The sequence below is a fragment of the Tamandua tetradactyla genome, chromosome 2 (genome assembly GCF_023851605.1).
Source record: "Tamandua tetradactyla isolate mTamTet1 chromosome 2, mTamTet1.pri, whole genome shotgun sequence".
NCBI classification, from domain to species: Eukaryota; Metazoa; Chordata; class Mammalia; order Pilosa; family Myrmecophagidae; genus Tamandua; species Tamandua tetradactyla.
The window spans coordinates 110,336,120-110,624,477 of record NC_135328.1 but is presented as its reverse complement, the minus strand read 5'-3'; the positions used below and the strand labels follow the sequence as shown (position 1 = coordinate 110,624,477).

The following is a 288,358-nucleotide window of genomic DNA, read 5'->3' as shown; positions in this document are numbered from 1 at the left end:
CCTTTTTATTTGTTTGTCCCTCCCTGGAAGAGGTTTCAGCAGGCAGATTTTTGTCTTTGTATATTTAGAGGTGCGAAGAGAATTCCTTTATTTCCTGGAAGACTGGCACTGAATTCAAAGGTATGTTTAACATAGAATTCAGTTGCTTTTTTGCAAAAAGGCCCTTGAGGGTCCCTGCTTCACTGTGCTATTTGAATTTGATGCCTGGCAACCCTCTACCTCTTCAGTCTATGGATTTCATTATAAGTGGTTTGCTTGGGCCTCATCTGTAGAGGCTGTGACTCCAACGCCCTTGGAGCATCTTATTTCAGTGTTTTATTTTTTTAATGGTGATTAAAAAAAGTGAAATATGACATTTATACAAAAAAGCAATAAATTTCAATGTGCATTGTAACAAGTAGTTACAGAACAGATTTCAGAGTTTGGTATGGGTTACAGTTTCACAATTTTAGGTTTTTCTTTCTAGCTGCTCCAAGACATTGGAGACTGAAAGAAATATCAATATAGTGACTCAGCAATCACACTCATTTGTTAAATCCTGTCTTCTCTGTTATAACTCCTCCATCTCCTTTGATCCTTCTCCCAATCTTTCGGGGTATTTGGACTCTGCCCATTCTATCCTTTTCATCTCTATTTTCAACAATTTGACAAGCCAAATTCTTCACCATCTGCCTCCTTGTCTCCAGCATTTACTTCTCTCTCATTGTTTAGTCTTGAAGGAGGTCCCACAAAAGAATGACTAAGGCTTCTGTTGAAATACCTCCCATTTGTTCCATCTAGAACCCTCTGGAAAGAAAAGTGACCCCAATAGGGCTCCCTGGGCTGCCAATACCACAACACAATTCTTTAATCTCTACCTGCAATGCTGTTTTTTTTTTTGTATGCTATACGGCAGGGTCACCTTTCATTCTTTTTTTATGTGAGTATTCCATTATGGCAGCACTATTTGTTGAATTTTGTTTGTTTGTTTGTTGTTGTTGGTTTCTTTGTTTGTTTGGGAAGTGCATGGGCTGGGAATCGAAACCAGGTCATGAGAATTTTAACACTGAACTACCTTTATATCCCCTGGTTTTTTTTGTTTTGTTTTTTTTAACAGTGCTTAAGCAGTCTAGGAGGAAATAATACAGAGTGTATTCAATCATACTCTCACTTGATACCCCAAATTATTGCTTTTGTTTAGAAATTAGGTCTTAGATTTCTGAGTCAGCCCAAGTACACCCAACTCCATCACAATTACAAAGATTTTTGGAGTAGAAGTGTAACTTCTACTCCAAAATCTGACCCCAATTATGACCTTTCCATTCCATTAACTCATCAAAATCCCACTTTTGATAGTGTCCAAGTTCTTTCCCCTAAGGGTCCAGGACCTAAATAAAATAAGTGAATGTGACCTTTTCTAAGTGACAGAAATATGATTATTCAAGCACATGGAAGATTTTAGGACAATGTTGTCTATTTCCATAAATAGGCAAATCTAAGCCTCAGTATTAGACCAGCTAAGGGTCTCTGATCTACATAATTTTACCTAGAGCCCCAAATTCATTCCTGGTAGTAATTGTTTATAGGAGCAAAAGTAAATATTCTAGGATGCTGGGATGCTAACAATTTTGTGAATGAGTCATGTATTGTAAAATGCATTATTATTCCTATTCCTAAGAGTGATGCTGAAAATACGCTACACAAGTGAATATGATTTGAATATTTTTAAGCCAAGTTTATTATTGGGGGATGGATCAGCATAAGTATAATGATAATATGGCACAGGTGTGGATTATTTATCCAATAGCATATTTATGATCACAAGAAAGACATTTTTAGATATCACAGTCAAATAAAGTTTATATGAAAAAAAGAATTCATGATAAAAGCAATTCCATATAGATACATTTTATAAATTAATAATTAACCCTTGCAATTTAAAAATTTTAGCAAATTATTCAGTATATTTTTATAATGAACAAAAATCTAACTTGCCACCATTATTCTTTTATCTTTAATGATAATATTAGATATACAAAAACCCAATGTATTGTATTTTCAAAAATTCATAATAATTATTCAAAAAATCTTTGGAATTTTCTTTATTCTGCAAAACCTGCATTTCTGTTATAAAAACATTATATATTAAGCTGAGCATTTTACTATAGCTCCTCACTCATGAAAAGCTTTTTAGAAGGAAATGGAACCTACAAATATAGAAACATTATAAGTAGGAATTTAAAAATCTTCATTGCAATTTTATTTCAATCTAAAAATCTCCATTGTCAGCTATGAGAAACATAATGCAACTGAAATCCTATAAAACCTATGATAAATATTTTTGCCTACAAATTCAATTGACTGAGTAATATTCTCTTAAAAGGGTGTTTTCTTTCTTATTTTTCCCTGGTCATAAGAAATAAAAATATTCATAATGCATTTTAAAATGTTCTTGATTTTCCACAAGTTAACAGTCAGGTGGCATGTAGAACAATTGCAGAGCTTGCTTTTTTAGAAGTCATAAATTCATGTAGTTTTATTCTTTTTAATAAAGAAGACTCGTTAATATAAATCAAATGCAGTTTAAGTTTTATGTATTTGAAACAAAAATTTATTTAAATAAATTCACAAAGCAGAAAATGATCCCTTGGCAGGCCATGTTCTGTGGTTTATAAATTATGATCACCTTTTACAACAGGGCCAAGGCAAATATATATTAGTGTCATTTGTCATCACTCAGCAAACAGGTAGCTATTGAGCCATGTTTCCAACAGAACATCTCTGTTGTATCCATATAAACCCTTGACTTTTAATAAAAACTCAAGGACTTTTCCAAATTGAGCTTGGAAATCTTTGTTGAAAGCACACTTTTGGCCCTCCACCTAACTTCAAGCTATTCTGGTACACAGACCCATATAAGCTCTAATATGGCTTTTCCTGCATCAGCCATTTGTGTTGTATTGTTTTTAAATCTTGTTTAACTGAAGTTCAAATGCCAATTACTATTCTGATGTCTCCCAATTCCAGCATGAAGCTTAAAGGCTGATATACTGCACATTGCTTTCACATTTTAAGCTGAACTTAAAGTCACTCATTTGATAAAATATTAAGCTTGGAAGTGAATAGTCAAGATTATGCAAGGCACAGGAGAAGCTTTTTAAGATATCTTTTCCTCATACATGAAAACACATATGATGTGCACGCATCCCAAATTATCATCTTCCATACATCAGATAATGAATCGTCTATTTAATTACCTTTTCTTAATTCTATCGGATGCTGGCACTTTCTTGTAGGGAGAGAGTAAAAACTTAAATGGACCATTTCTTTTCTGCAGAGTTTCCTGCAGAAACTCTGACCATGGGACAGCCCATAACTCTAAGACAATGTCCCCAGTGTTTCACGGAACTGCTATTAATAAGCATTAAGCAGTTAAATGATTTGAAAAACACTGGATTGCAAAGGTTAAACAAATGTTTCACTGCAGGACTTCTCAGAGCCTTTAGTAGGTTTGTGGTTCTACAGATGTGCTTTTAGGATGTGACATTCCTGATTTTATTTTACTTGACAGTCTGAGCAGAATCTACTTTGAAAAAGACTGAATTGAATTGATTTCATAGGTTTGTTAGAAGAATGAGATGAGAGAATGCATGTAAATGCTTGGCACTGTGCCTGGCACCGAGTGAGTGCTCAATGAATAATTGAAACTTTAGATGACGTTCTGAAAAGCCAGTAGGTAAGATTCAACAAGACATCCTACTCACCTTCATAAAGAAAATGATATCATTTGAAGTCCTTGGCCAAGACTGCTTCTCTCATGAACACTGTCATATGCACAATGTCAAAGTTTTATATTAGACCTCCTATTTTCTCATTCATCTACCTATGTTGATAACTTTCCCTTTTTAAATGTGGTCTTTGGATATTTAGAGATGCATCGGGATTTCCTTTATTTCCTGGAAGCCGAGCACCAGATTCAGCAGTGTGTTTAATGTAGAGCTCAGTTGAATTGATAAATATTGTACTCACCCATTTCCTCCCCTAAATAACACTTCAGATATTGAAATGACTGTGAAATTTCTTGTGAATCTTTTTCAGATATTTTTATGAGAATGCAAATGGAATACAACTTTAAATATCGTTCTGTGTCTTGATTTTATTGACATCACTTTATCTTAGACATACATATCTGCCTTATTCCTTTTCCAGTTGTGTAATATTCCATTGCATAAATGTGGAATTATCTATTTAATCAGCCCCCTTTAGGTGAATTATGCAAGTCAGATGAATGTCTGAATAAACATCTAAATGTAAGACAATGAATTGGAAGTGGCTTAAAGACCAAAATGGAGAGAGCACACCTAGCCTAAAAGCGTTTTGAGTTCAACCAACATTAAATGAAAACCTTCTTTGAGCAAATAAGATAATTCTCAGGTTCAGGTTTGGAGAAATATTTTCCAATATTCAAATTCAAGCTTTTAAACTAAGACATAGAGATTCTGAGTTTGCAGCAAAGACCAGGAAACAAAGAGATCTATTACTTTCTCAGGTGACTGCATGGCATAGGGGAAATGAGAACCAGGGAGAAGCAAAAATAGAAAGAAAAAAGAAAGATGCTCCCGATGGAGAGAGTGCAAGCTTTAGAGTCAAATGATATTGTTTTGAATCTCAGTTGGGTAACCTTGGAAAATTCATTTAACCCAGCTGAGCATCAGTTTCTTTATCTATAAGACTGGAATAACTATCTCCACCTCACAGTATTGTCAAGGCTTAATAATTAAATTGTATTAAGCACTTACTAAGGATCAAGGAATTTGGTAAGCACATTTGGTATATGGTCTAATTTAATCCTCAAAACAAACATCGCATTCTACAGAAAAGTTAAACTGAGGCTTGGAGAGGTTGAGTAACACTGTTAAGTGGAGATGGGGGAAGTGGTGGTGTTTCACCAGAGTGACATGGAGAGGTGTTTGGGCATCTTCTCTGATTGCACTTTTTCTGGCTGAGTTCCTCCTAGAAGTCACAAATTCCATTAAGTTACCTAATATCCCTTTATAGAATATTTTTCTTTTCTGCTGAAATAGCCAGAATGGATTCTGTCATTTGCAATGAAGTCTCCTGACTAATATTAAACCTCTTATAAAAGATACCATGATGTAATATTTTTCTGTTTATATAGTTGTCTCTGCCACTAGACTCAAGGGCAGTGTAATTCTACTGCAGGTGATTTTGCCACCAGGGGACATTTGACAATGCCTGGAGATACATTTGATGGCCTCAGCTGGAAGAAGGGTGCCCTGGCATCGAGTGGGTAGGAACCAGGGTGCTGCTAAATATTTTGGTGGGGAAGAGTACATAGGACCCTTTCCCCTCAAAAAGGATGATCAAGACCAAAACGTCAATAATGCTGAGGTTGAGAAACCCTGGCCTGGGATACTTGAGGGAAGAAACTATGGCTTGTTCATCACTGAATCTCTAGAATAATGCCTAGCACAAGAGGACATTTGATAAATCTTTGGGGACAGAATGGAAAATAATGGTACTCCATCGAAGATCATCATTTAGGGAGTTGTTTGAAAGACTACGCACTTCTTCTCCATCTGATTTTTGTATCATTCACAAGATTCTTCTCATATCCTGTTCTATTAAATGTTAGTGCTCTTGAGGATTCTTTCCTTGGTCATTTCCTTTTCTTCTCTTGTTTTCTCTTTTCCTCTTCACCTTGGTAATCTTCTCAAGTTCACAGTCTTCCTAAATAATCTCTTCCATTTTCCTAACTTCCTACTAAATATGTGTCAAAGGATTACAAAGTTTTATTTCTGACTCAGTTATCCCTCCAGGGCTCCAGAATTGCTTATTAACATGTGGATGTCCACAGACACCAGGCTCTGGATTCATATCCCATACAGCACACATGAGCACGGGCACACAAATCCCATCTCCTTTTCCATCCCCTGCTTCTGCAAGTGAAAGACCAATTACACTGTGGCCCACACCAGATACATGGAACCCTCTCTGTCTCTCAACCTCATCTTTAATCTTCGCCAATTCAATTCAATTCTTCTTCTTAAATATTCTAAATAAATGCTGAATTAATACCCTATTCATCAACCTTACGCTTATAAATGCACATTTCTTACTGGGATCCCTTCAACTATCTCGTAATTGTCCTTCCTGTCTCCATTTGTACCTCTTCCAGTGCCTTCACTCCATCTCCTCTTTTATCTTTCTAAAGACATTCTTGTCCAGTCACTTTCTCACTTAAAATCTCCAAGACTTGTCTATTTGGATAAAATCCACACCTCCTAGTTCTAAAATCCAAGGGAACTTATGATTTTGACCCTTCTTATCTTTCAGTCCACCTTTATAACCTTTTCCTTTTTCACTCTGAAATTCTTTCACTTCCTCTTTGTATATGCTATTCCCACTAAAATGCCCTTCCCCTCATACATGATGGTCAGTTTTATGTGTCAAGTTGGATAGGCTATCATATCTATTAATTCAATCAAACACTAATTTAAGGGGTGGCTGTGAAGGTATTTTGTTATTGTGATTAATGTGTATCAGCAGTTGACTGTAAGCAAGAAGATTATACTCTATCATCTGGGTAGACCTCACCCAATAAGATTAAAGATCTGAAAAGCAGAATTAAGGTTTCCTTGAAGAAAATGAAATTCCACCTATGGATGGGCTGAAGGTTCAGCTCCAGCCCAAGAGTTTCCAGGCTGCCATGCCCTTCCTGCTGGTCTTCAGACTTGCACAGCCAGCCCCCACAGTTGCATAAACCAATTCCTTGCAATATCTATGCTGCAGGTACTGTTTCTACTTGTGTCTGTCCACCTGGCATTCTGCACAAAGGAAGGGGCATTACAATGAACACTTAGTACTGTCTTACTTTCCCACTCTTTCTCTTCTTGTAAATTACTCCTTCCAGAGGGAGAAGAAGCAGCCCGTTCAAAAGAGCAGCTGGTATTCAGTAGCTCATGTTTTCCTAGAGGGTAGAGTTACCCTGTCTTGTAATTAGGAACAAGACCTGCATCTTCTTTTTCAAATGTCACACCCAGGTATGCAAACCTCAGCAGGACCTGCCTTCTACAACCAACCTTCTAGTCCTTGCCTATGGAACTGCTTGGGTCAGAGGACTAAACATTAATTTGACCAGAATTTCCATGCCTCAGAAACAGAGACCAGGCCACCGGCTTCCTTTTTACTTCTCATACGCTCTAGTTCCATTTGTTATGGGGTATAGGAAGGAGAACCATGCTCTTCTCTCTCTTTAAATTCCTCTGCCTCTTCCAGCATGGATGGTTAAGGCAGGTCTGGGATGCAGAGGCTAAGATATCTAGACTTAGTCATCATAGGCTCCAGTAATTGAGCTCTGTGGCTGGTGCCTGCTGGTGGGCACCACAGGTGAAATGATTACTGAAAGGGACTTACTGGCTATTCAGAACCTCCTTGAACAGGGATCTGGTCTACAAAAGAGATAGAAAATTCCCATTTAGCATCAGTAGAGGTCTTCTTCAAGGCCCCCACTTCTCTAGGAGTCCCTTAGAAGAACCTTGGAAACAGCAGGGATTGTAATAAAGCTAAGAAAGCCTTATTTCAAAAGGTCCTGGTGAAATGTGTGGAGGTATTGAATGGGTGAGATTTTGGACTCTGGAGCATGTGAGACATAAAGAATACTTGCGTGGTGTTTCCCTTTTGCCCACAGCCCTGGTCTGGATATACTAGGAAGTGGGTGGTTAAATGGGATTTTGTGCTGCCTTTCGAGCAGCAAAATTTATTCAAAGGCTGAGCAATTAAGAAAAACTGAGTAACATATAAAAGCTTTGGGTGAAGTGCGAAGGTAGTTCAGTGGTAGAATTCTCGCCTGCCATGGGGGAGACTGGGGTTCAATTCCTGGCCTAAGCACTTCCCAAACAGACAAACAAAGAAGCCAACAACAACAAAAAATAAACAAAAAATTCAACAAATGGTGCTGCATTAAAGGGATACTCAATAGAAAAATAATGAAATGTGACCTTGCCATAGAGCATACAAAAAAAAAAAAGCTTTGGGGGTTGTTATTGCTCAGGAACCATTGAAAGCACAGGTTGGGGGTATTTCCACAGCCAGAGTAAGCTAAAAAAAAAAAACCCTTAGGTGCTCCAAGATTTGGGGGAGATGCATGTGGTAAACAGAGGTCTTTGCTTGTCCTCAAGATTCTGAGGAAAAAGTTCCAACAGCAGTGGTTTAGGCGAGGATGCTTTAGCCTTATGTAAGACTCAGGCTGGAGCATATGGCAGTACGCAGCACCTCATGATGGAACATTTTCCCAGCAGGGTTTAAGTGAACATGTTGTATACTCCAGACAGCTGGCATGAGCTAACTGGCATCCTGGCAAATCTAAAGACAAGATGATTTTTTAAATTTCCTACTTCCCTTCTCTATGCTACTTCCTCCACAGAGTCACGCTGACTCTCTGCTTTGATCCATGGCTCTCTAAAGGGAGAGCTTCTATTTGTGAAATGCCTTTGCTGTAGGGTTCACATGTAAATGTCATTTGTGGGGGTTGGACACTCTAAGCAGTCATCTGATGCGTCAGGTTGAATTTTGACTCTTGGGAACACGGGGCCCATTAGAGTTCTGGGGTTAGATGAATCCACCCTTAATGAGGATGAGAGCATTCAACGAGGAGGCGACGCTGCCAGCCACAGCTGAGGGAGACTCCGAATCTGAAAAGAATGGAAAACGGAAGAAGGAAGGTATTTTAGAATTAAGTTTCATTGGGAAAGGGACAGGCGGTTTCCATTTTGATTTCATTTTGGGAATTCCTTCTAGGACTTTTAATAGTAAGAGAAAGCATCCAGTGGTCATATTTGGGGAATCAATATTGTATTATTTGGATGTGTTACAGAATCTCTGATGCACCAATTTGGCTGATGTCCTCGGTTATAATTGAGGATAAGAATTCAGCCCAGAATTCAACTTGACTTTAGAAATAGCTTAATGTCCTTTTATGACCCTTTCACATCCTTCTGGAGTAAAAGCTGAACTACACAACTCACTTGTGTAGGAACTGATACGCAGTCTTGTTGGGTGTGTTTGGAGGAGGGGGGCCTAGAAGGGAAGTGGGAGGTTCTCTTCCCTTAGAGAGAGGGATTGGAAAGCTGAGGAGAGTGAGGGAGCATCTTGGCTCCAATCCCCAGGTTTTTGCCTCTGTTGGGGAGAAGGGATCTGTCGCCCCAGGTAGGGAAATGCCCAGCAAGGAAGATTCTGCACCTTTATCCACTGGCCCTTCAGGCAGGGAAGGGAGGTTGGTTGTCTAATAAGTGAGATTTTAGATACATGCTTAGCCTTGATGCATTCGTGGATGCAGTTCCTGGGCTCAACTCCCTCTTCCAGTATGTGGCCCCAGGCGGTGAGGCTACAAGATGTGGGGTGGGGGTTGCCTAAGAGTCCAGACTTGCGTTGAGGAAGGTTTATCACTGACATAGTTTAAAATTGTCAACATGTGATAATAATCTCTCAGTCCATGTTACTACTGTTTTTACAGTTTCTACAGGCAATGCACCCCCTTACTGGCTGCACCAGGAGAGACCACTCCCACTGCCCTCTCTGTGGTGCACCAATGGGATACAGGGCTCTGGACACTCACAGCAAACCATATCTCAAATCCACTCACTTCTCTCAATCGCCATCTTTATATTCATCATGTCATCATGTCATCATGTCTTCTCCCTTCTGGGCTTCTGAGAAGTCCTGCAGGACTGTCCTTCCTGCTTCACATTTGCCCATTCCATTCTCCTCACGGCAATGGGAGTAAGCGTTTAAGATGGAACCCACCCTCCGTAAACTCCCTTCACACTCAGAACCAGATCCAGCCTCCTTACTCCAGCCCACGAGGCCCTCGTCACCCTGTCCCCTGCCAACCCCTCATGCTCTGTGTCCTCCATGCCCCTGTTCTCTCTGTCTGGAGGGCTGTTCTCCAGATCTTGGCATTGTTAGCTCTTTCTCATCCTTCAGTATTCAGCTGAATTGCCACCTCCCAAAAGAGACCCTATAACCGTCTATCTAAATAGCCCTCCAGTCATTTGCCATCACTTCACCTGTTTTGTTTGCACCTCAACACTTGTCATCTCCTGCTATACATTATAAATCTATTTGCTTGTTATCCACAGAGGCCGTTTCTATCACGTCCAGTGCTGGCCAACCCTGTATTCCCAGTGATTCGTAGCAGCTGCCTATTAAACATTAATGAAACAAATGAAATAAAATTGCCTTCTAAATTAAACTATGAAATCAATCCAGATGAGCTAAGTCAGGTAGCTTTCCACACTGAAAAATAAACTGTAATTGGTGGCTAGAGTTCTTTCTCTAATCAAGCAATCAGAATGTAGCTCAAAGACAAGTTGCAGGACATTAGGAAGTTAAAACATTGGCAAAGAGTTCACTCAAGTGCCTTCTAGAACAACTGAAAATTGTTTACATCACTATCAGCAATGCAGGCACATGCTGGCTCTCCCACTGCCTCACCAATGCCATGTGGGACTGAGCTTATCAATTGTATGGGTAAGACGGTATTTTTAAAAATTTTTCATTTGTTTAATTATGAGTGATAGTGTATTTTCATTTGCTGACTGGCCAATTATATGCCATCTCCTGTCATTTACCATTTTTTTCCTTGCTTTCCATATTTTCTTGTTTGTCTTCTACATATTGATTTGTAAGATCACTTTAAACTTAAAATAAAGTCTTATTTAGCCCACATATAGACTTGTCCTAGTGCACAAGGATATTCACTGTACTCTTCTTGTAATAGGCCCAAGCTAAAAGTCATTTAATGTTCACTAATAGGAACAGATTACGTAAATTATGCCATATCTGTACAATGGAATATTATACAGCTGAATAAAAAAAGACTGCAATAAATCCTTATATCCAAAATACATTAAATAAAATTAAATTGCAGAATATTTATAACTTGATTCCATTTGTGTTTTTTAAAAGGGTATTTGCTATACTTAAAAGATATCTGGAAAAGAAACTAAGTAAGCAGTGGTTATTAGTAATAGCTATGGAAGGAGAAGTGAATGAGAGAGATTCAAAGGTCCTTACTAAAGATTCAAAGGTTTTGTTGTTGTTGTTGCTTCTATGCTTATTTTTCTTCTGTTTTGTTTTGTCTCAATACAAGCCTGCCCTTGGAAAAGGCGAATTTCTCTCTCATCACTCTAACTCTCTGTAAATATGCAAAGGAGCCAACCACAATCTAAGTGTTGTTTTTCCGTGACTTATTTCTTTCAAAATACCTAATTCTTCCTTACACTCTTCTAGAATGATCTTCACTCATCAAGAGGTATTCTTGTGCATCAGTCACCTCTCTTGCCATGCATTAAGCTTAGCTGGGAAGTGGAGAGCACTTTTTCTACTGTGGCTTGTCACTCTGCAGGCCACAAAAGGCTCACTACAAGAATTCTAACTGCATTAAAGCATTTCTACACAAAGCTATGGTTCGCAGTGTGAAAGCTGAGTGCACACAGCCCCAAGACCTTGGAGTTCTTGCCGGAGTTGAAGAGGTTTCCATTGGAGTTAACTGTCCTACAAGCATTTAACATCTGAAACAACTGCTGTTTGGTGGCCTCCATCTCTGCATTCCAGGTGCACCTCCGCAGAAAAGTAGGCATTTTTGCCTCTTAGCACACTCCTCACACTCAGGAGCTGTGCTCAAGCCATGAACCATGCTGATTCCCAAGAGCACCTCTGCGCAGGTAGACAAACCAAATGCCTTCTCCTGTGGAACAGGCTGGAAGGAATCAATGGGGCACCAACATGGAATGAAGTGGTCTCTCTTGCTAGAAATTCCACAATGAATGTTCATGAGGTAAAGTCCCTGGTACTGGTCTCCCAGTCTTGCAAACCTGAAGGGATGAATAGATACAGACCCAATTTTCTGGTATGTTGAGAATAGGACCCCTTTTCTTCACCATTTCCAAGGTATAAAAAATAACAAGAATAGAAGAATGGAACATGTATGGCCACCTAGTAACTTTTGAGTTGGTCATAATTTGAGATAATGGCATTGTATCCAGCATGACTTTTTAAACCATTTCCAACACCATTTTCCAATAGAGACACTTCTGAAATCTACCATGATTGGAGAGCCCAGCCACATACCCAAACAAAGAAGATTGCTGTTCCCTGGTTTCCGCACCTCTCCCAGATTTCCAGGTGCCAGGAAAAGAGTGGCCCATCCCTGGCCCCACACCACCATTGGCAGAAGTAAAGAGAGGGCCTCAGAGAGCTCCTGGGAAGACCCCTACAGCTCACTGACCTACAACACTTACATCTTGTCATCAACATCTACTTTGAGAACATCTAGGCAAGTCTCGCTTTTCCCTGTTCTCTGATATATGTCCATCCCACAAGAAGCCGGGACTCTTGATTGTGTCTCTTCTTCTTGGAATCTTCTTCTCAACTGGTTCTCCTTTTCTCATCCCCTCTACCACCCATCCCCAATACCTAACAAACTTCCACACTGCCTTCTAGAATTCATGGTCAGTTATCTGCTCCTCCTCAGGTATTCTCAGAATATTCTTTTCACTTCTTGTTCTAAAGGAACTGTGACTCTTCTCTCAGGAAACTAACTGCTTTCATCCAGCCCTTTGAAGTGGCTATTTTGGCAGGCCTGGAGGTGGAGGCAGGCGTTCTTGCTTCATATTGCCACTTAACCATCCTCTCTCCCACTACGAGAAAAAAATATCCTCCTCTTTGAATCTTATGTCACTAGTCTTTACTAGTCACTGCCCCAACATGCAGCTGTCACCTAAGGATCCCTTGGTGACTCCCCTAATTCCTTGAAGATTTCAGCTCCTGGCTCACTATCACTTCTCCCTTCTAATATTCAGTAACTTCAGCATCCACATACATGATATAATCTTTCAATATTTTAGACTTTCTTTTTCTTGATGACCTCTTCTTCAACTCTCTCAACCTCTACTCTGACTTAGCTTCTCACTCCAAAGGCCATACCCTAGATGTAACCCCTCCATAATTTCAATGTCAAGCATTCTATCTTTCCAACTCACTCCCTCTAATGCTCCAACTCTAAGGAAACTTTGGCCCTATTAGGACCTATTGGCCATAAATTCTACAAATTTTCAAGCTCCTCCGGTTTTCTCCTTACCTAGATTAGATTCTATGGTTATCATTATGTTGCTCCCTTGCATATATTTTTATAATCTTATTTCATTATTCTCACCTGGAAAAACCCCAGACCAGGCTGAGACAACTCAGCTTATTCCTTTACACTCCCAGAGGTAGTCATGATGGGAGAAAGGCATACGAGTTTGCTGACTGATCACATTTTAAATTCATGACCACTGACCTCAAAGAGGACTTTAGTTCTGCCCATCAATCATACATTTCTGTAATCCAATCACTCGTGAGTTACCCGACACTGTTGGTTCTCAAACATGAGACTGCCACAGACTCACCGGAGGACATGAGAAAACTCAGATTGCTGCCCACTCCCACCCCCAGAGTTTCTAAATCAATAGCTTTGAGGTGGGGCCTTAGAATCTGCATTTCTAATAAATTCCCAGGTGCTGCTGATCATTCTGGTCTGGATCACACTTTAAAAATTACTGCCTTAGATGATTATTTCTTGACTTCTTTCTCTTCAAACCTCCCATACACTTTCCTCATTCTTACCCCTAATGGATAGCTTTGTCTAAACACATGCACACGCACATCATCATCATCAGGAGAGTGTTTCCAAAGCTGCCACTACCAAACTTACCTTCCTGCCTGGACCAGTGTCCACTTGCTCTTGTTTCCCTCCTGTTGCTAAGGGGGAGCCATTTGGGCTCCTCTCTAAAGTCAGCCCTCCACGTGTATAGTAGACCCCTTCTCCCCTCTCTAACGCCAACACACAATTCCTGCAATTCTTTCCCTCCCAACCCTCATCCCTACAGCATGAAATTCTCTCCCTCCCATGGGTCATGCCCTTTGGTACCATCCAGACTGCCACTTCTCCCATCTTGAAAAGAGCTTCCTCATGACCCTACAGTTCCTTCTGTCTCTTCCTTACAGCAATTTCATGAAAAATTGGTTACCTCTGATTTTCAAACTTGCCAGGCACAATCTATCTCATGGCCTGAGACTTGCTATTACTTTACCTGGAAGAGTGTTCCCTCAGACAAGGCTGACTTAATGCTCCCCTTTAATTTCTTCTTCTCAATGATATGTTCCCTGCCCAATCAATATTGTGACATCCACCTCCCACTGACCACCAGCCCTCACCCATCTTCTCCCTTTATTGCTTGTGGCCAGAAATTCAATCTCATTGAGATCCAGGTAACAATTTCCATCAGGTAAAACTAACAACTTTTCAGCCAGGTGCACTGAAAACTCTCTTTGACCATGTCTAAAGGGTTTAAGGCTTATGGCCTTCCTACACAAAATATGTTTCCCATACCCCTTCAGCCTCTTTGTTTCCACACTTTGTGATGAGTCTTAAGAGCAATTAACCACTTCACGCCTTTTCCTGAATGTTTTCCAAATGCTGTTGGAATTTTGGGGACCAGCAGGTTTCTCCCAAAGCCGCTTCAAATTTCCACCGTGCTCTGGCTAATTTAAAACCAGGATGTGAGACCTATAAATTGCTACTTCACCTTCCTGGGTCTCTACTTGCCCACCTCTATATTTAATTCTGCCTGGATAAGCCAGGTGAGAAGAAAACAATAAGAGATGATGACCATGGTCTGTCTGAGAGGAATCACCATGTCCCTGGGGTCGTGGGATGCCCGCGTCATCAGAGAAAGCCAGTGCTGGCTGCCAGCAAGCTCCCTGGCACATCACATCACCAGCGACACAGTCAACCAGAGGGGAATGAATCTCGCTGAATCCAGCAGAAAACCTGCGCGTGTAACACCTGGGAAAGAAAACAATCAGTCAAAGTGACGGGACTGATGGATGAACCTTAAAACTGAAGGACGTGCAATTTCTCCTCTGCACAGCGCTCAGATAAAGGGAAGGTCACACGCAAAAAAAAAAACAGGTAATCAAAATTTAGATATTTATGTACTTTCCCTGTAATTAGAACCTGACCACTTGGGCTTATGGGGTTGGTTCGTCACCAATAAGAAAAATGAAACCTCTATTTAAAAGATTAAAAAGTAGGTGGGTTTTACAAAACTCTGGTTTCTCTATTTGAGGACCTAAACCATAATAAAGTAATATAAATAAGTGAATAAATAAATAAATAAATGAGGACTCTCGGAGGCTCTACATGCAGCAGTGCCCCAGGCGGAAAGATCAGGTTAGGTTAAATCATTACATGGTCCATCATTCATATGACATGTCACTGAAGCAACGTGGATAGAAAAAGAAATGTGTTTCTTCTTCATGGTAGCTGAAGTGACAGAAATCAGTGTTCAGAACTGAAATGATGAACCCTTCAGATTAAAAGAACGCACACCTAGAGCATTTTGCGCTTCCTGTTCTCTTGTGTTAAAACAAATAAAATTAGAACACAAAATGTTACAAAGTAAAGGAAAAAAACACCAAGGGAATTTCTTCAGGAAGACAGAATCTCACTTCTGGCAATGCTTAGGAATATTTTACAATAAAAGTTCACACTTCTCAGAGGAGTTTTTATTTTTTGAATCCCTTTCTATTGTGGAGCATGCAATTTCCCCGGCAGAGATGGGAATGGCCTAATTCTCCCAAGGTAGCAAATCCTCAACTGAGGCTCTGGTGCAGTCACTCATGGGGACATTTCCTGTTCCATTATTACACCAGAGGAGCTTTGGGCTCATCAGAGCCTCTTGGGAAAGGATGAAAAATTAAAAAGCATCCATCCCCTAGAGCAAGGCTCTGAGCGGCTTTGATCTGCATTTACAGCCTTAATATATCCCAAGAGATTTCACAATCCACATGGGAAACCAAGCCCTCCCTCTAATGGAATGTTTACTGGGTTTTTCGTGCAGAAAAGGAGGACAATTTTTGATGAGCATATTCTTCTATTTACTGCGTTCATTGGAAAAATCAATGAGAGGTTTCAAGGTAATTTTTTTTTATTGTTGCTCGGCATAAAACATATAATTTTCATCATAAGCAAGTCGACCAAAGTAGAATGTAGCTCATGTCTGGTGCCGCCCGGGTGTTTGGTGAAGAAAGAGGATTAAAGAAAGAGGATCAAACACCTCCTCCTACATCTAAAAAAGCTGATGCACCCTTACCTTGTTAACCAACACATGGGATGCGCTTTCCCCACTCTGTAGTTTAGGAAAGGCTTTTGTTAGACCAAAGTAAAATAGCACCAGTAAAGAAAGAAAGATTCCACGGTGTGTGAGCAGTGGAAAATACACTCTGGAAATTGAGCTGCTGGCTCGCGGAGTCCTAAGAGGGGAGCGGCAGCAGAGAAGTTAGTTCCCAGGCATCCCACAGACAGGAATCCAGCTCAGCGGGAACATGGAAGGAGGGTGTAAAACTCCACCCATGTCATGGCACTCTCTTTTATTTACTGATTTTGTCTTCCATCCTCATTGCACATCCGGAAGGAATAAGGGCCCCATCATTGTATTCCAGGCAGATATACTGATTCCTTCTTTTGTTTGGTGAGAAGAGTGCTGGATAGAGCCTTGAGAATTCCACTCCCTGCAGCTGCCACCTCTTCTCCCAAGGGAGAAGAAAGCTATGATCACTTCTATGCTAATAATAGAAAATTTAGTGCAACTGCTTTCTGATCTTTCAATCACTTCAATATTTGGATTAAAAACAAAAAACAAAAAACAAAAATCTCTTTGGTCCTGGGGGTGGTGGGTGGGAAAAGAAAATTTTAAAAATTACTGTTGCTCAGATCTAAAAGCAACTACCTAACATTTTTTACGTGGTGAGTAATCACGCTTTTTCATTTTTCTGTAATTAGAAGAAAAAAAGTGTTCTGCCCTTTCACTTTTGTCTGGTCATTTGTGAAGACAATGAGACACCAAAATTCCACCCAAGAAAACTTCCTGCATTTCCTGCCCCTCTCACCAGACTTTTATTCAACATATTTCTTCCTTCCTCATGGTCTTTCACCTGGAGGATGCTGTTATAAAAGAAGTTTGATTTATATAAACATTAAAATAAAGCCTAAGGGAGTTGCTGGAAAAAAAAGATCTAAATTTTAAGTACGTCTATGGTTCAAGTTGAGTGCAGCCCACTGACGTACAAATCTTTGTCCTCTGATATTAAAAACCAATATTGCTAGGAGTGAAAATATAATCCTGGCACCATTTAGAATTTAGATAATACTTTTCATCTTAAGACCCCAACATACCTGCAAGTAGATGACCTAATTTCATCTTCATTCACATCTTAGCCATTAGAAGAGGGATGCTAATGTTATCTTTATTTCAGGACAGGACAAAGAGGCGTTAGAAACATTGATCCACCTACATGCACAGAATGGAATCAGGGCACCAAAGTTAGAACAAGGCACGCCAAACTCATAGAGCCAAGGCTGTTCAATCATTCATTGAGAGCAAGAGTTTGTAATGACCCCTCAGATGGCACTGAAACTTTAGCCCTTGAAAACACCCTCAGTCTTCCAGAAGACCACATCTGCCTGATGAAACTGGGGTTTTCTGACCCAACAGGCCGACCCTCTGCACCACTGAATTGGAGTTGTACATGATCTAAGGGGTCGACCTCAGTGCTCCTTCAGGATAGCAGAGGATGGCTGGCTGGCTTGAGAACCTCCATCCTCACTGGCAGGAGTGGGGGAGAGAGGGAGGTTGGCAGAATCTTTAAGCGAAGCTGTAAAGGTGGAACAAAAGTACCCCGAATACACACATGTCCCTTCCTTTGCTCTTCCAATGTCACCGTAAACAAAATTAAGCCCAAGAAAAGCACTAATGAACCGCAATGATTTTTTTTTTTTCTCCTCAGCAAAGGGAGCAGCCAGACAGGTTTGCCGTGGCTCAGTGCAGTTTTTCACCCAAGGTTTAAGGAACAAGGCAGGTATGCCGTCACTTACTTTCAGCCTGCAAGTCCTTTTGATAAAAGAAGCTCTTTGCAAGATGCATTTCTCTCCTGTCCTTATAAATCAAATAAATAAAATTAAAATTTCTCCTAAGCCCTATGCTTCTGTTCCTATCCTTCAGCTAACCTAAAATAAAAAAAAAGATTAGCCTTTTCTGTTCTTTTTCCTACCCTTCTACCGGGGGGAGGTTGGGGAGGTGGAGCTAGAGAAAGAGAAAGAGAGAAATCAAACAACTGTCTAAACAAATCAATCCAACATTCCAAAGGCTTTTGACCTGCGGCAATGTCAATCCCATCTTCTTTTCCACCCTTCTCTCTTTGAATCAACATAACCTATGATTCTGATCACTCCAATATGTCAGTGCCTGCTGAGGGCACATTTTATTGTTCATAAAGCCCCAGACGATAATGAAAAATAAGCAAGAAAACGATAAATTCATCAAAGTTGCGAGAATATTCGAGGAAAAAAGGAATTTCCCGCGGTAACTGTCCTTGACCTGGCTCTTTAATCGAGTGAAATTTCATCGCTTTATCTAATATCATGCTTCATGCTTCAGGCTCCCAGCAATTCTATTTTCGTGTGCTCTAATGGGCAGCTGACACATCCACTCAGCACCGACTGCAGAATATGTGCTGACATACTGTGTGGCGAGCAGCCTTTCAGGGGCAGTGTTTGGGCCCTAACAAAGAAAAACATCCACCTGCAAAAGGCCCTTCCTTAAATCTCTGGGCTTGGCTTTCCGGACCTCATGTGGGCTTCCCATGTGCAGAGGTTCCGGGGCCCTTGTGGGAAGGCGGCTGCTGAATTTGGGTGGCTGCGTGGGATCTGCTTTAGGTGAGAGGTTGCGAAAGCCCTGATTAAGGCTGTCTGAAACCTGAATCTGAATGATGTAATGAAGAGTGCCATCCTAACTGCCTTGCAGGCGGCGCTTCTTAGAACCCCTGATTCAATTTGATATTCTGAGGTTAACGTACTGTATTGGGACTGAAAATAGGAATGCACACGAAAAGCTTTTATACTTACTCAGTTCAGTAAGCATGGCAAACTCATCAACAGCTATTTGTACACTGTAGCTCTGGTGGAACTTAACTTTGATGTTCTGATTTATGCTTGCTATTTCCCCCCCAGTATTACTTTGGAGTCAAAATGCACTTTTAAAAAAAGGAGAACCATTTTTTTTTTACATAATAGCTGAGACCATTATCATAAATGAGCAACACAGACATATAAGCACAAATACAGAAAGGCCACAATCTTTGGCTCTAAATTTCCAGCCTTGACAGATTTCAAATTTTTCTAAAAATATAGGAGAAAGTGACGAGATATGACAACTATATGCAATAAGTGACCTTGGACTGAATTCAGTCCCAGAGGAGGGAAAATGCTATCAAGGACATTATTAGGACAACTGACAAACTATGGACTGCAGAAAGGTATTGCAAAAATGCTAAATTTTCTGAATGTAATAACTCCTTGGGGTTGTGTAAGAGTATCATTTTCTTAGCAAATTCACATTGAATTAAAGGTATTAAAGGGTACAGGGGCATGATGCATGCAAATTACTCTCAAAGGGTTCAGAAAAATTTAATTAGAGAAAGAGAAAACGATAAAGAGTATGTGGCAAAATGTTAAAAATTGGTGAATCATCACAGCAATGCAAAATAATTCTTGTCTACAGGCATGGAAATAAATTCTGTCAGGCAGAGGTTTGATTGACTTCCTTCCCCCATGGCAGGACAATCTAGTTTTGCATCCATTTGCAAATTCATTTCAGTATTCCTGGTCTGTGAATGAACCTTTGAATCGGGTATAATACCTGCCTAGTTCTCTCATGAGTAATGAATTCAAATCTGTAATATGTGTTCATTTAAAATAAATTGGTGAATCTGAATAAAGCATATACCGGGGTCCTCTGAATCCATCTTGTGACATTTCTGTGTGTTTGAATTACTTCAAAATTAAAATTTCTAAAATTACTAGAGATGGCAAGGAAGAAGGGACAGGGACTGGTATATGAATGAATGCCTGCTGTTTGCACATACTAAAAGAAATGTGCTTTACAGAAGACCATGCACTCAAAGCAAAATCAGGGCAACTCTAAGGTCAAACCAGCCATCGTCGGGCTAATAATATCAAGGCTGTTATAATAATGAAGCTGGGTGATTTGTGGCCACATTAGGGGATGTCTATGTAGATCTCCCTGTGTGCTGTGCCTTGCTTCACCTCACACTCTTTATATTAAAGCAACTGGAGTACAACAGCTTTACATTTTTCAAAAAAAAATCCAATGTAATTTCAAATGCAGTAGGGCTTCCTATCCAGTGGGAGAGGAGACATCACACTGGGGCTGGCCTTGTGATCCTCGGGGTCCATCTGTGCAGGAGGGAGCTTGTGTCATAAAATACTGGTAGATGCAATCAGCAAAGGGAAGCATTGGTCCATTAAGGCTCAAAGGCAGGGCATCTTATCACTGCTGATAAAAAAAAACACAGCTCTGTGTTTTAAATGCACACCACAGATATTTTCCATTTTTAACTGGAATGCTTTTAGTATGACCAAGAAAATATTCCTTCCCCAGTGATTTCCAGCTTTGCATCCTCTGTGAAGCAATAGTATTCAGCTGTAGCATAGTAATAGCCGTTTTAATAATAGCTATTTTATATCGAGCCCTTGCAATGTGCCATACACCCTGTACATAATATTACGGTACTCCCTTTAACTTTCACAATTCTTTGAGCTAGATATTATTAGCCCTATTTTACAGATGTGTAAACTGAGGTTGAAGGAGGCCAGGTGACTTGTCCAATATATCCAGAACTAATCTGTGGCAGAGTTAGATATTAGATCAAGACTGATTCCAAATCCAGAACTCTTAACTTCTACATTTACAGGGCTTCAGAATATAGACTTGATGAAAAACAAGCTGAGAAATTGCTTTATTAAAGCTCCTGGAAGGAAACAATACAAATTAGGTATTTACAATATGGTATATCGGTGTCTTGGCCAAGAGTGATCAACTATCTTGCATAGCATCATGCAAATGAAATAACTAGTTTAAATAAATCATTTAGACTATTTAGAGCAAAGAATGCAAAGCAGGGTCATTTTCTTGGATTATTTAAAGTCACAAAGGAAAGGAAAGAGGAACTACACATTAATTTTCCATTTTGAAGATTTTAAGGCTCTAGTTGGCAAGACCCCATACTTTCTAAGACTATAAAATAAAACTGACTGCCAAATTGTGAGAAATTAAAAATGCAGACTTGAAGTAAATGTTGTTGTTTTAGCAACATTTCCTCTACCAAAAGAAATAATTATTCTGAGGGAATTTTTTTGCTAATTTAAAGGGGTTTTGTCAGGCAAATCATAGCTAGAAGTGTTTTGGGTCTGATATTTTAAATAAATTGATTGTATGCTAAACATTCATCCCTTCTCCTTTTTGTGAACTTCAATTTCATTTAATTACTAGAAAATATTAAAATTCATTTAATAAGCCTTTGAAAAGGTCAGGAAGTATATTAGTACAATAAAATGGTGACTTTGCATACAATTACATTTGTCATCTTCATTCAGGTAACATTTATTGAACCCAGCTAACATTTATTGAATGTGGGTTGATACTGGCCCTCAAAAAGCTTTATTAAAAGGATGAAATACACATGAGCAGAGAGCTATAACAGACAGCAAAATCAAAGTATCCAATGGAGAATATAATGAATCACATTCTCTTTGAAGACTATTTTCCATTCTGCAAAATTCTGGTGTGCTTCCATTACGTGGCACAATTTTTTTTCAAGGTCTGCATGACGTAGAATGGTCAGAGAACCCAAATTTCCCAAGAACAGCAATAGGCCCAGGGTGGACACATGACCCAATCAGGACCCTCTTTGGGGTGTCTTTGAGGGTTGAATAAAGGCTGTGAAAGAGGATTTCTCCTTCTGAGATCAAACACCATGTAAATCTGGGGTTTCTAAGAACCTCTTTCCTATCACGCATGAGTGAGAGTCTACTTAAGACTGAAATCAACATGGAGGACATTAGGGCCAAGAAATGTAATGAAGGGCAGATTCCTGAGGACCTTAGCTGGACACTGCATACAGTCAGATCAGCTACTAGATATTTCCTTACATGTGCGAATAACTACATCTTTTATATACTCTAATTTGTTTAGTATTTCTTTCATAGAAAATTAGTCTCTCTAATACCAAGATATATCTGAATGGAATTTGATTGAACCATAAAACTTTTTCTTTCTCTAATATTATGTTAACTTGCTTCATGTGCCCTGGAAGAGAGAAGAAAGAAAAATCATCTCAAGGCTCCAGGGAGGGAGTGAAAGTTTGAGCTGAACTAGAATTTCCATAACTAAAAAAGCAAAATAAGGACATTCCTGGATGAGGAATTCACATGAACAAAGACAAAGAAATGTGAAAGCATCTGGTGTATTTGAAGAACTTGCTGGCACCAAAATATAATGTGTTTAGAAGGATGAAGAGAAGTTGAAGCTAGGAAGGTATTGGGGAGTTAGATGATAAAAGATTTTGAATGTTTGCCAAATGATTCAAACTTTATTATATAAGCAAATGAAAGTCATTGAAGACTTTTGGGAGGAAAAAAAAATCATGATTTATCCTACTTCTTGAGAAAATAATCCTAGCAACAGCCTAAAGAAATCATTAAGTTAGGAAAGATTAGCATGGAAGACAACCAGGACCTACTGGGAGGGCCCAGTGAGAGGGGTGAAGGACATACATAGGGTCAGGACATGGGAGGATGGATAAAAGGGGACATGATCAAGAGACGTTTTAGAAATAAAATTAACAGGGCAAGGTGACTAATCTTAAACTCTCTGAATAGTAATATCTTCTCATGCGGGCTTTTCAAAATGAAACTGTGATCTGATAAAGTTTTCATGAAACAGCCTTCTGTGGTTCAAAACACTGTCTTTCAGGCAAAGTGGAGCTAACCTTTGAGAAAAACTTAGAAATGATCCAAAACAGGCAGATGTACTATGCTCCCTCTAGTATCAGGAAGTGAAAGAATTTTATTTCTAAGTTTTGACTTTATAACACATTTTAAACTGCAGACAAATGATCTGGCATCATGATAGAGTCACAAAATGAATTGCAAGTTGAATGTTAAATGATGCTTGCTTCCTTTGGGTTTTCTTGTGGTGGAGCTTAATCTCAGGGCGGCAACCAAGTATAAATGCAGAGTGTCTGCATTTCCTTCCTAACTCTTCTTTTCTTTTCTTTTTTTCTATTTTCCTTTCTCAGCCTTTCCTCTTCTCTTATTCTCCCATTAGTATGAAATTTTTGGCCAGGTTCTGAAGGAACCTTTTGCTATCACAAAATGACAAAAGAAATACGAGAAAAGTGCTCTATGATTTCAGGAGTAGGGTGAATTTTTTACTTTCTAAGGCAACAAATACCTGTTGAATACTTACAATGTAGCAGAACACAGTGCCCTGAATAGGTTTCCATCCAAGGTAGACATTTTTTTCAAAGATTCAGTGCTCAGAATCTTCCCTTGAAGAGATGAGACTCTTCTAATTCAGCAACTAGAAAATTTTGTCCTTCAGCAAGATTACACTTCTAATCATAATATGGAATTGTAGGACAATTTCCTCTCCTGGGTTGATGATTTTATCATTTGAGTTTAAATAGGGGTGTTAAGACATTCCAGAAATGTCCATAATAATTTTCCCTCAGGGCATAAAAAATGTTGATTTCAACTTGTTATCTCTGGAGGAGAGGGCTGCTTACAGCATGTTTAATTTTCAGGAGGATATTAGTCATGAATTGGCTATATTTAGTTAGTGAAACTATGTCAAACAATAGTATTCCATCCTGAGTACTAAATAATGTGTGTTCTGATGAGAGAGGGTGGGAAGCAGGTGGTGAGTGCAGAAGGACTGTCTTTGAAGACGTAGGGAAGACAAGAGGAGAAAAAGAAAGAAAACAAACACTTCTAAGTTTGGGAGTCTGGAAATCCAAAATTCAGCATGGCTGAGCTCCTTCTGGATACTCTAGGGGAAATGTCTTCATTGCCTCTTCCAGATTTTTGTGGCTGCCTCATCCCAATTTCTGGGTCCATGGTCTCATTGCCTCTACCTTTTTGGTCTGTCTAAAATCCCACTCTGCCTCTCCCTCTTAAGGACACTTATCACAAGATTTTTGGGGCCCAACTGGATAATCCAAGATGATCTCCTCATCTCGAAATCACAAATTTAATTATATCTTCAAAGACCCTTTCTATAAAAATGGTAACGTTCACAGGTTCTAGGAAAAAGATGGCCCTGAACCCTGCTGCTATTAAGAAGCAAGAGGCCAAGAAGGTGGTAAATCCCCTGTTTGAGAAAAGGCCCAAGAATTTTGGCATTAGACGGGACATCCAGCCCAAAAGGGACCTCACCTGCTTTGTCAAATGGCCCCACTACATCCAGTTGCAGCAGTAAAGGGCCATCCTCCTCAAGGCTAAAAGTGTCCTTCACCATTCACCAGTTCACTTAGGCCTTGGACCACCAAAGAGCTACTCAACTGCTTAAATGGGCCCACAAGTACAAATCAGAGACAAAGCAAGAGAAGAAGCAGAGGCTGTTGGCCTGGGCTGAGAAAAAAGCTGCTGGCAAAGGGGATGTCCCCACTAAGAGATCACCTGTGCTTTGAGCAGAGGTGAACACTGTCACTATGTTGGTGGAAAACAAGAAGGCCCAGCTGGTAGTGATTGCACATGACATGGAACCCATCAAGTTAGTTATCTTCCTGTCTGCCTTGTATCATAAAATGGGTGTCCTTACTGCATCATCAAGGTAAAGGCCAGTCTGGGGCCCCTTGTCCACAGAAAGACCTGCACCACTGTTGCCTTCACAACTCAGAAGACGAAGGAGCACTAGCTGAGCTGGTGGAAGCCATTAGGACCAATTAAAATGACAGATATGACGAGATCCACCATCACTGGGGAGGCAATGTCTGGGGTCCAAATCTGCGGCTTGCAGTGCCAAGCTGGAGAAGGCAAAAGCTAAAGAACTTGCTATAAACGGGGTTAAATTTTGACTTTTCTACACATAAAAATAAAAACTTTCCTTAAGAAAAAAACAAGTGTACCTGTTTCTGATGGTTAATTTCATGTATCAAGTAGTCTGTCTACATTATGGTGTCTACTGGTTTGGTCAGACAAGCATTGGCCTGATTTTACCATGAGGGTGTTTCCTAGATGGATGTAAATCATTAGTCAATTGATTTCATCAATGCCTGATTAGATCTGAATCAACAAAGGAGATTTCCTTCAGCTATGAGAGGAATCTCCTCATCCAACCAGTTGGAGTCCTTAGAGGGAGAGCTGAAGATCTAAACAGTCAGCCAGTATCTCCTGGGGAATTCATCAGCACCTTCACTGGGGTTCCCAAGTTGCAGCTTCTCTTGGGAAACTCACTTCACCTTTGATGAGTTTCCAACTTACAGCCTGCACTATAGAATTTGGATTTGCCAATTCCCAAAATCATATGAGCTAATTCTTATAATATATCTCTTAATATTTACACATACCCACACTCACACATACCCTGCACACAAAGGTATAAGACTTACAAAGAATAGTTAGCAAAATGGCAGAATGAAGTCTTGCTTTATCAGTAGTTACTATAAATGTGAATGGATTAAACATTCCAGTCAAAAATCAGAGATTGGCAGAATCGATTTAAAAATAAAGCATGACCCAACAACATGCTTTTTGGAGGAGACTTGCCCTAAATTCAAAGACAGAAGTAGTTTGAAAATGAAAAGATAGGATAAAATATACCATGCAAATAGTAACCAAAAGAGGGTTGGTATAGCCACTAAGATCACATAAAATAGATTTTTAAGTTAAAAACTGTTATGAGGGACAAAGAAAGTCATTATATACTGATAAAGTGGTCAATTCAACAGAAGATACAACAATTATAAATATATTGCATATAATGACAGGGCCCCATGAAGTGAATATTGACAAATTTTAAGGGAGAAATAGAAGGTTCTACATCAATAGTAAAAGCTTAAATTTAGCACTTTCGTTAATGGATAAAATATCTAGAAAGAAGATCATAAGGAAGTAGAAAGACTTGAATGATACCATAAATCAACTAGACCTAACAGACATATCTAGAACACTTCTGCAGAACAGACATTCTTCTCTAGTGTACACTAATCATTCTCTAGGCTAGACCATATGTTAAATTACAAAACAAGTCTCAATAAGTTGAAAATACTGTCATCATACAAGGAATCCTCTCTGACCAGAATGGAATAAAGTTAGAAATCAATAACAGAGGAAGAACAAGAAAATTCACAAGTATATGGAAATTACATAATGTACTTGAAGAAATCATAAGGGAAATTAGTAAATATCTTGAGGTAAATGAAAATGAAAAAACATAATAAAACTTATAGGGTGCAGGAAGGGCAATTATGAGAGATAAATTTATAGTTCTAACGGCTTAGATTAAAGATATTGATTCAGAGTCCTAACTTTATATCTGGACGATCTAGAAAAAGAAGAACAAATAATGCCAAAGCATGCAGAAATAAGGAAATAACAAAGATTGAAGTGGAGATAAATGGAATAGAGAACAAAAAACAATAGAGAGAATCAATGAAATCAAAATTTAGTTCATTGAAAAGATTTTTTAAAATCAACAACCTTTATCAAGGCTGACAAAGAAAAAGAGAGGAACCAAATCATTAAAATCAGAATGAAAGGGGGGATATTATTATTGACCCCCACAGAAATCAAACGGATTATAATTGGATACTATAAATAACTGTATACCAACAAATTATATAACCTACATGAAATGGACAAATTCCTAGAAACATACAAATTACCTACACTGACTCAAAAAGGAATAGAAGATCTCAATAAACCAATAACAACTAAAGAGACAGAAACAGTAATCAAAAACCTCCCAACAAAGAAAAGCCTTAGGTCACATGGTTTCACTGGTAAATTTTACCAAACATTCCAAGAAAAATGAACACCAATACTACTCAATCACTTCCCAAAAAAATGAAAAGGAGGGAATACCCCCTAACTTTTCCTATGAAGCCAACATTACCCTAATACCAAAATCAGAGAAAATATCATAAGAAAAGAAAATTATAGATCACTATCCTTTACGAATATAGATGTAGAAATCCTCAACAAAAATTAACAAATTGAATTCAAGAGCATATTAAAAAAATTATACATCATATTCTAGTGGGATTGATCCCAGGTGTGCAAGTTTAGTTCAACATAAGAAAATCAATTAATGTAGTAATCACATTAACAGAACAAAGGTGAAAAGGAACTTCATGATCCCCACAGACGCAGAAAAGGCATTTGACAAAAACCAGCATCCTTTCTTGATAAAAACACTTAGAAAAATAGGAATAGAAGGAAACTTCCTCAAAGTCATATTTGAAAAACCCAATGCTAGCATCATACTAAATGACAGACTGAAAGCTTTCCCTCTAAAATCTGGAACAAGACAAGATGCCCGCTGTCACCACTGTTATTCAATATTACACTGGAAATTTTAGTCAGAGCAATCAGACAAGAACAAGAAATAAAAGGCAAACAAGTTGAAAAAGAAGAGGTAAAACTTTCTTTATTTGCTGTGACATAATCCTATATATACAAAGTCCTGGAAAATCTAATACAAAGCTCCTAGAGTTAATAAATTCAAAGTGGCAGAGTAAATAGCAATACCCAAAAATCAGTAGTGTTTCTATACTTGAGTAATAAACAATCCAAGGGGGAGGTCAGGAAAAAAAAACATTTACAATGGCAATTAAAAGAATCAAATAGCTAGGAATAAATTTACCCAATGATATAAATAACTTTTATATGGAAAAACACAAAATATTATTGAAAGAAACAAAGGATAACCTAAATAAACGGAAGAACATTCCATGTTCATGGACTGGAAGACTAAATATTGTTAAGATTTTAATAAAATCTTAGTAGTATAGAAACACTACTGATTTTTGGGTATTGGTATTTACTCTGGAAAAGAGGATTGAAGTTAGAAGACTCCCACTTCCCAACTTAAAACTTATTAAAAACTACAGTAACCACAACAGCATGGTCCTGGTACAAGAATAGATGTGAACCAATGGAATTGAATTGAGGCATCAGAAATAAACTCCCACCTCTATGGGCAATTTGACAAAGATGCCAATTCCACTCACTTGGGAAAGAATTGTCTCTTTGACAAATGTGCTGAGAAAACTGGATGTCCATAAATAAAAGAATGAAGGTGGAGGCCTATCATACAACATACACAAAAATTAACTTAAAATGATGAAAGACCTAAATATAGAATCAAAACTATAAAACTCCTAGAATAAAACATAGGGAAATGGTGCATGGGTAGTTCAGTGGTTAGAATGCCCATCTTTCATGCAGGAGACCTGGGTTCGACTCCCAGACCATATATCCCCCCCCCACCCCCAAAAAAAAACATAGGGAAGTATTTCCAGAACTTTATGTTAGGTAATGGTTTCCTAGACTTTATACCTAACGCACAAGTAACAAAAGAAAAAAAAACAGAAAGATAGAACCTAATCAAAAGTAAAACATTTTGTAAATCAAAGGACTTCATTATGGGGTGGGCCAGAGTTCTCACCTGCCATGCTGGAGACCCGGGGTTCAATTCCTAGTGCCTGCCCATACAGAAAAAAAAAAGGACTTCATTATAACAGAACAACCTGCTAGTATCAAAAAAATATTTAGCAGCCACATATCCAATATGGGTTTAATATCCAAACTATATAAGGAAACCTTACAGCTCAACAAGAAAAAGACAACCCAATTTAAAACTGGGCAAAAGATTTGAATGAACATTTTTCCAAAGAAACTATACAAATGGCTAAAAGCACATGAAAAGATGCTCAATATCATTAGCCATTAGGAAAAAGCAAATCAAAACTGTAATGAGATAATATTTCTCACCTACTACAGTGGCTACTATGAAAAAAATGGAAAATAACAAGTGTTGGAGAAGCTATTAAAAAATTGGAATGCTCATTCATGATTGGTGGGAATGTAAAACGGTACAGCTTCTGTGGAAAACACTGTAGCAGATTCGCAGAAAGCTAAATATAGAATTACCACTCTATACCAAACATAGATATTTCCCATTTCTAGAATTGAAAGTAGGATCTCAAACAGATATTTGCATACTGATTTTCACAGAGGCATTATTCACAGTTGCCAAGAGATGGAAGTAACCCAATGGATAAACAAAACATGGTATATATATGCAATGGAATATTATTCAACCACGAAAAGGAATGAAGTTCTGATGCATGTGGCAACATGGATCAGCCTTGAAGACATCATGCTTCATAAGCCAGACACAGAAGGAGTAATTTGTATGATCTCACTGATATGAAATAATTAGAATAAGCAAATCCATAGAATCAGAAACTAGAATGCAGGTAATGGAAAGTTAATGCTTCACTAGTACAGAGTTTCTTTCTGGGGAGACGGAAAGTTTTGTAATGGATGGTGGTGATGGTAGCACCACATGGTGAATATCATTAATTCCACGGAATTATATTTTTGAATGTGGTTTAAAGGGGAAATTTTAGGTTGTATATATGTTATTAGAATAAGATATTTTTAAATAACCATTGTACTATACAGCACAAACAGTGAACCCTAATGTAAACTATGGACTCTGGTTAATAGTATAATTAGAATAATCTTGTTTCATCAATTGTAACAAATTTACCACATTAATGCAAAGTGCTAATAATAGGCAAAACTGAGTGTGTGAAGGATGGGAACCATGTATTTTCTGCATGTGAAAATTTTTCATTTTTCTGTGAACCTACAACTCCTCTAAATAAACAATATCCATATAACAAATCCCAATAAAATATAACTTTTAAATCCCTATATCACACAGGTAAATGTATTGCTTTAAAATTAAAAGATGTATTTTTTCTCAAACAAGGATACTGTGTTTTCAGAACTCAAAGAAGCACATGCACTATAATTTCCTTTTAAACATGATAACTAACTAACAATTTAACAAAGGGAAGAAAAAAGATAAATCTATAGCATATAATAAGCTTTAACATTCATTGGCCAAACAAACATTGAATGAATGTACTTGGTATCACATGTGCATTTATCACATCTATTTAACCTTGAAGACTCACTGTTTTATTTCCTTTTGCTCTGGAATTTTTAAATGGCTTTCATTTGTAGTCTAAATGAGTAATTCAATGATAGCAGTGACGTCTGAAATATTTGTGGTTTTGTGCAACATTTCCCCTGAGAATTATAAATAAGTCAGAAATATTGAATAATGTAAAGAGGACTTTCCACAAGGACCATGGAGGAAAAACAGTGAAAAATTCATTTGCTTTGGCAGTGTAGCTTCATTTGTAGTGGAACTCATATTACCCAGACTCTTTTTTGGCCAATTAATTCATTAATAACAAATTTCATTATGTATCAATGAATGTCCCCCTAGGTCTCTATTTCTAAAGTAATAAGAACCTTGGTTCAGCAATAGTGAAAATCAGAGATTTTTCTTTTTTTACATTTAGACTTACATAAGCCTATAATGCGTTCACAGAATAAGAAACGATTTCCAAATAGCTTTTTATGTATGTATTTTTTCTTGTCCCCTTGCTTAACCAGCATTTGGGCATGGGAGTTGGTGGGTGGTATGTAATGTTTTAGTTAAAAGGATTTTTCAGTAAACTGAACCTAAATCACTCATGCTGTATGTAGGCATGTGTTTAAGATATGTACACAGTATTATTCAATCTCTCAAACTGTATATTTTTAGATAGGAAGCATTTTTTACTAACTCCAAATCCTTTAGGCATTAAACAGACCACCGACCACAATGTCAAAACACTTTCAAAGAGACTTTGTAAAAATACCAAGCTGAAGTTGTCTCCTTTACTTCTGGCTAAACAAAATAAACAAAGAAAAAGGAAATTCCCCCAAGCTAACACATAGGCAGAAAGAAAAAGGCTTCAGAAATCCAAGAGGAATAACAGATATTTAAAAAATAATATTGGATTCTAAATTAAAGTCTTAACTAAAGGTGGTTCTAAAAAATCAATGTGCACTGCTTAAGGGCAAGAGGGAGAATTCCAGCACAGTTCTGAGTACACAGTAGACACTCAATAAATCATTGCAGATTGATAGAAAAGCAGTGACAAAAGTCTTGTGTGTTTTTTTTTTAGAACAGAGATTGAATCAAAGTTTTCTCTTAGTCTCAAAGTCCACTTTTATTTTGTATAATCTGAATGTTCCAGATAACGTAATATTAAAAGGCCAAGGAAGTGAAAAGGAGGTACTTAACACAGGACAAAGAAAGAGACAGGAATACCAGCTTCTCATTTTCCTTACCCCACCACAGCACAAGAAAAAAAAAAGCACTAATTTCTCCTTTTATCTTATTATAGAAATTGACCTAAATCCACTCTACAAAGGTCCATGAGGTGGTCAGTAGACCTCATTTAATAGATTCTCACTTATTTTATTGGTGGATGTTTTAAAAGGCTGATGGTATTTTCCCTATTTTCTTCATGAATAGATAATACATCTGGAAATGACCTAAGACCTCTCTAATCAGTTAGGCCTTATGGTTTAGAAAGAGATTTTTCCCAGTTTTGAGTAATTATTTAGTCACTTAAATCCATGACCTCACCAGATCCACCTCAATATCCAAAAGCAAAAAAAATGGGGAGCCAGTAGAATCATCTGGGGGACTCACCCACTGTCCCCTTATCTCCAACTGAATGACACATTACAGTGTCCAGATAAATATTATTGCTTCATGCATGTGCTCTGGCTATATGCACAGAAGGTCTAACCCCAGGGAGCCTGAATTACAAAGAAGCTCAATAATTGGTCTTCCAGAACAACGCAGAAGTTTACAGGTTGCACTTTGGTAAAAATTAAGGAATTCTTGTCCTTGTGCACTATTGAAGTAGGTAGAGGTTGCATGCACATTCATTGGATCCTATGCTCAGCCAGCAATATTTCCCTATCTTAAAAGGTTACCATTAAAAGGGAATTATCCTACTTAGAACAGAGGGTGGTGTGTATTTAACTTGAAAACAAGATTTGACAAGGTGACCATCTGTTTTCCCTTTGCCACTTAATTACAAAAGGAATGGTGCCTGAAGCCAACCAAAATACCCAGGGAGGGATTGGGATTATGATGTAGCCATTTTCTCTGCAAAATGCAAACCTAACACTCATACATATGGGCACACTGAAGTCCCCCCATAGCCACTCAGCTTGAAGTTAGTCAACTTGAAAGCCTTGACAGGACTCACCTTGAACACACAAAAGGAGGCTTGACATTAGTAAAGCATTCCCTTGGAAGTCGCAAACTCTGCATGAAAACCGGTTCCATCTCCACACAATGTTGGAATTTCCACCAGCAAAGTTTGTTTGGTGTTTGTTGATTTGTTTGTTGTTGAATAAAATATACTCGAATCTAAAGGTGGGAAAACAGTTCCTTATAATGGAAAGCACAAAGGACTGGCAGTCAGAAAATATACACCTATTGTGAGGTATGCAACTAGGTGAAGGAAACTTGAGGACAGTGTGTTGAGTGAGATAAGACAGATATTACAGCACCTCACTAGTATGGAATAACTATAATGTGCAAACTCTGAGAATTGAGTTCGAGAGCACAGGTTATCAGGGAAAGGCTTACTGTAAAGATCCTAGATTGTAAGCTTTTACAGCAGTTACATCTATTCCTGAGCTGTAATGATTACTTCTAAATTCTGAGATGCTGGGTTTTTTTGTGTGTGTGTGCATAACCTGGTCATTCCTTGTATCTTTGGGTATCTGTGTGACACCTGAGACTCAGAGCTAGGGTTCTGAAGCTATGAAAGTCAGCATTACCCTGTTCAAAAAGGGTAATAGCAACTGTTCAAAAAGCTGAAAAAGAGATCAGACTTCAATTAGAGATACGAATGAAGCTGATCTGGTTGGGACTAAAGTAAATCAGACTAAAAGGTATAGGATTATATTGATTGTGTTTTGAACTTCAACTTCTGTGTCAGACCAAAGGAAGAGATGTTTATTTGGTGCAAAATTTATATTTTCTGTAATACCAATTTATCTTGTATGGTCAGTTTACTGGAATACCATAATTACATGGAATCTTGTGATGCCTTGTTGGTTTGTACAGGTTAGTGTGATGCCCCTATACATTCCAGAGTAATATGAGCAGAAGATAAAAAAGGATTTGCAAAGTCCCCTTGAAGGACTGAGGGAAAACGTGGAAATATTAAACTTCCCCAGCTAGGATTCTCACAAGTACTGGGGACTGCCAATTTAATAGGCCTAGCCCTCGATCTTGGGGCTTGCCCTTATGAAACTTATTTCTGCACTGTGGGATTGAGACAGCCTTCTAAACCAAAAGTGGGAAGAGAAATGAAACAAAATAAACGTTCAGTGGCTAAGAGATTTCAAATAGAGCTGAGAGGTTATCCTGAAGGTTATTCTTATGCATTATATGTATATCCATTTTTAGTTTTTAGTTTTTGAACAGCCAGAAGAAAATACTTGAAACAGTTGGACTGTAATCCAGTAGCCTTGATACTTGATGATGATTGTGTAACTATATAGTTTTTATAATGTGACCATGTGATTTTAAAAATCTCATGACTGACTCCCTTTCTCCAGTTATGGACAGATAAGAAAAACAGACAATAAATAAATAATAGAGGAGAAGAAGGGATATGGATTTCTGGATGTTCTTTTTAATTTTTATTCTTATAATTTTTTAGAGGAATGAAAATATTCAAAAATTTATTGTGGTGATGAATGCACAATTATGTGATGCTACTGTGAACCACTGATTAGTACACTTTGGATGATTATACGGTATGTGAATATGTCTCAATAAAATCACATTTTGAAAAAAGGAAGATATACAACTGTCCCAGATAAATCACTCATTAGCTGTTTGGTCCTGGGCAAGTCAGATAACCTCTCTCAATCTCAATTTCCTCGTTTGTAAAATGGGAATAAATTCTGCTTACCTTACAGAATGTCTGGGGACATTTAATAAAATAATTTGAAGCTGGTAGATAGCATGTAAAGTATGTTATGAATGTAAGCTGTTACTAACACCTACCAACAACAAAAATAAGGTCTCAGTGGACCTAGGGAAAATTCCACAGGGCACATCTCAGCATCACGAGTACTGTAAATATTCCTGGAAATGGTAGGGATGTTTTTATGAGCTGACTCCCCTTGTTCAAGCAGAGAGCCACTGACAAGCTTCCAAAATGCCATCAGAACAGTCAAACTGTCTCAAAGAAGTAATTACTGCAGAATATTTGCAAGTGTGTAGATATGAATTTTTCCACGCACAAAGTCCTTGACTCTTTGGAATTTTCCTGAGAGTCTAGTTATCTTCAATCTAGGGCTGTACTCTAACCACAGCCACATGGGCCTATTTAAATTCAAATTAATTAAACAAATGAAATATTAAAACTTAGTTGCTCAGTCACACTAACCTCATTTCAAGTGCTCAATAGCCCCAAATGGCTAGTGGCTACCATATTGGACAGTGTAGATGGAAGCCATTTCAATCATCATAAAAGTTCTATTGGAGAGTGCTATCATTGCATTAAAAAGTAACGATGAGGCAGTGCAAGGGTAGTTCAGTGGTAGAATTCTTCAGGACCATGCACTTACCCCCACCCCCAAAAAAAGCAATGATGAAAACTGGGGAAGTAAAGATAGCACAGTGCGCTCAAGTTCGAGATTCTACTCGATTCTGCCTTTTACTAAACTAAGTCATAAAGTTTCTTTATCTGCAAAACTCAGTTTTCTTCATCTGCAAAATGGGGATAACGATACTACTACTTTGTAGTGGAATTATGAAGACTAAGTGAAACAATAGAAGTACAGTATCTAGAATTTTATAAATACTCAATAAATGTTAGTTATTACTATATTTCATCAAGTCTAAGATGCAGAACTTTTCACATTTAACATGTCTCAAATTCATATGTATTTTTTAATCAATGCCAAAAGAAACTTGGCAGAAGAGTAAGTTGTGACATAAATGTCAGTCTGCACATGTGCAAAGTTTGCATGTGTAGAAGGTTATCGAGTCATCTGTCTCACCTAAGCTGAGATATAAGCTTCGTTAGTACAGCATGCACTTGAACTTTATTTTAAATTCAGATCCTAGTTTTCATCTAGATTGTCTTCAAAAATATATTGTAATTCAACAGAGAAACAAAAAACTACTGTATTTCCAGAATATTGTCATATTCACAGCACAATTAAAGGCAGTAGAAAATTGTCAAATCTCTTGGAATAAGCATGAGAATTTGTTGTCGTCTATTCTTAGGTCCCAAATGACTATCACTCTAGTACCATCATCCATCTATCAGAAATCCTGTGTTGACTTTTAGGGACTGTTTACTGTCCACCAATATGTAATTCAATTAAGAGGAAAAGTATAGTGATGATTTTAGCCATCTGGAGTTTCTCAGGAAGCCTGAAATTCTGTGAGATGCCTAGAAATTAGTCTTTGTTCCTTAGTGTACTAAAAGGGAACAGATTAAAAACCAAAAGTTATAAGAAGTAGTGGTGAGGTCACCATGATGTTACAGTGTCCAAAATAGACCCAGGAGAAAATTGGAATTTCAATGCAAAAAAAAGCTTAGGCTCAAATCACTTATACATGGGAAAATATATGACCATGTGGGGGGAAATGTGCATAATTCTATAGGTGCTTCTTTTTTCCAAAAAGTGGTTATTAAGTGGATGATTTATCTAGCAATTTGTGGTCTGGAATCATGGAACAGTGGGATTATCAACAAGACTAGACATACAAAACTCCCAAACTTAGCCCCAGAGGATGGAATTCTTTTAGCTGTCCATTTTATCTATTTCATCAAATCTGATAAATCAGTTGAAAAACACAATTATTTAATGAGCCATAAAGGAAAACAAACCCCACAATTAAGCTGATAAAAATCTCTCTTATTGTCTTAGTTTGCTAAATCTACTGAAATGCATTATACTAGAAATGGACTGGCTTTTAACAATAGGGATTTATTAGCTTACAAATTTACAGTCTGAGGCCTTGAAAATGTCCAAATCAAGACATCAACAGGAAAATACCTTTTTCCTGAAGAAAGGCTGCTGGGGTCTCAGGACTCCTCTGTCATATGGGAAGGCACATGGGGTATCTGCTGTACTTGCCCTTCTCTCCCCAGTTTCTTTGCTTCCAGCTTCTGGCTTCAGTGGTCTCCTCTCTGTTTCTGTGGCTTCTCTCTTGTTTTCTGCGTGTCCTCTCTAAGTTTCTCTGACCTTTTCTCTCTATTTCATACTCTTATAAAGGATTTCAGTAAGAGGATTAAGACCCACTTGGGGGCATGCCTAACTGAAACAACCTAATCAAAAGGTCCCACCCATAACAAGTCTACACCCACAGGAATGGATTAGCTTTAAGGACGTGATCTTTTCTGGGGTACATAACTTCAGACCATCACACTTATTTATACTTTTTAATTTTATACTTTTTACAATGATTGTTTAAACTTGTTTTCTACTGAGATTGTTCATTTATCATTCCTGCATATCCACAAAAAAGATATATAGGAAGAATGTGCCCTTGCTTAAGGTACCACAACAATTTCTTCACAAATGGAATCACTAGGAATCACTTTTAGACTCAATCACTGAATTCCATATTTTTCCATACAATATTATCCTGACCAAAGGAATTGGAGATGCAGCTTTTCTTGAAACAGTACTTCACTATTGACTGTGGAATTTTCTCCCAAGGGTCAACATTCAATTGGCAAGTGTTGATAATAGTGCATTCTCGATCCTTTTCACCAAACACCATGGCTCACAATCCTTCCTTAAATGGTTCTCACTTGGCTTGCTATCTGAAACATCAAGGAGGGATAGTTGTTCAACCTTGAATGAATCTAATTTATACCCTTAAGTTCTGTTTAATGTGTTTTTCTGCACACAGGGTGAACCTTTTCTTTGAATGTTCAATTGTAGTATAATATTTTTTAAAAAAGTAAATAGCAATTAAACTCAACACATGTAATAACAACAATGCACATAACTCAATTGAAGTTACAATAATTTGTATAGTCAAGGCCAAGTTTGCGTAGGTGGAATTATCAACAAAACAATAGCAATAATGTCACAACTGTCACCTGAGCAGTTATACAATGCCTTTGATAAGATGCATCTTGATTTCAATATGTGAAAGATGTTATCTCAAAAAAATCAATGATCAAGGAGAAAAAATATGGAACTATTCAGCTTTACCACTGGGGAAACCTGTGAAACTGTGTCAAACATTACAGACTCCCAAGTCAACAGGCCATGCCCTTGATCTTGAGACATGCTCTTGTGAAGCTTATTTATATAGTGGAGAAGCTATGCTTTCCTATAAATATACCCAACAGTTACTTCCAGAGGACCTCTTTTGTTGCTTAGATGTGGCCCAGCTCTGCAAGTAAAATCATTACCCTCCCCCCTACATGGGACATGACATCCAGGGGTGAAAGTCTCCCTGGCAACATGGGATATGAATCCCAAGGATGAGACTGGCCCTGATACCATGGGATCGACAATGCTTTCCTGACAAAAGGGAGGAAAATAATTGTAACAAAATAAGTCTTCAGTGGCTGAGAGAGTTCAAACAGAGTCAAGAGGTTATTCTGGGGGCTACTCTTATACAAGCTTCAGCTAGATATTGCTGTTTACCATGGTTGTGCCAACTCCCCAACCAAAACAATTCTTGCCAACCCTTCAGAACACCTAGGGCTCTAGCTAAGATTCTGCAAAAGTTCCATGCACTATGATTATTTTCCAGACAACTACAACTTCTAGATGGGCTCTCGGGCCAGATAAAGTCCTGAAATGCAGAGGGGTCAGCTTCTTAAGAACATCAACTAGTTCCACCCCCCTAAGCTATATTATTGACAGCCCTTTCCAACATGAAAAAGTTAGAATGGGCATAGCCCAGATATCCCTAAAGATTGGGGAAAAGATCACAGAAGTAGGAGGAGTTATAACAGAGAAGATAGGATTTAACAAATGCGTAAGACTGCTGAATCATTATGTTAATATTTCTTTTAGTCTCTAGTGTCTTGGGACAGCTAGAAGGAAAAATCTAAAATTTTGAAATTGTAACCCATACCAAACTCTGAAATATGTTCTATAACTATTCATTACAATGTACTTTTAAATTTATTGCTTTTTTATATATGTTATTTTTCACAATTTTAAAGAGTTAAAAAAAAAATCAATGATCATCAATTTATGAGGAAACACAAAGGCTATGATAAACTATACCACAGGATCCAAACAACAAAACCTAGACTGCAGAGAAATCTACAGGTCAAATATCCCACTTTCTTTAACAGTTGAATTTCAAGAGGCAAAAGAGGGAGAAAGAAAATGGTGGAACCAATAGTTTCAAAGAAACTTTAAAAACATTTCAAAATGTTATCAACTAATCTCAATTCATTATGACATGCGTGGGATAACTGGAAATTTGAACACTGACTGGATCTTTGAAGATATTGGAGAATTATTATTAACTTTAGGTACAAAATTATATTATGGTTATATAGTTTTTAAAAGCATCCTTATCTTTTAGGTGGATATGTTGAAATATGTACAGATGAAATTATATGAAATCTGGGATTTGCTTCAAAATAATGTGGGAGGTTAGATGTGGACGGGGGTGTAGACTTCTAAAATGGTCCCCAATCATCCCCGCCTCCTGGTATTCATGCCTTGTATAATCCTCTTGAGTGTGGGCTGGACTAGTGACTTGTTTCTAAAGATTATGGGATGTCACTTCCATGATTAGGTAACAAGACTGTGACTTCCAGTTTTACTCATGTTTTCTTGCTCTCTCTCTGGTCGGCACTTTGATGAGGCAGCTGCCGAGTTGTGAGATGCTTTAAGGAAATGCCCACATGAAAAAGGAACAGGGAGAGGTCTCTAACCAAAACTTATGAGGAACTGAATCCTGCCAACAATCAACAGAATGAGCTAGGATGTGGATCCTTCCCAAGAAAGCCACGAGATGATGGTCTTGTGAGAGACTCAAAGCCCAAAGATCCAAATAAGCCCTCTCCAGATTCTTAACCATACATACTCAGAGATAATGTGTTTGTGTTGTTTTAAACTGCTAGGTTTGGTGGTAATTTTGTTTCATCACAATAAGAAACTGAATTGGTTAAAAGAGTGCCTCCTCAAAATGCATGCCCACGGAAAACCTGGGAATGTAGGACTTGATTTGGAAAATGGTTTTTGCATATGTAATTAGGTAAGAATATCCTGAACTTAAGGTGGGCCCTAAATCCAACAACGGGTGTCCTTATAAGAAGAGAACAGGACACAGAGACACAGAGAAGAAGGTGATGCAATGATAGACGCAGAGATTAGACTATGCTACCTCAAACCAAGGAGCACCAGGGTCCACCAAAAACTAGAACAGTTAATGTAGGATTCTTCTCTACAGCTTTCAGAGAGAGTGTAGCCCTGCTGGCACCTTGATTGCAGACTTCTGGTCACCTGAACTGTAAGAGAATCAATTGCTGTTTTTTTAAACCACTAAGTTTGTGATAATTTTTTATGAGGATCCTAGGAAAATAATACCCAACTGATACAGTATATGACAAGACTGGCCATGGTTTGATGACTTTCGAGGCTTGGTAATAAGCGTATGGGGTTCATTTACTATTCTTTCTACTTTAATATACATATACATCTATACACACACAACCTTACACACACAACCTTATACATACACACACAAAAATGTTTGAAATTCTCCAAAAGGAATCAGTGATTCTCTGTCCTTCTTGTCCTCCACCAATTAATGGCAGTATAGCTATTTTACATATGGCTAAGGTGTGTCTGTATCTTCTGTTTTAATGTGTTTCTTACTCTGATTTGTCTACTGATTTCCAGGTAACAATAAATATTCACTGAGTATCTACTAAGTACTAATGAAGAAATGGTCTAATGCACAAATTTTAGAAAAGAACATTAAGACTCTTCTTAGGGCTGATATAAGTGAGGACTTCCTGGAAGATGGCGGCTTAGTAAGACGCGCGGATCTTAGTTTCTTCTCCAGGACACCTACTAGGGGAGTAGAAACGATACAGAAAGCGCCCAAAGCCACAACAGAGATAAAAAAGACAGCGTACCCCATCCTGGAACGGCTGGCTGGCTGAGAGAAGCAGCTCGGGTGAGATCGCCGAGGCGCGCGGGCCTTACCGGGCGGGGTGGCAAGCGGCCGGAGTTACTCCCTTCCCCCTTCCCGGGCCGGCTGGGAGAATTGGAGAGGTGGTCCCCTGAAACCAAGGCGACTGGCGCCCACACCACGCGCAGCCCCCGGACCAACTGAGAGAATTGGATCGGAAACCCCCAGGCCGCGGAGAACAGTGACGGGTGGGGGAGGCCCCTTCCAAACCCGTGACTCCCGGGGAACTTGCACTCTCTCGGGCGGGCCGCTGCCGCTGGCGCCCTCCCGCCACGCTTGTTGCCCAGGGCCGACTAGGAAATTCGGACGGGCTCTTTCCCTGGCTGCGGCGACCAGCAACCCTCCCTGCGTTCGGACCCCGGGCCGGCTCAAGCCGTTTCGGCTAGCGAACCCCCAGGACGGCGAGAGTTTTCCAAAGTTTAAGGTCCCACAGCACCTTTTACTGGTGGGACCCGCAGACAAACGTGTGCCACGAGCGCCACCTACTGGGCAGGATAAGAAAAACAGAACCCAGAGATTTCACAGAAAAATATTACAACCTTGCTGGGTCCAACACCAAGAGAAATCTGAATAAATGCCCAGACGCCAGCAGCAGAAGATAACTGTCCACGCTCAAAAGATTGAGAATATGGCTCAGTCAAAGGAACAAACCAATAGCTCAAATGAGACACAAGAGCTGAGACAACTAATCCTGAATATACGAACAGAAATGGAAAACCTCTTCAAAAATGAAATCGATAAATTGAGGGAGGACATGAAGAGGACATGGGCTGAACATAAAGAAGAAATAGAAAAACTGAAAAAACAAATCGCAGAACTTATGGAAGTGAAGGATAAAGTAGCAAACATAGAAAAAATAATGGATAGCTACAATGATAGATTTAAAGAGACAGAAGATAGAATTAGTGATTTGGAGGATGGAACATCTGAATTCCAAAAAGAAACAGAAACTATCGGGAAAAGAATGGAAAAATTTGAACAGGGTATCAGGGAACTCAAGGACAATATGAACCGCACAAATATACGTGTTGTGGGTGTCCCAGAAGGAGAAGAGAAGGGAAAAGGAGGAGAAAAACTAATGGAAGAAATTTTCACTGAAAATTTCCCAACTCTTATGAAAGACCTAAAATTACAGATCCAAGAAGTGCAGCGCACCCCAAAGAGATTAGACCCAAATAGGCGTTCTCCAAGACACTTACTAGTTAGAATGTCAGAGGTCAAAGAGAAAGAGAAGATCTTGAAAGCAGCAAGAGAAAAACAATCCATTACATACAAGGGAAACCCAATAAGACTTTGTGTAGATTTCTCAGCAGAAACCATGGAAGCTAGAAGACAGTGGGATGATATATTTAAATTACTAAAAGAGAAAAACTGCCAACCAAGACTCCTATATCCAGCAAAATTATCCTTCAAAAATGAGGGAGAAATTAAAACATTCTCAGACAAAAAGTCACTGAAAGAATTTGTGACCAAGAGACCAGCTCTGCAAGAAATACTAAAGGGAGCACTAGAGTCAGATACAAAAAGACAGAAGAGAGAGATATGGAAAAGAGTGTAGAAAGAAGGAAAATCAGATATGATATATATAATACAAAAGGCAAAATGTTAGAGGAAAATATTATCCAAACAGTAATAACACTAAATGTCAATGGACTGAATTCCCCAATCAAAAGACATAGATTGGCAGAATGGATTAAAAAACAGGATCCTTCTATATGCTGTCTACAGGAAACACATCTTAGACCCAAAGATAAACATAGGTTGAAAGTGAAAGGTTGGGAAAAGATATTTCATGCAAATAACAACCAGAAAAGAGCAGGAGTGGCTATACTAATATCCAACAAATTAGACTTCAAATGTAAAACAGTTAAAAGAGACAAAGAAGGACACTATATACTAATAAAAGGAACAATTAAACAAGAAGACATAACAATCATAAATATTTACGCACCGAATCAGAATGCCCCAAAATACGTGAGGAATATACTGCAAACACTGAAAAGGGAAATAGACTCATATACCATAATAGTTGGAGACTTCAACTCACCACTCACATCAAGGGACAGAACATCTAGACAGAGGATCAACAAAGAAATAGAGAATCTGAATATTACTATAAATGAACTAGACTTAATAGACATTTATAGGACATTACATCCCACAACAGCAGGATACACCTTTTTCTCAAGTGCTCATGGATCATTCTCAAAGATAGACCATATGCTGGGTCACAAAGCAAGTCTTAACAAATTTAAAAAGATTGAAATCTTACACAACACTTTCTCGGACCATAAAGGAATGATGTTGGAAATCAATAATAGGCAGAGTGCCAGAAAATTCACAAATACGTGGAGGCTCAACAACACACTCCTAAACAACGACTGGGTCAAAGAAGAAATTGCAAGAGAAATTAGAAAATACCTCGAGGCGAATGAAAATGAAAACACAACATATCAAAACGTATGGGACACAGCAAAGGCAGTGCTAAGAGGGAAATTTATTGCTCTAAATGCCTATATCAGAAAAGAAGAAAAGGCAAAAATTCAGAAATTAACTATCCATTTGGAAGAACTGGAGAAAGAACAGCAAGCTAACCCCAAAGCAAGCAAAAGGAAAGAAATAACAAAGATTAGAGCACAAATAAATGAAATTGAAAACATGAAAACAATAGAGAAAATCAATAAGGCCAGAAGTTGGTTCTATGAGAAAATCAATAAGATTGATGGGCCCTTAGCAAGATTGACAAAAAGAAGAAGAGAGAGGATGCAAATAAATAAGATCAGAAATGGAAGAGGAGACATAACTACTGACCTCACAGAAATAAAGGAGGTAATAACAGGATACTACGAACAACTTTACGCTAATAAATACAACAATTTAGAGGAAATGGACGGGTTCCTGGAAAGACATGAACAACCAACTTTGACTCAAGAAGACATAGATGACCTCAACAAACCAATCACAAGTAAAGAAATTGAATTAGTCATTCAAAAGCTTCCTAAAAAGAAAAGTCCAGGACCAGATGGCTTCACATGTGAATTCTATCAAACATTCCAGAAAGAATTAGTACCAATTCTCTTCAAACTCTTCAAAAAAATCGAAGTGGAGGGAAAACTACCTAATTCATTCTATGAAGCCAACATCACTCTCATACCAAAACCAGGCAAAGATATTACAAAAAAAGAAAACTACAGACCTATCTCTCTAATGAATACAGATGCAAAAATCCTCAATAAAATTCTAGCAAATCGTATCCAACAACACATTAAAAGAATTATACATCATGACCAAGTAGGATTCATCCCAGGTATGCAAGGATGGTTCAACATAAGAAAATCAATTAATGTAATACACCATATCAACAAATCAAAGCAGAAAAATCACATGATCATCTCAATTGATGCAGAGAAGGCATTCGACAAGATTCAACATCCTTTCCTGTTGAAAACACTTCAAAAGATAGGAATACAAGGGAACTTCCTTAAAATGATAGAGGGAATATATGAAAAACCCACAGCTAATATCATCCTCAATGGGGAAAAATTGAAAACTTTCCCCCTAAGATCAGGAACAAGACAAGGATGTCCACTATCACCACTATTATTCAACATTGTGTTGGAGGTTCTAGCCAGAGCAATTAGACAAGAAAAAGAAATACAAGGCATCAAAATTGGAAAGGAAGAAGTAAAACTATCACTGTTTGCAGACGATATGATACTATACGTCGAAAACCCGGAAAAATCCACAACAAAACTACTAGAGCTAATAAATGAGTACAGCAAAGTAGCAGGTTACAAGATCAACATTCAAAAATCTGTAGCATTTCTATACACTAGTAAGGAACAAGCTGAGGGGGAAATCAAGAAACGAATCCCATTCACAATTGCAACTAAAAGAATAAAATACCTAGGAATAAATTTAACTAAAGAGACAAAAAACCTATATAAAGAAAACTACAAAAAACTGCTAAAAGAAATCACAGAAGACCTAAATAGATGGAAGGGCATACCGTGTTCATGGATTGGAAGACTAAATATAGTTAAGATGTCAATCCTACCTAAATTGATTTACAGATTCAATGCAATACCAATCAAAATCCCAACAACTTATTTTTCAGAAATAGAAAAACCAATAAGCAAATTTATCTGGAAGGGCAGGGTGCCCCGAATTGCTAAAAACATCTTGAGGAAAAAAAACGAAGCTGGAGGTCTCGCGCTGCCTGACTTTAAGGCATATTATGAAGCCACAGTGGTCAAAACAGCATGGTATTGGCATAAAGATAGATATATCGACCAATGGAATCGAATAGAGTGCTCAGATATAGACCCTCTCATCTATGGACATTTGATCTTTGATAAGGCAGTCAAGCCAACTCACCTGGGACAGAGCAGTCTCTTCAATAAATGGTGCCTAGAGAACTGGATATCCATATGCAAAAGAATGAAAGAAGACCCATCTCTCACACCCTATACAAAAGTTAACTCAAAATGGATCAAAGATCTAAACATTAGGTCTAAGACCATAAAACAGTTAGAGGAAAATGTAGGGAGATATCTTATGGATCTTACAACTGGAGGCGGTTTTATGGACCTTAAACCTAAAGCAAGAGCACTGAAGAAGGAAATAAATAAATGGGAACTCCTCAAAATTAAACACTTTTGTGCATCAAAGAACTTCATCAAGAAAGTAGAAAGACAGCCTTCACAATGGGAGACAATATTTGGAAATGATATATCAGATAAAGGTCTAGTATCCAGAATTTATAAAGAGATTGTTCATCTCAACAACAAAAAGACAGCCAACCCAATTACAAAATGGGAAAAAGACTTGAACAGACACCTCTCAGAAGAGGAAATACGGATGGCCAAGAGGCACATGAAGAGATGCTCAATGTCCCTGGCCATTAGAGAAATGCAAATCAAAACCACAATGAGATATCATCTCACACCCACCAGAATGGCCATTATCAACAAAACAGAAAATGACAAGTGCTGGAGAGGATGCGGAGAAAGAGGCACACTTATCCACTGTTGGTGGGAATGTCAAAGGGTGCAACCACTGTGGAAGGCAGTTTGGCGGTTCCTCAAAAAGCTGAATATAGAATTGCCATACGACCCAGCAATACCATTGCTAGGTATCTACTCAAAGGACTTAAGGGCAAAGACACAAACGGACATTTGCACACCAATGTTTATAGCAGCATTATTTACAATTGCAAAGAGATGGAAACAGCCAAAATCTCCATCAACAGAAGAGTGGCTAAACAAACTGTGGTATATACATACGATGGAATATTATGCAGCTTTAAGACAAGATAAACTTATGAACCATGTAATAACATGGATGGACCTAGAGAATATTATGCTGAGTGAATCCAGCCAAAAACTAAAGGACAAATACTGTATGGTCCCACTGATGTGAACGGACATTCGAGAATAAACTTGAAATATGTCATTGGTAACAGAGTTCAGCAGGAGTTAGAAACAGGGTAAGACAATGGGTAATTGAAGCTGAAGGGATACAGACTGTGCAACAGGACTAGATACAAAAACTCAAAAATGGACAGCACAATAATACCTAATTGTAAAGTAATCATGTTAAAACACTGAATGAAGCTGCATCTGAGCTATAGGTTTTTGTTTTGTTTTGTGTTGTTTTGTTTTGATTTTACTATTATTACTTTTATTTTTTTCTCTATATTAACATTCTATATCTTTTTCGGTTATGTTGCTAGTTCTTCTAAACCAATGCAAATGTACTAAGAAATGATGATCATGCAGCTATGTGATGATGTTAAGAATTAATGATTGCATGTGTAGAATGGTATGATCTCTAAATGTTGGGTTAATTTCTTTTTTTCCGTTAATTAAAAAAAAAAAAAAAAGAGAAGGGATAATTGGAGATGAAGGGATACAGACTGTACAACGGGACTGGATATAAAAACTCAGAAATGGACAGCACAATACTACCCAATTGTAATGCAATTATGTTAAAACACTGAATGAAGCTGCATGTGAGGTATAGGTTTTTTGTTTTTGTTTTTTTTGTTTTTTTTTTCTTTCTATTATTGTTTTAATTCTTATTCTGTTGTCTTTTTATTTCTTTTTCTAAATCGATGCAAATGTACTAAGAAATGATGAATATGCAACTATGTGATGTTATTAAGAATTACTGATTGTACATGTAGATCGAAATGATTTCTAATTGTTTTGTTAATTCTTTTTTTAATTAATAAAAAAAAAAAACCATATAATTAAAAAAAAAAAAAAAAAAAAAAAAAAGACTCTTCTTAGGTTATCTTTTTTTTTTTCTTTTTTGCATGGGCAGGCACTTAGAATCGAACCTGGGTCAACAGCATGGCAGGTGAGAACTCTGCCTGCTGTTCTTAGATTAGTTTTATATTCAATTTGGGGAATGGCAGCAAGATAAAAGGAGGGGGAAAGGGGACTAAGAAAACACAGATTAGGGCAAATTTGTTAGTTCATTTTCTATGCTCTGGATTAATTGGTATCTCTGTTTTTGTTTTGTTCAATCTTTCTGAGCATTTTACTAGTTTTTAAACACCTACACAAGCAAAGCAAGAGAAAAAGTGTTACGCAACATTCCAATATTTCTCCTCGTCGACACATAATGGAAAGCATTAGAGAAGGATGGAAACAAATAGCAAAAATTAAATATGGAATTATTTCGCTCAAATTAAACGTGGAATGGGGATTTGGTTTCCTTCTAAATATACAATTTGCTGACATACCATAGGTCTAAATTTATAAGGTCACAGCTCAATAAAATTTAACAAGTGTTTTAGAAGAGATGTAAAATGTTTTTTATTATACCCACACATAATTTTCTTATCTTCTTTTGACAGGGATAATTTTAAATTAGCTACTTGCCACTTTGTTCTCATAAAACAATTATAGGATGTGATTTGCCGAGGTCTAAATTATGTGACAGTACTAGAAAGAAATCTGCTCAGCATCAATTACAAACCAGGAAGAAACCGCCCAAAACAGCTCAGCCCACCAGACCTTGTGTCCTTCTATTTGCAATCCAGTCCACATAGAAACTGGATGTAAGGAGTTCAACACACAGATTCTAGGTGGGACTACCTGAATTTAGACACAAACTCTACCACTTACTAACGGTTCAAGCTTGGGTGAGCATTTTCAGTTTGTTCATCTGGTAAGATAATAATGTACTTACCTTCTACATTTGTTGCGATCATTATGTATAATAATACATATGAATGACTTAGCACAGGGCCAGACCATAATTGTCACTCAATGAATGAAACCTTTTATGATTATCACCAAAACAAGCACAAGAAAATCGTATGCCTTTGGCTATCTAAACCCATACTTGTTGGGTCTATGAATGTGAATTATGGCTTGGAGTGCAAAAACTTCCTCTTCATTTTCAGTTGATATTTTGATATTAAAACTGGGGAAGAAAGGTTAGGAAGGTGTGTTTTATGCATGCAATTTGCTTATTCATGATACTGCAATGCAGCTTACTTCTAGGTTCCTAGGATCCCCTAATTTAGTGTTTCTCCATCATGGGCGATTTTGTCCCCCACTGGACCCCAGGGGACATTGACAATGTCTGAAGACATTTTTGATCACCATGATCAGGGAGATGCTATTGACATCTAGTGGATAGAGATCAGGGCTACTGCTAAACATCCTAAAATGAACAGGACAGCCCCCTACAATAAAGAATTATTTGGCCCCAAATATCATTTACGCCAAGGGTGACAACCCTGACCTAGCTAAAGTTAAGAACAGAATTCTCTTCTTGGCTGGTCTTTAAATGTTTGGGGGGCAAGCATTTAACCATAGCTAAGACTTCTTTAATGTTCTCTTTACTTTCAACCAATGGAAATACTCATGATTCTTTAATCATATTGATCAAGACTTAAAAGAGTCTCTTTCTGATGCTGTTAACAGAAAAAATAGGGAAAGAAGAGGCGTGCTTTTTGGTTGAGTAAACCAAAATCACATGTTGTCCTTCATTATTGTGATTCGGGAAAATACCTATTATATTGCACACAGTATAAATATGAAACATATAAATAAATACGATGAACCATTTTATACTTCCCTATAGTTAGAATGTGTAGCCCAACTGACCAGACCCACTGCACGTTAAGGGTGGGTAGGATAAACTTGGAATAGAGTACCGCTAAGATTGCTTCAGCAACTCTGATCTTCCAACCAACCCTCCTCTCCATGCCTATCAAAACACTTCTCATGGTCTTTGTAGATCTCCACCTCTACAAACCAACAGAAGACCCTCACTACCATCAGCTACTATGGCACTTGACACTACCTATTATTTGAAGAGCTTGAAACCTGGAAGCCCTATTTTTCCAAACTGAAAATATTTGAATGGGCTGTCAAAAAGCCTCTCAGAAATGCATCCCATCCAACAGCAACAAACCCTGTGCAAACAAATCAAGTGGTGCAGAAATCCTTTGCACTAGATGATAGGGGAGGCCTCCATGCTGACACTGTAGGCAAGCCAAGTTTTCATGTACTGGGATGGCTGACCTCCAAGTTCTGACAAATTCATTATATTCCAGCATGTCGACTGCAGATTGCATTGAAGTGATGACAGCTACAAGACAGCCAACGAGGAATATGGCCATTCTGGCAACAGGTGGCCTTTCACTTGTACTGGGAAAGTTAATCTAGTTTATCATCAAAGTATATTATGTTCAAGGAGTGTCATGTTTTGAGAGCTCTAGTGACAGATCAAATAGAGAAAGCATTCTTCCGTGGAACGTGACATTTTGAGGAGACCAACCATTTCAAACCACTTCATTGTTTATGCTTGATTCAAGTCTGTTAAGTTACTCAGTTGTCTCAAGGATTACATTATGGGTTCCAAATTATGGTTTGTATCCTCAGTTAAAGGCTGGTGGAGGTGCCCACAATCTCACCTTAAACAATCAACTGCTTCTACTGCAAGGAATATTTAATGGCCTTAATTTGTCAGCTGAAAAATATACCGAAGCAAAGGTCAGCAGCAAAAATAGCTGCAAGCTTATACATACCCATGCAAACTAGTTCATCACATTTCTAAACAAATTTTCAAATTCTGGACATTCAAAACTAGCTCTGCCTAACCCTATACAGAATACAGTTTAAAAAAATGATCAGTGAAATTAAATAATATCCAAGCCTCATAATGGAAGAATATTGGCCCTGGACAGCACTCAGTTCTCTTTGGGCTTAACCTTGGATTTTGGCAGTAAATCCTGCCACCATCCCCACCACCACCAGGCTCTTTCCCATTCCCACGAAGGCCCCAGATAAATGGTGCTAGATGGCAAAATTCATTGCAACATCCCATTGCATGGTTGCCTTCCAAGTTGGGTGATTATGTTTTGCTGTACTTTGGACCTAATTTGAAAAACTCTTAATATTTCTAAAACACAGGGAGATAAGCAAAATGCTCACTTGACACATGACAAATAATGATCATTTGCTTGAAAATAACTATCATTTGCCTGTTGGGTCAGTCTTTTTCTGTATGTGTGTTGGGGGCATTTTTCCAAAGAGTGTCAGGGTAAGAAGAGGGTAACATTATTTAAATTTTCTTCATTTCTATGTGAAATCTCTTCTGCCCAGGGATGGTTCAAGATGTTTAATCTATGAAAGCAAATTGGGATAGGCCCTGTTCTGATCAAGATGGTGGAGTGGGAAGTTTCAGAATTGCAACCCCCCCAAAAGAAGCTTTGAACAACCAGCAAGAATTCGCAAAACCAAATCCCTTAAAGCTCCAGAAAGCATTTAAAGGATTATAGTAAACATTTAAAAGACAGAAAAGTCCAAATCAAGAAAAAGTCCACTTAAAAGATTTTCTGGCACCCTCACTGGCCACACCCCATCCCCTAGCAGCTCAGTGTGGAGCCAGCTGTGCTCCCAGTACAGATCCCTAGACCGAATTCCAGAGGGAGAAGAGTAACTCTCATGTACCTTCTGGGGGCATGTGTGTCTAGGCCAATCTGTCTAGTGTAGCCTGAGGGACTCCTGGTACCAGAACTATGTGCAGAGGACAGCTCAAGCTCTCCTGAAGAGAAAAATGTTGTGGGAGAGCAAACAAATGTCTGCCTGGGGCAAGGGAAGGCTGGCTGTAGAACATAGGGTGCAATGCCTGAGACCATGAGGAAGCTGTTTTCTAGGGAAGAGGGGACTTTCATCTTCGTGTAAATGGGGAAACTATAGGGTCAAACACACAAGACAAAGACAAGATGCATATACAGAAAGGACCAGAGAGGCCCCTAGGCTTTGGCCTGGAGTTATTCCCTAATCTCATTGAATGGGTAAGCCTAAAGGAGTGCACTTAAACAAATCAATTTCAAAGGTTAGGAATATGGTTATCTTTTTTTCCTTCTTTTTCTTCTTTTTTTTTTGGTTAGCTTCTGACATATCTCTGTCATAACACTAGCTGGATACTGATTTAAGGAACAGAGGCCTCGGAGTCTAAATTTCAGTGACTACACATTAAAATATCAAAATGTCCAGGTTTCAACAAAAGATTACAACATATACGAAGAAACAGAAAGTGAAGGTCCAAGCAAAGGAGAAAGTTAAATCATCAGAAACTATCAATGAGGAGGATCAGAGCTGGAATATTTCAGACAAAAACTTTTCAGAAAATGGTCCTAAATGTACTCAAAGAGCTGAAGGCAAACATGAATAAAGGACTAAAGGAAAGTAGGAAACAACAGATGAATGTAAAGAGAATATTAATAGAGAGATGGAAATTATAAAAAGGACACAAATAGCTGAAGACACCAGTAACCAAAACTGAAAATTCCCTAGACAGGTTCAACAGCAGACTGGATCTGACAGACAAAAGCTGAAACTAAGACAATTGAAATCATCCAGTCTGAACAACAGAAGGAAGAATGAATGAAGAAATGTGAACAGAACCTGAAGAACCCAAGTGTACCAATATATACATTGAAGGAACCCCAGAAGGAGAGAAAAGAGCAGATAAATTATTCAAAGAAAGAATGACAGAAAACTTCCTAAATTTAATGAAAGACATAAATGTGTGCATCCAAAATGTTCAATGAACTCCAGACAGGATAAGCCCAAATAAACCCAACTGCACCAAGTTAAAATCAAACTGTCACATGCCAGAGATAAAGAGTGAATTGTAAAAGCTCAAAAGGGAAGAAATGTGTCACATACAAGGAGCTTCAATAAAGCAAGAGGACAGTGGGAAAACATATTTAAAGTGCTGAAAGCAAAGAAATGCCAACCAAGAATTCTGTATCTGTCAAAACTGTCTTTCAAAAATGAGGGAAATATTAAGACATTCACAGATAAACAAAGCGGATGGTGTTCGTCACCACTTCATCAACTCCATAAGAAATGCAAGGGAGTTCGGCAGGTGGGAAGGAAAGGACACAAGATAAATGACTGAAGCATATGAAGAGCTATAGATCTCCAGTAAAGATAATGATGTATAAATATAAATACTAGTGTTATTGTATTTTTTATTTGTAACTCCATTTTTCACTTCCCATGGGATCTGTGCTGGTTTGAAGCTAGTTGTACCCCAGAAAAGCCATGTCCTTTAGTCCTCATTCATTATTGTTGGGTGGGATCTTTTTTATGTTTCCTTGGAGATGTGAGCCACCCAATTGTGGGTGGTAAGTTTTAATTAAATGGTTTCCATGGAAATGTGACCCCACCCATTCAAGGTGGTGCTGCTTACTAGAGCCCTTTAGAGGAAACCATTTTGGAAAAAGCTTCAGAACCGCAAGAGCCATGAGAGCCACCAGAGCCAACAGAGCCAACAGAATGGACAAAGCCCCAGGGAAGCCATTGAAGAGAAAGCTAGCAGATCTTGCCATGTGTCTTTCCGGCTGAGAGAGCAACCCTGAATATCATCGGCCTTCTTGAACCAAGGTATCTTTCCCTGGATGCCTTAAATTGGACAATTCTATAGCCTTGCTTTAATATTGGATATTTTCATGGTCTTAGAGCTATAAACTAGCAACTTAATAAATTCACCTTCTTAAAGCCATTCTGTTTCAGGTATGTTGCATTCTGGCAGCTTTCAAACTAGAACAGGATCAAAGACGAATGCATAAAAAGTAATGGTTTTTTACTCAAAATACATGAATAAGTAATTTGCAATAAGAACTAGTTAAAGGTATGGGGATGGAGGGATATAGGAACATAGAATATATATGATATCAAAGTTAAATTAGTATCAAAACAAACGAGATCATTACAGATTTAGGATCTTAAAATTTAAGCCCCATGGTAACCACATGAAAATATCAGAATATGCAAGCTCACAGAGAAAGAAAGTAGCACTCAGGTTACCTGGGATGAGAGTGGCAGGGGCAATAGGGTATCAATGAAATAGGAGTATAGGGTTTTTCTTTGAGGTGAAGGGAAAGTTCTAGTACTGGAGGGTGGTGAGGTACTGCCATACTATAAATGTGATTAATCCAGCTGAATGGTATGCCTGGAAGGAGCTGGGGTGGGAAGATTTATGTTGTATATATGTTCCCATAATTTAAAAAAAAAAAGAGAGAACTTAAAGAGATCATGATAATTAAATGCAATACACAATACTGACAGGATCTAAGAATAAGAATGGAGGAGGAATGGTACAAAGAAACATTGTTGGAGCACAAGAAAAAAATGGAATATAGAATGTAAGATTCATGTCAATGTCAGATTTCTTAAACCTCATGACTTTACCTAAGGTGATTACATAAGTGATTACCCTTGCTTGTAGGAAATACACATGGATGTGTTATGTGTTCAGGAAATATGATGTGTGTAACCTGATCTTAAATGTTCAAAAGAGAGAGGGGGAAATAAAGAGAGAGAGGGAGAAAATGGTATGGCAAAGGTGGCAAAATATTAAAATTGGTAGATCTGGGAATTTGGGAAGATGGGGTGTATTGCAGTTCTCTGTATGCTGATTGGATTATTTTTGTAACAGTCCTGTAAGTTAGAAATTATTTCAAAATAAAAAGGTAATAAAATAATAAAAAGGCAAATTGGTTTTCCTTATCCACAGCTACTCTTTTGCATTTGAGAAGATGGTAAAAATCCCACAAACATATAGAAAATGTTCATAATACTTCTCCTTTCTTGAGTCCTGTGAAAAGTCTAAGAATAGGCATCAGCTGATTCATCTCAGGAGTTGATAATTTGAAGCATTAATCTGTGATCCAAGTGTTTCCTTGAGTATTGGTCAAGTTGGGCCCTCTTCAGGCAAACAATCTCAGGACAAGGGTAACACAATTTCATTCTGTCTAATAACTATTCAATAAATGACTGGTGCAATAAATGCCTAAAATTTATATTGAGCATTTAATTTAATTTAATAATCACTTCAATATTACTTAGTATTAGTAATATTAGTGTGCTAGACATTATTCTCAGTACTTTCCATGTATATTAAGATATTCAATCCTCATAGCAATTCAGTGGGGGCAGATGAGAAAACCAAGGCACAAGAGTTTAAGTGACTTCCAAGATCGCAGAACTAGTAAGTGGCAGGCCACGTTTGAACCTAGTTAGCCTTACTCCAGAGCGCCTGATTTTAATCACCATATTATGCTATTTCGCCTCTAGCATAATAGCAATATTAATAATATCTCATATTTAATAAGCCAGTCTAACCGCTGTACACAAGAATATATAATCCTTGCCAGAACCCAGGGAAGAAAGTACAATTATCATTCTTATTTTAACCCTGAGGAAACTGAGGCTCAGGGAGTTGCTATCAGTTGTCAAAAAAACTCACATCCCACAAGTTGTAGAGCTTGGACTACAGAATGTGGGGATTAAGAGGTAAAAGAGAAAATAATTCTGTGCTTTAAGTTTCTAATAGTTTAGAAAAGGAGATGTCTAATCATAAGCTTGGAAATATTGGGGGCATTTTGAGAAGTGTGATCTATACTGTCCCTAGAAATGGAAAGCTGAAATTCTTTGTCATCCTTCCTTACACATTATATGCCTTTTGCCTTAAGTACTTGGTGGTTTAATTGTTCAACATTAAGTTGATCAGACCTGAATCTTTAAAAATATCCAAAGATACTTCACTTATAAGAGGAAAAAGAGTTGAATCCTTTCATAAAGGTTTAAAGACATTGTTTTTAAGAATCTTAGAGTTTAAAACCTTTTTTTTTTTAGGGAAAAGAATTAGAAAGGTGAGACGTTGACTTTAAAAAATGTAATAGATATTAAGAAATCGATCCTACTAGTAAATCTCATTTGTTTTTTCAGGAAGAATACAAGACTTCCAGGAAAAGAAATTACACAAATGAAAAAAAATGAGAATAAAATATTAATGTTAAAGGCCACACATATGATGGAATACTATGCAATCATTTAAAATTGCATTTGCAAAGATTTTTATGAGTCTGGGGTAATATTCATTTATTTTAAGGGAAAACATAGGCTAAAGTTCTATAAATAGAGTATAATCAAGTTTTTTTATTTGATCCATTTAGTCATTTATATGCATATAAATTTTAGGAAAGAAATGCAACAAAACGCTGAAAAAAGAAAAGATACCTCAGAGTGGCAGGATTACAAGGGACATTTTTCTTCTTTAAACTCTTCTCATTGTTTCAAATTTTCTACTATTCAGTATACGATACATTTATTGTTAGAAAAAAATTAATTTAAAAACCAAGAAATAACTAGTCTACTCTGCTTGGGTCCTGATCTCATGCTTTCACAGCATTCCTGGAGACAGATTCCCAAACTGGTCTGCACCACCTTGGGGGCTGATTACTAAGGAAACATAGTGTAAAGGATCAATAAGAATCCTTGTCCACCAGAGTCAGAAGATACTAATTAGGTAAATTGATGGGAGGCCGTGTGTGGGGGGGGAGTTAAACAGCAAAGTCTCCAATATGGAAGATCAGGAGCAGAAGAGGAAAGCTGGGACAGAGGAGAAGTGAGCTCAGAAAGAGGAACAAGTGTTGTGGAAAGCTGCAGAAGCTTCCCTTTCCTGAATTGTTGAGGCAAGGGAGGCATGCAAGGCTGGACCAGTTCCTGCTGTGAGCCAGATTCGCAGTGAAGAAAAACAAGCCATTTATATTCAGACCAGCATAGCTCGTAGACCTTCCTATTTCCTGCCATATCATTAAATTCAGTGGAACTTTAGGAATCCCAAGAATCAGAGGCTTAGGCCTGACCAGAACAGGTTTGGCAGATCCAAAGACCATTACTACTTATAAGAAGGTAAAATGATGTGGATTTCAGGACAATTAAAAAAAGAAAATCCTGAGATTTAGAGATTCCAAGGAATGAGTCACTCTTAAGTAATTCACCTATATGTTACAGGGAACGCTGAGAAGTTCCTGGAAAGGACCAGAATTACCCTAGTTCAATGGAATGCTTGGTTAAGAATGAGGCAAAATGTAGGTTATCCTATAAGTATAAACAAAGACCCTGGAGCTCTCCAGACATAGCTGCAGCTTCTAAGAAATGCTATTAGTTAATATTTCATTTCTTTAAAGTCCCTTACTTCTAGCCTATCCTTTTTTTAAACCTATCCTTTGTAATTGATTTCTTCCTTGATTATGTTGTAATTAAAGTATGCGGTCTGTAGACTATCAGTTCTTTGAAATTTTATGATCCAGGTCATGAACAGTTTTTATAAATGTTTCATGCAGTTTTAAAGAGACAACAGGGAGGGCCATGGTGGTTTAGCAGGCAGAATTCTTGCCTGCCATGCTGGAGACCCAGGTTGATTTCCTGGTGCTTGACCATGCAAAAAAAAAAAAAAAAAGAAATCACAGCATGCATATGTCTTTTAAATAAAGCTTAATTGTACTATTCAACTCTGTTAAACCCCAAATTTTGTCTAATTGATCAATCCATTTCCAGGTGATGTGCATTACTATCCATACACAGGCATAACTTTTAAATTGTCATCTGTTCCTTGAAACTGTATTATTTTGCTTAATTAGGTATTTGTGTCCAATTTATAATTTTTTCACCTAAACTGCTCCTTCCATAGTCTTCCCCATCTCAATAATTTACAACTCTGTTTTCCCAGTTTCTCAAAATAGAAAACATGGAGTCATTCTTGACTCCTCTTTTTCTCTCACCACAAATTCTGTAGTCTCTATTTTGAAACCTATCCTATAGATACAAGAAGGGACCCCTTCTCATCACCTCTAGTACTCCAAGCCACAATCATCTTTCATCTGGAAGATTGTCGTATCACCCTTGCTATTCCATGATTACAGCAATCAATCTCTTACCTCAAGGTCTTTGCACTTGCTTTTCCTTCTGTTTTCAAGCTTTTCCCTACATAGCCACATTGCTTATTCCTTCACTTGCTTTGGGTCACAGTGCAAAATAACTTCATTAGAAAAGCTTCCCCTGCCTGCTCTATCAAAAGTAATACCCCCAAATTGTTTCTCTTTTTCCACTTACATTATTTATGTTTCATAGCACATATCACTTTTGGAAATGTTTTCTTCATTTGGTGGCTGTATATACAAAAAATTAGTAGATAAGCTCCAGGAGAACAGGGATTTTGATCTATTGCATTCACATGGTGCTTCCAGTACCTAGCAGTGTAGCAAACCAGAATGGCTTTCAGTATTGAATAAATGAATGAGTGAAATTTGGGGGACACTATTGTGAGTGCAGGCAGTACATATAATTATAGAAGTCCTGGTGAAGTAAAATGTTTATCAATATATAGCAATCCTTTTTATCCCTAAAAATGTTTTTGGCCTTGAAGCTTTTTTTTTTCAGAATTAAATATAGCAATACTGGCTTGCTTTTGGTTAATATTTCTGCAATATATATTTCCCCATTCTTTTGCATTCTACCATCCAAGATCCTTATGTTTTAACAGTCACTTGTAAACAGCACCTGCCTAATTTATTTTGTTTAAGCTATCAGAAAACATGCTTGACTTTTAACTATAAAATTTAGGCCATTTACATTTATTTATTGTCACATTTATATTTGTTTCTTATTTTGTTATATTTACTTTTCCTGAATGACTTCTGCTGGTGAGTTCAAGTTTGCTGGCTATCTAAATGTCATCCCCCGTTAGGTAACATATCTTTTCTTTCTGCCTGCTTTTAAGATCTTTCCTATGATGTCAGTGTTTTGAATGTTTCACAATATTTCATGAAGTAGTATATTGGTGTGGCTTATACTTTCACTCATTTTATAGTTACTTATTTTTAAATCTCCATTTCCTAACTCTATTCCCTCAAATTCTTGAGGGTCTAATTTAGCTGTTTGAAATTTGCTAGTTCTTACTTTTAGTGCATTATTTCCTTGTGTCTTTTGTAATTTTTTATTGTAAGCTTATGCTCAGTTGGGTTTTATAAGTGAGTTTTCTAAGGAGATGGGTTGATGGTATGCCCCCCTAGAAATATTTTGTGCTTGCGTCTGTCAGGTTACCAAGAGATATTAACAGAAACAGTCCAAATTTGATCATAAGTATTTGGCTTGCAGTTTATCAAATCATATAAGTATTATAAAAAATACATGTGAGGATAGACTCATAATTATGAAATATCAGTGGAAACTTATTTCCCCAACCAGAACCCAAGGCAAAAAAAGACAAATAAGCTTTCTTTTTCTTTCTCTGGGCTTGCAGGTGACTTTGTGGTTTGGTAAGTGACTTTGTGGTTTGGTTTTAAAGTTTTTATATTTGTTTGTTTGCCCCATCCCATTCTGCCATCATGTAGAACAAGTTCTTTAGGTTCCTTTCTGTGGGGATTTGGGGTGGGGTTTCTCTTCAAATTCTCCTTGCTCAGACCAAAGATTCAGCTCCTAATCTCTGCCTGGTGACCATTAAAGTACATGCCCATGATTTTTAGAAACAGCATCTCACTCCCCACCCGCCTTATCTCCAATGAGACAAAAGTTAACTCTCACATTCAATTCAGTTTCTCAGTTTCCTCCTCAACTTTGGTCCAGAGGATTCCTTTAACACTCTTGAGTGTTCAGTAACTCATTTAGAAATGTGTTTGTTGCATTTCATAGAAGTTATAGCTGTTTAGTAGCCCAAGTTTTTTTTGTTTTTCTTTTTTTTTTTAGGTCATCTAATCTGCCATAATACCAGAATTTGAAATACCAGTCATTTATCTTTAAAGTATAATATTTCCTTTCCCTTCAACAACATCAGCTACTATAAACTCAAGCACTCTTTCACATGTAATTTACTTTCCATCTTATTAGAAATGTCCTTGTTCTTTAACATTAGAGTTGCTTTGTCTTGTAAAGCTGTTGCCTTTCAGAAGTTTTCCCTGACCCATTACCAAAACAGCTGGAGTAATGACCTCAAATGCAATCTCTGGAAACATTTTTCTCCAAGTATTACTACTTCATTAAATACTTTTCATCACGAACAATTGTTTAACATTTTTGTACTTCTGTAGCATTACTTGTCATGACCAATTGGTCCAATTCTCCAATTAAATTGAGAGACAAATAAATTATCTAACTCTTTATATGTTGATGCTTTGCCTCTTTCATCTAGATTAATCTTTGTGTATAGTCAACTTACCTTATATTTCTTTGTATCCCATTCAACACAGATGATCATTAAATATTTGATAAGATGTCAGATAAAAAACTATGTATGATTTGCTTCACAGGGAAATCTCATTCCCTAGACTTATTCAAAAGATTTGTAAGAAATTAAAGCAATTAAAAAAAAAAAGAAATTTGCAGGAATTAGAGAATGTTTTAGAAGTGTTAATGGATATCAAAATTTTTGAAATAATAATCAGGTCTTTTATTTTCTAGACCTGATGTTTCAAATAGAATCATAATGTCAAAAATTTTTGAAAAGATAATAATAATTCTGTATTTTATAGACTTGATGATTCAAATAGAATAATAGTGTATTTTTATTTTTATGTGAATTGGTTCATTCTTTGAAAATTATCATAGGCATAATATTTTGTAAAAAATCTTTTACTACAACTCCTATTTGTTTATAAGCAGTACAAAAATGTATTCAAGAAAGTAATCATGTAATTCAGTCTATTTCTTTAAATTAAGGCACTTTATTAAACCTTATTAACTAACTACATGAATAATTTCAAGTAAAAGAATGCAATTTTAATTGACTGAACAATAAATTAACTTTAACTAACATGTTCTATCCAAATACTAACACAAATAAGGTAAAAGGAATAAGTACTTATTAATCTTTGTATAATAATGAAGCAAATGTTAATTGAATTTTTTTAATAGCACAATACCAAAAAGGACGTTATGTAAGTTTTTAAAAATCAGTTAAAAGATTCAAAAGGACTATGTGTTGGTAGAAAATCTTTTCATAGAAAGTGTTTCTTCTGGATGCTATATTAATATTAAATTCATAAAATCTATTTACCAAGATGTTCATACAGTGTTATTTATAACAACTTAATAGAATATGACCTCAATATTAGGTAGGGTTTGAAATATTTAGCAAATTATTCAACAGAGTTTGAATGATATATAATCAGAAAAAGATATGTTAATTATATTCTAACATGTAAAACACTTATGCTCAGTGTCTATTGGTAGGATAATCTTTCTGAATATTCATGGAACCTCTTTTTGAACTTACCAGGCTACAGTAATATTCTAGATCCTCCTGTGGTTTGGTAAAATAAGAAATGGCTTGGCAGGACACTCTTCATAGTCTATCAATGTAGGAAAGGTTTGTTCTGTAAATTCCAGAGCAGGAAGAAAGCAAGTGGTCTTTTAGCATAATAATTTCAAGGTCAGCATTATTAGTTCACACAGAATAAGCTAAAGATATTGGAAAATAAGTAAGAAGACTTCTCAGATAGCCAGCAAGGAAGTTTTTAAAATGAATAAATCTTAACTATAGTTCAGAGTCAAAATCCTTTCTCCTCTTTCCTCACTCCCACCTAAGACCTCTGCAGAGTTAGCAGAAACCAATAGAGGTGTAGAGGCTTTTACTTCCAGTACCCAAATAGAGGGTATTAAATTGGCACCCAAAACAAATAGTACACAATGGGTTGGCTTAACAATAAGAATTCATTGGCTCATGGTTTCAGAGGTTAGAAAGTATGCTTTCTCCTGGGATCAGTATCTTCTGCCTGGCCAGTATGGGGGTTCCTTAGCTTTTCTGCAACATGGCAATGCACATGCTAGTGTCTTCTCCTTTCTCTTCTGGGTTCCATTGAGTTTCAACTTCTTGCTTCTCCCTTGACTTTCTCTGTCTGAGTTTCACTCTGCTTGTAAAGGACTCCAGTAATCCAAATTAAAGCCCAATCTGATTCAGTTGGACCATGTCTCGACTGAAGTAACACTTTGAGGAATTTTATTTACAAAAGGTCCACACCCACCAGAATGCATACAAAGACCAAGAATATGTCCAAACTGCAGTACACAATTCAATCCACTATGGTCTGCCTTACAACTGCCTCTACCTAGCAAACCAATACATCAAAAACAATATCACATTCTTGGAGGAATTTCAGAGATTGGTGCCACCATCAAGGACTTGAAAGACGCTGGGGTGGTGATTCCCACCACATCCTCATTCAGCTCTCCTATTTGGCCTGTGCAGAAAACACTGCACACTGGATTATTGCAAACCTAACCAGGTGGTAATTGGTTGCTTGAGCAAATCAAAACATTCCCTGGTACCTGATCAGCTATTGATCTGGCAAATACTTGTTTCTAAATACTTGTTAGTAAAGACTATCAAAGACAGTTTTCTTCCAGCTGGCAAGGCCAGCAATATACATTTATTTTCCTACTTCAGAAGTGTATCAATTCTCCAGTCCAATGTCATACTCTAGTATAGCACACAGAGATCTTAATCACCTTTACCCTTCCACAAAACATCACGCTAGCTCATTATATTGATGACATTACATAGATTTGACATAGCAATAAAATGCAACTACTCTGGACTTATCATTAAAGCATTTGTGTGTCAGAGGGTGGAAACAAATCAAGCAAACATTTAGGGACCTTCCACCTCAGCAGAATTTCTAGTCATCCAGTGGTGTGGGGCATGTCAAGATATCCCTTTTACAGTGAAGAATAAACTATTCCATCTGGCTCTTCCAACAACCTAAAAAGAGTCCCAGTGCCTAGTTGGCCTCTGATTTTGAAGGCAATATATTCCTCATATAGGTGTGCTACTAGGATCCATTTACCAAGTAACCCTAAAAGCTACTAGTGTTGAATGGGGACAAGAACAGCAGGACGACCTGCAATAGGTCCAGGCTGCTGTGTTAGCTGCTCTTCCCCTTAGACCACATGATTCAGCAGATCTAATGGCACTGGAAGTGTCATTGGCAAATAGAGGTGCTTTTTGGTATATTCAGCAGGCCCTTCTAGGAGAATCATAGCACAGATGCTTAGGATTTTGGAGCAAAGCTCTGCCATCTTCTGCAGATAACTACTCTCCTCTTGAAAAAACAGCTTTTGGCCTGCTACAAGATCCTAGTAGAGACTGAATGATTATCCATGGGACACCAAGTTACCAAGAGACTTGAGTTGCCCATCATGAGTTGGATGTTGTCTGACCCACCAATCCATAAAATTAGATGTGAAGAGTAGCACTCCACTATTAAATAGCAGTGATATATACAAGATCAAGCTTGAGCCACCCCTGAAGGCACAAGTAATTTACATAAGGAAGTGGCCCAAAGGCTCACAGACCCCACTCCTGCCACATTACCTCCTCTTTCCCAGCCCACAGCTATGGCATGTTGGGGAGTTTCCTATGATTGGTTGACTGAGGAAGAGAAAACTCAAGCAGACGGTTCTGCCTAATATATAGGTACCAGCCAAAAGTGGACACCTGCAGTATTACAGCCCTTTTCTGGGACATCCCTGAAGGACAGTGGTGAAGGAAAATCCTTCTAGTGGGCAGAACTTGGAGCAATGAACTGATTGTTCATTTTACTTGGAAGGAGAAGTGGTCAGAGGTATATTTGTTTACTGATTCATAGGCTATGGCCAGTGGTTTCGTTGATGGTCAGGGATCTGGAAGGAAAATGATTGGAAAATAGGTAACAGAGGTCTATGGGAGAGGTATGTAAATAGACCTTTCTGAACGGACAAAAAATATGAAGATATGTGCATCCCATGCAAATGCCCACTAGAGGATATCCTTAGTAGAAAAAAAAATTAATAATCAAGTTCTGTGGATATCAGTTAGCATCTTTCCCCAACCACTCCTGTCATTGCCCAATGAGCTCATGAACAAAATGGCCTTGGTTATAGGGATGGAGATTATGTATGGACTCCGTAGCATGGGCTTCCCTTCACCAAGGCTGACCTGGCTACACCCACTCCTGAGTGCCAATCTGCCAGCAGCAGAGACCACTACTCAGTCCCCATATTGGCACTATTCTCCAAAGTGATCAACATGCTACCTGGTGGCAAGATGATTACATTGGAACACTCCATTATTGAAGGGACAGTGTTTTGTTTTTACTGGAATAGATACATACTCCAGATATGGATTTGCTTTCCCTGCACACAATGTATCTGCCAAAACTACCATTACAGAATGCCTTATCCACCATCATGATGTGCCACGCAGCGTTGTGTCTGATCCAGGAATCCACTTCACAGAAAAGACGTTGTGGCATTCAGTGGTCTTACCATACTCCCCATCATCTCGTGAAGCAGCTGGTTTGATAGAATAGTGAAATGGCCTCTTGAAGACTCAATTATGGTGCAAACTAGGTGCAAACTAGGTGCAAATACCTCGCAGGGTTGTGGCAAGGCTCTCCAGGAGGTAGTTTATGCTCTAAATCAGCAAGCACTCTATGGTGTTGTTTCTCCCACAGCCAGGATCCACGGGTTCAGGACAGGAGTAGAAATGGAGGTGGCACTCACTATTTCCCCTAGTGAAACATTTTTGTTTCCTATCTTGGTGACTTTAAGCTCCATGGCAACTGGAATATGTTGGCCACATCTTTTGAGATGTTCATCTTTGAAGAGCTATGGATCCCTGAGTGCTAAGTATGTATCCATAGCTGATGGACAAACCCAGAGCAAATAAGTAGATAAACATTTTTAAGTTTCTTCTCTCCCCACCATCCCTGAGGGTAACCAGGAACAAACCTTGACAAACAAAATGGAGTGAGGTACATGTATTAAAAATTCCAACAAAACAAAGTTCACACAATGTTCAGTGACATCATGTTCAAATTAAATAGCAAAGTATGTTTATTTGTAAGCATGTTTGTGTGGCCCTACATAATATAAAGAATTATATTTTTCAAAACATCAGTGCACAATTCACTATCTCTTCTCTTTTATGTGACATCAGGCTGGTCAATATTACTGAGGAAGTGCTGGGAAGCCCAGTATAAAAATGACGTAATTTTTATCTTTGAGGGCCTACATAGCTAAATGGTTAATCGGGCTATTTCCCTTAATTCCTCCTGAGTCTAGAGGATGGGAATAGAGGCATAGCAGCAGAATTCAATGTGATTTTTCTAGTAGGTGAACAGCCACCTTCTCCCCTTATTTTCCTACCTAAGTCAGATAAGGAGCATCAGATAGACGAGGCAAATCACAGAGAATGCTTTTTTTCTTTTTAAATAGGACACCATGTTTGCTATAATGAGCCAAAAGATTTCCCAAAATGGGAAAAATAATATGGCTATTTCTACAAGTCATTTCAAAATTCTTTACCTACAAAAAAGTCTGGAAGGAAATGTACCCCGCTAACACTGGTTTTCTCTGGGTTTTAAGCTTCTTAGTGATCCTTTTTATCTTCTTTCCACTGTCATACTTGTTCCAAGTTTCCTGGGATGAGCAAATATTGCTCAAAAATTTTAATATTTTAATATTTTAAGATAGCTTTATGTGACCTACCTATCTTTATATCTTCAACATCTACATTTTAAAAATAAAATTTAAAAGATACATGTTGAGAGACCAGCTTATAGGGTGATTTCAATAGGCCTTTTAAGTTTGGGGATTTAAACATATTGTCCTTTCTTATTGAGGAAATTTTTCCTCCATTTCATACATTTATTGTAAGAAAAAGAAAAGAACTCTTCTTAGATTGAACATCATTACGGTTTAAGGCTGGGCAGCTCTGAGTGGAATATATTGGATACTTTCAGTCAAGTTGTACTACTCGAGTCCCACATTAGAAAGAGCTGAGGGACCTTTGCAGCTCAACCGCTCCTTTTTAGATACTACAGATCCACTACCCCAAAGGCCTGAAAGAACTGACATACCCTGGGAACTATCCAGAGCTGTGATTTCAGCACAATGGTCTTCATTTTGCAACATTCAGGAGAAGAAAAGGGCAGGTTTTCCATTTCCATTACAGTGTTTTGTATGATTTTCTATCAATTGTCAAACAGATATAAAATAGTAGTGCAGTATCCCAGAGTACATTTTTAAGAGTGGTAAAGAGACCATTATTAATTAAATAGCCATGGAAGAACGGGGAAAATGCCTTGACTGACTTTCAGAAGAATTCATTAAAAAGACAAAGTAAATTAGGCATTTCAAATTGAATATCATGAAATTTATACCTAAATATGGCATACACATTAAAAAACATACCTAAGCATTCGAGAGCACATTGAGAACTGCTGCTACATCTTTTTTAAATTTACATTTTCACGTGTTGTGATCTCCCATCGTTTTAAGCCTGTACCTCTATTGGTAAATTTTTAGCATGCATTCCCAAAAATATATGTATTTACTTACATATTTTTATACATGTAGCAAATATAGAAAATGTAAAGGGTGAGATGAAATGAAATAAAAATTACCTTTAAATTATTTGCTAATTCTGCTGACTTCATACCAACAATAGTGCCTCAGGACCAAATATTTCTCTTCAAATGAAATTCAACATTTACTGCTATAGGTGTAAATTCATAAGTCTGAAGGCCTTCTTGATAATTTCTAAGCCTATGTCCAATAATTTAGATGATTATAGTATTATTGTTTTTTAACCTGCTAAATGACTAAACATAAACTCATATAAGGGGTGAATAAAATGTCAACTCTGCCAGTTTCTTGATGCTTGCCTATGCTTACATTAGTGTTATCATAATATTTTTTCTGTGGTGTTTCTGCAGGAATTATTTTAGTCCACTTTCTCTCTGAAGGTATAGATGCAAACAAGATAATATAAAAGCATTTAAAAAGGTCCTCAAAGGACACAATGCTGAGTGAAATAAGTCAGGCACAAAGGGACCGATACGTGATTTCACTAATAGAACAAACAACTAGAATATTATAGACCTATAATCATAAAACATAGAATATAGGTTACCAAGTGATAGATTGAAGCTATAAAATGGAGGGACAGTTGCCTATTATGTATATAATTTTCAACAAAGTTGAACTTAAACATTTGGAAAGCGATAGATGTAAAGGTAGCTTATTATTGTGATTATAAATAACAGTGCTGGGGCAGGCCACGGTGGCTCAGCAGGCAGAGTTCTCGCCTGCCATGCCGTAGACCTGGGTTCAATTTCTAGTGACTGCCCATGCAAAAAAAATTAAAACAAGAACAAATAAATAATAGTGCTGAATTGTAGGTGAATTTAGTTGCAAGGGGGCAGTTTAGAGTCATGTATATCACCAAAAGGAAAGCTTGATGCTTAAATATGGGATGGGATAACCCAGTGAACCTTGAGACGGATGATGTTTAAGATCAACACTACAAACATAAGCAAGTAATTCATGTACAAATGTACAACATGTACAAAGACTTACTAATGGATTGGTATATGGGGAAAAAGTACCTAATGCAAGTTACGGACTACATCTTAATATCCTTTCATCAACAGTAACTGTGTACCACACCAATATTAAGCGTCAGTAATAGGGAGGGATAAGGGGTGATTTTGGGTTTTATTTTTTTATGTCTACCTTTTATTTTTCTTTTTAGAGCAATGAAAATGGTTTAAAATTGAGTGTGATGATGATTGCACAGCTAGGTGATGTCATTGTGAGACATCGATTGTACACTTTGGATGGATTATAGGATATGTGAATATATCTCAATAAAATCTACAGGAAGAAAAGGCCTTCGTGGGTTGTAAAAGGTCACAGGAGGCTGAAAGCAAACAAATGGTCCACCTTCTACTGACATCCTTTCTTGTGGAACTATCCCAAGTACGCATGTCCGTGCCAAACAATAAATTAAATATGAGGAAAAGTAATTGATTTCTCATTTTAGATAATATATGAATAGAATTAAAAGATCAACAGATATATAGAAGTTCTGCTATTTTTTGCCCACAGCTCAATAGCTCCCTCCATGAGGCCAAGCTTTGGAGTTTAGGCATATTATGTGCTTGCTTTTAATAAACTAATAGTTTTTTGTTTGTTTTTGGTTGTTGTTGTTTGCTTGTTTTGCAAATGAAGGTAAGGAGGAAGTGATACAACCAGTGTGCTTACATTTTCTCAGCTTAAATTTATAGTAGGTAAGCAATAATGTACAACTTTCTGTGACTAGTAACCTGAGAAAAAAAGGTGAGGGGTCCATGTGAAGCCTAAAACCACAGAGCACGTACCTTCAAATATTTGTTACTCCAGTTTCCCTGCTTTGCTTCTTTGAAAATTGGCAACTCCTAGAGCCAATGCATTTAGATATTTAATTCATGTTGAATCAGCACAATTATCTTATAAAATTATGCATTATAAGTGGTTCAGTAAGCACATTAGCTGTTTCTCGTACTGCCCCAGAGGAAGTGTGTCAACCAGAGGTGCTGATATATTTAGGTTCAAAGGTTCCAAGTATGAGTAGACACTTACCCGCACTTTTAGTAGCCATGTTTGCAATCTTCTCCCTTATTCATTAGTGATCTGAACTTCCCTTCTTTGTTTCTCTTGGTAATGATAGAATTTAAACACTCATATCGCAGCCATTTTAGAGTCATTCAGGTAATGCCCATCTCCCCTGGTTACTGAACTTTTTCTTAAACTTTTATCTGCTTCTTCCTTGATATATTTGTGAAAGTCCCATTATCATTATCTCTTTCTGCTAACAAATGCCATTTGCTTTTTTGGCTATTATCTTTCCTTGTCAGTCATAAATAATGGGGCAGAATCTTGCTTCATTTTTTCCCATCTATTCAATTACTGTCCTAGTAATATTACTGCTCCCCCCCATATATAGATCTTAAAATAAGTCAAAGGAAGCAGTTCATTAAAAAATTATTTGAATGCTTTTCACAGCACACAGGCTTTCACTTTGGTGTCAGTTTAAATTCTTCATCTCATTCTTATTCTCCCAATTGGATATTTTTTTTAGCATGGGATAAAAGAAAACGCTTTAAAATAATGTTTCTTAAATTCTGACATCCAATGTTATGATCTGTGAAACCAATTTGTATGATAGTCAGCTTTCAGTTAGCCCTGGTAACTGGGGAAATATTAGCCTGCTATAATTAATTGAAAGCTCTAGAAAGGATCCAGTATTCACATAAGGCATGGCTCTTTACCCTCCACCGACCTGTATAAATATTTGAATATATATATATACATTCAAGAAGTATTATCCTAAACTTTTCTATTTTCCAGTAGGTATGCTAAGAAACATAAAATTAATTGATGGGCAAAGGTCAGAAACAGTCAAAAAAGAAGGAGGGATGATTGTCACCAATTCTTAAAAGTGATTATTTCTGGGAGGAAGTATGTGTGATTGAGGAGTGAGAAAGAAGATAAAAGAGGACATTCATTGTCCACTGTATCCCTCCCTGTATCAGTTTAATGCTTTACAGCAAGTATTGCATAAGCATTATACAATTGTTTTAATATTATAAAGAAAAAGAAGGGAGCAGATGAAAAAATAATTGCCTGCTTAAATTAATCATCTACATAAACAACAAGAGAAATAAACTAATCGATCACCTGTATAAATGATTGACTATTTCCAAGAATAAATATATTCTAGCATTATGGTCAAAGCACTATCTATTTTTATAAGTTAAACGTGGCTATGATACATTTAAATACATACTGGATTTATAATATATTAAGTATTTTTAAAATAATACATGCATATGTGTGTTTCTAACGCAAATATATCTTATATACAATTACACACTATGGTTTAATGTTTCTATGGTTGAAGTCCAGAGAATTAGGAATTAGATCCCCAATCGCTGGTTCTACTCCAGGTCTTCAGCTCTGTCCTGCTCCACCTTGGAAATAAAAGGGAAATTTATCCAGAAAACATAGACCAGAGGCCCTGAACTTGATGACCCCAGCATAGCTGATCATTGGAATCATGCAAAGAAGCTGAAAAGAGGGAGATGAAAGTGAAAATGTGCAGACTAAAGAGAGAGCGCCCATCCCTCCTCATGGTTGCTTCACAGAATGTCAGCAGAAAACCTTCTAACCTGCCCCACCCCAGCAGAAATTGGAAGATTCCTGGCTGGAAAAAAAGGACCTTCAGTTGAGGAAATTCAGATGACCTAATGAAAGGTCAGGGGCCTTCCACAGAAGCCATTTCGATGGCTGGGGTTGGCAAAGCCCCGTCACACCCCAGAGCTCCCCATCACCATTTCAGTGTCTTGTTCTTCAACGTGATCAGTTTGGCCCGTGACCACCAGGATCACCGATAAGAAATGTGAACATCCAAGACCAAAACAAATAGGAAAAAAAAAAAATCACAGAAACAAAGACAATAGAGTGAAGAACATATAAGATTGTAATAATGTTTCTAGGAAGTTAGAGAAGATTTTATATCCATGGAACAATAAAAGAATGTAATTTTTTAAAAAAGAATACGCAGAATATAAAAAATCTTACAAATTAAAAATATGACAGCAAGAAAATATGAATGATATCCAAAAAATTAACTTACCATGCTCATTTTCTCAGAAGTCAACTGAATGATAAATTCTTCCAAAATAAGAAGTACTCATAAGCTAAATCATTTTTGTCCTAAACTACATCTTTCTACCTATTTATGTCCCTTTTTGTCTACCCACATCTGTCTTTCTCTGTTTCCTATCTATCTACCCATCTATAATCTAACTACCTGTGTTTTATATACCGTCTTGCAGGAATGATATCATGCTTTTCATACTATTTTGTCACCCATATCTTTCATGAAATAATATATCGATATCCTCTCGTGGCAATAAATACAGACTTACAAGTTTTCATCATTATTTTTAAACTCAGTCCAATAAGACTTACAAGCACAGTTATATTTTATCAATCCAAGTTTCATCTACATAAATTGAAAAAGTTGTAGTATATGCATTGAGGAAATGTCTTTAATTGGGCCTCCTGATAGCAGACACTGCAATAGCTCTTCCCTGTGAATTCTATGGCTATATGCACTATGGCTACATAGTGCAAGCTTATAGAAAAAGAAAATCACTAGTAACAGGTAAATAAAAAATTCCCTTCGCCCTGTGTGTCATTCATTCATTCATTCAGCAAATACTCATGGAAGACCTGCTGTTTGCCAAGTACGGTGCACCCTAAAGTGGTAGGCCCACAAGGAGCCATGGACAGCTTGAAGTGGAAATGGGGGTAGAAAAGAAAAGCAATAATAATAACCAAAGGTATTTGTGTCAAGCTTTTGTGATTTGGACATTTTGCTAAGTGTCAACCCTAAGTGAAACTTGACACTAAGTATGTTTTTACAAAACATCCAAATAGACTTGGCAATATCTATACTTGGTCTTTGCTGAGAAAGGAGGGTCTCTTCCTTGGGCCAACTCTGGTGGCAGATGAGTTGCTGGTGGTGTTGATGAGACTCTGCCTATAGTTCGTCTATAAATTTCTTATGCGCAGTTGGTATAATCACCAATATTGCAGAAGGAGATTTGTTTCTGATTCCCCAAATATGACTATTCTCTTCTTTGGGAAAAGTTTACAAATTAATTTGGGCAGGAGAAGACAAGCAGTAGGGAGTGTGGAAGGTAAGAGACACTTTCCTACTGAGAGCTGAGCTTCTGGAAAATGCTCTTAAGTCATTCGAGGCCAAAGTTCCCAGCTGAAATGCTTTGTTAAACATATTTTTTCAGCAAGATAAAATAACAAGAACGAAGCCCAAGTCAGAAGTACTATGGAATAAAGAGGGAGGCAGCTCCTGCTTCACTCACAAAAAAAATTAAGTTCTGCCAATTCTGCAAATTAATCTCTAAAATCATTTTGATTGAGTGGCAAATAACATCTTATGACTTAAAGTAGAAATTTATGTATATGCTCCTAGGATTAAATTGTTCAAGGCAAAGCATTGGAGAATACAAACTGTGCATCTCCTCCCATGTTTCTTGCTAATAATGTTGCTAAGCTGGAAGGCAATGTTCCTTAATGTTCTTAGGTAACAAAAGGGAAATTACACAGAGATGTATCAGGAAAAGCTGATGGAGAAGGTGTTGGGCTATCTTGATGGATATGAAAAAAAAAAAAATTGAAGAATGGCACCCAAGCCACAGTGAGAAAAAGGATACTCAGATGATTAGAATAGCATTTAAAGCAAGAATGGCTGAAAAGGTTTGGAGGTGGCAATACTTGATGATAATCATTTGAAGTGAGATCACTCAAGGAATAAAAATATCTGTTCAATAGAGTCTGATCATGAAGTTAGAAGCAGATGTGCCAGGGTTAGTTCCATTCCTTCAGTCCCCCATTTAATCTATCAACAGACACCATGCTATGCATTTCACTTAATCCTCCCAAACCTAAAATGGGTTTGATGCGCCGATTTTAAAGATGAGTAAAATAATATTGGAGAAGTTGAGAAACTGCAACTGGTTTATCGAATGGGACACAGTCGGGAAAGTGATCTTAAACACTATTAGCTTTTTCCTACCTTCCCCATTGTCAATATCAGAATCAGATGCCATAACTTTCTGTCATGTTTTGGCATTAAAAGAGTTTCATTTTCAGATACTAACAATTCCAACCCAGTCCAAATCAAAACTTCTGTCTCTCAACCAATTAAGAACGTCCCTCCTCTTCTACCTCTGATCCCAACTTAAAATTTTGCACATCTTGAGTTAGGAGGGAAAAGTAGCATCGTCTCTTCTTTTCACTCTCCTTAATCCAACTCCTCACCTGCTCACTGATGGCCTTTGCTCCTCCCCTGTCAAGGGAAGTAGGTGGAATAAATAGTAAAGGAGTGAAAGCCTCTTTTCTTAACTGCTGCTTTTCATAGTGCTCTTTCATGTGTCTAATGTCCTTTGCATGGAAATCACTCAAATTCCAGCTTTCCCGTGAGGTACCTGGTAAATTTTTGCAGTCCTTCTCAGACACATTCCTGTTCACCATTTCTCCAGGGTAGGGAAGGCAGATCCTGGCCTCTTTTACTCAACCTCAGTTCCACCTCAGGTCCTGCCCATCCATGCAACCTCTCTCCACTGGGACTCCTGCATCCCAGCAAACAGTCCTCCTGGGCAGGGCTCTTCCAACCGAATTCATTCCTGGCTATCCAGCTCAGTGTCCACTTGGCCTCTAGCATATGTCATGAATACTTGCCTGGCAAACAGTTAAAGTCTCTCCTTGACTGAGCCTGCATTCCCCAAAAGTAGGTCCTGAGACAAGGACTTGCATAACCATAACTTACTGGAGTTATGATCCCAGACAGAAAAACAGAAGGAAGCAAAGCCAATCCAAGCATGCTTCCTTGAGTTGACTCCTATGAAGAACTAGGATCAATGAAGCTGAGAGCTACTGTGGGCCATTATGGAATACATTTCAGAGTTGTGGGGGGAGGGAGGGGGTATTCACTGAGAAAAGTAGAAATCATTTTCTATTGACTTTCATCGCCCATCAGTCAAAGGAGACCCCATTGGCATTACTTCCCATAATTCCAGGTTGAACACAAATATGTCAAGAAGGGAGAGGCACACAGTGAGGACCTGAGATCAGGCCCATCTCATTGATGCACCTCTCAGAAACAACACCAGTGACTGGCCAAGAGGATTTTGAAGAGATGCATGAAAGCATCCAGCACCGTATCTCTGAAGTTTTCTCTCATTTCTTGACTGTTACATGTTTATTACTTTAAAAGGGTAAAATCATGACTTTCATGCAAATATAAAACAAACATGCATGAAAAACTATCTTTAACTTATTCATTAAGCAAGAGAGTCAGTAAGATGTTAGAACAGGTTTGAAAGAAAATCCAAAATGCAGACACATATTTGGGACTTTAGGAAATGCAGAAGTGAAGTAAATTTGCTTAATAGATACAGCCCCAGCTTTTTTGGAGTGGGGAAGGGGAGAGGACTCTATTGCCTCTCCACCAAACAAAATTTACTTACATCTCTTAGGACGAGAATGATTTGCATTGCTATCCCAAACTTAAAATGGGTTTGATGCGCCCATTTTAAAGATGAGTAAAATAATATTGGAGAAGTTGAGAAACTGCAACTGGCTTATTGAATGTGCCAGGGTTAGTTCCATTCTTTCGGTCCCCCATTTAATCTATCAATCACCCACAATTTGCAGAGTTATAAAATAACTCAAAGAAAATGAAAGGAACAGACCCCAAAGAATAACATAACCCACACTGGGGCCTTGGACAGTCTTAGTGTCCCATTGAAACAAATCCAATTAACTCTTTTGCCCATTTCAAATTATTTCACAATTTTTCTTGACACAGTCATCATGGGGTACTCTAGTCTCTATTTTCCCACATGCCCATCAGACATTCTTCCCAGATTTTACTTGTGATCCAACTCAAAGAACTAACAGGGGAAGCCCAGAATTTCTGTCAGAGGTCAATGAACTATGACCTGCAGCCAAGTCTGACCCTACTGTTTATGTAGATGAAGTTTTATTGGAATATAATCACATGTACTTACTCTCTGTGATTCCTCTCATGCCAAGAGATTGTGAGGCTGGCAATGCCTCAAACATTACTATTTGGCTCTTTACAGAAAGAGTTTGCTGACCCTTGTTCTAGGTCATCAAGCAAAAGCAGGACTGTGAAATGTCATCTTTCCCTTCCATCAGTTCGCCCCTGTCTCTAATAATATTTTTTCAGGATTTGGGATCAGGAAGGAAGCACAGGAGATACTTCCTAGGATTTTCTAGTACCGTTTGTACCTTTTGAAGAATTCTCTTATTCCCCCTCTCTATCACCTAACTTTCTATTAAACACACTGGAGTTGGGTGATGTGGACAGTTAAAAGACTAGTTTGACCATTTGCTAATAAAGTCTGCATAGAAATGTCTAGCATTTCTCTATACGAAGTATAGGCACTTACAGCCCATGGTCTTCAGTTTGTGAGAAGTTCCAAGATCACAGGGAAGGATTTATTCTGCATTCTGTCCCATAACTGTTCACACACAAAACTGCTCATAAGGCATTCAGGTTAAGATTCAAATCTGGGTCTGACCTGGCTCAAAGCTTGTCCCCCTCAGGAAAAGCATGAGTCACAAGTTTAGAGCCCTTAGGGACTCACCTCAGGCTAATGTCATCTACTTGCAGAGCCATTTTGCTGCTATTTTAAAAGACACTGCATCTGGCAAGAGCACTGGGGTGAGAAAAAAATGTCTGGGGGAGAAGGCTTGCTACCTCCTTGCTGCCTCCTCCACTATTCAGATGGGGGAGGAAATAGCAGCTGGCTTCCACACCAGCCTGACACAAGAAACAGACATCTATCTTGGGATGGTATTTCTTACTTTCATGGCAGCCAGGAGTGTTTCTGATCCAAAAGGGAAAATATGCCTCAGCTAAGAAATGTGGAATAAGATTAAGGCGCATTGAGACTAAAATTTTCACAATCTAAAGCTCCGGATAGGATGTTTCTAACTAAGTTTGGAGGAAAAGCATTCAGAAGTCAATTGGTGTACGGGGAGGGAGAGCAGCCCCTTCAAGGCACAGGGCCTTTCCCTTCATTTGTTGCATCCTTTCCTTCCCACACCCGGAGAAAGCAGCATTATGCTTCCCTTTTTCTTTGGTTATAATGGGAGAATAAGAGAAAGCCCTTTGGAGGTAATTGTCTCCCCCCTGAGGCATAGACAGGGTCTCAATCTGAGCATCAAATCGGTTTCTTGGTTTGACATGTGAAGACTTTAAATTGTTTCCCTCTTTCTCTGTGAAGGTAATTCCTCTGGCTATTTTCACTTTGGAAGGGCAGGTGGCACAACCGAAGTAATGCTGGGGCTGTCTCGGCCCACTCTTTCTATGCATGCCGTATATACTACGGTGTTTATAAATCTATGTATACCATGTATACTATAAATAGTCTACGCATACCATATATACTATGGTGTTTATAGGATAGTGAGAAAAGAAAAAAGCTTTGGAAAGTCTCTGTTAACATTAACCAAATAACTCCAGTCCAAGAAAGAAATCAATCAAGAGTGTCCAAAGGATTTGGATTCAGATGCTTGCTCTGACCCTTAGCTCTGGCACCTGGCACTAACTGCTTCATATCTTTGAAATTTAGTACCTCATCTGTGGATGAGGGATAATAATTACTTCCTAAGTTTGTTGTGAGTTTTAAATGAGAAAGGTTTAAATGAGCCTGACCCATGGTAGGTATTTCTATAAATGTTAGCTTCCTCCCGTTCTACTCTGCAGCACTTAGCGGTTAACACACTTCAGAGGAAGTTCATGAATTTTGATATCGCCACTACCCAGAGATGTACGCCACTGTTTTATTACTCTCTCCAGTCTGTTTTCTAGCCTGTCCTCATCACAGATGCATTTGTGTTTCTCTTCAGTTTAGCTAGCAACTTCTTGAGGAAACTCAAACAAAATCGACCGCTACATTGGGTCTTTTAAACAGACCACTAGCTATTTCGGTGGAGGACAGTTTCACAATAATGCCCTTTGATGTTTTCAATTTAAAAGGAAAAAGAGCTTAAACAATAGGATAATAAAACCTGAAAAAAAATAATTTAAAAAAACAAAGTCCTATAGCAAACAGTCTATGAAAAGATGTTGGCTGTTTATTTTGGTTTAAAATAAAACCTTGTCAAAGTCACCTATTTAAAAATAATAATAATAACTACTGCTTTGATTAGGTGTGGCTTCATGCTGTTGTGTTTTTTTTTTTTTTTTAACTCTTGCATGGATTGGAAATAAAAGTAGATGACAATTTAAAATGTGCTTTTCTGCATCTTTCCAAACCAAATAATTTTACAAATTGCATTAAGGTTAGAATTTGCTGGAAGCCAAGAATGTCCTTGTATAGAACCCAAAATAAGGTTCAGTCTCTGCCCAATATAAATATCACCAAAGACATCTGCTTTAAACTGCATGAATGGTTTTATGGTATTTTTCCTAGTTATTCCTCTGGAAAGTCTCTATTAACATTAACCAAATAACTTCAGTCCAAAAGAAGTCAATCAAGATAATCCAAACTTCAGGAAACTGGCTCACAGTGATTGAGTTCAGTCAGCAATGTCTGAGAGCCAAGTAGACCAAATGAAGTAAGATGACACTTCCTGGTTCTTTCCTTTTGGCATCTGCCTCAAACAAGTTCTCTGCCATTCATAGCTGTCATCATAGAGGATTTCCCAATTGCAACCTACCCAGAGCAATATGTGTCAAAAGGGAAAATTATTTTCTCATCAATAGTGCCACCTTAATACCAAAAATAAACAGACACTCTTTCCAAGTTGAGAAGAAGGAAAAGACTGCTGGCTCAAGCTGCTAACCAGTTACTCTCTTTTTCCTAAATACACATCATCTTCAGAATACATATTTTATGTTAATGTAAATTTATACAATAATATTTGAATTTCTGTGGTGATCACTGCCAGTTGAAAATAAAATCCACAAGCATAAAACCACTAAATAATTTAAGCTATAACTGTATCTCCAGCTCTTGGGAAAAATGCCTGGCACACAGAAGACACTCCATAAATGTTTGTGGCATTAATAATTGTCCATAATAAATAGTAATTAAGCCAAAAGAGAGGATAGGATCACCCTTGGAGAGTGTGGGAAGGCAGAAATGGGGTGGGGGTGGGGAATATGGAAGAAAAAGGGAGAGAAAGAGGGCTTCAGAAGCAACCATTGAAAGAAAAACCAAGTAGGGGATGGACAGAGAGCGGGAAAAAAAAAAGCTTTTTAAAAAACTGATTAGGAGCCAGAGAGATAGAGAAAACTTTTAAAAAAATGAGAAGTTATGGAAAAGTAAAAATCTGACTATTTTAGGATAAAGTTCAACATTCCCTTATACTGCCTATTATGAGTTGAATTATGGCCCTCCAAAAGATATTGAGTTCCTAATCCCTGTCCCTCAGAAAGTGAAATTATTTAAAAATAGCATTGCTACAGATGGAATTAAGCAAGTTAAAATAAGACCTTAGTGGAGTAGGGTGGGCTCTAATCCAATATAACTGGTGTTCTTATAAGAAGAGGAAATTTGGGCACAGACACAGATGTGGGGAAAATGCCATGCGGCCCCCGGGACAGAGAGGGCCATGGATGGACACCACTGGGAACTTGGAAGAGGCAAAGAAGAAGTCTTCTCTGCAGATTTCAGCAGGAGAATGGCCCTGCTCTCACCTTGATTTCAGACTTGTAGTCTCCAGAACTGTGAGAGAATACATTTCTATTGTTTCAAGCCATTCATTTTGTGGTATTTTAATACTTACACCAGAAGTAGAAAACCTATACATTCTCCTTCTCTCACCAGTCTTTCTGTCTTCTTAATGGGCAACTGGATCCATTTCCAACTTCAACTTTCATTCTGACCCTCTGTATAAACAAATTTCACATAGCCATATTTTGACTCCAATAGTAAAGTAACAAATAGTAAAGTAGAACTAATTTCAATACATCTTCTCTCATATTAATAGATAAGTAATAGGATAGAGACATGATTAGGTAGATGATTGATAGATATATAGATAAGAAAGATAGAAGATAGATAAATAGATGATGATACAGAAAGATAGGTGATAGACAAATGATGGATGAAATGAGAGATAAGGTAGATAAATTGTCTAGGTCATCCTTGACAGTATCAATTTCATTTTTACATAAAGCACCCCACCTACAGCAAGAATGTTTTAGCAAACAGTGCAGAAGCTGCCTTGCCTTTTATGACCAGCCTTGGAAATCAGGCAGTGACCTTTTGCATACTCTATTGGGTGATACAGTCACAAGTTCATCTAGATTCAAGGGGAGAAAAATTAGACTCAACCTCCTAAAAGGGGAGCAGAAGGTCAGATTCTAGAAGACCATGTGGGAGAGGTTTTGTTGTGGTTATCTTTGGAAAATGTCATCTGCCACAGTGACTTTCTGAAGGTCCAGGTGGGGTTGAAGGTCTGGAGCCAGCATTTGGTACAGGACTTAACACCATGGCCCTTCCCTGACATTGCTCCTTACTTTCAGACCAAGAGGTCTTCAGTTACCCCAGGTCTTGTTGCTCAGCTAGAGCTGCTATATTCAATAATGAATTCAGTTCTGTATACAGTCTCCTGAATGAGAAAGAAGGGACTTCCTTTTTCATGTTCAGGGCTTGTGGAGGAGAAATACTGCTATGGACCAAAACTCCTCCTCAACACAAAAGGTTGAACTCCTCCCCTTTCCTAACCTAGGTCTCTTTCCTTTCATGCCTCATTCTATGCCTCTTATTATTGTCCTTATCAAACTGCAATGTCAAGGTCTCAGGACATTTCTGTCTCTGCAGCTGAACTCCCCAACCAGCACCTGAAATGGTACCATAAGAGATGGTACCTTATTCATCTTTGTATGCACAGCCTAGCCTTAAACTAACCACATTGGCCTTGGAAAATCATATTGTGCTGGCATTCAGGACATAGACACAGAAGACCTGGGTTCTTATCCTATTTCTTCAATATACCAACAGTGTGACTCTGGCTGAGTCACTTAACCCCCCTGAGCCTCAATTTTCTCATCATTAAAATGGGGGTTTAAAAACCTGATCTGTCTATATCACACAGGGATATTCTGAGAACCAACTGAGATGATAAGCTATGAAATTACTAAGCATTATTTTCTAATGTTAGTTTCTAAATGGCTATAGATCTCTACCCTTTATTGTCAAAGCTTATAAAATTTCAGTACTTTAACTAAATATTGTCTCTCCTCCATCAACCATACTAGACTTGGTACACTTTGAGTTTAAATGTTTAGGGTCATAAATACAAGCAGCACAAGAATATAACTCTTAAATGTGCATTTCCATGAACCACACAAGGGTTTAGAACAGAGATATAAAATGGTTTCTCTACAGAGCACTTCATTTTAAAGCAAGAAAATCCCTAAATTCATTAAGAAATGATTCCTAAGAAGCACAGAGATACAAAAAGGGCACATGTGGATCACTACAAACTTAGTAAAGAAATATGCAGATTGTTCTCAAGATTTTGCTTGGCATTTTGCATTTAGAAATAGTTTTCTTAAAAGCACTTGTCAAGGAAAGATATCATCAGCCTTCAATTTCTCAGAGAAATAAAAAACAATTCAACCTCAAGTCAATGAATATTTGCTACTTCAAAAGCAATAAAAATTAAATCAAATCATATTAATAGCTGCCCCCTCTTCTTTCAATACTCAAATGTTATTTTCAAGAAACAAATACTTACAAATCAGAAGAAAGTATGAGGTTCCTGCATTTAACAAAAGCGGGAACCAAATTCTGAATTTTCTTTTACACTAATACAGAATTAGCTTGATTTCTCTCTCAGCATATGATGAGCTGAACATAATAACTGTATTTATTATTTAAAGTGTATAGAAATTTTGGTTCAAAAATTAATAAAATAAAATTAAGAAAAACAGAGACTAACTAATATTTATGTGCAATTAGTTTTCCCAGAGGAAGGTTTTCCAACCAATCTCAATTCTGTCAAGTGGATTTATCCCACTCTTACTAATAGGTGTCTGAAGTCTGTAAAGAAACTGAGGAACTGGATTCCTAACTCTAAAATCCATGTGGACCAGAAGTTCCCAATTCTCCCTGGGAACTAAAGAATTTACAATTTGGCCAAGAGAGTCAGTAAACATGACCTGAGCTGCACCCCCTTTCCCAACTTTTCCCTGCCTTTCCTTGTGTCTGTCTTCCCAATTCTCTAGTCCACGTTAGGGTTTATGCGTCCATCTGCTAACTCACTTTGTCACTCTTCCTCTCTTTCTCAGATATGATCTTGGCACCATAGTACCCTGATATTATCAGAGTTAATGCGTATGGTTTTGACTCTTTGGGACTATGAAGGACCAAAAAGTGAAGTAATTTTTCAAAGCAGAAATTTGTATCCTATGCATTGCAAAGCTGCTATGAGGGAGCTAGCAAGTGTGTAGGCCCACTTCTCAGTTTCTCCCCATTGCTCAAGTATCCTTGAGTCAGTAACTAAAGTCTTCAAAATAAAGTCAATGACTGCTGCTAACCATGCAAATGAAGAGAATGGGAGGAGCACTATGCATGTGATACTTCTTCCATGTGGTAGACTGATTGCTTTACTTCACCTTGACCTTTGCCATACAACTTTGCATGGCCTCCCAATGTGAGCAGAGGGATCTGCCTCCTCCCTCTGCTCTGAGTTCAGCTATGTGACTTGTTTTGGTCAATAAAATGTAGTTCAGATTTTGCAAATAAAAATACAGGAAGCCAGGCCACGATGGCTCAGTAGGCAAGAATGCTTGCCTGCCATGCCAGGGGACCTGGGTTCCATTCCCGGTGCCTGCCCATGTAAAAAGTAAAAAAAAAAAAAAAAAAAAAAAAAATACAGGAAGCCCAGGTGAAAATGAAATGTGTCATTTATAAGCTTAGACCTCAAGATTCCTTGCATATCTCTGCTTACTTTTGTGCATCTGTCTGTCACAAGAATATGTCTGGACTGGCCCATTAGAGAACAAGGGATTTATGGACCAGAGATAGATCTTCTGTCACTCCAGCTAAGGTCAACCGAGATCAGCTGGGACTCACCCACTCTCCATTCACCTGAATGGACCCAGCCAGATCAGCAGAGCCTCTGGTTAAGCCCCAGTGGACCCCTGATGTATAAGTAGTAGTTATAGAATACTATCTGCAACTGAGTCTATAGCTGCTTGTAATGTGCCATTACTGTGTCAATCAATAGATGTGACCACCCAGAGGGAAATATTATGCTATATTTGGATTTGTAAACTTGCTGATTAGAAAAGGAATCTAGCAATTTCCCTCTAAAAGCCAATGAAAGACCTCTTCCCTTCCCATCTCATCTTGGACATTAAAACACAGGGAGAAAAAAATCTCATTTTCTACTCCTCTCCTCATAACCAATAAACTGAGATCCTTCCTACCTGTCCACCCCACTCCCCACTGCTACTTCTGAAAATTGGGTGGAAATAATGGCATCATTTAGGCTCTCCATAGAAAGAACTCATGACCATAGACTTATTCCTCTGAGGCTTCTGAAGTTGTCAGGATTACCTAATTTTCCTGGGCAGCAGTAGATTAAAGGTGCATAACTAGCTCATTAGCTAATGAGAGTGACTTTGGGTAATGGCTGCAGCATGCTGGAAGTGGATTCATCCTGTCTTGGCTTTAACTGGGATTAAATTAAAGACATCAGATATTAAAGTGAGACTAAGAAAAGACCCTCATCTCTATATTCAAATGAGAAAAGAAAATGCCCTCAAAACTTTGTCCCATGAATCTCATACCTTTTAGCTAAGCCAAAAATAAAAAAAGCAAATGAAAAAGGAAAAGATTTATCTTCTTTTTATGTGCATATGTGTGTGAGAATGAGGTATCGCTGCACTATGAATCCCTTCTGTGGGAAGATGATAGGGGGTACCACTTTCTATGCCCAAGGCTGGTGAAGAGAGTTTCAAGGACCCACCAGAAATTTTTGAAATGTTTTTCCTACAGTCCACAGACAATAGACACAGAAGACCAATTCCTGACTCATGCCCAAATCAAACTGAAATATTGTCTGAGGTCTACCTTCTCCTGGGGAAATCTAACCAAGGATCAAAAAGCTGGATGGGGGGGGATGGAGCCAGGAGAGTGCTCTGTGCTAGGATCAGCCTGCATCCTCAAGGCTTGGGGGCAAGAATTCTGGAACTGATGTGAGCAATGCGAGAAAGAGACCCAGCCCATCTTGTCATGGGTTCTTCTCAGCAGGGCAACACAGAAGGGTGAGAAGATCACAGCAGAAGAAAGTTGAAGAGCTCCACTGGAGACTTGGAGCTGTAGAACTGCAGATGGCCATCTGAAATGGAGATAAATCCACTCCGGTAAAGGGGGCTCCATTAGGTAGAGTCTAGCATGGAATCTCAAAGAGCACCCATAGAGAAAGACTCTGTTTTAATAATCTGAAGCCTAACTAGGGACACCAGCTTTAGCTCCAGGGACACCAAAGCTGTCTAGTCCTGTGAAAACTAGAGTATTTCCCTATCCCTCTTTTTCCCACCTTTGGTCCTGGCAAGAAATGAGTAGGGGAGAAAAACAGAGCAGAGAGGAAGAGATGAGCAGGGAGAGACAGCTGAGGAGGGATGAAGACCAGAAGGACTATGCTTGAAACAGCTCAGAACTGAAGAAAGAGGAAAGTTTAAACACTGTCAAATTCGAAGTTTTGATTAATATCTTTACCATGACATTCTAATTGCGAATTGAGATTGTGTTTGCAAACTTAAGTGACCTTGGAGTACCTGTTATATAAGAATGGAGGCAAAAGTGGTAAGATCTGCCAGAGTTTACATCCAAGGGTAAAGGAAAATTAGTCACACTGAATTAAACTTAAAGGTATGTTGAGTGAGAGAATATAATGCTGTGTTTTGTTTATATCACCAGTGATGGCTTGTTAAGCTCACCAGTTACATGTAGTTGAAGCTGTGTTTTCTACTCTTGATGATTTAAACACATACTTCTCCCATGTCTTACCAGCTCTTAGGAATAGGTGAAATTATTTTGCTTTCAGTCACTGGTTTGTGCTTGTGATCAGAAAAAGAGTGTGGAAAATGAAAATTCTTAGAGATCAAAAAGCATTGGGATCTAAAATAGATGACGTAGACTAGAAGGTCTAGGGGACATTTCACAGTTCTTTCCAGGTCTCTACTGACCAATGTGGCCTAAATGAGAAGATGCATTGACTCCAGCCATTGACTTCCAAAGACTTTTCTTCTCCTATGTCTTCCCCAAACCAAGCTGCCCCAGCTGAGTCAACAGGAACTGATAAGAACCCAGCCCTTCAAATTTATTCCTCATACCTTTTTAAAGAATCAATACAAAAATTCTGTTAAATAGCCAAAAGGTAGGCTTACTTGAGAAAATGAAGATGGGAATTAGTATCAAGGGACAACAGATAATAATACTTCCATTAGAAGGTATTCCAGGTATAGAACATTCTGTAAAGTTTAAAATAATTTAATATGGTAACAAAAAACAAAGATTAAAAAATTTTAGAGTAGGAAGAGAATTATCTTACTACTCACTTTTTATTTTGCTATTGTTGGGTCCTGCCTTTTAGACATACAAAAGTGATCATAGGTTATTATTTTAAAACAACAAAGGCAAGCTTTACCTTGGGATGGAACAGGTAAGACTAATTCTCAACCTGCTGATATAAAATGTAGCTTTTGCTTTCATTATCCCATCTTCTCTTTGGGCCATGAGAGTGGAAGGCTGGTGGACAAACAGCCAAGATCACCACCCTCCAGGTTAAATCTAACTGGGAAGAGAGTAGAGGAAAATGGAGATGAGCAATATTGCTTGGAACCCCAGAGCTTCCCTCCTCTCCCCTGACAAACCATATTTTGCTATTAAGAAAAGGACAACCTGCTGGGGCATTGTAGAGCATTCAGGTAAAAAGAGGGGTAGACAAGAAAGGCAAAGAGAACATGCAGGAGAAAAAATGCACAGGACCAATAGCTTAAGGGAGGAAATAGATTTGGGCTGGCTTGATGTAGAAATCAAACCACGTGTTTCTTCTCCAGAGAGGACTCATCTATTGCTACCTCAACCAGCCATGCAAATCTTCAAGATCTCAAAAGTATTTGATGCTCTTGCTATAACCTGGACTGTGAAAGCTTTTTAAACTACACTTCAGTTCAACAAGAAGCTATTAAACATTCACTTTCTAGAAGGCCCTGTGCCAGGTGATGTGGCGATGGCAAAAACGAAGAAAATATGAACTCTACCCTCAGGGAGCTTTCACTCAAGACTAGAACATAAACACAAATAATAAAGATAAATGCAAGATGGTCATAGTGCATGCTAAAATAAAGATGCAGAGGCTTATGAGAGCACAAAGGAGAGAAAGATTAAATCTAGCTTAAGACAGGAGGAAATGAAAGTTGGAGAAGCTTTAAAGACATGGTAGCCTCTGAGGTGCACAGTGAACAGTATAAGGGATTTCAGAAGGTGGACAGAGAGGGAAGAGTATTCAAGTAGGACAGAAGAGCTTGTTGGACTGTCCAAGGATAATGGAAATGTCTACATTTCCAACCTACATTGGACTAATCCATGCTAAGGGGCCAAATGGATAGAACTCCTGAAAGTCATGGCATTGAGAGGAAATTGGACACACAATATATTGCCACTGATATCATGGGTAAGAATGTACTCCTAAGGTGCTCTTTCTCTACCCTTAAAAATGCCAGTTGTTGTCGAGAACAGGGCATTTTCTTGGCTAATAATCAACTACTGCTTGTAGTCTAGCCTGGTTTCCTTGGACCCCTCCACCTAACTGCTCCAATATGTGCCAGCTATTGTGGAAAAGGGCATGTGGCACCTTGGGATTAGCAGCATAAATTTTGAATCACTTGACTTAATTTCACCTGCTCTCCGTGTCCTTTGTTACACACTTTGCTACAATTTTTCTCTTTCCATCCACATGTTGTCTGCCAGAATACTGAAAACAATCCCAGTTTACCATTCCACTATGGTTATTCCTGGAAAAATACTGTCCCTGTTCAACCCATGCCTGGCACTGGGCATCCTATCCCGGCCACCCACGCAGTCAAAGCTCCCACCAAATTCTCCTGGGTCCAAAGGTCAGGAATGGACCCCAAATGCACCATAAGAGCTGTGACCACCCTCATCAAACCATTCCTGATTGCAAAGGGAGTAAATGGAAGTTTAATTCCATTTTTTTTTAAATCTCCCTTTTTTTTGCTTTAAGGAAACCATGGCAGGAGATATAATGAGCAATTCAGAATTTGCTGCACAAATGTATTCAAATGGAATGAGCTATCAAAACTCCTTTAAAAAAGCATCTGGAAAGAGATGTCTGTTGATGGCTTTGCTTTGGAAGGAAATGTGGGATGTTTTATAGAATGACAGGCACCAAGTCAGAGGCTATCTAGTAAAAGACCTGAAAACTACAGGTGTCTTCAATAAACATGATGTTTTGCTGCCCTTGGTGTCTGAGGGTCGAATCTCAGTGTTCACTCTCCATTGCACTCAGTGTTCCCTCCCAGAAGTTCTCTCTCCCATTCTTCCTAGATTGTCTGTCATTGTCTGAAACAAACATGCTAAATGGCTTAGTTCAAGAATGTATTTGTTTAATGATCAAATGGTTCAGGCTACACTATTCAGGAAAAACTCTCTGGGAATTACCACCTTCGAGTCAATAGCCATAAAATTGAAGTGCTTTCTCGTAATAGAAGGGCACTAACAAAGCTTCCCCTCCCTGTGCCTCAGTTTCTTCCTTTGTGCACAATGGCACCCACCTCATGGAGGTGCTGTGAGGAATAAATGATTTAATACCTATGGAGTGATTCGGACAATACTTGGCATGTAATAAGCACTCAGTAAATGCACCCCCAAGAAGAATGAAATAAAGTTCAGCCATCAATCTCTCTGTGGCAGCCTTATTATCAGAATTAACACCAAATGCATTGCAGAATGGCTTGCCTGAGCAACACAGGGAGATTGAGATCGAGCAGAGTCCAATTTTCACCTCTTCACTGCTAATGGAAACCACAGACCTAGAGAAATGAGAAGCATTTCTAAAGAAAGAATTCCTCCTCACATCCAAACCCACTCCTCTGAGCCATTCCAGTCTCAACCCCAAGTGTGGTTACATGGCTTTTCAAATGACTACATGCCATTTTATGTAAAGACCAATTCTCCGATGCCCCTTCCTTGGCTTAACAGGCACCTTAGGGAAATTTAAGCTCTGCTATATCAGATCCTAATCAATAAAGAGGCATCAGAAGTTTGGAGAAGCCACATGTCCATCCACTTAGAAACCTTTCATCATCATTCTTGAGCAGAATCAGATAAGTGGCATTTAGCCTTACCCTTTCTACTTTAAGGGAACACGCATCAGCAAGCCTACTCTGTATAAGAACACCCAACAAGGCCAAATTTCTTCTGTGGAGTGGTTGTTATATTTTTTGCTTCCTCTTCCCTGATTTCCCAGACACTTGTGTGAGGAATTTAGAGGAAAGCATCAGGTCCTAGAGAGGACTGCTGTATGAGAAAAAGGAAAAGAGCCAGTCTTGCTGAGGACCAGCCAGCTTCTGTGCTAAGCTCCTTTCTAACTCAACTTCACAATGACACATTAATAGAAAATCTCTAGATCCTTATACCAACTTCCACTTCTAGTTTCTTAAGTGAGCCTGGCTTTTAGCTAATAAACACAGCACTTGTGAGAAATCTTTAAACATACATGGAGACTAAGTCTGAGGTCCAGGGGAAGAGGTTTCTGTTGGCCACAGGAGAAGCATGAATATTTGGAATATCCATTTTACAGGCAGAGAAGCTGAGTCTCAGTGAGGCTAAATAACATCAGAAGATCACACAGAAACTAAGTTAGCCAGTGAAACTGATAGCTGCCTAGCTTCAGATTCACTGCTCTCCATTGCACTCCATCTGTCTCAGTTTCCCTTCTGCTATGACAAGTACCATACAATGAGTTGGCTTAATCACAAGAATTTATTGGCTCACAGTTTCAGAGGCTAGAAGGCTTGCTTCCTCCCGCGGTTGGTAGGGTTCTGGCTGGCGGGCCATCCCTGGAGTTCCTTGACTCGCCTTTCTGCATTCCATCACATGGCCTCTCCTTTCTCTTCCCTGTCCCACTGACTCCCCTGGCTTCTGGTTCCTCCCCATAGCTTTCTCCTTCTAATGCCTCAACAGGATTAAAAACCATCCTGATGCAGTTGGCCACATCTTAACTAAAGGTAACATCTTCAAAACGTCCTATTTACAGTGAATTCACACTCTCAGGGATGGGATTTAGCTTCCTGTATGAGGTACATAAATCAATCTACCATACCACCCCCTAGCCTTCCACCTCACTGAGCCTTCATTATTCATGCAGGAGCAAAACAAAAGGCAGAACAGAAAGTAGTTACCAGAGCCTGCATTCCGGGATCTGTCAGGGAGAAGAATGCAAGCCAGAAGTACCCGGCCTTGGGAGGTGACACTCTGTTGTTCATTTCCGAGGCAGAGAGAGGAATTGCTGTTTGCATTTTTCTGGTTTCTGCTTTGACAACATGAAGGTAGATGGAAGGAGGAGACAGGCCAGCCATGAGGGGGCAAGAAGAAAAAGTGAGGCAATGCTTCAGGAATAATCTGGGATGGGGAAGGATCCTCTGTCCGCCTCCTCTAAAATGGAGTGCATTATAATTCAGCAACCAATATGGGGAGCCCAAAAACCAGGCAAGCAATAACTCTGAATGGAGGTGCCCATCGGGAGTCTTGGAGAAGTCCCAAAGGCACTCAGTCAACAGAACTCTGGCCAGATCACAGCTGGGAGTAGAAACCCCTATACCAAGCAAATATAGATGAGGACCCCTGGAAAGGAAGCCTACTGTTTCCCAGAGGCACAGAGTGAGGAGAATGGGCCATAAGGGCAGAGAGCCATATATTGTCTGTATCTATGTGTAGTTTCCCTCTGCTAATTAATTCCTTTTCAACAAACTTGCATTGAGAGCACTGGTAAAAGAATTGAAAATGAGGACTCTAACTGGTACTTATACACTAATGTTCATAGAAGCATTCTGCATAAGAGCTAAAAGGTGGCAACAATCCAATGTCCAGGAACGGAAGACTGGATAAAGACAATGTGCTATATCCATAGAATGAACTAGTATTCAGTCATAAGAATGAATGAAGTTCTGACACATGCCACACCATAGGTGAACTTTGAAAACATTATGTTGAGTGAAATAAGACAGACACAAAACTCAAGCAGCATATGATTCCACTTCCATGAAATATCTAGAGTAAGCAAATTTACTGAGACAGAAAGTAGATTAGAATTATGAGGGTGGTGGAGGGCAGAATGGGGATTTATTGCTTACTGGGTACAGAGTTTCTGTTTGGGGTGATGAAAAAGTTTTGGTGATGGGTAGTGGTGATGGCAGGACATTGTGACTGTAATTGATACCCCTGGACTGTAGGCTTAAAAATGGTTAAAACGGCCCAGACCATGCACCGCTCCCCCTCCCCCCAAAAAAGAAAAAAAAAAAGGTTAAAATGGGAAATTGTGCATTGTATGAATGTTACCACAAAACCTTTTTAAGAAAAGAACCCTGAAAGTAGGTTTGCGTGTCTGGACGAGAGAACATTCCCTAAGAATGGAGGAGATGACCCAAATCAGTGAAGATAATAAACCTGAACTAGTTCTGATTTTAGTTCTGAAGAGTCCAATTCTCAGGCGAACTACCCCAGAAAGGGAAATAACCAGGCTAGAGGTGCAGTGAAGAGATCCAGGAGAGATGGTACTCAACACTCGTCCCGAATCGTGGTGCTCCAGCCTCGAGGATGCATTTGGACGCCATGGCCTTTGTTGCCTACGAAGTAGCAGCTTGAGCTGGAGCCACACAGCTGATTCACTATTTAATTGGCCGCTCACAAAATGTGACCTTCTACAGAGACTCGTGGGTAAAGAAATAAGCCACATTCAAATCCAGAAATTTTTATTTCTGATTCAAAGGCAAGAGAATAGATCATTACAGCAGTCCTTTTTAACAACTCAAAGGAAAAGACAGCCCAGATTAAAGGCTGGCTTCACATTGTAGCCTTTCTATCCCTCTACGTGATTAGAGGTTAACGCTTTCAGGCATAGATCTAGCCTACTACAAAAGCTGGAGGTCTTGCCTTAAGGGATCATCATTATTTTACTCCCAATCTTCTGTGGTATTATAGCTACAGCTTAAAAAGGGGAAATGCTTTGAGTTGAGGCTTTTTTTAAATGACATTAAAAATGTGCAAGGTATAAACTAAGAAAGTACACAAGGCATGAACTCTATACTGGAAAGAAGGAGATGCATCAGAAGCATGAAAAAGTGTCAACAGGGAAGTGGGGAAACTTGGAAGGCATGAGCTTCTGCAAACTGGAACATCATTTTAATTCCTTTACTCGTTCTGCAGACTATTCCTTCGGGTTATTCATACTGACTGCTAATATCAAAGCAGTAAAATTGAAAAAAAAATTACATTGATAAAAATCTCATCCTGTTTATTCAGACCCAGGATGGGATTTTGAGCTGGTGTATCTCACCTTATGTAACAGATGGATTATGTGAAAATTTGAGGTGAATAGAATTTGGGCACAGCATTTTAAATGTATAAGGAAATGTCAGTATTTAAAGGTATTTGAGTATTCAGTGAATCATTAGGGGTTCAGCAAATTATTTTTGTGTGTGTGTTTTACTTTTTTTTTTATTAATTAACGGAAAAAAAGAAATTAACCCAACATTTAGAAATCATACTGTTTTACTTTTTTTAAATTAATTTAAAAAAATTAACAAACAACTAAAACATTAACATGTGATCATTTCGTTCTACATATATGATCAGCAATTCACAATATCATCACTTAGTTGTATATTCATTATTTCTGAGAACATTTGTATCAATTCAGAAAAAGAAATAAAAGGAAAACAGAAAAAAGAAAGATTATATATAATCTTTCTTTTGTATATATTTCTTTTATATATATTATACCCCTTACCCCTCACTTTCATTGATCACTAGCATTTCAAACTAAATTTATTTTAACATTCAGCAAATTATTTTTTGAAGGGATATTTTTGTAGAGGCTTTATCACAGTAAATACATCCGAATTTTCATATACCAAGATTTCCTATAGCAGGGCAGGACTGTGGTTTATCATCCTTTTTACTTCTGATTGGCTTGATTTTAGTACAGTCTTGTATAATTTGTACTTGTAAGTATAAAATAAAACATTACTCGGGACCTGACCCTTTAAGAGAAAAAAGAATAAATTGGAGGCCACTGAGGTACAATTTGGTAGATTAATTCACCCTTGATTTAAATTTTAGCTGAATAGAATGAAGTCACAGCTGGTTGAAGAGAAAAATGGCTTTTTGTCCATCAGTGTAGCTGTCCAGTAAGGAGGGAGAGGACCACTAGCTCATGGTGAGTAATAACTCAAGGCTGAATACCAGCAGAAGTGTTAAAGTTTCCCCTGCTCCCCCCTTTTCACACAGACATACATATGTACCAGCCCTCTTGTATTATTTAAGATATAAGTTTAGCTCTGGATGACAATGGTTCAAAATAACAGGGGTTTTGAAAAAAGGAATTTAGCCACTAGAGACTGGTCTGCTGACTCATTTATCTAGAACTCAGGATGCTTCTAGGTTTTCTCTCCTCCATCCTTGAGAAGTGACTAAAATCCTTGGGATCCACAATGGGGTACCAGCCACCAACCAATATTCTAAGCAGTGCTATGGAAGGAAGATGAGAAGGGACTTCAAATGGTTTTCTACTATCTGTTTTCCCTTTCCAAAGTAAAAGTTCATGACCACCAGGAAACAATTACATTCCCAGACTCCCCTGCAGCTAGAACTTCTGAGTAATGGAATCTGAGGGAAGGCAATATGTGCAACCTCCTGGTTGGCATTAAAGATGGTAGCCATGTACCATTTCTTCCTCCCTCTCCTCCATCCTGGACAACAAGGTCAAAGACCACTGGACACACAATGGAGTCATCACCCCAGCCCCACACCACCTACATTAAGACTTCACATGAGAGAAAAATAAACAGCTACCTTTTCAGCCTCTGTAATTTCTATCTTTATTAAAAGCACCCATCTTAAGGAAACATCATGAGGGTGGAGGAAAGTCCAATGTTTTAATTCACTGGAGTCCAGTGGTTATTCCCAAAATCTCCCCCATTAGCCTTTTCATTTGTGCATTTAAAAACCATTTCTCAGGCAGACAATGGTGGCTCAGTGGCAGAGTTCTTGCCTGCCATGCTGGAGATCCAGGTTCGCTTCCTGGTGTCTGCCCATGTAAAAACACACACACACACACACACACACACACACACGTATATTTCTCTAACAGAATATTGTTCAGCCATTAAAAAAGAATGAAGTCCTGATACATACAACATCATGGATGAATCTTGAAGATATTATGTTGAGTGAAATAAGGCAGACACAAAAGGACAAATATTGTATGATTTCACTGACTTAAAACAATTAGAATTAGCAAAGCTCATTCAGTTAGAATCTAGAGTATAGGTTACCAGAGAATAGGATGGGGACAGGGAATGGGAAGTTAAGGCTTAAAATATACAGGGCTCCTATTTGGAATGATGGAAATGTTTTGGAATTGGATGGTAGTGATCTTAGCACAACATTGTGAGCACAATTAACAGCACTGAAATACGTATCTGCATGTGATTAAAAGAGGAAATGCTTAATTGTATATATTATGGTAACTGAATAAAAAGTTTAAACATAATCCATGGAGCCACAGAACACAAGCATGTATAGTTAAACCATGGACTTTAATCAATAGTACAACTATTAATGCTATAACCATAAAAATACGGTATCATTAATTGTAACACATGGTCCACAAAATGCAAGGTTTTGGTGGTGGGATGGTGCCTGGGCATCCTGTATTTTATTCACGATTGTTCTGTAAAACTACAGCTTCTCTAATAAAAAAAAAATTAAGTTGAATTAAAAAAAAAAAAAAACAGCATTTATCTAGCATCTGTCAAAGTTGCCAGACAGTGTTCCCAGTCCTTACAGCAAAGCCACATGCCAGCCCAATCGCTTCCCTCAAGGAAGCTTGTTTGATAGATGTGGACCTTGAAGCACTGAGGGATTGAAGAAGCTGTCCAGATTACCTGCTTAACAAGGGGGTGGCGTCAGGAGTAAGGTTTATATTTCTGATTCATGAGTCACTTACTATTCCAGGCCACTTTAAGGACAATCTACATAAAAAATGACACACAACTCTAAGTGACAAATGCCAGTCCCTTCAAATGCTTCAGCTGATGGGTAACTAATCTCCTCTTGAGTGACCACCCAGTCATAATAGTTTTCCCAATATCACTACGTGTCCTGGATCAAGCACAGGCTTATTGCTCTCAATTTTATAAAGAATGAAAACCCGGTACCAACATGTAGCTTCCATCACTATGACGACAAGCTGCATTTCACCTCCTTTTCTCACCACCACCAAGAAACCAAATTCACTGGACAAGTCCCTTCCTGGCCATCACTTCCATCTGGTCTTCTCTTTTGAACACCAATCTGCTTTTCCTCTGGGCATTTCTCTCTCAATAACATTGGAAATTTGTCTCTCAATAACATTGGAAATTTGTCTCTTTTTTTCATCCAATTGGGTTTATTACACGTCATCTACCCTAAAGTATGTGAAGTAGCCTGTTCAGACTTTTATACAGTTGTCATACCATCTCCTAAATCATTTCACACCTTCTGCTAAAAATACCCAGATCTCATTATATCATTTGCAGAGATGATCCAATGTTGGAAATTCCAAACACCCAGAAAGTCTAAGTGGATGATGGGGATTGAATCATGTCCTTCAGAAAAGGCATATTTAGGTGCCAACCTGTGGTCCTGTGAGTGTGAACCCATACGTAAATAGGACCTTTGAAGTTGTTATGAATTAAGGAGTGCCCAAACTGAATGAGGTGGGCTTTAACCCAATATGGCTGAGGTTCTCATAAGAAAAGAAGACTGGACACAGAAAGAAAAGCCATAGGGAGCAGCCAGAAGGTAGAAGAAAAGAAGAGGACATCATCAAATGATGGGAAAAGTGGGGAATCCCAAGGATTGCCAGCAGCCAGCCCCAGAATACCACAGTCTTTGGGGGGAAAGTATCACCTTGCTGATACCTCAGTTTTGGACTTCTCCTGGCCTCAAAACTGTGAGCCAATAAATTCCCACCATTTAGGCCAACCACCAATATGGCATTTGTTTTAGCAGCTGAGAAACTCATACAGCGGGGTAGAAAAACCTTTAAACAGGCATTTATACGCGCTCAAATTATAAGAGCAATTCTGAATGATCACCTAACACGTGAACAAAGTCAGGCTTGCCTACCCATTTTGAGGATCTTGTGAAAAGATGACAAATCTTTCTTACACCAGGAGGATTTGTCCCAGAACATCATCTGAATTTTATCCCCGCAGTGTTCTTGTCAGCAGCAGCTTTGAGGAAAGGGGCTGAGATTCCTCGTATATTTTATGGTGAAGTAACATGAGTCAAAGAAATGAACAACCCATAAATCTCAATGACTTAAAATTTAGGCTTTTCTCTTGCTCGTGCCATTATACAATTGGGTTTTCAGTGGCCAGCTCCAAAGCCGTGATTTGGGACCAAGGCTCCTACAATCTGGGAGTCCCAAATTTGGCCAAAAGACAAGTGAAGTGAGAAACTATGGAAGATTGTGCTGCTGGCTTATGGAAGCCCCAGAAGAGGCTCACATTGTGTCCGGCACATTGCATTGTCCAGAACCCAGACCAATGCTTTTAGCAAAATTGTGAGGAAGGCTGGGAAATAGAGTCTTCCAGAATGACCAGGATGAGGAAATGGGACTGGAGAGCAAAGAGCCAGTCTCTGCCCCACTCCTGATAACTGGAGAGCTGAGGTTGGCCTAATGCCCAGGTCAGATGGTTAGCAACCTATTCTCCTAGCCCCCAAATTTCCTGGATGCAGTTTTGTCTGATGCAGCTGAGGAGCTATCCTGCTCTGACACAGGGGGAGGGGGAGAGCCTCAACATGAATTTACCACCTATAGTTGCTTGTTTTCCATCAAGTTTGGATTTTTGTCAGAATTCCTGCCAGCCATCCTTTACCCATCCTAACCACTTTGTCTCATTTATGGGAAGTAGAACACCATATATCTTTGCCTTTTACCACCACAGATAACAGAAAAAACACAAACATATATCCTGACAACAGACTTTTACTCCAAGTACATGACTGGTTTAGAATAAGACATTTTTTAAAGAGCCAGAAATGACTGTTTCCTAAGACCTCCTAGAAAGAACCTTTTCAGTTTGGCACTTTGTATTGTTATCAGAGTTGTGATGGCAAAAACTCATAAATGTGTGTTCTTCTGGAGCTTGGGATAGAAGAAGAAGCAATGAACTCAAAATTTGGCTATTGTCATATGATAGTCATTACGATCATTGGGTGTGTTCACAAATATTCGGATCCTCCTTCCCACATGTAGTAAGATTGCCTTCCCTAACACCTTTGAAGTTAGCATGACAGTGAGGCTTGCTGCAGCCAATCTCACTTCTAGGGAGAATCTCGATGAGCCAGTGCACAGTCCACCATGCTCCTTCCCCCCACCCCTTTGCCCCCACCCTTGGATAGGGGTGGATCCTGGTGATAACTTTTCCCATAAGCAACAGTCCTAGAAGCTCTTTCCATTGGAACGCTGCAAGCCTGGGTTCCTGAATTACCCCAAAAACCAGAGCCCCTGCTGACTTGCACTGAACATGTAGCCTGAGGGAAAAATAAACATAGCTTCATTAAGCCACTGAGAGTTTGGAACCATTTGTTACTATAGAATAGCTTAATGCATTCTCACAGTCCCATGCGATTTACTCTTAGGGCAAAATTGGTTATAATTTACTTTTATTTTTTTATGAAAAACTTCATGTTTACTTACTATATATAAAATATCTAATGTTTAGAATGCTGACAAGACCATACCCATGTACCCACTACTCACCTTCAGAAATATCAATTCCTTCACAGCTCACTGTGTGGTTTTCCTCACTGATTGCTCATCCCTTCCCTTCAAAAGGTAAACTCTACCTTATTATGTATTAATAATTCACTTTCTTTTCTTAGTTATTTTATTTCACATGTATATTGCTTAGGTTTTTATACTGTTTAACTTTATGTACATGGCATCTTACTGCAGGCATGCCTCTGCCACTGTTTTTTTCTTTTTATTATGCATTATGTTTCTAAGATTCATCCATGCTGATGTTGCTGCTGCATAGTATTACATCTCATAAACATACCAAAATAATTTTATTCTTCTCTTACTAATGGTCATTGTTTTCTCTTTGGGATCCTTGTTATTCAAAACTACTCATAGAAGAGTATTCTTGTAGATTTCTTAGTGCAAGAATCTCTTTAGGGAGTATGCCCAGGAGAAGAAATGCTTAGTTGTAGAAAATCCACATGTTCTACTTACTGCTTACTGCCATAGTTAAGTTCATGTGTCAACTTGACCAGGGTTGGTTGTCCAGTTGTTTGGTCACCAACACTGGTCTGATTGTTACTGTGAGGGTATTTTGTGGACTTTAATCATCAATAAGTTGATTGCATCTATGGCTGATTACATCCACAATCAACTGAGGAAACTGCCTTCAACAATGAGAGACGTCTCATCCAACCAGTTGAATGCCTTAGCAGGAGAAGTGATGATTTCAGCAGTCAGAAGAGAGAATTTCCTTCTCCAATTCCACCTCAGCCAGCCAGCTTCTCCTGGGTAACTCATCGAAAACCTTCATTGGAGTTCCCAGCTTGCAGCCTGCCCTATGGAATTTGGACTTGTGCATCCCCACAGTCATATGAACCAAATCCTATAATAAATCTCATAATATTTACACTATCTATATACACATACATACATATATACATATATATATGTGTCTGTGTGATTATGTGTGTATATATTTATCTCCTGTCAGTTCTGTTTCCTGGAAGAACTGTGACTAACATACTACCTAAGACCAAATCTTTTTCTAAAGATTTTTCTAAAGGTTTTGCCAAATTACATTTCCACTAGCAACTTTGCCAGCACTTGGTATGGTTGGATTTTTTCTCTTTCTGTCATTCTGGTGGCTGTAAAATGGCATCTCATTGTGGCTTTAATTTGCATTTTCTTTAAGGCACACTTTTATCACGTTAATTCAAGAAACCAAGATGAGAAAATATTCAAAATGATTTGCCATAAGGTATCCTTAAAAACTAGACAGACTTCACAAACTAGGCCCCTTCTTATAGAAGAAGCCATGTAATTGGTAAAAGGTATAATTAGTCATTTTTAGACATTAAAATATACCAAAGAGCTTATGCTACTGTTTGTGCTGTAGGTTAAACAGCTATTTCTTAAATGGCTTCTTTTAGGGGGGGTAAATGGTATTAATCTAAAGCCATGGGAAAAGCAAATACATTTCAGGACAATTACAAACACTCCTTTTATCTTACCAGATAAAGAGATATAGTATAAATCCTAATGCACCCACTTGCTGTACACAATTTATAGCAGATGAAGAGTTTGAAACACTTTCTTGTAAACAATCATAGATTTTTTTTCAAAGGTTGCTAAAAGGCTCTTTGACACGCTTTGTAAATGGGGAAGCATCTCAGAGAAAGAACTGGTCCTGGATAATATCAGAACTCAATTCCCACTAGCAAAGCAGTGCCGTTGAGCACTGTTTTCATCTCTGAAGCCTTTGCTTTTATGTAATGTTTATTTCATTGACACCTTCTCTTACTGAATCCTTAATATAAACAAAGGATGTAATAAGCCCTAATGTATTTTAACAAGATTTCAAAAGTTGTGGCTTTGGAATGAGGATAACCAAATGGGATGCAGATTAAAACAAAAATGCTGTAACACCTCAATCTCAAGTGACTAACACAACTCCATAACTTAAACCTAGGAGAGAAACATTCTCTCTGTGTTTATTCATCAATTAGAACTTGATGGGCTCCAAATGTCACCTGACCAGCCAAATTCTGCAACACAGCCTTTTAGCAGAAAATTATAAACTCAGCCCTATTTGGAAGAGAGACACAAAGATAAATTTGCTGCGTTCCATAATATCTATGTACTCATGGTGAGTGTGTGTTTCACAAACTACTACAGTAATGTAGGAAAAGCAAATCTCTGTCATTCACCATCTTAGCGCAATAACATAAAAGGTGACCCGTCCAAGGACTGAGACTGCCTGATCTATTTCAGCCAAAAATCATCATTCAAAAGTGTGTGTGGTTGCTGTCAGACCATCCCGGAGAGAAGGGGCGGTTGCTGGTGAACCCTCAGCTCAGTGCTTTTGTCCTCCACGAGTCTCAGTGGTGTCCCTTGGCAGAACGCCATGGGTTCAGGGTGGGGGGTAGGAGGGGGGTACACAGTGGTCACGTTGGAGTCCAGAAGGTCAGTACAGGAGGGATTTGGTTTAGATCAGGGCTGCCAAAGCGTGTTGTCAGTCTCTTGTGGTCAATCTCCAACAAGAAACGAGAGAGTTGAGAGTCAGCGTCCAAGACTTTTACAGCAACTGGATGTTGTTACAACATCCCAGGGAGTGAACAGTGCATTTGTCTCACTGAACAAGATGTTTAGGAAAGAATCTGTCAATGGCAAATAACGAACAAACAAACAAACTGACTCTTCACCCAAAGACAGTTTGAGAAGCGCTGTCATAGCCGTGTTGTTAAAATGCAGATTCTTGGCCATCAGCCGCAGGAGATGGAGGGTGAGGCCTGTGAATCTGCATTTCTAACAATTCTCAGGTGATGCTGATGCAGATGGGGACCACGCTTGGAATAACACTGGTCTAGATCTAACAAAGGCAGGAGGCTCCCCACCGCCCATGTCACTGATGATTAACAACCTTGGACATTTTAATTTTGTGGTCCCAGACCTTAACACCTCTTGGGTATTTATATTTGGCACCTCTGTGCTACGCAGGAAATGTGGGAATTACCATTTGTTATTCTTAGAGCGTTGTGTTCTTCAAGACATTCCCATGTTGTCACCTTCCATTCTCCTAGAACTGGCACTGTGGTGACATTTTCCTGAATTTATAGAGCTTCCTTTATTACCGTTTGAAAGATCTGCCAACGCGTGAGCAGCCTACAGTATGCTCTGCAGGCATTGCCTTCTGGGAATAGATGTAGATTGTAACTGGCACCAATACCAAAACTACTCATAAAAGGGGAAAGACGTGATCTCTGGCCCTGAGAACCAATAATGCCCACCATCCCAGCTGCTCAGGCAACATTTCAGCACTTGCCTGCCCTCCTCACAGCAGTTTTGAGACCCACAGCCAATGCATGCACCGACTCCAAAATGAACAAAGTCCTTAGGAAATTGACTGAAGGCCGTAGTCAACTTCTCTCTTTTTGTGGCTGTCTAGGAAGAACAGTCTAGCTGTTCAGGGGCCTGTCAAGATTCCATCAGCATCACTGCCAAACAAGGCTGGAGCCTTCTTCCAGGGTAATTCTGTTGCTGCATCAATTATCGCAGGGTGTGGCAGGCTTTTAGAGAGATTAAACTACCCTTTCTACTGAAAGAAAATGAATTCTCAGATGGGACCCCTCTAATGATCCATTTGCTTAGCTACAGTGTGCTCTTGTTGGCCAATTATCTAGTTTGATCTACATTGTTTGAATAAAATGCCTTAGAATTCTGGGAAGGGGTGCTCAATACGAGAGGAAGAGAGCTGCTTGTACATGAAAAATGGGGCCATTTGAGAAGATAAAAATGTTCTCAAGAGTGAATGGAATCCAATCTCTAAATTGAAGTCAATGAGAGAGTATGAAACACTTGTATGTCCCAATTGCAGGGGTTTCTTTAGTTTAGCTGCTATTATCTGTGTATAAGCCTCTGTGCCTCAGTTTCATCACCTGTAAAACAGGGATAGTAATAGTATGAACCTCACAGGATTGTTGCGAGATATGAATTAATAAATGTCACATATTGAAAATAGTCCCTGGCACATAGTATGCACTATATAAATGTCAATTAGTCTCTTAGGATCTCATAGTTGCAAAGAGTTAGTGATCTACTGTGCCCCCTCCCACTCCATACCTTCTCCTGGTAACTTGCATCCCCAGCTTGTGGACAAGCATTTCCCATGCTGGGGTACACTGGAAAGAGTGTACCCCAACTCTGTGCAACAGAAATATAAAGCATGTTACATATGTAAGGTAAATTCTTTTAAATTAAGAAAAAAAGAGGTGAAATTAATTTCAATAATATTTTCATTTAACTCAATATATCTAAAATAAATATTTTAACATTTCATCGATACAATAATTATTGAGGTATTTTACATTCTTTTTTTTTTCAGAATAGGCCTTTAACATGTGTGACTATTTTAATTTGGATGATAAATTTTCATTGAAAGTACTTGTATTAATATCCTAAGATTCCTGAAACAAAGTACCACAGACTCAGTGCCTTAAAACAGTAATTCATTCTACAGTTCTGAAGTCTATAAGTCTGAACCCTGGTAGGGCCAGGTACCTTCAAGGACCCCATGGAAGAATCTTCCTTGCCTGTCCCTGCTTTTTGTGCAGGTCTGCATTCCTGGGCTTATGGCACATGGCTCCAATGGCTACCTCTGTCTTCATATCACCTTCTCTTCTGTGCGCACCTCTGTTCCATATATCTCCTATAACGACACCTGTCATTGGGTCCTGGGCTTGACTGGATAATCTAGGATGCCCTCATCTCAAGATCCTTAATCTAATTTCATCTTCAAAGACCCTTTGTCCAAATAAGGCCACATTCATAAATTCCAGAGATTAGGATACAAGCTTATCTTTTTGGGATCTACCAACCAACCCATTACTCTTGATTGGCATGTAGATTTAATAAAACTTAGAGTTGAAAAGGTGGACTCACCCACGTTGTTACAAATATACTTAAAAGTTTCCAATAACCAAATTGGGTATCAGGTTTTTCAAATTAAATTGTAAATTAATTAAATGTCAATAATATTAGAAATTCAGTTCTTGAACCTCACTAGCCACATCTTAAGACCCACTTGTGGCTAACAGCCACCATATTGGACTGCACAGGTGTAGACTCTGAAAACAGACAGGACTGTCAAGTAATGATACGGCCTCTGGCAAGTTACTTGACTTTTCTTGGCTTCGGTTCACTAATGTAGAGCAGAAAGATGTTAATATCTATTGCAAATTATCCTCTTCGGTATTAGAGGTGATATCTCTAAAACATATAGTTCAGTGACTCACAGATAGCAGTAGGTCCTCAATAAACATTATTGAGGCTCCTATTTCTCAATATTTTATTAAGAAAAATTAAAAATACCAACAAAACCAATAATGTGTAGAGTGAAATCCCCACATACCCACTACCTAGATTCCACCCTTGTTAACATTTGGTGCTATTTGCCTTACCACATATCTATTCATACATGCATTCTTCAGCCCTTTTATTTTTTTCATGTATTTCAAAATAAGTTGCAGACGTCAGCACACTTCACCCCTTGTGCTGGTTTGAAAGGAAGTATGCCCCCTAGAAAAGCCATGTTTTGATCAAAATCCCATTTCATAAATGTGGAGTAGTCCCTATTCAATACAGTGTTCGAAACTGTAATCACATCATCTCCCTGGATGATGTGATTTAGTCAACAGTGGCTGTTAAACTGGATTAGGTGATGACATGTCTTCACCCATTTGGTTTGGTCTTGACTGGTTTATTGGAGTCCTATAAAAGAGAAAACATTTTGGAGAATGAGAGATTTGGAGAGAGCAGAGAATGCTGCAGCACCACGAAGCAGAGAGTCCACGAGCCAGTGACCTTTGGAGATGAAGTAGGAAGCCTCCTGGGGAGCTTCATGAAGCCAGAAACCAGGAGAGGAAGCTAGCAGATGACACCATATTTGACATATGCCCTTCCAGCTGAGAGAGAAACCCTGAACTTCATCGGCCTTCTTGAACCAAGGCATCTTTCCCTGGATGGATGTAGAGTTGTTTTAATTGGGACATTTTCTCGGCCTTAGAACTGTAAACTAGCAACTCATTAAATTTTCCCTTTTAAAAGCCATTCTGTTCCTGGTATATTGCATTCCGGCAGCTAGCAAATAGAACACCCCTTAAACACCAGAATTCATATTCCTAACTCAAGTTCAATATTTGTATTGTGTTTTTCTTCCCTCTTTCCTTCATTTATTTATAGGTAAGATGAACATACGTGGTGCACAAATACTAAATGAACCATTGGTTGAGTGTTGATGAGGCATACAACCCTGTAACCTGAATCTGCATTAAGATGTAGAATGAGTCGTTACCTCATGCCCCTTCTGGGTCAATCCCAGTCTTCACTACCCTATCCCTCCCTCTATACAACCATTTCTGGGATTTCCCCCCACAGATGAGATTTGTCTGTTCTAGAATTTCCTGTAAATGGAGTCATTCTCCATGTAGTCTCAGGCTTCTTCCACTCAGCATCATATATTTGTGATTCATCTATGATGTTACTGAGCAGCAACCATGGCTATTTTTATTCTTATGATCACCCCCTGCCCCATCCTGCAAGCAGTCTATTTTAGTCTTTGGTAACTCAAAAAGTTCTTCATTCTCTCAATACAACATGAATCTCCCTAAAGCTTCCAGCTTCTGATGTTAGCTCAAACTCATAGAATTCATGAAAATAAAGTACTTTTTATATGATGACATCCTTTAAAATTTAAGGATAGTTAAGTTTTCCTCAGCCATCTTCTGGAGAAGGCAAAACCTCCCTAATTCTTTTCATCCTTCTTCATACAATATTTTAGTTTTTCTTTTCAACTTCTTGGTCATTCTCCATGTTCACTCTCTTGGCACAACCTGTAATCTGTATTTCTTTGTGTTCTTATCTATTGAATATCCCGCCTATGGAGCTGTAAGCTCTACAGGGCAATACCATGTCTATTTTATGCAACAGTGTCCATCTAGCACCTAGCACAATGCCTTTGAGTTAGAAGACCCACAATAAATATTTATTGAATGATTATCATTGAATAAAAGAAGGAAGGAACTCATTTGAACATGTTTGACTTTGTCTACATCTTAAGTGTGTGTGGAGCAGCAGGTAGAAATATGGGGGATGGCTGCCGTGGCTAGAAAAAATTATTAATTCCCAAGAGCTACAACTTAGGGCACAGAGGGAAGATGGTGGCTTAGCAAGGTGTGGGATTTAGTTTGTCCTCCAGAACAGCTACTAAATAGCCAGGAATGGTACAGAACAACTGCTGGGGCCACATCAGTGACTGGAGACACAGTGTACCCCAGTCTGGACCAGCTGGACCGGCTGTGAGCACCCCCCAGAACCGTGAGTTCCCCAAGCTGTGGTGGCCAGCACCCCTTCCCCACAGGCTGCTTCCAAGAGGGGAAAGGAAAGAGACTTTACCAGCAGCAGGGGCTGAGCTCAACTAAGCTTCAAGTGTGGAATCAATTCACAAATTCTGACTACTAAAAGTAGACCCCCAGTTCAGGTGAACTTGGTCAAAGCAGAGATTGCTGAGTTTTGCCCCTGCGCCAAGGGGGCAAGGCTGACAGAAAAAGAAAAAAGAATAAAAGAAACAGAGGTTTTTTGGATCGGATAGCACATAATACTTGAAAGGGTCTGGGCCCTGAAGGAAAGGAGGGAGCACATAGGATCTGAAGGTACACAAAGCAACATACCAACTTATGCTCTTGATTGGCAAACCTGAGGAACAGGGGTCATGCTCCGAGAAGGATTTTTCTCTTTCTTTTTTGTGGCTGTGTTTCTACAAAGGCTTGACTGCCTTTGGATACAGCAGCAGGGCTTCTCAGGCCTCAACTGCCCCAGGCATAAGCAGAAACAAGCTTGTTGGAGAGATTGTCTGGAGCCTGTGCCTTCCCCAGGAGAGGGGTGGGGCCCAGCTCAGGTGGATTCCCTCCCTCAAGGAATTCAGACACCATGGTTTGGAAAATTGAAGTGATTAAAGCCAGCCTACAACCTCTCCTCTGTCTCCACCACGACCCCAGCAGGGAGAGTTTGCTGAAGTTAAAGGTACTGCAGTACCTTATGCTGGTGGGACTTGCAGGCAGACAAGTACCATACTGGGCAGGATAAGAAAAACAGAGTCCAGAGACTTCACAGGAAGGTCTTTCAACCTGCTGGGTCTCACCCTAAGGGAAAACTGACGCAGGTGACTCTTTTCCTTCTGAGGGGAGACCAGTTTGGTCCGGGAAAATCCGGCTGGGGTCTATATTATCTAAGTAGACCTTCCTAGGGGTGGGGGGAAAAAGGCACCATACAAGGAGGGCAAGAAACAAGAACTGAAAAATTCTGCTCTGTTAAACAAAACCTAAGCTAGTGGTCCAGAATAAACTAAACTGAATGTCAAAGAACAGATAGACAACAAAGTCATCCAGCAAGAAAATCCTAGGTAAAAGAAGTGAAAACAATCTCCAGAATAAACTAATTAAGGTAATTAAATGCCTAGACACCAGCAAAAAATAACGAATCACACTAGGAAAATTGAAGATATGTCCCAGTCAATAATTCAATTCAAATGAGATACAGGAATTGAAACAATTAATTCATAATGTTTGAACAGACATGGAAAAATCTCATCAAAAATCAGATCAATGAATTGAGGAAGGATATAAAGAAGGCAAGGAATGAACAAAAAAGAAGAAATCAAAAGTCTGAAAAAACAAATCACAGAATTTATGGGAATGAAAGGCACAGTAGAAGAGATGAAAAAAACAATGGAAACCTACAATGTCAGATTTCAAGAGGCAGAAGATAGGATTAGTGAACTGCCAAATGCACTGACTTTGTTCCTTGCCAGAAATATAGCCCTGTGTATAACCCTAGATAAGTGAGAGCCTAGAACAAAATCTGAAATTTTCCTTAAAACAAAAAGACAGTTGTGATTAGCTGGATCCCTGCTTTCTAGCTTCCAACCCACTTAGTTCTCCGGGATTAAGCAGATCCTGCACTCATTGCCCTCATGCCCTAAGACTAAATGAGATAATTCTTGTTTAAATATTGACTTGATTTTTCTCTCCCCTCTTCTAAGAAGATAGCCAGAACTTTGGGTTCACTTCTTTGCTTTAGAGGAGTTTGTGACCCATAAAAGCAGCAGTAGCCTTAAGACAGTCTGAATTTCAGCCCCCTCACTCTTCTAAATCTTAGTATTTCCAAAGGAATTATGCTGGGGATGAAGGGGAGCACGGGGAGAAATTTAAGGACTCCTAACAGGAGCAGGGATATCTCCCCAAGACTGGGAAGGCACCTGGCTTGGCAGATCCTTCAAATGCTCTGACCCACACACAACTCCCTCAGCATCCAGGAGGGTAGGAGAACGACAGAAGGGAATGGCAGTGGGGATCCTGGAGAGGCTGGCCTCCAACTGCCAGGCTCCCATGACAACGATGAGTGAGGCTGAGGAAGCAGCAGATTTACCCTCCTTCCATCAATCATCTAGCTCTGGACACAGGATTGCAGTGGCCATCTGTTCTGGTTTAAAAGGATTATGCACCCTAGAAAAGCCATGTTTTAATATTAATCCATATTGTGGAGACAATCATTTCTTTTAATCCCTATTCAGTACAGCCAGAGATCCTCGGAAATGAAGAAGGAATACATCCCCGGGGTAGCTTCATGAAACAAGCCTGAAGGGAAAGCTAGCAGACGTCGCCATATTCACCATGTGCCTTTCCAGTTGAGAGAGAAACCCTGAACTTCACTGGCCTTTCTTGAGTGAAGGTCACCTCCTGTTGGTTCCTTAGATTGAACATTTCTATAGCCTTTTTTTGTTTGTTTGTTTTGTTTTGGTTTTTGCATGGGCAGGCACTAGGAATCAAACATGGGTCTCTGGCATGGCAGGTGAGAACTCTGCCTGCTGAGCCACCATGGCCCACCCTATAGCCTTGTTTTAATGTGGACATTTTCACAGTCTGAGAACTGTAAACTAGCAACTTAATGAATTCCCCCTTTTAAAAGCCATTCTTTTTCCGATATATCGCATTCCAGCAGCTAGCAAATTAGAACACCACCTAATGTCCTGAAGGAAGGAGAGCCTCCTCCTGATTTCTGGATGAGTTTTCTGGTTCTAGACAAAGTGAATGGGAAAGAGAAACTCATCCTCATGGCTTCCTCAATAATTACTGCGATTTTAATTTTTTTTAAAACTTTTTTTATTAATTAAAAAAATTAACAAACAAAACATTTAGATATCTTTCCATTCTACATATACAACCAGTAATTCTTAATATCATCACATAGTTGCATATTCATCATTTCTTAGTACATTTGCATCAATTTAGAAAAAGAAATAAAAAAGACAACAGAAAAAAAAAACGATAATAGAGAAAAAAAAGACTATACATACCATACCCCTTACCCCTCGCTTTCATTTACCACTATTTCAAACTGAATTTATTTTAACATTTGTTCCCCCTATTATTTATTTTTATTCCATATGTTCTACTCTTCTGTTGATATAGTAGCTAAAAGGAGCATCAGACATAAGGTTTTCACATTCACAGAGTCTCATTGTGAAAGCTATATCATTGTTCAATCATCATCAAGAAACATGGCTACTGGAACACACCACTACATTTTCAGGCAATTCCCTCCAGCCTTTCCACTACATCCTGAACAACAAGGTGATATCTACTTAATGGGTAAGAATAACCTCCAGGATAACCCTCAACTCTGTTTGGAATCTCTCAGCCATTGACACTTTGTCTCATTTCACTCTTCCCCCTTTTGGTAGAGAAGTTTCTCTCAATCCCTTGATGTTAATTCTCAGCTCATTCTAGGGTTTTTCTCAGTCCCTTGATGCTGAGTCTCAGCTCATTCCAGGATCTCTGTCCCACATTGCCAGGAAGGTCCACACCCCTGGGAGTCATGTCCCATGCAGAGAGGGGTAGGGTGGTGAGACTGCTCATCGTGTTGGCTGGAGAGAGGGGCCACATCTGAGCAACAAAAGAGGCTCTCTTGGGGGTGACTCTTAGGCCTAAATTTTAAGTAGACTTGACCTATCCTTTGTGGGGTTAAGTTTCATGTGAACAAACCCCAAGACTGGGGGCTCAGCCTATAGCTTTGGTTGTCCACACTGCTTGTGAGAATATCAAGAATTCAACTTGGGGAAGTTGAATTTCTCCCCACTCTCACCATTCCCCGAAGAGGGCTTGCAAATACTTTTCCAGTCACTGATCATTCTGGGATTCATCGGGGGATCACTGTGGACAAACCAACAAAATCTCATGTGCTACCTGAGATTCCAAGTACTTATGACATTCAATCCAACTATCTACATGAGTTATATTAGGAAATGCTCTAGTCAAAATCTAAATTTTGTAACCAATAAACATTTTTTGCTTTAGTCTCACACAAAATTGCAGGGTGCTGAAAATAGATTATTTTAATTTCTTATCCTCTTATCTGAGGATTCAGAGGTGGATTAGATATTTATTAAGTACTTGAGATCATGGGGTAAGATTAATAAAGACAAAGAGGAGAGAAGAAAGAAAAAAGGAGAAATAAAACCATGTCAAAGAGAGGAAAAGAGAAAGGGGAGAATAAGAGTAAAGAAGGTAAAATGTGGAGAGCGCATACATGGAAGCCCAAATATCTTAGCTCTAAATAATTATAAGATATAAAACAAGCTAACAAACTGTTAATTAATACATATTCTGTCCCTACCTTGACAAGCATACATTCATAATGATAGAATGAAAAACTTGGGGTGAAATTATGGTTTTTATATGGCTGGCAGTCAACAAACTCTCAAAGACTAATGGATTTAATTATTATTGTACATGTCTGGGTATTTTCTTGATGCACCAGTGATGCTTGATGAGTAATAAAATAACTCTAATAATTCACAAATATATTCCATTAAATTTGTTTTCTTCTCCTTTGTTTCCATAAAACACTAATTATGTTATAATCACAAACTTTCATATATTTTGTGTTCTATTGACATAATGCCAAAATACTTTTCTTAGAATATTATAATTCTAAGACAGTTTTTTAATTATTCATTTCAATTTGGAGAACATCACTCTGCTGAAGAAGCAGCAACTTGGAGTTGTTGATAAAATGCCTTTATATATAATATTCAAACATTTTATTTGTGTTGCATATAATAGACTATTGTTAGCACAGAAAATGTTACAAAATATTTTAATTTTAATGTGTAAATTGTCATAGTAAGATTTTCACCATCTCTTAAAGGAATAGCTAGAGCCAGGCAGTAACATAAAGAGAACGAATACATTGTGTTTGTTGCACCTGTATACAGATGTAGGAGCAATTTGGATGATTTAATTTTAGAAAACCCTCAGACTCCATGTGCTACACTAAATACCGCACTCATTTCTAAATACCTCTGAAACCACAAAGAGAAATAAAGTGGATACCCACCACTATGAGGAAATGATGCTTGCTCAGGTGGAACTCTATTGTGCTCTTGCTATCTGAGAAAAACGATTTGTGATGTAAGAAGCAGGAGTCAGTCTAAACCTTCGTGGCTTGGGATGGAGTTGCCTTTTGCTTAAGGATGTGGGGCTGACGGATGCTAAGTCATGAGGGTGTATGTTGAAGTTTGCAGGGGGGAAAGGTGAACAGGGTGGGGTAGGGGTAGGGGTTCTTCACTTGCTCTTACCCAGCGGCCCAGAGGTGATGCTCTTGTGTTCTTACTTGATTCACAGGCATTTCTTTGTGGTTTGAAGGGATTGCTCAAGTTTGAGACCCAGGGCAGGGCCTCTTCTGGTCTGGCCCAAACTTAGTATTGTGAAGGAGCAGCGGGGATGGAAAGAGCGAGGAAGACAAGAGAAAGTAAAAGGAAATGGATGAGAAAGAGATAAAGGTGCCCCTCACATCTCCAGGAAATTAAAGCCTCTGATCTTAAAGGGCAGAAATACCCTTATGTTCTAGAGCACCCAGGGAAAAGTCTTGAGTTTCCCTGCATTCAAAAAGTCACTACAAAAAACATATAAGGAAATATATGTAAATAAATAAATAAATGTGTGTATGTCTATCTGTGCACATGTGTGTCACTCTCCTGTGTTTCCTATAGCAAATGGGATTGTTTTTAATCTTCCCAGCTCCTTCTGCTTCACTCCACCTAGAATCTCTCTCCTGATAGAGCTTGGGTGGAAGCGGTGTAAGATGGTGGAGACGAAAAACAGCATCCTTGGCATTACTGGTTCTCAGATTTAGGATTTCAGGGCACAGTCAAAACTTATTTGGTAATTTTGGAAACTGGTATGGAATTGACCATTTGCTGAGTGGGGAGGGCAAAATAGGACATTAAAAGCAAAAATCTGCCCTCAGTAATTGCCATCAATGAATGAAAAAGACATTTCTAACATATCACACACAAAATAAGGAGGACCATAAACTTAGACTAAAAACTATTCCCTTACATTGAGTTTTGGTGGGCTTTATTGCTTTTATATATGAATATTTATGTATGACCATATATTTATATATGAATATTTGCTTTTTGTTTGCTTGTTTGCTGGCTCATCCGTTAGTTTGTTGCCAAGGACTAGTGAAAGCTTCATGAGGAACATGGTCTTGTCCTTTGACCAATTTTGGGGATCCAGTGCCTATGTGTGTCCAACCAAGCATCCAAAACATGCCAAAAGAGCTGTGATACTACAGGACACATTTCTTTGTGAGCTGGTCGGTGAGGAAGTTGTTACCAAAATTGATAGATGTCTATAAATCATTTACTATTACTCATTGCACAGGTTTAAAACTTGCCTGTGATGGTGGGGTCCAACAAAGATGTTTTGGGTTTATTTAGACATTAATTATTAAAAAAAACAAAAACAAAAGCAACAAACAGTTTGTGAATTTCTGTCTAAATTGTACCAGGGACTAGAGAAGGAGAGAGAAAGAGAAAAAACAGCAACACAGATGTCTGTGTGTAAAATATGGCCAAATGAACAATACAAACTCTTGCACTGTAAGGGCCCAAATGACAGCCACATGACAACAATCCCCAGAGGAGTGAATGAGGACTTTTGTTCACCCTGAAAGTTGAAGGTCTGGAAGAGAATTGACAAATGGCGTATAACTCCCCCGTAAAGCAGATCTGGTGATGTGCTACAATGCGTGACCTCTCAGCAGATTGCCACATGGTGACTGGCCACACTGTTCCACTATTCTGCTCTAGAAGTGTAAAGACACAAGTGACACCCCAGCCACAGGAAAAAAAAGGCCCACACGTTGCCCTGGAATAATCAGGTGCTGATGCAACCCACAGGACGTGCTTTCCCCCATGGGAAGAAGAGGTGGAACAGATGGGCATTTCGTCTCAAGTCTCAAGTTGGATAGACTGAAATGGTCACACCTATTACTAGTTACAGATTTTGGGCCATTCGCATCACTTCCCCAAACCCCCACTTCCAACTGTTTCAGTAGGGTGGATGCCACCTGCATCATTGCATGACTGTGGGAATTAAGTGAAATATTGTAAACGCAGTAACTTACTAAACAGATACTTTCACCCCTTTCAATGACTTTATTTTCCTATCTGAATATGAGCATCTATAATTTCCCCCCAGATTTCCGTAAGGCCCATCACCTCATAAAACTATAACCACCATCAAAATAGGATGAGGAGGAAGAGACAGCTTCTCATCTTGGAGAAGGACACACCCCCAAATAGCTGTGTACAGCTCTGAAGCTCTGTGGCACTCCAAAACTTCCTCGGCCTCCCTGATAGAACTCCTTTGCAAAACACCCATCAACCCCCCAAGAGCTGGCCCAGGCATGAGGGTTACTGCCACCAGGAAACCTTCTAAAGCCTTGGGGAGCACACTCAGAGAACGGCTATTGGCCAGGCCCCTTTCTTATTTCTGTTACTAGGCGCCAGCTCATGACAGCTGAGCTGTCCTATGGGATACACACTAGCTGTTATTGCACACATGCAAAAAAAATCTAATGGAAGCCCCTTCTCGATGGCATGAACCAGATTCCTTCTATTTATAAGCAGCAGCCCAACAGGCAGGCTTCATTCTTCACAAGCTGAAGCAGAATGTGTTCATGCTTTCCAGTCACCCAGATTGCCACTTCAAAGACAGAGTGACAGACAAATATGGTACAACCCGTTTATAACATTTTCCCATGTTTAATTTCCAAATTTGAGAGTCTTCAGCGCAGTTGCCAAAAGTGATTTTTTTTTCTTGGTCTCTCTCTTAGGAAATGGTAACTGATTTTTCTTTTTTTCACCCCACTGTTTCTTTTCAGAGGCCAAAAGTTTTTCACTCCTGGTCTGCAATCCCCTGCCTGGGCTATCACCCAAATGGCTTTCACACTTAAAGTGAGAAGGAATTAAGTGCTTCTGCAATTGAAAAATGGTTCTGCTTGCCTCCGAGCCACGAAACTCTCCTAACTGAACTAGTGCTTGTAGACTTCAAAGCCAAGTGTACCAACGAGCCTACGAAGGTGCCAAGAGAAAAACTAGAGAATGGAGAAAATCCCACTGCTTATCTGGAGTAGATCTAGGTGTATTCACCTAATTTTTACCTCCAGATATTTTGAGGAAAGGAATTGTAGCAGCTCTCTGGTTTCTGTATGAGTCTAATACAACTTTAAAGGTTGCCACCTCTATTTCATTTCCACACAAAGACAGGCTAAACTGGTGGCTGACCAGATTTTCATAATAAATTGATTAGAAGACTTCACTGCAGGTCTAATAGCTGTGTTATGGGATGAATTGTGTTCTCCCAGAAGGTATGTTCAGATCTAACCACTAGTCTCATGAATATGACCCTATTTGGAAGTAGGATCTTTGAAGATGCTATTACTTAAGAAGAGGCTACACTAGAGTACAGTGGGCCCTAATCCAATATTACCAGCATCCTTATAAGGAGAGGACATTTGGATAGGGACAGACAGGGAGGGAAGACAGCCACGTGATGAAGGCAAAGCTTGCCGTAAGCCATGCGTTGACAGCAAACCATTGCCAGAGCCCTACAGGCTTCAGAGGAGACTCTGCCCTATTGATGTCTACTTCTAAGAAGGCTCTAGAATTGTGAGGCAATGAATTTCTGTCATTTTAAGCCCCCTCCCCAGTTTGTGGTACTTTGTTACAGTGGCCCTGGCAAATTAAGACAGCCAGGAACCTCAGTATCAAGCTTAACATTTTAACAGCTGGAGAACAAGATTTGATTTCCATCAGTGACCCTTCTCTTTGGAGGGGTGAACAAATCTCTTTACATCTCAGAAGTGAATATTTTCCTGTAAACTGTGTATGTCTTTCACAAAACAGACTTGCCAAAGGAAAGAAATATCCAAGTCAATTTGCCTTAAACATCTCTATGTATTTCAGACTTAACATTTACTTATTGTTTTGCCTCTATATAGAACACAAACACCAAAAATTATAGGGATTGTTTAAGGTCACCCCTACAGCTGTGGATCAAAACCTAGCAAATCTTTCACCAGTTAGCCCATTTATAAGAAATTGCAGATTGCAAGGTTTTTATTATCATGATTTCTTTTTTAAAACTAACTATAAATGTTCAAGTCATCATTTACTTTGGGTTTTTCACCCTCCTTAGTCTAAACAAGGCTAATTACATTTTCCAGAAGCAATTTTAAAAATTTGACAAGAATCAGGGAGGCCACTGATACCCAGTAAAAAGTAGAGGTAAGACTATATTTGAAACTGAGAGAGGGACAGCCCTGAAAATCATAGAGCAGTCAGTTTAGTTTTCATACCTGGAAAATACTAGAACAAATCATTGAGAAATCCATTTGCAAACATCCATACGTTCACAGAATACTAGGTAGTAATCAACATTGCTTTGTGAAGAGCGGCCTTGTCAGAATCATCTAATTTCATTCTAAAACAGAGTGACAGGCCTGGTAGATGATAGGAGTGAAATAGATGTAATAGAGCCTGAATTTTACCAGGCTCTTGATTTTGTCTTCCATGATACGTTCATCAACAGATGACTTCAGACCAGAAGAAATCTGTCGTAAGGGTTTATGAAGAAGCATAGCTACCAGTGTTTCAGTATTAAATTGGGGAGGGTGGGTAGGAGCATATTTGGAGTGATGTCTGGCACAGGAATGAGCTTCCGTTCCTTTTTTATTTTGTTTTTAACTTTTTAAATTGTATAATATAATATGTATACAAAGCAAAGAAAGAAAAAAGCCATAGCTTTCAAAGCACTCTTCAGCAAGTAGTTACAGGACAGATTCCAGGGTTTGTCATAGGCTACCACACAAGCTGCTCAGATTTCTCCCTGTCGCTGCTCTAGAATATAGGAGGCTAGAAGGAGTAAATATTTTTTTTATCATCACAACCAACTTCTTTGTGAAAAATAACATATATACAAAAAGCAATAAATTTCAAAGCATAGCACAACAATTAGCTGTAGAACAAATTTCAGAGTTTGGTACGGGTTACACAATTCTAGGTTTTTATTTCTAGCTGCTCTAAAAGACTGGAGACTAAAAGAAATACCAATGTAATGATTCAGCAATCATTCATTTGTTAAACTCTACCTCTCTGTATAACTCCACCATCATCTTTGATCTTTCTCCCACTCTTTAGGGGTATTTCGGTTATGGTTATTCTAAATTTTTCTTGTTGGAAGGGTGGTCAATAATATAGGTTGGGGAGATGGAACTAGCTGATGTTCTGGAGAAAGTTGACCCCCCCAGGTTTCAAGACTTACTTGGTCCAGGGACCCAAATGGAGGTTGTAGGTCCCATTCCTTTTAACATCCTCATCACACAGTCCAATCACATGGTACTTATTCCACCAACACTTGTCCAGTGAAAAGAGTGACTGGTAGGATAGTGGTTGCCTTGGTGAATTATCATGACTCTAAAACTAAGGGGTCGTCAAATCTGCTTATTGGAGAAAATCATTTGTCCCTCTTCTACGGAGATCTATACTCCCCAAGGACACTATATTAGGCCAAAGATTTATTTAGTTTGAGATAGATTAAGTGACAAATTACTATGATAGGTCACATATGCATGCAGAAATAATGGGAAAAATTTATTTTGTAGAAAATCAAACTACATAAGCTTAAGCTTTTTATAATGCAAAAAAAAAAATAGTATAGGAAATGCTGGGTGAGAGACAAACATGCCATATCCTTAAAATACCTTGAGGTGAAAATTTTGAAAGAGGCAGGATGTTATAAAGAGCAAGTCCATTGGAGACAGGGATTGAAAACTGTTGGCCACTTACTGATTGAGTGCCTTTAGGTACATTATTTAACCTTTCTCAAACTTCTGTGTCCTTGTATATAAAATGGGCCTCCTGTATCTTATAAGATAGAGCTGAAGTCACAAATAAATGAGATTTCATACATATATGTATATAGCTAGGATGTATATAGGTTCCTCCCCCAGAGACAGCATATTAGTAGGCATGTAATAAATACTAGTACCACACATCCATCATATAGCTACATCTACCTCAAGAGAGTAACTTACGAGATTCAGTGACCCACCTACCTAGGTCTTATCTCCTGTCATCTATCTGAAGTCACTCTTCTCAGATTTCGGACCCAATGGCTCTCTGACATTTATCCATTGTTTCTCATGCCCCAGCCTCAGTTTACATATACTAGACACCATACTCTAGCATTTAGCTTACCATGTGAAAAACAATATTTCCCTGTGAATATCTATGGGGTTGCCTGCCAGCCCAACATCCCCCTCCCCAAGGCTACATGACAATGACAGAAGCTGTTGCTTTTTCACATCCTTGCCATTGTGGCCATGGTTGATTGGCCTGAGGTGGACACCCAGACCAACACGGCACAATCACCACAACTGACTTTTCCATGGGGGAGCATCTGATCCAGGCTGGGCTTCAGAGTCTTTCCATTGAGTGGTTTGTTTTTTGTTTTTTGTTTTTTTAAAACTAGAACTCAGAGAATTTGAGATTAGTCAGTCTCTCCTCTTTTGATAAAGTCCATTGGACCAAGGGAAATGTTTCCTGCCATGGGTAAAAGCCAGTTTGTCCTAAAAATAAAAGGATGCTCAGAGACCAGAGAAGAGAGATGGGATAAGACCCGGCAACATTTAAACTTTTGTTTCAGTTGTTGATGAGACCCAAGCATATCACTGTCTTTCTCTAGCTCAGTTCTTCAAATTGTTGGTTTCCCCACTGACAAGAAACCCTGTTTTCACTTAAGCCTTTTTTATGCAAGGTATCTGTCATTTGTAAGCACATTTCCAAAAACAGGAAAACATTGCAATTAAAATTCTTTTTAAAAAAAATCTTATTGTACCGTCAGTTATTTACCTAGAATAAATGAATAGAAATTGTGCTTTTGAGTTAAAGCTAATGTATGATATTAAGATGATTGAAACATATTTCTTAAAAGCCAGGAAAGTTTTATCAATTTCATCTCTCTTCTGTAGTATATGAGATTGCCTATTACCTACCCCTCCCCAACACAGGATTAATTTTTTTTTTTTATGTTTTGCAAATTTGAGATATGAAAACTAGTATCTTACTTTAATTTTTATTTATTTAATTATAAATTCTAATGACTGGAGGTATTATTTTCTCATCTTTGCTGAACAGTCCATTTGTGTCATTTGCCCCAGTTCCCTATCAGGACATTTATTTACTTATTTGTAAAATATATTTTCATATTAAAATAGTAAAACTTTGCCTGTCATATGTGCGTCAAGTATTTCATACAATTTTGTTATTTGCATAATTGCTTGTGCTTTCCTCCATAAAAGCAAATTAACGGTTAAACAAAGAACTACAATCCTCATTCTTTTTTGAGAAATGTTACTCTAATTGCTCTTTCAGGGAATTCTCCAAAACAATAATCCCCACTACTTTTTAAATATCATTGAATTATCTGAATACAATCAGCACTTTAAGATTTTCTTTAACCACTTAAACCCCTAGAGCTCATTTAACATTCCACCCTTGTAGAGAAATATAATTGAGTTGCCATTTAAGAGTTGATGATTTTTGCATGGAGGAAAAGCTCAAGTAGACCATTAGGAACTTCTGTCCCCTTTCTAATCTTGACATCATTTCATCTTGACAACCTTTCTCCCCTTTTTTTGGCAGGGCAATTTCCTTGGTGCTATCTTTTCTCTACTGTAACTGAAGAAAGTCTTCTTTGTACAGTTTACTCCTTAGATGTTCAAAAATGTATTTAATCAAATTGGGTAGATTGAAATGCTAGTGGTCAGTGAGAGGGAGGGGTAAGGGATATGGGATGCATGGGTTTTTCTTTTTTCTTGTTATTTCTTTATTTGGAGTGATGCAAATATTCTAAAACTGATCATAGTGATGAATACACAACTATGTGATGATATTGTGAGTCATTGATTATATACTGCGAATTGATTGTATATATGTGAAGATATCTCAATAAAAATATTTTTAAAAACCTATTTAACCAATAAAAATTTCAAGAAGCTAGTCATGGGACTCTTATAGTCACAGAGAAAAAGAAATAAATATGACTACAAATGACCATAAGGGACTCTGAAAATCATTATTGGATTAATAAAAGTTTGGAGAGAGATTAGAAATAAAACATGATGCAAAGAGGGCAGAATAATGGATTCTTTTTTAATATGGGGGAGGAAATATTGACAAAATCTGAGTTACAGATAGTCTGGGTATTAATCTTCTATTGCTGTATAATGAATAACCTCACATCTTAGTGACTTAAAAGAGTAAAAAAAAATATCTCATAGTTTCTATGGGTCAGGAATCTGGAATACCTTCGCCACATGATTATGGTTTAGGATATCTCTTGAATCTACAAGCAAGACCCAAGCCAGGGATGCAAGTCATCTGAGGCTTGACTGGGGCTGGAGCTCACACATGTGGTGGTTGGCCAAGGACTTAAGTTCCTCATCATGTGGGTTTCTCTGTACTGTACTCACAACATGGCAGCTGGCTTGCCCTGGAGTGGGTGATCCAAAAGAGTGAGACACTCACAAAATGGAAGCTTCAGGGTCTTTTATAACCTCCTATACAAAGTGACATACCTGAGCATAATCCTGGACTCCCCCATCTCTCTCCCTTTCACTGTCTGGATTACAGATTTGTTGGCCCAGTTCCTCCTTCTTTCGCGAAACCTGGTAACAGAACATACTGGACCTCAAACTTTGGATCCTGAGTGAATGCATCTGAGAGATTGGAAATAATTAGAATCAACTAATTTTAGGGCATCATTCTAGATAAACTGGCCTGTTGGGCTTTTGAAGACTCTGAAAGACAGACAGGTCTCTGACTCCTGTACTGAGGCTGGACGTTCAGCTTGCTCTTTGATTCTGTTACTTGTCCCAATAGTCTTCTGAGAATCCATTTTGGTTAAGTTGATTAGAGACACTTTCTAGTGCTTTCTAACAGAACAGAAAGAGAAACAAAAACTTAATTAACTCAACACTAAGTGAATCCCCAAGCCCTGTCAGTTCTCCCTCTTCCATTATCTCTAGGGCCCATTCACATCCTCACTGTCACTATCTTTGCTCAGACCGCCATTATCTCTCACTCTTACAGCTCCCCAAGTAGGTTCTGTCTGCAGTTTCTTCTCTGTCTGTTCTCTACATGCAGCACAAGTGATCCTCCTAAAATTAATACATCATAAGGCTACTCCTGTGCTTAAAACCCTTCAGTCATTCCTCATTGCCCTAAAAGTCCCAAATCCTCACATGCTCACAAATGTCTTTGTCATCTAACTGCCTTTGGTTAGTAAGCTCCACCCCATCACACTATAACCATTAGCCATCCAAAGGGCTTCCAAGTTCTTTGAGGGCTCCATTCCCTCTATCACCTCTGGGCATTTGCACTTGTTCCCTCTGCATGGAGTTTTATCCCACTTATACGAACTCTTTATCTGATCAACCTCCATATATTCTTCAGGTTTCACCTTAGGTATCACTTCTTCCAGGAACCTACCCTGACCTGACAAATCTGGGCTATGTTCCTTCTACATGGTCCCAATGTTCTGAACTTCCCCTACATCATATTATTTGAATAATGTTGTAGTCACTTAATTGCTTATATGAAATTCTCAATTCGAACCTCTGTGAGATCAGGCATCATCTCTATTCTATGCATTTCTGTATTCCCAGTGTTGGACTCAGTTCCTTGAAACATACAGGGTACATAATAAACATTGCTGAGTGAGTAGATATTTTGCTCTTCTTGGATTTGTTCTCTATCATCTAATGAACTCTGATATCTAATCATCTTCCCAAGTTCCCATAAGGACAAATACATGTGAAATATGTTTTCTACAACTCAACATTAGCAAGTTCTATGTGGCAATGTTAGAATTTAAGAACCCTCTTTATAAAGCTAAAAAATAAAAATATCTCTTTTTTAGGAGGGTGTATGAAAGAGGGTGGTGACCACTGAGTAAAAGAGGCCAACTTTTCCACTGATCTCCCTTTAGGATTGATAGCCACACACATCTTATGTGTGTATATATATTTGGACATTAAGATAGGGTCTTTGTTATTAAATATTAGAATGAAATCTGAGTTTACCTTCCTTTTTCAAAGGTTTACTCCCAATATGTATTGTAAAAAGTTGTGTGACATTTTCTTTCTTAACACCGTTGATAAATGTTACATATATATATATCTGCATAATTATAGACATATTTTGCACACACATGCTAGCAAAGTCATAGTTCAAAGGACAAGCAAATATTCATGGAAAACGTAATCACATGTAAAAGTTCGAGGGGAATGGGATGAACCAGGAAAGAGTTAACATTTGTTACCTGCCTGCCATGCCAGCCACTGGGTCTACCCAATTGTTATCTCCAGAGAGTGAGACTTGAGCAAGGCATCAGCACACAATTTAGGACATTAAGAGACATCTTTCTGGTATCTTGAGATTTCAGAAAAAAATTTTCAGTGACCACAGATGGACTGGATTATAGATTAGCAACATCCCTCAAAGATGATCCCACTCAAAACACTTGTAACTCCCCAGTTCTCCTCTAGGGAACCAATTAAGCACTCATCTAACTAGCTATGCATCCCTGCACTGCTTCTGGCAGCCCTTGTTTTTCATAGTAAAGCAATTCACATAGTAACTTAACTGGTCCGGGTTCCGTGATGAGATCTTAATTAAAACTCTACAAAGTAATCTCTCTGAATTCCCTAAGAGTTCCTTTCTTGGCAGGAGGAGAGAATTGGCCTTTTTAATACAGGTGTACAATATTAAGCACTCAGAGTATGTAATCAAACTGCCCCTAAACTTGAGCAATAGATCAAAATGCCTTTATGGACCAGAATACTGCGTCCTCACAGCCCATCAATCTATCTTGTGAGCAGAGTCTCTTGTTATTTCAGTGCAATTTAACATGACTGCAAACAATTGTTTTAACCACCATGGATGAGCCTTTATGAATTCACGAATCAAAACCCACAACAGTAATCAAAGGAAATCTTCCCGTGTGGCCCATCTTTCAAACAAGACTATTGTACACGTTACAAAGTACTTTATCAAAGAAAAAGAAAAACAAAGCCAGAACAAGACACACCATTTCATCGAAAGATTATTATGAAGTTAAAAAAAAGCTAACAACACGTTGAAGTCTAAGAGAAACAAACAAACATGGATTAGGGCATTTCCAATCAGAGAATCTGAAAGATACTCTTGATACCACACATATTTTGCTGAAATTTTGCCGCCGTTAGAGTAGGAAAGGATCCTGTCTGAGGATCAGATGTTAACATCATTTAGAAAATAGCATCAAACCATGGAGCAAGTTTTTCAGAACTGAGGACACTGTTTATAGCAATGTCTATTCACCCCCCTACCTTTTTTTTTTTTTTTTTAGGATAAGTATGAAATTTTGCTTGGGTATAATGAAAAAATATATGGTAACCGATTAGAAAAGACCCAGATCGTGTAAAGAAGTAGTAGAGGGAGCCATAGGAATAATCTCAGCAGCTTTGTTCCAGCCTCAGAGGAGAACACACGTTGATAAGGTGGAACGTTAAAGGACATGGGCTCTGGCTTCACAGCAAGCTTCTGGCCTCTACCCTTCATCAAGTCCCTTCAACTCTTTACTTATGGGTAAAATGGGGATAACAAGAATACAGGTCCATAAATCCCTTCTTCACAATTCCCAAATCCACAATGCTCGGAAAGCCACAAATTGATTTGTGACTCACTTGGGGGCAAAACTGACCCCAAGTGAGATATAGATGTTCATAGTTATTTACCCTGCTTATATGCATATTCATATGCTTTGCCCCAGAAATATCAAGGTGTTTTATTATGTAGCACTGCTGGGATGGGATGTTAAATATAGTGTGTGCACATTGCCATTTTTTTTTAATTGACTTTAGTTTTTCGTTAAGTTTTGGGTTTACAGAAAAAGCGATTAGAAAGTACAAAGAGTTCTACATATTCCCTTCCCTTCTTCACTCTATCTGCCCAGGACCTTCCCCCACCCCCCACTCCAGTTTCCTCTATTATTAAGATCTTGCATTGGATTAGTGTGATACATGTTACAATTGATGAATCAATATTGATACATTATTAACTGAAGTCCATTATTCACATTAGAGTCCAATCTTTTTATTGTAAAGTTCTATGGGTTTTGACAAATGCATGCTGCCATGTACCCATACAGAACAGTTTCACTAAAATGCCCTGTGCTCCACTTATTTGTCATCCCTCTCACCCTGAACCCTTGGTAGCCACTGATATTTTTACTGTCTAGATTTGTGTTTTCCAAAATGTCACATAGTTAGAATCATACAGTATGTAGACGTTTCACACTGGTTTCTTTCACTTAGCAATACGCATTTAAGTTTCCTCCATTTCTTTTTGTAGCTTAATAGCTCTTTTTTATTGTTGAGTAGTATTCCATTCAATACATGTATCACAGTTTGTTCATCCAAAGTGAAGATTTTCTTTGATTATTGTTGTGGGATTTTGACATCTTGGTTGCTTCCAATTTCGGGCAATTGTGAATGAAGCTGCTATAAAACCATCCATATGCAGGTTTTTGGGTGGACATTTGTTTTCAACTCACTCAGAATTATACCAAGAAGCTTGATTGTTGGTTTGCATGTAAAACTGTGTTTAGTCTTGGCGGAATAACCACCAAATTTGATATATCATTTTGCATTCCCACCAGCAATGAAGGAGAGTTCCTCTTGCTCTACATCCTTGTCAGCATTTAGTGTGGTCAGTATTGGGATGTTAGCCATTCGATTGGCCTGGGGAGGTATCTTGTTTCAATTTCAATATGCAATTCTCAAATAACATATGATGTTGAGAACATCTTTTCACATGTGGGCCCAAGGAATTCAAATAAGTTTTTAGGACCCCTACCATCACTTTGCAGGATTGTTGTAAGTATAAAAATGGCATTAGGTAAGTAAAGTATTTAGCGTTGTACTTGGCATACATTTCATTTCCTCTGCTTATTAGTAATGAAATACTTAAAGCATAGCTGTTACATAAAGCACAGCAAAACAATCGTTATTTTGACCATTTGCCATCAGTAAAGCTTATAGTATCTTTTGAAAGGAATTTAAGACAGAGGCCAATACATTTGGACATTTTTCTGTCAAATTTTTTTTTAAGCTTTGGTTCTTACAGGAGCAAATTTCAGTTATCTGGAAAATTAAATTGCTTAATTTTTTATTCCTGAAAATGCCTGATGACTGATGTAAATTATGATGCAACAAAATCATCCATTTCAAACATGGGAAAATTTAGAAATTTTTTAAAAGATAAATCTTTATAAGCTTGAGTAGCACAAACATGCTTTATCTTATTCCCTGCTGCTGGTCTGTGGTCAGGTTGTAAGTTTACATGGCTTTTTAAAACCTAATAGCATGTACTATGAAAAAGGCACCACAATGTGGTTCTCCTGTAACTCACACAAAATCAAATCTCTAGCTCCCCAAAAAAGGACTAAAAATCAAAACAAACTAGAAAATGCTGTAAGGTGGGAATACTGTCCTCCTGAAGCCTGAAATTGAACTTGAACCTTGTTTGGTATCTTCTAGTTCAAGAGGATGCCTCCAAAGCAGCCATCTGCTGATCATTTCAGGCTACGCCTCTAAAGGTGAAAGAAGCAAGGTGACTTTCTCAAAAATGTGGAAGTCTGCCCTTTAGGAACTGGAGCTAAATCCTTTCCCTTTAAATTCTCATTAGGGGCACTTCATGCTTTGTTTGGAAGACGTTCTCTGGCCTTTGTTCTCAGAGTAACCTTAACAACACTCTGGGCCCAGTTAGGAATGGGTGCTGCTCTTGTTCACACTAACACTTGGATGCCTAAAGAAGTACACATAGGTGGGTTGACTAACCATGAGTGAAAACCGTAATTTTGAATTCCCTCACTCAGCTGTAAAACCTGAGATTATATTTCATTAACACTGATTGTGATTGTCTAGTTGTTGGAAAAATGAAGGGGCTACAGATACATTATGGGGATTTAAGAACAGAGTTTATTTAACAGATGATTTCTTCGACTAAACCAGATACAAAAGACTTTCTTTTCTTTATCTGGGAAAGACTGACAGGCTGCTGGGGGTGGTGCTTTGTTCTCAGCAGTATCGGGCTTCTAAATGTTTAGTGCAGGATGTTAACAAAGCTTAACCTAGTAGGCGTTTAAGTTAATAGGTATTTGTTTAAGCTAAACTCTTCTGGAGCAAGGAGGAATCTGCCTCAAGTTCTTCAAATAACAGAAAGCTATCTGGGCGCTTTGAATCTGTTGTGAACTCAAGAAAAGCCAAGTTCTTTATTCCTCATTCAGTATTGCTGAGAGGGATCTTTTTTATTGTTTCCATGGAGATATGACCCACCCAATCGTGGGTGGTAACTTTTGATTAGATGGTTTCCATGGAGATGTGTCTCCACCCATTCAAGGTGGGGTTGCTTACTAAAGCCCTTTAGGAGGGAACCAATTTGGAGAAACCTATAGAGTCAAGAGAGCCCACGCAATGAGACCTTAGGAGATGAAGAAGGAAAACACCCTGGGTGAAGCTTCTTGAAACAAGAAGCCGGGAGAGAAAGTTAGCAGACATCGCCATGTTTGCCATGTGATTTCCCAGTTGAGAGAGAAACCCTGAACTTCATTGGCCTTTCTTGAGTGAAGGTAACCTCTTGTTGGTACCATAATTTGGACATTTTCACAGCCTTAGAACTGTCAACTTGCAACTTAAACTCCCCTTTTTAAAAGCTGTTCTGTTTCTGGTATACTGCATTCTGACAGCTTGCAAACTAGAACACCATCCTATGGAAAATTAGACAACTCTGCTTGATGGGAGTCTCCCCACACCCCTTGTGGTGTTTCCTGGTGTTGGCCCTTGTCCCAGTGGCTGCTGGCCTCCTGTAAGGAAGAGGGCACAGGTTTGGCTGAATTTTCTTTCCTGGAGCTCTTAGGATCACAAACCCTACAGCTATCTACCTTTGACTTCAGGTGGTTACTGTTCATTCATTCTCTTGCTATTTCCCAGCTTTCTGGGAGAAAAAAGTTCTAGCTCATACTTAATGCCACATGACACAAGATATGGCCAAGGTACCAAGCATGGTAGTTTCTTTAGAAGAGGCTGTGGAAACATCTTAGATTTGGAAATGATCAACTGTTATTTCTATCTAGGGAGAAATGCTGGGCCATTAAACACCATTTGGGCATTTGTTTGGACTCTATTTAAAACTGAGATAGAAAATTTACTGCTTAAATTCCCAAAACCCAAATGAATCACAGTACCTCCTTAGTATGGTGTGCTATCATTTTAGGTAAAGCATAACATTCATACAAGTTTAAGTCTAACAACGTAAAACATTTTGGTTCTGAATGTCCTCTGTCCTCAAAGCGAAGTTAATGACCTAGGCTCCCTGCCTGAAGGCAGAAAGATGCTGAGGCTTACATGGAAGGGCAAACCATTCACTTACAAGTGGATAGTACATGTATGTACTGCTTTTAATCCACACTAGACTAACACATCAAGGAAATGAAGGCAATATGTTTTTAAGTGGTTCTATGATGCAGAAACCTCGCCAGTTTATCTGTGTGCAACTGAGGAGCAAACAGCAATGAGGTCAATTTGTCTTCTCAATTCTCCATGTTTTTGTTCTAATCTGCCCAACTGTGTGGACTGGACAAAAGGATTCTGGCTTGACTCCAAGTCAGAAGCAGGTGACTTGGGTTTGAAATCTACTTGGGCATCTTCTTAGAGTTTTGAGTTGATCTTATCTCATCCTTCTTTCTCTTGTTTCAATTCACATTTGAGCAGCCCTCCACAGATCAAATGGGATGCTTATGTGAAAACACTTGTGGTCCTCTGGACTAAAGGCAGCCCAGTGGGAATTCTTCTCTGCAGGCCAAATACCTAAGGTCCTAGTTGAGAATTCCCTTTCCCCGGGGAGAGTTCAATGTTTTCAAGCCAATTCCTATCTGGGTCTCACAAGATTCTGTTACCCTTAGGCCACCATCCCAAACAAAACTACAATAACAATGAAAACAGCAGCTTATAATGGAAGAGTTCTTCCTACCATTATGATAGCATTGCTACTTAAGTGCTCTAATATATGAGAGGTTTTCTAATGTGGCTAAGGGTGGTCAAGAACTAAGCCATTTCCACTGTCAGTTCTGAATGGAAGTTTGACCCAAAAAGAAAAGAAACGCAATACCACATAAGAACAGAATTGTTACAAGCCACTGCTTCCACTGTTGATGCCTCAGTGAGAAAATAAGAACAGCAGGACCCAAAGCTCACTGCTGGAAAGCCTCTCTGCAGATACCCAGGGGCTGCGTAGCTACAGAAACAAGAACATCCAAGAATATTGATGAAATAGTTTTGGAACTAACGTCTTTATATTTTTATAATTTCTTACTTAATGTTGGGCAAGAAATCTTAAAAAATTTCCTACTACTACCCAAAATAGGAATTGACAAATAGCATAAGTTGGCCATTTTGTTTCCCATGTTATACAGAACTAATGCAAATACAAGGCCAGAGAAAGACATGCAAGAAATAGCCTGAGTTGACACCTGAGGGTGTGTCTGATGGGTACTGATGAAGGCGGCACGCAGATTCATGGATGTGCACCAGGCCTCTGTCAATTTCACCTATTCTTGGCTGTAGTGTCACCAAACTTCATAGCTGTGAGGTGGCTTGAAACTGAGTTTCTGGATGCTCATGGCTGCATGATTCCAACTAGCCACAGAAGTTTATAGGGCTGCAGCTAAAGTTCCACCTTTCCAGAACAAGGCTGCATCTTTCCCAATTGTCCATGAAGCCACTTTGCAAAGTAGTGGCTCAAAAGTGAGATGCATATCCATAAGACTGGGAGTCTGCTATTCTCCCTTTGATCTGCCAGGCTTTGAAAGATCCTGAGGGCTTCTTCAATCTGGGTTTCTTTCTTATCGCAGTAGTTCTAATTAAGTCAGTCTTCCAATTCTACATACATTGTTCTGTCATTGAAATTATGTATTCCCTGGTTCAGGGTGATGTCTGTCTTTGCTGTTCTTCAGACTGTGCAAGACCATTCTTGGGGCAAGAACTAGTGTAAAACTAATAACTAAGTTGAAGTAAGTAATTACTCGTAAAGTTCCATTAGAACATCGAGATTTCTGCACTGATGACCAGCCTTTGATTTATATCAAAGATAATAAATCTGATAAAACTTTGGTGATGAGGGGAAATTGGTGCCCACTTACTCCTAAAAGTTAGGTCTATTAATGTATGCATTCAAATTTTTACCCAGTTCATCAGCCAGTGTCTGGATTTCTTTAAAGAGAAAATTGAAGGGCAATAAACACTTGACCACAGGGAACTAAACAGGAATTCTAACACCGGGAGGCTATTTGCCTCCTTTTAGATATGGACATTAACAGTATGCACGTGTTACTCCTTTGTGCAAAGGGATTTTGCTTTGGCTCTAAAGCTCTATCACTTTTTAAGCTATTTTAAACAATAAAAATTGCAACTGGAATACCTTGAAAACTGAAAGAACTTACATTTCTATGCCAACCATACTCCCATTCCTCCAAATTTAGCAAACATTCTAAGTATTTATCAAGTCAGGTAACAAGCTGGGCTTCACAGAGGAAAAAGTTGAATACAATAATTGTCCTAGGGAAGAGGGTATGGAAAAGGGATTAGAAAAGACAGATTCCTGGGAGCGCCATGTAAAGAGGGGACACTAAACTCTCAGGCAAGACACCGTAATTCTGCTGTGCAGACCCAGGGATGCCAATCTGTGATGGAACACCACCTTCTCTTCAAAACCACCCAGAAGCTGAAGCTCCATTTAGGACAAAGTCTGGTCCACTGTTAGCCCCTAAGTCCAGTTCTGCTCTGTGCCTCTTTCCCCCTCAGCTTTCTAAATCTTTCCAACAGTACAGATCTTGGGCTGTGAAAAAACTTGGGCTTGGCCATAGAGGCCAGCACAGTGCTCTGCACATAGCTGGTACTCGACCCTACCTTCTTCCCCAGCCCAACAAAAGCCCTGCCATCTTACCCTGAGATGCAGCTTTAACAATGATTACTTACTCTGTATTTACTATCATTTAAAATTTTTCCATTGGCTTTAACTGACTTACAGACCATCATCTGATAGAATAAGGCTTACAGTAAATACCTACTTTTGAGGTGGTACTTCTAAACCCACTGATCAACACTGCTGAACTCTTAACTTCCTCTGGACCCAAAGAACCAATAATCTTTTACAAGCCATCATTGAGCACTCACTCTGGATGGGCTTCCAACCCTCCTCCCCCACTGCAATGGATCCTTAAAATGCCAGATTTCTGACTCCTAGTAAATTAAATTTAAGATACTCCTTTTGCTGAATTTTCACACACCCAACCAGTGGAAGCCAGAGGGGCCTGGTGCTTCCAAAGACTTCAGTGTATTATGCTAGAAATGTTTTCCAAATCTAAAAGGCTAGAGATAGTATTCATGGGTTAACTCTAATACGGCACTGGGCCAACAGACCTTTCTGCAATGGATTGAAATGTTTTATAAATGTATGGGTTCCAATATAGTAGCCATTAGCAACATGCGGCTACTGAACACTTGAAATGTAGTTAGTATGAATGATGAACGGAATTTTAAATTTTATTTAATTTTTTAAAAGTTCATTTAAATAGCCACATGTGGCTAGTGGTAACTAATTTGGACAGTGCAGCTCTAAGGTTCTGAGTGTGATATAACAACTTTGGAAGTCGGTGTTTTTCATAAACCAAAGAGGTGCTTGAAAAATATATATGGTACTGACCTATGTCACTGATAACTCCTACCTCCTATCTCTTCTAGCTACTCTCAAGGGAAAATAAAACAACAAAAAAGCAACAATAAAAACCCACACTACTTTAACACCAATCTCCTGAGAATAAAGCTAATAATTTTTAATAAACAGCAATTTCATAGGCAAATATAAAAAAACAAACCAAAGCCACAAAAACAAAGAATTGGAAAAATAGCATATTAGAAGTTATTTAGGTTTAATGCTTAAAAGTCTGAACGCACAAACAATCTACCGTTATAGAAGTACTGGTGGTCAATACAATGCATTAGAACTATGTACAATGCACAGTTTAGTATCAAAATCTTTCTACACTGTAGAGTTTTACGAAACTGTTAATGACATCAAACACTAAGCACTTAAGACACCATCTTTTTTTCTGCTACCACATTAGGAACGTCAATGGACAGTCCATTTCAACTTGCAGCATTCATCCATTTCTAGTATGAAATGAAGTAATTTTCTACTTATACAATAAAGTTTATCTACACGGTTCTTTTGATTTTGATCCATAGCAGCAAAGGCACTGTACATCAGCAGATCCACAGACTTAAAAGATTTTTAAAGCATTCAAACAAAAAATAATAATTAAAAAAAGGAGTCACATATCATAGTTTAACAGCAACAACAACAACATAAAAGATAACACAATGTTTCTGGCACAATGGCACAGCCTGTGTCCATTTCAGGGACATCCAACTAAGACATGGAAAGAACCGGAGGTAAAGAAAGCAAGTCCTTATTCCAGGTGAGAGTCCATTCTTTCTATTTTCAGAAGGAGGTCCTTGCAAATCCTCCTCTGCTGTCCATGTTTTGTGAAAGACTTGGCTTGCACAGCAGTGGGAATTCTTTCCCATATCTATGCAATTCCCAAAGAACATGCCAAAAAATAGCCCATAATTTCTTGTAACGACAAAACCACCCAAAGATACATATCGCCCTTTGCAAAGAAATGTGGCAAAAATATCCAGAAGGGATTACTAAGAAGTTGTCTCTTTGAGGCTGATTATTTTGTTCATCTATCTATAATACAATTAAAAAAGGAATTTAAGACATATATACAAAGACATTTATCAACAAGGAAAAAAAAGGGAAAAAAATGTCCAATTATTTTTACAGATTATAATCTAAAGCTAAAGATAAATGGGTTAAACTTGTCCAAATAGTTTTAAATGAATATGACTTGGGCTGTCATGTTCTAACTGTTCAGCCAAATTTCCAAACTTCTTTAAAATAAGTAAAAAACAAAATAAAAAAAGATGAAAACCTAACAATACAGCAACATATTGCTTCCATGTGTACTTACACATTTCACATCTCTATACAGTCATTAGTCTACATTTTAGTGACATTTTTAATCAATTATTTTAAACCTCTTCCCCTCCTTTACCAAAAAAGGGGGGAGGGGTATCAAATACAATGCGCCTTCATTATCAATGCAGGAGCAGACAACTTTATTTAGTCAGTCATTGTTAGAAAGCCTTCTTTAAACAAAATAAATATATTACAGCTATAATACATAATTAAAGATTCCTTTCACTGTTAAGTATGCTTATTCTTCTGTGTTCTTCCAAGTAGATATCTGAAGATTTGGTATCACAGGTTCTTAATAAGTATTCACAATTAAACAGCAAGTAGGAAGTGGGGTTAAAGAAGGGGATTAAACTCCACAACCGCAATGAGTATTTGAAATCCTTGGTTTTTAGATAAAGGGGAAAAAAAGTATGAGAGAGAAAAGTGCTACAAGGAGGAGTCCAGTTTGCATGAAGATTTGTCCTTAATAAATAACTTCATAAACCGTGGCCTTCTTATCCCCAGAGCCGGTGACAATATATTTGTCATCCACAGAAATGTCACAGCTAAGCACCGATGAGGATTCTTTGGACTAGGAAAAAAACACAAACAAAAACTTTAATATGGAAAGAAAAACCTAAATATCAAGAAGCAGGACTAGAGGACTTTGAACAAAAATGTTGTATTGGCCAAATATGAGCTCCAACAGTGCTTCCTCAGACAGCAGAGCCGCGCCCACTCTAGGGAGCCCTTGCCGGGTTAGCTGGGCTCAGCATGCAGGAGCAAGCTCACCCTGGAGGTCATCAGGCAAGTCCGGTGACGTGAACTACCCCTGTGGATCAGCAATGTCCTATTCCAAATCCTGTTCTCCAAAGGGTTGGGAGTAGCATTTTATTAGTATGAAAAACACTCAATTGGAGTCAGATGGCTTAGATTTGTGTTGAGCTGTGAAACACCAGACACATTACTTTGTATGTTAGGGCCTCAGTTCCCCTTATAAAGGTAAACAGGTAAAGACATTTTACCTGTCTGCCATCTCAGAGGGTTGCCACAGAGTTTGAGTGAAGTAATATATTGGAAAGGGCACTGAAAACAGTACTTTTGAGATAGGGAAGGTAAAAATATTTTGAGTAAAAAAGCTTAGTGTTTTTCATGTAAAATGGAGCCAGGGAGAATGGGTTCAAAAGTTAGAAAGAAAATGTCTCATTCTTAAAGTCCTGGATACCAAGTTCAGGTGTATGTTCAATATAAACTTCTAATTGAACTGTGCTCATAGAACAAAATCGTAACAGGATTCCGACCAACCAAAATTAAAAAGCATGGCTGACTAGTAGCTGTTTGGTAGCACACTACCAGAGTTTCTCAAACCTGTTTGATCACAACCAATAATAAGAAACACATTTTACTTCACAACCCAGCATACACATATACAAGTATAAAAGATATACTCTAATGCATTTTATTTCATTTTTTAGAAAAGTGCTGGTGGGACCATTTAAAATCCTGTGATCCACAATATGAAAAATGCTGCACTAAACTATTAAGCTTCTCGATGGCAGATATCACATAGTTTTGTTCTATTCATTATTTTGCATAATATTTCCACTCTCTCTATTTTTTGGATTCAACTATACTAAATCTACTCTCTGATGACTTAATACCACCTTGGTCAAGGAAACTGCAGATCTGCATGTTATTCCTAAAAAGTAATATCCTAAATATAGAAGGTTAAAAACAGAAGTTTTATTTACCTTGCCTGTGAAATTCTCATGTACCAGTAAAAGAGAAAGAAGAGACACTTTGAGTGTGTATACAACGAATACTATTTAGTCCATTACCAAATAATAATTTCACAAAGTTCTACTGGGTCAGAAGGAAGATAAAAATTTTTAACAATCAAGATTAACTGATTTTTCCCATAACACTCCTCTTTGAAGAAAAAAAAATCAAAGAAATAGTAAGAAGAAGAGTGTTTAAACAAGGTGATCAAGTTTGAAACATGAGGATTAAAAAAAGGCACAAGGAAAAAAATTTACAGGAGACATGAAACCTGCACACTAGCATGTACAAAGGGATCAAGGATTGCCCAGTGTGGTGGACAGTGCAAGGGGCACAGCACTGGCTCCAGGGTCAGATACTTGGAGACAAACTCGAACTCTACGGACCTGGTGGCTGCAACATGTTACCTCCTTCAGCTCAGTTTTATTCTCTGTACTGGCTCCTACCTCCTAGGATGCTCAGGTGCATTATTCCTGAGAGGAGGCTCAAGAAGCATTGGTTAAGTAATGCCACACAGTAAGCAAACAATAAATGTTACCTGGAATATGCTGGCCCCATAAGGTGTTCTCCAGGCATTCAGAAGGTTGTCCTTTCCAGTGCTTACAAACCATTTGCCTATAGGAAGAATGTTTTTAAAAAGGCAGTGTTTGTGTTACTTTGTCAGGCACACAATGGTTTGCTTTACTATTCACAGAAAACTCGTCACAATTTTAACAACTTTCTTTTTCTTTTTACTTCAAACACAAAGCCTATTCTCCTAGATTTAATGAGTCATTTGTATTTATGACAATGATGAAGTAGACTGATGCTAGGAAATTACATGGCATTAAGAAGTAGGCATATGTAAGGAAATAGCACAATTCACAAGAGGGACATGCCAATGAATTAAAGGACCCAACTTAGAATGAATCAACAGGAGGGCAGAAGGAACAATTATGGTTGACAGAAAAAAGACAAGAGGAACTTGCTTACCACAGTGGGCAAACTTGAGTGACAGCACACAACTCTCGTGAAGGTGTAGCTGGTATTTGTCTGGCTTAGTGACATGAAGCACTTCCACATTGCTGTTTTCCATCCCCACCGCGAGCCACTCTCCAGTTGGGCAGTAGCCCAAAGAAAATATCTAGAATTAAAACAGTATAATAGTGATGTTGGCTACAGAGGACACAATTTAACTTAACTGGGAGGTAGTGTTTCTCGTGGAGATACTATTTAAAACGTAGGAAATCAAGATAATTTGAATTGTACAGGAAGAAACCAAGGCCATTTGGGTAATTTCAACTAGCAATGAGACAGATCCCCGCAATATAATTTAACTAATCAATTACGTAAAACACAAATATACACATATAGTAATGATCTTTGAAATAGAAACCTGCTAAAAGCTTATAATAAATGAGATTGTTTCATCCTCCAGGAAAATATATACTGCTGTATTTTGACAGAAAACTGAAACTGAAATTTTTATAATTATCTAATCTAGACTCAAAAGTGACTTCATCACAAGTTAGTAAGTCATCTATTTCTGTCTTTTAGTATGTCATGTATTCTACGAAAGCATGTCTCCTAAAATGTCACAGGCACAGAGACCACACCTGTGAGGTGAAGTCGTGCTGCTGCAGTTGTCGCCCTTCACGCAGGTCCCAGGATCTGACTGTGTTGTCCAAACCGCCTGTCCAGAGTTTGGTGCCATCATTGGAAATGTCAATACAGCTGGCTCCATCTGTGTGGCCCTGGAATTGCCTGAGAATATCAAAATGGGGAGAAAGTCCTTGAAAAGTTAGTTTTAGCAGAACTCAATTCAGAATTCCTTGGCAATCAATTTGATCTACAAATAAGACTTCGCAAATCATTCATTTTGGTTTATTATGTTTCCTAATTACTCAAAGTAATAACAGAGCGTATACACAGAGAGATTAAAATTAATTGAGATACCAGATTTCCTGTACATTTTATTTTTGAAGACCAAGGCAGTTTTTCAAAATTACTCTTACACAAAAACATGATTGATAATAATGATGTGAAAAAAAAATCTCCAAATGAAATATAAGCAAAAGAAAACACACACCTACAAGCATATGTACTACTCAAAGATATAGCTTGAGACCTATCACCGTGATAAGGGAAGAGAGAAATAATGAGGAGGTTAAGAAATATTTTCCCTTTTATGAAGGTTGTGGACAGGCACAGGGAGTAGGAGAACAAATTCTGCTAGTGAGCAACATTGCAAATGTGGGTTAATGCACAAAGAGGTAAGCCCAGGCTCTCAAAAAAGGTTCGTGGACAGAAAGCCTGTGTGCCACAGTGCCACAGATATCACCTGTGAAAAAATGTGCAAAAGCCCTTGGGGAACGAAGGCAGCTCCTAGTGGGAGCATTCTGTAAAAGAACAAAAGTGTTCACCATTTTCTTTTCAGAATGGCACATACAGCTTAGTCTAGAAAATCTTACAGATGGACAATTAAGGCCAGGACTCCTCCCTTTAACCACCTGCCTTAATTTGGAGCTAAATTTGGTTAGAATCTCCTCTAACCCTCTTGAGCCGGTCATCCCTCTTGTTTCCTGCTTTCTTAGGTATTGACATTTGGAGACTTCTTGCAGGGCTTTACTGACCCAAATCAATCCTATTCAGTTTAATTTCTAAACAGACACTGTAGTTATGTTTACCCATACTTCAAGGTGGGGCAATTAGGGTTTGCAGTATCCTACACAGTGTTTGGGCACTTGGTGGGTTCTCAGTAAATATCTGTTGAATAAATGAACATGTCAGATACATTTAGCATCCAGGACAGTGCTACACATGTGAGTCTTCTCAATAACTACCTATCCATTGATTGTTTGTTAGCAAGCACAGATGGATAGCGAATTCCAGACTTATATTGAGCTCATGAGGTCACCGAAACCTTATGTACAGTAATGATGTCTAACTGACCTCATTTTTTGGTAATCAGCATTGGGGATGTTTAGTATAATGTCGAAAAGAGAGAAGTAGAGGGGAGGAGAGAGGGAGCGGTAAGAATGCCCTCATTAAAAAAAAAAGATTTTCATGGGCAGTCACTGGGAAGCAAACCAAGGTCTCTGGCATGGCAGGTTTGAACTCTGCCTGCTGAGCCACCATGGCCCAAATGCTCTCATTTTATAAAGTTCAAATACTGCAGGAAACAAGATTTTACATTAATAATTTGTATTATTACCTTATGTACCTTAAAATGGACCCGTTCTTAACAATTTTAGGGAGATAATTATATTTCATCTATTTAAGCACTCACAGAGCACTGTGGCACAACATGATGACAGATCCTGGATCCTGCGGACCTACCTACCTCACTAGTGTCTGGTTGTGCAGATCCCACACAGCGATGTTGCCATCGCTGCAGCAGGAGAAGCAGACCTTGGAATCGGGGCTGATGGCCAGGGCATAGCAGGCGGGGGCTGACGATGTCAACTCTGCCTTGATTCGTGGAGTTGGAGCCGCCAGGTCCCAAATGGACAAAGTACTAGCTTCTCCTCCCACAATTAGAGTGCGACCATCAGGGAGCAATCTGCAGGAACGGATGTAGTTATCCCTGTTCTGGGGAGACAAAAACCATCAAGAGATTACTCATGAGGAAAGAAAAACAGAATTAACATGAAAGTAGAAATCCATAAAAGTATTGTGCTCCCTCATGGTTTTAATGAGCCATTTATGCTTATGACAATGATAAAGTGGATTAATGCTAGAAAATTACATGAAATTAGCGAAGTACTTAAACTTGATGTACAAAATTTAGTACTGATATTTAATCTTAATTAGCATCAAAATGCAAAGATCTAGACCCCTCCCTACTCCCAACCATCATCGTATTCACCAACTGCAGGAGTCATGTGCACAGACACGCAAACACTCATGCAAGGGTGCTCACAATCCTGGAATATCCCAAACTGGGGACCCTGGTAGAGATGACAGCTGTTGACAGGTGCTGCTACTGCTGTCAAGAGTCACCAGGGGTTAAAAACATTTGGCAGTCTGTTCCTTCTGCAAGCACTGCATTACCTGGTTAAAAGGCATCATGGGTTTGATTAAGCAGTATTAAGTGGAGGGAATCTTGATCAAGGAGTGTTAAGTGACAGGAAAAAAAGTTCCTTCTAGCCAGTATTCTACTGCTGGTATAAGGGAAGAAAACAAAACTGAAATGTTCTAAATAGCTCAAGGACAAATATCAATCAAACAGCTAAGGAACTACCACTACCTAGGGTTTGTCACATGAAGTATTAAGTTACTCTCTGCATGTGACACATTATCATATCCATTCTCACAGAAATCATTATGTGGGCTCTTATTTTTCTTAAGCTCTTAATCAGATTTAGTCTAGGAAAACAAGTGGTTTGTCTTTTTCCATTTACTAGGCAGTGTTAATGAAAACTGTACTGATGCATGTGCCACTCATGAAGAACTGAATAATTGTGCCTAAAGGAACCAAAAGAAAGTACTCTTCCTTTTCTTATGCCCTTTAAATTTAGAAGTGAAAGGCAACAAATCACTGAAGACCAACCACCTACTTGTGATCAATACCATGTGGTGTTGCTTATACAATTCTCTCACTCTCCCTGCTCCCTGCCATCCTCACTGCCCCAATCCTCTATCCTCTTTCCCTTCCTATGTTCTGAACGAAGGTGTGAGTCTCATATATCCAGGTTCACTCACCAGACAGTCGAGCTGAGAGACGGGGCTCTTATTGCCCGGGTGGCTGATGTCCCAGACCTTGACGCAGCCCTTCCCACCCGTGTACACGTGTCTCGTGGGGTTGCTGATGGTCACAGCACATACCACCTCCCCGTGGTTTAGGGTGTTGATCTGGCGAGCGTGTCGGGGGATTCCAGGTCCAATGAGGGCATCAGGGGGAAAAGGGACGGGCTGCATCTGACCATCTGCACTAACATGGAAGGAATATGCTCTAGGGTAGTGAGAGGAAACAAGACAGGGAGAGGGGAATGTAAAACATGTTACTTAACTGCTCAGGGCAATAAGATGAAAAATAAAACATTTTTAGTGCCATTTATGGCAAGCATGTAAGTGAAATTTCCCTACAACAGTGGATGCACAAAGAACACAATATTCAAAGTCAGATATGCAGATCAATCATCAAATTTCAGGCTGACTGTTTACTAGCTACTCTGACATTAATAGTTACTTAACTTCTCTGAACCTCACAGAACTGTTGTGTGAAATAAATAAGATAACCAATGTCTAGTACCTATTACTTTAGGGATACTCTCCAAACTTGCACTGCCTTCTACTTTGAGTGATTCAGAGGCCTGTGATGAGATTTTGCCTATAGATCAAATTCACTCCAATCAAATGACTTATGAATGGAAACCAGGAAGCCAAAACTATGAAGCTTTAAGGAGCTTGAAAGTGTCCAGGCCTAAATATTGAAATGGTAGACATATAAAAATAGTGTTTATCTATTTTTTTAGCACCTTGATCTGACCTGATGATCACAAAACCTAAGAATTCCATATGGAATTAGAACTCTTGAGAAAAAGCATGATTCCCCAAAGGCCTGCCTCAATCTCCAATTTATTTCCAGAGAAAGCCCTCAGGTTGGGAAAGCATTTGGTTTTAAAATGCAAATTAAGGTAGAGCATCTCCCCCAACAAAACCCATCTCTATTTTTAGGGCACTAAAGTCAGGCATAAGTGAGGCTCTTGTGATACATTTCAGATTCCTGTAGGCAGGAGACATCTGCAGTGGACGATCTCACATGCCCTTTGGAAATTATGTCATTCTACTTTGGCTTGGAGCTTTGGAATGTGCTCTATTTATGGAAGGACTTTTATGAAAGACGTATGTAGGAAATGCATTTATGGGTACACAACATATAGAAGCTTGGACCACACTTCAGAAAAGTTTTGAAGTCAAACTATACTGTCTAAAACTTGGGAGGTAGGAAGAAAAAGTTGGGAACAGATTTGCAATTCAAAAGGTCACTCTAGCTGGGTGGAGGATGAGGAGGCTGTGTTGAATGGGATGCCTGGATGTTGGAGGTGATAAAGTGAGGGTTGGTGACAAGGTCTTCCCTGTGAGCCTGTAAAGATGTAACTGAACTCAAGTAGGACAGAAATTCACTTAGAGATAAGTTAGTCCAACAACCAAGACAAGGTCACTGGCGGGGGTTGGCAGAGGAAGGGCTATCCTTGCAGATATCAAAAGTACCCCGGATGATGGCAGGCTCTGTGTGGAGAAAGACCTTATACCATGTGTCAAAGTCTTTAATATGCTGGGGAAGTACCCTAAAACAAAAGTAGAGGAAGGGGTGGTTTCAAACAGCAGGAACCTGAAAGAAGCAGAGTTTTCACAAAAGGGTAGAGGAGTTAAGTTCCAGAAGAGAAGGAGTGGGCATGTGGGCAGCCATAGCTTTTATCCCCCCCACCACTGGCTGAGGATTGCAGGATGTGACCAAAAATAAAGTTACCCCTAAAAAGACCGCAGCTGAAGGGGTGACCTCAGGAGTGAGACAGGTGTCAGTTCAGGCAAGGAGGGAAGACAATAATTCTCATAGGGAAAGGCTGAGATCCTGAGGGATGATGACTGAGAAAATGACTAATTGATTTAGCAATTAAGAGGTCATGAAGACTAAATCTTAAAGGAAGGGAAAGGAAGTTTGTTCCAAGTTTAGATAGTGTTATATATTCTTAACGATAATTTATTTGAAGCAACATCCCTCTCTCTCCCCTCTAGAATCACTAAATGGCTTTTAAAGAGCCTGGAGAATTTAAAATACAGGCAATTTCCTTCAAGGTCTCCAAAATGATACTCTTCAACTCAACAAAACCACTCTGTGAGCACCTACTATGTACCTAGAACTTCCTTTATAAAGGGTCCAAATGAATTTCAAGAGCCTACTTGCAATAAGGACATAATATGGTCCTCTATTTGCTATAAGTATATGTTAAAAGATACTCAAGATTAGAAAGAGTAAGGCTTTAGTACATATGTATTATTAGATTTCAACAGACTCCTTGAGGTGAAACTAGTGAAGAGTATTTCTAGGGCCATTTCTACCACCTAAGACATGTTGTTCCTTCTGTTACATAAAAGTAATCGAAAAACTGACAATATTCTGGGCAAAGCTAAAATGAAGATGACACGAATTTACTGAACAGCTCCCATGTCCTAAAGACGGTGCTGAACATATAACAAATCATCTTACTTCATTCTCACATTCTTCTTATTGGGGAATTACCATCCTGGTTCACAGGTGAACCAAGTGAAACTCACAGAGTTAACAAACTACATGAAGTCACACTTCCTGGTGGTCAACTTGCAAAGTTAAAGTTCAAACTTGGGTCTGTTATACTCTAGAACACATACTCTGTCAACCACACCAAATTCTTTTTGGGGTTCCTGGTTAAAGTGTCATTTGCCAAGCGCATTAGGTATGATTTCATCACTACCAGAAACAAACAATCTCAATAATCCTTTAAACTTATCAAACCTACCTAAAGGATCTCAACATTTTTATAATGCCAAGAGTCAAGACTGGGGGAAGAGAAGGGAGCCCAGCTCAAGGATCAGAAGCACCGTCTGAATCAGACCAACAGTAATTCCTATAGTGGTTTCAACTGGCCCAGACTCACAAACCAAGGCTGACACTGTTTTTAAAAATATACCTGTGATGGCCTGGAGATATGTACCTCAGAAAAACCTGTTCTCAATCTAAGCCATCCCTGTGGTTGTGAACCCTTTGTAAATAGGACTTTTTCATTTAAGGTGTTCCCTGAGTAAATAATGATGGGTCTCATTACTGTAGTCCTTTATAAGGAGGATGAAATTCAGACACAAAGGAAAAAAGCCACAGGGAGCAGTCAGAAATTGAAAATAAGAGAACCTGAAATAGAAAAGAGAAGCCAGGAGAGACTCCTATGTCTACTGCCATGTGACAGAAAAACCAAGAACCATGGATTACTGGCAGCCAGCCCCAGAATGCCACAGTCTTCTGGGAGAAAGTATTGCTTTGTTGAATTTTAGACTTATCCTAGCCTTAAGACCATGGACCAATAAATTCCACTGTTTAGCTAACCCATTATATGGTATTCGCTTTAGCATCTAGGAAACTAAAACAACACTTAACTCACCTTCCCCCTTGTGACCTCGGGACAGCAGCTAAGACAAGAGGGACCAGCTCATCTGCTCTAGTGGTTGTGCTAGTTCTGGGTGCAACTGCTAGTGAACTAAGTGGTAAGTATATAGCACCTGAAAAAGTGATGGCACTTATTTCCTAAAGATAGGGGTTGAGTTATTTGATTAATCCTCTGACCTTGTTATTTAGTCACTGTTTGAAATAGACCAAACTTTCACCTTTAAATACATCAGAGTACTTGGTCAACAAGACTTGTCAGTCAGTCAACAACTATTTGCAGAACACACACACAGGTACACAGAATTCTATGAAATTGATATTTATACCTTTAATTCTCAAGGAACTCAAAGTCTATTTTGCCTTGTCTCCCTTATTACCAATCAAATATTTACCAAGCAGCTTGTCAATGGAGCCAGAATTGTGTATGATGCAACAGGGAAGTTTAGGGTAGAATCTACAGAGAAGTTACAAAAGGAGGAGTCAAAAACAAGATGCATCAGATTAAAGTGAAGAAAGGGTCACGGTCAGACATGCTCAACAGGCAGTCACCGTGGGGAGAAAAACAGGGTGACAGCTAAGTGCTTGAGGGTGCAGCAGCAAACAAGCAAGCAAGAAGCAGGAAAACAGAAAAGGGAGAGATCAACACATATTCATTCACTGAACAAATAAGAACCAGGCACTGTTCCAGGTACTCCTATGAATTGAACAGGAGAAAAAAAAAGTTTTTCTCTGTTCTCACGGAACTTATACTAAAGTGGGGGAGAGGCAGATAATGTCTATAAATAAGTATTAAAAAGGCAGGGGAAGAAAAAAGAATAATGGTTTGTCAGGGCAGAATGTGCTGATAAAATGCTATTTTAGCAAAAATCTGAAGTGAGAAAGTGGTGGGGGGAAATGGACTAGTAAGAGCAATTGCCCACATGCAGGCTAGTTAACAAAGAAGCCTTTTGGGAGAAGTGGGGCTTGAGCTGCTACTGAGGGTCAAGTCTGAATACAGAGGGCAGGTGAGAAAGCTCTGGAGACTCTGGAAGCAGCATATGTGTGATATGTACAATGAGAGAGAAAATGCCAATACAAAGAGGGATGAGAATAAGATTACACATTATGATTAGAAAGGCAAAGAGGGTCTGGAGAGGGTGCTTCCCAAAAGAGATGAAGAAAAGAGGCCATTATGTTAAAGGAAGGGCAGATGTTATTTTATAGTTAGGTCTTTGTATCTGGGAAGATTAAGAGACTCAGCAGAGAGAACTGAGCATAGGTAATAATAAAAAGGTGAACTGGATTGAAATGATGGATGTGGAAGGAGATATGATATGAGAATAGGACAAACGAGAAGAGGCTAGAAGAACTGGTGTGTTGTATTCCACTTCTTATAACTCAAGGAGCTCTAAACACAGAGACTCAATACCTGTCTTCCACCATAAGGAGCCAACTGAACAAGCCACCTTTTCTGGAAACCAAACTGAACATAAGACCACCCTTATTTCTCTTTGAATCTGGTGTGTCTCCTCCCAACATGCTCAAATGATGAGCATTCAGGGGTTCAGAGGTAATATCCAGACTTTGTGAACAAAATAATTGCCTTGAAATCAGCAAAATAAAGACCTGACTGCCGGAGATGCTTCTGCAATTTGCATTTCCATATAAGAAGCTCAAGATTTTAAATTGAAAATATAAAACATCATCCCACTACCTCTTTTCCTGTACGCTAAGAGAAAATGAGAAATACATTGCAAGGAAAAAAAAAATCAAGCCACAGGGAGCCTCCCAACAATTATCCTATTCCTCTGTAAAAGGCTGCTATCTACCTAACAGTGCTCAAAGTTTAAATGGCCAACAAGACCAGGGCTTAGTTCACAATGAGTATAAAGGCACAAAGATACTCACGGTTTTCCTCCTGGAATGCCTGTCAGGTTTGGAGGTATTGCTGGCACACGCATATGATGGTGTGGATCAAATCCAACCTAGAATTTTTCCCAAGCAGAACAACAACAAAAAAACCCAGCTAAATTAACTTGTTTTATCCTAATTAATATCTTTGCTAAAAAATGGGAGAATATAGATCCTTTAAAAATTTGATTTAAGAGAGACATACGTGCTTATTGATGAAATCATATTATGTTGAGGATTTAAGTAACAATTGAGGGTAGGGTATACATGAAAAAAATTGTACTAATAATTATTGTAGCTCTTTATGGGAATACAGATTCATTACACTATTTGTTCTGCTTTTATAGGTTTAAAAATTCCAAAAAAAAAAAAAGATGGGATAGAAAATAAGAAATGCCTCATCTTACAAAAGAAAATGATCTGTGGATATGATGACATGTAGCTTAATTTACAAATCACACAAGTTTATCCATAAATACTTTACATTCTATAAACTACATTTTAAGAAATGACAATCCTAGGTGCTCTGAAATACTTATATCCTTTAAACGCCCACAAACATACCACTGGTGATCTCCCATAGGCGGCAGCAGCAGCGGCAGCAGCGGCGGCGGCGCTCATCTGCGGGGAGATGTTGTGAAGCCCAGCATAGGCAGCTCCAGGGCTGGTCAGCTCTCCATTCATCCCAGCGTGGGGCACAATCCCAAATGGGGTTGGATACGGACAAGGTACTGCCATGGGGGTCCTTAGGCTCGAGGCTACAAACAAAAATGAAAGGAGGAAAGAGAAAAAAACAAGAACACAGGAGTCACAGTAATGTCAAAGTCTTAAATAAATTTAGAAATATAACCCATGGCTCAAATGGGCTTGTTTTAATATTCTCAAAAGTCATTCAAGTCTTCCTGGGGTTTACTCATTCACCTTATTTTATTGAGCACCCACCACATGCCAGCATGGTTAGTGCTGGGTGCTTGGTTCAGGTTAAAGAACTCTGTCTAATGGCCAGTTGTTCAATGCAAAGGAAGTCAAGAGTATGTTTAATGTACTGCATTCTTTAAATTGCTTTAAATTCTTTAAAAACAGAAGCATAAATACAAAGAAAAAACTGTTTTCCTACTAACCTAAGGGATCAACGCCTGGTGGTTTTCCAGGTACAGGCCTCAGTCCTGGAGTGGAATTACTGCCTGGGGTGGGTGCATCAGTTCGTGGAGTAGGGGTATTGGACTTTGAAACGGGAGTAGTAGACTTTTCATTCTAACAAGAGATATAATTGAATATACCAATGATTAGAACATGGCTTTAATGATGATACTAAATATTCAAACAGCAAAGAAAAGAAAAAAGAAGAGAAATGGAAATGGTTCTTCAGCTTGGACTTTTATTTTTTTAATATGCTCTATGGTGGGGCTCACATTTTTTTATTTTTCCATTTTCCATGTGAGTATGCCATTATCGCAGCACCATTTGTTGAATTTTTGTTTGTTTTGGGGAAGTACATGGGCAGGGAATTGAACCTGAGTTTCCCTCATGGGAGGTAAGAATTCTATCATGCACATCCTCTGGACCTTTATTTTTATTGGTTAAAATGAGTTAACAAAGGAATTCCTTGAGACCATGGTATCAATCAACGTTCAGGACAACAAAAATTGAAGTTGGACAGACAATAAAAATTTAGAGCAGGGCATATATCATTTCTGTGAAACTGGTCTGAGTCAGACGGAGACTGAAAGATACTGACAAATCATGACCATCTGCATGTCACTGATCACTTGCTGGTGGCTTTGGTTTAAGACTGTGTGGTTTGAAGTGGGCTCCTGGTAGATGTGTTTATGTGAAAGAGGTTTCCTGGTTAGCAGCTGCAATGAGAAAAGGTCCAAGTCTGAACTGCCAAAAAGACTCAATACAGAGGAGTTTTCATTAAAAGAAAGCCATAATACCAATAGAAAACAACAGAAAACAAACTGAGGAATTTTCTTTCCTTTAGCTGTAAATTTAAAAGGTTATTTGAAAACTGAATTTGTCTTTCTTTTTAAAATGTTGTATTACAAGGAAATAACTGGTGAAGAAAAAAAGAAGACACAACATATAAAAATGCAATTAACTACACAGCCAGAGAACAGGGTGTGAGGAGATTATCCTGACTTGCAAGCAGTTCATCTTTACATTTGTGATTTGTGGTGTGAGTCAGGGTAGACACTTTTATAAATGACAGATTATTTTTTAGATAGGAAGGGAAAATTATTGCAGTCATATAAAGCTTGGTAATTCAAACAAAGCTAGCAGCAAAATCACATCTAAGCCAAAAACTAAATTTACCATAAACTCCAGGTGACAAAACCATCTCTGCAACACCAGCGTACATTTTTTCATTTTTGGCAAGCTATGCTTCAGTCAATTTCCTCACATTCCTCCCCTCTCCTTGCTCCAAAAATACTTTCATCATTTAAATTTTGATACTGAATATATACTTATATTTGGAAATAAAAGTCCCAGAGCAAATGTAAACACACACACAAAAATGTTTTAAATCAAAATAAAACCCACCCATTTTGAAATTGCAACACAGAAAAAGATGGTAAAGAACTGCTTACAAGGCTAAGTTCTTTGGATTTGGAGGAAGGAGTGCTGCTGGAAGATGCTATAGAAGCTGGACTAATCGGGGCATCTTTCTTGAGCAGGCGTGTCTTGTCCAAGCCATTCTCTCTTGGGGAATGTGCCGGGCTCCCCCGAGGGGAAGAAGGATCCTGCAAAAGAACATTATGGGGATTACAGCAGCACAGGGTGTTCAGAATGCAGGAGTACTTGGTGGGGACATTACTAGCCAAAAGCACTTAAAAGCTCAGAAGTGCAAAATGTTCTGGAATAGATAATAAGATTCACTGAATTACCAAAGAAAATATTTACTATTAAGGCCAAAGAAAATACAATACTTGCAGTACTTATTTAAAAATCAAAATCAAAAACCAAATCCCTTCAAACGATAAATATGTTAGTCCATGAGCTCTTAGGCTGACCCACAGACAGGACAGGACATTCACAGCAGCAGCAAAGGAGACCTGACACTTCACAGAAAAGAAGAGCGATACAAAATGCTGCATTAGCACCAGTAACATATATAAAATGTTAAGGTAAATAAAAATTTCCCCTTAAAAATTAAGAAAACATTTTGGATACTAAGTGTTTAGACACTAGTCATTCTAATAGTTGGAAATTAAAACTAGCAATAAACATACCTCATTGGAAACGTCAACCACCAAGTTGTCGTCACTCTTCTCGCCATCACTGTCCTGCATTGACAATTGAGAAGCATTATCTCCTCCCGGCAAAAAGAAAATCACATTCTTAGCCAGATTTACCTGAGATAAGTCCATACCAATTCCTCACATCTTCAAAAAATGAACTATAGTAAACAGTGCTGAACACTCTACAATGCATTATTTTCTTTAACCTTCATGATGATATTACGAAGTAGTTATTATTATTCTATTTTACAGTTTAAGAAATTGAAGCTTATGGCCTGGTTAACTCTAGGTCAGATTCTACAAGCTGGCTAAATCCAGTCCACTGATGGGTGTAATTTGGTTGGTCAGCGTTTTAAAAAACTGAACACGTAGTCACAATTTTAAAATTGTAAAGTTTCATATGCAAATCAAAATTTTCAGCTTCTCCTGAAAAATCCTCTTTTCAGGTCATACTGAAGCCTGCAATTCTGCATGGAATCCTCAGAGAAAGTAGAGCAGGAGCCCATGGACTCCACACCACTCCAACCCAGTTTGCCTCCTTCTGTGACCAGCCTGGTCACTGAAGGAAAGTGAGCCTCAAACTCATGCTATGCTCACTCTGGATGTCTCTTGAAGTTATATTCCACAAAACTTGCTATATCACTCAAAACCTGTGTCCTATGCTTTCTAACAGGTTTTCTATGCTTTTACATTTGTTCTTAACATCTCTAGCTGACCACAGAAAATCCAACCACCTTAAAAATACATCCCAGAAATAGTAATCTGGAATGCACAATTCTTCTATTAGTTGCCAGGTAAAAACATTCTCTTCTCTCTCATACACATGTACTAGCTCACACTCACTCAAGGCTTCAGCTAGCCAATCGAGACATGGCTATATATACAATATATGTTTTTCCCTGCCTAAGGGAACTTGTTGTTTTTGTATTCTGGTTTTGGTTGGTTGGTAATAGTCAAAAGGGGAAAATGGCTGAAGATAAAAAGACAAGCTGGTATCCCTCAAAGTAAAAGTGAACTTACATATCGAGCTGCAATATCTTTTTCTTCTGTTTTCTGCTTCTTGCTGTCAGAGGAATAGTCTGTCGAATTTCTATGCTTCTCAGCACCTCGGAAACTTGCTGATGGGGATACGGAAGAGCTCTGGAAAAGAAGGGTAAGTAGGTTTGAGCAATGTCCATTTATTTAATAGTGCAATGTTTTACATCACTTGTGTGAATTTTATGTTCTTTCTTGCTTTTTAGTATGCACTAGCAAAGCTGTTAAGGAGACAGTGGAAGTATAAGGAAGAACAGAATAGGGGTAAGGTGGGAAGGAGAAGGAGAAACAGAAAAAGGGGAAGGAATGAGAGAACAGAAAGAAAGAGGAAGTCGGATGATGGAACAGAGGAATAAAAAGGGAAGTGGACAAGAGTTTAAACTTTAAAGAATGATTTTGGCCTAAAAGGTATGTTTATCTTATACTGTTGAAGTACCTCTGGAAAGTTGGGAGAAGAAACAGATACAAGAGAAAAGGGAAGGAAGATAAGAGCTTTAAAATATATATAATTAGTGGTAGTGGGAAGTCAGTATTTCAAGCCCCTACAGAGAAACTCTGAAAAAATTAGAGTCTAGCTTAGGAGATAATTATTAATTCTTCAAAGGAAAAGAGGGGGAGAGATTCCTTGGGACTTAAGCAACCAAAACTGATCAAGTGACAGTCACATTTATAACACTTTGCTCAGTCCTGCAGCTTAAGGGCCTGGGAGATACAGAGTGGAAGGTAAAGCACACCTGCGAAAATGCATTTTATTCCTTTCTGATTCTATGAGTTTTCATGAATTTGACCTTTTTTTTTTTTTTTCAATAACTGAAAATGATGACTCCAATTAGGACCAAGGAGTGGAGAAAGGTGGCTTATCCTCTCGAGGTCATACACACATTTAGGGGACCTGGACAGGGCCTGTGTGGTGTGGGCTCACACCTTGTCTTTTGCCTCTGCTCTTCCAAAGAGCTCTTAACTGCAGGAATCCCTCACACAGAAAAGAAACTTAGGTGACAGGCTGTGAGGCACAGAGAATGAGTCTATCTGCAATTAAGGTCAGGTGCTCACTGGAGATTTTTAGATGGCATGAGAGTTGGTATGGTACAGATGAAGTGAAAAAGCTTCACTGAAGATTGGAAGTAACCTTAAGATGTGGCCAGTAACTATGCTACAGACAGGCCAATCAGAGGATCTAAATAAAGGTGTGGTAAAATAGAAAGAAACAGCAGACCAGAGTCTAGGACTAATCAGCTGGCATGGATTTTAAAGGCCTGAGTAGCAGGACTCACAGGTGTTACATTAACCCAGGGTGAGAAGGTTGATCTTGGAGGGTACTGAAAAGAATTCTTGCAGATAAGATGCCTAAGAAAACAAATTCTAGAAGAAGAAAGAATTACCACCAGTCCCAGAAATTCCAGTTCTAATCTGACTAGACTCAATAGAATGAATCTCTCTGCCTGGCATTCAACTCAATTCAGAACCCTGTTTGGTAAAGGGCTTCCGCATTTGTAACTTTATTAATTCCTTTGTGCTTTTATCCCCCCTTTATCTTGGCCAGTTGGCAAAAATTAACATTTATAAAGATATAGGAAATTTACCAGGCCTTTTAATTAACTATGGGAGCCAGTATATCCAGAATTTGGGGCTCTATATTCCATTTTATTTCTACTGAATCATATGCCACGTTCTCTTTTGTGACTAAATTTTCAAAGCATCTTGATAAAAAGCAAGACATTTTCCACACCTGGATCAGTATAGCTATCAAGATACTCTTCCCCTACCCTAAAACCCCAACTGTCCCCAGTAATTACTTGTGGTGATGGCAACTCCACCAACAGTCCTAAAAGCAGGAGTGCAGGTGTGGATGGGGGGGCGGAAAGGGTGGAGAAGTTGAGGGGCTGGTTATCTTTAAACTCTTCCCTACTGAACCAGCCTCTCTCAAGGTTTTCTATGAATATTCTGTCAAATATATGCACTGAACTCTGTAATAGTCCGTATTCAATCACTGAACCTTAAGCCTGGTGACAGAAAGTAGGCAAGTTTTATTCAGTAAGACTGAGGATTAAAAAAATATATATTACAAGTCAATTTTTAAAAGTAGACTACCTTTTTTACTACTTCTCCACTGAGTTACAATCTTCATTTCCAAGCCACAGACCCATCTTTCCTTTTCTTCCAAATGTGAGAATGGAGCAGTCGTGCTTCAATGCTTCTGCTCTGTTTTCACACCATAGCTCAATGCGGTCAGGTGTCCATGAACAACACCCCATTAAAACTGTGCGTGCAAACACCATCCGCAAACATCCTCTATGAACTACTAAATACCATATTTAATGCCAGAACTCCCTATATAATTTTGCTCCTCTCCAGTCTATTCTCCACACTTCTAGGATTCATATTTTCCAAAGAGAGATCTGATCACTTCTCAGTCTTTCTTTAAAAATGATAGGTAGTTTCCCACTGTCCATTAAAAAAAAAACACCCAAATTTCTAAGAATGGCTGTTTAAAAATAGCATTCACTCCACATCCTCAATGCCTAGTGTATTTTCACTGACTCTATAGCCTTTTTCTGCTCCTAGGAATGCTCTTTGCCTTAGTATCCATCTTTTGAAATCCTCTTCATCCTTTAAGAACCAGTTCTAAAATCACCTTTCAATGCTCCCTCAACTGTTGTTAGGCAGAATCTATCACTCATTCCTCTTTGTTCCTTTAACCTTCTGTTCATCTAATGAGTAAAAGCACCCATAATAAATTTATGGCCATCTGTTTACAAGGCCACTTCCCACTCCAGGCTGTGGGTTGCTGGGGGTTGAGCTCAGTGAGGGTGAAGAACTGCTCAGAGATGTTTTTGTAACATAAATGATTGTGAACATTCCCCTCAGCACTCTTCAATTTTAATACAAAGTTCACCTGATACATTTCTTTCCAGAGGGCAGGTAGACTGAACAATTGCACAGGAAACCGTTCACTAGATTTAATGTGAGCAGTGGTGCACACCGCTTGGACCTGTGTAATATGGCAGCTCTGACCTTTCACTTTTACTCCTTTAACCCTCTCAAGATTCCTTCATCCTACCAGTTTGACATTTTACAAAAATTAGAAAAAATGAGCATACATGTTTATGTGTAACAACTATGTGATGAGCCTTTTGATGCTTATTCTTTCTACTCAAAGTTATTTCTGCTCTGTTCAAAAGGGAAAACTGATTTCTAAATAATAATGAAATACTTTCTTAAAATTAATACTAAATATGGTGATGTTTGTTGAGATCTTTGTCCTTATTTATTGGAACACTTGTACAGTCAAATAAATAGCTTTATTTTCTAAGCTTGCTGTGGCTTCTGGTTCTGTGGACAACATTTTATTTTTGAATTTTACTGTAGAACAAGAGTTACATCATGCTAGAGTTTCTTGTAGAATGATAAAGTAGTTAATTATCACTAACATTTAAAGGTTAAACTGTACAACGAGCACTGGCACAATCACCAATGTTCTAATAATAATAACAATTGCTCTGGAATCAAATTGGAATTGTCATGGACTCTCAGCATGAATCTTAGAAATCCACCATTCTGCCAATGAAAGGGTACTTGTTTCTTTGACAAGCAAATGAATAAGAATTCAGTAAATACTGATAAAGTCAGTCACGCTTTTACCAGAAAAGCTGGTTTTTATTTAATACTTTATAAGATCAGCTAGGTTAGATATTTCCCTAAGCTTACTATGTGAGAAACTTACTGGAGGTCAATCACGACCCTGTATAAATCTACAAATTTAGAAACATTAAACAAGGCTTTTCTTATTACGGTTAATTCATGTAAATATATTAGCAAATTTGTTATGAGCAGGGAGTCACAATCAGAAGCAATGACCTATTCAGGGGGCAAAAATATTCTGAATGTGAATGATTAGTAAAAAGCTCTGTTTCTTTGGCAACATATGCATTAAAAAAAAAAAGTAAGCACTGACATTGGAATATTTAAAAAGAATAGAGTACACGTGCTTAATTAAAGAAAAGGAGGGTGGGGCAAAAAAAAAAACTAAAAAAAATTTTTAAGTCTTACTATATGGAAACTACAATTGTTTTGTTATATGGAAACTCCAATTGTTTATAGTAAAAGAAAAGCTTTACAGCTTTTCCAGAGACAGTTATTCCTAACATTTCAAGTCAAGGTCTCATCTGAAAATGAGAAAATTCTACATTCCAGTTTGAAAACCAATCTAAAATATAGAGACTACTGACCAAGAGAGCTGAGAAACTGATACTTTCCTCAATTTGAAACCAACAATCTCATGTCTTCACCTTTATGCCTCTGCCCATCTCAAAATCAAAGTCCAGCAAGTATATGAAAGAGATCTATAACATATCCCCCCCAGCTAGAAAAATTTAAATAATGTTGTTATAATTAGCTAATTTTAATAGGTAGCAGGTTTTATAATAGCAGGCAAGAGGATTCTCTCAGTTGCGGGATTCCAGATTTGAGTCAAGAGTCTTCAACTTAAAAGCTGTGTACTCTTAAGGATGCTGGTTAGCTTCTCTTAGCCTTGGCTGCCTTTCTATAATCTGGAATGACAATCATTTTCTACCAGGCTGCTCTCAGGACTAACTGAAAATATCCACATAAAGTACAAGGCACAGTCAAAGGGACATAACTGAGTCCCTAACTGCAATAGCAGGTAGGTGGTATCACTATACAGTGCACTATAGCTGATTCTATTTACTACAGAGACATGAGGATAGTGAGCGGGCATCAATCTTCCATTTAATGGTCACAAGAACTATTCTAGACATTTGTATAGCACATTTCCCTCAGCATAGTATCCAGATGGTCCAGAATGACAAAGGTTAAATACGCTGTCATTAAGCAAAACACATCTTTCAACAATCACAAGATTTTGGTTTGATACTGCACTGAGGCAAGATTATAGACACTTACCTCTAAAATGTACTTAATTTTATTCAAATGCAAATTAAACTAATTCTACTTTCCATTCACACAGGTTCAGTGCTTAGACGTCCCTAGTCACTTTACAAGAGTTCAAGCAGAAAGACTATGCTAAAGGTACAGTGGACAACCATGATCAAGTACCCTAAAACTAATCTGATATGGCTTATGTGCTCATTGGGTATGGCCTTCAAAACCCCCATCTTCTTGGTACCAAAGAGTCAATCACTTGTCAAACAGATAAAGGGGATAACAGTGTAACAAAAGGTACCATGAAAATTTGACTTGGTGATTACAAATCTTAGAATGTCCTAATTTTCCACCTATTGAACAGGCATAATTATCAACAGTGCTCTGTTTTTAACTCTCAAAACAGCTCCGTTTAGATAATAAAGTATATTTTCATCCCAACTAAAGTTTATTCAGTATAGGAATTCTCAAGTGATAGTTCAGGTCAGGGTTAGCCCAACAGGGACAATTCAATATTTGCCTATGGTGGGGGGCAGGGTAGTGAGGAGGGGAAAAGACAGAGAAGGCAGACTGAAAGAAGAGATCTGTAGACTTGATGGCATTAAGCCTCACTTAATTTCTTCTGCAACCCCTTACAATAAGCAAAAGACCAACGTCCAGAACAGAAACACATTCTAACAACTTTCTTAAATTTAGAAAGGACAAGGTATTGCTGGAGATCAGGAAAAGTTCAATCCCCTTCTCCTACTTTGTAGAATCAACCTTCAAAAAAATGAACTCTACAATCATGACATCCAAAGTTAATTATAGCCATTAGTTCTCAAAGCATTTTACATTTTAGAAATATTTTCAACAAGGTTTGAATTAAAATTAATATCCTAAATAAACCTATGTATACTAAACTAACACAATATCATATGAAAGTAGAATTTCTGATTAGCTATTTTACTATACAATATTACACAAAAGACTTACATTCCCATTCATAGAGCTCTTCATAACTGCTAAAACATTTTATACATATATTTATCTCATTCATAAGAAAACAAACCAGTATAGATGGAAGAAATAATCCTCAGTTGGGAAGAATATAAAAACTTTAAAAATGAAAATTATTTTCTAAATGTACAAGTTTTACAGACTGACTCATAACTAATGCAGATTTATGTAAATTAACATACAATTTATAAAACGCTAGTGTAGTGAAAAACTTGAATATGGTAGGGCTCTAAGCCAGTCTCTGGTGTCACTTCACTGCTCATTACAGTAAGACTTTTTAAAATAACATTCCTGATTAAGAAAGTCATTAAAAACACAATCTGTATATAACCCTCATAGAACTTGCCTTTGTCAAATCAACATAAATCAAAATTCACCTTCAAAAACGAATGGGGGCGGGCCGCGGTGGCTCAGCGGGCAAAGTGCTTGCCTGCTATGCCGGAGGACCTCGGTTCGATTCCCGGCCCCAGCCCATGTAACGAAAACGGAGAAACAAAATACAATAAAAACAAGAAAATGTTTAAAAGATGTTTCCCTTTCTTCCTCTCTTCCTTCCTTCTATCCTTCCTTCCTTCTCTCTGTCTTTCCTTTAAAAAAAAAAAAAAAAAAAAAAAAACGAATGGGACTTCCTGAAGACCTGTTCTTGTTAAAACAGGGTTTAATATAATCTCCATGTAAAGTAGTGAGCCTGTGCTTATAAATTTATCACCTTGTACAATGTTTCATGAACAATATATTCTTTAAAATGTTAAACCTATTGTTGTCTTTGTTTTTCTGTTTCTCTCCTGTTAAGAGAAACTTCGGTCAAGATAAACTTGCTCTGTAGATAATCAAATTACTATTAAAACCAAGGGACTGACAGAGGAATGACTAACAGAGGCAGTGCCCACAGTGGTCATGCAATGGATACTACAGTCAGATAGCCCTGGGTACTAGACCCAGCTGACTCCACTTGGCTGTGTGTAACCCTAGACAAGTTAAGAATCTCTTTAGGCTTTCATTTTTCTAAGAGCTAAAAGGTGGATAATGTAGGGTTTACTTTAAAGAGCTGCTGAGGATCACTGAAGAGTACATGTTGTAAAGGACAGTCCCAAGCACTGAGTAAGACCTCACGTAAGAGCTTTTCTATTCTATTAATGTGGAAATCACCACATAACTTTAGTGCACTTAGCTACTCATTCAATAGGTATTTACTGAACACTCACTAACTGTACAAATACAAACATGAACGAAAAACATACTATACCTTCCAGGACACTCAACTGGTTCCATATGTTAAAATACTTAGAATTTAAGAATTCAACATAATTTTTTCTTCATGCAATAGAAAACTACAACAGTTCACTATTCAATCATATTCTTTTTTTTTTTTTCATGACCTCAGCATTATGTATTACTTAGGATAAAATACCCTAATAATATATAAGGTGTTAATAAAAGTGATTTTAAATTATAACAATATCTTAGCGTTCCTTTGGGGTTTCTTGACTGTTATTTCCTCTTCCTGAAATAAAGCCATTGGCTCCACCCCAGACATTTCAATAAATAGTTACTTTAGCTAGTGAGCTATGCTACTATTACATGATGCTTTGACAGCAAAGATACAAGTATGATTCTTGGATGGGTGGCTTAGCTTCCCTCTCTTGATAGCCACTGTCTACATGTGGTCCAAACTGTATGTCACATTAAGGAAGCAACAGGGGTATATGAGAGGGGCAAGAACACCCCATCACCATTGATGGAGAGAAGAACCCAAGTATAAACTGAATCAATCGAGCAGTATTATTCCTTATCAGTGATGGCACAGTATGGACAGTTTATCAGAAACTATAATAAAAGTAACCAAGTACATTTAACTTCAAATTGCATGGAAGTCATTTAGTTCTTGTAAACTATCTTACCACTCCCAAAGCTATTTCATACCTTTTAATCCAGTGGGCCTTCTCAAAGTTTGCACACCCTACTATTTCTATGTACATCTGTCCTTCACCAAGAAGTCCTCTCCCTCATTATACAGATTCTATAAATCTTGTATGCAGACTCTGTAAATTAGTTATATGCACCTGCCACCTTCTGAGATTTTTTTTTTCAGTATAGCACCTACAAAATATTTCATAAAGAATATCTACTTACTGACTTATAACAACTGTTAGTAAGTTTTGCCAGCAAATTTGATGTCATACCTGAGTTTGATGGTCCTAAAAACGAAGGGTGGGGAGAGGCTGGCAAAAATTTCCTTCCTGCATTTTCTGGGACGTTGAAGTTTAGGTCTATTCAAGAGCTATGCTCTGTTCTTTTTTTTAATTTTTTAATTAAAGAAATTGTAGGTTTACAGAAAAATCACACATAAAATACAGAGTTTTCATATACCATCCTATTATTAATACCTTTCATTAGTATGGTACATTTGTTACAATACATGAAAGAACATGTTTATAATTGTACTATTAACTATAGTCCATTAAGGTTCACTGTGTTGTACAGTCCTATATATATTTTATTTTTATTCTAGTAACATAGATCCACAAACTAAAATTTCCCTTTCTTGAACTGAAATAACAACACACTTCTCTAACAGCTGCTTTGAAAGAAGCTGAAGTAGGGTAGCTGCTCAGAGAAAATAAATGACTCAGCTTTAAGACTTGGCAAGCCATATCTTAATAGACCAGAATCCTCATTTTAGTAACTATTAAAATTTATTGGAAAAGTCTTTTCGGATTGCTATTTTTCTCCAGTAAACTGTTTTAAACTATTTGAAAGGCTAAGCATTGTTTTCTTCCAAGAGTGTTAACTCCAGAGAGCCTCATATATCCCTATTATGTATGCAAATATACTCTACATATCAGACTACAATTCAGTAGGAACATGGAAGGAAACAATAGTTCACCAATTTAAGGGACGCTACCTAACAATTTTAGGGGTATTCGTAAAACATTCCAGGTCTTCTTCACATTGGCACAAACTGGCTAAATAGTCTTCAGTTGATCACTTTGTGAACTTGGTCTTAAAATTCTTCATTAAAATATTAAAGGAAGGTGTGTTCTAGAACAGCACTGACACAGAAATATGATGTGAGCCACATATGTATTTTAAATTTTTCTAGTAACCAGATTAAAAATATTGAAAAAAGATAAACCTAATTTTAATAACATATTAATTTAATCAAGATTAATTATGCATTTTACATTTCAATTTTAGTACTAAATCTTTAAACTCTGGTGCACATTTTACACTTAAAAGTGCATATCCATTTGGATTGGCCACATTTCTACAGCTCAAAAACTGCCTGAGGCCAGTGGCTATCCTATCCGATGATGCAGCTCTACATTTTTAAGTCAAAACAAAAATTCAACACCCATCAATACAAGCATCTCCAAACATGTAAGAGAAGCATAGGCCTAATCTGGCCCCTGTAACTTCTCCAATACCATCTGGAAGTCTCTCTCTAGCTTGGACTGCTGGCCACCCCAAACTCTTTCAACTCTCAGGGCCTTTGTGCAGGCTTCTACTAGAAACTCCCTTCCCTAGCCCCTACCATCTTTTCATCTTTGATGTCTCAGAAAGGCCTTGTTCTGTCATACTATCCAAGGAGATCCCTTCTGTAAATCTCCTCACAGTCTCCCTTCCTTCCTTGCATATGATTACTTTGATTATTTTCTTGGCTCCCCCACTGGACTATAAGCTCCATGAAGGTGGTATTCATCACCATTGTAAACCCAGCACTTGGTAGAGTGTCTGGAACATCATAAACACTCAATTAACAGCTGCTGAACAAATGAATGAGTACAAAACTTGAACTGTTGTACATGCACATTTCTTGCTTGTTCCCATATTTCCTCCATTACATTGAGACTAGAAATTATGCATTCCTAAAAGACATGTACTGCTGTACCTTATTTCTTTGAATCCTGTAAACTCAATATAATGAGTACTGTGGAAGAATAACTAACTAGCTGTGAATGTGTTTGTGAGTGTGAGGTATGTATAGGTGCATATACACCAAAGGGGTGCAGGGACAACCTTTAAAGTGGTAATTCTTAAAGTAATATATGGTAGGATTATGATATGAAGATATTGAGAGGAAGCAGAGCAAAAAGAAAAGCCAAAATAAAGGCCAGAATATGTGCCAGGCACCTCCAGACTGATCCTATGCCAGACAAGCCCTGAACCCCAGAGGTACTGGTCTCTCCAAGAATATCAATCAGTTTCATTCCTCTACCCTATAAGGTCAATCAATACCCTTTTCTAGCAAGAAGAAATTAAAATGGTTATTGCCCAGATATCCCTGAAGACAAAGATCAAATGAGAGGGAAGAGGTATAACTGAGAAGTTAGGAGTTAACAAATGACTGACTCATTATATACAGACATTTATTTTTAGTGTTTAGTGTTTTAGAATGGCCAGAAAGAAATAACTGAGGTTGCTGAACTGTGATCTTTGATAATGACTGTGTAACTACATCACCCAAAAAGAAGTCAGTTGTCCATGTTTGCATGGCTCTACTTCTTGATGCTTTGTTCTGTTCCTCCACTGATCTATCTGTGACAATACTACACTGTCTTAGTTAATCCATGTCTAATCTAAGTCTTAAAACTGGGTAGAATATAATACTAGTAGTCAATAAGAGGGAGGGTAAGGGCTATAGAATGTTTAGGGTCTTTTTCTTGCTTTTGATTTCTTTTTTCTGGAGTAATACAAATGTTCTAAAATGATCATGGTGATGAATGCACAACTACGTGATGATATTGTGAACCACTGATAATATACGTTGGACGGACTGTACGGTATATGAACATAGCTCGATAAAATTATATTAAAAAGAAAGAATGTGTGCCAGGTAGAGAAGAGGTTTGTTAAAGGTGCCCCACTAATCAAAGATACAGTCTATATTCCCCCAGGTTAGCACCAGGCATGACCTCAATAAATGCAATAATGCAATATCTGTTATTGTTGAATAAATGTTATCAAGGGCTACCAATTTTTATTTTTTATTCTATAACTATAGAATATATAACTATACTTCAGTATAAGTATACTGAAGATTTATCTTCACTATATACAGTATAAGGGAGATATTTCTCAAGTGGTTATCCTTCTTCCTGTCTCTCATCATGGACTCATCAGCTATCTGGGGCCAGGAAAAAGCAAATCATACTGAAGTATGACCACAAAAAAGGCAGAATTTAAATGAATCTTGCCTGACAGACCCACCATAGGAAGAAACCAGGCATCAGCAGTTTTTCTATAGCTGCTTTAGAGAACAATGTCTTCTGGGAATCTCTTGGAAATGCTTATCCTCCAAGGAGACAAGTGGTAAAAGGAATGAGGCCCTTAGTGCTCCCTTTTCTTTGTTTATGTCTTTTTTTGGATAGTAAGTCACCACAAAGAAGTGACTTTAAAAAAAAAAAAAGCCAAATGTAAGGCAGATAGATGTAACAATTGTTTAAGAAAAAAAAACTTTTACATTGGCTGATTAAGTCAAACAAGGCTATCCAGAGTTTTATGTAGATTTCTGGTATGCAAAGCAACACAAAGAATTAATGTCAGTCTAACAAAGTAACTTAGTATACTGAAGAATAAAAACAAATGAGACATCTTTAGATTGACAATTTCAAATCATTCTAAAGAAATAATTTTAAACAGTAGCCTTTGCAGCATGACCACTAAACTTAAAAACCCTAGGGCTTGATAAAATATATAAAAGAACTGGAAGAAGAGGCTGATTCATCACGTGCCAAGATTACTCCTGTCTAACCAGGAACAGGATTCCAATAACCTGTGCTGAAACACAGAAAGGGAAGTCAAGTCATGGTCTCGTTTCTCGTCTTCTCCCCAAATGGTTTTAGGTCAAAGAGTTAAATTATAAGGGAACTTCAGAAAATATGACAGAGCTCAGTTCTATTTGCCATCAAAACAAACTAGAAGTGTTTGTCTGTTGTGTGTGCTTCTTTGACCTTTCCCTTTACTCTGTTCACCTCCTTTCATTTCCCTCTCCCTTCCCTCTTCGATAATTCCCACCCTTCCCTGTGAGCAATACTTTCATCAATACTTAGTCTTGCTACTGACACTATGGGCTAAAGAGGTTCTTGACCCTTATTCTAACATGTCCTTTTAGGTTAATTACTTTTTATACTTGGTGTACCCAGTGACATTTAATCACTACAGTGCTACTCGGGTAAACAAAGCTGAATGGAGCCAACAGCAATTTGGCATCGAGCTAAATGGTGCGATAATAGCAGCAAGCTGAAAATGAACTGGAAGAAAATACTCTCACTTACTAAGCCGAGAAATGAGGCAAATACCATTCAATCAATCACTATTTTATTAAAAAGAAAGAAGACCAGATCAGTGGTGTGCTTTTGCTATTTAATATTAAATATGGCTTGAAAGACATCCTGCATTTTGTAATGCAAGGACAATTCCTACCACAGAACGAATGAATACCCAGTAAGTGTTTGCTGAATGAAGACAAAAATAACTCAAAGTATAGTCATGACTTTAGTGGTATAGACCTCCCTTCCTCCTTGTATGTTTCTCCACACACACACAAACACCTTATTACAGGATAGCCAACAGCCTACTATCTTGGCAGTCTTTTGGTATATAAGCATTCAGGGCACAGTAATCTAGATAAAAAGTTCCCACAATCTGGTATGTACAAAAAGCTTTTGGGAGCACATCCAAATGTCACATCACAAACTTGAGGCTTACTTCCCTCCACTTAGGATGGGGTAAAAGAGGAAGAGGGTGATGGTACGTAAGTGCTTTTAATAGTAGCTGATGGATGGAGAAACGAGACTTTGCAAGTCTTACACACTGTGACACTAGTCAAATTGTACAACTTCAGTTCAACGACTGCTATTTGGGGAACAAAAAGAAGACTAAGCCCCTGTTTCTATAGTCCTGCAGAATCTGGAGGAAGGGACAGAATGGAATAAGCATGGGCGTTAGAGTCAGAGTCCTCTGGTTTCAAATCTTCACTCCAAGTAACCCTTCTAAGGTCTCAATTTTCACATCTATAAAATGGAGATAAAAATATCTATGCTGTAGGATGGCCATAAGGACTAAATAAATTAACTATGTGAAGTAGCTGGCATACTGCCCTTTCTTTCACATTAATTTCAGGAACCAACCCTAAAAGGCAATGGTTGAGCTTCTGTCAACACACAATTCGGGCAGCCCAAAGCCCTGAGAGCCACTATGAATGTCTCCTCTCAACCTTTCTTTGGAAGAGCAAAATGGGCGTTTCCTGAAGCTTCAGAGTTTGAGGAAAAGCCATTCCACTTTCCCAGATGCAAACATTCAGCATGTCAAGTCTGGGCATCTACTACCTGCCCTCTTGGCTTGGTGCCCTTTTCAGAAGTTCTTTTCCTTCTCCATAATTGTAGAATTCTCATAAAACGTGTTTTCTAGAATGACCTTGAATTAGGGTGGGTTAAGGGTAAATTGAGTACTAGGAAGACTAGACTTGAAATCCCAATTTCTCTAGAACTTGACGAATGACTCTAAAGTGAGTGAGCCATCAATACTAACGGCAGGCAGAGGGGATGCAACGTGTAACCTCTGTTAATAAGAAAACACCAAAATTTCTTTAGTCAGTATTGTACTGTGTCCCAATATGTGCTGGGCACTCTGGTGGACCATAAGACAACAGGAATACAATTAAAGGACAGATGAGGACCCTGCCTTCACAGAGCATTCCTTCTGGCTAGGGGGACATAAAAAAAAGTAAGTAAAATTAGGGAGAAAAAGCAAGTGAAATTATGATATAATACAAAGAAGATAAATAGGTTACTAAGACTTAGAGTAGGTAGGAAAAAAAAAAGAGTAAATAGGGATAGGGTGGCCAGGGAAGGCCTCTTCTAAGAGGTGACATAAGTCAACCCTGTGAACTGCCAGGAGAATAATGTTTCAGAGAGGGAATACATGTGCACAGACCCTGAAAAGAGGAAAAACTTGCTGTGATATTAAAAGAAACAGGAAGGCTGTGTGCCCAAGGATAGGGGACAAACTATTGAGAAAAAGTTGAGAGAAAAGAAGGTTAAGATTATGCAGGGCTCAGCAGGTCCTAGTTAATTTTGTATTACAGCCTAAATGCTCCTGAAAGAGATGGATAAAAGCAAACGCCATCCTAAAAATTGCTCAGGAAACCTTTTAAAAGTTCTGTTAAAGGGGGCCAGAACCAGAGCAAGAATTTTAAAAACACTTAAGAAATGAAGAGATTATGATGCTTACCTCTACCTTTGGTAATTAAAAATAAAAACAACACTAAGTGCATAATATAAGCCTTAAATAAATGCATGATAAAATAAAAACAACAAAATTTTGGTTTCAAGATTTGGAATCAGATCACTAAAACTGAGCTTTCATTAATTGGGTGCGGGGCTTTACCAGTGCTGCCAGCATGAGCTGAAGTGGCCCTGCCAGGTACCACTGCTTTGGAGGAGCAGATAGGAAGGAAGCAGGATGGGCAGGGGCTACTGCAATAGTTAGGAGAGAGATGCTAGTGGCTTGGACTGGAAGGAGTGCTGGAGAAGGGGAGAGAAGAATAGATTTGAAATATCCTACAGATAGAACTGAGTGACTAACTTTCTACAAACACATATTTCTGTGCATGCATGTATGTGAATGCATGTATATTTGTGTAAAATATTAATTAGAACTGAATCAAGTTTACCAACATAATGATGCCATCCTCATTCATCTACAATCTGTTTTGCTAGAGGTTCTCATCAAGAAACAAAGGGCAAGAGTCTCAACAGGTATGTCAAGGAATGGTCCTAACTTCAAGGAGTCCATGAGACTGCACAATACATGTGAATGGCATTCTCCAAGTTTATCACAGCAAGGGGAAAACATGACTGGGAAGTTTATAGCTACAGCTCTAATTAACCAGGAATCAATTTCTACAAATTTGAATACCAGGTATTTGAGGCAATGCTACCTAAAGAATAAATGCTTATCCTAGGACATATTCACATGATCAACAAAAAACTGAATCATAAAAACACAGTGAGATGCTAATAAGAAATGATTAAGAAGGGTGGGATTTACCCACTGAGACACCTTATGGGGAGAGGTAGGCCTAGAATTGTTTGGGAAGGGGAAGTGAGCATTGACAGGGCCCAATCCTGGATGTAGGCTATTTCAGACACATAAGGCTGCCCTGCTGAGTCTGGGAAGAAACAGAACAAGAGCAAGGCACAGAACAAAGATCCCAAAAGGAATCATACTATCTGAGGTTCATCATGGGCTGTGGATGCAACAAACTAGCAAGGGAGCACACCATTCAAACACAGGGAAGTGGTGTCTCAACACTGGCTGCAAATCACAATCACCTGTGGAGCTTTAGAAAAAACAGTTTTGTGTAGACCCCACCAGAGTCTGAACAATTAAATCAGACTCTCTCCAGAAGGAGCAGGATTGGATGTGGATAATATTTGAAGCTCCTCAATGATTTTAATGTTGAAAACCTATGATTAATGGCATACTCAGATAATCAACAAGCCATTGTGATTACTACCAATTAGAACTCCTAATCAAGTAGAACTGCCTACCTGATAGCACCGAGTCACCTCTAGCCTTTTCAGAGAGTACAATTAGCCCTACAGCAGTGACAGAATCCCATGGCTGATCGCATCAGGATGAACATTTACTGGGTAAGAAATAATGTATTTTAAAACCATAGTTTGAAGTTGGGACAGAAAAAAAAATCACTACCTTGTCACAAATGAGATTAGATGCTCTTTACACATTTCTAAATGCCTAAATGTGGTGTTTCATGCATGTCTCAACAATGCTGGCAATATGATGTATTTTTGAGCATCATAATTGAAACAATAATTTCAATAAAGTGGGCATTATGAGATAATTGGCCATCCTCAGGTATTAAGCAAACTGTGGTAAAAGCCAAGGATACTCATCACCAAGATCAATTACAATAATCGCTTATCTGAATTAACATTATTGCTGTTGTAAACCCTGCTTGAAGTATTTTAAAAAAAAAAAACAATAAAAGTTGATACCACACACATCATAGGGGAGTGACCTGAGAAGGAATTTTCGTTTTCTTGTTGCTTAATTGGTAATTCATTAAAGAATTTTAATAAATAACTCTGCAGCAACCCCATTTACACCCTATCCCTTTAAAAAACAATACAGGTTCCCTTGGCTTTACAGTCCAAGTTTCTTAAGGAAATATGGCTGTCAGACATTAGAAGAGTGGCTTAGAAGAAAAACACAAGGTAACATAGGAAAATAGAGTAGTTCTACATGAATAATAAAGTTGGAGGGTTCAAGAGAAAAAAAAAAAAAACCATTTCTCATCAGTTGCATTTTCTTTTTCCCTTACAAGGGAAGAAGTTAAGAAGTTGCCATTGCTTTTTGCAGAAACTCAGTCTCTCCGTTATGATGGTTTACAGCTTGCGTGGGAAAATACTGTCCTATACATACCACACTGTCAGCTTCTGTAGGTTATCACTCAGGCTCAAGTAACCAATGATCAAACCAAAAAAAAGAGGCTGGAAAAACTCTGAAGGCCATAAGAGGGAAAGTAGAATTTTCAACCTTCCTTCAACTAATTGGAATGTGTTTGGCAATCGAGGAGTATAAAACTTCTTTTTAAGCTGTGATTAAACATTAAGACTTTGATGTTTTATACAGCATTCTTCCCCACTAATTAACTTCATTAGTGCAGCTAATTAGTGGTGAAGAATAACGTATAAAACATCAAAGTCTTGATGTTTCATGTCACCGTCAGTTCAACTAAACAGTAATAAAGAAATAATTTCTTAAAGCACATTTATGCATGCTCAGCACTTCTATTTAAAAGCTCAGATTGTATGAAAGAAACAGTCTTCAAAATATCTAAAGATGCTATCCACATTGCAATCCAACTGCACTGCCAGCAACAACATACTATTTGATACAGTGTAATTAAGTGGCAAGAATGCCACGTAAAGCAAAAGAATTGAGACGTTTAATCATAGTTATGAGAATGGTTATAAATCTACCATTACTGTGAGTTGAAGAACTAGGGAGAACAGCCACAGTAAGAAATATGTAACCTGAAGGCTAACTCTAATCATGCATCAGTTAGTGGGCTTAGCTTGACTCTGAAAAACAAAAAGTGGGAAATAGGAACTGAAGAAAGCAGATATTTTCAAGTGCTATCAGATGGCACCAAGTACACTCTGAACTTTCCTTTGGTACACAGTGTACAGGGATGCTGAAAATACTGGAATATGAAGACCAATGGGGTAGGCCTTCTCAAAGTGAAACCACACTAACGGTCATTAATAGGAGGATACAAGAGGCATGGCTTTTCCTTTTGGAGCTATGAAAATGTTCTAAAATCGACTGTGGCGATGTAAGCACAGCTCTTTATGTTGAGAGCCACTGATTGTATGCTTTGGATGGACTGGATGATATGTGAATAAAACTGGAAAAAAATGCTTAAATTTGTGCTTAAATCTGGAGCACCATTAAGAAAATATAAAGACAACCTATAAAATGGGAGAAAATATTTGCAAATATTAAATCTGAAAAGAGACTTATTTATACAATATTGAAAACACCTGCAAATCAGTAATTAAACAAAAATTGACCAACGAAAAATATGGGCAATGAAACTGATAAACATTTCTCTATGAAAGTATGCAAATGGCCAATAAAGACGTGAAAAGCTGTTTGACGACATTAGCAATCAGAGAAATGCAAATCAAAACCAAACTAAGATTCCACTTCACACTCTGTGATGGTTAGGTTTACGTTAATTTGGCTAGGTTATGGTGTCCAGTTTTTGGCCAAACACTCTCCTTGGTTTTTACCATGGTGGTATTTTGTAGGTGGGATTCATATATACAATCAGTTGACCTTAAGCAGAGGAGATTATCCTCCATTTTGTGGGTGGGCCTCATCCAAACAGTTATAGGTATTAACATCAAGAATTGAGGATTCTACAGATCTTCAACTCTTATCTGAATTTCCAGCATCTCCGGTTTGCCCCTAAGGTATTCAGACTCAAAGTTACTTTTACCAAATTTCCATTCTTGGCTAGCATTATAGAATATCAGCCTCCCATGTTATACACATTGTCCTGTTGGTTCACTTCCTCTGGAGAACCCTGCCTGATACACACCCACTGGGATGGTTCTAACAACAACAACAGCAAAAACGCAACAACAAATCTTGGGGAAATATACAATATGTGAAAGTGTCATTCACTTCTGGTGGGAATGTACAACGGTACAGGCACTTTGGACAATATGGCAGCAAGTAGAAGGATTTGCATCAGGGTGACTGGCAGAGAATAAACTGAAAATAGACCTTCAAGGGATTAAAAGGGAATCCAGTCCAAATGTCCCTCTTATGGATGAGGTAAGCAGAGTTACAGGGAGGTGAAAGGGCATGCCCAAATAACACAATTGACTGCATTCTTATTTTTCTGTCCTAAACATTTTTTATTTGGGAACTGCATAAATCAATTAACCAGATATTCTGGAAAAATATATACAAAAAGTAAAACATAGAGTTACTTTGTGATCAGCAATTCTACTTAGGCATATGCCCAAATGAAATGATAATGTACTTCCATACAAAAATCTGTACATGAATGCACATAAGCAACGCTATACGTAATAGTTCCAAAGTGGAAACAATACGGATGTCCATCAACTGATGAATGGCTAAAAGAAATGTAGTGTATCCATACAATGAAGTATTGTTTAGCTATAAAAATAAAGTACTGATATATACTACAACATGGATGAATCAAAAACACATTATATTAAGTAGAAGGAGGCAGTCACAAAGGTGGCACATCATATGAATTTAATGCCAAGAACAGACAAATGCATAGAAACAGAAAGAAAAACTTGTAGTTTTCCAGGACAGTGTTTACAAGGGAAATGGAAAATGACTGCTACTGGGTACAGTTTTTTTTTTTTGGATAATGAAATTGTTCTAAACTTGACTGTGGTGATGGTTGCACAACTGTGTGAATATACTAAAACCATTGAATCAGACACTTGAAGGAGTGAATTGTATGGATCTGAATTAGATCTCAATAAAACTGGTGGGGGGAAAAAAGTGAAACTCACAGCTACAAATAGGCTCTATAATACAAGGCAGGAAAGTTCTCATATTTATTGACAGGTAAAGCTAGGAGGAACCAGAGAAATCACCTAGCCTCTTGCTACTCAAAATGTGATTGAGGGTCCAGCAGCATTAGCATTTCCTGGGGTCTTGTTAGAAATGTAGTTCTCAGGCCGTACCCCAGATCTACAGAATCAGAATCTGCACTTTAACCAACACAGGTGGTGTTTTTTGATGCTTATTAAAACTTTGAGGAGCCTTGCAGGAGACCAAGATTCTATTCCCAGACTATGCATCCCCACCCCAAAAAACCTATGAGGAGTACCTGTCTATTTCAACCTCCTCACTGTACATATAAGGAACCCTTAATCCAAAAGGATGAGGTAGCTCACACAAGATCACAAAGGACTGATACTGGAAGACAATCCTCTGCTTTAAAGGACTACTTGTGTTTAAAGAAGCAGAGTATACTATGCCTGTGTATGGTGAAAATAAAGCAACCTGTACATAAAGCAGCAAGCCAATATAACTAAGAGAGGATACAGAAGGGGTCAAGAGAATTACAAAGGAGCTAGCTTTGTTTTGTCGGACAGAATCTGGGTTCAAATCTACTTAACTTAGGCCAAGAAACTCTCTAAAACATGTATGAAGTGACAACATAAAAATTCTGTAAATATGAAAGATGAAAAGCATGTCAGAATCTCAAAAAAAATGTCTCAGAGAAGGGAAATCTCTGAAGTCTCTATTTTGAGATTTTTTTTGAAGGGAGAGGAGGATAAGGCAGAAAATATTGCATACACAGGCACGTAGGACATATAGACTGCACAATTCCAATGGATGCCATAAATACAAACATCATAGTCCATGTGAACTGTGCTCCTGCATAGCTGTATGTGGCTATACTAATCCAGGTCCAGAGGCCATGAGGAGCATGGGTGGATTTTGTGGCATCACCAACAGTTGAACCCAAAGGTCAATTAGGATTTGGCAGAATAAAAAAAGGAATAATATAGGCTACATAAAAGTAAAGTGAGGCAATTTTCATCAGAATTGTTAATTCTATAAGTAATGTGTCTCTCCCCAGTATAATGTAAAGTCCACGAAGGCTGACATTTGTCTCTTTTACCACTATAATCCCTGGAGCCTAGTACAGTGTCTTGTACCTGGCCAGGTACTGAGTGACACAATTTTAAAAGCACTTGATACATAACAGTTTTGTAGACTATTACATGTACTTATATTATAAACACTCACATTTAGCATTTTACAGCAATTATTATACCACCAATGATGAGACAAAACTGACTGATAAACTCAATTTTGGGGAGCATTACAGATGTTTAATAATGTTTAGAAATTGGTTGGCTCAGAAATTTGGTAATCCAGCTATTAATGTGCTTTTCTTGGTCACAAGGAGATAAAACCACAAAAATGTCTTCTGTCAATTTATCTATATTCCTGTCCACTCACCCCTGCCATGATCCCCTAGTAAAAGTGACCATGTCACTGAAGTATTTCAGCAGATACTTGCCCTGACTCTCTCACCACATTCATGATTGGCCTCAGTTGCAAGGTGGTGGCACTGGTATTTTTAAAGCTAGGATCTTCCTTTCCATACTTTCTTCTTGTTTCTTTTGAAATCTTGCCTTGCCTCTACCTTTGAGAAGTTCTAATGGGATTCAACCCATAGCACTTCTCCAAAGGAACAATATTTATAATGCAAAATGATGAAACTGATCGTTCAAAATTTTCTCTGATTCAAAACTCTGATGAATAAGAGCTGCGAAGAACGGATGTGACAGACCCACAGAAACACTCATGCAATGTACAGCTCCCCCTTGAGACAGTGATATTAGACTGAGTATGAACTAAGAATATATGAGGTTGTTTCAAAAAGAGTTTTTATAACATTAATGATATGCCTAAGTGATATTGTGTGATATATATAAACAATATATATATAGTTTATTTATTTGGGAGTCAGTTTCTGAAATCTATAAAGTCTCAATCATGAAGTTACTTCTGCATAAACATATTTTTGGGTTAAGCAATAAGTAAACTCAACATTTTTAATTCAAGCCAAAGTAGCTAAAGACTAGAAATCACACTCTCTTACATAATAATATTCTGTCAAGTAGTTAAGTGTGGTAACTGACATTCAGTCTTCTGACCTTCTGTTCAATTCATGAGTTATCTTTAGATACTTTGTGACGACGATTCTAGTGATTTAAGTACCTCATAATAAAATCTATCCTTCATTTTGCTTTTGTTAGGGAAAGACTTGAATAATTCCCCTACAACAGTGTTCTAGTAAATACTCTTAAATTATGTAATTCACCAGGTTCAACTCTGCTGGTAGTCACTTTCAAAGAAGATGGTTATACATTATCATTACCATTTTACAATCCAAGTTGAATTTTCCTTGGCTGAATTCCTAACATTTTAATGCTGAAATTGATCTGTTTTAAAAACATCATGTGAAGGGTTTTTAAATACCATACATGCTCAGGCTCTTTATTTTAAATGCTTTAGAAATGAGCTTACATAAACAGAAAAAAAATCTGTTCTCTAATCTAGCATTAAGCATATTTTTAAAGAACAGGCATGTTTCCAAACAAACCACTGCAGTATACAAATTACCCAGCAGGGATGAGGCTAACAATGCTTTTTACGTAGGTTTAGAACCCAGAGAAAGCTGACATTTCATCAAAGTTGTCTTGGAAACTATATTCTTTGTATTACTTAAAACACAAGAGGTGTGTATTTGGGTGCGGGCTATTTCTTGCAACGTAGCCTGATCATAAGGCTGTCAAGGTACTAGTAAGTAATGAGGAATGGGAGTGTGCAAGTTGTGCATGAACATGTAACCACCATAACTCAGAGCAAGGCTACAATGCAGTTCCCACTTGGGCATATTTTTTCTATACCCCTAAGACCACTGTGTCAGAATGACTGTAACAGTCATCATAATTTTCACAATTTCCAGAATTCACATTTGATAGTGTTTTGTCATACTGATTCTTAACGTCACCACATGACCTGCTTTGGCCAATGGTACAGTAGCCAACTTGATACAAACAGAGGCTCTTTTGGACTCTTGTTATTGCCAAAAGACAAATCTGCTAGTCTGCTGGAGAGTTACAAGAAATATGTGGAGGAGATACAGTTCTTCTGAGTTGAAGACATTCTAGACCACACAGCTGACTACAGTCACACAAGAAAATTAAACAAGATGAGCTGAGCCCAACACAGTCAGAACTATTTCTGCAGCCAACGAGAAGACTAATAAGAAAAAAAAAAATGATTTTTCAATTATACCACTAAGTTTTAGAATGGTTTGTTATACAGCAATACCTAACCAATACCTCATGTAACTGATGACAGACATACATTCTAGGAATAAATGTCCCTTCCCCTTTTTAAGATATGCATTTTAAGAATAGACGAAAATAATGTAAAAACTTTTAAACCCCATTCCTTTCTAATTCTCATACTTATGGGATTGCAACTGCTGACACCTTAACAAAGGAGTCAATATATATACCAATGATAAAGTATCATAAAATCTTGATTGTGTCACAAATACCACCTTCTATTTGGAAAACACTCTATAATTTTTCAAATCATTTCTGTATCAGTCATTTCTACACATCAGAAATGACTGATGTGTTTGCAATTATATACTTCCCAAAATCATGTTCTTAATCTTAAGCCATTGTAAATAGGACCTTTTGATGAGGTTACTTCAGTTTAGATGGGGCCCAATTCAATCAGCATGGCCCTTAATCATATTACTGGAGTTCTTTGTAAGTAGAATAAAATTCAGACAGGGAGAGAAAGCCATGGGAAACAAGAAGCTAAAGGCAAAGGAACCAGGAAGAGAAAATAAAGGACAAGAAAGGCTGCCATGTACACTGCCACGTGACAAAGGAGCCCAGGATCAAGGATCACTGGAAGCCAGCCCCAGGACACCAGTCTTTGGGAGGAGAGCACTGCTTTGATAATGACATGATTTGGACTTTTTTAACATGAAAACTATTAGCTAATATATTCCTGTTGTTTAAGCCAACCCACTGCAGGATATCTGCTTGAGCATCCTACATTTAAAGGAAAATAAAACAAGAACCCTCCCCGAAACTTTATTAGGATATTTTACCAGCATGATAGTGATAAGCAAAGAGAAACTTAATGGAATTAATGACTGCTTAAGATAATACAGCTATAGAGGAGTGACTCTAGTTTTAGAATATAGTGTTTTGAGTCTAGACTTAACCTTATGTCCACTAATATACCCTGACACAAAATATGGAGAAGATGACAAAGGTTTGTGAGTTTACCTACACTTTATCAATTCATGGATTAAAAAAGGCATATTGATAGAACTCAAGTAATGTAGGAAAAAAATAATAGAATTGCCCACAATGAGTCCTAAATTACATTGCTATTCCAGGATTACGTACCATAATTTTAAAAATATTACTTCTGGTAAAAGTAAGGAATATTTTCCCTAACAATATTTTTAAACAATTTTCAATATTCAAATTATGTACACAATTTTGTGAATCAAAGAATTTTGAGGATAAAAGGACCAGAGGAATGATATCTTCATAAAATTAGTCAGGGGAGACACGGTGGAAGCTCATAATTGGTTCTTCTCCGTATTTTGAATACAGAGATAACTTTCAATGGCATGTTTATGCTTAGCTTAACTACATATCACATCTTTATATCACTTGAGGAGAATTTAAATAAAGGGAATAGAGAGCACGAAGAAAAATATTACATAAGCCTCATAGGATTGACCATGAAGTCAGTAGATTCTCGAAGACAAAGGAATGAATGGCAACGGTGAGAAAGAAATTACTCTTAAATAGGGAGAAAGAAGGGAGGGGATTAAATTTATGGTCTATATAACAAAGCCCAGCAAACTTTTTATGTGAATGACTCAGTAGTACATATTTTAGGTTTTACATGTCAGATAAGGTCTCTGTTGCTTATCCCTTTGCTTGTTTACAACCTTTTAAAAACAAAAAATATTTTTAGTTCAGAGGCTATGTAAAAACAAACTAGGAAATGGATTTGGTCTGTGGGCCAAAGTTTGCTGACTCTTTGGTGCATATAATTTCAGATAATGGGGTGTAAACCTACATTTTTTAATAAATATAATCACCCAACAATCATACTGAGTTTCCAGAATTCTCTTCTAGGATGCACTCAATAGGATGCAAAAGAGGAGAGATGGTAGTATGTACCGTATGTTCTGCAACTATACCCAGGAGTCAGAATAAAGACCCTAAATTGTTAGCCAATAACTTCAGCTATCCAGCAACTCAAACTCAGGCTTATGGATTAATTTATGCCTAGGACACTGGACAGGAAACTATTGGCTGACGGGTTTAAAACAGAGAGCATCTTTCCCTCTCTTTCCCAATTTATTCAAGAGTATATAACAAATGACTACTTACTGTAACAGAGGCACCCTGAATGTTCATAGCCAAAAAGGACCAAGTTTTGCCCTCAAAGAAGAGTTAGACTAATCACATAACTTCCAAACCCAGAAACTTAGAATGCCTGTCAGAAAATCCTCTGGGGCTGGATGTGTTTTGGAATTCAGAATTTTGGGGACATGAGAGAGGCAATAGATAAAAAAAAATAACATAAAAAATAAGAAGAAAGGCAATAAAATGCATACATTGTAGCAGTCTGGGATAATACCCCATGTTCTAGTTTGCTAGTTGCCGGAATGCAACACACCAGAGATGGATTAGCTTTTAATAAAAGGGGATTTATTTTGTTGGTTCTTCAGAGGAAAGGCAGCTAACTTTCCACTGAGGCTCTTTTCTTACGTGGAAGGCACAGGATGGTCTCTGCTGGTCTTCTCTCCAGGCCCCTGGGTTCCAACAACTTTCCCTGGGGTGACTTATCCAAAGGCCTGGGCTGAGCTGCAAGTGCTGTGATGAGGAATGCTGAGCTGCTAGACTGTGCTACATTGCGTTCTCTCATTTAAGCACAAGCCAATTAAGTTAAACGTCACTCATTGCAGCAGACACGCCTCCTAGCCGACTGCGGATGTAATTGGCAACAGATGAGATTCACCTACCATTGGCTCATGTCCACAGCAACAGAACTAGGTGCTTTCACCTGGCCAAGTTGACAACTGAATCTAACTACCACATGTCCACCCCTTGTCAACTACATTATGGAGGTAAAGAAGAGTTTTCTTGGAATATAGGAGATCCCCTGGGGCGTCTAATTAGTACTACCATGCCCTGTGATTAAAATCAATGGAAAACTGCAACAACACAATCCAGGCAGGACCACTAATGGCTCTGAGACTTCAGGAATGAAGGTTTGGGTCACCCCACCAGGCAAAGAACCACGGCCAGCTGAAGTGCTTGCTGAGGGGAAAGGGAACATGGAATGGGTAGTGGAAGAAGGTAGTGATAAATATGAACTTCGACCACGTGATCAGTTACAGAAACGAGGACTGTAATGCTGTTTTGTTTGTGTTATACTATTTAAGTTGTAAGATATCAAGTTTAAGAATGAATGTTGCCCAAGGATTTGCACCCTATTCTGGAGAGATTTAATGTGTTTCCAGTTATATGCAGGACAGTTGAGTATTGTCAGGTAAAAGAAAAAATGTGTGCTTATTTGTTTTCATTTGGAAATTAAGTATGGTCTAAGGTGATATATATATATATATGCCAAGTTGACAAGGGGTGGACTGTCATGGTTAGGGACAGGTGTCAACTTGGCCAAGTTGTGGTACCTGTTCATCTGATTGGGCAAGTGCTGGCCTGTCTGTTGCAATGAGGACATTTCATAGGATTAGGTCATGATCACGTCAGCTACATCCACAGCTGATTCCATTTGTAATCAGCCAAAGGGGAGTGTCTTCTGCAATTAGTGATGCTAAATCCAATCATGGGAAGCTTTTTAAGGAGGACTCAGAGGAGACAGGTTGCATTCCTGCTTTGGCTGGTGAGCCTCTCCTGTGGAGTTCATCCAGGCCGTCCATTGGAGTCGTCGGCTTCGCAGCCTGCCCTGTGGATTTTGGACTCTGCATTCCTACGGTCACGTGAGACACTTTCATAAATTTTATATTTGCAAGTGTTCCCTGTTGATTCTGTTTCTCTAGAGAACCCTAACTAATATACCCCATAATCAAACACAGTATCTCTACAGTCTTCAGACCAGTTTCAGTTTTGTTACCAAATGAGATGCAAAAAAACTTTCAGTTTTCAGAGATTTTTTTAAGAATTTCAGAGCATTTGATAAGGGTCTGTGGGCCTACCTGATCTTAGAAAAGAGTCTGAAAATTTATTTTCTTTTCTTTATTTTTCTCTCTCACTTTTAAAATAAAGTTTTAACTTAAAAAAGCCACAGAAAACGGTGCTTTCAACTAAACTCCAAATGATCTCCAACTTCTGTTTAATTCTAGTGGTCTTTTTATTGTACCAGATCTTTACAACTACCACAAAATGCTGTGAGTTGAGTTCAAGCTAATCAAGAATTAACTCATTAATTCTTGGTAACATTTTATGTCACCTAAAACTCATTAAAAAAAGGCAGATTAAAAATTATATATATATATAAAGTAGTCTATAGGAAGTGGTAAGGAGCCCTTGGAAAGTATGTACATGGTTTCCTTAATAAATTACCCATCAAATCACTAAACACTTGTGATTAGGTTGCTAGAAAAATTAATATGTTTTAAATGTAGCCTTCAGAAACTTCCATGCCTCAAAGAACCTGTCCTGTCCCAACATCTAATATATGAAAGCTAGAGATGTTGTGTACTTCTCACTATATGTCCTGTCACTATATGAAGACAGAGTCAGTGCCTAATGGCCTCTGCTTCTACTAGAGCACTCTCTATAAAGTAAGCTTTCTCTAAAAGTTTAACAAATAAGGAAGCTGTTTTCCTTTATATACCTAAACATGAAAAGAATGTATAGTTCACTTAGTTGGCTGATGAGGAATTCTTTTCACTGCAAGTAAATAAAATATAACCAAGGCAAATTCTAACTCATCATGCATAACTTCCCCCTGAATAGAATGCTAGTTCCTAGAAGTACAAGCAAACTTAGAGATCTCCATCAGGTAAAGGAACTTCTTCCCTAGTTTAAAGAGGTAAATTCATACACATAATGTGATGAAAATAAAGATCATCATCATGGACCTAAGAAATGATGCCTGATAAGGCTATGTACGATTTCTTTTGCAGTTCATTTAATATATTTCACAATATAGTTCGCTTATTTCCCTACTAATTTCTACAACAGACAAAGAAACAGTATACAATATAGAACAGTTTCCTATATTCGTTTATCAACTGCATCCTCACTACTTGATTTGCTAACAAGTTAGTGACTTGTTTCTCATAAACAAGACAGGCATCCAAAAGAAAAAAGAGAGACAAATTATATTAAGAACAGTTTGGTAATGCTAATCTGAAAATATTCTACTGTCCAAAAGTTTTCTGGGCTTGGTAAATGCTGTGACCCTCTTACACTGCCCAATTCTGATTTTGTGAGTAAAAGAGCAATAACAATTTTATCATATTTATTGAAATTAATGACAAGTCTATAGAATCTAGAAGCAGAAGAGGTGTACACCTTAAAACTTCTGGAATGGTACAGGCTCACTATAAATTTGTTTACAGAAGTGAGGGGGAGTTAAATATTCCCCTGGATATATATAAGTTCAAAATAAAGAAGTGTTTTACAAAGCTTAATGAACAAGCGAACCCTTCAACAGGTAATCAGAAGCCATGATTACCATTTTTTTAAAAACAGGTTTTACCATGCCATCTTGTTCCTGCTACTGTCATTGCCCAGCCCTCATAGGTAATTAAAAATAACATCTTTGAGAGAAAGGAAAGAGACAATGTATGTAAAACACATGGCCTATTCCCTGGTCCCCTGTGCTCATGCTCAAGATGCTCTAGCATGTTTTCTTTTTAATTCTTTTTCTGAATTGATAGAACTGTTCTAAGAAATGATCATGATGATGAATATACAACTATGTGATAATACTGTTAATTACTGATTATATATGTAGAATGGAATGATCATATGGTTAGAATGTGTTTGCTGCTATGTTTAAAAAATTATTTTTAATTAATTAAAAAAAGGTGCTCTAGCATTTTAGCTATTAATATTACTGCTACAGTTGAAGCACCTTCAAAAGGATAGAAAACCACGAAGATACCACAAAGTGCTAAGAACTATACTGTTTAACATGCCAATAATGCTTTTATCAGCCAGAAGACCATTTTTAAATGCATGATGCTAGCATTTACTGAGAATTGAGTCTAAAACAAGCACTTCGCAAGGTACCTTACAAACAATGTACCATTTAATCTTGTAATAACATGAGGAGATAGATATTAATGTTGCTATTATTATTATAAGGAATATAATTGGGAGAAGCTGTGCAATTTTGCTAAGTCATCTACTGATAGTCTATGAAAGACTGTGATTTGAACCCACATCTATCTAACTCCAAATCTATTTTCCTTCCTTCCATTATATCATGTTCCATTCACGGCTAAAACCACCCATCTCACATGGAGTTGGGGGGGGAAATGTATTGAATATATGATGCAAATTTAAATATCAAACCTTTGATTTACATGGATGAGGCAGCTCCAATATCTCATTCCGTATTCCTGTAGAGTACAGCAGAATGACACCTAGCTCCAATTTATACACTGAGACTTTTGTAAAGTATATGCTATTAAATACTAAGTAAAAAAATACCTCATACGATTTATCATATAATACCAGAAACTCAGGTTCAAGAACCTGAGCAGCCACTGCAATATGAGTGGTGGATCCCCTGAATCCCAATCCAGTGCTCTTTCTTCCATATTCTTGTTGGCTTTTTATTTTTTCTACATATTTTATTTTAAAAAATAATATTCAATGAGCTAGGCTACTGAACCAAAATAGCTTCGGTGATAAAAAGCAGTAATTTATTTACTTTAGCTATTGTGCCCTTTGCTAGAAAGGCCTTGAGAGCAAAAGCAATGAAGACTCCCATTAATTAGAGTATCTAAAACAAACATCAGTGGCAATTGACAGACCTTCAAACATGGCAGTAGTACAAAATGAGCATAAAATAGTGCTCCCTTATTGCCACTCTGCCAAGGCAGTTGCTTTAGGCTTCTTGCATGATGCCTGTGATCCAATCAAATCAAAGTGGCCGGTATAAGATTCTAAGACAACATCTCTCTCACCTCACTTCAGTTTCCCAGTGTTTAGCTGAGAATTGTGTTCAAAAGAGGAACAATATCAGAGTTGCACTGACAGTGCTTAGTAAATGAAAGAGGGAATCTTAAAAATGATGAAGCTCCCAATCACAAATAGCCATTAATGATTAAACATTCTAGATTTACAGGACAGCCTGATTTCATGCTTTACTTTCATCTTAAAGGTGCTTTGTTAAAAGTACAGTACATGTTATTTAGTTTTCATCTTAATTATCTTCAAATGGATTCACAAATCAGCACAAAAATGCTTTTGCCAAGTCATGGGCCCCAATTTGGTGTTCTAAAAGTATAAATCACCATCATATGCAACCCTCAACTGAACTCCTTAAGTTACCCTCAGCATTCCTCTGTAACTTCCATCAAAGTCTCACATCTGTTCTGTTTGAAAGGTACCAAGATACCTTTATTTGGGGGCGGGGGGAAGAAAGGGAATGGAAGGGTTGGAAGGGAAAACTCAAAGCAGTCCCATTCTAAGTTATAACTGCCACCCAAAAGTCTGAAACACAAGTAATCGCTACTCAAGCCACATTATGAATTTCCCAAAGTTAGCTGACAGGAACAAAAGCCAAAACTTTAGAAAATGAGTGTTTTTTGTATCAATTAAGGAAGGCAGAAAGCATGCATAGATGTAAATTAATTAAAATGAATATATTTATATTTAAGCAGACTATAAATTATTATAGACACTTAGGTTATGGAGTATTATTGTAAGTGCAGTCAGTGGTTGTATAACAAAAATCTTAGCTTTGCTACTCTCTGAAATAAAATCAACACCAAATATAAAACCCAAATTAGGGGAATTCGATTACTGTAAGAATATTCCTATTAAATTCCTACAAACTGATGAGGCTATAAATTAAACTGTCAGATTTTTCATCTGCATAATCTTATTTTTATTAATTTTTAATTTTTTTAAAAATACCAAAAAGCACCACAAACAAATGTAAACATTCGTAACTTTTGATCATTCTGTTCTACATATATAATCAGTAATTCACAATATCATGACTTAGCTGTACATTTATCACCATGATCGTTTCTTGGAACATTTGCATCTATTCAGAAAAAGAAATAAAAACACAACACAACAAAATTCATACATACCATACTCCCCACCCCTCCCCCTCACCGATCACAAGCATTTCAATCTAAATTTATTTTAACATTTGTTCCCCTATTATTCATTTTTATTTCATATGTTCTACTCATCTGCTGATGAGGTAGATAAAAGGGGCATCAGACACAAGGTTTTCACAATCACACAGTCACATCGTGAAAGCTATGTCATTATATAATCATCTTCAAGAAACATGGCTACTGGAACACAACTTACATTTTCAGGCAGTTCCCTGCAGCCTCTCCACTACATCTTGACTAACAAGGTGATATCTAATTTAACACATAAGAATAACCTCCAGGATAACATATCGAATCTGTTTGGAATCTCTCAACCATTGACACTTTATTTTGTCTCATTTCACTCTTTCCCCTTTTGGTTGAGAAAGTTTTCTCAATCCCCTGATGCTGAGTCTCAGCTCATTCCAGGACTTCTGTTCCATGTTGCCAGGAATGTCCACACCCCTGGGCGTCATGTCCCATGTAGACAGGGGGGAGGGTGGTGAGTTTGCTTGTTGTGTTGGCTGGAGAGAGAGGCCACATCTGAGCAACAAAAGAGGTTCTCTTGGGGGTGAGTGTTAGGCCTAATTTTAAGTAGATTTGACCTACCCTTTGTGGGGTTAAGTTTCATATGAACAAACCCCAAGATTGGGATCATCTGCATAATCTTAATCAGAAAACAGATTCAAAGTACTGAAGAGACACATCTGCTGGATATGAGAAATTTACTACAAAAACATACACAAGACTGTGTGATGACATTCCAAAATGTTGTGAAATAAAAATGGCCTTGAACCACCATTTGGAAAAGGAAAGAAGTTCATGTATTTATTAAGTGCCTGGATCTGTACATGCCTCTAATCTTCTCACTTATCTGATATCAAGTAAGGTTCTATTATTCTCTTTCTACATACAGTTGTGGGTTTAAACTGATTCTAGTGTACAGATAAAGATGATAACCTCTGAAGACTAATCTCATTCTAATCAGCTCATCACTTACACTCTGAGTGATTGTGGGCAAGTTACACAGCCTCACTGTGTGGAGACAACAGTAAGTGCTACCTTAGAATTCTGTTTCGATGACAACCCAATGATGGATGCTGTGTTCGTTTGTTAAATGCTGTTGGAATGCAATACACCAGAAATGGGTTGGCTTTTTATAAAAGGAATTTATTAAGTTACAAGTTTACAGTACTAAGGTCACAAAAATGTCCAAACTAAGGCATCCAGAAAAAGATATCATGATTCAAGAAAAACTGAGGGCATCCAAACACCTTTGTCAGCTGGGAAAGCACATGGCTGGCATCTGCTGTTTCTTTGGCAGGTTTCAAACAGCTTCCCCGGGGGGTGTGGGAGTTTCTTTCTGCATCTCCAAATGCCTCTATCCGTGTCAGCTGTCTATAGCAACTGTTCTCCAAGTAGCTGAGCTTCCTCTAAAATGCTTTCCTTTATAAAGGACTTCATCTAACCAAAAGGTCACACCCACAATTGAGTGAGTAAATCTCCATGGAAACAATCTAAATCAAATATTGATTACATTGTTTCTACCCTGCAATATTTGATTAGATTGTTTCCACCTTACAATACTGAATCAGGATTAAAGGACACTTAGTAAAGGCTTTTCTGGAGTACACAACACTTTCAAACCAGCACAGCTGTTGAGGACCTGGCTAGCCCGGAAAAAATGCACCAAACTGCTAATTATTTTTATGATTATGTCTAAGGTCACAAAGCTAACAGGTGGCAGAGCTATCTCAAGAACCCATGGCAGTAGCTATAAAACCCATGCTTTTCACTCTCTACTAAGGTGCCTTCTAGTGATGCCCATAAACACTCTTCTATTAAGAAGGACTTCCTTTGGGGGAGGGCCCAAAGGCATGTGTCATGAGATGAAAGGACTAGAGAAGGCCTGGGTGCAGATTCCAGGATGATGGGCCCATGTAAAGGCAGAGGCAGGGACCTGAATCGCCTTGTCCACAAAGTACACTGGGCAACATCATGTAGAGTCAGGATTTAAAAAAAAAAAAAAAAAAGCCACCAGGGCTCAGATGTAAAAACCACTCACATACTGCAATGACCACTCTCTATAATTGTATTTTGGGCTTGTGTTTTGTTTCATATTTACTATATTTGAGCAAGTTGTGGCCTGTGGTTTTCGTGGCTGACAATGAGTAAAATATAAATTATGCTACAGTTTTAAATATGTTTTAGGGGAAAGTACATGAAAACTTTCTAGGTATAAAAAAATAAGAGAAACTAAACATGCAAAGTATGGAGCAGCAACATTTCATCTGGCGTGGTATCCTTCCACAAAACCAAGTATTTCAATATGGACCTATACAGAACATAATTTGAAAGGTAAACTACTTTTTTAAAACCATACAGTATATTCCATAAATAAACAATCATTTTTGGAATCACTAACTGTCAATCCACTTTTATGAATTTCAAGAGTTATGTAATTCATGAGAGAAAACCCTCCATGACTAAACAAACTACCTTATTCTGGCCTTTAATGGAACTGGGTTACATTAAATATTGTTTTAAGTGGACTATTGGTTGGAGTATTGAAAATGTTCGGTTATATAATCTTTTTGTTATAATACTATTTGTCATAATCAGATTTCATATGTACATCTCCCAAAATAAATGTTGTGACAAGTATAAAAAAATTCAGGATCCTAGACAAAACAAAAGTAGCTCTTAAAAAAATTCATTTCTCGTAGAATGAAAAGACTACAAGTCTTTCTGATATTTAATCTGAGTATTTCAGTGATGTACCCTCCATGTTCTTGAAAGCAAAAGGCACATAATTTATAGCAAGGTTTTTGAAACTGTGCCCTTTTCACTGGTTGCTGGCATTTAAAGCATGTTTTCACACATCTTGCAATGTTCTAAGACAATCCAAACTGATTGGAATTACATTTCAAAGACATTTTTAATTTAGTCCCTGGGTTTAGGTTCTACACCCCACCGGTCCTCACTTGCACTTGTCTTTAAGAGAACTCCAATTGTGGCTGTAGAGTTCTCACTTAATCTAATTCTCTCACATAGGGCTTTTCTGGGATTGAGAAATATATATTTCTTTTACTTAACTTTTCAATAAAATAAATCTCCACAAAAAAATACAAGTGGTGTTTAGTTTTGGTAATTAGAGAAATGTGAATCCCTCTTAATCAAATTTCAAACCTGAGCTAAGCACTCAAAAGTGGCATGTCAGGTAGGTGAGGAAGTGAAGAAAAGAGTAACAACGATTCAAGAATTCTCAAGTCTAGTGTAGTAGACCCCACCAAGGCTTCTTGGGCCTTCTGTGCATGGAAGATACCACTTTCTCTTCAAAAAAACAAAAATGGGGTGAGAGGTATTGGTGGTGGTCAGTAAGTAAGAATGGGCTGACTCATATGCTTTGTTTTCCTAGGTTCTCTGTCCCATAGAAAACGGATCATTCAGAAAGACGGCTGAGGAGTTCAAAGTACCTCTACACATCAGACAAGTAATCCTCTAGAAAGTGAATTTGCTTGAATGACACCTGTTAAGTCTTTGCCAGCCTCTTCCTGACCCCTGTGGGAAGCTGAAATGCTATCTGTTCAGGTGCCCCTTACTGCCTACCTCCAGCAGGAAACACAATCACGTCAGTCTGTTGTCCCAGATTCTCCCATGGGAAAACCATACTCTCCAGGAAGGGAGGCACCACCTCATGCTTTGTGTGTATTTTGCTTTCCTAATCTCTGGCTCCTTTGTCATTCCTATTAGGAAAACAGGGAATCAGCTAGACCCTGGTTGGTGTGACTCTTTCAGGAATTACATTCTGGACACCCTCTCACTACTCTGGGAGGGCTGCTTCCTTTGTTAGCTCTGGAAAACAGGTTATGTAGAAGCTGTGATTCCTGAAAGTTCACAGAGTCAAGAAACTAAGCAGGAGAAGGCAAAGTATTATCTCAATGGCATAAAAAGTATAGGCCATATGAAATCTTCCAGACTCACATTTTATAGAGAAAATGAAGTTGCTTTCTCCACTGACAAGACAGCAACCAGGTCTCACATTATGAGGACCCTCCACTTCTTGATATTCACCTTTACAAGAGCACTGCTCAAATAGCGGCAGAGGGGCGGCACAGTTCTGAGCCTCCCCTGCCAGACCAAGTTCTGCTTTCATCTCACACCCTGAGTGCTGCAGGCAACCCTTTTTCCCTCAGATGTACCCCTGCCAAGTCCAAACCGAGAATGACTGTCAACGCCTTGTAAGAGTCCTATGTCAACTCAGCCCAAAGAAAAGAAGCTGCAAATAAATCATTATAATAGTGCAGGGATATGTGTTCTTTCCCCAAACAGCCAACCTTATTGACAGGGATTAGGTGTATGAGTAATAAAATAATGAAAAGCAGCAAGAGTCTCTCTTGCTTGACAAACACCAACTGGGTATACTCCCTCTCCCCACACAATTAGAGGAACGCTGGAATTGCTACAATTTACAACACTGGAGGGACAAGTCCATTTTACAGATAATCTGACATGAAAATAAAAAAGGCTCTCTGCAAAACTCAAGATAAACTGTGAGACCACAGTCCTCAGGCCACTCATTCAATGCTTGTAATGGTAGTTATTAGCTCTCGTACCAGCAGAAGCACACAGCACTAGCAAAGCAGGTGAAGGTCTTTTTAAACCAGGATTTAGACTGACAGGAACCCACAAAATTCACCTTGTTTGGGCTCCGATTTCATCTATTATGAATGGCAAGTGGTTTTGTAAAAAAACATAAAAAAGTCACGTTTCTAAGCCAAGGTTGAACTGTCCTGCAATACGAAATCCCCTTTGGAATTAAATATGTGCTCAGATCAGCTAAAGTTAATTCGCAACCATCCGTACGTACAAGATCCATTTTGTAGATTTTTTTGCAGCAAAAATTTAATCCCAGAATAATTTCCCCCACAGCCTTGCATGTTTCTAGTTTGTTTCTTCCTGCTGTCAGTCTGCTCTTTGCTTGTGAAATGCAAGTCAGTTTAAATATTAACCCCCCCCCAAAAAAAATAGAACCAAGTTATTTAAAAATTATCCATACTGTGCACTAAAAAAAACAACAAAACTAAGATTCACTAAACATCTACTATGTGTCAGGCACCTTTTAAAATTTACCTTTACCATCTCCATGTTACAATTAACAGAACATGAGAGCAGTAAAGTTGCTCCAAATCACCTGGCTAGTAAAAGGCAGAGGCCAGGAACTGAACCCAGCCATGTAACTCTAGAGCCTGAGTTTCTAACCAGTATCCCTTCTTTGCCTCTGGCCTGAGAACTGGCTAGAGTTCACAGTGTTCCACACACAAAGACGTGGACAGGTCCCAACCCACGCCAGCTTCCCAAAACATTAAATGTGGTTCAAACAGAGTCACCCTTTACAAAGGTGTTATTTCAGCTTCAAGAACAGAGCAAACATGAAAACCTGCAAGTAGTGGGAAAGGAGGAGGAGGGCTAGAGTTCCCTCCTGGTTTGTTCACGAGATTTAGGCAGATCTGTCTCTTCCAAAATATGCTTCCCCTTGCAGCTCTGGTTACTGCCTAAGGGGTGCAGTGTACCGATCTATTTGTCTTGACCTATGTAATCATTCTATGTAAGAATCTTGTACTCATTCTTTTCATTTCTGAGTCTTTAGCCCATATAATTTTGGAGTCATGCTGAGTCAAGTCAGTGGAGTATTTCTTTTCTTCTTCTAGCATTATTAACAATGAACAACTTTTTGCCTTATTGTCTTTTCAAGTTTTTTAACTCACAAAGTTTCCCTCCTCCTTGTCCTAAAATCTGGAAGAAACAGCAGCTGCGAGATCACACAGAATCATTTATCTCCACTCAGTACTAGTCCTTACAGGGCTTTCCTCCCTATCTACTTCAGAACCAGGTCCCCACATTTGATCATCTGGTACTGAAACAAGCAAAATAGCAACTATTAGTTCCAATTTGGAGAGTAGTCGTTTTGCACTTCTTCTTAGTGAACTATAGAGCACAGTCATGTAACTCATGCCTCCATTTCCACTTGGCCAAAAAGTCTCTGCCTACCTCTCAACTGATTAGCCTTCTCAAAGACTAGGGATGCTGCAGAGATTGAAACAATTTTACTATTCCTACTTTTAACAAACTCAGTACATTTCTATTCTTTCCTACTATGACACTTTAAGATTTGGTCATATGAAATATTGGAACCAAAGAACAATTACATAAAGGTATAATCTTTTGTCAGTGGGAGAGGAAAGAACCCAATTGGATGAGGTTAGAGAACAGAATACGGAAGAGGAAGCACCAACTTCCCCAATACTCTGAAACTGGATAAAGTGGTACAGACAAAATGTCTTACTGATGGTGTCCAGAGGGCGTCAAACCAAAATTAGAGACCAAATACAAAGAGTTAATTCTTCCAACCCACTTACAGTAATTTTTCCAATGATGATGCCACTAAAATGTACTATCCCAGAGTTGAATTTTAAATTTCTTAAATACAATTTCTATCTATATTTTATGTTCTAGCCTCACTACTTATTCCAAATCACTTACTTGCCAAAGAAAGCAAATTCTGCAGCATTTTCCATCTACCACCCTGTGGTAAGCTTTGCTGGTTAGACATCTCCCACAGACCTATTATATAAATTCTTCAGAGACTCTTCTCTCTAGCCCCACCATCACCATGACCATATGGTACACTGAAAATATACTCCTCAGCTTTTGAGTCAATACTCAAAGGAAGCTTTCACTTTGATGCATTTTAAAGGGAAAAATATGCACACAACTCTTAGCCAAGAAGACTTCATATTTGGGTTGTGACAGGGAAAATACACAAATATAGCCTGAGGAAGAAATGCAAAATGAAATCATCGAGCAAGAGGACAGCAGCTTCTTCAACACTCAATCATTTCCAGTCACACTATTTTGTCCAGTAAAACCTGCATTGATAATTCCTCATGAATAAAAAGCCAACATTATCATCCACAGCTATGTTGTTGACATGCTTTTGCTATTTCACTAAAAATACCATTAATTTTCTGGCTTCACAACAGCTGAGCTACTCCCCATTTGAATATACAAAAGAGTATTTTGTTTAAACCAAATTAAAAGCGTTCCAGTAAATGACTTCCATTTTGCTGGCTATACTATTTTAGTAGATACTGTTCTTCTTAATACTCCCTACCTCAACATCATGCCGGTCATTACCCCAATCCAAAATATTTTTATTTTTAAAAATGGTTTTTAAGTTGGGGAGTGGGAATTCAGAAACTGATCATTTTTATTAAAGTACTCCTGGTCAGTGACACACCCAAAAGGCATGCTAAGTACCATTTGGCTTTTCTAAGGCTATAAAATATGGAGGCTGCTTCTTTATTTCTTTCACCTCTGTGAGCCAAGGTACATAAGCAGCAAACTATTTTCCAGTTTAGGTATCTGAAAAGAAAACAGAATACACACACATGCACATCAAATCCACCTTCCATTTCCCATTTAGATAAGTTCTGACAACTCCCATTTAAGTCAGAATGAAAACCACTACTCCTGCCAAGCCTTCCTGGCATCTCACCACTTTATTTGTTCCCATTTGTATCTAATGCTTTTGTCAACAGTTCAACAAAAGTCAAAGCAAACAACCCACTGCAAACACTGGGGGTAACAGCAACAAGCATGAATCCTTCACAATTATCCAGCCCAGCTGCTCAGAGCTCATCCTGGCTGCTTTCATTTACAACAATGTCAACAAAAGGCTGAAGCCCAATAACTAGATGGGTCAATACCGCCACTGTATACCCTCTGTAGGAGGAAATGCTGTTCTTCTTTGCTGCTTTGGCAAACATGCAGAATAATTCAGTCAGATGGACAAGTACTTGTCTAATCATTTGTTATGTGAATTATTCAACAACTTTCCACGTCAACTACTAAACAGGGCTCTTCAAATATTTCTGCGGCACTTCCAGCTGTCTGACTGCAGACATGCATAAGATGAACAAAGACAGATGAAAACAAAATCATGACCTGAGTTAATTCTAGTCATAATCTCTAGTCTAAGAAAGCTGAGTGTTCATGATTAGTCCTTTTATGTCTCAAGTTGCTGGCATTTTCAATACAGAACCAAAGCTTTACTATGGACTAGAGTGGGGGTGGGGTAAAGTGGAAGCCATCCACTTCCACTCAACGCAACCAAAGATTATATAACACATTCCTTGGCCCAATTTTGATAAAAATATTCACATTTATTTCACGAAGAATTATTCTGAGATAAAACTGCAAATTCCCACTTCTTTTTCTTTCCTCTCAGATTTATGAGGGGCTCTGACCTGGGCCCAGCCCAGGCCTCTCTTTCAACTGAGTCCTCCTTCATGGGACCAAGGGGACATGCCCACCTAGAGCCTCTACACACTCCCTGTGGACCATGAACTGGACTCCCAGGACCCTGAAATTCCCTGTCCAAAGACCCAGAACCCAGTGTTTATTTAGTCATCTTCCTGGGGTTTCACAAAGGTAGACCCTGCTGCTAGACCTGAGGGATGGCCAAAGGGCAGCTTATTGTTATGGGGTGGGGGGGAGGAGGGGATGAAGTTTTGAAGTGGGAGCTACAGTATACACAAGAAGATGTGCCAGGGCCCTGAACGGTTCCAGCACTAAACTCCAAGAGGTTGGAGAATTGTAAATTCAAACTTTTCCTTCCAGGTCATCATGAAGGTGTATATATTCCCTGGGTTTGTAACTTTCAAATACTTAAGACATGGCATGAGGGCCTCAATTTGTACTCTTTTCCAGGCCCTTCCAATGTCAGGGGTAGGCTCAAAGGAAAGTATCACGTACAGTTTTCAGTAGCCCATTTTTTTGAAACTTCTCTTACTACCCAATGTCCCAAGGAAATATTGTACAGAAGAAAATCATGAGAAAATTTGGTTCTTTAAACACTTTCACAGATCCACAATAATGAAAGTACTATGATTTCATTTTCATCACTGCTTTAGAAACACAAAAAATTAAAAAGTTAAAAGAAAATTCAAGATTAATTTGTTTGCCAAGCTATTATATACAGTAGGAATAAAGCTATCTGAATATTAGAGAACTTTTCCTTTGAGATTATTTATGGTCTTTTTTCCTTTTCCAGCCTTCAAACATTCAGATTACAAAATTACTGCTTTTAACACACTTTGTCAAACACATATGAAGGAAACAGCAGAGATTCAAATTGTTTAAACTCATTTCCTCTTCTCACTATACTCAGGCTTATACATTCCTATGTATTACTGAGGAATTTTTACTTCCTGCCATCAGTGTCCAAGACTTTTTAGTCCTTGGCATAATAAAGAAGTGTGCTTTCAAAAAACAAATAATAGTTTAGGTCATAAAAAACACAATTTGAGAATTTTATTTCCTTCTAAAAGTCTTTAACAACCTCTGTAACCTGTCATATTTGAGAGACTGGCATCAACTAACAACTACAAAGTTGATAACTAAAAAAAGATTTAAAAGATATTTTAAAAGACTCTTGAAAAAAGAAAACATGCCATCTTGTTTGAAATGGGGCTATTTACTATGAGCAGCAACAGAATTTTTTTTTTAATCAAAGAATCAACATAAAAATTAAGTGAGAGGGTGAAACACCTGGAAAATCAGATGATATATTTTCACCTATATTTAATTCAATTGTTTTGCTGACTCCCACAAAAGACCACCTGAAGGTGAAGGCACAGGCCAAGATCAAAATCAGGAGTCTACAGAATGTTGCCCCTGGCATTAGTCAGGGTTTATTAAAGGCTCCATGTTTGCATGTTATTTGCACATCAGCTGGCAGCTTTCTGGAAAGACACCCTTCAGACACTAGTTCTCCAACCATCACTCACTGTCTTACATGCACCTTTTTAAAGATTTCAGGACTCTATGGATGCTCAGAGAAATAAAAGGAACGATCCATTAGTATATTTTATTCTACTCAGAAGGCAACGTATCTCAGTTTCATACTTTAAAAGGAAAATGATTTCAGAGAAGGGATTTATCTCATCTTTACTATGTACCCCCAATAATGCAGTGCAGATCTATTTACCTCCAGTTACCAAATTAATACCTATTGACTAACTTTAAATATTGTATTTGGACTATACTGCTCAATTTTTAAGTCTATCTCTCAACACCAACATGTTTTGTAGTTAGGAACCATGAAAATAATAATTTTTGTTTAGCTATTTAACAACAAAAAAATAAGGACCATCTCTTGGCTAAAGAGGTGCAGCTGTGCTTTTGTAATATCCAAAGGAAACCATGTACAAATTGGCAAGCAGTCTTTCCTATTTAAATGTCCCCTCTATATGAACGACAACCAAACAAATCAAGCAGATTAGTATACACCAGACTTCATACATTTATTAAAGACATTCCTCAACCTAAAATACTAAAATAAGACACAGATGACATCTTATAGCATGAGAAATTTCATATGCAATATTCTTTCATTCCTCTCCAAGAAGAGAAGAGGGTACACCCCTAAGGAAGAATGAAGAAAGAAAAAAGGGGGTAGGGTGGAGTAGAAGGAGAGGAAAGGAAAAAGAGAATTGAAAATGACACAGTTGAGTAAAGCAGTTTACAAGTGAGCATCTGGTATTGAGGAAGGAACCGAACACAAAGTCTGCAGAATCATGCTAAAGTCTAGAGGAGGGGTGGCAGTTTGAAAACAGGGGACGGAGGGAGTACAAGGATAGAAGAAAAATAAAAAGTCAATCCTGTTAGGAGTTGGGGAATTACTATATAACCAATGTATTGTTCCTTGGATGCTTACGTATTTAGTCATAGCTTGTTCAATTTTCCTAAGGGCCAAAAAATGTCACCAGCTTAGTTTAAAATTTCCCTAAATAATGCCAGTTTAGGTTACTACCATATTTTATTATTAAAGCAGATTCCGACCTAAGCATTCAATTCTGGAGTCTCATTCAGACCAACAACAGCCCAATATGGTTCTGTTTTAATTCCCTGGGTTGGTACTGGGGCTGAATTCAAGGGTATGGAGTAACTCAGAGAACTTTCAAGTCCTCATAACTGTGGTATAAACACAAGTGATTATTTCAATTTTCTCTGCAGATTATTTTTTGGGGCAGCCCAATAAACCCAATAATGCCAGATTTACTAGGAAAAAATTTATTCATTTCCCCATGTACCAGAAAGTAAGCTAATAACGTCCCACTGAGGGTGCTGTCAGGCTAAATCCCTCCACTGCTGAATGCACTACTGGGATAAATCTCCCTTCACTTTCCATTCCGCCATCCACTTTAGGGCAAGGCCCTTGGGGACGGCTCCAGATTACCCCTCCGCAAGTAGTGTCACAGGCACAGGCCTGAGTGGCCCAATCAACGCCAAGAAAAGAACAAACTAAAAAAGATTAATTCACAGATGTTCATGCATTTCACATACACTGTGCCCCATGGTCCGTTGCTAGGGCAACAGGAGACCAACAGTGCAAGCTTTATTGGCTTTATGAAGTGCATCTCAGGGACTATAGTCCGAGAAATGCTGCATAATAATAGCATGGCTTTTCTGAAGCCTTGTTTTGTGTTTATACACATTTAACCCTCTGAGTATTATAAAGAACACCGTTAAACATATCCTTCAAAAGCTCTACCCTACTTCAAACTACCTCAACCTTGTATCTCGAAACAGTAAAATGCATTCATTTCATTAAAGGACCATTTTGGGGAGACCCATGTTAAACAGCTCAACTAGCTTAGTGAGAAAAAAAAAAAACCTACAACCTTTTAAAGATCACTATATTAGTGCAGCTGACTGTACCTACCATTCCTGAGCAGTACAGAAGCTACAAAGATAACATACACAATGACCCTTTTTCTCCAAAATACTGGTAGGAACCCTGCTTTTGAATATTAAGGGTTCAGTTTTAACTAGATGGAACAGCATAACTGGCAGTCCTTGTCAGGTCCAAGTCTTCCCCTTTAGAGCAGTGTAATCCACTAGAACTCGCTGCGATGATATTAATGTTCTTTGTGTTCGTGGTAGTTACTATACCCTCATGTGACTCCTGAGCACTAGGAAAGGTGGCTAGTGGAACTGAAGAACTATTATTTCATTTCATTTTAGCTAATTTAAATAGTCACATGTACTTAGTGACTACCATACCGGACAGCAGAGACAACCGTATTTTTAAAAAAGTTCATAAAAAGCTCTGTCTTGTTTTTAGTTACTGCTTAAACCATCCCCACCACCCTCACCCCAAAAAACACCACTAGAAGTTTAAGTAAATGCACACATGACAGTACTCATGACTGTGCTGCTGCTTGTTCTACCCATTCCAAACACAGTCCTCAGCATTTGGCCTCATCACCCCAGTTATCTCAGCCAGGGCCAGGGATGAAGACTAACTCCCCTCCTTCCCCACCCCAATCCCCACCTAGGTTGGGAGGTTAAAATCACAATGTCACAATTCTAATAGTAGCAGCACAGATCAAGTGTTAATCTAAAGGGAAGGGGTGGGTGAGAGGGAGATACAGGCTGGCAGGGTAGAGAGGTGAATGAAGAGGAGAAAAATAAAGCCTGTGAATCGATGAATAGAAGCAACAGCTTACATTCAGATTCACAGGAGAAAGAACACACAGTGACAATCATTTCCTGGGAAAAGCTCAAGCCTAATGAGAATTTACTTTGCTCCTTTATGTGACAACCAGCCCTTTTGTGGCACAGGCTTCCTGACTGACAGGAACCGGGGCCCCTTAATAGGATTTCCATATTATTTCCAACACCTGCCCAGAAGTTATTTGTTTACATTGAAGGAGGCAAGATTCTCAAATCAGACATCTGCTTCTAGTTCAGGCATATCTTAGGAAGCCATCTAGAAAGTAGCTTTGTTACTATGGTGACAATTTTATTTTCCTTGTTTAGTTGGCTCAAAACATTAGCATTTCCAATTTTATTTTGTTGTTCAAAAGGCCAAATGTCACTCAAGAAAACATAAGTTTAAAACAAAGATAAATGAATAGAACACTCAAAAAAATTTTGGACTAAGTAAAAGGAGCATAAGGAGGAATAAATAAAATGAGGTGTGATATTGCCTACCTGGCTTCTCTCACTGAGTGGCATCCACCAACTTATTTACCTTCTCTCCCCTAATCTGCCTCTCTTTCCCTCAAATGTGAATACTCAGCAATTCGAAAAGTACCAATTAAGAAAAAAGATTCAAGAATCCTTCAGGATGTGATACACAATTAAATAATGAGTCCATTACCATGAAAAAGAATTCCTCATGCTCACTCTATCACTATCAGCATTATCTTACAAAGTTCACTTGCAGCAAGAATACTTAAGACATTTAAACTCCCGCCTCACTTGTAATTCAGCAAAAGGGGAGGGCAATGAGAGGAAAGTAAAGTGTAAGCTTTTCAAGAACATTTAGTGGGTGAAGAGAGGATGGAATATTAACTAGTGTGGGGGAAGAAAAGTAGACTGTCCACGAGTGGATTACATGTATGTTTCTGTTGATGTTTTCCCGTTTCTAGTGAAGCAAAACCGAACTGCGGAGAGTGGTTACTAAACCACCAATTACAGCTATCATGAGTAAGCAGTAATTTCTTAATTTACAATATTGGAGCTTGCAGCCTCACATATTTTTTAAAGGGTGTACTTTTATTATATGCAGAACTAACTGGATTGGTTTTGAATAATGAGAATAATCTGATAAATTTAAAGCAAAATCACTCATTTTCAATATTTAGATTCAAAGTAAAACAACCAAGCTATTTAATCATAAGATTTAAAGTTTGGATTCGCCAAATCTAACAGCATTATTTAATCTTGATATAGGATTTATTACTTTCATTTAATAGCCAACATTTAAAAGAATTAAAAAAACTCATAAAGAACTACTCAGCCCTCAGCAAACTTTCCTTTCATTCCTTCATGAAGCCCAAATTTTGCTCAACCTTGTCATAAGCTTGCTTGTCAGGGTAATAATTAGCTATCAATCTTTCAGTCCAAAATTGCAACCCAGTTTCTGAATCCAAAAGATACTGAATTATTTTTAACCACCAAAGAATAAAATATTTCATTTCCTGGCCCATATAATCCCCTCTCCAAAAAAAACAAAAACAAAAACAAAAACAAAAACAAATTAAGTAAGTTGGATAGGAATGTTGCAGAATCTATTGCAGAATAAGAAAAGTTAACAGCATTAAACTATCCCAGGTGATTTCATGATTTTTTTTTTTTTCCCCAGAATGGGTTAAGGGGTAAGTGTTACTAAAAGAATCCAAAGAAGATTGTGAATAATTCAATAATTCTTTGGGAATTCTTTTGGAAGAATTCTCTACATCTGAGAATCAAATACTCAAACTCAAAAACCAGTTAGGCTCCACTATAAATTTAAAAAGTACATTAAATAAAAACTTCACAGTGTAATATGTTTGCAAGAGGTTAAAGACATTTTAATTAAGACAACTGAAAACATTAAGCATCAGAATGAAAATGTTTGTCTAATAACTAAGAGAGTGGTTTACCGAGGAAAAATTAACTCTCTCTTGCCAAAATCAGTAGGGAAGGCAGACTCACCAGCCTGCCCGTTAATTAATATTTGTTCTGCCTCTGTGATCAGTGGAGGAGGGGACAGCAAACAAGTATGTCTTCCCCTATCCTATCATTAATCCATTCCTGCTCACCACCTGAGGACCAGCTATGGCCTAAAGATATTTGGTCATCTGTTCAACAAGCAAACAATTACAAAACATTTTCTGGAATCAAGGCACCTGTTATATTTTGCTCACACAATATACCTAGAAGCAGGTATCAATTAATACTCAACAAATTGCAGCATCATAAACTCATAGAACAAAGGTTTCTAATTATTCCCTTACAAAAGAATCCTAAATGGTGAAATATATAGTATAAACACCTCTACAAAGAATTTTTTAAAAAGTAATGCTGAAACATTTAATTTCAAATTGCCACATTATTTCAGAAAACTGAAAGAATTAAACATTAAATGCTTGAAAACCAAAGTATATCCCTACCACTCAACCCCCCAAAATTACTACTGTTTTTACTTGGCTAATGACAGGCTAACTTTATTGTTGAAACATATTTGATGGTATAAGACTACTTAAAATTACTGCTAGGAAGGGACTGAATAACATAAAAAAATCTACATTCTAAATGTTTAAAGAAATGCCTACAGTTATAGCCTTGAGATCCAGAGAGATTAAGTGACTTGCTCACTGACACACAGCTTAGCTAGAGGTAGAGAGAAGATTCCTGGCTTAAAGTCATGACTTTTCTAATTCTAATACAATCCCTTCCTAAATGAATCCTTGATTTATCCTCCTACACAGTTCTACAAAGATTAAGATTCTTGCCATTAGAAGCTAAAAATTACAAGGAGACAACTTTACTCTGCTGAGATGTGGGGGCCGGGGGATACCACCCATCTACAGGCAGGAAATAGATACATCTAATATAGCTTTTAAATACTATTAAAATATTTTTAAAGGCTTATCTTAAACAATTCTTATATGTAGACAGTGGATTGGGATTTCAAATACACCATAGTTTCGTGTTTAAAGGATACAAATAGAACTCTTATTTCTATATATTGACAATCAACATGCATGTGCCAGTTTAAAGCTATTATGTACTCCAGAAAAGTCATGGCCTTTAATCCTCACTCAATATTGCTGGGTGGAATCTTCCTGATTAGGTGGTTCCCATGGAGATGCATCTCCTGACCCCTTCAAGGTGGGGCTGCTTACTGGAGTGCTTTAAGAGGGAAACATTTTGGAAAATGCTTTAGAGTCACCAGAACCGACAGAGTCAACAGAATGGACAAGAGCCCCAGGGAAACCTTTGAAGAGGCCTAGAGAGAAGTTAGCAGATGTTGCCATGTACCTTTCCAGCTGAGCAAGAAACCCTGATCATCATCGGTCTTCTTGAATCAAGGTATCTTTTCCTGGATGCCTTACTTTGGACATTTTTATAGCCTTGCCTTAATTGGGTCATTTTCACAGTCTAGAACTGCAAACTTGCAACTTAATAAATTCCCCTTTTTAAAAGCTGTTTCAGTTCTGGTACATCGCATTCTGACAGCCTGCAAACTAAAACAACACATTTCTGGATATTTTAGTCCACTGACTACCAGTAAACTTCACTGTATTGTCCACTTCCAAATACATACATGCAAACCTAGACTTCATTTTTCCATCATAAGATAAAGGCTTTTTATGGTATGATTGCACATGAAGCCCAAAGCACTACCTGCGATGTATTCTTAACACCACAAGGAAGCAGACAAACACATTCAGAAAATGGGCCTAGCATTTCTACAGAAAGGCCGAACCAGGGTCTTCAACAAGTAGCATAAGAAACATTTTTTAAAATGAACTAACAGATATAACAATAAAATGGACTGGTCCTATTTGGATCCCATTTCAAGCAAACCAATTATTTGTGATAATCAGAGGTTCAATAACAGGCTGAATATTAGAAGACATCAAAGAGTTATTTAAAGTAGATTAAAGGCATTGTTATCAAAAAATATCCTTTATTTAGAGAAATGTATTCAATTTTACACTTATGTAAGGGCAAATGTATATTATTTGGGATTTGCTTTAAAACACCTCAGGAAAGAAAAAAGAATAACAATGTGACTAAATACTGATTGCTCTTGTATCTGGGTGGTGGCGTATGGGGATTTTCTTAGCACTACTCTTTCTAACTTTTGAGTATGCTTCAAATTTTCGTAAGAGTATGAGACTCGGTCACCCCAAAGAGCTTTTCTCTGAGGCACTGGCTGTGTGATGATCTTAGGCAGAGCTATAATACCTAGAAAACTTTCTTCAATTATGAAATGAGGATAATCACAACAACACCTACTACTTTCACAGTTGAAATCTAATCTATGAGCACTCCCATTCACAGGAAGATTGAATGAGAGGAGATCAATGGGGTTCAGTGGACATAACAGATTCACCTTCTTTTTCATTAGTGTAGATTGGGTAGGTGGAGGTGTCCAAGTTAGAGCCTCAAATTAAATAGCTTCTGAAAAATATGGGATAACTCAGACTCACTACTGTTCCTTGTTTGCTTAGAACATTCTTTTTAGTGTTTTACTGATTTCATCTATTCCTTCCCTTTTTATGCTTTCCTGTTTTTTTGTTTGTTTTTATAATGTGTCCTTATAAAGTCTATAGTGATGCAAATTTATCCCACCAAGCTTTCTCCCAAAGGGTAAAATTATAAACATTCCTATCTTAAATGGACCTGGGCCATCTGGTTATCTCCTTTCTAACTGGATTGGTTTCTTCTCTGCCATTCTCCTACACAGGACATTCAAAAGATAACAAATATTAAAGGCACACACACACCATTTAGACTGATATTCCTTTGAAACAGGAATACAGGGGGAAACACTGCAAAAAAAACAAGTCATGTAGGTCAACTAGAGCCTGGAATAGAACCTTGACCAAGGTGAATGTGCATGTGAAGTGGCAAACAGAAGTACTGACTCTGTTAATACAGGCTAAGAACTTACTTCCATCTGCATAGCAAGTAATAAGGCTTTTTTGGCCTAAATCTTACTTCAACTTGAACAAAGAAGTATCCTTAGTCTAATTCCTCACTGATAAACTTCTATTGTCAATAGAGAATAACTGGGAGAGACAAGAAGAAAAGCAATGTATGATGTTTTAGGCATATATATATAGAATAAACACCAAAATACAGCTGAGGCAGAATGACAAAGCAGTGCCTTAAAAACAACAAATGGATTATGAAAAGCCTTAAATAAAAACAAACTACTTACATAAGAGAAAAAACATAGTATATAGAAAAGCATTTAGTCAGAAAATTGTATATTAAAAAAAAAAGCCCACCCTCCATACCCATTATACCAACAAAAATTATGAAGTTCAATATTGGTGGTTTGTACGGGAACATACACAAGTATTGCAACTGGCATTCAAAAACTGGTGTCGTATTTCTGGAGAACAATTTGACAATGCAAAGTCACTAAACAGTCTCTTTGAGGACACGTATAGCACTTTGGGAAAGATATTCTAATGAAATTAAAAATAATGAGACTTAAAGGAAAAAATGTTTATACTTATGCTTTATTTTACAGAAAAAGAAAAGGCAAATTCCTCACATGCCTGACTTCAGGAGGTTACTGCTCTAAGGATGAAAAATAGGATTATATGCAGATGCAAAAAAAACACTTACATGAAATAATAATGTATTCACAATAATATCAACTTGAGAGAAGCCAGAGAGCTAATTAATATCTGGTGACTGTGAATTTCGCTATTTTTATTTAAGGTGGTCTTGATTTTGCTGCCTATTTTTTGCTATAAGGTATTAGAACTGTGAAGACATTTGGGGGTAAGAAGACTAATTAATTCCTCAACCTCAGATTCCTACCAAAATTTAGACAACTTGGCCTTCATCAGCTCTGAATCATTACTCTCTTATTTCAGTCACTCAGAAATTGGAGAGTGATATGAGGAGACTAATGACTCGGGGCAGATGACTCCTCTTAATGAACTGGTACCTCAAGCAACTAGGAAGCTCCTGGCCCCGCATGTGAGAATGTCCTCTCTGCTACCACTTTAGGGAATACCAACTTTAACTCAGGTCTCATGGGAGGGACGCAAAGTGGCAAGATTTCAGTGCCTCCGAAGACATTCCCTTACCCTTACTTATGTATTTTCAAGGGATGAGAGATGCAGTTATAAACACTCCAAAAGATGATGAAAAAACCTAACCCAGGAAGAAGCAGTAGAAATACGATTTGGGGGCTTTTTAAAGAACCAAATTTGGGCTTTCCATCCTACCATTTAGGATGAAGGTAGGTCATGGTCTGCATTTCTTGCTGTTTTCAGGCCCCAAACCTGGGACTTATATTGTTGGTCACCTGGAGCTACTGGAAAGCCAAGTGACTAACAAAGAAGGCTATAGATGCCGTGGCCCCATATATTAACAACCCCAAACACCATTCTACTTTCTCAACCCCAAGTAAACTGATTGTTTCCTACAGTGCTTTCTTCTTTAGGTCAATATTTACATTCTCCACCCAGTTGAAAAGCTTCAGATACAGGTCTGCAAATACTAGGCTTAGGAATGAACTTAGCTACTGGAGCTATAGAAAATAAGATCAATAAAGCCAACGGCCTAACTTGCCTTTAATAGCACATGATTTAGTGGCCACAAAACTTCCAACGAGTAAAAGGAAAGAAAGGAAAACGACCTAATGATTTAATGAGTGAATTTCTTTCATTTTACTTGACACCTATAGGTAAAGAACCTTAATTACATGAATCTTTACAGTAAGTCTAAATTTTTATTTTATGGGCTATTACTGAAATCTACCCTGCTTAATAATCTGTAACATCGAGGAAACATATTAATATTTAAAGTGTCTCTCACAATTAAACACATCCACAACCTTGAATAAATCAAAAACTTGCTACCATATCAAAATGTTACACTGGGGCTGTATAACATTGCCCACATCCTCATTACATGCAACACTAATTACTACCAGCAGATTCAGAATTTTCTGCACATTAGAGCCTTTTAGAGGAGCTATAAAAAATTTCAGGCACCATTAATTTAAATTTGTATTGAAATTTCCTTTTGACAGATGGCCAGAAATTACTTATTATTTAGAGTACCAGAGCTGCCTGTTTGCACATTAGAAGAGGAAAGGGAAAAATTAAAAGCAAGAAGGAAATTTATGTCACGTTCATTACCTGTTAAATGTTAAGGAGCATTATCTTGCATGAATAAATTATTTCATACCAGCTAGACTCCAGTTGCAAGCAACTGGCACACTCTGGCTAATAAAATCCATCTCAAGTCACATGGCAGATAATCACAAAAGCCCTTCTTAACCAGGAACCCCTTATACTAGGAAGATGAGGACGATCGATGGGCCAAGCAAGTAACTGCTTCTCTGAGTATCACTGAAAATATTTAAGAAAATAAGCAAACTATTTCACCTTGCAAAGCTGTAGGATAGCCCCAAACCTGACACAACTTCAAATCTAGAAACAGTACTCATCAAAAACATCTATTTATAACCACCAATCCACAATAAATCAAGGCAAAATCATCTGCCTCCCTTTCCTTTTTGTTTTTTCCTTGGCTTCTGGCTATATATACTGACAGCAACTCCCTGACTCACACTAAACGATTATAAATGATTTCAAAATATACCCTACTCTTGCGTGAGGAAATATAAAATGTAATTGACACAAAAGTGTGCACTGGAGTATAAATATTTTCATAGCCTCCTGGGAGTGGAAAATGAGAGGAAGCTTTTGTTTAGTTCACTGGCCTGCCTAGAGGTATGTATTTATCCCAAGGAATCCTGAAATGTTTATATGACGGCCTCAGAATAACCAGAAAGCCCTTCCAAGGGCTGCTATTAGCTAATCCTGGTCACTGCATTTACTTACTACCTCCTAAGTACACGTGTGTGGAATATGAACTACAATCTAAGGATGCCTCTTAATCTAGGTATTGACAGGCATATCATACAACAAAAATAAACAGCTATAAATGCATAACTAGATCATTCATTGTAAACAAGTCCAACTGTAAATGATGACATTTATGTAAGTATACAGATGCCCTTTCAAAGGATAAAGATTCTCTTTTTTTTTTGCATGGGCAGGCACCGGGAATTGAACCTGGGTATTCAGCATGGCAGGCGAGAACTCTGCCTGCTGAGCCACCATGGCCTGCCCACAACAAAGATTCTTGAAAGGTAAAAACAGATATACTCAACTTTTGTTCCCATTATTTAAGGGCTTTGGGAAAAAAAAAAAAGCTTTCTTTTATTGTAAAAGGACAAGGAGTAAAGAGATATTAAAAATGATAGCACCAGTGGTTTCAGGAGAAAATTTCAGTTTTCATATATATAACATCATTAAAAATAGAAAGAGATGTAACTGCCTCCTCTCAAAAACAATTCAATTGTAAAATATAAGAAAAGGAAATGACAGTGTCTGTACTTTGGCCAATGCTGGAAACTGTCCTTTCCTTCTAATCTATACTTAACATGTCACATTGCTTTCATATTTACATTTTTCCTGGCTCAAAAGTGATCAAAGCCATTTTCACATTTCACTCATTTTGTATCCTTTTCTCCCATTTTTCTTGTTTGGTTACTAAATAAATTCAGATAATCCCCAGCACATTCCATTCTAATGTTTAACATAAGCACATCCAAATTATTAAGCCTTAAATACTTTACAACTTGTCTATAAGAGATATAGAAGGTAGTTAAGATAGGTTTAAAACCTAAGGACAATTGATTTGCTATATTAGAAACTAAGATACTCATTAAAAAAAGAATTCTGGCAAAGAAAAATGGTATTAAACAAATGATAAAGAGTTTTGCAGGATGAAATTGTTTAAAAAAATATGAGATTAATATGTTTACTCCATTATTATTATAAACACAGCCTAATTGAAGAAAAGTAGTTATTCTTTTTCACATTGCAAGACATAATAAAATGAGCAATGCAAACCAGATCTTGATTCACTCTTGGGCTACAAATCTGATTCGGATAGAGAAACAGGACACTTTCAAAACTCTCAACCACACACCTGAGATTAATATTTTAAAAATGCAGTTAACCATTATTTGGTAAAGCCCACCAAATCACAAAGATTTATTTAAACCATCTAGAGCCCTTTAAAGCCATTCCTTCGTCTGTGAATTGGAATCCTACCTTGATGGAGTCTCTGTCTACAGGCAAGACAGCAGCAACACAAGCAGAGAAGTGTTGTGGGGGGGAGGGAAAAAAGAACTAGTTAGATTACACAAAATCATACATTTATCAAACTTGATCTCTGCTGAAAAATAAATAACACAGATGTTAACTTTGCTGTAAAAGTTAATTATTAATACCACTCTACCAGATTCACAAAGCACCAATCTACCTTTGACACAATTTCAGTTGGGCCAAAGCTGGATATTCACATTACTTATATTCCTTATCGACTTTTCCACTTACCAATGTGTTTATAATCATGCCTTAACTCTGTACCACAGCATTAAGATAAGTGGATAACAAATATTACAGTTTCCAACATCAGAGATGTGAAATTTATGCTTATATGATAAAAATCATTTACCCAAGATTACAATTCATGTAATGATACTGAAACAGGAGATACGAGCTTTTAATTATGAATCATAACCTTCAAATGAACGAACCATGTATGTGCTAAGTAAATTTCCATAGTAGAACATTGGAAGGGACTTTATTTGCTTTTCTACTACTAGCAAATAAAAATTATTAGTAAGCACCATATAAACATATAATCTTATCAAAACTGCTTCCGTACCATCATCTATGTTAGTAGAGAGAGGAACTCAACCAAAAAAGGAGCACAAATGGCCCTTAAATCTATTATTTGCATAACAATTCTGGTGTCCTTATAGGAAGAAATGTGTTCATCTCATGCTTCTTTATAGACAGGGTGAGAGAGGTAGTTAAAAAACGGACAGATTTCATTAATTTGGGTAGCACCTTCTCAATTACTAAGATGACTAAAACAGTTTTCATACTTGTAAAATTTTTACCACACTATATAGGCTGATTTGATTTATAAATAATAACTGATTATATCAAACATCAAGTGAGCCTATATCAAAAAGTCTTTCCCCAAAATTGATTTTGTCAAAGTTAGCTATTAATGCAACTCACTTTTCGAATACAGAACACCGTGGGATTTCATTACTGACTTAGATTTTGAGAATACAGGAAGTGGCAGGAAGAGATCAAAAGCAAGCCCAGGAATCAGGGCCAGTCACCTTCAAGGAGTGTAATATTCTCTTACTAACCGCTAGGATATCATTTGGCAAATGACTGCTTCAAATCATGAATTTACCTCCCAACAGAAATCCTGTCTAGTCAATGGTAAAATTAAATTAAGACAGAATAAATACTAGTATTCGGAACCTACCCTCAACAGCAGGTAGGTAATATTAGGTTGACATCCCAAGAGAATCTCTCACCTCTTTGGTGATCATTGTCATGGTGCTTCTTCTCATCTTTAATTGGAAGGTGGGACTGACCTCCCAGGGCAGTGGAGAGGGCCAGAAGCCCAGCACTGCTACCGATGGGTGGGATGGCAGGGGGCTGGAGCCCCGAAGGATGTGGAGTCAGAGGCACTGGCAGACCATGTCCATGTGATAAATGTTGGGCCTGGAGTTGTTGCTGCTGTGAAAAATCAGACAAAGATATTGAATTTGTTCTCTATATCTGCCCCTACCTCCCTGCAAAAAAAAAGAGAAAGGAAGTGGAGATAATGAAAAATCAAGCACCCATGAAGATTCCTTCATGTTTTTTTGTCCCCTACACATATATTTTTTAAAATGGGAGGGCGTGAGCTATATAGCTGATAAATACTCTCAGATTTAGGAATTTTGCATATACACAGTAAATAGCTTAATTTTTAAATAAATAGTGAAATTATCTAAACTTTTAATGGATGAAATTCAAACATTTAACAAAGCATCTATATTTATTTTGTTGTCAAAAAATAAGGCCTCATCTTACATTTCTGATCAAAACATATACGTGAATAACTGTTAAAACAGTTATGTTGAACAAAAAAGCTGAAAATTGAGAAAATTAGTGTTAAACAGTTCTCCCAGAACCACTGCACAGCATGCAGTGAGAGTTAATTTGAAAGAGAAAACCTGAATTAACAACCCAGAAAAGGAAACTGGTTGCAGCCACCGTTTTAAGCCCTTTAAGTGTCCTCAGCGGTACTTGAGCAAATTACTAAGGAAAATCTAATGTACCAAGGCTTGGGTTCTCCTGTAGGCTTGCTCAATAATGCTGAAATAATTGGGCACTCTGTGCACGTTTAGTGATGCTCGAATGAAAAGCTAGAGGCCTGCCCTTGTACTCTTCTCTTGTGGCCGACTCAGTGTTGTGACAGGTTTATTTGAGTGGGACTGTGATGCATGCACCAGTAACTGTGCTGACAAGAGTTTAAAGTCATTTTTACCAGCACACTGGCAACACACAGAGAAAGCTCAAGAGAGGATGGAATGGGAGTGCTCGACCTCACTGAGGCTGCATCCAGCTCTGCTACAGAAATCTCTATGGACAGGCCTTGTTTCTGCTTCTGAGTGAGAAGGGGAGGTGGGGAAGTAAGGATAGGAGGGGGTTTGGGGGTGGTGGGAGAGGATCTTAAGTTAAATACATCCCTCAACAGAAATCTATTCAATTTGAAACTCTGCTTAACAATATATTAAGAGAATAGTGTTGAGTCTTAGATTTTTATAGTGCTAACATTTTAGTTATTGCCTTTCAGTAAATCACTTTTCAGGCCTGAAAGGCAAATAGACCGTTCTGTAATTTTCTTCCAAATAAATTCCACACAATAGTTAAAAAGAAATTGATTATTTTGGTGAGGATTTTGACATTTTTTCTTAGAAAATACTTCAAAAAAGTAAACATTTTTTCTAGTCTCCCAATTATTTTTTTCTTCCTCTCTCCCATCTACATGTTTTCCTGTGTTTGACTACAGCATTAATTAGTTTTCTCCTATTGACCTGTACCTATTTTATGGCTCTTTGCACTTAAAATACAGTCAATAAAATAACTTTTACGGCAAGTTTACATATATAAAATGGAAAATTAGAATTGTGATCCAGACATTCCAATGACCAACTCCCCCTCCCACCCAAAGTCATTCCAAAGCAGAACTCCAAAGTTAACTGGAGAGTTCAGAATAATGTATTTCATCCTTTGAGTGGCCAAAATCATGTTCATAATTCTTTACATGCTGTTATTTAGTAGTAACCAAAGGTATAAGCAATTATATTTTCTACATGTGTAGAAAATAACACCTATGAAGTAAAAAACACTACTTTAGAGACTTGAAGTCAATATACGGCACATTTATTTTAGAACTTTGTGCAAATGAAACACAAAATTACTCCAATTTTCTTTCTCCTTCATTCCCCTAATACTTCAAGTGTACCAGTTGGGCACATAGTCACTTTCTATCTCAAACTAGAGATCAACTGGGAAGCGTTCATTAAGAGCCTGCAAATATGTCTTATTACCTTCCCTATACCATAAGCTCTGCCACAGTCTGCATCTGAAACAAACTCTGGCAAATTTGCAGGTACTGAAACATTCACATAATATGAGATACATTACAAAGTATATGTCTATTTTATTAGACATTTAAAAAACACTCAGCTAAAAGCACTATCTTCAATGGTCCAGGTGTTTCATTTGTAATTCTTTTTCTCTCACAGAGTCAAAAGTAAGCACTAACAGTTTCATTTTTCCACGAGACCAGGGACTTTTTAAATAAAGAAAATATACCCCCAATCTGTTGCACATGCCATTCAGAATCAACCATCCCAGTACATATCTAAGCTGTACTCATCTGTCTCATGTTTCACCTGTTATCCAAAGGCTTCCCTAAACATTCCATTTTTTTGTTATTTTATAGGGCTCCTTGGCATATGCCACCTTGTATAAGAACTGTTATTTGTTTTTTAATGAATAAAACGCCCTAACTTTCCAACTAGATTGCAAAAATATGGAGAGAAGAGACCAGCCTCAGGCTTTTTTTAAAACTAATTTTTGGCACTAATTTTTAAAAAACCCTGATACCATCAATAACAAAATGCTATCATCTAACAGTTATCCCCTTGTTTAAAAAACCAAAACAACAACAGATTCCTTTTATCTAAAAATAAAAGTTCAATTTCCTTAGCCTTTAAGATCTTTTATAAAGTAGTATCAACCCAACTTTGCAGTTATTGAATATTACTGTTATGGGCAAAGAGCTCCCTGGATACATTCCAGGGAGCTCTTTGCCCATAACAGTAATCTATTTACTGAGGCATCCAAAACCTTAATGCTTCAGCTTTACTAATATTTAACAACACAAATACAAATGCACAGTTCTCTCGTCTGTCTCTGCAAACTGACAACCAGATCTATTTCTTCTAAATTTCCCACAATGCCTAGATATTTCTTGCACTTAGTGGGATTCAAATAGATTAACAATGTTAGCACATATTTTACATTGAAGTTTGGTTCTGTTTTCTTCTGGGATGATGTCTCAATCTTCAGAATTTAAAGCCATAAGAAATGAAAGAGTAAGCTGCTTCTACTATAATCCTTTCATTTGGATAACACAATAAGCAGCAGTAATCTAAAATGGGCAAGAATGATATTCCAGCGGTCAGATTTCAGAGTTTGGTGCCTTTATATAAAAAGTCTGAATTTATTTTTATTATTGGCTTTGTATTAAAAAATTGTTAATATCATGAATTATAAATGGCTCAAACATAAACACCACTAAACTTCCCCTAAACTAATTAACTCAAACTATACAGTCATATATTTGTAAGTTTTTATGAGTTAAATTCCTACTAAATTTGAGGAACTTTTATATTTTACTTTTTAAAAAAATTTTTTTTCTTATAATAACATAAGATTTACAGATGAGTTGCAAAGATAGTTAGAAAGTTCCCATATATACTTTGCTGGGATATCCTAATGGTCCATACTATATAACCACAGAATTGATCAAAACTAAGAAATTAACTTTGGTACATTACTATTAACCATTCTTCAGACTTGATTCAGATTTCCTCAGTTTCTCCACTAATGTCAATTTTCTGTTCCTACATTCAATCCAGGATACCATATTGCATTTAGAGAGGTTTTAATTTTTCACTTGTTACTGCACCCAAATTATAAAGTCCTTTCAAAGACCTTATAAATGGCAACATCCTCATTACAGGTACATTGTTTAACACAATATGCCTTGAACTTAGGGGAAACAAAAAATGAGAAAGGATATGGGCTGGCTACCGTTAAGTATTTTAAAAAAGTCATTCATTGTACATATAAAATAGCAAACCAAAAAAGGGCACTGGATAAAGCATCCTGCAGAAACAAGTAATTTTTTATCAACATAATTCACAGCACTGACTTATATGAGTGAATGTTAAAAGGGGAAATGTTAGGCTGTATATGTTACCTGAATACAAATTAAAAGAAAAAAAGCTTATGACTGCAAACACACTGAGCCTTACTGTAAACAATGGACTGTAGTTAATAGTACAATTATAAAAATGTTCTTTCATGAATTGTAAGAACTTTACCACATTAATGCAAGGTGTTAATACTACAGTGGTATATGGGAACTCTGTACGTTATGCATGATTTTTCGGTAAACTTATAACTTCTCTAATAAAAATAAAACAAAACTATATAACTAAAGATAAAAGTGGGATTAAGTAAGTTACCACCAAGAGGTATGTGAAAAAAAGGAAGCCAAATACATTGAAATACTATAGATTTTTAAATGCTTAAATCAATGTAACACACCACTTTCTGCACTTACTGTTCATTTTTAAGCTACATAGTAAGTTTTCATCTTAAATTAATCTGGTAAAATTAGGATGGCAGATGTATTTATAATCGATTATGACCCCTGATTAGTCAATAAAACATATCATTATAAATCAGTTTCTTTAAGTAAAAGCAGTAAGTTCTAAATAGCTAAACTGAACTTAATCCTTTCCTTGATTAAAAAAAATCATAGGAATTTAAATTCATTAAATTTCAAACGCTCAAGAGTTCAACTAAAAAAAAAATCTCTTCTTAACCACAGAGCAAATTCAAAGCAGGTCTCCCTGGAAAAGGAATCAGGTTACTTGGGATATTACACAAGGAGGTTGGAAAAGCATCATCAAATGGAGTACCCTACAGGACAGCGCAAGCTTGCTGAAGCTTCTAAGTAGCTTTAACACTCTTAACACTGTCCTCTAATCTCTAACCCATCCGTGTTAATTAGAGAACAAATGACTGCAAAGGTTTACTACCTTATCCTCTATTCACACTAAGAAACATAAAACCTCATGCTTTCTAAGAATGAAGGAAGGGAAATCCATATTAAGAATACATATTTCAACAATGATTTGTTGCTAAAATAGTTTAAGATAAATTATTATTAGATAATTACAAAAATTTTAAAAAAGGCTAACTTTAGAAGAAAACCAAAATATGCTAATAAAACCAAAGAATCAAAGAGGGCATTGACTGAAGTACCAATTAAACAATGTTAAAATTAATGCACTCTTATGTAACCATAACTGAGAAAAAATATAAAGGAAAATAGGTATCATGGAAAATTCTTCTCACTGAGCTCCTATTTTGGAGTGCCTTCTCTCATCAAAAACAAAACAAACAAAAATACGTATCCCAAGTCACAAAAAAAACCTCTTCTTTCTGTCCCTTTGCTGGCCCTTCAAGAGTATAAACAGTAAAAGGGGGTAAACTTTAAAACTTAGGCCAGAAAATACTCCATTACGGTAATTAATTTAATTCCCCAAAATAGCCATGAATTATTTCTGAAAGCACACAACAATGAAGTGGTAGCTGAAAGCACACAACAATGAAGTGGCAGCTTCAATTCTAACATTTTACTGCATTTTCTACAATTAAGGGTTATTTCCTTTCAGTTTCAAGTTTGGAAGGGAGGGCAGAACTTGAGCTATAGAATCAAGTTCACAGGAAAAGTCTTTTGAAATACTGCTTTCTGTCAGCAAAAGGAAGAATTCTTTTTAACTGAGGGTCTCTCATTGCTTGGTCATTGGAGACAGACAGAATTCACTAGCAGAAAAGTTGGGTGCTTATAGAGCCTTTCAGTCCCTACATGTCCCTCGGAATTCCAGACTTTCCAAATTGGAAACAAAACAGAGGCTTTCTTGTTCACCACCCTTCATTTCTACTATGCTCCTACCAGAAGACTACTACTCAAAAACAAGATGCATCTTTCTTAGAAGCAAAGACAACCCAGTAGCAAGGAGCGCACTTACTGTCCAGATCTTGGCTTCTAAAAATAGTTTTAAGATGAACTTGGACACCATGGGACAGAAAGCAAGAAAGCTAACCACACTAATGGGAACACGCCAAAAGGATAAAAAGCCAGCTTGAAGGGGTTCCCAATAGCAAAACTTGAGACAAATGAAGCACCATAAAGAATAATAACAGATCATAATACATTTAAAAAGTTCTCAACATCAATGTTCAAAGTGGCATTATTCCCAGTAGTCAAAGTCCATGTGAAAATATCCCAAATGTCCTTCAAGAGATGGATAGATTAACAAAATGTACTATTATCCATGAAGTGGAATATTATCAAGCCATATAAAGGGATGGATTTTTGATACATGCTACAACATGGATGAACCTTGAAAACACTGCACTAAATGAAATGAATAAGCCAGGTACAAAAAGAACAAATATTGTATGATTCCATTTATATGAAGTATTTAGAATGAGCAAATTCATACAGACCAAAAAGTAGACTGGCAAGAGAGGGGAGAAGGAGGAATTACTGTTTAATAAGTAAAGATTTCATCACTCTGCTCTGAGTGATGAAATACTTTTAGTAATGAAAGATAGTGATGGTAGCACAACACTGTAAAGATAATTAATGCCACTGAATTATACATTTAAAAATCAATAAATTGGCAATTTTTATGTAAGTTTTCAGGAGTGGAGTTCTTGGCAACCCAGGAAAATGGGTAGACATGTGGGGCATTCTGAGGCCAAGGACTAGAGAATGGCTCCCAGGCTAAGACCAGCTCTCAAACGCAGGACTGGCTCCTAAGCCCATAACCATCTTTTTTACCAGCTGGCCACAGTGGGTGGCACTGACATGTGAGCCCTGATCCAACCAGGAGACAGTGTCCTAGAGGAGAAGCAAGGGTGGGCCTTGACAGGGAACAGGAAAGAAGAGAAAATGCAGACTTTGAAATGGAGCCGGAAGCACAAGGGGAGGGCTCAGGTCTGGGCTGGTATCTGAACTCTTTGGACTGTGAAGATGCCTTGTAGTCTGGACACTTTTGCTGACCTGTTTCCTATCTGTGAGGACTGGACTAAATCTGAAAAGGGAGGCCCTGGATAACACTCTGGGGAGTATTATAATGAGGTGGTGGAGGGTATAAGCCCAGGCATTAGAGCCATCTAGGCTGGAATCCTTACAATGTACGTGGCTGAGAGCCTGTCAGGTAGCCTAGCTGAGCCTTAGTTTCTTCATGACTGAAGTGGGAACAGTTATAAAATCTCCCTCCCAAGACTACTGGGAGAATTATATGAGATCATAGGTGTAAAGCCCTTAGCACAATGCTTGGCAAATAATGAACTCCATAAACAGTAGCTGCTATTGTTGGAGGGGGGAAGAAAACATATCTAGAAAAGCTCTTTACAGAAAAATATTCAGTCAAAAATAAAGACAAAATGAAAAAAATCAATACCACTTCAACATATTAACTGATTCAGAAGAAGCTCATTAATAATGCTAAACCATTGGGTAAAATTTGTAGAAAAACAAGTTATTTATAGTCTCAAAGTATTGCTCCACAGGTTAATTGACAAAGGGAAAAAAAAATGCCTTCATAATGCAGAGATGTGGCCGTTACTATCATAACCAAGTGGTCAAATCTAGCTTCACCAATAACATGATACAACCGGAAATACATAATATCATCTAGGTAGTATTCTTACTAAAAACAATTAACCTCAATCTAAACTTGAGAAAATAATCAGAAAATCAGATTCAATTTATGACACATTCTGTAAGACTGGCCTGCAATCATTAAAAGCCAACATCATGAAAGCAAATGGCCTGGAGATTACTCTAGACAAAGGACTAAAGAGACAAGACAACAAAGACAAAGTTTGAATGTGGATCCTGGATCAGGGGAAAACGCTGTAAGGAAAAATATGCAGTCAAGGACATTTCATGGACAACTAGAGATATGTGGTTAAGGATGTGTTAATGGCTGCTATGGAAAAATGCCCTTGTCCATAGATAATGTAAGCAGAAGTATTATGGGGTGAAGGGTCATCATGATGATTGCCTTAAATTTGCAAGTTCCGTGGCAAAATGTGATCAATTGTCAATTTAGGTGCTTTTAATAAATATCTTAAGCAAAATCTAAAGACTAAGTGAATATACAGAAAGATGTGAGGATAAAAAGAACAAAGGAGGAGAATTTTAAACTTAAACCTATCTGTAAGTCATTCCCGATGACTTGAAACCCAAGATTTACCACAGGGGAAAGACCTGCATTTAAAGCAATCCAAGAAAAATCATCACTGAAAGGATAATCTCTTATATTAGGCAAACCACGTATTTCTATGGACCTCAAGATCTCAGAACTGGTCTTTAAAGCACAGGTGATCCTTTAAGTCCTATTCCATGGGCTCTACTGTTCTAACCTGAGTTTAAGTCATGACGTAGTAACTGTAAGAAAAGGGGGGGAAAAACACCCTGCTTTACTTTCTTAACTTGACACATAAGTGGATTCTGTCAGAATTTTCTCTGGATTTTCCATAATTCCTAAGAAATGTATTGCTAAGCAAATTAATAATGGAAATGAAATTTTCTGGCAGCCTGTTTAAGCTATTTAAGGAAATTTCTAGAGACTTTAACACACTATCTTAATTAAAGGGATGCTTCTATTTTCTGAGTTTTAGTAATTAAAGTCACCAAGCTAAAGGACTGTGCTCAGAAAAGGTTTCTTTAGTTATTTCAGAGTACTTTAAAATAGTAAAGCAGCATTTTAAAAAGCATATTATACTTTAAATTATTTGGTAACATTGCATTTGATCTTAGAACTTTAAAGGAAGAACAAACCTCAGTTGACATCTAGGAGTTGCTTTCAAACATGCTGACCACAACTTGTGTGTATGTGTTTATGTGTTTATTGGCAATGAACATACATACAAAAGAAACAAAACTTTACCAAACAATACCAAACCCTACTACGTGGAATATAAGTTAGCATTTTCAATTCTGTTCTTTTCCTTTATTGAAAATGCTGAGTATGCCCACTGAATCAATTTGTACCACACTAATGAGATCTATGATCTGCAATTTGAAGAACAAGGATTCAGGCCAACGCCCACATGTCTGAGGCCCAAGGTAAAAATCAGTGGTAGACAGTATCATCAAGACTGGAACATAAGACTCTGTCACCCAGTGCAGTGATTTACACATTGTCCAATCAGGACCCTTTCTCAACCAGGGAGGTTTTATCGTAAGAGGCAAACAATCATTCAATTTATTCAGAAAAAATAAATGGAAGCATACTTTTTGGGGAAGTGACCTTTGAACTGAGACCTGAAGGATGAGAATATGAGGGCCTTGCAGACTACAGTGGGAAAATATAATAAGAGGCAAGTTACAAAGGCCTAGAAAAGGAAAGGGGCTTGCTGTGATCGATGAAGAAAAAGGAAGTCTGATGGGGACAGAGTGAACAAGGGGGAAGTGGTGGTATATGAACATGAAGGAAACCAGATCATGCACAGTAAGGGGTTTAGACTCGTATTTACCAGTAATGAGATCTTTTGGCTGTGGTGATCTGTTACTTTGTTTTGTTTTTAAAGCTGAATTTACAGTAGCTCTTTAGCAGTATAACATGGATCATAACCCTTTGTTGGTTATATGTGTTGCAAATATCTTTTCCTACTTCCTAGCTTGTGTTTTCATTTTCTTTAAGGTATCTTTTAAATAACAAATGTTCTTAATTTTAACTACGTGGTAACATCACTCTCTTCTGGCTTGAGTTTTGTGTAACCTGTTTAAGCTAGGCCAAGATTAAAAAAAAAGAAAAAGGTGTCTTAAAGTTCTCTCTTGTATGCTTCTGGAAGTGAATTCTGAATATGATGAGATATATGTATACCATTTCATTTTTTCCACAAGAGTAACCAACTGTCTGACTGGCAATATTTACTAGTGTCCACATTTCCCCCCATTCATCTGTTTGATCCCTATGACATATGAGTGGGTCTATTTCTGAGTACTTTCAGTCTATTTGTCTACCTATATGCTAATGAGCATTTTAAGCTAAAGTGTAATATTATTTTTTTAAAAATATTAAGCCCTGACTGCTTAAGGGAAGACTGGATCTAAGAACAGCAAGGATGAGAGGAGGGAGAATAGACAGGAGGTGATGCCAGGGTTCAGGCCATAAAATAATGAATGATGACTTGGATTAGAATTGTGGGAGCACAGACTGCAAAAAGGAAAAAGAGTTGAGGTATATTTTGTAGACAGAAAAGACATAGTAATGGAAAGGGAAGGAAGTGATATTAACTATAAGGATCAAGAACATCTTGTAATGGGAAACCTCAAGTAACTGAGTATTTGGTAGCATCCTTTAGAAGGGAAGAACAGAGGAGGAATGGGTATATAAACGCAATTTTGTTGTACAGCTTTTTTTTTTTTTTGAATTAGAAAAATTCTATGTAAAATGAAGAAAAGCCCAAGAGAAGGAAATTAGAAGTCAAGCATAATCTTACCAGTCAAAGAAAATTATTAATACAATGCAGTGGGCCCATACAGTATTTTTTCTGTGCTACAAGCATTTTTAAGCAAAAATAATATCATGCGATCTTGCGGTTTAACCTGCGTCTTCTCCTCTTAAGTGTGTACCAAGAAATATCTCCCCAAATCCGTATGTACTGCTTTGACTACATAATTTGTAATGGCTGTGTAGTGTTCCATTGTATAGATTTATGAGTGCTCACTTAAGCAATCTCTGACTCCTGGACATTTAGGTGGTTCCAACGTTTTGTTTTTGTAGTACCATGGTGGTGGCCCTCTTTAGACATACGCGTTAGTTAAAATATTTCCTCTGCAAGTTTTAAATATCCAAAGTAAAAGCGGCTTAGGTAAAAGGGAGTTTTATTTCTCACATGACAAGTCCAGGGCTGGTTTGGTGACTTGGCAATATGGGAACTCGGGGGCAATGCGTTTGATTCTCTTGACTTCCTCTGTATTCCACTCCTGCATCACAAGATGGTTACCACAGCTCCAAGCATTATATCATATCCTTACACAACCATGTTCAAAGGCAAAAACAGGACTATTCTCTCGGCCTTTCTGTTAAGGAGCAAAGATGTTTCCTTTGATCTCACTCACCTAGACAGGGTCACATGACCATGGTCCATCTGTAAAGGAAGCTAGAAACGGAATTCAGTATGTTTCAGCCTCCACAGTAGGAGGTTTGTCTGTAAGGAAGACCCAACAAATCTGTCTTGACACCCATCTTTGTTCATAGGCCATTTTGATGCTACTAGCCGAAAGAAACCCAAAAACCACGCCAGAGCTTTCAAATCAAGTACAAAGCAGCTTAAACTGATTTTCCCTGTCAACAGTTTCTTCTCCCAGATATTAACTTGTGCAAAACTCTGTCTAGAAGTTGCTTTGAGTCAACCCAGAAACACTTTGGGGAAATAAATATAACGTGACTGCCACTTTGCTCTGGACCAGTGGCACTGCCCCTGGTCGTCACACAAGACAATCTGGGCATGGGCCAAAATAAACTCTTCTCTTTAAAAATGAATCTACCAAGAAAGAGAGAATCACAAGGTGCAGACTACCATGGAACTGCCTTAAAAGGAGTTCAAGAATGTGTCTTTTAAATTTTTCTTATTAGGTTTATATGTGTGTGTGTGCGCTTTACTCCAATTTCTTCTTATTAGGTTTACTTTTTTTGTTGTTGTTAGTGTTAAGCCTTTATTCTCTTAATGATGTGGGTGTGTTTGGAACATTACATTTTTAAGTGAGCGCTTTCTTTTTTACAAAACAAACAAGCAAAAACCTAGAACCTATAACTCACATTTTAAGTCTTTAAAATTATTTTTATTATTAAAGAGCCTTTTATGCTCAGTATTTCATTTCATCCTCAAGGATTTCAGCTGGCCTCTAGTCTCCTTTATTTTTTTTTTTTCTTTTTAAACTTTTTTTATTGTATAGTATAACATATATAGAAAGCAAAGAAATAAAAAAGCAATAGTTTTTGGGCGGGCCGCGGTGGCTCAGCGGGCAAAGTGCTTGCCTGCTATGCCGGAGGACCTCGGTTCGATTCCCGGCCCCAGCCCATGTAACAAAAACGGAGAAACAGAATACAATAAAAACAAGAAAATGTTTAAAAATGTTTCCCTTTCTTCCTTCCTTCCTTCCTTCTATCCTTCCTTCCTTCTCTCTGTCTTTCCTTAAAAAAAAAAAAAAAAAAAAAAAAAAAAGCAATAGTTTTCAAAGCAATCTTCAAAAAGTGTTTACAGGATAGATCCCAGAGTTTGTCATGGGCTACCAAATGATCCTCTCATATTTTTTCCTTCTAGCTACTCCAGAATACAGGAGGCCAGAGGGCCTAAATACTTTTTTATCACCACAATCAACTTTTTTTCCTTGTTTTTTTGTAGAACAGTAACATATACACAAAAATGCTATAAATTTCCAAGCACAGCACCACTATTAGTTGTAGAACATATTTCAGACTTTGACATAAGTTACAATTTCAAAATTTTAGGTTTTTACTTCCAGCTGCTACATCACTTTTAAAGTATGCAATATTACTATATTCCATGAAGTGGTTGTTACTGGCCAGTAAGATGAAAAAAATTATCTTAAGATGGGAAAATGGAAGCAGAGAAAAGTACATAGCTTATCATAAAGTAATTAAATAATTTCAAAGATGTAGCTCTCCAGAATATATCAGCAATTTCCATGAGTTCAGACATTACGTCCACTCTGATTGTTTGCTGGCCTGGAGTGGCACTTAGTTCTCCTACCAGCCATCCTCCTTTCCTTATCCTTTTCTACTTGTAATTAGCTCACACCCACCTTTGTGTTCACTTGGTAACTGCTACCCTATCTCCAGTGCTTAGTTCATAACTTGGTACAAACACAAATTATCTATCTACAGATCTACTTCTCCCACGAGACTGTGAGCACTGCAGAGGCAGGGACTGTGCCCCAGAATCTCTAAATGGTGCTTCCTATGTAGAGGAAACTTAAAAAAAAAAAAAAAAAAAAGAGTATGATTTGCTTGCCTGTATTTTCTTTTGATATGACTTCATGAAGGCACCTGCTAGCTCCAGTTAATTCTTAAAATAAACAACATCTCAAGCAGTAGCAGTCATTATCAGTATTCCTAGCTAAAGCTTAAATATCTAATGTGGCTAACTTATTTTCCATAATACCTATGGTGATATAACAAACTGTAGTGACCAACAAACCTGCCAATAGTTTCTAATCAAAAAACCTTTCCCCTGCCAAATCCCAGACAATATTTAGAACCCAATTAAGAGTAAATCCTTGATTTTCAGGCTTCTTTATCAACCATGCAGCAATGTCTCCAGATACTTCTAAAGACAACTGCTTCTGTCTACCTGTATTCCATAAAATATTTTGCCATTTCATATCAAAATTTTGTACTCTTATTCCCATAAGGCACAGACTCAAACTTTTTTTACATCATGGGCATCTTTGTCAGTCTGACAACCATAAATTTTCTCCTCCAAAAAAGTGTACATAGTCCTCCCCCCTGTGCCACCATACACAATGGTGCAAATCATGTATTTCAAGAGGCTAATGGACAGCCTGATGCCCAAGCATAAAACCAGAAGATCCAAAGACTTAGGTTTAAAACTTAAGTCTTAATAGTGATATTTATGACAACTTTTGATTCTTACATATTGTAGGAAGTTACAACAGTCAGGAAGAAGCAGTATGAGTTAAGAATATGCAACTGATCTCAGGAACTAATACAACTCAAACACTTAGCTCAACCAATTAGTGTGTACATCAAAGCACTCGATTCCCACTTTCTGTCCAATGCCTATGGATACTAGCTACTGGACAATTCTTTTTTTTAGTGGATCTCAATACAAAGAGAATACTGATCCTGGTATAAAGGAAAAAACAGAGTCCAGAAAACAAGAAAGGGATGAGTATGGTCTAGTGCTTATATGTATGAGCTCTGAAGTCAGACAGTCTGTTTGAATCCCAGGTTTGCCACTTCCTCCCTGTGTAGCCTTCAGAAACCTACTTACTCTTTCACAGACTTGGTTTCATTATTTGTAAAGTTGGGACAAAATAGTACCTTCCATATGGAACTGAAACGAGGATTAAACAAAATAATGCATGCAATGTTTAGCACAGCAACTGACAGAAAACAGCAAATAAAAATTTGCTCTTTTAATCACCCTTGTAGGGAGAATACAAACCTAGAGATAGGAAAAATCTAGAAAAGTAACTGATACAAAAAGACCCTAACTTTAAAAATTAAAATTCCATCATAATCAAATAAAGTTGTACAATGTGAGAACTAAGAGAGTACTTTAGTGGCTATCAACTTCAGGGTATATTTCACAGATGAGGAAAGTTTTAAGTGAAATTCCTATGATCATACTATCAGTGACACTTAGGATTATGTATTTTCTACTGGTCCATGCTTCTGTTCAATCACGCTCAATGGTGTGGGGTAAAAAGTTCAAACAAGAAGGGTCCAAAATATAGTATTTGTTTATTAACAAATATTTGATGAACAAATATTTATTAAATATTATAAACAAATCACTGCATAAAAATTCATTTACTAAATATTTATTGTACAAATAACTATCAAAAATTAGAACTAGAGATTGTCCTAGGCCCTGTGGCAGTAAAAATACACAAAGGACAGCTACTCTCCTGCTAGTGAAGAAAGTAACAAACATACAAATAACTAAGTGCTATGAAGAAAATGAAACAAGTCTAATGGGACAGAAAATGAATTGGGAAGAGGAGCTACTATGAATAGGGGCTGCCAGCCAGGGAAGTCCTTTCTCAGGAGATAACATGAGGTGAGACTTTAAAGAGGAGGCTGAGAAAGACCACACCAGACCTGGAAGAAGGGCACTCCAGTGAGCAAAAAGGTCTGGTGCACAATCCCTCAGTCAAGCACGTGCTCAGGGTGATACAGGGACAGGAAAAAAGCAAACAATGTGGCTGAAAGCGGGTTAAATGAAGTGAGTGGTCTATGAAGTCAGAGAGGTGGGTGAAGGGTCGCTCACGGTTGTAAGTCATAGTTGGAAATTTAGACTTCATTCTAAGTGAAATAGGCAGCCATCGGAGGGTTACATGTAAGGAACAAGATCTGATCTATATTATAGAAAAAGATCACTCTGGCTGTTGTGTGCCGAATGAAGTATAGAGAGACAAACGCAGAAACAAGAAGCTGTAGGAGGTAGCTGTAGGAGACAAGGTGAAGAAGAATGGTCTGTCTTGGATCAGGGGGAGATAGAAAATGCAGACACCCTTGAGGGAACAGTTGGGAGGCAGAGTAGACACTATTTTTAATTATGAGAGAAAGTTTACATACTGAGCTTGAAATCTTTCCCTTCGCCCATCAGCCAATCTCTAAAGTACTGACAGTAGGGACCTGAGGTTCTGAAGGGTACTGGAAAGAGGGCAATCAAGAACAGGAAATAATAAACACAAAATGGAATGAGAGTTATCAATAACGAAAGCTACAGTAATCAAGACAGTGTGACACTGGCAAAAGGACAGATATGTTGTTAAAAGAACAGAAAGTAGCCCAGAAATATGCCCCCACACATATGGTCAATTGATTTTCAATAACAGTGCAAAGGCAGTTCAAAGGAAAAAGGATAATTTTTTTCAACAAATGGTGCTAGAAGAATCTTGACCTGTATCTCACAATATAAATAAAAATAACTCAAACTGGATCACAGACCAAAACACAAAACTCTTAAAAGAAAATAAAGGAGAAAATCTTGTGGTCTTTGGGTTAAGCAAAAATTACTTACAGACAACACCAAAAGCAAAATTCATAAATTAGACTTCATTAAAATTAAAAACTGTTTTTCAAAAGGCATTTTAGCAAATGAAAAGATAAACTACAGATTTGGAGAAAATATTTTCAAGGTATATAAAGGACTTAAATCAAGAATATTAAAGAACTCTCAAAACTCAATTAAAGGGTACACAGGGGGTGCAGTGGTAGAATGCTCGCCTTCCATGCAGGAGACCCGGGTTCAATTCCCAGACCATGCACCTACAACAAACAAACAAAAATAGCTCAATCTTGGGCGGGCCGCAGTGGCTCAGCGGGCAAAGTGCTTGCCTGCTATGCCGGAGGACCTCGGTTCGATTCCCGGCCCCAGCCCATGTAACAAAAACGGAGAAACAGAATACAATAAAACAAGAAAATGTTTAAAAATGTTTCCCTTTCTTCCTTCCTTCCTTCCTTCTATCCTTCCTTCCTTCTCTCTGTCTTTCCTTTAAAAAAAAAAAAAAAAATAGCTCAATCCAAGGGGAAAAAAATGAGTAAAAGATTTCAGCAGACAATTCACCAAGGATATATGGATGGCAAATAAGCAGCTAAAAAGATGCTCAACATCATCTGTTGTTAGAGAAATGCAAACTAAAACCACAATGATTACCACAATACACCCTTGGTTAAGGAAAAAAACAAACAACAAAAAGCTGTAATTCCAAGGGCTGGTGAGGATACAGAACAACATAAAGGGTCTTTTAGATCTTACTAAGGGGACTGTAAAACAGCACAGTCACGTTGGAAAACAGTTTGGCAGTTACTTAGAAAGGTAAACAAACTTGTACGTGGATATTTATAGTGGCTTTATTCACATTTGCCAAAAACTGGAAACAACCCAAATGTCCTCCCAGGTGTGAATGGTTAAACTGGTATATCCACATAATGGAATATTATTCAACACTAAAAGAGAACTAACTAGATACACATAACCATACTGGCAAATCTCAAATACGTTACACTACATGAAAGAAGCAAGACCTGACAGGCTACATACTAAATGATTCCATTTATATGACATTCTCAAAAAGGCTCACTTTGGGAGAAAAAACTTTTTATCAGTGGTTGCCAAGGGCTGGCGTAGGCAAAGGAACTGGGGCACAGGGGATGTTTAGGGGGTGAGAGAACCATTATATATATCTTGACTGTGGAAGCAGTCAAACAACTATGTGTGTTTGTCAAAACTTATAGACCTATACACTAAAAAAGGTGAATTACACTTTAGGTAAATTATACCTCAATAAATCTGACTAAAAAAAGAGAAATGGGAAATATCAAAAATGAATTAAATAATGAATTTCCAAACTCCTTATTAATCTGCAAATATAAAAGATACAAATGTCCAAATGTATGTGGCCTTATTTTTATGTTTCTTAGGAATCTGTTTCTCTTTACTTTATTCTGCAAAACTAAGTTTTATTGAAGTTAAAATAAGTTTTAATTAAAAGTTGATTATCTGTAGTACAATGTAAAACCAAAAAGCTTACAACTACCAAAATCTTAATGAGATAATTTAAATGTAATTTGAGAATCATTTGAGAATACATTTAAAAAAAAAAGACTTCAAAATGAAAATAAAATGTTTCTCTTTATAGGATTTGGTAAAGGTAGTCAAATATTGGCTAAATGAATGAATGACTAGATGTAATCATTAAATCGTTCTTAACGTTCACCAAAAGGTTCAAACCTTTTCAGAAAGGCCCTTAGGGACAACTTTTTCAGAAAGGCACTTAAGGACACTGAGATGGTGTATGCAGTTTTAGATAGAAGGATTCCCAAACTGATTTCCTGGGGAGGTTTGAAACTTCACTAATATAGTGGGCAGTCGTGGGCCCTCACTCACATCTTTTAGCTGTCTATTTGGGGGTGAGCCTACCTCTCTCTTTTTTCTGGATACATGGACCGGGAATTGAACCAGGTCTCCCGCATGGAAGGCAAGCGAGCTTTCTACCACTGAACCACCCATGCACCCCTAGCCTGCCTCTCATCTTAAAGCCTATGTTTACTTCCTGCTTTCCAGTTCTGAGGGACACAACACAGGCTGGGGCTAACACGGAAAAAGGTCTCTAACTTGGTGTCGGTGATGCTGCCTGTAGGAACACTACTGGGAGAAAGTCATAAAAGGCTTAGAAAAGAGGAGGCAAAGTGAAAAAAACAAACAAACCAATACCATCAAGAAGGATGATGACCTATAAAGTTGCATGTTACCTTGAAGGAAACCTGTTTTCCTGGATGATAGTTCCACCCTCATCAGTTCACAGGACCCACTTGCTGTACCCCTGTACTAATGAAATGCAGATTCAAAGAACTGGGAAATGCCACTTTCCTCTTAACAGAATCCTTAAGAGGCTGTCAGATGTACCTACACAGACATGTTCTGCAACTTTTCTAACATCCTGCAGTGAGCTTTATCCTGAGCTATGGAAATGCATTTATTGGGCGGAAGAGTGAGAGGAGGGATCTTTTACAAACAGACAAAGAAAACAGTAGCACTTCAGGTTAGCACCAGTTAAAAAAAAATAAATCTTTGACTGACTAGCTTCTAGAATTTTCTGAGATATTTGTAGTAGAAATTAACTAAGTGCACATCACAAGCACAAATGAGAAATCTTGTTCTTTAACCAATGTTTTTGGGAAGCCTAAAGCAAAGGCAGAGTTGAAAAAGTTACTTCAATACATGAGTCTTTGTTATGAGAAGTGAAATTACTGTCTCTTAGAGTCTCATCAAATTGTAGCAAAAAGATTTGATTATTTCTAAAGCACTCAATAATGTAGTCCCTTGCTCCACAGTAAATGAACCAGTTTAAAAAGGGAAGTAGGAGAGGTGGGGGCAGGCATGCCAAAAGATGAAGAGGTACGCACAGATTTACAATGTAAAACTGCTTTGACTTAGGCGAAACCACAGTTTCAGCATACTTTGTGAGAACAGGTGAGTCAATTTAGAAAGCTAGAATACATCTTAAAGCCAACCTTTTTTCCTCAATTCCTATTTCCAGGAAGCTGTCTACATGCATCCAGTGGCCAGCATATTTTATAAACCCTTTAAGCAAAAAGTAACTGTTCAGTAAAGACCGAAACAATAATCTCTGATAATACACAAATCTATTTTAAACAGTTCATTTTAAAATTTGTTCCATATAGCATACATTTAGAAAAGACCATTACTAACAAGTTGGGAGAAGCTAAGAAAGAAAGGGAAACTCACCTATAGTTCACTGAAAAGTCTTTGTCTAAAGAAAATAGAGGCTGGGTTGCTTTTTTTAAAAAGGAAAAAAAAGGTGTTATGAATAGAACTCACAACACAAAGCAAATTAAACCAAAAAAAAAGAAAAAAGCCCTTGACTCTAACATTTGAGTGCAATGGCCTACCTGCAAAACCCCCTCAAAGAACCTGGGGCCTATGAAAGCAAATCCTTTGTGTCTATTTCTTCCTGGAAAAGCAGAGTTTGGGACAAGAATGAAGTGTGGTTAACTTTGAGAGTGATCCTGGAATAGGAATGGGGGCCAGTGGAGAATGAATGGGGGAAGGAGGGAAAGTCAAAACAAGGATGTGCTAGATTGCTGCCACCCTAGGAGGAATAGTGTACAGAAGATCTCAAAACTGCCCATCTGAGAAACTGGAGTGGGGAGCATTTCACAGACTCTCTTCCCCTGTAGATCCAGAATTAATACATGGGGCAGCCACTCCCTCCACCCTTCCAGACAAGGCACTCAGGAGTGAAGGGTGGATTCTCACAAAGGCCCAGAGGAAATCCTGTCGGAGTGGGGTGGTGGGAACAAGCTACATAGTGTAGCTGAAGGGAGGTGCTGTCAAGCCATGAGAAACAAAGTGTAGAGGCAATGACTGCAATGACTGGTGAAAAGGCAGATCAAAGAGTGTGAGGTGGGCCCAAGAAAGACTTCAGCACTGCGGGGATATTGGTGCCCCAAAGTATAACAGAATAAGGCTACTGGAAAATTAATGACATCCTTTAGAAAGCCCTTCGTCAAAAAATGAAAAAAAAGATAGAAATATGGCTTGGATGTTTAAGAGATCTTTGCTTTTATTTAAAAAGGAAGTCTTTTTTTCATTTTAAGTTTTGTGTTACTGGAGGTTACGTGTTCACATATGTACATATCATACACTTGTGACACAAATGAAAGGAAACACACATATACAGACATTTATTTTCCTATACACGCATATATTTGTATCTTTCAGTTTTTTGCCTAATGGCTAATTTGTTTAAAAAGAAGACTGTCAGTGTGAGGATAGATGGTTCCCTGTGACCCATAGGCTGCCATATGCATGGGGCTGGGTCCTCCTGTGCTATTTGTACAAATAAACCTGAGGTAGGAGTTGCCAAAAAGAGAAGATGACAAGAGTAATCATCACAATGGTGCATTCAAATGTCTGTGGAACTTAAAATGGCAGTTTTGAAGTCTATAATGGAAAAGGAGGGACATACATTTTAAAACTGTCATATTGTGAGATCCTCTGCCAGAATGTCAATCTAGAATATATATATATATATATATATATATATATATATATATTTTGTAATTTAAGGGCCAATCATATGACAAGGACAATAAAACAAAATGCCAAAGGTGGGGGGGGGGGTAACTGCAGGTATTGTCTTTCTTTTTTTAAACTAACTCAAACACATAAGATGGTAAAGGCAAAGTAATTTAAATCATTTCCTTAGTAATACAAGTAATATTTAAATAGATTTAATAGTGCTGCTCCAAACCAATGAATTATGGGTTTAAAACCTATTAAAATGTAATGTTTTTTTCCCTGAGCTGAGAGGAAAGAGATTTAAATCCACTGAATTTTAATATTTCAGCTTGAGCTGCAGGAGGTAGAGAAAGTCCAAATGAACTATTCCATCAGCACCATTCAAGCATGAACATTTTAATCAGTTTTACTTCCTTGGAGTTCTCTAACACAGTTTATGCTGTCATTCTGAAAGCACTTAACACAGAGAGTGTGAAAAACCACCAAGGCTTGTTATTGCCTTCACAATTGATGGCAAATAATTTTGCAGACTTCCTATCATTAAAATGTCACTGCTAAAAATTGAGGTTCAGCATTTCTTGTGCTAAACTGCATTTTCCTAAAATGCCGTGGCATACCTGTTCATAGGGTGCTTTCTGGGGAAGGGGGGGTGGGGGTGTGCTTATAAAAACAACAACAACATACATTTCTATCATTCTCAAAGAGTTAGGCTTGGGGGTGGGACAGCAATCCAAAGGAACCACATTTTCTATTTTTACAAGGCAAACGTTTTCTTTTTCTATGTTCATACTAACATAACTTTTTTCTTAATGGTAGTTTCTTTGGTGAAATTCTTATGAGGTTCCTTTATTAAGCAAAACCACATTCACACAGCATGTGCTGATTATATAGTGTAACGGATTTTAAAAGCATTTTAAGATAGTCAGATGACTCAATTTAATAATATAGGAAATGAAAACATCATTTCTAATTAGATCATATTACTGATTTAAAACTACAATTTGTGTGTTGTTCCAACAGTGTGATCTTGCCGAGATTCTAATTTTAAAACACAAGGACTAGTAGGGATACATGACAAGATCAAACTAGAGACGTAATGTTCCCACAGCCCAATTGAGGGAACTCAAAAGCTTTAAGTAAATGTGAAAAACAACCAACTCAAAACAAAATACAAAATATTAACCATAGGAACCTCACAATGCAGGAATTTTTCTGGTTTTCCCCTTATAAATAAAAGATAAATGATATTTAACTTATTTCAATCTATCAACAATTTTAAACTGAACATGACCTGTGAAAGAAATCATTATAACTGTGTTTCATTCCATTAAACACAACCAGTTTATTGTCAAGAGAACAAGCTGCCTTCTCCAGGTTTTAGGCTCAGTTCAGCATTTTGCATTTAAACTGCATGGATCGCTGGCTTGGCTCATTTACCAATGAAGGTAGAATAATACTGCAGAGTTAAAAAAAAGGTGCTTCATCAGATTTCATTAAATCTGAGAACATTTGTGCTTGTCCGGATGGTATGCATACATATAAAATAGATACATATGTAGAGATAAATAAATGAAGGTCTACTTGGGCTTAGTTGGGACTTTGTCTCTTAGGAGGTAAATTTTCATTTCCTCAGTGCAAAAATCATTGTGGACTACATTCTAAAAATCAAGTAACAAAAACATAACATTGATTCCTCATAATTTTTGGTAGCCGATCAAAATATCTTACAACACAGCCACATCCAAGGGAAGATGCAATCATAAGGCACACTAGACAATGAGGGCATTTAAAATTATACAATGTTATAACTTTGAAAGCTATTGGACACATGTACTACAAGGGCTGCAAAAGACAAAGAACAGCAGCAGAGATTCATCAAGAGAATCTGTGATTGGACTCTTCTTTGCTTATCACTTGGTTTATGGTTCCCTAAAACTGCTGGGTTTGTTTTTCTGTTTCTGCAATCTGTTTTTCAGAATTTCGTTCAAGTAATTTCCATTTTCTGCTCAGATACAAATAACTTGGAAATCCCACCAGATTCATGAACTGTAACACATGCTGTTCTGATAACACAGCTCTACTGAGTTAGTTCTTCAAATAACTTTTAGGTCACAAAATTAGTTTTATTTTAAAAATTAAATTCATATATATATTATTTCTCTCAGTAATTCAGATGCAGTATACTAAATCATTGTTCCCTGCAAAAGGCAATCTTCCACCAGCCCATTCAAAACAAAGTATGTAAAAATGAAATGGATATAAGACAGTATTAAAAATATACTTGATGTGATAAGGCTTTAGGAATTTTTTCTTATTTTATATCTTCTCCACATTTAAGCAACATCCAACATGAAACAATGTGTTTTTGATTTAGATTAATCTCTCTACTGTACAGACAGTAAGTAATAGGACTTGAAAAAGAAACAAAAAAGCATTCTTTTTTCCTTGAAAAGGGTGCCAATCAGACCTAAGGTGGGATGGCTATTGTATTTTAGCAATTCAGAGAAACAGTAAACACCAAGTCAGAAATGATCTAACAGACTCTCCCATCAGTCATCACTCCACACATTCCCTCCATAAACAGCAGAGACGCTGAAGTGGGTGAGAAATGAGAAATATATGTTCTATCCTTTCTGACCCATGGGAGATTAGGCAACAAAAATACATCACCACCAACACAAATATTACACACACACACACACACACACACACACACACACACCAAACAAACATGACAGCTATATACATATATACCTAACTTTCAAATGAAATCTTTCTTTTTTCATTTTAATACATACTATTGTCAGAAAAAATTAAAAATAAAACCTAATTGTACAATGTACTCATCTTTCATTCCTCTCACTGGAGCATAAAAAAATATACAACAAACGTTACTCATGATTCTACAAGACTTGCTCTGATTCAGCCTCTCCTCTCTAAGGGGCACTTTGGAGGAAATAAAGGTTACTCTTTTCCATTTATGACTTCTAATTTACTACCAGTATTTTCTTGTGGTCAGAGGAACACAAAATAGAGCTCAAAATAGCCCAGTAAAAAACAAGCTACAATCAGACTATTGCTCCACCTTCAGCAGTGATCCCAGAGTTTTGATTTCCTTGTTAAAAGACAGAGACATAATTGAAGCAATATCTTCACTTCAGATTGATTATCAGGCAACCCTTATGCGCATCTTCACTCAGCAATTTGAATTTTAATGAAAGTAAATGGAATAATTAGCATTTCAAAGTGTGTTTGATACACTGAGGGAGGAAAAAGAGAAAAGACTTTTGCGTATAATCTATACACAAAGAAAGTATTTGGGAGCGGGCAGAGAGGAAAGTACAGTTGTAGTGTCTTCATTAGAATAAACTAAGGAACTGCTTGTACCAGCTGCATAAATAGACTTTACAGCTAAGACTTCTCACCTTTATCATTCCTAAGTTTTAACACTTCGTTACTCGTATAAAATTGTAAATGAAGAGGGAGTGATTGCCCAGACCCATGAATTCCAGAAGGATTTCCATGCAACATTGATGCTACAATTGACAGGAACGATTATGTAATTGGGTCACTGATTTTTTCAAAAAAAGCGTAGTTCATCTATTATTCTACTACAAATGAACACTAGCCACAAGAACCACTCATCACATAGGGCAAAGAGTAGCAAAGGAGATGTGAAAACAGACATTTTATTTCACTAAAAATGATTTTAAGATACTCTATATAATCGTTAGAGAAAAGATAAAAGCAGTCAGATCATTTTAACATCAGGGCAATATACCTTTCTACTGGCATAAGCTAGCAGCAGAAGCTGACTGCAAAGGAAAAGAAATATTATGAAAAGGAAATATCCATTCTCCTTAGGGGAGAGTTTTTTGACACCTATCAGCTTAAAACTATTGAGAAAGTGATCCAAAGTTTGTGAGGTAGCCATCAAATTTCACATGAGATTTAAGGCAAAATGTTTAATTTCATTTTGAGGTTGATAATTTTGCCTCTTTGAAGGAACAAAATTTAAGAACGAGAGTGACAAACCTGATGACAAACACTAAGATCAAAGCTAAAATGGAAAGGCCACGTACCCCAATGATGGCGTTCAGTTCTGCCATGGTCACCTGCTTGGCCCGTTCCACAGCCTGCACCACTTGTTGCTGGTGCTATAATGAAGATCAGAAACAGAATACAATTATTTGTTTTCTAGTCAGTCAAGAATAGCTTTCCTAACATGTCCTCCACCTTCAATTACATGCAAAACAGGATTTAGGGGTCTCCATGTTTCCAAATAAAAGTTCAGGGTGGTGGATGACTAAATGTCTAGGGTGCATGTCAATCAATAATGCTGAGAAGTAGCAGGGCTTCCAGTTGCAAGTATGATTTCTATACTCCCCTAACAACCGGTAGAAGCAGTTGAAATTTTACTTTAAAGTGAGTGGTGCACTTTGACCAAACATCTTCCACTAATACTAACAAGCAAAACAATACAATCCATCCAGCCTACCTTTCTTTGTACCCCTTACTCTGTCAACTATATAATTTGGTTTTTAACTATTTTCTAGATGTACTTACTTTAAACTTTTCTCCTTATATTTGTTAGAGTAGACACTGAAAAGACATATGGAATTCATTGTTCACATGTCTTCTGGAAATGTGAAAAGTGTAAATATTTTAATTCCTGCCATGAAGGGCTGCTAGCAGTAAAGTACAAGGATGTTAGGTATCTGTTTCAAACATAAAAGAAAAAGCTAAAATGTACAAGTTTGAGATATTTTTCTGCTGAAAAACTAGGATGAATAGTATTGGAAAATCCCTATATCCATAATCCAGATCAAAAGAGAATGAACAAGAACTGATGCCAGTAATTTTTTTTTTAATTGGAAAAATTAAGTAACACAGAAGTCTCTGCATGGAGGAACTACTTACATATGGGCATATACAAGTGCACTCTTGTATAGGAACCCCAAAATGGAAATATTATTCCCAACTAAATATACTATAGTATCTAACAATTTAACTATGGTGTAAGACAGGTCTCTTGTGGACTTCCTTCAATTAGGTTTAGTGAATGAAGAACCAAAAGGAACAGAAGAACCTGTGTTTAGGTAAAGCAGGGCTGAAGAGTCCTGTTTTGGTTGATCCTAGTTAAAAAAATGTAGCCAATGCTCTTAGCTTATTTGAAGTGAATATGAAGCTCAGCTATCATTTTATTTAATAAATACAAAAAAGCTAAGCCATCAGTTAAACATGGAATTCACCGAGAATGCTATTTGAGGGAATGTGGACCATTTCCAAAACCTTCAAATATACAGTGACTAAAATTAATCCCCCAACTGAGAGCTAAGGGAAAGGAAGGGTTGGGGGTGGAGAAACTGCTATAAATTATTATCTACAATGTGGTACATCCTACCTGGTTTTCCTAATAAAAATGTGTTATTTTGTGTCTATGACCAATGAAATATGCCAAATGAGAGATAACTGCATGCTAATTTTTTAATGAATTCTGAATACTGAACTATATATTGCTAATTTTATTTTTAACTGTAGGAGTTTCACTTTCAAAACAACAGTTTAAGAAACAATCCCAAAGTCTTTACAGGTATCTCTGTTCATCCTTTCACTCTTTAATAAAGTGCTTGTCAAAGCAAAATAATTCATTTCTCCTTCTCTGAAGAAAGCAAAAGTCCTAATGAATTGTGAGAATACTAGAAAGAATACAGAAGTATAGTCAATCTCATAGCCAGTAATTTTTCCCTGAAGCTGGCTTGACTGTGGTGTTTGAACACTTCTTATGCACCAAGCACAGAGTTCATACTTAAAGATTTAAGATATTATTTATGGTTCTCAGCACATTTAAAAATGGCAGTACATAGAAAACCGAAAAAGACAAACATCTAGGACTCAGGAATTTATATAACACTTAACATGAGAGGATTATGAACAGAAATTTTTATGGGACTTTCCACCTTTTACTTTCTCAACATTCAACAATGGTTGCTCCAAATTTCCAAGAAACCAAAGGCTAAAGGATCACATGTACACACATCCAATACACATATCACTCATTTCACTTGTGTTCATTCATTCAACAAAAGTTTTAAGCTCTTACTTTGTGCCCTTTCTCCATTTTTCTGAAATAGTATCTACTTTATTTAAAGAACACTTCCATGAGATAGAGAAAAGAGAAAATACAGTTAGGACAGTTAGGGACTTTCTACCATGAAGATCATACACAGCTCTTGCTTCTTAAACTGGATTCCAATTGCTATGATGGGATAAGAGACCTGAGACAATGGAGATATTTTTATGGCTCAGCACTAAAATCAAACACATTTACTGTAAAGAAAAAAAAAAAGAAACTCCAGTGAGCCATAACTCTGACATCAGATGCTCCTAAAGAAACTTTTGCTAAAATAACAATGACAGTCATGATTCAGCTCCTTCCTTTTCTTTGATGGCAACGGCCATGGGCCAAGACAATATCTGAACTATAGCTGTAGTTCAAAATTTTACTTCTCTATTTCTGCTTACAACTGTGAATCATTCTCTGTTTAAGGATCTTTTGAACATAAGCTCCCTAAGGCAAAGACTGCCTCCTCCCCCACCTCTGCGCTTTGAAAGAACCAGAAATGTTCTGACATTGCTCATTCTGTCACACAATAACATTAAACCACAGACTAAAGAAGTTATCAGGTAAGGTGTGAAAATTAAAACTCAGATAGAAAGAAGGGGCAAAAGATCAAAAGAGAGAAAAGTGAACACTCAAAGAAGAAGTCCAAAGTACTACTGTAAGCTGATTCCAGTTTCACATTTTCACAAATAAGCTCTTTGACTCAGAAAAAACGCAGCAAGTTTTTCACATCTTCTTAGAACCATGATAACTTTTCCATTATGTCTGTCATTTCTTCCCCTTTTCTTCACCTTCCCCATATGTTTCTCTTCACACACTCTACCCAACATCTCATTTTCTCTCCCACTTCCTGCTTATTCCCTGTCACTGTATCACAAGTGGTGAAAGTCACTCTAGCCCCAGTAATGTGCAGAAGGGAAGATTCTTATTGCTATTTCTTATTGCTCAAGCAGCTCACTCAAATAGGAGCTCCCAGTTTGTACTTCCACCAGCACCATGGAATACAATGTTACTGAAGGATATACTAACAAGCCCCATGGGGGGGGGGGGGGCGCTACAAACTGGGATTTGCAAGAGACAAAACATGCCCATTTATTTTTTTTAAGAGTGGGTTTGAAAAAACAAGGTCAGTAAAATGAACTGCTGTTACATACACTTTCCTACTTACATTTATTTCCAGAAAGTTATTTTTGCATTTAGTCAGAAAAAGTATCAAAAATATTTGTTTTAACCAAGAAACACAGTAAAACAATGTAAGTTTATGACAAGCCCAAAAAAGCCTGCTGGGAAACAGATTTTACCAGTAAAACTACTGACCTATGTACGACAGGTGTTTAATGTTTCTCAGAAGGGATTAAGACAATACCTGGGAGCTAGCCTTTAGAGGATGGCAACAGATGTACTTCTAATAAAAATGATAATTTAAAAAATTATATTAAAACATTTTTAAAATAAATTTAAAATTATATTACAACTTAGAAACCCTTGAAAAATTCCCTCCTATTGATATGGGTAGTAAAGGCAAAATGAAAAATGAACTAGGATTCTTACAGAGAGAACACAGAATGGTGTTGGGTATAAAATACTAGGAAAGGTTATAGGAGGGACTGGCTAGCACTTCCTGGGGTATCAGGAAAGGCTTTGTTTTTTTATTCATTATTCAAATAGTTATTAAGTACCTACTTATGCCAGGCATTGAGATAGGCACCAAGGTTAGTTTAATGAACAGAACTAAACTGACCATGGTTCCTGCCCTCACAGAGCTTATGCTTTCTCAAGAAAGATAGTCACTACCCAAGAGGCTACACAATTACAACTGGAGGATAATTTCTATGAGAAAATTATAGATGCTCTGCAATCATTTATCAGGGAAATCTAATTCAGTCTTGGTGCCAGGGGAAGATGTCATAAGGAAATCGACCCAAGGACAACTGAGACTTGAAAGGATTAGGAGTTTCAAGAAGAGTAAGGAGAAAAGAATTCCAGGTAGAGAGAACTGCTTGGGGAAGGACCCAGAAGGCAAAAAAAAAGAACTTGCCTCCATGAAAGAAGAGTAAGAATGTGAGGCTGATGGAGGAGAGTGGGTGGGGACAAAGGGGGAAACAGGCAGGAGGTGAATATTGCCAGGCCCTTCTTGGGCATATAAGACACACATCAAAAACTTTAAAGTGGAAAATGGTTCACAAAAAGAACACAGGCAAATGCATAAAGACAGCTAAGCATGGCATAAGTATCTCCACAGAACTACATATTAGTGGGAAATGCAATCTGAAGAACAGAGGACATCAAACAGCAAAGGGCTAGCATATAAGTTTGACTGCATCCTGGTAGGAAATGAGAAGTTATTAAAAAGTTTTCAGCAGCTGAGTAATATCAGTTCTGCATTTTAGTAAGACTGATGTGGGAACAGGAAGGAAACTGGGTGGCAAGAAGGGGGACCAGATTGGGTTGAAACAGACGGGGTTAACCCAATATTCTAGTATAAAAAGATGCTTAGGCTTGAATTTGGATAAAATATCTTTCCACCCACAGGAATCATTAGCCACATGTACCTAAAAAGCCATTTTTTTCCAGCACTGGAAAGAACCTTTGGCAATCATCAGACCCAGATGCCAGTAGTGCCCCAGGCATTTTAACAACGGAACAATAAACAAAAGTCCCTCCATGATTTCAAATGCCTACACATTTCTAAATGCTGCCGTGGATGTGGGGATAGAGGTGGAGAGTGGGTGCAATATCAACCACAGGCCAAAAGACACTTCTCTATCCAGTGGGGAAACCTCCTCTGTCAAGTCCTAATGAATAGTCATTCAGTCTCTGTTTGATCAACTCCTATGATGAGGAACTCACTACCTCACTGACAAGCTTTCTCCATGTTGGGGTAGAGAGTCCAAACACTGAGTAGAAGTCTACTTCCCTGTAACTTTTCCCATTAATCCCAATTCTACCTTCAAACTCCCCTCTAGAGGACATGTAAAAATGGCATAATGTCTATTTTCAATTTTCACTCTTCCAGGTTAAACATCCTCAAGTCATTCAACAATTCCTCAAGTGGCATGATGTCTATTTTCAATTTTCCTTCTTCCAGGTTAAAAATTCTCAAGTCATTCAACAATTCCTCAAATCATTCAACAATTCACTTGACACATCCTTCTGCTTACTCTCCTGGTCTGCTCAACTTGACTGGAACAGAATACTAAAGGTATGCTGAGTAGATTAAATCTAAGTGTCATTCTATGTCAACACGGGCTAAAATCCCACCAACCTTTTTTCAGCAATCCTATCTAGTTACTGACATAAATCAATTTTAAATTTAATTCATTCTCTCCTGAGTCAGCCTTTACTAAATGGTAGTCCAAGAGTAAAGCTGGTCTCACAAGAAAATATTACAGATTTAATTTGGCTAACACTTGGCAAACTGGAGGACTCCCAGAGCTTCAAATTTCAAATATGCAGTGCTTCCCAAACAATTGTGGTTTTCGAACATGAGATTAAAGCTTTTAGGAAGATGCTAAGGGATATGTTGTCCAAGTCTTTTCCCACTGACTAAATTTTAAGACTTGTCTTCTCCATCCTCACTTGTGTAGGGATAACATTCTTTACTGAATTATCCAGTTAACTATACAAGTCCACTGCTGTCTAAAAGAATTTTCTACAATGTTGGAAATGTTTTATATTTGTACTAATAGGCAGCCTCTATCTATATATGAGTGGATACTGAGTACTTACAATGTGGCTAGTGTAACTGATAAACTGTATTTTTAACTTTATTTTAAATCTAAATGGCCACATAGAGATATCAGCTACCAGAATGGACAATGTGCTCTACTCAATCAAAATACTTTAAAACTTAGCTCCAGAAATAATAATATAATCACGACCTAACTGAAAATAAGAGAAATGAATCAATTTCTCAAATGCACATTAATTTCTTGTGACAGAAAGATTCCAAAGGCATTACAGCTTTTAGAAGGACACTCACATTTAAACTTATAGAAAAAAACCTTCTATCTCTTGAGAATCATCTTTCAATACCTGAGGACAATTACACCACAATGCCACTATATGGATCCCAACAAACATCCAATTGTTACCAAAACACATGGTCTTGCAGAGGCAAGCCAATTAGTCAACTGTGGAACTTGAGACAGGTTTATGCTCTGGGATGTTTCATTCAGTATTGTGAGATAACATATATAAATACATACACACACACTTTTTTTTTAAACTCATTCTTATACCACTGTGAAAAATCAGAAAACAGAACCAAATGCTCTAACACCTCAATCCATGTACATTATTCAAGATATTCTTTAGTTTTACAGCATTGTCATAATACATTAACAGCACTGACAAGACGATCCTGACTGGAAAGCAGGCATACTATGTGTAAGCTGCTGGCACTTAATGACCGCTATCTGAAGGTGGTCTTAGGGGTATCCCTGAATGCTTATCAGGGGATCTCTGGTGATTTCAGCCAAGCTGAAATCATAAGCCATTGATTCCTTACAAAGGTAAGCTATAAGATGAGTTACCTGGTGTCATTATCACATGATAATACTGCTACCAGTGCATGTAACCACTGTATTTCCTCCCTAAGGCACAATATGAAAGTCAAGTTCCATTTCACAAAATGTGGTTCCGAGTAATTCAGTACCATTCAACCTAGGTGCCCAACAATAGCATTTGAGGATACACCCATATCTCATAAAGTAATAGAAGGGATTGTTTTCCATCATGTCTGAAGGACCTACTTTATAACATTTTCAAAATAAAAATTCAGGTATCATTTGATGTGACCAGCTAGCCTAATCTATTGGAATTGGAATTTAAATAAATGTGTTTTATCACTAGTTGTGTGTATTCTTTTCTACCTTTTAAATTCAGTTTGGAGCACCCAAATAAATCCACAGAATTCTGGGGAAAAACATTAATTAAGAAGTTACTGGTCAGAAGGAATCATTTACTATTCTCTTGCTGTCTCCACCCAACAAGGTACACATTTCACGTCGCTTCAGGTCATAGTTTGGAAAGTATCTAAGGTCCAAGGTATTACAATGGATCAAGTTGGATGACGTAAAGAAATCAATCTGAGCTCATTTTTCTGAGATATCATAAAATGCCATAAAACCAAGAATGACCTATTCAATATACACTCATGATTACTAGGGGAGAAAGACAGGGAAAATTTCTTATCCATTTCTCCAGATCAAGAAAAACACATATTCACAAAAGAGTAAGACTGATATTTTTAAGGGAAGAAAGGCCAATTTAAGAACTTAAGTTGTAAAATGTTCTACTCATTAAAAGAGATTTCTTTAAGAACTTTTTTCTAGTTCTAAGTAGCATTTTCATTCCAGTAAGTCTACTACAAAATATGGCAGGACCATGAGTGATGTTGTACCTCCCATTCAATTGAATTATCTTCAAGAATCTTTTCACTTTTTAAATATAGGCATAAACATAAGCTGTACATCTAGAACTACTCAGCCTACAAGGTCCATAAATGTTTATATGAGTATGAATATATGACTGATAAAAAAATACTTGATGGGTGATCATCTCCAATGTTGTAAGGAATGGAATTTATAAAAAGAATTACAAATTATTTTACATTTTACATGATAAACTATCAGTTGTGCTGACTACATTGTCAGAGTTAGAATTTTGTCATACAGAGACATACTATCACAGTCCAATATTTCTTCCCTTTAGATCAACACTGGAAATAATAACCATTATTTTAATTTTGTGCTAAGAAATTGCTAGTCGTCTCCAATATCCCTTCTCTTCTCTTACATTAGTATAAGTTTTAAGTGGGCATAATGGACACTTGGCTAAGACTACATTTCTAAATCTCCCTTGCAGCTACATGTGGACAGGTAATTAGATGCTGGCCATTGCTAAAATTGTGTGCATCTTCTACATCATCCCATTTCTTATCTCCTTCCTGCATGCTGGGCAGAACATGATGGTGGAAACAAGAGCCACATGCAGAATCCAGAGATGAAAATCATGTACTAGGAATGAAGAACATCAATATATAAAGGAACCTTTGCTGCCAACATCACAGAGTCACCAAACTAGCCAAAGTCTGCTCCCATGGGTGAGGTGAGAGACACAAGCTACGATCTTAATTAAGCCACTGTTCCTTTAATCTCTGTTAAAGTAGCCAAATACCCAGACAGATCCTTTACATTTATACTAATTCTCAAATAACAACCCTACAGTGTAGGTATCCCATTATATAGGCGAGGAAAATGAAGCCTAGAAAAGTTAAGTATTGGGTTCAAAATAAAAAGGAAGCATGTGGCTGAACTAGGATTGGGTCCTGGATCTACCTGATCTTGAGCTCATGTAACAGTGCCTCTTTTATATCATGGCTGTTCCAGTGAACTCTACTTTCAAGTTATGTGGGAAACAAGTTTCTGAAAAAAATATTCAACTTTGGAGAAAGGAAGATTTTCAATTATAATGTAATAAAATTTCACCAGCTAGACCTATAGACTATAAGTCCTAAAACTGATTATCATGAAAAATATCCTCCCCTGTCTCAAAAATTATCTTTATAATCCAGGGAAATAAAGTACAAAAAGCGACTTCTGGGTCAAGATGGCAGCTTAACAACGTGTGCATTTTAGTTCGTCCTCCTGAACAACTACTAAATAACCAGAAACAGTACAGAACAGCTCCTGGGGCCACGTCAGTGACCGGACACACAGCATACCCCAGTCTGGACCAGCTGGACCGGCTGCAAGCACCCCCCAGAACTGTGAGTTCCCAAAGCTGTGGCGGCCAGCGCCCCTCCCCAACAGGCTGCTTCCCAGAAGGGAAAGGAAAGGACTTTACCAGCAGCAGGGACTGGGCACAATCAAACGCCAATTGTGGAATTAATTAACAAATTCTGACTACTAAAAATAGGCCCCCAGCTTAGGTGAACCTGATCAAAGCGGAGGTTGCTCATTTTTGCTCCGGCACCAAGGGGGCAGGACTGACAGAAAAAGGGGGAAAAAAAAGGAAGGAAACAGAGGTTTTTGTGGCTGTGTATCTACAAAGGCTTGACTGCCTCTGGATACAGCGGGAGGACTTTTCAGGCTGCAACTGCCCCAGGCATAGGCAGAAGTGAGCTCTTTTGGGGGCTTATCTGGAGCCTGTACCTTCCCCAGGGGAGGGGTGAAGCCCCACCCAGGTGGAATCCCTCCATCAAGGAATTCAGACACCAGGGCTTGGTAATTTGAAGCCATTAAAACCAGCCTACAACCTCTCCTCTGTCTCCACCACGCCCCCAGCAGGGAGAGTCTGCCAAAGTTAAAGGTACCGCATCATCTTATGCTGGTGGGACCTGCAGTCAGGTCCCACCAGCATAAGATAAGAAAAACAGAGCCCAGAGACTTCACAGGAAAGTCTTTCAACCTGCTGCATCTCACCCTCCGGGAAAACCGACACAGGTGACTTCTTCCTCCTGATAGGAGGCCAGTCTGGTTTGGGAAAATCTGGCTGGGGTCTATAATATCTGAGTAGACCCTCCTAAGTGTGTGTCGGGGAAGGCACCACACAAGCAGCGCAAGAAACAAGAAAACAAAAACTGAAAAATTCTCCTCTGTTAAACAAAACTTAAGCTAAAAGTCCAGATAAAGCTGATCGGAATGTCAAAGAACAGACAGACAACAAATTCATCCAGCAAGAAAACCCTAGATAAAAGAAGTGAAAGCAAGCTCCAGAATAAACTAATTAAGGTAATTAAATGCCTAGACGCCAGCAAAAAATAACAAATCACACTAAGAAAATTGAAGATATGGCCCAGTCAAAGGAACAAACCAACAATTCAAATGACATACAGGAGCTGAAATAATTAATTAAGAATATACGAACAGACATAGAAAACCTCATCAAAAACCAAATCATGAATTGAGGGAGGATATAAAGAAGGCAAGGAAAGAACAAAAAGAAGAAACTGGAAGTCTGAAAAAACAAATCACAGAACTTATGGGAATGAAAGACACAGTAGAAGAGATGAAAAAACAGTGGAAACCTACAATGGTAGATTTCGAGAGACAGAACACAGAATTTCTGAACTGGAGGATGGAACACCTGAAATCCAACAAGAAACAGAAACTATAGGGAAAAAAATGGAAAAATATGAGTAGGGACTCAGGGAATTGAAAGACAATATGAAGCGCACAAATATACGTGTTGTGGGTTTCCCAGAAGGAGAAGAGAAGGGAAAAGGAGGAGAAAAACTAATGGAGGAAATTATCACTGAAAATTTCCCAACTCTTATGAAAGACTTAAAATTACAGATCCAAGAAGTGCAGCATACCCCAAAAAGAATAGATCCAAATAGACATACTCCGAGACATTTAATAATCAGAATGTCAGAGGTCAAAGAGAAAGAGAGGATCTTGAAAGCAACAAGAGAAAAGCAATCCATCACATACAAGGGAAGCCCAATGAGACTATGCGCAGATCTCTCAGCAGAAACCATGGAGGCGAGAAGACTGTGGAATGATATATTTAAATTATTAAAAGAGAAAAACTGCCAACCAAGAATTCTATATCCAGCAAAATTGTCCTTCAAAAATGAGGGAGAAATTAAAACATTTTCAGACAAAAAATCACTGAGAGAATTTGTGACCAAGAGACCAAGCTCTGCAAGAAATACTAAAGGGAACACTAGACACAGATATGAAGACAGAAGAAAGAGGTGTGGAGAAGAGTGTAGAAAGGAAGACTATGAGTAAAGGTAAAAAGAAGGAAAATTAGATATGACATATAAAATCCAGAAGGCAAAATAGTAGAAGAAAGTACTACCCATGCAGTAATAACACTGAATATTAATGGATTAAACTCTCCAATCAAAAGATACAGTCTGGCAGAATGGATTAAAAAACAGGACCCAGCTATATGCTGTCTCTACTCAAAGAACATGAGGACAAGGACACAAATGGACATTTACACACCAAGGTTTATAGCAGCATTATTAACAATTACCAAGAGATGGAAACAGCCAAAATGTCCATCAACAGACAGTTGGCTAAACAAACTGTGACATTTACATAAGATGGAATACTATGCAGCTGTAAAACAGAATAAAGTTATGAAGTATGTAACAACATGAATGGACCTTAAGGACATTATGCTGAGTGTGATTAGCCAGAAACAAAAGGACAAATACTGTATGGTCTCACTGATATGAACTGACATCAGTGAATAAACTTGGAATATTTCCTTGGTAACAGAGACCATCAGGAGATAGAAACAGGGTAAGATATTGGGTAACTGGAGCTGAAGGGATACAGATTGTGCAACAGGACTGAATATAAAAACTCAGAAATGGACAGCACAATATTACCTAACTGTAATACAATTATGTTAAAACACTGAATGAAGCTGCATATGAGAATGATAGAGGGCTGGGGCATAAATGAAATCACAAAGAAAGATAGACGATAAAGACTGAGATGGTGTAATCTAGGAATGCCTAGAATATATAACGATAGTGACTAAATGTACAAATTTAAAAAACGTTTTTGCATGAGGAAGAACAAAAGAATGTCATTACTGCAGTGTGCTGAAAATAGATGGTACTTAATAGTTTAAAATTTCAACTAATGTGTGAGACTAAAGCAAAAAATGCTTATTTGGTACAAATCTATACTTTGACTAGTGCATCTCCTAATATAACTTATGTAGATAGTTGATTGAACACCTTAAGTACATGGAACTTTGTATTGGACATGAGATTTTGTTGGTTTGTCCAGGTGATACCATGATGAATCTCAGAGCGATTTCATCAGTGAGTGGAAAAGCATTTGCCAAGTCCTGTTAGGGGAATGGTGAGAACGGGGGAAAACTCAACTTCCCCAAGCTGAATTCTTGACATTCTCACAAGCAGTGTGGACAACCAAAGCTATAGGCTGAGCCCCCAGTCTTGGGGTTTGTTCATATGAAACTTAACCCCACAGGGGATAGGTCAAGCCTACTTAAAATTAAGCCTAAGAGTCACCCCCAAGAGAACCTCTTTTGTTGCTCAGATGTGGCCTCTCTCTCCAGCCAACACAGCAAGTAGACTCACCACCCTCCCCCTGTCTACGTGGGACATGACTACCAGGGGTGCAGATCTTCCTGGCAGCATGGGACAGAAATCCCAGAATGAGCTGAGATTCAGCATCAAGGGACTGAGAAAAACTCTAGAATGAGCTGAGACCCAGCATCAACGGATTGAGAAAACCTTCTCGACCAAAAGGGGGAAGAGTGAAATGAGACAAAGTGTCAATGGCTGAGAGATTACAAACAGAGTTGAGAGGTTATCCTGGAGGTTATTCTTATGCATTAAGTAGATATCACCTTGTTATCCAAGATGTAATGGAGAGGCTGGAGGGAACTGCCTGAAAATGTAGAGCTGTGTTCCAGTAGCCATGTTTCTTGATGATGATTGTATAATGATACAATTATACAATGTGACTGTGTGATTGTGAAAACCTTGTGTCTGATGCTCCTTTTATCTACCTTATCAACAGATGAGAGGAACATATGGAATAAAATTAAATAATAGGGGGAACAAATGTTAAAATACATTTAGTTTGAAATGCTAGTGATCAATGAAAGGGATCATAAGGGGTATGGCCTGTAAAATTTTTTTTCTTTGTTATATTTTTCTATCTTTTTATTTCTTTTTCTGAATTGATGCTAATGTTCTGGGAAATGATCATGATGATGAACATGCAACTATGTGATGATATTGTGAACTGCTGAGTGTATGTGTTGGGAATGTTTGGGTTTCTTGCAATTTTTTTATTAATAAAAAATTAATAAAAAAAAAGTACAAAAAGCACAACTGTACTCCACATCAGGTTCTCAGTTAAGTGCCCAATATTTAATGCTTAATCCAATGGACTAAGACAAATATTTACTGGTTTATCAAGAAAATAAATTATCTCCTTCCTCCTGGAAAATAATCTGTGTGGAGGTAAGTGCCTGTTGATGGAATCAGCCCGTTTCTGCAGGGCCTGGTTAAAATTACAGGAAGACGGCCAGCCAGCTCTTCCTGCAGTATTTCTTTGAATTTTTCCCCTTTTTTACCTTTACAAATTTCTTGGGAACACCCCTCCCCCCCACCAAAAAAAAGAAACAAACTTGGAATGGAATCCATGTCCCTGGAAGTATAATAGGAAAGGAGAAAATAATTGGCATTTATCAAGGGCCCAGAAGTGAGAAATACTGTTCCAAGTGCTTTACATTTTAATATGCTTAAGACACACTATAAAGACATAGCTGTTCTGCCCACTCTGCAGGAATATAAAGGCGTGTAAAGATCAACTTTCCCAATACAAAGTTAAGCTAGTAAGAGGCAGTGAAGGCCTAATTTCAAATTAGCAGAAATGCTGTACCTTGCTGCTAAGGTATAATAATTGAGGCATAAGTTTTAGTGAACATTAGAATCTCCTACAAGACATATTCCTGGAATAGGGGGTGGGGGAGTGGAAGGGGACCACACTGTTACTGGAAGAGAGACAGTGTTCATTGACATCCTTCATTTTTCCTGAGGGTCCAGAAGGTCTAAGGGTCCAAAAGCTATATCCTGAAATCTCCGATTAAAAAAAAGTCCATTTACATAAATTATTTTTAAAAACAAAACTGATTTTAGCTAGGCAACCAGCTATTTTGAAAACAACCAGTCTTGAACTGAATTGAGAAATGTGTTTTTCTCTATGGTTTTGCTTACAGATCCCACCCAAAACCACTGCTTCTTCTGAGGTAAGCGCTACAGGTTGAACACCTGCCATATTCTGGATCTCTGCTTACTCGTTAGGAGAGACAGGTGTTTCCTGAATTGAAAAATTCTTGGAGCTAGAAAAGAATCAACTTTGGAGCTACCTAAAATCTCCCTGAGATTTTTAGCTGGTTCAGAGACCTGGATTCAATATTTAATTTACATTTTTGCCTTTATAAGGGTGTTTAGAGGGAAAGATAACCAATTCACAGTCTTTGAAAAGGCAACAACTTAAAAGTATAAGGGGAGGGGAGGGTGGGAAGAGGGGGAAGCAGGTTCTACAGCTTCCCAAAAGGAAACTTGGAGTTTTGCTGCTGCTGCTTCAGCAACTAGTCACTACTACTAGTCAAAATCATGAGATGCTTACAATGTGCCAAACTGCATGTAGATAATTCTCAAATAATCATCACAGCAACCATATGCATTTCATTGCTATAATTAATTACATTACACAGATGAGGACACTGAGGCTTACAGAGTGAAATTACTTGTTAAATGTCACCTAGCTTTACTCAGTTATAGTAAGCAAAGCAATTCACAACAGGGAATCCAGGACTTAACCTTTATCCAACCCTATCATCATTTGGCATCCCTTTGCTTATGGAACTATCAACAAGGAACAGATTATTTATAGTTCTTCCACTGCAATAAGAATCAAAGCTGGATAGAGAAGAGTTACCCACTTACTACCATGAGATTGATCTTGAGAAGAAGAAATTTGGGGGAACAGAATATAGATCAATCTTATCCATTCCTAAAAGCCAGAAGAAACTGGCAGAAAAGTAAAGCTTCACACAGGTGAGGATTCTCAAGGTTTCTCCAAATTCTTACAAAATATTAGGAATTTCGTGAACTATGAAGAACTGCAAGTGATGGTTACTCCCTTTTAATGACAAGAGTTGGAAATACCTTTGGTTAATGCCTGAGACTTTGGAAGTATTCATATATAAGTGTAACAAACACATAATTAAAATATACTGGGTATAATTTTTAAAATGTTTTAGTGAAATGTAATGGAAAAATAAACATTTTTCAATATTTATTTCAACACAGACACATTTCAAGTGCTTTAGATCTAAATTCTACAACTTATTTCTAAGTCTTGCAGCTAAAACTAAACTTATTTAATGGTTGTCCTTCAGTACTATATAGTAATTTGATTTTTTTTTTAATTTAGAAAATGTGGCAAGTGGCACAAACAATTGAAGCAGATATATTAAGACACAGAGACTAAACTGAAATAAGAACTAGATGTAGGTAAATTTACCTCTTGTTCCTGTTAAACGCCAAAAAAGTCTGCCTTCAGATATTCAAAATTCCTCCTACCACTATCCTGTAGCTTATGCACCAGTAATTCAGGAAATGTTTTCTTTTTTCCTAGATACGGTTACTTAATTTTAAAATAAGAATATTTTAAATAAATTCTAATGGCCCAGCTGCCGTTTTGGCAGTGAGACTGTCATACGGAGAGCCAGTGTTAAAAGATCAGATTAAGAGCCTTCAGTCCTGGCACCAAGTGACGTGCGCAGCCATGCAAGAGTGATTTTCTATGCCTCTGAAGAGACAGGAAATAGAATTCATCTTCCTCTAATAACCTGCCTCCCCACCTCCCTTCAGATTATAGTCCATCTGGCCTCAGGGTAGAAGCTCACAGAAAGCCCAGAAGAGGAAATGAGGTAGGCAATATCAGACACAGAACACCTGAGTGGCCCCCAGTTTGACAGGAACAAACATGTTGCAGCCCACACATTAAAAAACATACACACTATTAGTATTTGGAAAACCATGAATTTAAGTGGTGAGATTATGATGCCTATTCTTCCAGCCTAAAGCAGAAGAAAAAGAATTTCCAGTATCTTCCCATGGCCTTCCTCAACAGAGGACAGCTTCTTTAGTACACACCACAATAATTAGAAATTCTTCTTTTACTGGGCCTGTTCATAAAAACAACTCCACCAACATTCCAGGACCTCCTTCCACTTCTGAACATAACCCCGTAGATCGTGCAGAAATAGCATGGGAATAAATTTCTACAAGTGACTGTATAGGTCTGTGCCCATAAAGGCTGAAGTCTAATACTACCCCAGGGGCAATTCAAACTCTTCCCTGCTATCTTGGGGCCTGAGAGTTCACCCCAGTTACAGCTCTGTGAGTTACACATTCTTTCCATTCTTCCTCTCCATAAAGCAGAGCTGTTTAAGAAGAAATACACACTGGTCTGGATCAGGCAAAGGGCAGCCAGGCTTCCAAAAGAAATGCAAATATGCTCTCTGACCCCCTCACTCAACACCTCCATTTGATCTAGGCACAAGCAAATCCTGAGTAGAAATACCTGAATAAGGATAAGATGGGTGTTGATTTTATGGTCACAGCTAAAGGGGAAGAAAGGACACCATACATCCTTTGTTGTTTGTTATCCAGGGCAAATTTGAATTCAGGATGTTAACTAGCTCCACTGGGAATAAATGCCCCCAGGGGACATATACCTGATGAATGGTACCCACGGTTACTGCAACCCAATCCATTTACAACTCAATCAGAACTCACACAGGAATCCACTATTTGTAATACACGTGCATGATCAAATAGTACTGGCTGCAAGCTAACATCAGCACATGCCCACTGTGGGCAGCCAGGTGGATGGCCCCCCTGGAAAGCAGTGACAAATGCAATTACAAGAACAACTGAAAGAGTGAGAGAAAAGTGCCTGAGTGCCTTCTCCCCCAGTCCAAAACACAAAGCACTATAGCTGTAAGACAAGCAGATTTTCTATTACCTTCCTTCGCACAGCAGATCTTACCTGAGCAAGTGAAGGAGTTAATAATACAGAAGCAAAAATCAACTCTTTTCAGCATTTTACCTAAACTTTTTAACTACCAAAAGCAAGTTACCAAACAAAAAGAAAGAAAGAAAAAGCTACAAAGAAGCCACCATGTGCTAGAAACGCACCTTTCCTCATTCTAGCAGGCATGAACTTGGCGGCAGCACACATGCTGTTAGTGGTAAGCAAGAGAACCACACCCTGGGCCTTGGCAATATGCAAAGGACTTGTCACCAAAGCCCAATTTTGAGTACAGTGATACTCAAAAATGAGCCCATTGAATTCATCTTGGGTGTCTTTTCCCAAATGCACAGACAATATAAAAACTTAGGTAATAATAAGTAAGTTTTTAAAAGCTGCTGGCCAATAGTTAGATTAATTTGCTTACTATGTAAAGCCTTTCTACTTGATATACTTTCTGACAACTTTACATGCCCATTGACAAAAGTGTAAAGTAAACTCTTATCTTCCTGGCAATTTGTCAATCTACCCTATTAGATGTCATTATGACAATCATAATTTTGAACATGAGATCGTTCAATAACAGCAAAATATTTTAACAATTTAATTTTCCCTAGCACATTAGAAAGCATAGCATCATATAAATGCATTTATATTACATTCTATTCAATGTTAATAAGGTATATGAGTTGGAATGATAACACCAGATCTTAGAAATGTGAAATATAAACACCAAGGGACTGATAAAGATGGAGATTTAGTTCCACAATCCCTTTAGTGGCAAAACCACTAAAATGGCTACTTCTAACCCAGTGCCTAAAACCAACTGCCTTACCTCTTGGGACAGAAAAGGAATGACTTGTGCGCAGATAGCATTCAGTCTCTTGACAATCTCTGCCTGCAAAAATAGGAAAGGAAAGCAATAAAGAGAACAGTCAGTGGGTTACAGAGTCTTGAAATATTAACAGGATGATATTAAAACACACTTTCTATTCTAGCTGGAGTATTTCCTAAGGAAGAGGGAAAAGTATCTCATCAGGAAGCCCATTAAAAGGAGGGAGTGACAACAGTATCACATTAATAGCACAATTTATTAACCAGCATCCATCTCAAAAAGATAACCTTCAAGTATCAGCACAACACAAAAAGGCATGTAATTTTCATGACCGAAAATCAGTTTCCAAAAGCCTTCAACAGGACAGTTTTACATTTTGTTTTTTCATAAAACCCTAAGCCTTTGGAGTTCAGACAGTAAAGAAAAATTCTTCTCTACATCCCAACTTCTCAACCAGAAACTAACTAGATTTCTAAATTTGTGGTCTTTGCTTTAAAAATCACTGGGATTTTACACTTAAGTCCTCAACCTACCAAAAGAATAGCATCCAACTGACCCAAATTAGTTGATTAATTTGGATTCTTAGTAATTTAATTAGTTAGGAAATAGGATGTTCTCTTCACCCATAAAAATTTTCAAACATGTTCCAACAGGGTTTTCAGTGTGTAGAGGTCTAGAATATGTTAAAATTTTACTCTCCTAAGCAGCAAATAAGTGTATATACATATATGGAGACTATGCTTGGGAACATTATCTTTGTACCATACATCCACAAAAGTTCCAACAATGCCAGATAACAGAGTTTATTTTCTAGTAATTTGGGAAGTACAGCATTTTTACACCAATAGGATGCTGAAGAGTTTTTAAAAAAATGTTACTACTACATGTTTTCTTTAAAAAGCTACCCAGCACTTCACCAGTGGTCATCTTAATTTGTGTTTTCAGACGGCATCTTCTATATTTTGGTATGTGATGTGTGAACACATAGTTTTTTTATATATGTACATACCAAATAGCTTACAGCTTTAACGATGGGGTAGGGAAGAAAGCTAAGGTGAGAAGTGTTGAGAGGCAGGAAAAGCAAAGCAATTACTATTCCTGAGAATTTCTTAAATTACATCCAAGGTCAGTTCCTTATTTTAGGAGAGGACAAAAATGCTCTTTTTCTTGCTAAATCATTACCAAAACGACAGCGACACTCGACTTGTGCACTCGAGGTTTCCCTCTTGCATCAGCAACCTTTCTGACTTTGTAGCTAGCAATCTTTAAATGCCAGAATCTTAAAATATTTGCCAGCCAACAGAAAATACAAATTCACCGTGAAGTTTCAAACCTAAGCTCTTCATTCCAGCCTGCATTCCTTATAGGATGGACAAAAACCCAGCATCAGTGAGTAAGAACCCAACTGTGCTGACCTGATTTAATTTACTGCACTGGCCCCATGGAGCATTTAGCTATCCTTTAAGAATGCTTAAACCACCATGAAAAGCTGCAATGGGAATCACCAAACCACTCTCCACCTGGAAGAACATAGCACAATGGTTATGGGGTGAAATTCCAGGGTGAGCTAAGAAAATAGAGTAGCATTCAGCAGGCTGAAAACAGTGTCTCAAAGGCATTTGGTTGTTAAGCTTTTTGTAGGGAGAGGTAGAAGGGGAGAAAATAAAAGATAATGAGACACTTTGGGGCAAACCAAACTGATGATTCTAATGCTTAGAACCATCTGCCAAGCATATTTTCCTCATTATGTTGTTTACATAAATAAAATAGTCCCTTGCTAGGAGGGTTGAAAAATGTGTGGGCACATAAGAAAATGGAGTTCTTTAGCTTGCCTACATAATCTAGGCAATAAAAACTACTCTAAGGAAACTTACTCATCCAGCAAACTAAAGACCAAAGCGTATATGCTCCTCAATTTTTGACCTAGGCATTGTAAGTCTGGGCAACTATGAAAAAAATTCTACATTTTCTTAAAAATAAATTCAAAATGGAGGAAAACTTTTTATGATCCATGTATGTTTATACACATAAGTAAAAGGGGCGAGGAAACCTTCCACACCTTTTTTTAAAGGTCTTCTTTTGTTTAAAAGACTTCTCAATTTCTTTAAGTTGTCATGCGAATGGATTTTCATGGATAGGCTAATTGGCGGGGGTGAGGTAGGTGGGTGGGTGGGTGTGAGATGTGTGTGTGATTTCATAAAATTAAGCAGGTCATTCCTCACTTTGAAAGCTCAAGTTGTCTCGGAAACACTGCTGCTTCCATGGTCATCTAATTTTGCCTCTTTTGTCCCATAGGACCAGCCCTAGGGAGGCATCATTTATTTACAGGGCTTTCCACTGGGCTTCAGTGATCAGCCAATAATACTGTGGACACACACTTCTAATGGCCTATGTTTTGAAACTGAGTCTAATCTAATGGTGTGAGGCCCAAACTCCTTTTCCAGCACAGCCATTAAAGGATGTAGGTTATTGCTGTTGTCACCATTGATATTTGTCATTGTAATGTAATTAGGGCCCTAAAATGATGCATTACAGCCCTTGGCACAGCTTCTATTAAAATCTTTTCTTCTGCTCACTGAACTGCGATCTGCTTTCTGATGTATAACAGACAGACAGCTTTAGGGTAAGGAGCAGATTCATCAAAGAAGTATTTTTCAGCTTTGGGCAAAGAGAGCGGGGAAAAGGCAACCTAGAAGGAAAAGCACTAGGGGAGAAAACGCCACAATGTGCATTTGAATTTCATCTGATCACTTGAAATTCTGATTGCATCCGATGAATCCTGCTTAGACAATATATTTCCAGTCTCTGAATCACATGGTTAATCAGGGCTCTAATCTGCTATCCATCAACCTATGCCAGCACTGTACTTCCAATCAGATTTATAGGTGATATGGGTCATGCATCCCTGAGCAAGTACATTCACAGATACCCCCATTTAAACAGGAAGATACTGAAATACTGCTGTTAGGTTTACTGGATATTATAATGATATACAATGCTTTATGGACACGCTAAACTACTACTACTTTTAGATGCTCACGATGTTCCAAAATAGTATCCATAGTCCCAAGAAAAGGACAATCCTTCATGACAAAATATAACAAAGGTCATTTTTGTGGCCATAAATTTTTTTTTGGACACTTCTATTACGTCTTCCCCTATACATCAAGATATTCATTTTTAAATATAAAATAAAAAGGTCCACAAAATATTTTCCTAAGCTCACTAGCATTCTATTTCCTCCTCCTACAATTTTCCACCTTCCAATAAAACAAGAAAAATGAATACCAGGCCCACCCCACTACCAGAAAAAAAGAAACTTAGCTTGGAAAAATATTTAAGAAAAAGTTAACTTGAATATCACTTGGCATGTAAATGCCAACAGGCTAAATCTAAAGCAGTGATGGACAAGAAGACTGGGAGCATGACTATTTAGTAATTAAATAGGAAAAGACCAAGAATTATTTTTCATCACTTCTTCTTCACTCTCCAATTCAAAAATCACTGAGAAATTTATTAATTACATTGCATCTTGGGAAACCAATGCCCATACATGAAAAGAATGTCACAATTAAACCACTAGATTTTCACATTTTCTTACACTTTCTTTATCACATAAATTTTGCTGGTCATTTAAAAGTAAGACAAAAAACTGTGTAGGTCACAGCAGCTCAACAGGCAGAGTTCTCACCTGCCATACCAGACACCCAGGTTCAATTCCTGGTGCCTGCCCAGGTTAAAAAAAAAAAAAAAAATCCAAATTTTTATTTAGAGTATTTCTACCCAATTTTCTTTCCTAAAATAACTAAACAAATTTTATCTTAATGAAATAATGAACTTAAGAAAATGTCAATAACTTCATTTTCAGCAATAATCAAAGATATCTATCATAAACAGCAATTGTTAGCTTAAAATAACATTTCATGAGGTTTTCAGTCTTTCATCAAAAAAGGAACAATATACTACATACGCATTGTTGAAACAAACAGAATAACAAGACATTATTAGGAGACCATTTCAACAGCCAACTGAAAAAAAAAGCAATTACAGTATCAGGAAAACATTCCTGAAGAACAGGATTTCATGACTAATTTATTTTTTATAGCAGTTTGACAAATTTTTATTTAAAATATGAATCTATTTTATCAGGAACATACACCCACCTCTTATACACAAACACTTTCTTAAAAGGTTAAGAAAAATTCCTACTTATCCTGCTTGAAATTCTTTTTGGAATAAACACAAATAAATCTTGTAATCCTTTCCATCTCCCTCAATTCACCAATACAGAATCAAGACAATTTTTAACATCAATCAAAAAATAAAGTATCTTGATTTGTTCATTGATTTGTTCCAAATTTTCTGAAAAACCTGCCCACTTCTAGAAGTGATACTACTTAGCCCCTATATTAAAAAGTCAAAGGACTAATGGGAAACTCTGACTTAAAAACAGTACAGAGTAAATATGGAAAAGTATTCAAGTAGTGTTATTTCTCTAAACTGGCAACTCAGTTTTTATCTTGTCATAAAAACTCAACTTTACAAAAAAGGATAAAAACAAAACTCATCTAGCACATATTAAAAAAAAAGACTGGAATAAGACAGAGAGATTTAAACCAAAGGTACTGGCAACATTGCTGGCAAGTTGGAACATCAGATGCCAAATTTTAATTTAGCTCAGGTGTTTATTTTGCACAAAACATTTAACATTGCTTAATAAGGCAATAAAATGAAGCGATAATACTATCAGAATCAATTTAATAGGACATCTACTGGTTTCCTGAAGTACTGATTTCAAACTATCAAGACTTTTTGCAAGGTCTTAAGGTTATTTTTAAAAGCTGTCCCCCTCCAACTTCTTCCAACAAGAGAAAAGAATTCTCTAAGGGATGCTCAACTCTTTTTAAACATATGAAAATGCCAATTTATAAATCCATGTTTTATACCTCCTCCAAAATAAGTTTAAGACAGTGATGATACTGCTGTTGTAATAACACAAGTAATGTCAACCTGCTTTGTATTTCAAATACATATTTATGGTATTTTACTGCATAGCAAATGTACCATAAAGTATCCATTGCACAGATCAGTTAATTGAATACCCTCAAGTACCCCATTTGTTTGTCCTAATAGGATATATGTGTGCTGCCTGTGGTGCTAGTGTAGGGAAACAGAACAATGTCTTCCTGAAGAGATTCGCAGTATACATACATTTTATGCAACTATTCCAATCTGTTACCAAAGATGAAACTTGATCTTACTGAAGCATCTTTACAGTGGCTAAAAATGAACGTCCTTTCTCTCACATCAAGCTTTTTAGAAGGTAGTTTTAAAAGGAAATCCTAGATAGATGCCTATTATCCTAACACATATCTTCTGGGCTCTGGTTATTGTGTTTAAATACTGCACAAAAAGTTAAGCAACTGAGAGAGCAATATATTATCAAGATTGAGAATGAAGATGCTTGTGCTAGAAGTCCAATTATTCATACAAGGTCAAATCTTTTCAGTTGTCAAAAATGAAAACTGTGAAAAACACTGTCACCAATGTTAACATGGTTATATAATCAGCTCCTCCACCAGAGGGGAGGAGCAGGGAAAAAGGAGGTAAAAAAAAAAACAAACAAAAAAGTTGGGAGGGAAAAGGGGGATGTGTGAGGGAATAGGGAAAGAAAGGAGTCTTTGGTGAGCTTAATACACAAAATAAGAGGATGCTGGTTAGCAAACTTGATCACTAAGGCACCCAAGCACCACAAGCGCTTTTTTTCCTAGCACTCCTCTGTAGGTAAGTCCCAGCAAGCACTACCAGCTACATTCTGGTTTCTATTTCTTCCTTTTCTCTCTAACCCTGTCCTTCTCTCTCTGTGTTCTGTTGTTCTGTTTTTGCCATACTCTTTGCTACTGTCATAAATGTACAGGTGTCTTTGAATGGTGAGTTACAATTAAGTATTTTCATACTTAGCCCTAGTAGTGGGAATAAATATTTCTTGTGCCCACTGTAGGTGAAGGTCATTCATCTTGATTTTTCCAATATAATCTCTAAGATCAAAGTAATGTGAGAAACACCCAAAGAAAGAGGAAATTTAGATACTGGAATAAATTAGGGGGTAAAATAAAAAAAAAAATAAAAAATAACACCTCACCACTTTCTCTTCAAGAAGGCCTATCTCGACTTCCGGGAAGATGGCTGACTAGAATAGCTCGAGATTAGCCCTGCTCCACGGAAAAGTTAGAGAAGGGACAGGAGGGCGAATGAGGCGGCAATTAAGGAGAGCAGCTGACACAGAACAGCCTTCTGCACCACATGCAGGAGCCCTGGTTGCAAGGTCAAGGAACTGAGAGGCAAAAAGCTGGAGCCTGACATGGACCTGACATGGATGGGCAAAGCTGGCGGGACTGCACAGACGGGAGCTCGGGACCCAGGACACATTCCTTGGACACGCTACCCTCACCAGAACAGGGCCATGACTGGGAAAGTAGCCCACAACCCATGCTCCTGAACCTCTCATCCCCCGCTCAAATTCCCCACGCTCCAGATGCCCCCACCCCACTAGCCCCCAGTGCACGTACCTGCCCCATACCCCCAGCCCAAGTGTAGCCCAATCCAACTTTCCTGCACCCCTACCAAGCACTACCTCACGCTCCCTGTCCCCTGCAGGCTGTGGCTGCGGGCACTAACCTCCAAACTTAGGCTACCACCACCCCCTACCCATAGTGTTGCACAACCTCACCCCACCCTCCCTGAGCTCAGGGGATCCATTTACGGTACACCCAGGCACAATGCATGTGCACAGAACCCCCAATCATGCCATTCAGCTCTGGGAACCATACTTTACAGCAGTCCTAAAACCACACCTGCGCACAGCCCTCAGCCTCACTTCCCAGCTCTGAGAAAGTGCCGACATGTGCAGCCGGGTCAACATCTGTGCCCAATCCACAAAAGCATAATGTTGACCTGCTGCACAGCTCTACACATGCACACAAAGGGCCCCATGCCTTAGACCAGCTAACATCAGGGTTACGCCCCTCAAACTGGTACACCTGCACAGCTACATCCTCCCTGGTCGCTGGGCACCCACGTTCAGAAGCATCAGCGTTAACATCCCAAACTGCGCCCATACAAACAAATCATGCCCTGAAACAAATCATTGTACTGAGTGCTCCACACCATGCCCTGCTCCCTCCTGTACAACCATCCTTCAAACAAAAGGCCTTAAACTACAGAAAGAAATCAACTCCCAAAGTATATCAATCCAAGATATTTACATGCCATGAAGACAGTAGAAGATCACTAAACACATCACATTGCAGACAGATATAGCCCAGCCTAATGACCAAACTAAAACACCAGAGCAGACACAGACATTGGAACTAATCAAAGATGTTCATACAACTCTACTTAATAAAATAAGTGTGATAGCAAATGACATAAAGAAGATCAAGAAGACAGTAGAAGAGTACAAAGAGGAATCTGAAAGAATAAATAGAAAAATAGTGGAAATCACAGAGATTAAAGACTGTTGACCAAATAAAAAACATACTACAGGCACACAACACCAGATTTGAAGAGACAGAATAAAGAATAAGTGATATAGAGGATAGGATAATTGACTTCCAAGACTCAAAACAGCAAATGGCAAAAAAGATGGAAAAAATTGAGTAGGAACTCAGGGAAACGATACACAAAACAGAGTGCACAAATACAAGATTCACTGGTGTCCTAGAAGGAAAAGAAAGGAATAAAGGGCTAGGAAGAATAATAGTTGAGGATATAATGGGGGAAAACTTTCCAAACCTCACAAAGGATATAAATATATAAGTCAAAGAAGCCCAAAGAACTCCAAACAGAATAAATCCAAATAGGCCTTCCCAAAGGCATATACTAATCAGTCTGTCAAACGCTGAAGAGAAGCAGAAAATCCTGAAAGTGGCAAGAGAAAAACAATCTACTACATACAAGGGAAATCAAATAAGACTGAGTTCAGACTATTCAAATAGCATCCTGGAGGCGAGAAGCAGTGTTATAATATATTCAAGATCCTGAAAGAGAAAGATTTCCAGGCACAAATTCTGTACCCAGCCAAACTGTCCTTCAAAACTGAGGGAAAGATTAAAGTTTCCACAGACAAAGAAGTCCTGAAAAAATATGTCAACAAGAAACCAGCCCTATAAGAAATACTAAAAGGAATTCTGTCAGCTGAAAAACAAAAAATAAGACAGGAGAAGGAGGGCCGGAGGAGGGCACACAGAATTGAAGAGTACTACTAAGGGTAATTTAAAGAACAGAAAGAGAAAAGAATATATAGATCTGACAAATAAAATAAAAAAGAGAAAATGGTGGAATCAAGAAGCATGTCTTCAGTAATAATTTTGAATGTTAATGGACTAAACTTACCAATTAAAAGATACAGATTTACAGATTGAAAGAATGGATTAAGAAACATAATCCAGCTATGCTGCTTACAAGAGACTCACCTTAGACACAAGGATACACATATACTGAAAGTGAAAGAATGGAAAAAGATTTTCCACACAAGTTGTAAGCAAAAGAAAGCAGGAGTAGCTATACTAATATCAGACAAAAAAGACTTTAAATGTAAAGACATCATAAGAGACAAAGAAGGACACTATGTACTAATTAAAGGGTCAATTCACAAAGAAGAATAAATGTTCATGGCTGGTCCCAATCAAGGAGCTCCAAAATACATGAGACAGACATTGGCAAAATTGAAGGGAGCGACAGACGTTTCAACAATAACAGTAGGAGACTTAAATATACCGCTCTCCTCTACAGACAGAATAACCAGACAGAAGATCAACAAGGAAACAGAAGTTAAATAACTTGATAAATGAATTAGACCTAACAGACATATTTAGATCACTGTACCCCAAAGCAGAAGGTTATACATTTTTCTCTAGTATGCATGGAACATTCTCCAGGATAGATCATATGCTGGGGCACAAAACAGGCCTTTATAAATTTAAAAGCACTGAAATTATTCAAAGCGCTTTCTTGATCACAATGGGATGAAGGTGGATCTCAATAACCACCAAAGAATGAGAACATTCACAAATACATGGACATTAAATAACACACTCTTAAACAACCAGTTGGTTAAAGAAGAAATTGCTAGAGAAATCAGCAGCTATCTGGAGATGAATGAAAATGAGAATACAACTTATCAGAACTTACGGGATGTGGCAACGGCTGCGCGGAGAGGGAAATTTATTGTACTAAATGCTTATATTAAAAAACAAGAGAGAGAAAAAAAATCGAGGACTTAATAGTAAATCTGGAGGAATTTGAGAAAGAGCAGCAAACTTACCCCAAAGTAAAAAGGAGAAGAAAGGAGAAGAGAAATAACAAAGATTATAGCAGAGATAAATGAATCAGAGAACAAAAGAATAATAGAAAGAATCAATAAAACCAAAGTTGGTTCTTTGAGAAAATCAATAAAATTGATGGGTCACTAGCAAGAATGACAAAGAAAGAAACCGAGAGGATACAAATAAACAAAATCAGAAATGAGAAGGGGTGTGTTACCCCTTTCTTCAGGTGTGTAACCTGAAGAAATAAAAGAAACCATAAGAGGATACAACTATACGCCAAAAACTAAACAACTTAGATGAAATGGACAATTCCTGGGAACACACAAACAAACTACACCGATTCAGGAAGAAATAGAAGATCTCAACAAACCAATTACAAGTAAAGAGATTCAATCAGTCATCAAAAATCTTCCTACGAAGAAAAGCCCAGGGCCAGATGGCTTCACAGGGCAATTTTATCAAACATTCCAGAAAGAACTAACACCAATCCCGCTCAAACTTTTCCCAAAAGTTTAAAAAAAAGGAACTCCACGTAACTTATTTTACGAAGCTAATATCATTTTAGTACCAAAACTGGGTAAAGATGTTATTTGCAAAGGAGATCTAAATAGGTAGAAAGACATTCCTTGCTCATGGATAGGAAGGCTAAATATAGTTAACATGTCAACTCTCCACAAATCGAGCTACAGATTCAACATAGTATCAATAAAAATTCCAACAACGTACTTTGAAGATTTGGAAAAGCTAACTACCAAATTCATCTGGAAGGGAAAGAGATCCCAAATAGCTAAAAGCATCCTAAAAACGAAGAACGAACTGGGAAGATTAATATTTCCTGACTTAAAAACCTATTATAAAGCCACACTGGTCAAAACAGCATGGTAGCGGCACAAAGACAGAAGCACTGACCAATGCAAATTGAGAGTGCAGAAATAGACCACCAAATCTATGGTCAACTGATTTTTGACAAGGCCCCCAAATCCTATGAACTGGAACAAAATAGCCTTTTCAATAACAGGGCATGGAAGAACTGGATATCAACAGCCAAGAGAATGAAAGAGAACCCCATCTTACACCCCTCACAAAAATTAACTCAAAGTGGATCAAACACCTAAATATAAGAACTAGCACCATAAAGCTTCTAGAAGAAAATGCAAGGAAACATCTTCAAGAGCTGTTAATATGAGGTAGCTTCCTAAACTTTACACCCAAAGCAAAAACGACAAAAGAAAAAACAGATAAATGGGAGCTCCTCAAAATCAAATGCTTCTGCACTTCAAAAGACTTTGTCAAAAAGGCAGCCAACTCAACGGGAGAAAATATTTGGAAATCACATATCAGACAAAGGTTTGATTTCCTGTATATACAAAGAAATCATACAACTCAACAACAAAAGAACAAACAACCCAATTATAAAATGGGCTAAAGATATGAAGAAGGCATTTTTTCTGAAGAGCAAATACTGATGGCTTAAAAGCACATGAAGAGATGCTCATTTTCACTGCCTATAAGGGAAATGCAGATCAAGACTACAATGAGATACTACCTCACACCTGTAAGAATGGCTGCTATTAAACAAACAGGAACCTATAAATGTTGGGGAGGATGTGGAGAAACTAGGACACTTATGCACTGCAGGTGGGAATGAATAATGGTGCAGTCACTATGGAAGACTGTTTGGCGGTTCCTTAGGAAACTAAATATCAAGTTGCCCTATGATCCAGCAATATACTTGGTATATACCCAGAAGAGCTGAAAGCAACGACGCAAACAGACATTTGCACATCGATGTTCATAGCAGCATTATTCACAATCACCAAAAGATGGAAACAAACCAAATGCCCATCAACAGATGAGTGAATCAACAAAATGTGGTATGTACACACAATGCAATATTATGCAGCAGTGAGGCAAAATGATGTACTGAAGCACTTGACAAGATGGATGAGGTTTGAGGAAATAATGCTGAGTGAAATTAGCCAGACACAAATGGACAGATACTATATGATTCCACTTTTATGACCAGCATAAAGGTATATTCAGAGGCTTTTAATACAGAATATAGGGGACTTAGAGATACATAGAAGTTAGAGATGGGTGGACCATTAGCTAATGAGATTGAACTCCAATGTAAGGGAATAGATAGGAGCAAAGGTGATTCTCTAGTGGGTCTAGAAGTAATATTACCATATTGAAGATGAACAAGATTGAAAGGGGTTGTATAGACCTAAGTGTCCCACTGATTCCACTAGAAATATGAATGAGTGAATTCTCATAAGAATTACTTCTAAGATATGATTCATATATAAAGAGTGTTTAAGTTCTGGATACAGGGGGAAAACTGCTATTGCATGCTATGAGCTATGTTCAAAAGGAAACCATCAGCGCTACCACAGCAACAGCAGAGGTAAATAATGGGGGGAGGGACAAGAGTTAAGAGGAGGTTTAGATTTCCTATTGGGTAAGGTGTGTTTATTGAGTTTCTGTCTCATGGGAACAACGAAATTATCTAAAATTGAGAATGCTGATGGACTGTGGACTTTGGGCCTTCTACTTGATGCCTGATGAATGCTGGTGGCTGAAGAATGCACTGACAGAAAAGTAGATTGACGAACGATGGTGTATTCTTATGAACAAAGGTTGTGCTGCTACATAAAAAGAACGATGTCATGAGGCATGCAACGATGTGAATGAAGATGTGAGACAAAATAAGCCAGAAACAAAACAACAACAACAGTATGGTCACCTTTAGAAAATGCTTATAAAGAAACAGGGGCTTAGACTGTAAGCTTTTAGAAAAGACACATTAAGTCCAGAGTGGTGATTATTATTTCTGGATTTTGAGAGGCTGTTTTATATAAAACCTAATATTTAGAGTTAAGAACGAAGCCAAACAGGTTGGGTTAAAGTAATTCAAAACATAGGGTAAGGAAGACAATGTCTGTATTTTAGAACCACACATATTCTTTGAGACCAATGGAAGAAAGGTTTATTTGATCTGGAAATGAAATTTTCTGTAGTGCACAATCTAATTCAACCTATCTGTACAGCTCATTTGAACAACTGAAACACAGAATAAGAAAGAGGTCCTTAAATTCTTTATAGATTCTTGTAATGCCCGGGAACATCCTAGAGTCTATTAAGCAGATAATCAAAAAGCACTGGCAAAGTCTCCTGAGGGAGGGGAAAAAGAATATGAAACTATTAAACCTCACCATCAGGGAACCCCCTGATAATTGTGTCAAACTTTAGGGACACCCAAATCAATGGACCATGCCCTCGATCATGAGGCTTACTCTTGTGACACTTATGTAGGTAGCGGAGAAGCTTAGACTACCTATAGACATGTCTAAGAGCTACTTCTGGACGACCTCTATTGTTGCTCAGATGTGGCCTCAGCCTCTCTAAGTCCAACTCTGCAAGTGAAATCATTGCCCTCTCCCCTACATGGGACACGACACCCAGGGCTGAAAGTCTCCTCGGCAACATGGGAGATAACTCCCAGAGATAAATCCAGATCTGTCACTGTGGGATCAACAATTCCATCCTGACCAAAATTAGGGGAAAAGAAGTGTAATTAATAAAGTATCAGTGAAAGAGACAGTTCAAGTAGAGTCGAGAGGCTACTCTGGAGGTTGCTCTTACACAAGCTTCAGGTAGACCTTGCTACCTATCATAACTTGCCAACCCCCATCCAGGACCATTTCAGCCAATCCTAAAGTACACCTAGGGCAATATATAGGATTTCTATAAGGGTTCCAGGCACTAAAGTAACTTTCCAGAAACCTACCCTAGCCTCTCCAGTACATCAGACAGTTAGTTCCATCTCCCTTTCCCATATTAGTGACAGACCCTTCCAATATCAAAAATTTAGAATTGCCATAGCCCAAACAACCCTAAAGAGAGGTATGAAAAGATCAAAGATGATGGTGAATTATACACAGAAGATAGGACTTAACAAATGAGTATGAATGCTGAATCATTAAACTGACATCTCTTTTAGTCTCCAGTATTTTAGAGGAGCTAGAAGTAAAAAACTAAAATTGTGAAATTGTAACCATGTGAAAGCCTGAAATATGTTCTACAACTAATTGTGGTGCTATACTTTGAAATTAATAGTTTTTTTTTTTGTCTATATATGTTATTTTACACAAAAAAAGAAGGAAAAAAGTCGATTGTGATGATAAAGTATTTAAGCCTTCTACCCTCCTATATTATGAAGCAGCTAGAAGGAAAAATATGAGACGATCATATGGTAGCCCATGACAAACTCTGGGTTCTGTTCTGTAACCACTTGTTGAAGAGTGCTTTGAAAACTACTGCTTTTTTATTTCTTTGCTTTGAATATATGTTATACTATGTTTCAACAACAAAAAACGTTAAAAGAATGCCTATCTCTAGGGAAATTCAATTTTTATATATACACTGCAAGCCATGATGTATTTTTCAGTCTATCTTCTTAGGGTAGGCTAAAGGCTCCCTGTCTACTTTTTATTTATCTCTATTTTTCAACAAATCTTCATCTATATCCTCATTCCTTTCCTCTCTTCTTTTCATGTCTAGCACAGCCTCTAATGGTCTTCTCTCCCTCATCCCAAATATCTAAAATTTCAATTCATAAATTCTGCCATTATTACACTTTCTTGCATTGTGATCCAGAAAAGACATTCTCAGTATTTATGCTTCACTACTGGCAATGGACCTTGCCCTGAATGCAGTAGGATTTATATACAGTAGCAAAGAGTTAAGAATACCAGGGGGCAGGGGGAGGAGGAGAGGACAGGCTTAATTTCAAAGCTTTTTTCATAATAATAAGGTAGTGCAATTTAAGACTAAAGAATAACAACTATGTGAGACTTACAGAAATAAGTTGTTTCCACTAGGTAGATAAAAAAAAAAAAAAATTCTCTCACTCTCTCTCTAAAACAAATTACTGACAAGAATTTAGAAGTAACCAAAAGATTTAAACCAGTTTTGCATGTTAACCCAAGCACAAACTACAATGCCTTTTATAGTTTCCTACTTGTCAATCTGCGTCAAGTACCTTGGTTTAACTTCCAGTTTTGTACATGTCCATTCCACCTTCAACTTGATCTACTTTGAACCTAACTAGCCTTTAAATTTACTTACTTATATTTAGTTTACACATTCCTTTATTTTATGAACTTCAATTTTAGTCTAGTCTTAATTTATAGAAGCAAACCCGATAAGCCTTCTGATGAATTTAAATTCATCTAAAGCAGTGCTTCTGAAAGTAGGGGATCCCCATTAGCAACAAGATAAGGAGCTTATGCGGGAGTGTAAATCAGTTATATCACTGGGTACATTGCTTGGTTTTGCTAATTTTTTTTTTTTTTTTTTAACATGGGCAGGCACCAGAAGTGAACCAGGGTCTCCAGCATGGCAGGCCAGAATTCTGCCACTGAGCCACTGTTGTACCACCCTGCTAATAATTAGTTTTTCTTTTGTTTTGTTTTTAATAGTAAAGACTTTCTAGATGAAGGAAGCAAGACACTGATGCATTCTCATGCAAGATCCTTATCTCATCACTCACCTTGAACAAATAGATCCCACACCTGTACCACCAGTCCAAGTTTCTGAAACAATGCTCATAAATAGCAAACATCAGTTTCTTACTGCCATGGATTTTAAAATAGGCAACAGATAGGTTCTTCATGGCTACAAAGATTCTCCAATACAGTCTAATAACTGGAGCATTCCTTAATTTCCTGCCTGGTATACTTAGAGAAATGTCCAAACAGTTATAAAACTACTTAAAAGTATGTGTAGGCCTAGAAATCAGTTCTTCTGATACCCCACACGGGGGTCTTCCCATTAGATTATGCTGCCTGCTAGTCTGATGCAATGCTGAAACCAACAGAAATAAAAGACCACAAAATATATACAGTATTTTCTTATTTCTAAAAACAACTACTAAATAATAAGGTTAAAAAATAGCCTAGCAAATGTTATAGTTTAAATATGTTTGTGCCTATTTCATAACAAAATAGACTATACTATTAAACTAGAGTTTTGCTTGCTTTAACTTCTGTTTAATAGTTTTCTGGAAAGAATACACTCACATAGGAAACCAAATAAAAACAAAATGCATTTCATGATTCTTTTGCCCATTTTTACCTCAAAATACTGTTCAAAAATTAGAGCTTGATGCAAGCAGGCAGCGTTGAAGGAAAAAAGAAGAGACATACAAAAAGTGCCTATTAGTATGGGGTCTGAGTGAGCAAAAGAAGGGAAAACGAAAAGCATCCCTCTTCACTGTAGCAATATAACAGCCCACCTGCCACCAACTGGAGCTCAGACAGGATACATAAAGGAAGGTACTATTAAAATTACCTCAAATTGCTGAATTGTTCCAGAAATGCATGACTCTGGAACCTAAGCAATGAGTGATTACGTAGATGCTATACTACATCAACCTTAACATTCTAAATCTGGGGTCTCATTCAAGCAGCATTCCCATGTACTACATAAATTACACCATGGAAATAAGTACTAACAGAAACTACCGGAAGAAATTTGCAATGCTATAGTTCACTGCTACTCAAATTGTGGTCTATAGACCAGCAGTATCAGCCTCACCTGGGAGCTTCTTAGACAGGAAGAATCTCAGGCCCTAACCCAGACCTGTGCAATCAGAACCTAATTTAAATATGATCTGCAGTGACATGCATGCACATTAAAGATTTCATTTTATCATATACTTTTTTTGTACTTTAAAAAGAAATCAAGGGCAGTGCAACAGTGGCTCAGTGGCAGAATTTTTGACTGCCATGCCAGAGACCTGGGTTCAATTCCTGGTGCCTGTCCACGTAAAAAAAGAGACAGTATTTTTCCATGAGGGAGAAACTAAATCCCCATTAACCACAGCACACACATGACCTTTTCCAGAAGTGGTAGTCAGATTAGAGTGGTACGATCATGAATGATTATTTTTCCTTCTAAAATTTCTTTAATATGAAAGAAAACATTACATCTTTTCAGCAAAATACAAAGCATTACACAATCACCTTTTGAGGACCTCAATTTAACTCATACTAAAAAGTCCAAAAACAAGGATAATTTCTAGATTCTAAGAGTTTCCAGCAGCAGAGACTAATAACACACCTAAGACAAGAAATGTTTGCCACAAATGCCAAACCATTCACTCCTTTTGGCAGTTGATGATTATGTCATTACACTCAGATTAACCATAAATTAGCACTAGATACATGGAAGTGTGGGGAGAAGGCGTGTGAGTAGAATGAAGGAAATTAAAAACTGTGGTCAGACTTAAAAAAAAAAACCATAAAGCAATGTATGTTTCTCAAAGTTGAAGCAGACTGCATGACAGACAGCAAAACCATATTTCACATGCCTTTTTCTTTTTCTTTTTTGGAATGGATCTGTGGCTTTATGCCACTAAGCAATATTTTGGTTTACCAAAATGTACCCTACGGCCTTTTAATTTCATATTTACTTAGCTTTCCTTACTATTTACTGCTGTTCTCACTCAACTACAGCCATTTAAGACAAGTGTTTAAAAGGAAGGAAGGATTTTAAAATACAGAATATGCCTCACAGTAGGAAAAAAGAAGAAAATTAATGACACGCATATAATTGACAGTGACTAAATTTTGGTGTTCAGTTATCAGGGACATAATGGACAATGGGAATAATTACTTCTCTTGAAACACAGTCATTTCTCAAGACAATTACAGACTCAACCTCATGTTTACATGAAATGTCTCAACACCAGAAGGATATGGAATCACTGACCTATCCACAATTGTCGGGCAAATAATACAATAATTATAAACAGAAGAAGCAAAAAACGACTGGCTGATGGTTTCGACGGCTGATGAATAATCTAGACAATTCTGTACCTATTTTTAATGATTTTAAAAAAGGCTTTAAAGAAGAAAAAGGCAAAAATCAAATAATTTGCAAATTCCCACTATTTATGTCTATAAAGGTAAAGGTAATAATCAAACAAAATGATTAACAGAAAGAAACATTCTCTCCCTCTTCTCTCATACACTCACCCAAAGATCAAACACCTTCCTTAAAATGAGAAGTCCCTAAAACCGTTCAGGGGCTGCTTGGCAAAGCCCACTGTGGTCTAGATACAGAATACAGATATGAACAGAGGTCTTGCTGAGAAAGTATCTTTCAGATTCTTGGCAGGGGTATAGACTTAGAGGGAGAGATGAAGGGAAGGTCATGATATGAGATGAAAAGCAGCAAAAAACTCATCTTTATTCCTTCTTCCTTCTATCACTCCCTCCCCCTTAGGTAACTCACCCCAAGCACAATTGAAATAAAAGTATTCCTAGGACATGAGATTTTGTTGTTTTGTCCAAGTTAGTGTGATGCCCCAATAAATTTCAGAGTGATTTGAACAGTGAATAAAGAGGTATTTGCAGGGTCCTCGCAGGGAAATGGGAAGAAAGGCGGAAAACTTCAACTTCCCCATTTGGAGAATTCCTCATGTTCTCACAAGCAGTGGGGAATAACCAAATCAATAGGCCGGGGCCCTCCATCTTGGGGTTTGCCCCTATGAAATTTACCTGAGCAAAGGATAAGCTAAGCCTACTTAAAATCTGACCTATGCATCACCTCCAGAGATCCTCTTTTGTTGCTCAGAAGTGGCCTCTCTCTCAGCCGACATGCAAGTGAACTCACTGACCCTCCCCACCTCTATGTGGGACATGACTCCCAGGGGTGTAAACCTCCCTGGCAACATGGGACAGAAATCCTCGGATGAGCTGGGACTCGGCATCAAGAGATTGAGAAAACCTTCTCGACCAAAAGGGGAAGAGAGAAATGAGACAAAATAAAGTGTCAGTGGCTAAGAGATTTCAAAAAGAGCCGAGCGGTTATCCTGGAGGTTATTCTTACACATTATATAGATATCCCCTTTTTAGTTTATGGTATATTAGAGTGGCTAGAGGGAAGTACCTGAAACTGTAGAACTGTGTTCCAGTAGCCATGTTTCTTGAAGATGAATGTATGATGATACAGATTTGGAAATGTAACTGTGTGATTGTGAAAACCTTGTATCTGATGCTCCTTTTATCTACAGTATGGACAGATGAGTAAAAAATATGGATAAGAAATAAACAAATAATAAGGGGAACAAAGGTTAAAATAAATTGAGTAGACTGAAATATTAGTGGTCAATGAGAGGGAGGGGTATGGGGTATGGTATGTATTTTTTCTCTTTTCTTTTTTATTTCTTTTGTTGGAGAGATGCAAATGTTCAAAAAATGATCATGGTGAAGAATACACAACTATGTGATGATACTGTGAGTCACTGATTGTAATAATCATGTCAAGAATGTTTGTATGTCAAGAATATTTGTATGTCTGTTTGTTGTTCACAATAAAAAATTTTTAAAAAATCAAGTTTTCCTCCTCAAACTTCTCTATTAATGGTACCATGATTCTGCCAAATTTTCAGAGATAAAAGTCATAGGGCTGTCTGCTATGCATTTCCACACCCCTCAGTCAATGAACTACCAAGTCTAATTCTCTTGTATACCTGCTTTTCAGTACTGCTGCTGCCCTGGATCATACCTCACCTCCTCAACCTTGTCCCTCTCCACCAAAACTTGTTTCAGCCAACATTTATTGAACGTTTGCTAATGCCAAGCCCCATACTAGCTCCTGCGAATACAGCAAATCAGTAAGACAGATAAGGTCCCTGCCTATTATATGATTACCCTTTTCTTTGCTGTCCTTCACTAGGCCACACACTGTAATGAGCACTCAAGGCCTTCTAGAATCCCTTCCAAACTTATGTCCTTCAAGGACTCTCTTCTCTATCACCCAATTAAGCTGGAACTGCTAATCACCACCTGAATATGCACAGTACTTTCATATCCCAGTCTCCAATTTTCCACCAAGATGTACCTACTTGTTCCATAACAGCTTCCTTAATTGCCTCTTCCTCTTTGTTAGAATAGTGCCCTCACCATGTACTGCTTTGTATTGCTTACTGACCCAAAGAAATAAAAAGCTGAGAATCTGCTTGGCGACAAACCTTCTACCTCTTCTATCTTCCTAGCCATCAAAGCACCAGCACAAAGTATGAAGTCAATTAACATTTGTTGTTGAACAAAAGAAAAAAACCCATTAGTCTTTTCTGCCTTCCATTTAATTGTCCAGCACTATTTCTCTGAAAACCAAGTAACCCTTCTCAACGAAGAATAAAACAACTTCATGTGGATTAAGTTATATTTCATCTTTAAGTATTTAAGTTATAATCTTTTGAACCTTTGTAGGTATGATTCTAGACATGTCAATTTGAGAAGCTAAATGTTTCAACTTAGCAAATTAATTTTTGTTGAGTGTCAAACAAACAAAAAAAATGGCAAAGCATGTCCCCAAAATGTGGAATCAAAGATAAAAGGAAAAAAATGGGATTTATAAATTTAACTTGGGAAAACAGCAAGTCTAAATCCAACAAGGTCTTACTGGATAGTCTTCTACCTACATCCTAAACAATGCAAAATAACCTAAGAAATCTTGCTTAGATTATATGAAAATCCTTCTGTCAGCTCTGCTTAGGTCTGAGTAAAGTAGGTCCTTACTCTGGCACTCAAGACCAGCCATATCAAGCATCTAGAAAACAGTCACCATGTTACACTGCAATGCTTCTGTATATTTGCCTGACCAACCTGTTCCTAAATGTGACACCTACTGTCTGTAAGGAAAGGGCTTACAAGGAAGCAGTTATTAAACTGTTACCTCCATATTCCCAGAAGCTATATAATGGTTAAAGCTTAAGAAACACACCCTAGCATTTTGAAGAACACAATTTCTCCATTAAGGAGACCAATAAACACTGTCTTCTCCAACTTAGCCAAAAAACGTTAAAGGAAGCAACTGTGAAATCGTCACTTTAGGTTAACAATATATTTTTTGAGGCTAACTAAGGCAGAAATACTTAGAGGTAACAAGCCACACTCCAAAATGTCACCCAAAATCAAGTCTCAAAAATAGTCACCCACATTCACAGCCCTGCACAGAAGAACTGAGGGTGGGGGTGGAGTGGAGTGGAGGTAAAACTTAAGTTTCCTGACCAGTGTCCATACATTTAAAAATAAAAATATACTCATGTTTGAGACTCAGAGGCCACACTGAAAAATCAAGGTGCCATTTTGTTTATTACAATGTGATCAGGACTGGACAAAGACAAGTATACTTAACTTTGACCTAATCAAGAGGCTAAGTGAAAAGGCAGGAGGACTATTTTGTAGTAAGATCTGCCCGGATGCCTTGGTTGGTGTGCCAGTTTGAAATCATTATGTACCCCAGAAAAGTCATGTTTTAATCCTGATCCAAACTTGTGGGGGCAGCCATTTCTTTTAATCCCGATTCAACAGTGAAGGGCAGAAACATTTGATTAGATAATCTCCACATAGATGTGAGGTGCCCAATTGTCAGTTTGGACTTTTGATTAGTTGGAGGCCTGACACCATCCATTCAGGGTGTACCTTGATTAGTTTACTGGAGTCATTTGAAAGAGGAAACATTTTAGAGAGAGCTTAGGGCAGATGCAGATGCTTGGAGAACAGCTGTTTCAGAGTTGACAGAGACACGATGTCTGGAGACACTTAGAGTGCCAACAGAGAGAGCAGATGCCTAGACACGGGTACAGCCCAGCTGACGTCACCATGTACCTTTTTCCTGAGATGCTAAGCAAGCCAGAACGCAGAGTTGTGTCCCACAGAAGCTAAGTGAATGTCCACAGACAATTAGAGAAGAAACCACTGGCATCAGAAGCTAGAAGCAACAGACCCAGGAACAAGGACCAGCAGATGCCAGTCACATGTCTTTCCATCGGACAAAGGTGTTTCAGACAGCATCAACCTTCTTGAGTGAAGGTAACTTCCTGTTGGTGCCTTAATTTGGACATTTTCACAGTCTTAGAACTGTAAATCTGTAACTTATTAAATTCCCTTTTTAAAAGCCATTCCACTTCTGGTATTTTGCATTCTGGCAGTTTAACAAACTAATACAACTGGGATGGGTTTCATGTTGAATTCTCTGATGATCCAGTCTATCAGATATAACTTGCTAATAACCAGACTGGTGTCCCAGGAGAACAGCTAAAATGGTCAAAAATGTTCATCTTGGGCAAAGGAAGGCTAATGAAGGACACCACTTTTGAAAAGCAGTTACTTAGAAAAGGACTAAGAGTAACTCTGGTGCTCTCAATGGGTTGCCAAGACAAACAGGCCTCCATTAAAGAAAAAAATGTCTGCTACTCCAATACTTCCAATGAAAAAGTGTTCTGCCTTGTACAGTCGTGGGCTCACAAAGATTTGGATCGTTCCAGCGGAAACCAAGCATCCAATAAGAAGCTGGTCCTTCTCACCCAGAAAGTCTATCACCCTTCCTTTAGGAAATAGATGACCAAAAGACCATGAAGTATTTCCATTCAGAATCGGAAGTAAGAACCCACTGCCACCAACCCTACTTTGATTATCATCATGGGAAAGGGGGGGTGGGGGGGAACCTGAGAAGAGAAGTTTGGTTTGATGGGTTCTTTCAAACTGACTTAACTAGAGAAGACAGACAAGGCTGATTCTTGAATAATCTACTGAAAAAGTAACCAATACTATCATACCCATAATCCTACCTTCTCTTGGTCATAATAAGGCAACAGAAATAGTTTAGTTTCTTTTCTCTAGACAATGGTTTATCAACTTCAGTACTATTGACATTTTTGACCAGATAATTCTTAGTTTGGGGGTGGGGTGTGGGAGGAGACTCTTCTATGCAAGTGTGAACTGTCACGATGTTCAGTAACATCCCTGACCTCTACCAACCAGAACCAAAAGCAAACCCTTATGCTGTGTCGACTGGAAGTATCCAGAGATTATCAAATATTCTTTTGGGAAGGAATCATCCAGGTTGGAGACCACTGTTCATAGCAGTAGTTCTTACACTCTTTCATGTAAGTTTGTTTCCTCTTTGAATCAATAACTCTTCTTACATGAAACAATGTACACAATTTTGCATATAATTTCAAGGACTATGCGGATTGTCAAAAACTCAGCCAAGGACCCTCTTCCCACCCCAGGCAAGTACTCCATGTGTTTTTAGTCTCTGGATATTTCTATCTTGTTACAAAAGAAGATACTGTGCCTAGTTTAGAAATTTCACAGTCAGAAGTACAAAAATATCTTGAGGCCTATGGTCATTAGGCAATGAACCAGAAGTAAAATCTGTGACAAAAGGTGAACCCACTGGTCCACTAACTCAGGGCACTTGCTAACAAAAAAAGTATGCTATTTGTCCCCAACCTGTTAACAAAGAAGTTCATCATGGCCTTGTGTATGGCTCTGCAGCCCTGACTGAAAAACTTTCCCAACCCATATTCTGACTCACAGTCATACTAGTAAAAAGTCGTGAACACAAAACACAAAGCAATTATTTTGCAAATTAAAACTGAATCTAAAAACCAAGCTATTTCCAATTAATTACAAAAAAAAAAGTGTCCCTTTCATTGTTGAAGGAAGTCAGATTACCAATGCAGGGTGACACAGAGCAAGACCAAAAGAGCCTCTTCAGTTAATGAGATGGCTGCTCCCTTCACGCACTTCTCAGTAAGGACTGCAGAGCAAAGAACTTCCTGATTTGAGAATCCAAAGAGCATTTCTGTGATACAAATACATGCCCAAAAGGAGACTCACTATGTATTTGTAGCATTTAAACTTACTGTGTACTAGAACACAGCAGGAGACTATCCACCTACAATTTATGATGACAAAAAACAAGCTTACCATATTAAAATGGCCAATCACAAGGGCAGATGCTACACATGGTTCAGACATGGGCTCTGAAGCCAGACAGCCTGGGTTTGAATCCCATTTTCTACAATTTACTAGCTGTAAAACCTGGGCAAGTTATTTAGCTTCTCTTTCCCCTAATCTCTTCGTACTAGGAAGAATAATAAGATCCCTTCTTCAAAATGTTAGGAATTAAATGAATTAGTACATCAGAAGCACTTATAGTACCACCTTCTACACAGCAGGTATTTTATAAATATTAACTGCTATTTTTGTCACCATACTTGCCAAAGATATACATATGGAAAATGAGTAACTACATGTAGTCACTGATATATTAGCCTAGAGAAGTACTGGGAAGACGTGGTGAAGCCTAGGAAAAAAAGCATTACAACCCTGGTTATAGGTTGTGGAATATTTGACAATGTTAAGTTTTTTTTTTTTCTTTTAGCTGTCTAATGAAGCGTAATATTGCTCAAAGTGACATTCTTCAAATAAAGTAAAACATTAATATTTCATCTTATATAAAACTGATTCTAAGCCTGAGCTTACTGAAATGGTCTGCGTCTCGTGTCAAGCTATTAAATTAGGGGTAACTCTTCTGCTAATGCTGGCCATTGTAAAATTATATGATGTCAGAGAGAAAAGATATCTTAAAAATAAATCAGTGAATTCAACTCCCCCATTTGGAGAATTCCTGATATTTTTGCAAGCAGTGGGGAATAACCAAATCAATAGGCCAGGCCCTCAATCTTGGGGTTTGTTCCTATGAAACTTATCCCAGAAAAGAATAGGCTAAGCCTACTTAAAATTATGTCTAAGAATCATCCCCAAAGAACCTCTTTTATTGCTCAGAGGTGGCCTCTCTCTAAGATGATATGACAAGTGACATGACACACTCTCCCCGCCTCTATGTGGGACATGACTCCCAGGGGTGTAAACCTCCCTGGCAACGTGGGACAGAAATCCTCGGATGAGCTGGGACTCAGCATCAACGGATTGAGAAAACCTTCTCGACCAAAAGGAGGAAGAGAGAAATGAGATAAAGTGTCAGTGGCTGAAAGATTTCAAAGAGTCGAGAGGTTATCCTGGAAGTTATTCTTATACATTATATAGATATTCCCTTTTTAGTTTATGGTATATTAGAGTGGCTAGAGGGAAGTACCTGAAACTGTAGAACTGTGTTCCAGTAGCCATGTTTCTTGAAGATGATTGTATTATGATACAGCTTTGGCAATGTGACTGTGTGATTGTGAAAACCTTGTGTCTGATGCTCCTTTTATCTACAGTATGGACAGATGAGTAAAAAATATTGATAAGAAATAAATAATAGGGGAACAAAGGTTAAAATAAATTGAGTAGACTGAAATACTAGCGGTCAATGAGAGGGGGGGTAAGGGGTATGGTATGTATGAGTTTCTTTTTTATTTCTTTTGTTGGAGAGATGCAAATGTTCAAAAAATGATCATGGTGACAAATACACAATTATGTGATGATATTGTGTGCCAATGATTGTACACCATGTAAAGAATGCTTGTATGTTTGTTTGTTACCATGAAAACATTTTTATAAATAAATAAATCAGTGGACAAAGAATACAATCCTAAACTTTAAAAATGTCCAATTACCAGCTCAAAGACCTGTGGAAGAAGTGGGATGAAAACTCCAATCCCTTGATTGCTTATCTAGGCCTTTTTTTTGCTCATCAATAAGCAGACTCCTCTCAAAGAGCTCAGAAATGAAACAAAGCTTCTACCTTGATAGCTGACACTGGGTATAGAGTGCTATAGGAAACGCAATGAAATGGAAAAATAAACCATTCCTTAGTTGTTCTACCATTTGATCGTTCACTCATCTCATCCACTCTATTATGTTTCCAAGCATTGTTTCAGGCAGTAGGGGTACAGTAATGAAGAAAATAAACTCTTCCCCCTTGGAACCTACAATTTAGTAGAGGAACTTGATCTCTACCTATGTTCTTGATTCATCAGTTCAAAAAGACCAAGGTTAATTTAAACATTTTTCTCTTCTTTCATTTACCTATCAACTTTTATAAACCACACTGAAAAGTCCAAATCTTTCCTAAATAAGGGTCACCTGATAGGACAATGCAAGAGACCCCTGAGGACCTGAGGCCTCAATTTCACTGTAAGTCAGTTAACAGACATGCTTTCCCCCACATGTTAACAGACATGTCGACAAAGTAAACCTTAGCTAAAGAAACTGACATCTCTATCAGATTCATTAGTAATTCTGAACTTAGAAAAAAAAAACTCTGAAGACAGGTATTGAAAGGAATTTTCTTGGACAAAAAACTGACAGTAATGCCTCAACTCCTGTTCCTTGGTTCAAAATAAGCAATAAACTAAAGCCAACTGGTGCTTTTAGATTTAAGGAGTTAAAAGAATTCACAGAATTCACTTACACTAGAATTTAGAACTGAGAAAAGTGAGGCCCTGAGAAGGTAAGCCATCTGTATTAGTTAGGGTTCTCTAGAGAAACAGAATCAACAGGGAACACTTGCAAATATGAAATTTATAAAAGTGTCTCATGTGACCACAGGAATGCAGAGTCCAAAATCCACAGGGCAGGCTATGAAGCTGACAACTCCGATGGAGGGTCTGGATGAACTCCACAGGAGAGGCTCACCAGCCGAAGCAGGAATGGAATCTGTCTCCTCTGAATTCTCCTTAAAAGGCTTCCCTGATTAGATTAAGCATCACTCATTGCAGAAGACACTCCCCTTTGGCTGATTACAAATGGAATCAGCTGTGGATGCAGCTGACGTGATCATGATCTAATTCTATGCAATGTCCTCATTGCAACAGACAGGACAGCACTTGCCCAACCAGATAAACAGGTACCACAACTTGGCCAAATTGACACATGTCCCTAACCATGACACCATCCAACAAGACCACACAACTTATTACTGACAATGCCAGAACTAGAATCTGCATCTCAGTCAAGTAGGAGGGTGTGGTGGGGGTGGGGGGAGAGCATACTGGTGGCAGAATATTCCAAACACACTATTTAGAGTGAGTCAGAAATACTGATCATACTAGTGATGGTCGCTAAATTCAAACCAGGATCTGTTTTACTGGCTGTGTGATCTCAAGCAATTTACTTAATCTCTCTGTGCTTCAGTCTCTTCTCATGTAAAACAGAAAAACAACAGTACTATAATCTCTCAGGTTGTTGTGAGAATATATAAAATACTACCTCATGAAAAGCTCTCTAAAATTTGTTGTGATTATTACTCTATCAATAACACAACATCTCCACTAATAAAAAATGAAATTTATCTTCAAGTTCCTTGTCCTTTAAAAAAAAACTAGAAGCCTGAATTTTTACTGATTTGCAAGGAAGTTAGCCAAACATACCACAGCATAGTTGAGTATCTCACATTCACTCAGACCACATGGTATGCACTGTGTAGTCCTACTAAATGTAAAATTATTATTCAGATACAAATATACAAATATACAATACAGTGATATTCAAACTGGATTTTAAGTTCAGTTAAGAAAGCTTTGTGTTTTTGTCTTGAAAAAGGCAAACTCAGTATGCTAAAATACATTCATATTCTACTTTAATCAGCCTAATTCAGTTCTAAAAGACAAACTTAATTCAGTTGCTTTTACTTCCTCTTTCCCCAGGTCATTTCTCCACAGCCTTCTTTTAACTAGTAGGCAACACTAGCCTAAGTATACTTGGAGGCTCAGCATTTGTTATCTACCCGTGCGCATGCCCCCAAAATATTAAATTACACATATTCTTGGTTGGCTCTATTTGAATGCAAATATGCCTTCATTCTCCATATATTTCATGACATCTACTATGTGAGAGGGCACAAGTTCTTAGCACCAGGGATACTGCAGGAACAATATAAACTGGGCTGATGGAACTTACGTTTCAATAGAAGGGGGAAACAATTGTTAAACAAGTATATATAACTAGTATAGTATACAAAACAGAAACTACGGTGTATCTGGATAGTATACTTTAGGAACGCAGGAACAGACAATTTTATTGAGTGTTTGATAAAAGTAGATCTTGGCTTTATATTTTAATTTGCCGATCCTAGACTTCATTAACACTTCTTGGACTGCCAGTTATCATTACCATGCTCCTCATGTTACATAAAACGAAGAGCATCACAGAAACAGGCTGTATTTACTCTTTGGAAACAGCATGGTCAGTGAAGGCAGCCTGGAAGGGAAGTCAAGAAACCTACCTCCTCTTCTGTCAGTGACTCTCACTATGCACCCTGACGCACATGCACTAGCCGACCTCGGTGAACCTAGTATTCCCAGCAGCATGCTGAGCCTCTCATACCATGACACTGAACTAGTTTCTTAAGCTCTTAAGCCTCAAAGTCATCTGTTAAAGGAGGCCAGTAGAATGACACTGCTTGGCAAACTGTCTGGTACTCCACTGACAGTAGCTATTTAAATACATGGATCCAAACTTGCTACCTGCTTTACAGGAACATTAGGAAGATTAAGGAGAACATATAAAATACCTTAAGCTCTCTGTAAAGAAGGTGTTACAGAGTACTACTATTACTATTTTTTCCAGGTTTATTTCCTTTCATTTTTCAATCCTTTAACCAAGAATAATCCAGTCTCTCAGAGGCAGAACACAGTCAGAAAACAGGAAAAAACAGAACCCTAAGTAAGATAACAAGTGAAGCAAGTTTGCTAAAAAAAAAAAACAGAAAGCCAGTATCTATCTTCCTTCCTCCAATGCCTCACTGCAAGCAAGCTGCTGCAAGCAACAGGCAAGACACACAGTGGCAGCTCAGGTTATGGATAGAGTCCACTGTATTAAAAATACAGTGTGGGCAAAATCCTCAAAAATGATGATGACAAGATGATCCACTCACTAGAGGGGCATGTCCCAGAGGATTTCTCTTCTGTTTCTTTGACATCCTAGCTAACAAAATCTACTCCTTGCCCTTCTGTCACCCTGGCTGAAATACCGGTTGTATACTACAGCTCTCTGAAGAAAAATTGGCTCAGTGATACAGAAAGTCTAAGTAAGAGCTTGGCAAAAACGATGGTTTAATTCCAATAAAAACAGAGAAGGTATACAAATTTGTGTTGATGAATGCCAGCTAAATCCCTCTACATTAGAGATACAAAGCAACAATCCTGATAGCTGTTACTTAGGCAAAGTCAAAACAACTCTACTTTCGCTTCAGACCAAAATTTCTCAGTTCCTTCCCCCCCTTAAGTAGAATAATAATTTCATGAACTCTGTTTGCAGTGTGCTTACTTTCAAGAAGTTCTAAGACTTGCAAACTGTGCTGTAATCATTGTGTAAATACTCAGTTACCCACACCTAAATGTGCTGCCTTCTGCTTTTCTCCAACAGTCCAGCACTCAAAGTCAGTAATAACTTAGCCACTGGTTCTGTTGTTACCATTGTTAGAGGGCTGGAGAGGTTCTAAAAGGGGGCAAGGGGAGGATCAAGGGAGAGTGTCTTCTAAAAAATCACATACCTTTCACTCTCCCCATTGCCACTAAATATATCATTGTTTATTACAAGTGATAAATCAAACTAGGTGGTCACATTAAAGGAAGTAAAAAATCTTCTCATTAAAAACAAATACAAATAAAAACCTCTAAATGTACATTTTTAACACTTAATTCCCAACTGACTTCCCCTTTCTATTCTATTTGGTAGTACAAAAAGAAAAGGAGAGGGAGTAAAATTCTATGTAAGGAGAGACGTAAAGAAGAATATGAAAAATAGACTGGGACTTGTACTACCTCCCTTCATCGAGGCTGCAATAGCACCTAAATATGCAGATATCTTTCTCATCTATTCCATTAAATTCGACCCAGCTCAAACGATACAGAGAATACAAAAGAACTTTGCCTATCAAATAAATAATAAAAATAAACAATATCCAGTAGACATTGAGAGGGAGTAAGAAAGAAATATCCCTTTGTTTGAATGCTGTAAAGCAAATCTTTTAACAGCAAAAGCAAAACATCTGCCTTCATTTAAAAGTCTGAATTATGTGTAATTTCCTGCATCTAAGAACCTCTTTCTGAACTACAAAGAGGCCACAAAACATCATATTTTCCCCTCCCTGTTTCTCCCTTCAAAACCCACAAGATGGTGATTAACAAGCAGCCCCTTGTCTTTGGGCAGAGTTTTAGAAGCCACAAAGAAAGATAAAAGTTAATTAGAAGAGCAAGTTTGTAAACAAATGAAAAAGCGGCTGCTTAGGGAGGAAGCAAACTCCATCTTGATAAGCAAGTAGCTCATCTCATTCCTCAAGTGGGAGAATTCAACTGGAAGCTATCTACCCCTTCTCACCCACTGAAAGCAGGTTGGAGAGCCCGAGCTAAGCTTTCCAGCCCTGGACTTTGGGCAGAGCTGCAGAGAAGCTCCTAAAGTCGAGTGACTCAAGGACAAACCCAAAGACAAATCCCTGCCTCTCAGGGGCTTTTCATTCCAAGAATAAACTGAGCTCCAAATCTCCACCACAAGGCAGACAGTATAAGGCAGACCCATCGCCCAGGAGGCTCTCCTGCAGGTAAATTCACCTGACGTGCTAGATCCACCACCCATTAGTTTTAATCACTTCATGCAGATCTGATCCCCTTTAAACATCTTTTGATTGGACATAATCCCTCTCTTAGGATCACTGAGAGAATGAGGAAAGAATTTTGAGAATGTGCCTCCATCCCTGTTCTGCACATGCCAGATATAGAATAAATGTTCACTTCAATTGGAAGGAAATTCTAATTCCACCCAACAGTCACTGCTTTAGGCAGAAAACCTACAGGTATCCTCCTACAGTATCTCCAAAAAGACAAAATTAAGAACTCAAAAATAACAATGTGAGAATGGAAAAAGTTGGGGGGGGGGGTCCCATAGCATCCAAATGATAATTATATTTATGCACACAGTCTGCTGACAGGTTAAACTTTGTCCTCCAGATCTGCTTCTCTCGCAAGTCCTGTGACAAGTAAAAACCCAATGGGTCCTACCAACTTTCAAAGTCCTGTCACATGATGTCACCTGTCCTAATGCTAGATCCTCTAATAGTTTTAGAAACAATATAATTTAAAATCTACACTCATCTAGATTAATTAAACAGGAGTGAAGTGGGTACCACATCCTAAAATGTCCAAATGAGAGAAGCAGGGAGTAAAAGAAAATCAAACCAACAACCTCCATTCAGTTACTATTAATTAGAGAACATCACCCTTGGATAAATTTCAAATTAGAAAAGGTAGCTTTCAATCCTAATGAAAAACACAAAGAACCCCCACCCCTTCTCCACACACACATATACACCTAATTGTATCTGAGTTTTTGCACAGCCATCAAAATTTCAATTGTAATCTCTCTGAGGCTTTCTAGTACGATATTGACTATTAATACTTCCTATTGTTTATAAAGCACAAGAAAATTGTTGGTGAAGTTTTATTTGACATATTACTTTCAGCTAAATATGAGTTACTTTCAGCTAAAACACCCCACCTTTGATAAGATAATGGTTCACTTTCATTATTATGCAACAGTTCAATCACACACATATCTGAAAAAAATAATCACTGTGTAAGAATATAAAAGACACATTTTTGTCTACATACTCAAATTCCTACTCCTCAATCTGTTCTTCTAAATCTTATGTTGGATATAAGACAGGAGATGAGCATGAAATTAGTATTGTTCATAAAAGTCTTTTAAAGGAAATATGGTATAAACAGCACTTTAAACAAATTGACTTCCATACCAAGTATTATCCTCAAATTTATTCTACTCTAAAATCAAGTACACAAGGCTAGAATGTCACGCCAGTCATATATTACTTCAAACTCAATAAATCTCTTCTGACTCTCCAAATCTTTGGCTGCTTTCTAAAATAGTTCACTAAAAAGCACCAACCTAATTAACAACAGCTTCCTCTGCAACAGTGGCCTTGATTTCACTTATTTACACATTAACTGCAGCCTCCTTTTGGCCAAGCCAGTCTATCCTCTGTACCATGCCGAGCCTTTTATCTGCCCTGGACAGCATTTTCTCCAGCAGATGAAGTAGATGCCGATTGATTTGCTGTCGAGCATGGTAAATTAATAGCAACAAATTGCTGAGGGCCCGTCTCGCTGCTCCACCATGCTTCGGCAGTTTTGCTTTATTTGCTCCATGATGGGCAGCAGTCGGCCTCTTCAAGTCAATTTCTTCTTAACAACCTGCAATACTTTTCAATGGTTGAAAATAGAGCTGTTCCTTGTAAGTCAGAAATCAATATCCTATTGCCCTTAGAAAATGCTAAACAAGCAGTATTGGCAATCCACTTGGTACTAGAGGGTATCAGATATAATGCAAATCCATACTGCTTCCCTCCTTGTAGTTATTACAGTTTGCTAAAAGGTTCCTAACGTCATTTATCATCATTTACCATCGACCAGAAAGGCTATGATTATGATATCCTATCAGTTGGCAAGGCCCTTTCACGTATATTCAATTAATATTTTAGCAGCACTCAAATGATTGTTGCCCAAGTCTTGTAATAAAATTTACATGGCTTAGGGTGAAATAGGACTTTTCTTACTGAGACCAAAAAAAATATATATATATGCATAAATACATATACACACATATATATAATAGTTATATGTAATGTGTTAGTATTTCTTTTAGATGCTAAATGTTCACTTTCACTAAAATTTTCTAATGATTTTCTAAAATTCAATTACTAAGCTCAATTTTTTAGAAGCAAAAAGACCTTCAGATTATAGACTAATAACAATGAAGTCACAAGATTTTCTCTCTTCCCTTTTCAAAATGTGGTATATTCATCTTCATTTGTGATTTCATGTAGGTTTTAATTCACATACCTATTATTCTAATATATATTCAATGTTCAGACTTTAAAGTGGTAAATGCCTCTGTCTGATTAAATCAGGGAGGTCTTCCTTAATTATAGCATTACAAGTGAAGGATGGGAAGAAGCAGCATGTAGCAGTGCTTTCAATAACATGCATCATCCCATTCTGCCCACCATCACTGACCCATTTAGGAGAAGCCACATTGAATTTATAAAGAGGAACAAATCAGCAAAATAGAAGTAACAACTAAACCATGGGCCAAATGCCCCGTAAAAAAAATGAAATTAAAAAACCCACACTTAGGGAAATTCTTAGGGAATAAGGGCCAATGTTCTTTCATTTTAAAAATTCTATTATTGAAAACATCATAATAAAACATTTTCTAACCATGTCCCATTCATCATCTTCACTTTCATATTGGGATTTAAGGTAGTGGCAAAGCATTAATTCATATTGTAGCCCAGAACACTCAACCCCTAACTTTTCTGTTTGTTTGTTTTTCCCAGCTTCATCTGCTCGGCTCTATTGATTCTACTCAAAATTACCAGAAATTAGATTCATATTTTATGGTCTAATTCCATGTCATGTTACCAAGTTCTCTTTAAAAAAAATAATCAACTGATTCTACCAGACTAATGCTATTTACTCAGTTACCAAAATTTAAATTAATTATGTTCTCAAACATAATTGTTAAAAATTGGCAACATTACGCAGGCTTAATTAAGATTAAATCCAATTTACTAAATGTACTTTAATTGGTACTAATTACATTAGCTTTCAGTTCAGAATGACAAATTCCCCATAGGTTTTACTTTATAGTCCTCTATCAGAATCAACACAGGGTGACTGATGATGAGCATCACCCTGAAAAGGGAGGGGGAATAATACCAACCCCCAAGCTGTTTGCCACTGTTCCATGCTTTCATCCTTTTATCAATTTGCTAAGTCACAGAGTCATGACTCCATCACAGCCATCATTTTCTGTCTCAATGAAAAAGTTCTCTAAAAATAAATACTCTAGGGCTGGTAGCAGCCAAGAAGAACAGGAGCATTAACCAAAAAATACACAAAGGTTTCAAATATCAGGGCCACCAATTACTAGGGTACTTCCAAGGACTCCGGGGACTCCTGTTCTTGAATCCTTGGAGACACAAATCTAATAAGTGAATAAGCCTAACCCGATCTTGAGAACTAGGCCCAATTATGCCGCAGGGCAACTTTCCTGCATTATTGCTGCTTTCCATTACAAGGGCATCCAGTGAGAGCATCTGGAAGAGAGGCTAAGAGGAACCAAGGCTGTCTGCCTAGGAAAACAAATAAAGACAGATATGCCTCTGTGCTTAAGGGGGGGGGAAAAAGAAAATATAATAAGTAGGTGGTTTGCAGGGCTGTCTGTATTTCATAATGTGATAAACTGCCCTCAGGATTCCTGATACGATTGAATTTAAAAGCAAGAGAAAAAAAGGGAAAATGTATTCAATTCTCAATTTTAAATGGATGGTGTTTGAGGCTAGCTGGACAAGAAGATGACAGAATTATAGAGGAATAAAATGTGTAAAATTAAGGGATCTCATATACCCCCAAAAAAGAAATAGCCAAATACAAACTATATTTCTCTCAGAAATGTAGATGGTATAAAGAAATCTAGAAAGCAAGTGATTAGGGCAAACAAGATATAGATGAAGGAAAATAAAAGGGACATTAGTCATCTGGTTCAATCTTTAAAAAGAGACTAATTAATCTGGGGCAGGGGTGGGGGCAGGGCAAAATAAAGGCATGTACAAGATTCAGACCTAAAATGAAATGTAATGAAGATAATTAACAAACAATATCTCTCATGTAATTGATGCCTGTAAGGTAGCGCTAAGGTGAATCCATCCATAAACCTGAACGAATTTTGTTTAAGCAGGAGATATTTACATTACTAACCTAACAAAAATGGCAAAGATGCCAAAATAAGAATTTAATTTTCACACACGGCATTCAAACTATACCATAATGCTAATATTGGCATAACCAAGTAACGTACAAAGTAAAATTATATCTGAAATAAAATGTTCTCAGTCTAACGACTCATTTTTTTTTCTTTTTATTTTTAAATACTGTCCATCTGATTATCTAACAGTCATCTTTTAAAGATCAATTATCTGAATGTGTTCTGAGCATGTGGTATATCACCATACCCAAACATTACTTCCACAATAGTAAAAGCATAATAATATGTGGTCATTTCATATTTTCTAAATTTAGAAGGTAACGACATCTATCTTGAACATAAATAAGAAATGAAAGGTATTAAATTTTCCCTTCTTCTTTTTCCCAGCAGGCAAACATAAACACCTATTCTGAAATGGTTGATGAGACTTGAAGCACCTTCATCAGATTACTAAAAATAAATGCTTCCTGCAGGAACTGTTATTGCCAAGCAATACTCAATGTATATTAGATGCTATTTTTCTGTCTAGGAAACTTAAGCCAAACAATTTTATTCAGTCTCTTGTTAAAAAAAAGAAAGAAAGGCTGCTTGAGTTACACCTTTCACAAAGCCTTCTGACTAATCATTACCTTTTTTCTTCTTCTTTTTTTTTTGGTTGGATTAACTGCTAGATTTCAAGACCCAGTGTTGAACCTCATCACATCTTTCTATCAGGCTCATTTACTCTGCACAAATTTTGGAGGTAACTGTTACAGTTCCTGGTAAGAACCAACTAAGAAGACTCAGGGGACCAGCACAAGGTTTTACATCAATCTCTCTTGTAGTGCCAAAGATTTTGTCTTGATCCTTCCTAGCTCACCCTACATCCATTCTTTCACACCAAGTTCAGTAAGACTACACAATTTACAGTTTTACTTTATATATTTTCCAAGAAAAGCTCTTTAATAAAACATGTTTACAAGGCCCAAAATACAAACTCCTTCAGAAGAAAAACAAGACACATTTTAAAATTTAAGCATTCTGATTTTCAAAGTACACTAAGTTTAATATGCAGACATTTTTTCAAATCACATTTTTAAATGGTTAAAATTAGGATAACATCCAACAAAGGGGAACCACACATGAAAAAATAGCACTCTATCCAGTACAGTCTTTTAAAACACAAGTACTCACAAAAATATGCAAAATAAAACACCAAAACATAGATTTTCTTGCTAAAGTGTACCAGTATTACTGTCATTTAAAATAGTTATAAACAAATAATAACTTACCTGCTTGTGCATTTCTATATTCAACCCATAGGACATTTCATAATACTGTCAAAGAAGGAAAAGTAATTAAATTTGTACTTTTCATCAAGCAATCACCCTAAGTTTGTTCAGAATGTCAAATGTGGTTTAAAAAAAAAAAAAGCAACTATCCATAATACTTATGCCTCTAAATCAAGAGGTAATCCCAACTACTATCTTTATTCTAATAAACTAGAAACTATGAGGACACAGAATATAAAATAATTCACAAAACTAAGAAAATTAAATTAAAAAATAGCATTCTTAACATCCCCAGTTGTCTTCACACATCACAAGCTGATGAATTAAACAAAAGCCTGATGAAAATTCGGGACCATATGGACTCTCAATTACTAGGCACAGCGTTCTATTTAATGGCAAAAACATATCTCTTACAGATGCTGATGCTTTTAAATAAGTGTTCAAAAAGGTGATGCTACTTAAGAGTTCAGTTTCTCATTTTTAGCATCCTGCTTATATTCAAACGTTCAAAGGAAAACGTCTTGATAGAAAATGAATAAATTATTCTGGAGCCTTTACGAACAATACAAATATACTTCTGCAAAAGAAGATCTGACTTCTTTTAACAAGACTTGTATAACTGGCAGATCAGTTATACAGAAGACCACAACTCAAATATAACACTGAAGAAATTGAAAAGACACACAATAGTGGCATAAGAGTGGAGGAAAAATTTGAAAAGAGATCTGGCGTCTTTTCTTATCCATCATTATTTCAAAAAAAAAAAAACAAACCATATTAAAACCTTAACAGTAGTCACAAAAATTGCCTGCTTAAAACCGTTCAGAGTGAGAGCAATAAAACAAGAAAGAAACCACAAAAACATTTTGCTTGTCACTCTAAGCAAAACATAAATGAGGTTTTGTTTTTATTTTTTTTTTTTCAAACTGTAAAAACAAAGCATAGAAAACTATACTTCATGTAGCTAAACTTTTTGGGAATTCAAATCAAAGCTAGTTGTCAAAGGCAAGTAAGTTATAGTATCCGAGAGGTTGCTAATGGACATACTCCCACAATCTCAACTACACTGGCACAGTAACTGATCTATTCTGCAGCCTCCACCAATTTGAACATATTCTTGCTTTCAGTATCCCAAACTAATAGGCACTTTGAATCTGTGACACAGTTTTCTTACCATGACATAATGCCGCTGCATCTCTGTCTTCTCACTGGCGAGTTTCTCACATTCCAGCTTCAGACTGTTCAAGACATAATGAAATCTAAGTACAATGCTGAACTTGACTTGCATCCCAAACAAATGTAAATACACATTACCTCCTCTAAATCATCACCTACAAACAGCAAATCAACAACCTTAAATACCAGTGTCATTACTGAAGAGGGGAAGAAAAACTGGTGATTGGAACCAGCCCGGACTTGCCCTTTCGGTGAGGATCAAATGCGTTATTTTTTTTTTTTTTTTTGTAAATCTTAAGGAAGAAACCCTTTAGCAAATTTTTCATTCTGAACTTCAACCAGAAATGCATAGTCGCTAAATTCACTTCACGAAATAAGAACAAGTAAACAAACATTAATTATAGCTTCATATCCAAACACAAGTCCCCCAAAATGTCACAGGGGAGTTTTTCTCTTTAATGTTCCAGGAAGAGATTAATGAACATGTGAATCAAGCATGTCTTATGAATGATGTCTTATTTTTTTTTTCCCTCCAAAACATATAGACAAGTTGAATACCACCACCCAGGGGCAAAGTGTCGATCTGGTTCAGTGGCTGGTTTTGGTTCTTGCATTTACAAAATAAGAATCATATGCCATTAAAAAACTAGCAAAAGAAAAATGTTTCAAAACCACACGAAGTCTCTAATGATGGCCTCTTAAAACGGAAACATTTTTTCAGTATAAAAGTAATGAAATCGCTTACTTGTGACTTTCCAAAGCTCTCAGCTCTTGTTATTTCAATATAGTGGTATAGAGAGAAGTGAGAAGGAAGCTAGCCCGAAGTAATAAAGAACCAAGGAAGTCAAAAGGCCCCAGAATCCTACCAACCTTCCATTCTCCCGACCCCAATAAATCAATATCCAAAGTTTGGCCTCAGCGATTTCCAAGTATCCCCAGTTTCGATTGTTCTGCCCGCCCCACCACACACACCAACTACCACCTCTTTTCCTTTCTTTTTAATTTAGGGAAAGAAGAAATGCTTAATTTCTTTACACCTGCCTGAAGGGAAAAGAGGCCTTTACTAGCTCTTTCTGTCCACGAGAAAAAACAGTCATACCTTTGTGGTGCCCCCCCCTAAAAAAACAGGGTGTGTGTATGTGTTTATGTGTGTGTGGAGGGTGGGGTGGGGACAAGAGCTAAGCAAACAGGAGGATCAACTAAAGTCAATATCATTACCTGTGGTATTGAGCCTGTAAAAACTGAAACTCTTCCTTAATCCGATCACAGGACTCGGAAATTGTAAATTTAAAAGGTTGAGCAGGCTGATGCGGTGCCTAAAGAACAACAATAAAATATTTAATTAGCCCACATCACAGGCGAGGCAGGGAGAAGAAGAAAACATACCACATGGCGCTGGAAGGGGTGAAGGGGGGTGGGGGTCATCGCGCAGGAAGGCAAAAAGCGATTAAAAACTCTCCTGCCGCCCCTCCTCTCGCCCAACTGCCCCGGCAGGGGCTGTTTTTCGGAGTGACACCCCGACCTCCCCTTCCGACCACCCACAGCCCCCGCGCGCTCAGGACCCCGCGGGTTCGAGACCCCGCTCCGGGCCAATGGCGGGTGCTGAGGGGCCAGCGCGCCGCACCCACTCTCTCCCCACCCGGAATCGAAACTGGGCCGTCTGGGGGACTCGCGCCATGGTGTCGGGCGCTGGTCAGGCCGGGGGTGGTGTGCAGGCGGGACGCGAAGGCCACCCTCCCAGGCTCGTCGCTCGCCCCCCGGGCCCGCGGCGCGAGCCGCCGGCGGCCCGCGCTCGCGAACCGCAGCCCGCCGAGCAGCGCCGCCGCCGAGCGCGCCCTCCTTGCCCCGGCGCAGAGTCGCGCCTCCTTCATCACTTCCCCCACACCCCCCAACCCGGAGTCGCGGCGCGGGGACGACAACGGGCTCCGCGCGGCTTCCAGGGGCTTCAAAGACAACAATAAGAAAATGGCTACAACTCAATTGCTTCTCCGCACCCCCTTCCGAGAGTAGCACCGCGCCGGGATGGGGGGACGCAGGTCGTAGATGGCGGGCGGACAGCTCCCGGAGCCGGGCGCGGATTTCGGGCCGCTCTCCACGCCCCTCCAGCCAAAAGACACAACTCCGCGCGCAGGGGGGCGACGCGGGGAATCCCCGAGAGCAGGGCAAGCCCGCGGCCACGCCGCCCGCACTCACCGGGTGTCTGGTCTGCGGGTACATCTTGCTCAAGTCGCGAATCATCCACACGGATTTAGTTGGCTGCGCCGGGCAGAGGTGCGCGGCTCATTGGCTTTAATGGCCCCTAGGAAGAGGAGGCGGCGGCGGCGGCGGGCGGCCGGGTCCGAGGGGCGGCTCGGGCGGTCCGGGTCCCCGCCGGGTCTCGCGTGAAGCGGGCGGCAGGAACGCGCGGCGGCGGCTGGGTCCCGGCGGCCGGGCCGCTCCGCATTCCCCGCGGGCGTCACTGGCCCGCCGCGTGCATTGTCCGGCGCGCGTCTCCCGCGGCAACGCTCCGACGTTCGCTCCGCCGAGGCGCGTCCGCCGAACTCGGCGCCGCGACCGTGCGGCTCACCCGGCCGGAAAAGTGCGAGCTCCCAGTCCGCCTGCCCGCCGGCAGCGCCGCTCGCTCCCTCGCTCTGCGCCCCACTCCAAACTTTTTTTTTTATTTGTCTTTTAATTGGTTGTTATTCCTCCGAATGAATGATCTCTCTCTTCTTTCCTAAGAGCATACACAAACTCCTTTGGTTCGGAAGAGGTCTCGGCGGTGCTTTTTTGGTTTCTCTGGAGATTTTTTTCACTTCACAGCAACAATCTTTTAAAAGGTACCTTTTAGCTTCTTTTACCACATCTCATTTCCTTATTTTTCTTTCTTCCTGTTTTGTTTGTTTTTTAAACCCCAAATTGAAGGGGATTATAAAAATAAAAGAGTGAAACGCTTGCGGCTTTTTTTTTTTAATTCTCTCCCCTTTCAAACTCAGCGAACACCACCTCGAGATAATATACAAGTGTGTGAGAGAGGGGGAAGAACGCAGCCAACAGCCCAAACACCCGCTCAGAACAGCTCTAACAACACGCTCTGTGTAGGTGACTTCTTTGACCAAATTTAGCAGCAGCTAATCATTAACATTCTGATACATATTCACAATCTTCCGTGGAGGGACCGCGGAGCATCCCGGGAAATGGAGTCTGCCCACAGCGACTAAGGTTGAGAATTCGGCCAGATTGACTACAATCTCCGGCTCGCCACGCGACAGCTCTAGGGCGCTCTCCAAGTGCCCCGCCCACCCCCGGCGCGGTAGGCGTCTCCAGCAGCCAATCAGAGTTGGCTGAACATTAATCGCCGTTCTGTGTTACTGCCTATCATTTCGCTGCTGACAAATGGCGAGCCGGGGAGGAGGAGCCGACCGGGCTGGAACCCACGTGGGGGCCGACCGTCGCCCGCGGCTCCGACCAATGAGCTGAACCGGATGGGGCTAGCGAAGGCGGGGCGGAGATGGCCCGCCCAAGGCGGAGCTTCGTCTTGGCTGACTTTCCTGAGCGCGCGCGTTCGAATCGGGGAAACATTTGTTCAGCTGTCAATCAAAGTAACGTGGGGCTGGGAGAAGCGGCTGCGGCGGCTGCTGCTGCCCTGGCTGCTTCTTCAGAACTGGGTGTTCGCGGCTGTGGTGGCGGCAAAATAAAGAGGGTGGAGGGGACGGTGAGACCGAGGGCTAGTCAGAAGATCTCCTTCCGAGTCTCATTCTCCTTCCCGCCCCCTTCCCAACTCAAACACCGTCGGCCCCTCTCTCCAGGCCGCGCCAGGAATGCGGACTAATTAGGGTCCAATGTCTCCTTAAAGAGACAAGCTCGGCCTTGTGTAAAGCGCCGAAACCCCTGTTGAGACAAGAGAGGGAGGATCGCGCTGATCCCACTTCGTTCGGTTCACATCAATTTTACGCGCCGCTGGAGCCGACATAATTTTCCGTGTGAACGCGGACTCGGGCCCCTGCTCTCGTTCAGAGCCCTAGGCGAAGCCGCGAGACGCCGGCTGGGGCGGGGGCCGGCGGGCCCGCCCCCCTGAGCCTCGGAAGAGACTGTGAGGGCCATTTAACCCCCAAGTGGGACCGCCTCCCCGCGAAGCAAGTCCGGAAGGAAGCCGCGGAGATGCTCCGCCCGGGGGTCGCAGGGGCGTATCCGTGGAGACTCGGGGTGGGGGCCGCTGGATTTCTTTCCCAAAGAAACTTGGCCGAGGGGGCCGCCTGCAGCCCGCAGTCTGTCGGTCGGCCTGAAGCTGTGCCTACAGGGTGTCAACCCACAGCACTGGAAAGAAAACGTCTCCTACAACCCCCTGGAGACGCTCTGGTCCCCAGCTCAGAGGGAAAAATGACTGTCCTCTGTTTTAACGTCGCTCTTAGGCGTAGCAAGCCAAGTCAGTCCCCAGTTGAAACAGGGCAGCGGGACCCTACGGCCCTGAGAGATGGTGGGTCGGCCACCGCGGGGACAGAGACTGGGAACGTGGAAATGGGCTGGGGGGCAGGCAGCCCCTCCACCCTTAGCCCCACTACCGCTGGGGGCAGCCTCCTCCTATGAGGGGAGGTCGTCTTCTCTAGTGAGTCTCTGACGTTTTTGGGCGAGGAAGAATTCGAAAGTCAATTCTGGGTTTTGGACGGTAGATGCTGAGCATCTCTTGCCTATCCTGGCTTAAGATGTTGACTGTTGAGTCAGCATTAGTGGAAAACCATTCTTGATGATACCACTTACCTCAGTGGATAGAATCAAACAATGACTTCATGTCCAATTTAGCACATCCTCTAGGCTGCCCTCTCCTGCTTAACACTATGGAGAACTTGTGCAAAGGAAAGCTTGATGGACCTCACCTGCCTGTAGGTCCTTACTAAAAACCTGAAACTAGAGCTCTCAGAGCATTTCAGTTCAGCAAGTATTTTCTCCTCTATCCCTAAAATAAGAGGACAGAAGACTTCTATGGCAGTTTTCTGAATCTATGCTGGCAGATACTTGGAAACATGTAGCTGTTGAGAACGTGAAATGTAGTCAGTTCAAATTGAGATGTGCTGTAAGTACAGAATCCAGAAGGTGGATTCTTAAAAAGATTCTTAAAAAGAAGGTGAAATAGATCAATAATTAAAAAGAAGGTGAAATAGATCAATAATTTTTAAATGATTCAAGTATATTGGGTGGAACGAAGTATCTATAGTGTTAAAGTTAATTTGGTCCACAATTAAAAAAAGAAAAAGAAATGATAAATGCAATATGTCATAGTGGATGAGATCTAAAATGGTGGATAAAGGACTCAAAAGGACATTATTGGGACATAAGCAAAAATAGGAATATAGAATGTATGCTTTATATCAACCTTAAATTTCTTGATAATTGCACTTAATGCGATTTACGTGATTATCCTTGTCCATAAGATTTGTACATGGAAATATTATGTGTTCAACCTGTTCTCAAATGTTCCGAATATAAATAGAATAATACTGCAAGGTGGTAAAATATTAAAATTGATGAATCCGCCGTATTTGGAAATGCAGGGGGTATGTTGGAGTTCTTTGTATGGTGTTTGTGTTATTTTTGTAACTGTCCTGTAAGTTTGAAATTATTTCAGTATAGGAAAAGTTACAAAAAATATTTTCCTTGTTTCTTTTTACTGATTTTTCAACCCAGCTACTGAAGAATTTTAAATTACTTATGTGGCTCATATATTTCGGTTGGACAGTACTATTCTAAAACATTCCCAAGGATCAAAAATTAGAAGACTTAAATGATAACAATTTCTATACCAGCACAGTGAGTTTTCTAATAACACTGGCAACTATAATGTTTTATACTAAGATTGATTATTTGCTTTCACTGGAGCTTTTCAGTAATTTAACTCACCCACAGTGCCTCTGTAGGAAGTTCCATGTTCTCTATTTTACCCAGAATGTTAGCAAGTTCCATGAAAACAGGGACTTGGCTGTGTTCACGACTATAGTTCAAATGCCTAGGATGATATCAGGCACATAGTTGGTGCTCAGTGAATATTTGTTGATGGATTAATGAATGATCACCCTGTTGAGTCAATATAGGAAGCTTCTGCATCATCTGGGCCAGATTTATTGAAATTCTGTGCCCTTATTTCCCATGACAGGAAACGAGAATTCTAATAATGGAACCTGGAGAGCTATTGAGAGGGTCAGTGGACAAAGTAGAAACTTTTCTCTGTTAGGAAATATCAAATAGCTTGTAGCAGAGACCTTTTTCCTAATCTCTCTTGACAGTTTGTGTCAACAGAAGCATGGCTAGAGAAATCAGAATGTTTCTTTATTTCTTATTAAGTACAGTTTTAAAATGCAGCACTTGGATATGTTTTACATTTCGGCTGTGTGGCAGATCTGTATAACTCTCAGCAGTATCTCAAGAAGATGACAAGTGAAGCAGCTGGTGGCTTAGCTCTGGTATGAACACAGAAACAACTGGAGTTCATAGCTGCTTTTGTCTCCTCCTCTACTCTCTCTGTACTTTGTTGTTTCATTGAACTTGTCACAACGTGTTGAGCCGAGATGTGTAGTCACTTGGGGGCTTGTCTTATCCCTACAACCCAGTGGGGGCCATCAGAATTTTTCCCTAATAGCAATCATGTTGGAAATTAGGCCTGGGGGTCCAGTCTTGAAGTAATAAATGCAAAGCAAGCACCCGGCTTTCACTTAGGTTATACATTGTGAATAATTTATTCCTCAAGCAAATATTTGTAGAGAACCTAAAATGTGCTAGAAAATGGGAATTTAGCAGTAAATATGCCTATGATTGATTACCACTCATCTCCTACCTCAGCCTCTTTGCCTGCTCTTTGAAAATGGATCTGGGCCTTTGGAGCCTTGGAAACATTTCCTTTGCAGGCTAACACAGCAGCTTCATCAGTAGAGGGCGATAGAAAGCCATTGTAGGAGGAAAGATTTTACTTCCTGGTTCTTGTATGCTTGCTCAGCAGGTTGCTCAAGTGCAAAGGGCAGTCAGCATTTTCCCCCAGAACTTCCCTTAGGTGGTTTTGTAGCAGAGTGCCTCAGATTAGGTACATGACTGAACAGCTTTTCTGGTCACCCCAGAGGATGGATTTCCTGCACATTCTGGGTGCAGATTTCTGGCAATTTCCATAAGGCAGACTTCCAGCAGGGTCTACCTACACAGCACATAGCAACTTTTCTGCTGTTTGGGAAACCACAACAGTACCCTCTCCAAATTTTGAATCTCAACCCTTGCAGAGGCCAAAGGTAAAAACATTCAAAGGGATTAAGGGTATTCTTCCTTCAGTGCTGTATCTCAGCCCTAAGGATAGTGGCTGCTCCTTTTATCTGCTATTTCTATATTCCTTAAAATTCTTTTTACTTTTTACTAGCCCTAATCCAACTTTACTCCAATTCCCTGTTATGAGTAATAATTGTTTATATTGAACTTTTCTTGTTCAGTGTTCTCTGTAGTTGTTCTCCTGATTGGACCCAGACCGATACAGTAAATACATAAATTCTCTTCCTTTCCCTTTCAGGGCTTACATTATAATCTGGGGTAGGGAAGGGGGGAGGGTGGCAAGACAAATAAACAACTAAAAATATGCTTTGTGGAGATGGTGATGAGTATTGTGAAAAGAAAAAAAGCAGGGTGGGGGGAATATGAGTGACTGGAGTGGTGGAACCGGTTCAGATGGGAGGTCATAGAAGTCTTCTGGGAGGAGGCAACAGTTAAGCAAAGTCCCAAATGCCAAGAAAGAGCCAGGCATGGCAGACATCACTGAGTAGCAAATTTCAGGTGAATGCAAAGGCCCCATCTGGGGAAAAGTTGGTGGATATGAGGTTTGTCAAAAGGCTAATATGTGCCAGGGAGAGAGCAGTATAAGTTTAGATCACAGAAACATCTGAGAGTCCATGTCACAAGGAGTTTTGTATGGCCAATAAGGCATTTTTTCTGTTTTAACCGAGAGCCATTGGGGGAAGCAGGTGTCTTAATCAGTGGAGACAGGATCATTGCAAATAACAAAGTTGTCTGAAGGCACTCTTATTCACTCTTGGCCCAAGCCTCCCTTGCCATATTGAAGCATATCTGTTATTTTTATTTTAAGCAGCTGATGAAGATTATGGAGGCACGAACCCTATCCTTCCCCCCACATACATCCCCTTGGCACTGCCATTGCCTCACCTCCACTCACAGGTAATGGGTACATTTTATGTGAATATAGGCCACCTACAGAATTGAGAAATGTCAGCTTCTGCTTTGAATATACAAGTAGAACAGCAATGACTGTGGAGAACCAAAGACAGGCAGATCCATTTCTAGATCAGCAGCTGATTTTCTGAGTAACCGACTTGTCACCACCTGCCGATTTATGATAAGATGGAGACAACCATTCAGTGTGCTCCTTATTTAGAAAAGATTTAGTAAATCACTATCAAAGAGAGTGCCAACTTTCTAAACTTGTTAGGTGAGGCAGAACTTTACTTTTGTCAGTTGCCTCTATATTTAGTGACGGAGATAGCCAGGCCCACTTTGTGTTGTGGATGTTGCTTCTTAACTTGTTAGGTAAAATGCAAGTGGATGCCTGTTGCCTTTTTACTGGAGAGGGGACTTGACTTGGGCATGGAGTGGGCAGATTGGCATCGCGACTAGGGAGGCTCTGGTAGAAAAGAAGCCTCAATTTTGAGATGTTACATTATTTGAACCCCTTGAGGTAGTCCCTCAATTAAGTCTGCTGGCAGGAGTGAAGGACATGGCCTTTCTCCCCTGCCTTCCCCCAGCTTCCGCCAACCCAGGGGTGGGAACGCAGGGACATTATGGGGGGGGGGGGGGCGCTCTCTAGAACTCACCATAAAGTCAACAGGTAATTGGACTAGTGACCTGGGTTCAGCATCAGTAGCTGGTTACCAAGGCAGAGAATATTGTTTCTTTCTCATTTGAAAAGAACTCTTTGTTCAAGATAGAAATCCCCTTTTGGCTGAGGCACCGGGCACTTATGGGGTGCTTTGGGATACATGACTGAGTATGTGAGGATGATAAATGTTTGTGCAGGACCCTCTGTCTTTAGTAAGTGACACTTTATGTCAGCAATAGTTCTGAGGGTCTGAGAGAGAGCGTGGACTACTGGCTATTCTGAACAATTGTCCTGAATATTTAAAAAGAAATGTGAATTTATTTATTCTCCAAGCTGATCAAGCAAATTACACCTAGGAAATACACTATTAAAAATGATGCTTTTACGTAAGGAAAGTTTTCTTCACCTTCCTGGAATCTAGAAGGGACCTTCAAGAGATCTTTCTCTTTCAATCCCCTGCCTTTAAGAGAACAAGGTATTATTATCCCCAGTTTAAAGATTTAATCAACTGAGGCTCAGAAGGAAGTTATTTGCCGGAGGTTATTCAGCTCATAAGTGCTAAAGGAGAGAGCAGAACTTCTGTCTCCTATCTCCTTATTTTATATCTGCATAAAACAGTTCCACAAGTATGTATTCAAGTAAAGCATGTAATTTAAGCACTACCCAACTCACCTGCATGATTTACTCCTTTTCAAGCAGATGTTTTATTGCTAAAAAAGAAATAGGGTGGAGGGTGAATCACAGCGATGACTGTGTTGCAGCTGCCACTGGGCAAAAGCTGAACCTGAAGATTCCCACGGCAGCAAGAAGCAAAACTCACTCGCCCCCTCCCTCGAGCCTCCAACCTTGGAATCTGAAGGCTTCCTGAGCACAGTTCAAGAGAGAGAGGAACAGCGCTTAAGCACCAGTCCTTTTACTTTCAACTAACAGCAGGGTTTCACACCTACTCAGCTGCTCTCACCAAGCCGTCTCATAGGCTCCCATTTTGCCTCCTATCATGACAGCCTGCAGGGCAGATATTAGGAAAGAGAAACTGTGTTTACTTTCTGAAATGGGTGGTGTGGGAATGGGTAAGGGTTGGAAATTGTAAGGAAGTACCATACTGCTCTGTAGGGGGAAATGATTTATGGGAGCCCTGTACTATTTTCACCAGAACTGGAACCCAGTAGCCAACCTATCATGAGCTGGTAAACTTCTGTTAGTCCCTTTCTGATCTTCAGGCATCTCATCCATTCAAGGAGGTTTGAGGTCTAACCTATTCCTTTTGCAGCTCTAAAATGTTTTCATTTTATGATTTGGGAGCTGAATGAGTAATGAGGAATGGGTATTATTCATGATCCTCTGTTAAGCCTGCGTATCTTTTCTTCCCCCCTTTTTAATACTCCCAAAGAAATGAACTCCTGGAATGAGTATTAGTTGGGGGGAGTGGCTACATGCACATTTTGTTGAACATTGATTACTTGTCTTAAAATGGTCTAAACTGTAGAGATCTACAATCTTAATGCTAGTATGGGGGCTCCCACTATTGTAATTCAAGTCAGGACTTGTCCTCGATATTAAGTAGCCTGGAACAATTCTGGTAAATCACATGATTTCCTTTAATAGAAATCCTTGTAAAATAGTGTGAATGAGCCATCATTCGCTGTGTTATTTCTAGTCCATGCACTACTATTTTAGAAAATACTATGATTCTGGGACATTTTCATTCATAGAGGAGTACTACACCCCCACCCCCGTGCTTGATTTTAAATAGAAAAAATTTGAATACTTTTATTATTGGTTTTTGTTAAATTTGTCACCTCATTTCCCTATGGGCCATGAGTTTTTACGCAGTTCTGTCACATGTTGTTACTTCATAATAGGTAAGGGCGCTAAGAAAAAGGAAGGACCAGGGTAATAATCCCCATTTTACAGGCTGGGAAACTGAGGTTCAGAGAAACCAAGTGGCCTGTTAGAGATTATGCGGTTAGTAAGCAAACAAACTAGAAATCAAAGTTGAGTTTTCAGAGTCTACATCTTCCTGCTCCACGAGGGCTCCCTTTTAAGGCCATTCATTAATGCTAATGCTTTGTGCTTTACACAGGACTTCCACGTGCCTCTTCCTTCCTTACAAAACCCTCTTGGGTAGGTAGAGCAGGGAAGTATTGTGACCATCTCACAAATGAGAAAACTAACTCAGAGAGAGGTGACTGGCTGGACTTTGGTGTATAAATGTAGATACACATCAAATCTATATTATTTGTATGTATAACCGTATATAGTAATACAATGTTAATATCCTAAAAATATATATATATATATATTTCTAAATATATATATATATATTTAGAAATTATATAGAAAGTCTTATCGGTATAACTCATATGTCAACTAATTGGAGGTCCGCAACTCTCCCAGCATGCCAGGTTCCTTGTTCTTAGACCTTTAAACAAAAATGACTTACCATCAACTCACATATGGCTAGAAACCTGACATCCTAGCTCCAGGAATTCTGGCTAATTTCTGATTCTGCTGAAAGCTTGAACTCCACTGTATGCCTCCTGCTCATCTGTTCATTTCCCATGCCAGGTTACCCTTTAGGGTGCCCCTCACGCTTCTGAAGTACCCTTCACCCAAAACCTGTGTGATGAACACTTTGCTGAAGGTTTGGGTGATGGAGGGAGTCAGCAATTCAGCAGTGCAAACATCTTAAAGTAGATTATAAACCATCCCTGTTCCTTGATCATCTTTGCCCCTTTGAACCACTCGATGGCCGACCCCTGCCTAGCTAGCCACTCAGTACTTTAAGCGACTGTCCTTCTCTCATCTACCCTCATCACATAGAAAATTTGCAGCTAGCATGGTTAGCAAACTTTTTGCCAGTACAGTTGCTACTGGGAAGTGTTTGTATAGCTTAGGTGGATTTTTGAACCTGACTGATTTTTACAATATCTGCATGAAAGAGGGAAATACAAAAATAACTCACTCGTTCTCCATTCTTGATTTGGAATCCAAACTGAGCCATCTTTCGTAATTTATTCAGCTAGTATTGAAAGAGAAATTTAGACTTTTAAAAAGGAGGCCATGCTGGAAATAATCTTACAATCTCCAGGAATGGCATTTATTAAGGATTTGACAGCATAGACTATTTTTCCGTTACAAACTGAAGAAATGTGGTACTTACGCTTTCTTGAAAGGAAACAGTTGTTTTAAAACCCTTAGAGGATTTTATATTCTTTGAAATTTTTAAGATATGATTAATCATTTTGAAAATGATTTATTATGATGGCAATTGTCATGTATAAAATATATTTAATAACACATTGAAAATTTAAAATAAAGAATTGTGAAATATTTATTGCAAATTGTATTTAGAAACATTTTTATCACATTTAGCAGTGCAGCAGTCATTGTTCCCTAACAACTTGTTCCCAAAGTGGTAAACATGTGAATCATGTTGTAAAAATTAGTCAGAATCAGAAGTCTACAGTAAGCTATAAAAATGCTACACAGTAGCAACTGTACTGGCTAAAGGTATGCTAATAGTATATTTTCTATATTCTAGAGAAGAATGTTTACAATAGTCCGAAATAACCGTATTTACCACTTAGCTTTTGAAATATTGAGAGAACTTTGTTGAATGATGTTAGTCACATGCATATTTGAATTATTTATGCAATGCTTAGGCAAGTTTATCATCTTAGTTGCATCAAAGTAAGTTTAATTAAATTTTTATTATCTGTAAAGCTGTGGCATGAAGGACTAGAATTTTACTAATTATTAGACACAAATATATACCTAAGTCATAGCTTGGGGAGGAAGAGCTACCAAATAAAGTACTAAGTAATCAATTCAATTGGAAATTAAAAGAGTGATAAAAAGAGATGTGATATTTTGTTTTTTGACATTTTAAATAGGGTGTTGAAAAGCATCTGATTTCTATTATGGACTTTGTCTCACCATCTTCTGTTATATCCTGTATTAATTCCACAGCAAGTTTGTATGTAATCAACCCCACCAGTAGCTAATGTTTGCTGAGTGCACCCAATACCCTCATACAAATTATGTAATATAAAGCTTTGATCTTGATCTCATCTTCATTTTACAGATGAGTTCTTGAAATCTCAGTCTGTTTTCCTAACTTGCCCAAGTTCACTGAGTCACCAGACTCCTGAGGAAGATTCAAATCTAGGACTGTTTCTCTAGAAGGTTTTTACTCTTCTCAAATCACTCTCTTCTAAGTTAGAAAGGCATAACACATTTATATATGTCATTTTGATATCAAATATCTTATGCTTTCTTCATTTTGTTTTCATATAATAAGTTGTAGTTAATACATTTTATATCTGTTTTTGCAGTGAGACCTCCTTAGAAGAAATTTTGGCATAAACCAATGAGTCAACAAATGTTTGCTAAATTTGTATGTTGTCCATTGAGCAAGATAAAATTCTAATTAATTCACATTATTTTCATGTTTGATGAATAATCAAATGGCTCATTCTCAAAACCTATCTTTTTATTCTTCATTTTTAAATTCACAGCCGAGGAATAATCACTAAAATTAAGTGCTAAAATGTGGAACTAGACAGCATATTTGGGTAACTGTCCAAAACCTACTGTTGACATACCACCCAGAATTAGAAATATTTTCAGATATAGCAACATGCAAATACCCAATCATAAGGAATTTATAAATAGTGGACACACACACAAACACACATACACACACAAACTCCTATGAGTATTAGCAGTTTGTTTCATAGATAATTTCCTGCCCTCTGATGACTGTTTCCAAATCTTTCTTTAATTACAGAAGAAAACTGATAGATGCTATTAATAATATAACTAAATTAGCTATATTTCTTATATTCAGACCAATAACTAGTGGTCTGATGTACTTGTTTTGTTAAAATGAACAATGAGGAAAGCTAGAACAAGGCACTGTGTTGTTTGAGAAGATTCTTGACACATGTTAGGCTAGCTGTTTCATAAAGATCCTCTTTCTCAGCAAGCTTGATTTGGAATAACAGGCCAAGGTTTAAAAACAAGATAATAATAGTCATAACCGTTTTTTGCTAGCAATCTTAGATTTATGAGAGACATGAATGTTAGAGAAATCAAAATTTCATATTAAAGTTGAGGACAGAAATAAGCCGAATTCAAGTGTTTGCTTTCTGAAGCACTGCTGAATACATTGTCTGGATTGTACCAAAGAAGGCTGAAAGCAAAACACGGGGTGTGTCTATCAAACAATCCCTGACTCTGTTTATAACAACTGAAGCTGTGCTTTTCATATCGGAGTCCCATCAGAAAGGGGAGGGAGGAGGAAGAGAT

At 38.1% G+C, this 288,358-nt stretch overlaps 1 protein-coding gene and 1 pseudogene across 8 annotated transcripts; one reads left to right on the top strand and one right to left on the bottom strand.

The window, feature by feature from the left end:
* The first annotated feature begins 24,248 nt into the window (after nt 1–24,248).
* LOC143657109 (large ribosomal subunit protein eL8 pseudogene) lies at nt 24,249–25,041 on the top strand (annotated as a pseudogene).
* An 89,802-nt stretch (nt 25,042–114,843) lies between these two features.
* LOC143673677 (transducin-like enhancer protein 4) lies at nt 114,844–276,588 on the bottom strand. 8 transcript variants are annotated; one of them, XR_013170508.1, is made up of 21 exons: nt 276,406–276,588; nt 275,431–275,528; nt 274,211–274,274; nt 273,037–273,081; nt 237,844–237,906; nt 220,412–220,486; nt 196,157–196,361; nt 194,865–194,881; nt 142,734–142,853; nt 141,705–141,758; nt 141,063–141,215; nt 139,593–139,725; nt 139,036–139,229; nt 138,469–138,545; nt 133,143–133,392; nt 131,782–132,029; nt 130,055–130,202; nt 129,432–129,582; nt 128,998–129,074; nt 115,338–115,492; nt 114,844–115,225 (listed from the first exon to the last, which is right to left on the bottom strand). XR_013170508.1 is itself a non-coding variant. In XM_077148492.1 (20 exons), exons 1-20 carry the CDS (start codon nt 276,448–276,450, stop codon nt 115,424–115,426), a joined length of 2,286 nt encoding a protein of 761 aa, XP_077004607.1. In that variant the 5' UTR covers nt 276,451–276,588; the 3' UTR covers nt 115,312–115,423. The 8 variants fall into 8 exon arrangements, 7 of the variants coding, with proteins under 7 accessions (XP_077004607.1, XP_077004603.1, XP_077004604.1 ...); XM_077148492.1 differs by lacking the exon at nt 114,844–115,225 and having other exon boundaries at nt 115,312–115,492; XM_077148488.1 differs by lacking the exons at nt 114,844–115,225; nt 115,338–115,492 and adding an exon at nt 125,570–127,272 and having other exon boundaries at nt 276,406–276,587.
* Nucleotides 276,589–288,358: the final 11,770 nt, after the last annotated feature.

What these genes read in the sequence shown, in the direction of transcription:
- LOC143673677 (XM_077148488.1), bottom strand. Translation starts at nt 276,450, where the DNA reads ATGATTCGCGACTTGAGCAAGATGTACCCGCAGACCAGACACCCG. An exon ending in TGCAGCGGCATTATGTCATG is followed by an intron (nt 273,082 to 274,210) that starts GTAAGAAAACTG and finishes CTTCTTTGACAG; the next exon opens with TATTATGAAATGTCCTATGG. An exon ending in ATGGGGCCAGCATATTCCAG is followed by an intron (nt 127,273 to 128,997) that starts GTAACATTTATT and finishes TTTTTTTCCTAG; the next exon opens with TCCAAAGAATCCTCATCGGT.